The sequence below is a fragment of the Sus scrofa genome, chromosome 1, assembly GCF_000003025.6.
Source record: "Sus scrofa isolate TJ Tabasco breed Duroc chromosome 1, Sscrofa11.1, whole genome shotgun sequence".
In the NCBI taxonomy this organism is placed as follows: Eukaryota; Metazoa; Chordata; class Mammalia; order Artiodactyla; family Suidae; genus Sus; species Sus scrofa.
Window position 1 is genome coordinate 180,624,817 of NC_010443.5, and position 288,358 is coordinate 180,913,174.

General features: G+C 40.6%; 3 protein-coding genes, 1 long non-coding RNA gene and 1 pseudogene across 13 annotated transcripts; 3 read left to right on the forward strand and 2 right to left on the reverse strand.

Moving 5' to 3' along the window:
* ABHD12B (abhydrolase domain containing 12B) lies at nt 10,663–37,616 on the forward strand. Of its 2 annotated transcripts, none has more exons than XM_003121809.5 (13): nt 10,663–11,251; nt 15,703–15,830; nt 16,952–17,054; nt 19,152–19,271; nt 21,153–21,183; nt 22,977–23,022; nt 23,123–23,252; nt 23,685–23,722; nt 25,827–25,906; nt 34,025–34,107; nt 35,218–35,296; nt 35,893–36,011; nt 36,111–37,616. In XM_003121809.5, the coding sequence occupies exons 1-13, from the start codon at nt 10,911–10,913 to the stop codon at nt 36,136–36,138; spliced, it is 1,326 nt and encodes a 441-aa protein (XP_003121857.2). In that variant the 5' UTR covers nt 10,663–10,910; the 3' UTR covers nt 36,139–37,616. The 2 variants fall into 2 exon arrangements, with proteins under 2 accessions (XP_003121857.2, XP_020957413.1); XM_021101754.1 differs by lacking the exon at nt 10,663–11,251 and adding an exon at nt 13,259–13,347.
* Nucleotides 21,033–79,308, reverse strand: PYGL (glycogen phosphorylase L). The gene is given in 21 exon segments (NM_001123172.1): nt 21,033–21,045; nt 36,811–36,983; nt 40,344–40,410; nt 40,916–41,050; nt 42,685–42,892; nt 44,736–44,877; nt 44,972–45,030; nt 45,161–45,308; nt 45,441–45,542; nt 46,122–46,236; nt 46,681–46,844; nt 47,183–47,329; nt 47,997–48,089; nt 49,201–49,344; nt 54,076–54,158; nt 54,506–54,617; nt 57,530–57,661; nt 65,513–65,616; nt 69,121–69,199; nt 72,263–72,364; nt 79,066–79,308. Coding segments are annotated over 21 exon segments (2,565 nt in total).
* On the forward strand, nt 97,536–104,858 carry LOC106509104. Its single transcript, XR_002346884.1, has 3 exons — nt 97,536–97,618; nt 100,402–100,553; nt 104,130–104,858. It is a non-coding gene; the product is annotated as an uncharacterized LOC106509104 (long non-coding RNA).
* On the reverse strand, nt 98,465–205,739 carry TRIM9 (tripartite motif containing 9). 9 transcript variants are annotated; one of them, XM_021101773.1, is made up of 14 exons: nt 205,135–205,265; nt 204,422–205,081; nt 149,589–149,684; nt 146,449–146,571; nt 133,222–133,332; nt 131,257–131,410; nt 123,346–123,503; nt 122,020–122,158; nt 108,788–108,976; nt 106,525–106,566; nt 106,086–106,109; nt 104,954–105,257; nt 102,501–102,663; nt 98,473–100,538 (listed from the first exon to the last, which is right to left on the reverse strand). In XM_021101773.1, exons 2-14 carry the CDS (start codon nt 205,040–205,042, stop codon nt 100,476–100,478), a joined length of 2,187 nt encoding a protein of 728 aa, XP_020957432.1. In that variant the 5' UTR covers nt 205,043–205,081; nt 205,135–205,265; the 3' UTR covers nt 98,473–100,475. The 9 variants fall into 9 exon arrangements, with proteins under 9 accessions (XP_020957457.1, XP_013848852.1, XP_013848851.1 ...); XM_013993398.2 differs by having other exon boundaries at nt 98,467–100,538; nt 105,008–105,257; nt 204,422–205,739; XM_013993397.2 differs by having other exon boundaries at nt 98,467–100,538; nt 123,346–123,491; nt 204,422–205,436.
* Nucleotides 252,990–254,992, forward strand: LOC100152563 (annotated as a pseudogene).

Sequence of the window (288,358 nt, forward strand, 5' to 3'; positions counted from 1 at the left end):
ACTGCTGTGTCCACCCTCCCTGTCACTGTCCAGCTGGGACCATGCTGCTTCGTTTGTGTATGAGTGTTGGGGGTAGGTTAGGGCTTAGTGGGAGTTATTTAAAGCTACAGGATAAATATGGCATGTCTTCTTGGATTGCTGATTTTACTTAAAGGTAGGGGGAAATGTACAGATCTACAAGAGAAATCATGATATAGAGTGTGAATTACTTGGGATTGAGTTCATCTGGAAGTAACAGAAAAATCCAAATTATTGGTGGCCTAAAAAAAATGGACATTTCTTTTTTCCTCATATTCAGGAGTCTGACAGTCAGTTCAGGCTGGGTAAGGCCTCTTGGAGGGAGGGACACAGGCTCTCTGCTTGCTGTTTGGCCTTGAGTAGCTTCCATCCTCAAAGACAATTCATGGTCCAAGATAACAGCTGGAGAAGCACCCTTTAAATTTGTATTCCAGAGAATAGGAAAGAGGAAAGTACATCCTTCAGTGACACTTCTAGGAAGTCACATCTATGACTCCCTTTATGTCACATGGCCACAACTATCTGCAGGGGAGATTTGGAAAAGTGGTCTTTTTTTTTAAAATTGAAATAGAGTTGATTTACAACATTGTGTTAATTTCTGCCGTACGGCAAAGCGATTGAGATACACACACATATTTTTGTATATCTTTTCCATTATGGTTTATCACACACAGGCTATTAAATCTAGTTCCTTGTGCTACATGGTAGGACCTTATCCATTCTATATATAATACTTGCATCTGCTAATTATGAACTCTCAGTCCCTCCCTCCCCCAACTCCCCCCCTCCCTGACCCCCCAGCAACCACAGATCTGTTCTCTATGTCTGTGAGTCCGTTTCTGTTTCATAAATTCAGTTTTGTCATATTTTAGATTGTACATATAAATGATGTCATATGATACTTGTCTTTCTCTTTCTGACTTACAGAATTAGTTTGGTAATCTCTAGGTCCATCCACATTGCTGCAAATGGTATTATTTCATTCTTTTTTATGGCTGAAGAGTATTTTCTTGTTTATGTGTACTGCATCATCTTTATCCAGGAGAAGTGGTCTTTACTGAAGACAGATGTATGCCATCTGAAATTTGTCTGCTTTCACAGACACCTTTAGCTGTGAAAGCAGGAAAATCAAGATTGGGAGTCATTTTAAACAAACTCTCAGGTACTGCTGATGCTGTTAGTCATGTACCACATCTTGAGAGGCAAGAGACATAAACCTGTGTAAGTGAGCCCTTGCCTACTTCTCCCACCTTGCCTCCTATCCCATCCCATTGTCCCTGGCTTCTTGCTGGGTCTTGAACACATCAAGCCTGTGTTCTCAACTGGGTGACTTTTTTTTCTTTGCTTTTTTAGGGCTACACCCATGGAATACGGAGGTTCCCAAATAGGGGTCAAATCGAGCTACAGCTGCCAGCCTGCACCACAGCCACAGCAACGCAGGACCTGAGCTGTGTCTGACAGGAACTCCCACACCTGGGTGACTTTGAACTTACTATTCCTTCTGGTTGGAAGTCTACTTTCAAGTCTTTATCATTAAGATCTCAGATAAGGGAGTTTCCCCGTTGTGGTGCAGTGGAAACAAATCTGAATAGTATCCATGAGGATGTGGGTTCGATCCTTGGCCTCGCTCAGTGGGTTAAGGATTTGGTGATACTGAGTGCTGTGGTGTAGGTCTCAGATGTGGCTTGGATCTGGTGTTGCTCTGGCTGTGGTGTAGGTGGGCAGATGTAGCTCTAATTCAATCCCTACCTACAAACTCATATGCCTCAGTACAGCAGCCCTAAAAGGAAAAAACAAAAAACAAACAAACAAACAAACAAAACACTCAGATAAAATAGTTTCTCTATGACATGATTTTATTTTGATAGCACTTATCTGAGTTTTTATTATGTATGTATTTGTTTGTATGATTTTTTTTTTTTTTTTGTCTTCCCCTTCTTCCCCTTGCAAATGAGACCAAGGAAGGTATTTGTCTTTTTCAACACCAAATCCCAGGCACTTAGAGCAGTACTAACCACAAATGCACAATATGTTTGTAGAATAAATGAAGAATAATGAAGAGTCTCCCTAACTATAATGTTAATTCTTGAGATCAGGGGCCTTATCTTATATTTCTGCTCTCTCTCACAGTACCTAGCAGGGTGCGAAATGCGCAGGTGGCATTTGATAAATGCTGATTGAGTGGGCTCACAGGAGAAGGAACATCCGTCATATCCTCAGATGGGTTAAAGGTAGAACCTTCACACAGGGAGTGATGGCTACATTGAGCTGGGAAGTGGGCTGTGGGTGGGGAACAAGGCAATGGACCCTGTGACATCTTCCACAGTAGAACTTCCAGTCTTAGGATTTTCCTTCCCATCATCAAGTAGTTTAGGACGTTCTACATGTAAATCAGAGGGTGCCAGAATGTATGTGATTGAGAGATTGGAATTATATGACTACTGGACACTTGAACAATTTTCACACTTTCGATTATTCAATCATTCATTTGTATACTTATGAGCACATGCTTTGTGCCAGGTGTTCTGCTAGGTGCTGGGGTACATATATCCAGCAGGCATGAGATTTTGCTGCAAACTGGAAAAGAAACATCAAACACAACAAGCATTCCTGATTCCTGTAGGTCAGGACTATAGGGTTGCCTGTCAACACTATAGCCTTTCTGCTTAAAAATTGTTTAGCGGGTCACCTCACAATGCTACTCATACTTACCTCTGGATTACTGAGCTGGTATTTGCTAAGTCATTTGTGACTGCTGGGTTGGTTGGCTCCTTTAGGAGTTCCTATCCTCTTAGCAGGTAAGAGAGGGAAGAGCACCCCCACCCCCACCCTCACACATTCCTTTGTCACACACACTGGAAGGTAAGGAGCGAGTCTCCTGCTGGCATCAATTTTTAATTCCTTTTGGTTGGCGGTGAAGTAGAAGAGAGAAGCTGCCTGGACTCCTCAGTGTGTACATTTGTGTATATACTATTTGTTAGTAATTAAACTTCTGTGTTGGTCTATAAGCCATAATGCTGATGACTCTCTTTTTAAATGACTGCATTCATATATGCATGGGAACTGGACAAAGATAGCGTCAAATACATTCATTAATAAATAATATCAATACTGCGCATTTGTAGACTGAAAATTTTTTGACTTCAAAGAAGAACCTTCATATCCATGATCTCATTTCACACTGCATATTATTATGTTAAAGCTCCTCTCTAGGGGCGGGTTGTTCCACACACGACAGCCTGGGTGAGGATAATGAAGGCCGCCTGGGGCTGCCCACTCAGTTCTGCCCCACGGTGCCACGTGCGTACAGTCCAGACCCCTTGGGTCTCTCCTTGCCTGTTTAAAAACTAAGGGCAAAGATGAAAAAATACACTCATTTCCAGCTATGCTGAGAGCATGCATACACTGGGGGCACTCAGGAAAGAGGCTGCTTTCAGGACAGTCTTTGGAGATCCTATCAATGAGGCACAGATGACATCAAGCTAACATCAGCTGTCCAAGAAGCCCAGCACTGGGAATCTTTAGTCTCCTGGAATGAAAAAGTCAGTTCCTGTTTACTTATCTTCAGCTGTGACTTTTTTCTGTCTTCCACAATTTCTCCATGTGCATGCCTTCATTTTCAGATCTTTGTAAATACTCCTCCTGATCTTTTAGCTATTCCTGTGTGACTCTCTGGATAAAAGCTTCATGTCACTGTTTTCCCTAAGGCTGGAACATGGACCATGGAAGTGCCCTTACACTAAATTTGTTAGAAGGAAATTTAAAAAATAACTCAAGGACTTGTGGCTGCCTGATGGGAGAGGGAGGGAGTGGGAGGGATGGGGAGCTTGGGCTTATCAGACACAACTTAGAATAGATTTACAAGGAGATCCTGCTGAGTAGCATTGAGAACTTTGTCTAGATGCTCATGTTGCAACAGAACAAAGGGTGGGGAAAAAATGTAATTGTAATGTATACATGTAAGGATAACTTGATCCCCTTGCTGTACAGTGGGAAAATAAAATAAAATAAAATAAAATAAATAACTCAAAGAAAAAAAAATATCCTTGATGGTGAGATTTTCCTGCCTCCTGTTCAGTATTGTTCTGAAACCAACCCTGGTGTTTCTCCTTCACAAGAATTTGGGCCATGACACCTTCCTTCCAGTGGACACAGTAAAGACTGCTTCAGATTCTTCTACCTGAATATCTGATGAGACAACAGGACACTGTAGGTGGTGGTAAATTCCTTCACCCTGATTACCCACAAAGCAGAAATAACTAACCTGTGATTAACTATTTTAATTCTTCTATTTTCAAGGTTAAGTGGAAGGACTTGTACCCTAGGTCACAGCCCTGCCCCTTGGGATGTGTTGACCCAGGTTTAGTTTCTCACTAGATCCAGGTGCCCTTGAAGAATTAGCCTCACCTTGCCTGATCTTTTGAGTAAGTGTAGCCCATGCTGTGCCTTTGCATGCAGTGGGCACTCAATAAATACTGAGTGAAAGCAGCCTAACTTCCATCATCACTGAGCCTCGTTTCCTCTATGTAAAATTAGAGTATTGGCAAATGATTGCTTGTAAATCTTCCAGTTTGAACATTTTATGGGTCCTTTTGGATAGCCTTTTAAAATTATCTCCTATCTCCAAAGCTGTTTCTAAGCAACAGAACAATACTTTGAGCTGCTTGTTTGACCTCTTCAGCCCACAAAAATGTTTCTCACTGAGTCTGCAGCATTACATTATCTGTAATATACATTTATTTATTCTCTGGTGACACATCTCCAGTTATTATTTAGCTTTTCAATCTGTGTAGATCCTGACCTGTCCCAACAATGCAATTTTCCCAAGCCAGATACTTTATAAAATGTGCTCTGTGAATATTTGTTAAACAAACAGATAACACATCAAGAAATTATCTTAATTCTATCTAAAGGGAATTGTGGGCTTAAGGGAAGCAGAAGAATCAGGGTGAACCCCAAGTTTTGGTCTGGGAAACTTGGTGGGTGATAATGAGAGGGAAGCCTGTTCTTCAAGAGAGGGAAGCCTGCAGGAGGCACAGGTTTGAAGGAGGGTGGGGAGGAGGTGAATTTGGTGACAAGCTTCATTCTATACCTCCTTCTTGGAGATTCTCAAAGAATATTAGACAAATAATGATTTTGAGACATAGGATCCCAGCCAAAGGAACATATTTTACTGTGTGTAACCCAGAGCTCCCCAAATAATTGAACATGATTTTATTTATTTATTTATTTATTTTGTCTTTAGAGCCACACCCACAGCACATGGAGGTTCCCAGGTTAGGGGTTGAATCAAAGCTGTAGCTGCTGGCCTTCACACAGCCACAGCAACGCAGGATCCGAGCTGCATTTGTGACCTACACCACAGCTCATGTCAATGCAGGATCCTTAACCCACTGAGCAAGGCCGGGGATCAAACCCACATCCTCATGGATGCTAGTCGGATTCGTTTCCACTAAGCCATAATGGGAACTCCAGAACATGATTTTAGGCGCAGTGATCAAATATAAGAAGAGAGGTAGGGCTAGAAAGGAAGCCTGTAGAACAACTAACTTTTAAGGAATGGCAGGAGGAATTTGAAAAGGAGCACCCAGAGAAGTAGGAAGGAGTTTTCACCCCTGGGTTTTAATCCTGGCTCAGTCCTTCCACAGACACAGGGAAAAACTGAGCCCCACCTCTTGCCAAGGCATAGCAGAGCCTTGGGCTATGTTTCAGAAGGTGCTGGTGCTTTGTAAGAAAGAAGGCTCTGGAGAACTACCAGTTTCAACACTCATCATTCTTTCTTCTCAAATAAATCACCCCCTTTGCTAAAAAGAAGCTCATATTAATATGCTCAAATCCAAGCCCATGAGAATAACATGTACTCTTCTAACTACAATGAATCATCTTAAATTAGAGCTGATATAGGCAAAGACCATACACAACTTGAACAACACGGAAAAATAAATGCTCTGAATGATTTAGTTATCTCGCTCCCTGTCCTCTGGGTCTATCCTCAAGCTTCCTTTTAATGTTTAATTTCAACCTCAATAGCATCAGTTAAAAAAAAAAAAAAATCCCACCATCTGTGTATGGCCAGTTGAGAAATGGTAAAAAGTCGAGAATGGGAAAACACAAGGCAATAGTTTCCATAGGGCTCATGCTGATGGAATTGTACAATGGTGTAGTCATTTTGAAAAAGAGTGGGCTGGAGTGTTCCCATGGCGCTGTGGGTTAAGGATCTGGCACTGCAACTTCTGCATGTCATAGGTACAGCCAAAAAAATAAGTAAATAAAATAAAAGCAAAAAAGAAAGAAAAAGGAGTTCCCGTCGTGGCGCAGTGGTTAACGAATCCGACTAGGAACCATGAGGTTGCGGGTTTGGTCCCTGCCCTTGCTCAGTGGGTTAACGATCCGGCGTTGCCGTGAGCTGTGGTGTAAGTTGCAGACGCGGCTCGGATCCCGCGTTGCTGTGGCTCTGGCGTAGGCCAGTGGCTACAGCTCCGATTCGACCCCTAGCCTGGGAACCTCCATATGCCGCGGGAGCGGCCCAAGAAATAGCAACAACAACAACAACAACAACAAAAGACAAAAAAAAAAAAAAAAAAAAGAAAGAAAAAATGAACAGAGTATCTGAACAGATATATTTTCCCAAAGAAGACACACATATGGCCAACAGGTACCTGAAAAGGTGCATAACATCACTAGTCACCAGGGAAATGCAAATCAAAACCTCCTCACAGCTAATAGAATGGCTATTAACAGAAAGGCAAGAAATAACCAGTGTTAGCGTGTATGTGGAAAAGAGGGAACACTTTTGGTGGGAATGTAAATTGGTGCAGCCACTACGGAAAACAGTATGGAGATTCCTCAAAAAATTAAAAATGGATCTACTATATGATCCAGAGATTCACTTCTGAGTATTTATCTGAAGGAAATAAAAACACTAACTCAAAAAGACATATGCATCCCTAAATTCACTGTAGGTCTGCAGTAGCCAAGACATGGAAACAAGCTAAGAGAACACCAATGGGTGAATGGATAAAGAAAATGTGATATACATGCATGTATACATACACAATGGAATATTAATGAGCATTAAAAAAGAAGGAAATCTTGCCATTTGTGACAGCATGAATGGACATTGAGAGCATTATGATAAATGAAATAAGTCAGACAGAGAAAGACGAATGACAAAGATCTCACTTATATTCGGAATCTGAAAAACAAACAGGAGTTCCCTGGTGGTTCAGCAGGTTAAGGATCTGGCATTGTCATTGCTGTGGTTCTGATTATACGTGAGTCTTGGGTTCAATCCCTGCTTCAGGAATTCCTGTATATAAAATAAAAAATAGAAAAATAAAAACAAATAAAAACTGAACTCACAGACACAGAGACTAGATTGGTGGCACCTGCTAGAGATGGCGTGTAGGGGTGGACGAATGGGTGAAAGGGGTCAAAAGATACAAAACAAACTTCCAGTTATCAAAGAAATAAGTCCTGGGTTGTAATGTACAGCTTGGTGACTATACTTAATTACATTGTATTCTATATTTTAAAATTGGGAAGACAGTAGTATTAAAAGTTCTCATCACAGGAAAAAAATTGTAACTATATGTGATGAATGTTAGTGAGATTTAATGTGGTGATCATTTCAAAATATTTAATTATTGAATCATTATGTTGTATACTTAAACTAATGTTATGTATCAATTACATCTCAAATAAAAAAGAAGCAAATGCAAGGTGCATAAATACTTTCAAGAAAAAACATTCTCTAAATGATGGAAAAATCAGTGATCTGCTGTTTTGCTAATCCTCTGCTCCTCAAATGCTAAAGCAGTTTACCTCCATGGCTGTATGGCAGGTGAGAGATAGTTGGTCTTATCCCCCATTTCATTTTTTTTTTTTTTTAACAGAATAATTTGAGGTGGTAGTATTAGTCTATCTTCAATCAAGATCTATTTTTTTTTTACTGGAAGTGCAGGTAACAGTCAACTATTGGTTTCTGATGGATTTGTACTCCCAGGTTTGTCTTGCCATTTCTAGGACATCAGAAAGGACATGTTTGTTTATGAAGTTTATCTGTCCATTTCTTAGCTCACTTTTATAAAAGTCAGATTTGTTAAGGTATAGTTTATATTTAGTTAAATTCACCCTTAGAGGGTTTTCAATTCAGTGGATTTTGGTAAGAGTGTACAGTCATGAAACCACTATCACACTTGAGATATAGGCAATTTCCATGACCCTAAAATGTTCTGTCATTTCCCTTTGTAGTCCACCCCCTTTCTACACTTCCAGGCCCTGGCACCCTCCCCACCAATCTTATTGATTTCTGCCCTGAGAGCACTCTTCAACCCCTATTTTGTGTTCTCAACCTCTGCCTTGAGGTAAATCTCTCTACCCACAGGATCCTGCTTTAATCCCCTACAGCATCAACTGTGGTACCTGGCACCTAAAAGGTCCTCAGGAAATAAGTGGTTAATAAATTAATGAATACTTTGTTTTGTATTTTCTGATTTTTATTTATTTTTCTTTTTTCGGCCACACCCAGGGATATGGAAGTTCCTGGGCCAGGGATAAAATCTAAGCCCCAGTTGCGATCTACACCAGAGCTATGACAATGCCGGATCCTTAACCTGCTGTGCCACAGTGTGAACTCCCAATAATTTGTTTTTAGATTCTGCCAAATCACATCAGAGACTCAGCATGTGCCATTTGAAAGGGACTATTAATGTCAGAGAAAGTTTTCTTCTAAAGTTTTAGTTTATACATTCTTTTTAAAAATGAGCGCAGTGGAGTTCCCATTGTGGTTTGGTGGAAAGAAATCTGACCAGCATCCATGAGGACGAAGGTTCCATCCCTGGCTTTGTTTAGTGGATTAAAGACTCGACATTGCTGTGAGCTGTGGTGTAGGATGGGAACCCTACACCACATTCTACCCCTTGCCTTCGAACCTCCATATGCCTTGGGTATGGCCCTAAAAAGACCAAAAAAAAAAAAAAAAAAAGGGTATAGTGATTTCTCACTTCAGAGATTTTGCTAAGCATGTCAAGCATATCCTTAGACTTGGGGCTTACAACTTTGTTTGCTCTACTAGCCTGTGGGGTTTTACCCTCTCAACCTGAATAAACAGGAAATAAAAACTGGGACCAAATGCAGCTGTGGCTCTCTCCTTGCCCCTCTGCTCACCATCTCTGCTCCTCCATCTCTGCAGCACATGGCCCAAGGGCTCATCCAGAGCTTCCCTGAATAAGTTCTGTGAGATTCCAGACCCACTTCATGGACAACTACAGGGGTGGAATCTGACGTTGACTTAACCTTTCTCATCATGGAGGGCATGGTCCTGTGAAAACCCACCTGCATCTGGCTCATCAGTCAGGCTCAGATTCCTTTGGCCCTTCCTGATACTGATTTCTCTTTCATCTTAATGTACATCCAAAAATGGACATTCCTAGAACAATTACAAGAAGCAGTGAACAAAATTCCACCTTGCCTGACCAGTTATAGAAATGGCCTAGTCCTCGAAGGGAACTGCCCTTTGTTGAAGAGGTGTTGGTGCTTCCCTCCAGACTGGCCTGTTGCCCCAAGCCAATGGGTCCTTATGTGCTTTCTGTGGGTTGGCAGACCTCTGCTGCACCCTTTGCCCAGCTGGCAAAACCTTAACAGCTCAGGCACACAAGAGACCACATTTTCCCTCTGGGGAGGTTGCCCCTTACCTCCCAGATGATGCCTGTCTTGTGCTGGCATCAGATTGCTTCTAAATGGGACCTCGTTCCCTTTTATCCTCCTTTGCCTTCACTTGCCCTGTGGCTTTCCTGGAGCAGCTCCTGCTCCAAGGAGACAGTGCACTATGTAAGTGCATTCCTGCCAAAACTTCAAAGGTGCAAACTCCTGATGCAAAGGTGGGGTTCTGCTACATGTCACTAGGTAAATAAAACCACCAAAAAGGTGGTGATTTGGACATTGGGAGTAATTGTGTGGTTCATAACCGTGTGGATAAAGTGATACTCAGTGGAAGGGAGTCAAAGCAATTCTTACTCCAGTAATGACAACAGGTGTGCTGTGTGGGGGGAGGGGGAGAGAGGAGGACTGGAATGGGTCAGCTTCAGAAAAATCGAAAAACAAAAAAGAGAAAGAAAAAAGGGGTTAAAGTGGAGGAAAGGGTTTACTGTTCAGGAGGATCCTCTAAAGCTGTGACTCTGACTTTTATTATTATTGAAACTGACACCACTAATGGCCTGAACCTAGCTAGAACATGAACTGGGACTTGAACCCACATGCCAGGACTCAAACCCAACCAAAACCCAGACTGGGACCCACGGTTTTAATTAGAATCACTCACCCTATGTCTGGACTTACTGAGGCTCAGGTTCTTCATGCCTCCTCGCAGAAGGAATTCAGTGAGAGACAAGGTGATAGGCAAGAAATAGATTTATTAGGACAGGACGCTTGTGAGAGATGCAAGTGGGCAGGCAAGGAGGCTCTGACTGGAAGATCCGCTGGGCTACAGTTTTATTATCCAAGGGGAGTGGTGGTTGGAAAAGGCTGCCTTTTCCTTCCTGGGAGTAGTAGTACCTCCTCCTTGGTATCCGGTAAGGTGTGTGTATTCAAATCAGGAAAAGGGTGGTCCTCAGACTCCCGCCCTTGAATGAATGCAGGCCTCATCCCATCCCCCAACCAATGACCTGAGGCAATTCTCCTACCTCCACTAGTCAAACAAGCCCGCCTTGTTCTGATGGCTTTTTTGAGCAATTAACTTACAGTTACCTCCCGAAGTTCCCTAAATTTCCTTCTCTATCTATAATCCTTTATTGGGACTTCTATGGCGTGGAGCTGTGCCTACTCCATCCCTATCATTGTCACAGTAAGAAATATATTTTACTCCATGCACAGGGGCGCACATCCACACAGACATGTATAAAATGAAATCAAAAATAAATTTATGTGCGAGGATGTGTGAGGAGCTTGTTTCTATCACACACCACTGCGTGTGGTGTAGCAGGGGGTGCTGGAGGGCAACCCAACCAGGCCGCGCCCCTCCCAGCCCTGGGTCTGACGCCCCCCGCCCCCGCCGCCCCACTGACCCCAGTCGCCGCCCCAGTGGGAGGAGGGCTGGCTGGGCGCGACTCCGGGCTGCTGAGGCGGCTCCTGGGTGCCGATGCCTGCGGCCTCGGATCTCGATGCGGCGCAGAATGGAGACTGATGAGCAGGGCTGCGTGGCCGCGTGGTGGGATATGGTGGCCAGGAACCTGCGGTGAGTGCGAGCCACCGGCTCTGGCTACCCCTGATGCGGCAGGGAGGGCACCGCCAGAGGGTGATGCGGGGCTAGAGGCGGAGCACTAGGGGGGTTGGGAGACCCCCAGAGCTCTTGCACGGCTGTATGCTCAGTCTCCAATCCCTAGGAGGGAGATTCGAGCGTTTGATTTTTCAGGAACCTGTAACCCTTTGGGGCTCCTGAATAGAAATTCCGGAAATATGGTTAGAGTTCCTATACCAATCTCTTATCTGCCTTGACGTTTTACAAACAGTAGGACAGATTTTTCAAAAATACTACTAATAATGGTAATAATAATTGGTGGTGTAGTCTTGGATGGCATTCTGTTAGGTCAAGGGCCTATCTGTGTAGATGGAAAAGGAAAGATGAGGGGTGAAACATGAACATTGAAACCATAACTTGGCATTGCCTGTGACAAGTCTCACATCCTCTAAATCTGAAATGTCTAGGTCAGCAGGTTATTTCCTTCCTTCCATGCATCCTTGCCTTGAGCAGTAATCTAGACTACCTGAATCGACCGGCAGGTACTGCCTGTCTTGTTTGCACTGAAGCCAAGAGACTGGGCATCTTGTTTTGTTTTGTTTTGGCTGTTCCTCGGCACCCAGAGTCCTGGGCCAGGGATCAGATCCAAGCTGCAATTGCCACCTACACCCAGATCCTTAACACTGCACCTGGCCTGGGACTGAACCTATGTCTCAGAGCTCCCAAGACGCCGAGGATCCACAGCAGGGACTCCTGAGCATCTTGTTTCATTCTGTTGGTGTGCAAAGGCATTAACAGTTTTGCTTACCTCGCTTCTTTCTATTCCTTTGTTTTGCTTTGTTTATTTTAGCTGATTACAAAAATGTCTAAGAATCATGTCCAAAAGCAGGAGACTTCACTTTGGAATGTCTGAGTGATGAAGGCAGACACTGATTTCTTCTCTTCCTGCTGTAGCTGAGGGCAGGGAGCTGAGAGCAGCCCTCCTTGGCCCTAATTACTGAACAACACTTATCAAGAGATGCTTCCTGAAAGAATAAAACACTTGGGCTTTTCTTCATCTGAACAGAAAATTACAGATCTAATTTAGGCTGCGCTGAGGCACAAGCAAATATCCAGCACCCACTCTTTTTGTTTCTTGGAGCCAGATTAGTTCAGATCAACAAACATTCATGGAGGGCTCTCTGCGGCCTGAACTGCCTGTAGCCCTGGGTCCATTGTGAGATTCAGGGAGAACATTTAATCATGATATTTTCAATGGTTTTTTTTTTTTTTTTTTAGATGCCTTGGGGATCTATTTATTTATCCATCAGATGCAGTTGCTTCTTAACCCAGGAGAGTAAAACTTGCAAAACTGGTTTTCTTTGAATTAGAAAAAAAATGGAAACCATGCTCAGGAAAGAAATTGGGGAAGCCAAAGAGCTATTTTCCTCTTCATTTCTTCCTGTTTCACCCCAAGTCTTTACATTTCTAGATAGTGCTTAGAAAATCCCCATGAGAAGGCTGATAATCTTATCCATTCTCTCCACAGTACTGGTCCTCCACTACATATCAGACAGGAGTCTAGACCCTGGGCACATGACCATGAATAAAACAGGCAAGCCTCCTGCTCTTGGGCTCACACTGATTCATTTTTAACTGTAATTCAAAAAAGAAAAGGAAGTCCTTCCCCTGTCCTCCAAAGCTACCAATAAGTCTTGCTTCCTTCACCCTTAAGAAAAAATACACTTTTCTTTCTGTTCTCAGCCTGTCATTCAGTGAATAATTATGAAGCTCAGCCCTGTGCTAGGCAGAATGGAATGAAAGAGCGGCATTATGTGCTATATGATTCCTATCATTGGGAAGACAGGGCTAATAGTGGGAAAACAATTAGAAAACAGTTGTGTCAAATCGAGGCCCTGATTACAATTAGTGGGAGGTGTGGAAAGAGAGGAAGCATCACTGTGGGAAAATCTGTCTAAGAGGATTTGACAAAGAAGGGACATGTGAGTGGATGTGAAGGAAAGGGGTGATTTGGTTGGGAGGAAAGAAGAAAGGGGTACACGGGCTAACTTGGTGCTTGGTAATCAGGACATGTTGTTTGGATGAAGAGGCAGGTAAGCTGGATGTGCAGCATGTCTTAATACTTGAGATCGTTGTCTTGCCAAATGTGGGCAGAGTTGAGTTTCCCAAAGCTGGTACCTCTGAGCATGAAGCAGGAATGATTCGCCCTGTAGCAGCTCAGGCGCCACCAGGTTTTGGCAGTAAGAATCATGCATTTAGTTCTGTGGCCCCTGTGGGATGTGGTGCAGTTACAGCCACAGCTGATCAAAGGGCATGCTAAAAAACACCAAAGCATCAAGGTGGCTGTTTGATGTGCTGGCCATGAGTGGGGATTGGGCTCTGCTCAAATAAGGTCTATTAGCCACTGGTGACTTTTGATCCCCTATTGATCTAGGGGAAGTCAAACTGACAACCCCCTAGTTAAAAGGAGCCGCTGTGCATTACTGATGCTCTGAGGGATCTGGTCACTCTGTTCTCTTTCCGCAGCGCTTCTCACAGAAGTGCCTTGAGCTATTTGAGAGATGGGTCCTGTATGAATTATTCTTTAAAAACAGAAATATATTTCCCTCTATTGCCTCTGCTTCCCAAGCACCCTGCTACCTTCAAAAGGTAAATTAGCAGGAGACTAACAGGCAGGGTAGCGGGAGCTCAGAGAGTCAGGAGAAAGAAAGCCGGAGCCAGCCAACTGGAGGGAAGCCTAAGAATTCAGATGTGTTCAGTTCTGCCCGTCAGGGCTTGATCTGTGCCTCAAAGTGGCATCTCTGGGTTTTGATTTCTCATTCCTAAAATCAGAACAATAATGTCCCTTCCTTCTGACCAGCTTCATGGAGGCTATTTTAAAGTATTATGAAACAATCACTTTTTTTTCTTTCTTGTTGATTTTGCGAGTAGGCAGTTGCCTGTGGCTGATGTATTCGAAGAGCTGTCCATTACTGCTAGCACATTTATCTTTTCCACTCCCTGCAGAATTGCTGGAAATTCACCAGAGATTCATTATCTTCTATCTCCATGCCTTTTCCAAACATGTATAATAAGTACTTGATTTTTAAGTTATTAACACTTGAGGGAGAACTTTTTTGGAGGTGTTTCTTTGACGACTTTGTTATGAGGTTTCTGAGGATCCAGGAGCAGGAAGGAAGAAGGGGAGGGAGGAAGGAGCCCAAGAGGGGCCAGGGTACAGAAGGGGAAAAGGAGGTTCTCAACTTTCTCTCAGAGTTGAATTTTGCCAGAGCCCAGCCTTGTTCCTGGGGCTCATTTTTGCTTCAAAGATGACAAGAAGAACTCACTGTGACAGCTCACTGGAGATCATTTTGGTAGCCTGGGGTCAAAGACCTGGGTTCACTCGGCTCTGCCATTCATTGGCTGTGTGACCTTGGGAAGGGAACTTAACTTTTCAGTTTCCTAATCTGCAAAGTATAGGTAATAACAGTTATCTTCTAAATGCCTCTGGTTTAGCAGAGAGACCAGGGCAGGGGAAAAAGTTAATCAAATCTGCTTTCTAGCCCTTTTGGAACCTCACGATTTGATGACATTGACAGCCTTCACATTGACTGTTCCCAATAGGGGAAGGGATTTATTTAATGGATTATGTGGATTAAAACCAGAAGCAGGAGGTGGTGACACTGACCTTCTGTGTCCCCATTTCTTAAAGGTAGGAGACACTCAGCCCTCATGAGAGACATGGCTAGAGGTGGCCTGAGTGAGCCCTCATGGACAGATCATAACTCGTCTGCTGGTGGCTCCTGGTCTGGATGGTTTCTGTCACGGGGAACAGTGGAATAAATAAGATGTGGGTGGTGCCCGTGTCCCATTCCCTGACCAGGCCCCAGCCCTGCTGTAGCCAACCTCCAGGTCCCCCCTGTGCCTCACCCTCACCCCATGGTCCCCTCACCAGGGATGGCCCTCAGAAGCGGCTCATTTCTTCCCAAGACCCAGCCAGAAAAGGGGGCATCTGACGATTATTCATTCACTGTTTTAGACTAATAATAATAGCTAATAATACAGCCCTGATTGTGATGTGGTTACCAACATGGCAACAGTTAAACAGTCAGAATCCTGTTTCCTAATGACTTTGGGGTCCAGCCTTGGCTTTCTGTGGGGTACACTGAGGAAACCAATCTGACTCGGGGCATCGGTGTCCCCTCTGCTCCTGTCCTGTCACACCTGGGCTTTTTGAGCAGCTGGTTGGGGGTCCTGACTTAACTGCTTTCCTCTCCTGGTTCTTCCTTAGTGCCAGGCCTGGATCTGCCCTAATTACATACAGTTCTGTAGAGGATTTTGCTTAGGTGCCAACCTACCTGTAATTCCCAGTGTTAATCTGTAAAGTTTGATTTGGACATTAAAAGGAAAAACAAACTGAGACAAAACTTGGACTGATTTTGAATACCTTGCTTCACAATATCTTATAGATCTTTTCCACACTCCTGTTCAACACTCGGAAGAAAAATTGCCACTCTACATGACAGCTTTACAAGTAAATCATTGAAAGAACATATTTTCCCTCCTCTTATGGACATGCTGATTTTTTTTAACTTTTGTAAGTATGCACCTTTTGTGAATTCGCCTTTACATTTTTTCCCCCAAATAAAGAATTCACTGCCCTTACAGTTATGGCATAGTGAAAAAGATATGTCCATTATAAAATTGTGGCTAGACTTAAATGGTCTGAAACATTTAATACTGGCTTTTGGGTCTAGGATGAATCCTTGTAAACTGTTGGGATAGATAGAAAAATGTAACTTGTGGGTGGTGTTTCACTTCAAGGGCTCAGTCTTTAAATTAGCTGTTAATCTGGACATTTACTGCTTCCTGTATTCTGTGTCTTCACTTCCTCTTCTTGCCTGTATCCCTTGAGAGAGAGAGAGACAGAGACAGAGACAGAGAGAGAGACAGAGACAGAGACAGAGAGAGGAAGGGAGAGCGAGGGAGAGAGAGAGAGGAAGGAAGAGAGAGAGAGGTTGACATGAGAGAAGAAATCTATTTTCCCATGTTTTTTCTACTGTGTTAGTGTAACACACAGCCCTTCTAGTGCACAGGTGATGCTCTCACCTGCCCCTCTCCAGGTGTATGCTGATCCTCATTTCATGGCTTAATGGCTAATGATTTGATTTTATTGCAGAAAGTAACACTTGACTTTTTATTGCAGAAATACTCATTACCTTCTTCTAGAACCTCTTACCGTTTTAGAGGAATGATCTCCTTTGCTTTCACTTGAAACACAGATAAGGATTGAATAAACTCTATTATGGGCTACGACACTGCTCCTATTTTTAAATCTAGTATCTAGCTTTAAATTTTTTTTTTCCCTTGGCAACTCTTTTAGAGGCTAGTCGTGGTTTATAACATAAAATACTTTTCAACTTAGAAACATTTGTTTTTCTTTTCATGGCCACACCCGAGGCACATGGAAGTTCCCGGGGAAGGGATTGAATCTGAGCAGCAGCTGTGGCAATGCTGGATCCTTTAACCCACTGTGCAGGGCTGGGGATAGAACCCACACCTCCACAGTGACCCAAGCCTCTGTAGTCCGATTCTTAACCTACTGCACCATGGCAGAAACTCAGAAACATGTTAATCATGAGGCTACTTACTGGTTTTGATTGTAATTAAAGACAAGGAATTTGATTCTGGGAATTGATAATGAATCCTATTTTCCAGTCAAAGCACCATTTCTTGTGGATTTAAAGAAACCGGAGTTAAAGATTCCTCACACAGCAAATTTCTACATCCAAGCTGAACCTGGGGTGATACTGGGAATCTGGTGAGTGCACTGACTGGACACTGGGGGGCTTGGTGCACGTGGATTTCATGTTACAAGAGCAAAGATGAGCAGTGCTGTATTACCTGCCTGTGGAGAGGCCCGTGTTCCTTGGAGAAAGCTGTTCTGCATGCCTATCCTTCGTCTTTATGTATGACCTGCTTGGATTTGCCTCTCAGGAGTCTTACTTTGGAGGGTAGAGTCTTTCAGGTGCCTTGGGTCTTTCTTCAGGCCTGAGGGGCCTGGCCTGCCCCTCCCCTACCTCCCCTTCTCACTCTGCTCTGGGCCGACTGGCTGCTGTGCACAGAAGCCACACTCTGTCGGCAACCTTTTTCTCTCTCTCTGCTCCTTCTGTGCCCTCCTTTTGCCTAACTGCCTACCCATCTTTGGGGGTCTCAGTTTATTTATTTTTTATTTTTATTTTGTGCCTTGCCTGCCACAAGTTCCTGGGCCAGGGATTGAGCCTACCCCACAGCAGTGATCTGAGCTGCTTCAGTGACAACACCAGATCCTTAACCTGCTGGGAACTCTCGCCATTATCTTATCTTTTTATAAATAAATTTACTTCTAAATTATCCAGAATTTTAAAATATTTTTTAAAAATTATAGTTGATTTAAAATGTTGTGCCAGTTTCTGCTGTAGCAAAGTGACCCAGTCATACATATATTGCTGAAACTCGGCCTCTGTCCCCGTTGCCAAATAGAAACATGAAACAGGGTTTTGGGTGAAGGAGAGAAAGGCAGCTTCACTGCTTTGCCAGGCAAAGGAGGCCACAGCAAGCTAATGCCTTAAAGACTGTGCCCCCAGGTCTCAGTTTAAATGGTAGGTTTCAGGGGAGCCTTTCCTCATCCGCCACTTTAGGCATATATTAATTCAACCTGTGCCTGTCCTTAATGGCATTTATTCCCACTGCAATTGAAAAATGATTGTTCAATCATTTGATTAATGTTTGTCTATGAGGCAGTAACTTCACAGGTGAGGGACTTTGTTGGTGGGTTTTCATTGCTTAGTATAGGGAAGGCACTCTATAAATCTTTGCCCAACAAGGTCATGAGTATCCTATTGTCTTTTTTGCTATGTTAATTTCAATATTTTCTTCTGTTTTGTTAGCCTACATGTTCTTGGCTTCCAGTTTTCCAGTGCCCTGTTTTACATTTTACCTCCCTTAGTTTAAACATGTGGTCACAGAATGTTTAGGAGCCAATATGGGTTCATGTAACTTCTTCTTATTCTGCAAGTTACAGTTCCACAAATAGTGTTGGAATTGGAAAATATTATTCTCTGCTCTTGCCCCATCAGTCCTTGGTTTGGTGAGTCAGCTATGCTCATGACTGACTTATCTAGCTGGCAGTGATGCATATCCTCTCAGCGCAAAGGGCTTGGTGTTTGATGTCAGGCTTTCTGCTTCTACTTGATTGAGAGGCTGAAGATTTATCATTACGTGGCCAATTCTCCAAGTCCCCAGGTGAAGTTTAATATGGCAGTGTTTGTGTTATCAGGGTTCACTTTTTGATCTAACAAGGGGGAGGAACTGGACATTAGATAGGTGTTTAAAATCACGAGGTCAGTGGATTTCTTGAGTAGAATAGCTTAGTTTCATGTTCAGGTCCTTTTTCCTACCCAAACTGATTGCTCTTTATTTCCTACTTGTTGCTACAGCCAAACCGGTAGCAAGTGGCATATATCTATTACCTTTTACTTGTTTCCACCCAACAGACTGCATTTTAATAAACTACACCTAGGAACTGCAGTCTTGGAAGAATAATCGGCGTAGGAGTCAGAAGAACTAAAAGAGTAAATGGTTAAAAAGGGTTATTTCTGGGTGGGGCGGGGGCAGTAATGATTTTCATTGTAAGACATTTGTGGTATTACAATTTAATTTTTACCATGTGCATATATTACTCAGATAAATATTTATATATAAATATACAAGTATGTTTAATATTTCGATATAATATAATTGGTTATATATTCTAGTAATTAATATATAAACATATAAATATGTTATCTGATTGATATATGGAGGTTTCAGACTTTGGTGACGCTAGAGGATTTTTTCTCTCTGTCCATGTTGGCTAAAGCCTTTCCTTGCTCTTCAGGCACACCGTTCCCAGCTGCCGGGGGGAAGATGCTAAGGGGAAGAGCCGTTGCTGGTATGAAGCAGCCCTGCGTGATGGCAACCCAATTATTGTTTATCTTCATGGCAGTGCACAACACAGGTCAGTGCCTTTCTTGGATTTTTTTTTTTTTTTTAAATAGCTCAAGAGAGCATTTCAGTCTTGTGGGGAACTGAAAAACAGAGCTCAGTTTTTAACTCTATTAAGAATACCCCCACTTAATTTTTTTTCCTTTGTTGAAATTTGAGGATGTTCTGGCAATAGTCTTCGCTTTTTTTAAAAAAAAAAACCTATATATTCTATGTGTAGAATAATGTGGACCCTTAACTGAAAGGGAGACTAACTTCCAAAATCTGGATATTGATTTCAAAGAGGGGAGTGGTTCCTTTACTCCTAAAGAGTGTCGGAAATGATGGACTGAACCCGTGAACGACTGGATAGGGAGCAGGCATGAGGTATGTGGTAAAGGAAGAGCAATTTCTATCCACATCAGTTGTTTTCTCACAAAACTACATGGAGATATTAGTCAAAATATGGACTCCCTAGGAGAGATCACCTGGAATTCTGATCACAGGTACTAGGGACCATCTGACTGATTTTGGTCTGGAATACTGACACCTCAGCCTGCTCTCCTGTGGTCCCAACCCTGCTTTGTAACAAAGAGCGCCTCCTGGAAGTCTAGCTCTCCTTTGATGTGCTGCCAGGCCATCCGTGGGCCTGGGTCATTATGGTGGGTGATGAGTGTCAGCTGTGACTGTGGCGCTCAGCATGGGGGAGGGGCAGCGTGCCTCAGAGACCCACAGACGGCTCTGTGTCTGGGAGGACACTTCAAACCAAGTGACGAGCACTGGATTCTGTCCCTTGGCCCCCTTGCCTCTGTCTCTTTTACTCACTGTCTTTTTCTGTCAGACGATGGCTTTCTTACAACTTCCGTTTGCTCAAGGTGTATGTTTCAAAGTCGCATTTACGGAGATTTCCTCTGAAATTCAGTATTTTCAACATTGTTTAACATTGTTCCGATTGTGTAAACTTGGGCATAGTACTACAGTGCACTTATTTAAAGGCTTGCGTGGGTCACATATTCATGGCTCCCCTTGGCGTCAATCTGCTGTTGCCCTCAGATACCCACAGTCAGCTGCACCCTGCCCAGAACTCTCAGCTTGCTCTTCTTAGCAGTACTGAGCTGGAAGGAAGCCCAATGAGAAGTCACAGGAAACCGTGAGGAAAACAGTGGTTCTAGACTTGGGATCCATAGAAGCCCCAGAGGGACCATGAACTCCCAAACTAAAGCTGTACACAAAATGTGAAGAGTGGATACATTTTTCTGGGAAATGGCTCTATAGCTTTAATTACATGTTCAAAGGGCTCCATGATCCACTGAGTTTTAAGAAACCTGACTCTAAGACAAAATTCAGATGGTTTTTAGAGAATTCTCTGCCTTTTGAATCATCTTTGTCTCCCTTCTGTGTGGTTAGTAGAGAGGCGACTAAACAGTTATTTTTTTTTGGGGGGGGAGCCTTCTTGTACCTCCAGGGCTGCGAGTCTCTGTCCTTCAGTTCACCTTGAACCTCCCAGCAGAGTGGACAGGGTACACGCAGATCTTAACGAACTTGATTGTATCATACCTTCTGAAAAGGCACTCTCTGGAACTTATTTTCCTTCAGCTCCTAGAAGCATTCTTAGAAATAGATTTTATGTGTAGAAGAGAAAGGAGATGGATTGTCAGCAGGTCATGGGATGCTTATGTTGATAAGCGCTAGCGATCCGGGCAGTGGGCGCACACTTCGGGGAGGACAGCAGCAGTGGGAGCAGAGGGTCAGTCACCTTGACGCAGGCACCGAGAAGCATTGCCCTTCCTCTTCCTTACTTGTCTAATCTGAAAAAGAAATGTCTGAGATCAGATGCCAGCAGCATGACTATGATTTCTGTTGAATTTGTCATAATTCCTAATTCTTGCTCTTTTGTTTCTAACCTTCTCTACAGGGCAGCTTCTCATAGACTTGAGCTAGTAAAGGTATGTCTGAAGGGGCCTCAAGGCACCAGTTTCATGTCTCCATTTATTCTCCTATGAGCTACAGTGTAAGTGCTTCCTCAGCCCTCAGCAAAGTTATCTCCTGAGCACTCTCCTGGGCTAGTGGTGGTGTTTATCCTCTCCCACACTCTGGTCAGCTGACCTGGCTGCTTGTCAGTTATTGACCCAGGACTGGCTCTCTCCTCCCACAAGCCAGCTCCCACCCCAGAATCCTTTCCTGACTGAATAGCACTAGTGGGGCCCAGCGGCCCATCACCTCCATCACCTCCCCTTCTGACTACCCCTCTCCTCTCTCATCACTGCTGGGTAGTGGTGGGTTGGGTGCAGTTTTGCCTGGGGTGATGATGTCTAGTAATTTTTACATTTGCTTTCTACCCTGAACCCCCCTCTTTGTACTTTCCATGGGAGATGATGTGAAGCTGATGTCCATGAGAACATATATTATTTTTCCCTCCCACTCTTGGCAAAGCTGAATTGTATGTCTCCTATGTGCACAGAAAGAAGAGTTGTAGGTATAGGTATGAAAAGCAGCCATATCATCCTTGTGGTAATTGGGAGGCGTGGCGATGCTATGATAAGCCTTCTTCCTCCAGGCAGATTCTGGATTCCACATGCCACAGTCATCACTTCCCAGCCTGACCAAACTTCCTTAGCCCTTCATTTCCTCCTCTGGATAGGCTATTTCTTTTAAAAGTTAAGTCTTTATTATTAAAGTGTTCTTCCTGGGAGTTCCCATTGTGGCTCATTAGGTTACAAACTTTACTAGGATCCATGAGGATACATGTTCAATCCCTGGCCTTGCACAGTGGGTTAAGGATCCGGCATTGCCATGAGCTGTGATGTAGGTCACAGATGTGGCTCAGTTACCACGTTGCTGTGGCAAAGTCCAGCAGTTGTAGCTCTAATTCATCCCCTAGCTTTGGAACTTCATATGCCAAGGGCATGGCCCTAAAAGTGCCTATAAGTACATTTTTTATACCCTTTAATCTCACTTCATCTATCATTGTATTTTATTTCATTTAAAATTATGTTTTTTTCGGAGTTCCTGCTGTGGTGCCGTGGGCTAAAGAAACTGACTACAGTGGCTCAGGTTGACACAGAGGCTCGGGTTTGATCCCCAGCCCAGTGCAGTAGGTTAAAGGATTCAGCGTTGCCTCAGCTGCAGCTCAGATCCAGTCCCCGGCCTGGGAACTTCCATATGCTGTGGGAGCGGCCATAAAAAAATTATGTTTTTCTATTCTTTTCTCATGTATCTGTTCAGGGTGTGGCAGTGGTTGCATATGCTAGAGCGATCTCTTCATTTTTGATCAATACTAACTCTTTATCTGTTCATACTTCATATAAATATCCTCCCATTATTTGATTGCTTCTACTACAACTCTGTGTAGAGGTCTTATCCTTCAAGGAATTACTAAAAAAAAAAAGACATTTACTATGTGCCAAGATACTTTAATAGTCATCTCATGCAATCTTTCAATAATCCTGAAGATACTATTTCTCATTTCTCAGAATAATATTTACTAATGTTAAGTGGCTTGCCTAAGGTCACACAGCTGGTGAGCTGTAGAGACAGGGTGTGACTCAGGCTGTATGATCCTGCTCTGCCATGCTGCTTTCCTTCTTTCCCTTTGAGTCTGACCTTCTCAAGTTTGAAGTCAAACACCAGGTTTCAGAACTATTAAACATTCACATCCAGGATTATGGAAGTGTTGGAGATGATACTATCTTTTCTGTTTACATCTAGTCAAAATGATAACAGCTTTTTTGTCATCTAGGTGCTGAGTGATGGTGGTTTTCATGTTTTGTCTGTTGACTACAGAGGTACGTGTTAAGAGTACAAAGATTTTTCAGTAAGTAGGAGGCTTCTGATGTTCCTCATTTTGGAGGCAGTGATACTGTGTTTGCCTTTCCTTGCTGCTAGGATTCGGGGACTCAACGGGTAAGCCCACAGAGGAGGGACTGACTGCAGATGCTATTTGTGTCTATGAGTGGACCAAGGCAAGAAGTGGTACCACCCCTGTGTGTCTCTGGGGCCACTCTCTGGGTACAGGGTAAGTGGGATCTGAAGATGGGTCCTTAGTGGGTCCTTGGGGCATTAGTGTCATATCATAGGCAGCAGTGAGTGGTGGGAGGACCTCTGAGCCAGGAGACAGGGACTCCTCTATTTTCTCTCATATCCCACAAGTGGCTAGTTACCTTGCCACCTCAGTGTGTTTGTGTGTAACACAAGGGAAAGTTTAGTTCTATGGTTGTGTACGGCACTGAAGTCCATTCTTAGAATTCTCCTTGAGAGTTTTAAATAAAAGGATTTTTGTTTAGGGCCAGTGGAACCCCTTGAAATCCTGTGTGAAATTTTGTGTCTATGGCCATTTGAGGGTCCAGAGTTTTCATCCAGAGTTTCATACTGGATGTTGCCTTTTGTACTGTTTACTTGACTGCTAAATCACTGCTTCACATATGTACTAATTTTCACTGCTTTACAGAGTTGCAACAAATGCTGCAAAAGTTCTAGAAGAGAAAGGTATGACAAAATTCTTACACGGTATGATTTCTTGGCTTGAGATGGGAAAATAAAAATAGTCAAGAGACTACTACTGTGCACTCTGAACAGAGGTACCTAGTGCACCCCATCTTTAGGCAGTTCCTGATAGTACACCAAAATTTTTTTCTATTTAATATAAAATGATAGCTGCTTTTTTAGGGCTATGAAAATAAAATACTAAGGAAAAGTTAAAATTACTTGAAAGAGCCCTCACTGTGACTGTCAAGTGATACTATCAAGAGTAATTTGGATTACAGAAGAGGAAAATAATACGTTATGAAATAATAAGCAGGACTTGCTTTCTGCAGTCCTTCTTCCATAATATTTATGTCAGTGTTTCTCAAAGTGTTCTGAGAACTGCCCTCATCATAATCTGCTGTGGGTGTTTGTTGTAAACACAGGTGTCCTGGATACTAGCTGTTTTTATGAATAAGAATGCCTGAGAAGAGGACCAGGTGATTTTGAAGTGCATTAAAAGCTTATAGCCTCTCCTTATATGTTAAACTTTACTTGGCAATAGAGGTCAGGCTGAGTTACATAAACATTTTAAAGTGTGTCACCTGCTATACATGATCTTAATTACTTATGGAAATAAAACATCATTTCAATGCTACTCTAAGCTCTCATGGCTCTCTGTGCACACCTCCTTCAGTGTTGACAATGCTGTATTATCTGAATGAAATTCTCACCTAAGTTAATACTTCACTTCCTGGATAATGCAGTGATCTTAGAACATTTTAACTCCATTTACTTCCCCAACTTATGAACTCTTGTGACCATGTATTTTAGTTTTCTCCATATAACATACTCCATAAAACATTATTCTAAGTTATAAAGTCAATATTTAGATTTACCCTTTTCTTTGCTCTTTATAACTTCCAGCAGCTCTGTTTTTCCATCTGGGATTTTTCTTCTGCCTGTCTATTGGTGAAGAATTCTCTCAGTTTTGGTCTGAAAATGTCTTTATTTCATCTTCATTTCTGAAAGATCTTTTCACTGGACATAGAGTTCTAGAGTGGCAGTAATTTTATCTCAGGATTTTGAAGACGTCATCTACTTTGTTCTGGCTTTCATTGTTTTATTAGGAAGTCAGCTGCTAGTCTTACTGTTGCTTCTTTGAAGATAATGTTTACCTTTTCTTTTGGTTATTTCTGAGATTTTTCTTCTTGTCTCTTTCAGCCTTTTAAATCTGATTTTCCTAGGTGTTCTTAGTACTTAGCCTTCTTGGGGTTCAGAGCACATCTTAACTATGGCTAAACATTCATTGATTTTGGAAAACTGTTGGTCATTATAACTTCAGATGTTATACTTGCTTCATTCTTTCTCTTCTCTTTCTCTGGGACTGTAATTATATGTGTATTTTTTATATCTGTTTCCATGTCCTGTATGTCTTTAGTGTTCTAGGTCTTCCAGACATCTTTCTCTTTGTGCTCTATGTTATATACAGTTCATTAAGTAATACAAAATTTTATATAATATTAAAATTTTAACAAATATTTGACTATTTTACCATTTCTTATTTTCAACAAGTTAAAGTCCATATAGAGTAACTCCAATATTTTGATCTTTTGTTCTCAGAGGGAGTGTTGACCAAAACAACCTAGTTAAAAATGCATTCTCAGGAGTTCCCATCATGGCTCCGAGAAAACAAATCAGACTAGGAACCATGAGGTTGCGTGTTCAATCCCTGGCCTTGCTCACTGGGTTAAGGATCCAGCATTGCCATGAGCTGTGGTGTAGTTCGCAGACATGGCTCGGATCTGGTGTTGCTATGGCTGTAGTATAGGCTGGCAGCTACATCTCCGATTAGACCTCTAGCCTGGGAACCTCCATATGCTGCGGGTGCAGCCCTAAAAAGACCAAAAAAAAAAAAAAAAAAAAAAAAAAGCATTCTCACACTTGAACTCCCCTGAGATCCTGACTTCTGACTCAAGTCTGGTATGGGGTCATGAATTTGCATTATTAATAAGAATCACAAGGGATTTTGATACAGGTAGTTCATGTACAAGACTTGAGGATCCCTTATTTAGGGAAGAGTACTTAGATATGATAGGGCAGTTATGTTTTCAAAATTATTTTCAAGGATTCCCAGTTGATGCTATTATCCTGGAAGCTCCATTTACCAACGTGTGGGTTGCAACTATCAATTATCCCTTGTTAAAGGTGAGTCTCTGATTCATTTTCACAAGTGTAAGCTGTTTCCACACACTTATGTTTATTAACCATATTCCTTTTCTTAACTACTTTTATATATTTCTAAGTTATTGTAACTTGAGACAGGTTATTAGCCAACTGAGACAGGTTATTAACCAAAGGGGATGGGGCACAGTGGCTTTTGGATTTTGTAGTCTTTTAATTTTCTTCTAATAGTTTGAGTAGCTTATTAAGGGCCAGAGTTTTTTTCTTCTCCCCATTAACTAAACTGTACTTCTTATATACTTTTTTAATAGATAGAATTGATTTAGGTTTGTTTATCATTCCTATTTAAAGTGAAAATAAATTTCTTACACATCGTTTTTAGCCCTATGAATGTCAACCATATAGCTTTCATTATTTCATGATAAGAAAATCTCTAGAGAATTCAAGGAAGCTGCCAAATGGTTTAAGACAGCATCCATAAAGAGAAGACAACCTTTTCCAAGAAGATAAAGTATAAAGAATTGAGTGTCGAGATGAAGTTTTTAATCCGTTGTGTAGATTATCCTAATTCTATAATTTCATTCCATGTCTCATGCTCAGTTGCTTATAATCATACCTCAATATAAATGTTAGCCACTGAGAGAGAGAAGGGGAAAGAGAAAGAGAGAAAGGGAAAGAGAGACTTAGAGACTTTCAGATTCTTAGAGGGAACAAATGACTCAGATTTTTAAACTGTTGCTTAATGTTGGAAGGCATCATAAGGGTACTTTAATCCAACTGCCTACTTTTGGAATTGTTTGTACAATAAATCCTCATAAAGATTTCTGGAATTCACTTAAATATTTCAGCAAAAGGTAGGTCATTACTTCCTGGGATAGCTAGTTCACCAGAATGACATAATCTTGAAAGTGCCTGCACTATTCAAGCTCCAACTCAATACAAGAATCCCCTCTACAATCTGAAATACTGAATGCTGGGAGTTTTCATTGTAACTAAGTGGTAACAAACCCGACTAGTATCCACGAGGATGTGGTTTCGATCCCTGGCCTTGCTCAGTGGGTTAAGGATTTGGCATTGTAGGCTGGTAGCTGTATCTCTGATTTGACTTCTGGCCTGGGAACTTGCACATGCTGCAGGAGTGGCCATAAAAAGCAAAACAACAACAACAACAACAAAACCTGAATGCTGAGTAATTTAAGATTTAATAAAAAACTTGGCTTTAGACATCGAAATATTATTATTATTTTTGTTTTTGCTTTGAGTGAGGCCAGGGATTGAACCCACATCTTCATGGATACTAGTTGGGTTTATTACCGCTGAGTCAAAACCAGAACTCCTAAATATTAATTTTAAAATAGCCATCATCTATTAGAATACTCTTAGTAATTAGTAATAAATCCAATAGCTTGTAGGCATGTTACAATTCAAATACAATCTTTATATTTACTTTTGAAATTTTGATTTAGAAATTTAACATAATAGGGAAATCTGTAATTTAATAGAGTTATAAACTGAACCTACATGTAACCAACAATCAAGTCAAGAAATTAGCACCACTAGCACCCTTGAAGTCTCCTCTCTAACACTTCCCAATACAGTAAGCCTCAACTTATATGTAAGCCCTAGCCTGAAATTTATGGTAATTATATTCATGCTTTTCTTTGTAGGGTTACCACTCCTGTGTGCATCTCTAAGCAATATAATTTTGTTTTTAAACTTTATACCTTATATATATTCCTTTTTTTGTTTTTGTTTTTTTTGGGTTTTTTTTAGCTTTTTAGGGCTCCATATGCAGCATATGGAAGTTCCCAGAGCTACAGCACCCGGCCTACGCCACAGCCACAGCAACTCAGGATCTGAGCCATGTCTGTGACCTATACCATGGCTCATGGCAATGCTGGATTCCTGACCCACTGAGCAAGACCAGGGATCGAACCTGCATTCTCATGGATACTAGTTGGATTTGTTTCCATGCATCACAATGGCAACTCCCTATATTCCATTTTTTAGACAATATATATTTGTGGGATTTTATCCATGATGTATAGCTGTAGTTTGATCATTTTCATTGTATAAATATACTACAATTTACTGACCTATTGTTTATGAACATTTGAGCTGCTTTAAGTTTGGGGTAATTAATAATACTGTTGCTGTGAATGTCCTTGAACACATATTCTGTAAACGTGTACACATTCACTGGAGCATATCCTAGGAGTGGATGCTGCATAGGATAGTAAGATGTACTAAAGTTTGCCTTTAATAGGTAAGGTCCCAGGCAGTTTTCCTAGGTGACTTTATTGCTTTACTCTCCCACCTATTGTGTATGAGAGTTCCAACTGCTTTACATCCTTGCTCTCATATTTATATCACTGTGGCTTTAATTTGCACTTCCCTGATGGCGAAGGAACCTGGGTGTTTTTTTCCCATATGTTTGTTAGTTATTTAGATACCATGTCTTGCAGATACTTTTTCATGTCTTTTGCTCTTTTTTTTCTTTTTCTTTTCCCCTACCCACCATGGGGGACTACGCCTGGATATTTTGCTCATTTTTGAATTGAGTTGTCTTTCTTTGTGTCAGAGTTCTTCATGGAATGAGTCATTAGAAAATTACTTGTATAGGAGTTCCCGTTGTGGCACAGTGGTTAACGCATCCGACTAGGAACCATGAGGTTGCAGGTTTGATCCCTGGCCTTGCTCAGTGGGTTAACGATCCAGAGTTGCTGTGAGCTGTGGTATAGGTTGCAGGCACGGCTCGGATCCTGTGGCTCTGATGCAGGCCGGTGGCTACAGGCTACAGCTCCGATTAGACCCCTAGCCTGGGAACTCCATATGCTGCGGGAGAGGCCCTAGGAAAAAAAAAAAAAAGAAAAGAAAATTACTTGTATTGCATGTATGTTCTACTCTTTTGTTTTGCCTTTTTACTCCTTTTGTGGTTTCTTATGATGAAGAGATGTTTCTAAGTTTAAAATGAGCCAATCTACCAATTTTTTATAATTATTACTTGTAATAAAAGTGTCCTGTTTAAAACAAAACAAACAAACAAACAAAACCTCTGCATACCCATGAAGATACTCTTCTATACTATCTTCTGGAAATGCTGTTCTACCTTTTACATTTAGAGTCATACCCCATAGGTAAGGATTTTTGTATATTTAAGAGGTTGACGTTCATAGGGATACCCAGTTGACTCATTACGAGACCTTCCTGACTACTCTGCAGTGCCAGTGTTTGTACATATATCTGCTGATTACATGTATCTGAATCTCTTGGTAGATTCTCATTTCTCGCCCTCATCTGTCCATTCTCATTTGAATATTACAATTCTCATATGAATACTACTATAGCTTTATATCTGGCTATAGTAGCTTTCTCCTTTTTATTCTAGACTATCTTGCCTATTCTTGATCCTTTGCATTTTGACAAACATTTTGGAATATTCTTGTTAATTTCTACAAAAAACTTCCTGAAATTTTGACTGAGATTGCATTGGGTTTACAGATTAATTTGGAGGAATAGATATCTTTCTAATACTGAATCTTCCAGTTCGTGAACATGGTATCTACAAGTTTATTTTGATTGATTGATGGATTGATTGAGGTTTTCTTAATCTCAGTTTTAGGTCAGGTTCTTCTAGAAGCAGAACTCAACTCAGGGATTTGGTGTGTATGATTTACTGAGAAAGCATTCTTCAGAAAAACCTTGCAAGGTCGTTTGAATCAAGGTTGGAGGATAGGGAAGGGGAAAGAGCAGAATAAGATGAGACTTCAGGTAGTCTAGCTGTGGCCGGATCCATGTGGGACTGTAAGCTTTGAGTCAATGAGAGTGATTTCTGCCATCCCCAGAGTTGGCAGTGCAGGTGGCATAACTTTCCAGGAGTAATGGCTTTTGTCATCCAAGAGCAAGGAGAAGGGGAGCAGTAAATGCTTACAGCTAGAGTTAATTTATTACTCATTTCAGCTTAGATTTTGTTGATTATCTACATTATAAATTATTTTATTAATTCCTGGTACTGCCTTTATCATTCATTTTCTTCTATTTAATTTGCTATTTAAAATATTTCTTGAGGGGAGTTCCTGTCATGGCAAAGTGGTTAACAAATCCAACTAGGAACCATGAGGTTGCAGGTTTGATCCCTGGCCTCGCTCAGTGGGTTAAGGATTTGGTGTTGCCGTGAGCTGTGGTGTAGGTTGCAGGCGTGGCTCAGATCCCCTGTTGCTGTGGCTCTGGCGTAGGCCGGTGGCTACAGCTCCAATTAGACCCCTAGCCTGGGAACCTTCATATACCGCAGGAAGCGGCCCTAGAAAAGGCAAAAAGACAAAAAAAAAAAAAAATTTCTTGAGATGATACTTGGATAATTTATTTTCAGTATTTCATCTTTTCTAATTTATGCATTAAGGCATATTCCACTTAGGCAATACTTCAGTTGCATCCCACAAGTTTGAAATGTATTTTAATTATTGTTCAGTTCAAAATATTTTATATTGTGACTTCCTTCACCTATAGTTATTTAGAAGTATATTTCATAATTTCTATACATTTGGAAATTTGATTATGTTTGTCATTGATTTCTAACTCAATTCTACTATGATCTGAGAATAACCTCTGTATGATTTCAGTTTTTTGAAATTTGTTCAGATTTGTTTTTTGTTCTGACATATGGTCAGTTTTAGTAAATATTCCACATGCTTGAAAACAATGTGTTCCGTTTTGTTTGGTGTAGTGTTCTATATAAGTCAATTAGGTCAAATTATTAATCATATTGTATAATTCTCCTATATCCTAACTGCTATTTTTGACTGATTGTTTTATCAGTTACTCAAGATTGAAGTATCTCATCATGGTTGTGGAATTGTTTATTTCTAGTTTAGTCAATTTTTCCTTTAGTTTTTTAAAGTTATATTATTAGGAACATACATCTAATAATAATGTAATTTTATACCTTCCATGTGAACTAATATTTTTAATCATGAAATATCCCCTTTTATGATTAATAATGCTTCTTAACATAAAGTCAGCTTTGTTCAATATTAATATACCTTTGTTTTCAGTAATGTTTGCATGATATATCGCTTTCTATTCCTTGACTTTAAACTTTTCTGAATTCTTATAGTTAATATTTATCTTTTATAAGCAGCACATAGTACAGTTTTAATTTCTTTTCCAAAATGACAAACTTGGTTAATTGAGGTATTCAGTCTGTTTACATTAAATGTAATTATGATATTACTTAGGCTTAAATTTACTCTCTTACTATGTCTTCTATTTGTGTCATCTGTTCTGTATTCTTTTAACTCTACTTTCTGGCTTTCTTCTGACTTGGCAGCTGTGTCTCAAGGAGAAAAGTGGTGTTGACAGTCAGGCTCATCTCTCTGGGCTTCCCTTCTCTCTAAGATCTTGACCACTCAAGACCTCACTGCCTTGGTAGATCTCTGACACCTTCACAGAAAGATTTTTAAAGTATTTTCTTTAAGAACCATGGCTCTGATGTCAGACTTTCTGATTTTTTTCTCCAGGGGTGTCACTTAATAGCTGTATAACCTTGGACTAGTTGTTTTTAATCCTTCTTCCGTAAAATGGGGGTAATTACACCTATTCAAGATTGTTTTGATAATTAAATAAATTCACATATGAAAAGCACGTAAAATGGTGCCTGATACAGAGTAAGCGCTCAATGGCCATTAGCTATTTTTATTATCAGTGGAGTGCCATAACTCTGAACATTACTATGTAATAAGAAAGTGTAAGACATGGATGTAGTAAAAGGTAAATAGGTCCTAACCCTCAAGAAGTTTCCTGTCTAATTGGGGAGATAGGAATTTAATGAGAAATATTATGTAATGACAGGTTTCCACATATCACTTTGGAATCAATTTCATTACTCATAGTAGGAAGGCAGTGTGGCATAGTGGAAAAGGAGCATGGGCTGTGAAGCTGGACAGATTTGGATTTGGATTCAGATTTGGCCTCTGCCACTAATTAATCATGACCTTGGTAAAAGATTTCCCTTGTGTTTTTCCTATTTTTTGTAATGAGGTTGATACTGCGTAGGACTGTTGTAAAGTCTAAATTAAGAAAAATAATCCATGGAAAGTACCCAGCTGCTAGTGAGCACTCAGCAAATGCATGTTCCTTCCCTCCATTTTGTTTTTGTTTTTGTTATAAAACAGACTAAGCCAGGTTTAGGGGAAGCCCAGAACAAGTAACTTGAGGGTAGGGAGAATTCAGGGAAGGGAAGGTCTTATGTGCAGGTGTGATCAGTGAAGACTTATAGGGAGATAGGATCTAAGCTCCTTTATTAAAAGTGAGGGAGAACAGGAGGGGAGAACGTGAGCCAAGGCACCTGGCCAGCACAGGCGTTTATGTGTTATAAAATACCTGAGAGTCATAGAGGGCTTCCATATGAGATCTTTCACATTTGCAATCCTTTAAAAGCCTCACAGCACTTCTGAGTTTGGCATCACTGACTCCACTGAGAACAGAAGGAAAGGGAGGCTTGCCCAACTGCCACACACCTTATAAAGAGGAAATAGGACCCAGTCCTATATTTTTAATTCCGAGCAGACAGACTGAAAGTGCAAAGCTTTAGAATGAAACACTGTGGCCAAATGTAGATGGACTTGCTGCCAAGTTGAAAGTTTTTTGTTTATTTTTTTTAAAGATAGTGTTCCACTGGCGAAGCTTTGTAGCAAATTTCAGGTAACTGGTATTTTAAGAATATTTATCTGGTATAATTCTAGCAGAGAGGAAGCAGGGAGGTCCTTAGGAGCCCCTGGCTATGGTCTGGGCTGAAGGGATAGTCTGGAGGGGCACCCCTGGATGGACAAGGTGACATTTGGGTTTAATCCATGTGCCTTTGGAGGATGTGAAGCAAAAGCATGATATGATGAGGGTTGCATGTTAAAAATGATCACTATGGTTTCCTTGTGGGAACTCGATTATAGCAGAGTGAGGGTGGAACAAGAAGCCCCTTGGGATTGTTGGCATAACCCAAGCAAGAGATGAAGAGTGGGTTAGGCTGGGTAGTTAGTGTAAAAGGAGAGAAATGAATGGACTTGGAGCCTAGTCAGGTTCGTTACCACTGAGCCACAATGGGAACTCCAGAAATGAATGGACTTGGGATGAACTTTGGAGGCAGGGTTTAAAGTCTGAGGAAGGTGCAGTATTGCTTAGAGTTTCTGTCTTTTCCTCATTTTCAGTTGAAATATGTTTTTAGGGCATTTAAACTAATTTACCTATCTACTTAAGATAAGAGCTGATTTAGCTATCATTCTATTTACTGGAATTTGCCATTACAGTGGAACTTAAGTATGTTTAGAATGATAATTATTATATTGAGAGTCCTGTGGTCATTGTTAGAATCTAAAATGCCCTTTTAAAACACTACAATATTACATTATATTCAATAAAGTTTATACTGGTCAAATCCTTCAAAACCAATTATCTATGTATTGCATACTTTATCAGAATTTCTAAATAATCAGAAAATCCTATTCTACTTATTCTACACTTTGCTGTAGAATTTTTAGAGTACGCATATCATTGTTCCTTTATGAGTGAAGAAACAAGTTAGTTGGTGCTATTTATAATTTTAAAAAAGATAAGTAAAAACCACAAAATGTTAAGTGACTGATTATCTATGGATGGTGAGTTTATGTGTGATTTGTTTCTTCTTCCATTTTTTTTTTTTTGTCTTTTTTTCGTCTTATCTAGGGCCGCACCCACGCCATATAGAGGTTCCTAGGCTAGGGGTCCAACTGGAGCTGTAGCCGCCAGCCTATGCCACAGCTACAGCAATGCGGGATCCAAGCCTCGTCTGCAACCTACACCACAGCTCACGGCAACACTGGATCCATAACCCACTGAGCGAGGCCAGGGATTGAACTCGAAACCTTGTGGTTACTAGTCAGATTCGTTAACCACTGAGCCACGATGGAAACTCCCCTCCTCTTTCTTTTTGTATTTTACAAATTCCCTACAATGATATGAATTACTTTTAAAACCTTAACGCTGTATTTTCAAAAAAAGTTTATTATATTTAGAAAGACACTACTTTCTATATTACTACAGTTCATAGTGGGAATCTATAACAAATGACATAGTTATAGGCCATGTTTTAATTCTTTTCCTTTTTAAAAATAGATTTACCGGAAACTTCCAGGATTTTTACATGAGGTTATGGATGCCCTGAGGAGAGACAAAATAGTCTTCCCTAATGATGAAAAGTAAGTCAATGATGTCAAGATGTCCATTATTACTATATCTATAGGTTCCTAGGGGGTAATTATCATGGAATTCATTGAATGGGTAGATGAGAAATCTGAATGGGTAGATGAGAATTCTTAGATGGGCACTAGGATTGGAGGTAAGGTGTCTACAAATTATCCTTATGTCTAACTCAGTGACTTTACCAATTCAGTACTTTCTCTGAAGCTATAAAGGAAGTTGTAGGCTTAGGGTGTATTAAGACCTTTTAAAGGTGGGTCTTGCCTAGCATTCCTTGGGAGAATTCCTGCCTTCTAGGCCTTATTCTCCATGTAACAAAATCCATCCACCATCCAGCCAACTAACCCAAGAGCAAGTCCAATGACTAGAATTGACAAGCAAGCCTTTCACAGTCGGAGAATCTTAGAGTACCTGCAAAAAGGCAGTTGTTGTCAGTATTTTTTCTATTTCAACACACTCGAGGGATCTAGGAATAACAGGAATAACAGCGAGTCACGATGGCAGAGATGAATGGTATCAGAATTTGGGAGGGGACAGGGAAGTACTATTTATTAGTTATTCTTCATGTCATAGCCTTTTTGAATTATCAAGTAAGAGGCTGACCAGAAAGCTAACTGAACCCATTAATCCCATGTCTATCCTGTCCGTTTATGGGGAAGCATAAATAAACTACTTCAAAGAGTTCCCTTTGATACCATGGTAGTTCTTGTTACTTTGGGGTTTTGAGTTATTTTGTTTTCTTTTATAGTCTTTTAATTACAGCTGTCTAGACATTATTAAATAAGGTAGAATAAGGAAAAAGATGAGGTTCTTTTTAATTCTGTACAAATTCAGTGTTTTTTTTCCTTTATTTTTGAAAATTACATAGGAGTATATTAAATTAAATACCTAATTAAATTGTGTAAGTAAATAGAAGAATCTTGCCTGGAGGAAAAAAAAAGTCATTATATGAAGCTTATTATATATGAAGTTGTTATTCCTGGGAGGGATAGAAGGAGCATGCTTATATTTTGGGAAAACTTCATGTTTTGCTAAAACTTTAACTTAGAAGAGGAGGACTCTCAACATACAATTTTTGAGCTGAATGCTTTTCTTCCAATTGTTCCTAGTGTTAAATTCCTGTCTTCACCCCTTCTCATCATACATGGAGAGAATGACAAAACAGTGCCTTTGGAATGTGGAAAAAAGGTAAACTCAGCTCAATGGCTAATGGAAATATACTAAACCTATTTCATCATGTTTTCATTCAGCCAAACTTTGATTAGAGACTAAAGAAGGGTCTCTGACATTGTAAGGGATTCTCTGCAGCCCTGTCTCACCGTGCCCGCCTGGTGTAGATAATAAACATCAGTGTGCTAGGCCATTCAGCCCATAGGAGTGTTTGTGGAGGATTCTGGTTCCTCCTCTGGGGTCTGTGAATCTCCAAGTGTAGAAAGATCCCAGGCTGCTCTGGGGACCTCCATGCAGCCTCGCCTGCAGTGGCTCTAAAAATAGGGATGCAGTTTCTTTTCTTTTAAACAAATTGAGGGGTCCACTGCAACTCCTTGCCCCAATACAATTGGGGAGGATAAGGTCTTGTCACTGTTCCATGAACTGAGCTGTGCAGCTGTCAGCTCCTTGATTGTGGAGGCAGCCACTTGGGGATACAGAGAATGTCCGTATCTCTGGACTTAATGGAACTAACTCCTTAAGTCCGCTGTTTCTGTACCCTTTCAGGAAAATTAGACTGAAAAAGCTACAGCTTCAATTACAACTTTGAGTCTTTGTCTTTCTGCACCTTGCAGCTCTATGAAATTGCACACAATGCATATAGGAACAAAGAGAGGGTGAAGATGGTGATCTTTCCTCCTGGCTTCCAACACAACTTCCTTTGTAAGAGCCCCATACTGTTAAAAACTGTGAGGTAAGAGATGCTTTGCTAAATGCTGTGGGACCTGCTCTGGCTTACTTAGACGGTGAGGTGGAAAAAGCACATGAGCTCATGTAGGTTCTTTTTCTACAGAGATTTCCTGAGCCAGCAGTGGGCATGAGGTGTGAGAGCTGCGGAGGGTGAAGACTTGGTCCAAACATCATCTGTGATGTGTATTTTTTACATAAAAATTGTACTGCGCTGCCTGGGTGAGCTGCAGTCACTGACATTTCCACAGGTCACTGCCATTTTAGTAAGGGACAGCAGGGATGCTGGGCATTATAGAACATTCTCGTTTAGCCTATCAGAGTTTACTTTGTGAAAAGTACTGAAACGTCACTGTGGAGAATCAGAATTTGGTAAAGATTGGATCCCATCTAAAAATGTATAGTTACCAAACATTCTGGGGACATTTGTAGATAAGATGGTCTTTGATTTGGACCTAGACAGCAGTATAAGAAAGGGGCTCCAATGTAATTAAATAATTTGTATTTCAGTTTACTTAATCTAAATGGCATTAAAAAGCTCCCAGCTGTTTTCTAGCTTTCCTAATAGCATTGGGGAAAGTCGTAGAATGCCACTCAGTCTGCTATAAAATAGTAAGATTGGGCACTCATGTAGTCTTTGGAAATAGACACTTTTGCCCTAACATAGTCATACATTTTCCCTCCCAATTCCCAGGATACTTGACTGGATTTTTAGCTAACAAAAGTGAAACAAAATCAAAGAATGTTGTAAAAATGTTCAAATCCATTAAGACGCTATTTTTTCTAGGAGGAATTTTACAACTTACTTTCCATTGGCTTTGTGCACCCCACCGCTGGGTTCACTGGACAGGGAAATCTTTAGGTCGGAAGGCTCCATGTTCCAGATGTCCCGGGCGTACTCCTTAATTGTTCGGTCACTGGAGAATTTCCCTGCGGCGGCTATGTTTTTCAGGACCATGGTGTTCCAGGCCTTTGGATTCTGTAGACAACACAAGCATCTAAGGGCCAGGGCCTGAGTGCCCACCAAGTTTTATGACGAATATCAGGCCAAGCACATCCAAGTACAATTCATGGAGAAAGTAACAGGAATAAATTGTAATGAATCATAAATACGTTGGTTTCACAGTTGGGAGCTAGGTAGGGCAGACTGCTTTTCTCCTATTTAAGATTATAGTTCTCTAAAATGAAAAAGAAAGTATTTTCAATATAAGTTCCCTAATTGGTAATTTTTGCTCTGGTTATAATGTTTTGACATGTAAGCTGTATTTCCCATGCTTCATTTTGAATAAAGATACCTCATCTCCCTTTAAACTACAGGGAGAAGGAAGAGACTAACATTCATTGTCTGCTGGGTGCCACATAAGAAATGTACCCTGTGGCTCATGGCTACAGCTTCAGGAACACTGCTTAGAGTGTTAGCTATCATATAGGCAAACAAGTCCATGTGAGCCTTTATTCACTGACTTCTCTTTTCTTGTTCTTTCTGAAGGTAGATACTCCAGTAGGTTTACACTGAATCTCAAATACTCCACTGGGGTTTGAAAACATGATGAATGAAGGCTTTATCCTTAATAAAATATGTAATATTCAAGTCTCATGATTTTATGTAAAAGAATATGAGAAGCGCTTTATTTTATAGCCTCATGATTTTGTAAAGAACGCTAAGATAGAGTTCAATGGAAATGACCAGAACATTATTTGAAACCAACAGCAATGCATTATAAGCATCAAAAGAAAAACTAAAACTACCATCATTCCTTAAGGTACTGCAGAACAGAGTCTGCAGTTAGTTTATTCAGACTTTGGAAACTTATAAAATAAGGAGAGAATAAAAGCTTCCTTTTATTAAAGGATAATGACTAGACTTCTCAACCAAACATGTTTTCCAAGCCTCCACAATACAATTATTGTTAAGACTAAAAGCTGCAGTTTGCACTAATGAACAAGAAAGATGGAACAGAATGCTGTGCCTCTAGGTGGGCATCCTTTGGATTCAGGCCATCATTTTAATAGAAGGGACCATTGTGTAAAACCCACATTCACAATTGTGATTGCCCTTGTTCACAATTTCCTTTCCTGCTCTATTTGTTTTCTTCCACAGCCTTTCTACCTAAAAGCATGGTTGGAGATCAATAGGAAAGAAATAGAGGGGGCCGTTTTAATTCCTGGAGGCTGTACCTGGCTGCTCTCTCCAGTGTTCAGGAAGCAGGAAGTGAGCCATGCCACTTAACTTGAGCACTGCCTCCCCTTGGGAAGTATATAAAACTCTGGTTTATATGCATTTCTAGGTCACTGGATATGCTGTAGAGCAGCAAGGGCCTTCAATGATCTTATTTTAAAAATCCAGTGGGGAGTTCCCTGGTAGCCTGGCGGTTAAAGATGGCATTGTCACTGCTATGGTGCAGGTTTGATCCCTGGCCCACAAAATTTTGCATGCCACAGGTGTAGCCAAAAATAAATGAATAAAACCCCAATAGCATAGCTGGGATGACTGTAGGAACCACCTTGTCACCTGGCTTTGGGAAAGGAATAGAAAGAAATGTTAATGAAGGGCGTTTCTGTTGGAAGTAGTTACTAAGGTGGCCAAAGGGCAGGAGGTGGAGACTCTATGGATTCCCACTATTCTGCTACATAATAGCTTTCTAGTTGGAGAGCAAAAATGGGAACTGTGTGGGCAAGGGCATCTACCTCTAGAAGACCATGTTGGAGTCTTGGTACAGGGCCAGCCTCCCCCTGTATCTATTCATCCGTGGTGTCTGCAGTTCAGTAAAAGTGAGATGATTACCTTTCCATATATTTATTAAATGTACAGAGAGGCCTGGGCCATTTGGTGAAGATGTATTACTTTGCATATGCGGGACTACTCACATGGCTCTGGGCCTTTTTCTTATTTATTTATTTATTTATTGTTTAAGTAAAGTATATAGTCTTTCTTATTTCATTCCTTTTTCTTTCTTTTTTTTGTGCTTTTTAGGGCCGAACCTGTGGCACATGAAAGTTCCCAGGCTAGGGGTCGAATTGGAGCTGTAGCAGCTGGCCTACACTACAACCACATCAACATGGGATCCAAGGCACATCTGCAACATATACCACAACTCAGGGCAACGCTGGATTCCCGACCCACTGAGAGAAGCCAGGGATCGAACCTGCATCCTCATGGATACCAGTCAGATTTGTTTCCATAACGGGAACACCTCATTCTTTTTTGTTTTTTTTTTCAAGGGCCCCACCCACGGCATATGGAGGTTCTCAGGTCCAATCGGAGCTACAGCCTTCACCACAGCCACAGTAACTTGGGATCCGAGCCAAGTCTGCGGCCTACACCACAGCTCACAACAACACCAGATCCTTAACCCACTGAGCAAGGCCAGGGATTGAACCCACAACCTCATGGTTCCTAGTCGGATTTGTTTCCACTGTGGCACGATGGGAACTCCCGTTCCTTTTTTTTTTTTTCTTTTTTTTTTTTTTTTAAATTCATATACGAAACCTCCCCTCTTTTTATAAATTTAATTTCTATTCATATAGCCCCACTCCATGGGTGGTCCAAGAGAGCTACTAACTTTGCAAGTTTCAAAGACTGGGGGTGGGGGTGCTTTCCCAATAAACTAAGGCTCAGTCTTCCAATCATTTTAGCAGATTCTAACACTGATGGTGATCCCACCCACTATTGGGGCACAAGCTCTCAGAGGAGGGCATTTGTACTTTGAAAAAGCTGTCTTTGTGGCATTCCCGTTGTGGCTCAGTCCTTAACAAATCCCTAAATGAGTGAGTAAAATGAGTGTTTAATTTAGTTTCTTAGTTTCCAGGACATGCCTACTACATGTTTGGTACTCAATAAATATTGAATTATTTGTGACTTTTTACTTGGATATTAAAAAACAAAGAACTTCTACTGAAATGTCAAATCCCAACCTACGGAGTTCCTGTTGTGACTCAGCGGAAACTAGCATCCATGAGGATGCAGGTTCAACCCCTGGCCTCACTATGTGGGTTAAGGATCATTGCAGTGGGCTGTGGTGTAGGCTGCAGACTCGGCTTGGATCCCGAGTTGCTGCGGCATAGGCCGGCAACTGTAGCTTCATTCGACCCCTAGCCTGGGAACCTCTGTATGCCACGGGTGAGGCCTAAAAAAAAAAAAAAAAGAAAGAAAAAAGAAAATCCCAAACTGTGCCTGAGTTTTGGAAAAGTCAAGTTTTGATCTGAAAAACCTGAAGAGCTGCCTCATTTTTTTGATTGGTTACTGGGGCCCTGTTATTTAGATTTAATAAAAAGAAATGAAAGTTTTAATCAAAGGTAGTAGACTGGTTTCCTTTGTAGGTCTCAGCAGTGTACTCACCATATACAGCTGACTGACTTTTTCTTGACACTTGACATAGGCTTCATAATCTGCAAAGACTTTAAACCTGTTTTTGTCATTGGAAGGAAAAACAAAAACAAAAAGCTTCATTAACAGATGCATGCTAAGATTCCATTTAAAATTCTCTTGCTTAATGTCAGCATGGCTTGCTTACCAAACTGATACTTCAATTCACAAGGGTTTCAACCAGCCCTCAACCTTTCTATGATTCTTCCCACATGTAAGAATGTTATCATTCACATGGCTGCAGGATGCATTTAAAAGCTGGGTACACCAATGGAAGGAGAAAAAGAATACCAGATTTGTGGGTCTTATTTTTAAATCTTCCTACCATTGTTAATGGAGACTATCTAATTTTTCTGTATATCAACTATACTTCTATAAAAAGGAAATAAATGGTTAAAAAAAGAATACCTAATTTTTCTTTCTAAGGCGAGGTTAGCTTATCATATTACAAATCTATGCTAATCTACATGGTTGTGTTACAGTTGGTTTAAGATCTTCACATCCCCTTTCCATGGTCCAAAGAGCACCATTTTGTGGGAACTCACCTGTCATGATGAAATAGCATGTTGACTAAGTCTTTGAAGAGGTCAGGCTGCTTGGGAGAAAAGAAGCCCTTGTCAATTTGATCAATGGCCAGCTTTAACTCTGGAAGTGCCTCATAATATTCTTTTGCATTATACCTGTGGGTGGGGGTGGAGATGGTAAGGGAAAGTCTGGTTAGTGTTTGTGATTAACAACATACAGATACTACATTACCCTTGAAAAATGCATTCAGAAATTCTGGCATTTATAGAAGTCATTATAGAGTTCAACAGGGGCATAAAGAATATTTAACCAGGAGTTCCCACTGTGGTGCCTTGGGTTAAGAATCTGACTACAGGGGCTCAGGTTATTGCAGAGGCGTGGGTTCAATCCCTAGCCCAGTGCAGTGGGTTAAAGGATCTGGTATGGGTTGCAACTGTGGCTCTGATTTAGTCCCTGGCCAGGGAACTTCCATATACCATGGGTGTGGCCATTAAAAAAAAAAAAAAAAGAATATTTAACCAGATCCTGAAATTTCTTCCCTGACTAATTTGACTAATCAAGGACACTAAAAGACAGTAGATAATAAAAATTCTAGTCACAGAGCAATAGTCTGATCTAGTAAGGTACACTGATTCATTTCAAAGCAGACTTTATGGCTCTAAGCAGGCTGCTTTTTTTTTTTTTTTTTTGCATTTTAGGGCCACACCCACGGCATAAGGAGGTTCCCAGGCTAGGGGTCGAATTGGAGCTACAGCTGCCACCCTACACCACAGCCACAGCCACAGCCACAGAGGATCCGAGCTGCGTCTGAGATTTACACCACAGCTCACGGCAACACCAGATCCTTAACCTAGAGTGAGGCCAGGGATTCAACCTGCAACATCATGGTTCCTAGTTGGATTTGTTTCCGCTGCACCACAACACCAACTCCACAGTTGCTTTTTAGGTCCACAGATCCCCAAATTTGTTGCTACTTAGTGAAAATTTACTTCTAAGGATTGGGAAGCATATCAACACCCTCCAAAGTTTGTGATTCCTGTGGTCCCTTTGGGTGGCACTCTATTTCTTATTTGAATCCAGTTTATTAAACCTATCTAGATATTAAGTGTAACAAGTATTTTGAGTGTTTCTATATGATCAGACCTATGCTCTACCACATTTTAGTCTGTCTCTTTGAGATCTTAAAGGAACACTAGATGGTTTTAATTAGTGGCAAAAACCTCCAACTACACACCAGTTCAATTAAAAAAAAATTTTTTTTAGGGCCACACCTGTGGCACATGAAAGTTCCCAGGCTAGGGGTTGAATCACAGCTGCAGCTGCCAGGCTATGCCACAGCCATAGCAACTCAGGATCCAAGCCATGTCTGCAGCCTACTCCACGGCTCACGGCAACGCTGGATCCTTAATCCTCTGAGTGAGGCCAGGGATCAAACCTGCATCCTCATGGATACTAGTCGGATTCTTAACCCACTGAGCCACACAGTTCGGTTTTTTGATCATAGTAAAAATCTCAAATGTGGAGAAGTGAATAGCTCATGAAGCCAGCTCTGCCATGGCTCCAGCCATTGTTATCAATGACAAACAGCAATGACCCCACAAACTTGTGCTCAAATCCCTTTTAATTTCACTTGCTGGGTGTAATGACTAATCTTTGTCAAGAGGTACCCCCAACTCATGGGAGATGTTCAGTTGCCACATCTCATGTGACCTGCCTCAATGGGACACTGGGGTGGGCAGACACAGTCCTGGGGATGAAACCCACCCAATAAGCAGGACTGTTCACTTACCCTTTCTTGTCTAAGGCAGCCACATCCTCTACTCTCATGCCAAAGATGAACAGGTTCTCTTCCCCAGCTTCCTCAGCCATTTCCACGTTGGCCCCATCCATCGTCCCGATGGTCAGGGCCCCATTCAGCATGAACTTCATATTGCCTGTCCCTGAGGCTTCAGTGCCTGCAGTGGAAATCTGCTCCGACAGATCTGTGGCAGGAATGACTGCAAGCAAGGCATGCTGGAATTAGTGATTCCATCTCCCTGGATTGGCTTGGATGCTATCTGAGCATTCATCTAGCTGGCCTGTTTTTTTATCATTAAAGTAATAGATGTACATCAAGATGAACATTCAAATGGTGTAGAAGGCCAGATCGCACTCTTGCTTTGACTCCAGCAATCGCTTTTGCCCATGTCTGATGTGCTATCTTTGTGATTATAGCCACAATGCCAAATAGCTATATGCTTATACAATACTTTGCATCTACCGACTCTCTGCTATAAAAGGTGACACTACCTGAATAATTCAATTTTGAAGGCAGGATAAAAACAATTCAAACATTAAAAATTTTCTCTGCCCTTTGGCCTCCACTCTCCCCTCTATTGTGCATCCGCATCATACATCGACCAAACCTCCTCATTGGCAGAAATATCTGCTTAAACATAAAAAGCAACATTTCTCCTAGTGCCAACAAGGTAACTTCTTAAAGGATAACATTCCTTTTTCATCTTGTAATGATCCACCACTTTGTACCTGCAGATCTGGATTGTGTAAACTTTCAGTAATACAGCATTTAACATAGAGCACTCTGTCTCAAAAAACTTACATAACTGTGCTTTGACTTCTAATGGGTGGATCAGTTCTCAGAACTTTCTGAGATGTTGTTCCTGAGTTAAAATCCCCAATTTGGCTCAAATAAAAATTTCCATTTCTTTCTTAGATCAGCTGATTAATTTTTCCTCTTCACTACATTTCTCTTCTCCCCCTTCTTCCTTTTCGTTTTTGTCATGGTTGTATTTTTATTTTTTCTATTTTGTATCTTTATAAAATATATTTAAATTTCTCTTTCTTGATCCTTAAAATTTGGAATCTCTCCTGACCCCTCTTTTGCAGTCTGAGGAAACTGAATTGTGTCATTCCTTCCACTTCTTAGCACCCTCCTTCCACCTTCATTGCAGGGAAATAAGCCACAGGGAACTGAGGTGTGCTCCGGCCAGATGCTCAGCCTCTGACCCTTCAGCCTGATTTTCACAAAAATTCATGCTGCTCCCTGCACCCCTCCCCCATCTCTACCCCATCTTACAAAGCATAGGACCGATTCTCAGTTTTATTCTGAAAGCTTATTTGTGGATTAGGAATATCTTCATTTGCATCTGTAAGAATCTGGCTTTTTTCTTTTTGTAGACAGTTCTTAGCTGTAACATCAGAGGACCCAAAAATAACTCCAAAAGAGAAAGGTCCCTTTTCAATTAGTTTCCATTTGCATGTGGATGGTGCTTTATGATGCAAATAAGCAAAGGTCCCAGTGGAAGAGACTCGGATGCTGGCTTCTGGCCAGTCTGGGGCACTCCCTGCTGGCCAGAGTGCCCATCTGAGGCACATATAAACCCTGGGCTTTGGCAGCCTGACATGTGCCCTCATTTTCTGTTGCTACATGAACAAATGACAACAGTCTTTCCTTCCATGAGTGACCAGAGGTATATCTGGGGTCTGGGGAATTGGTGTTCTATTGCAAAACTGGGCTTGGGAACTGAGGCTCCTTTTTTTTTCCTTTTGTAGAAGAGCACAAACTGTACTTTACCAAAACCTCAGGGCCACCTCCTCCAGCACTCAGATCTGTCCAACTGGGAGGAAAATGTGCTTGCAAGTGAAATCTGTGATACTGTCTCCAGGGATAGCAATCTTTTGGCAGCTGGGTCACATTAAATGTTCTTAGTTTAGGGGCTTATTCTGCTTAAGAGTGATGCCTTCTATCCTAAATTACCACCCTCTGAGCTCGGCTGCTCCATTTTCCTATAATCTCCAGATCCTGCTCTGGCCCCACATGGTTTATGAGGATGGCACTACCTTTTTCAGCAAGAGACACTCTGTAGTTCTCCAGGAAGATGACTTTCAGCTTGCTTCCAACGACGGGGTCATTGTTCACCACCTCTGCCACTGAAGTGATCAGCTTTATGATCAGTTTGGCCATATGATATCCTGGGGCAGCCTTGGGGAACCCGGGACAGAAAGCAGGCATGATGAAGTAGAGACAAGGCAAGAGACAAGAGACTCCACATCCCCAGGGAAGAGGATCAACTTACTTTGCCACCGATTATAACTGTTCTGGGCACAAACAACTTCTTCGGGTCTTTCTTAATGCCTGGAAAGGATGGAAAAAATGGATGAAACAGAGGACGATCGATGGCTGGGTGATGAGGCTTGCACCGGAAGTGCAGCTTCCACTGCCGGTGTGTGGGGGAGGCTGGTGGGTGGCCGTGGAGCTGACTCACGGTTGTACATGGTGATCACGTGCAGGCAGTTCATGAGCTGCCGCTTGTACTCATGGATCCTCTTCACCTGCACATCAAACATGGAGGCTGGGTTGATCTTCACTTTGTACTCCTTCTCCAGGAACTGAGAAAATTTCAGCTTGTTCTCCTGTTGAGAGACAGTGAACGGGTCCAGAGCCCTTTGGACTTAAAAGCACCGGCAGGGTGGTCTGTATGTAAACACTGGAGCATAAATCCTCCAAACAAGTGTGGAGAAAGAACCCACACCAGGAAGCCTCACCTGCTTCACGTTGGAAATCTCTCGGAGGAAGACATCGTCGCCCAGGAAGTGGTGTAGCTTGGTCAGCTGGCTCAGGTCCTTCACGTAGTCCTCCCCGATTTTCTTTCGGTTTGAAGGAAAAGATGACTTTAATCAGGGAAGGCCATCCTGCCCACATGAGCAGTTTCTGTCCGTCTGTGGCAAGTGGTTGCAAGCACCTTAAACTCACCTTACACTATTCCACAGCCCACAAAATGGTTTCACTCACAGAAGATGCTAGAAATGCTCTATGGGAAAAACACTTTGCTAGTACCTTACCCATAGTTTCAGTGGCATCAAGGGTTAAAAACAGGAAAGCTACCTAAAAAGGGTGACAACCCCATCCCCACCCCCAGTTCAGCTAGTTATTTATATGACCATTGTTATCCTCTTTTACTAACTAAAGGTACCATCTTCTGTGTGTGTCATATGAGTTCCCCCAGGACCAGCCACACAGTGTGAGGGCTCTTTTTCTGAAATGGAGAATTTCACGATTGGCTACAGAGGAGAATGAAAGCAGGGGTGGAGCCCTGTGGGGCTGCACAAGTCACTCACAGATGAGGCCCACCCTGGCACAGACTGAATTTGCCAATTATAAGTGCTCTCTCAGCCTCTTGCATTCATTTCATCAGGCCCCCCTTCCCCTCGGCACTTCCCAGTTACCTCTGCTATTAATTCTGCCAGCCCGGGGTTGCAGAGTAAGAGCCAGCGCCTTGGAGTGATCCCATTAGTTTTGTTCTGAAACTTGTCTGGTTCTAGCTCACTGAAGTCCTTGAATCTGGAGACGGAAGAGACATATCACTAAACTTGGCTGGTACAGCAAGTGTCCTACATGCTGGATGAAGTTCAAGGAGCTAAGTGTAGGCTTAGCAAGATTAAATAAAAATGGAGGAGGGGCTGAGGGCAGTTATAGCTGTCATTCTAAATAGAAATCCATTTGCAATTCAAGATAATCACAAGAAAAATATCCAAATCTAATCACCTCTTTTTTGCAGGAGGGAGAATTCCTAGTCTAGAATTAGGATAGTTCAGAGAGGAAGGCGTTTTTGTCTCTTTAGAGAGGGTTTTTTTGTTTGTTTGTTTTGTTTTCTGTACGGAAGAAAATACTTTTAAATAGTTTAATGGGGCCTTTCCTCATCTCCAAATGCAGCCCTGCGGTCACCAGCACCGTTTTGTTAATGAAGGTAATGGGAGCCCCACTACCACAGGAATGGAGGCTCACACTTGGGTCTTCACGATGTCTGAGTGAATTTTAGCCACGCCATTCACAGCATGGGAGCCCACGATGCAGAGATGGGCCATGTTGATCCTTTTGCCTCCTTCCTCTTCTATCAGAGACATCCTTCTCAGACGGTCGACATCTTTAGGAAACAAGGCAGCAATTTTCTAGGCAAAGGAAGAGAAAGGCCTTACTGGTCCCTCAGGTGTATGGCAACCCTGGGATAATGTCATTCACTTCCCAAGCAAAATCTTTGAGAAATTGGCTATAAAGCTTCACCTCACAGAGAGGAGTTGGGTTAGCTCTAGGGAGACACTATCCCTCTACTTTAGTATTTTCGAAAAGACATCTTTAATAGAGCCCCATCCAGACTTGAGTGCTTTTGATTATTAATGACTGAAAGATGTCTGAGCCTAGAGTTTGGTAAAAGGGAAGACTGTCACCATTCTTAACATCTCAAGACCTCCTTCTCAAAAGGGATTATGAATCTCTCAGAATGACTTACATCTAAATGCTTCTGATTTATCTCATAGATGATCTGCAAATGTCGAGGAAGCAACTTCTCCACCAGCTCTACAGGCCAGCGCTCTAGGGCTTCTGGGAGCACTGTGTGGTTGGTGTACGCAAAGGTCTTCTGGGTGATCCCCCACGCCTGAAGGAAAGAGGGAGGTCAGCTGCTTCCCTGCAGGAAAGGCTGCCACAAGTGCCCCCCTCCCACAGGCCAAACATTTCCTCAACTCCCGCTCGACTGCAAACAGGACAGTTCTATCTAACAGAATATACAGTTAGACACAATTCCACAGGCTCCTGCATGGTCCAGATAGTGGCAACATGTTTTCTGGGGGAAAAAAAGCAGTAAGACTGGCTGATAAAACTTAAGACAGCATGCTGACAAATCTTCTTTATTACCCTAACTTGTCTTTTGTTTATTAAATAAAATTTGGGGAAGAAAACTTAAGTAATGTTCTGAGAAAGTACCGAGCATGTTTAAAGTTGATGGGGACACTTTCAATTAGCTGTATTCTGAGGCTAGCGAGTTTAAGAATCCTTTTTGACACAAAAATGGTAAACATGATATAAGCCTATTAATTTATATTAATAGCCTCTGAGCTGTGTCCCAGTAGGAATTTCTTAAGTCTTACTTCCTGTTAAGCAGTAAGAACTGAGAAATGTCAGCACCAGGTCAAAGTTTATATTTAATCATTGGAAGTTAGCAACAATAATTTATTTTGAAAAACTGTAAAAAGAGCCTGTGGCAAAATCTCTGAACTACAGATATTCTGGTTAATTAGCGGAAAAAGAAGCCAAACTATCCAGACCTTGGACCAGGGCAATTTTTCAATATCCACAAAAATCCTCATCAGCTCGGGGATGGCAAGTGCAGGGTGAGTGTCATTCAGCTGGATGGCAACCTGTGCAGGAATAGAGAGCAACATGAAGGTGACAGACAGCCTGGGTCTGGCTTCTTGTCCTCATTCATGCCTCATACACTCATTTAACAAAACGTCCATTTTCTATGGAACACTTTAAGTATAGAGTTGAGTTACGACTCAACTTGTTTTTTTAAATGAAGCATTGTTAGTTTCAAATGTAGAGCATAGTGATTCAGTTAAAAATACATATATTTGGAGTTCCCCGTGGCACAGTGGTTAATGAATCTGACTAAGAACTATGAGGTTGTGGGTTCGATCCCTGGCCTTGCTCAGTGGGTTAAGAATCCGGCGTTGCTGTGAGCTGTGGTGTAGGTCGCAGACAATACTTGGATCTGGTGTTGCTGCGGCTCTGGCATAGGCTTGGTAGCTACAGCTCCAATTAGACCCCTAGCCTGGGAACCTCCATATGCCACGGGTGCAGCCCTAAGAAAAAAAAAAGGCAAAAAGACAAAAAACAAACAAAAAAGCCCCCCCAAAACCCACATATATTTATATATATAAATATATATATTTTAAATATATAGATATATTTTTTCAGATTATTTTCCATTACAGATTATTACAACATATGGAATAAATTCCCTATACTATACAGTAAATCCTTGTTGCTTCTCTATTTTATGTATAACAATGTCTGTTAAATACATACTCCTAATTTATCTCCCTGCCCTTACCCCTGCCCTCCTCTTTGGTTTGTTTTCTATGTCTCTAAGTCTGTTTCTGTTTGGTATGTAGACACTCAACTTTTTTTGTCTTTTTTTTTTTTTTTTTTTTTGGGCCACACCGATGGCATATGGAGGTTCCCAGGCTAGGGGTCCAACTGGAGCTGGAGCTGCAACCTACACCACAGCCACAGCAAAGCAGGATCTGAGCCGCATCTGAGACCTACACTGTAGCTCACGGCAATGACAGATCCTCAACCCACTGAGCAGAGCCAGGGATCGAACCCGCATGGCTGCTTGTTGGGCTTGTTAACTGCTGAGCCATGACAGGAACTCCACTTTTTTTTAGCACTGAGACAGAGGAGTAAATCTGATGAGACGTCATGATCCCCTCAGTTCCCACCTGCATTCACAGACTGAATACTTGCCTGATCTGGGAAGGCATCAAACGCAGTTCCAGCACTATCACTGGAGCCAAACTTGGAGGCTTTGAAACGTCGGATGACATCTTGCAAGGTAGCAGCCACCACAAAGTACTCCTGCTTCAATCTTAGCTCCTTCCCTTCAAAAAACTTCAAGCCAGAGAGACTGAGTGAGAGTAGCTCACATTGTTAGGCATGGCCAGAATGTGGCTGGTGTCCCCTGCCCAGGGGACTTTAAGGCTAAAGCCCATGGGACAACTGGTGGAAAATGCAAGGTTGAATGCCAAGCATTAGCCTCCTAAAATTCCACTCAAACAACAGTAAAAAGTCATACTGATGAAGGATGAAGGGAATGGAGAGAAGACAACAGCAATAACTTCTTAGAAGCTGAAAAAACAGATGGATAAATGGTAATTGAACCAGAAAACCCAGGAAAGCTGAGTCCTGACCTGGTAGTGGAGAAGAGCAGAAGAAACAGCCCAGTATATACACAGAAGCTCTCAAAAGGCCCAGGAATTGTCAGTATTGAATGCCTTTAGAAGTAGGGGTGAAGGGGGGAGAAAAGGTTAGTTGAGAGCCTAAGAAGCAGTTGGCCTTAGACCTCATTTCCGGTTCCCTAAGCTGAACAGTCTCCTTTGCCAACTCAGGCAGAAGTTGGAGGTATATTCTCTGGAGGTGGTAAAACAGGGTCTTTGGACTGGAGGGCTGCCTGTGTAGTTGAAGGCAGGGGTACCACCCCATACAGAAAATAGGGGAAGATTATGTACTGAATGCTGATACTTCTTTGCCCAACCAACTTTGAGAATATGGGTAGCCAATGCTGATTCCACCAGGAAAGAAACTGCAAGCATCTTCTCTAGGAGATTTGAGTGGCCCAGGAGGGAGGACCTAAAGACATGAACATGAGGAGCTCCACCAGAATGTGGCTCCAGCAGGTCACAGGTTAGTGAAACCACATAGATGAATCTCACCCAAGTATACAGAGCTCCCAAAGCTTGTCAGTACCTCTTTCTTAAATTTATTGGGCAACTAAGGATCACTAGACATTTACGAAACCTGCTAAAAGACGTCAAAATAATAAACGGACAAAAGCCAACTTAAAAGAAACAGATTAGAGAAGAGAATATTATAAGAATACTATCAATACCTTTGATAGATTAGATATTGTATTCAAGAAATAAGATGCTTTAAGAAAATATCTAGGCGTTCCCATTATGGCTCAGAGGTAACAAACTGAACTAGTATCCATGAGGACCTCGATTCAATCCCTGGCCTTGCTCAGTGGGTTAAGGATCTGGCGTTGCCATGAGCTGCAGTATAGGTCAGAGATGATACTTGGATCTGGTGTTGCTGTGGCTGTGGCTGTGGCCAGAAGCTATAGCTCTGATTTGATCCCTAGCCTGAGAACTTCCATATACCGTGGGTGTGGCCCTAAAAAATAAATAAATAAATAAATAAATAAATAAATAAATAAATAAATATAAAAAAGAAAGAAAGAAAAAAGAAAAAGAAAAGAAAATATCCAGGGGAAAAAAAGATTACTTGGAAATTAAAATATGATAGCCTAAATGAAGAACCCAATAGAAAGGTTGGAAAAGAGAGTTTATGACGGTCCAGAAAATTGAGCAAGAAGACAAAGGGATGATAAATATAAGAAAAAAGGTAAGAAGACTAAAGAACTAGTTGAAGATGTTCTGTGATTCCAGGCCATTTCTCAGTGTGCCTCAGTCCTGTGTTCTCAGACTGAAAGGGGACTGGGCATGGTGAGTGAAAACAGACTCACACCAAAGCACACCTCCCAAAACTCTGGGTATACTTGGCTGGGAAAGGGAAGAGAGTAAAGAGGGAGACTAGAAGCTTTCAAAGGGGGGGGGGAAGCAGAATTTGAAAAAAAGATCAAGAATCTGAATTGCATTGTACTTTTCAGCAACACCAAAAACTAGGAAATTTAAACAAAACAAAAACAAAAAAAACTTCGAGTCTTTGGTATGCAGGCAAACCAGCAATGTGAGGTCAGAATGCAGACATTTTCCAACATACAAGGTCTCAAAAAAATTGACCTCACATGCACTCTTTTCCCAGGAAGGCAAGCATGTACACTACCAAAACAAGAGAGCAAACAAAAAAGAGAAAGATGTTGCATCCAGGAAACAAATGATCCCAAAGGGTATATGTGCACAGAGGTGCTCCTAATGATGGGGAAAGTAGAACCTAAGATGACAACAGAGCAGCCAACTAGGAGAGATCCAAAATAGACTTCAAAAACCAGAGTCAACAAAATAACTAGTGAGTTTGAATATAGTGAGAGGAAATCTCTGCAACTGGGGTAGAGTGTAGGATAAATTGGGGAAAAGTACTCAGAAAACTGAGCAAACAAATGAAAAAATTATTAAGTCCGGTGTAGGGGGGGTAGTTTTTAAGGAAAGGAAAAATAATCATTAGTTGATGACACATACAGACACAATCAGGTAACACTGATTGAAGAGCTAGTAAAAATTACCATGTAATTACGCTGAGAGGCTGGAGCATAGGAAATGTATTTGTGTGGTGGGGATGGAAGTATATGTGAGGAATTGAGCTGTATTCTCCTGGTATTAGTGGTGGGGAGTCAAAAACAATTGTAAAAAGAGGAAAATCATGAAGCGGTAGTATTAGCATGTTATTAGAAATAACAGAGGTAAATATCTAGAAAATCATTAAAAGCAAGAAGATGTTGTTGGTTTAGGGAAGTGGGAAATGGGAGATGGTGATTTTTTTTAATAAGCCTCATAAGATTGCTGTTTTCTTTAAATTATGTGCATGTACAAACTTTGATAAAAATTTAAAAACCAAATTAAAAATTTAAAGCCATTAATAGGAAACTGTCTGGACAGATATTACCAATGAGAATTTATAGATGGCAGAATTTGGAATTTTTTTACTTCTTTAAATATTGTTTGTATTTCTTTTTCTAATAGCATGTTTCATGGTAAAAAAAAATAGTGAAATCATTATTCTAAAAAAAAAAGCATATGGTTCCATCTATGATGAAGTTTGAGTATTTTTAAACACTGATTTAGAGTATTTTTAATGTCCTGGAAATAAAATTATTAATTAAACATAATCACTGACGTCAATAATTTCAGACTAGTAGGGAGAGAGAGATGTATAAACAAGGGTTGAAATAAAACATGAAAGTTAAAAAATGTTTTATGTTTATTGAAGTATATACACAGTACTTTGAGAACCTGGGTACTCAGGTAATTCTCCATCTGAGCCCTGAAAGATGAGTAGGAATTTGTCAGGTGAGCACAGAGGGCCAGAGTATCCCCTGCTGATAGAGGCACCCTGGGCAAGGCATGGAGGTGAGAAAGAACAGGATAAATAATCCTATATAGCTGGGACCTTTCTGCAGGGCAAGATCATGGAGGATTCATCAGAGAACTCATAAGTGTATCAGTGAAGAACTTAGGTAATACAGCTAAGATTCCATACTTCCCTTAGTGGTGATCAGAAGCCTTCAAGAATTTTAAGCAGGGAAAAATCATCTTACTAGTTTCAGAATGAGAACAAGGGCAAGATTCTTGGTATGCAGACTAATAAATTGAGGTATGGCCAAGTTGGGGAGAGGGAATGAGTTTGTTCTTGAAGTTCTAGTATAAAAAAGATTTATCAACTTCCACTAAAAAACAAAGCATGACCCTGAGAGCTACTTTTAACCCAGTGAATTTCTTCAACTTTTCACCCCATGCTAACTTAGTATACATTGTCAATTGCTGCAGATGATTATTTCCAAATAAAGTTAGGTTTGGTCCTTAATGAAGATAGGAACATGAATTTCAAGTCCTTTCCAGGAAAGTTAAACAATCCTGCTGGCCTGGGTTAGCCAGGCTATACAGCCCTAGACTTGGACAGACTCTTACTTTAATTCACCATGAAATAAAACAATTTTTTGCTTTTGGGTTACACATTTCTCTGAGATGCACTAAAGTCACACTGTTTCTCCCAAAGGAAAAATAACATATGCCATTAAGCTCTTAAAACACTGCAGCAAATCCACTTAATCCTGTGTGGAGGTTGGAGTTTAACACCAAGTGGACATCTGGTTTTAGGACCATTTATGTCCTAGTCCCCAAGATTCTTGTTCTGTGCCGTCTTAGTGGAGAAGAGTGTTGCTTCTGAGATTTTTCTTTTTTAAATCATTATAGATTCCAGAGAGTAACTTTACCCATAAAGAAGTTGGAGCTAAGTATATTTAAACTAAGAATCCATAGCAGCAAAAAGACAAAAAAAAAAAAAGAATCCATAGCAGTCATCTGAGATCCAGATACAAGTTTTTTTTTGTTTGTTTTTGTTTTTAAACTAAGCTAGTTTTAGTGTAAAATGAGAAATAATCATCTCTAAGAAAAAGTTTAACGAGACAAATAAATGGCATAAGAAACAAGTGTCTGCTCCTGGGTCTACGCTGAGGTCCACGATCCCACCTCACCTGGGGGCAAAGGGTCAGAAGAGCCCCAGCAGTGAGGGGAAGCAGATGGCAGGACACCCCCAGGGACTTCTGCTGATGGACGAAATTCCTGTTTGGAAAGGAAGAGGTGCTTCACACCTCATCTTTTATATCCAGGTTTTGTTTTGAAATATAAATAACACAGCAGAGCCTCCCTATTAGTGATGGGGTCACTAATCAAGGGTAAAACACCAAATCTGATCTCATGAATTGTATAAATTTGTTTTCTTGACTTGGGTGGGAGGGGAAATCTAGACCATTCGGGAAGAGATTTGGAGATTAGTCCTCATAGAAGGAAAAAAATCAATATTAAGTTTGGCTTTAGGGCTACTGAATAGGCATTTCTGAAATAAGCTGCTTCTGCTTCCACTGAGAAAGCAAGCTGGATCACTCACGTTATCATTGGGATAGAGGACCCGGGAGATGTTCTCAGCCAGATTCCGGTCCAGCACGGCCTGAATGTAGTCTCCAACATTAACTGAGAGAAACGACAGAAAAGTGAATAAACAGACAAACCAGCCACTGTTTTCAGAAGCCCCTTGATTTCACCTGGTGCTTGTTGAATACCACATGGGATTCCTAAAATTCCTAAAAATCTAAAAGGGTTTCAGCAACCCTGCATACCGTCATTCACATGAGAGTTTAACAGGGCCAGACTGAAGGACTGCTTTCAACATGTCCTCTATATCAGCTCCATAAAATGCTTAGTCACTAAAGAGTTCAGATCAGAAACTCAGGGCTTTTCCCTCAAGCTGAATTTGGTTTTAACCAGTGGACAAAAAATTAAAGACGCCTGCGAGGAGAGAGAACCCACGTTGCACTCACAGTCTCTGAGGTTGAAGTCATTGGGCGCCCGGGCAGACCAGAGACGCATGGTGTTGACCGTGTTGTTCAGATACCCAGGCACCGGGGTGTCATATGGCAGAGCCAGGACCACCTGTGGGGTGAAACCAAAGCAGCTGCTTATGATCTCCATGTGGACTGGTGTAGGATGAACAGAGCTGGGAAATAGCAGCAGGAATCTGGTTCCTGGCTCCATCACCAACACAAAGTGTGTGATCCCTAAACCAAGACAAGGGTCCCGGGGCTGGAGGGGGTTTCAGGAGCCAAGTAGGTCCTCCTCCCACTGGAACAATCTGGATGGCTGGCACAACCCAGAGTGTATCAATCAATCACATGTATTCAGTCAAGCTTTCATGAACATCATGACCACAGAGTAATAAATCACCTTTATTTGAATGTCTTTCACTAGGAAATAAAGGTCTGAGTTCAAACATAACTCATCCTTCTGACCCTTGAAGCATAATTGAGGCAGCTGGGGAAGCACATGGTTCAGGTCCATTCAGGGAAAAGTTGTCACCTGGAAGTTGACCCCGAGGCTATGCTTTCTCTGAGATGCTCCTATTGTGGTGGGAGCATGAGAGCTGGGATGCCCCTGGGGGCAATGTCCCATCAGCCTGGGCACTAGCTCAGAGTCCTGGGCTCTTTCTCAGAATCCTTCCCCCTTCTCTGCACAAGTGTCACACCTGCACTGCACTTCCTCCCTCCTCCTGCTCCTTTTGCACCCTATTATGTATCTTTCTTTCTTCCTTCCTCCCACCCTCCCTTCCTTCCTTCCTAAGTCTTTTGCCTTATATGGAAGCTCCCAGGCTAGGGGTTGAATTAGAGCAGCAGCTGCCTCCAGCCTATGCCACAGCCACAGCAACTCAGAATCCAAGCTGCATCTGCGACCTACGTTGCAGCTTGTGGCAACACCGGATCCTTAACCCACTACCAGAGATGGAATCTGTGTCCTCACAGACACTATGCTGGGTTCTTAAACCACTGAGCCCCAACGGGAACTCCTCCACAGGCATTTCTAATTCTTTCTGCTGTCTTCCCAGAAGACTTGAATTGACACAAGAATGAAACAAATAGCTCAGTTTACTGGAAGCCATAACAGCAGGCATATACCACACCTGACCTCATGCTCTTTGACCTCACTAGCTAGAAATCTGGGGCTGATCAGGCTATGGCATCAACCCATAAAGTTCTGCACATATTGGGTCGGCTCACACTTTATTACATCTGCCCAACAAACTTGCCTTTGTGGGCACAGAAAAACGCATTCTCTCTAATTGAATTTCTGAATATATTATGAAAAAGTCTAGGGGTGTTCTGTAAATACATTATCAGGTCATCATAAGGTCATCAGTAGGACCTACAGGGTAAACAGAATACTTCCAGGATTGATCATGTAAACTGCATACATTTAAGCAGATCAGAAGCCACTGGAAGTTTTAGACACCAAATACTTGCTAGTTAATACAAAAAATGAGAGAATTCTTTGACTTGTTTGCAGCTCTCCTGATCGTATTTGTAATCAACTGCAACTTAGATTGTGGTCTATTGTTTAACCAAAATAAAGGGGGATAGTGGACAGAGGTAAACTTATCTTAAAATCACTGTATTAGTTTAGTCCTTACATCTTTATATATAATGACCTATTTTAGCTTCTAATCCATTATTTCCTATGCCAAATAAATCACGTTCAGAGTTCAGATACGAAAGACTTTTAAAAAAAGTCTTATTTTTCTGAATGGTGAATAGCTTTGCATGGATTAACAAAATAAATCATCAGTTTAAAAGTGATCTATAACATGGGTTTTGATTCTCCTAAGATAAAATGAAACATTTATTTATGGAGATGAATCCACAAACCAGCTGGATTTAGCATCCCAATACTGAATTTCACTCCTGATTTTGCTATATAAGGTTAACATTTTTCAGAGTTCCCATTGTGGCTCAGTAGTAACTAGTACCCATGAGGATAACTAGTAACCCAACTAGTATCTATGAGGATGCGGGTTCAAACCCTGGCTCTGCTCATTGGGTTAAGGATCTGGCGTTGCCGTGGTGTAGGTCACAGACTCAGCTCATCTGGCATTGCTGTGGCTGTGGTATAGGTCAGTAGCTGCAGCTCCAATTTGACTCCTAGCCTGGGAAATTCCTTATGCAGCAGGTGCAGCCCTAAATTAAAACAAAAACAAAAACAAAACCATTTTCTTGGTCTTTACTGTTTTCTTTAAACTTTTAAGGAATGGCCAATGAGACATCTTTTCTGGCATAAGACCACATTTATTAAACAAATATCTCAAGTGGAGACTCTGATGACCAGAAGTTGCAGTTCAGTAGTTCTTAGCGGCTCTTTAACAGGAAGTAAGAGGACAGCAAAGCACAAACCACCAGTGGATGAGATGAAAAGTGAATGGTTCAGCAGCAGGTAATACTCTAATTTAGTGGCAGGCTAAATCCATATCCAAGAATTAAGTACACTTGGATTGACACTAGCATTATTTTTCTAGAAATGATCTGGCACACAATAAAATAGTGCATTTTGGTATATTTTGCATTGTTTTTCTTGACTTCGTAATGAGGAAGAACTTTGGTAGTTCTTTGAATAACACTTCAATTTAAAAATATTTACTCCTGAGAATTTACAAGTCAATGTACATAGGGCAGTGGGATGAAGAATGAGACTTAAATTTATTCAATCTTGGTTTCAACAACTTTTTATTAAAAGTGGAGTGCTAAGCATGCTGGGATTGCAGAATTGATTAATCTCTGATAAAGCAGATGACAAAATGACCCTGGCAATGAGTCATTTGACCTTGGGGAAGTCACCTCTCTCTTGGCCTCAGATCTCTTTTCTCCAAAATGAGTGGGTTCCACTAAAAGAAGTACCAGATTATTTAATAAAATATATTCTATTATTCTATATACAACACCCTATACTCAACACCACATGCACATCATACCCTGTGCCATCCTCTACACAATGCTCAGCACGAGAACCCTTGCTCAGAATACCTGGGTGTCGACCCACTTGGTCCCAGCTTCGGTGTGCTCCACTCTTCCATAGAAGTGCACAGGCAGCATGAACTCGGGGCGGGCCTTCTCCCAGGGGTTTCCATGCCTGAGCCAATCATCTGCCTCTTCTATCTGCAAAAACAACATGGCTTAGTATTTGTTTTTCAGGAGATGTGGACCTAGCCCCTAAAGCATATCAAATTAAAAATATCGTTTGACTGAGTCAACTAAAGAATACTGTTTTGGAGTTCCCGTCGTGGCTCAGTGGTTAACGAATCCGACTAGGAACCATGAGGTTATGGGTTCAGTCCCTGGCCTTGCTCAGTGGGTAAGGATCCGGTGTTACCGTGAGCTGTGGTGTAGGTCGCAGATGCAGCTCGGATCCTGTGTTGCTGTAGCTCTGGCATAAGCTGGCGGCTATAGCTCCAATTAGACCCCTAGCCTGGGAACCTCCATATGTCCCGGGAGTGGCCCAAGAAATGACAAAAAGACCAAAAAAAAAAAAAAAGAAAAGAAAAAAAGAATACTGTTTTGGCAAGAAAGATACTGACTCTGTCGATCTCAATTCATCCTTGTTTTTGTCTTACAGCCTAAATCAACAATACTTGCTAATATTGCTCTAAATGTTGTGTGCATATAATTGCATTTAAGCCTCATAGCAAATTATAGGAGGGAACTATGACTTCTCCTTTTTTAAAGAAATTGTACCTTGCTCAAAGTTGCACAGATAGTAAACAGTTTAGATGAGATCTGACGGTAGGTCTGTAAATTCTAAAGCCTTTGTCAACATTTGTGAATTCAACTGTCTAGTTGGAGGGAAAGAGGGAGGCCTCCCAGGGATGTTCATTGCTGGATACTAAGACCTGATGGGTCCAACATTGTTTGTCAAGAGCTTTGTGCCTAGAAAGCACAGAATTGATTGAGAAATGCTATTCATGAAAAGCTCCCTTAATAGCACTTATTTCAGTATAGGTACGAAACACTATTACATTTTCTTTTCATATTGAAGTATAGTTGATTTACAATATTGTGTTAGTTTCAGGTGTACAGCATAGTGATTCAGTATTTTTGCACATTATATTCCATTATAGGTTATTACAAGATAATAGGTATAATTTCCTGTGCTATACAGTATATCCTTGTTTATCTATTTTATACATAGTAATTTATATCTGTTAATCCCATACCTCTAATTTGTCCCTTTCCCCTTTTCTTTCCCCCTTGGTAACCACAAATTTGTTTTCTGTATCTGTGAGCCTGTTTCTGTTTTGCATATATAGTCATTTGTATTATTTTTTAGATTCCACATATAAGTGGTACTATATATAGTACTTGTTTTTTTCTCTGATTTATTTCACTAAACATGATATTCTCTAGGTCTGTCCACATCGCTGCAAATAGCAGAATTTAATTTTTTTTAATGCCTGAGTAATATTCCATTGTATATATATATATACCACATCTTCTTTATCCATTCATCTGTTGATGGATGCTTAGGTTTCTTCCTTATCTTGACCAATGTAAATAGTGCTGCTAGGAACAATGGGGTGCATGTATCTCTTTGCATTAGTGTTTTCATTTTTTCTGGATATATACTCAGGAATGGAACTGCTGGATCATATGGTAGTTCTATTTTTAGTTTTTTAAGAGACTTCCGTACTGGTTTCCACATGGCTGCACCAATTTACATTCCCACCATCAGAACACTATTACATTTTGTGGTCTTTTTAAGACTTAACCTAATTTTAATCTAACAATGAACTTTTTTTATTAAACTATAGATGATTTATAATTTTTTAAATTATAGTTGATTTACAATTGATAATGAACTATTAATTACATTTTATTTTGAAAATAACATATACTAAAAGGTAAGAAATTTAATTTTATTGAAAATTTCAACATTTTCCCCATGTACCTGTATCAATTTATAACAATTTTTTTTTTTTTTTTTGTCTTTTTAGGGCCACACCTGCAGCATATGGAGTTCTCAGGCTAGGGTTCGAATCAGAGCTGTAGCCACTGGCCTAAGCCACAGCCACAGTGATGCCAGATCCAACCTGGGTCTGTGACCTACACCACAGTTCACGGCCACACCAGATCCTTAACCCACTGAGCAAGGCCAGGGATCGAACCTGTGTACTCATGGATGCTAGTCAGATTTGTTTCTGCTGAGCCACAATGGAAGCGCCTATAACAAAATATTTCTTATAAAAACTGTAAAATCATAATTTGTATTTAGGACATCAAATGAAGTTTTTTTCTATAAAGAAACAAATAAAAATGCCAAAAAAGGAACAAAAAGCACATGGTGGGGGAGCACTTTTAAAGTAAAGACAACTTTTAGAATATTACATATGTATTAAAAAATGCAGTTATATTCTGGCAAGAAAGGAGGGGTAAGGTTTTTTAGTACTAAGTTCCCTTGTCAATGAGATTACCCTAAATACAATGATTTTACCTATTTGATTCCTCACCCTTTCTTCCTAGAAAACTCAGCTTTAGTTTAAAAAGATATTAATTATGAACTAGAACACAATGCTGAATGCTTTTTGATCATCTACATATGAGTTCAATGTCTGCCCCAAGCACAGTGTGGAGAGAAGGAAATATAGAGCTAGTTTTTGAGATATTAGACAAAACATTAATGTCAACAGCCAGATGAGCAAACACACATCCATTTATTCAAAAATTGACCATAACTTTATATTGGGAATGCCAATAAGCTGCCCATTAACATTAGCAATCAGCATTACGATGAATGAAAAGGGGACCATAAAAACAACATCTTTACATAAAATGTCTGGCATTAGAGTGCTGCTGAGGCAGGAGAATGTATCAGATGCAGGACGAAGTTAGATATGAGCTTAGTCAGTAAATTACAGCTAGTTAAAATGCAGATTCTCACTCAGTCTGGGGAGGGGGTCTAAAATTTTGAACATAAAAATTTGCATCTTAAAGTGTATCCAGTGGGTACGTGGTGCAGCCAGGAAATAACTACATAGCGATACAAAGTCAGTAATTGCAATTCAGAATTTAGGCTTCCTGGAGTTCCCATTGTGGCGCAGCATAAAAGAATCCAACTAGGAACCATGAGGTTGTGGGTTTGGTCCCTGTCCTTGCTCAGTGGGTTAAGTATCCAGCGTTGCCATGAACTGTGGTGTAGGCCAGTAGCTGTAGCTCCTATTGGACCCCTAGACTGGGAACCTTCATATGCCGCCAGCGTGGCCCTGAAAAGCAAAAAAAAAAAAAAAAAAAAATAGAGAGTTTAGACTTCCATTATCCCAGTCATAAAGACAACAAAAAATATAATAAAATGTGACAAGGAAAGAGGAATTTTATCCATTGATAAGAAACTGGTTAAGTTAGAGTCCACTAGCTTGCGTTAACAGCTAGAAACTCTATGAAAAATAGATAAGAATATTCGCAAAGAACCAAACACCCTGCCTTACAAAATACTTCATTCTGCACTTAGGCAAGGGTAGGTTTGAGGTTTCAAATACTGGTGAATGTGAACATGGCTTCCTGTAACAGGAAAGAGTAGAAAGGTCCGTTTGTCTCATTTCAGCACTCAGGACTGTTGTAAAACACAGCTTAAGTATTACATGAACCAGGAGGATGATGAGGCAGTAATGGCTTTCCCCTCAAAAATCATGGGCACAGGAGAGCTGACAACATATTTTCTGCTGAGAAATGCAGCAGAATCAGACTGTTCTACCCTCAAGGAGGGCGAAATGTCCATAGAAAAGAGGCTGGACTCTGGGCTTTCCACCACCAGCCCCTCTCAGATTCCTGTGCAAGTCAGAGGCTGCATTTGCTCTTTTGATAAGGAAGTGGTCTTTTGATAAGGAATTAGTCAGCCAGTCACTCTTGGTGCCATCCAATGTTGTCTGATTTTTCCCTGCCAAATAATGGCTGTTTTTATTTTCCCTGGGTTAACAAGTTCTACAGGAGAATAAAACTTCTCGCTTGTTCTTTATTGTCTCTTCCTGATTCTGGCAAGGAATCAGTCAGTAATTCTCTCAACTGTACAAAGCTTGTATTTCAGGTAAACTGAAAAACAGATATTTCAAAAACACAAGCTAGTCTGAGAAGATCAGAGGAGAAAGAGAATTGTCTCCTGTCAGCCTCCTTTAAGTCCACAGAAGGTGCAGGATGGTGATAAACCTCCCTTGCTTTCTAACAACAAATTAACAAATTGGTGTGAATTTAGATTTTCATGTAGCCAGTGATCCCTGAACATCCTAACTTGCTGAGCCATATGAAGGGCAGTGGCCAGGCGGGGGGAGAGCTTCATTGACATCCAAGTGCTCTGTTTGGACCTGAACATCCAGATGAAAAGGAGCTGAGACAAAGCGAGTGTGGGTCTGTGGAGTAAGGAGCAATGTGTCTGTTTGGGTAGGAAGGTGGCAGCTGGATCTGGCATCTTCCTAGAGGAATGACTCAATGGAATCTGTAGTGCAGCTAACATAGAAACAGGCCAGCTCAGGCCTTCCATTGGTGATGGAATTTTAAGAAACACTTTTCCCCTCCACTGTGGGATGCACAGGACATGAAGACCAGGGAGCAAACATCAGCAGCTATCAGCAAACTTTGCTTTCTGATGGTACCAATCACTGACAGAGGTTTCTGGGGAACACTAAGAATTCAACAACAGTCACCAGAAGCTTGCTGGGTAATGTGAACTGTGCATGCCTAGTTACAGCAGGCTTGGAACAGGTTTCAAGAGAGAAGACATCGCTTGATTCAACTCTGAGATTTCTACTGTCAGAGCCTTTCCACACAGATCTTTGGTGTGTGACTGTTAAACTTTAATGCAAGGCTGTCACAACTGTTTTTTGCCTTCTTCCTCCCAGTGGCCAGTCATTTTCACAGGGGACTATGCCTGATAAGGTTTCAATGTTCAAGGTAAGTCAAGCATTTTAGCAGTAAAATTTTCATTGGGAGCAGAGTGGAGTTCACAACGAACACTTTATTACTGCAAGTCTTCCTTGAAGAGCAGTCTTCAAAAACTGAAAGTCCATCAATCTTTAAAAATCTTCACAGTTTGTGCAACTTTCATCAGCCTTCTCCACTGTAAGAGCAACCATGTAGCTGCTGTGAGTGGAGGGAGTGACCAAACCCTGAAAAGGCGTACCTCTTTCCTGGAAGATATTTTTGGTTTTCACCAAAGTAGTTTCTTTCTTATGGTATGATGTTTGCCCTTTAAAATCCCGACCCAGTGGACAATGGCTAAGGCAGATAAAATTGTCTTTCTGACATGATTTCAAGTTATAATCAAATAAGTGATGTTGGTTGGCTAGTGAAGCTAGCTTTGGAGACTAGCAAAAACCATTTGGTCTCTTCTTTTTCTTTAAGAATACTAGATAAAGGCCATTTAAGAGTTGCAAAGGTCACAGAGGTGATTAATAAAGAATGACCTTTCATAATACTTTGGGGGGAAATGCATTTGAAAGAATTTTTGAGAGTTCCCATTGTGGCTCAGCGGAAATGAATCCAACTATCCTTGAGGATGTGGGTTTCCATCCCTGGCCTCACTCAGTGGGTGAAGGATCTGGCATTGCTGTGGCTGTGGCATAGGTTGGCAGCTGTAGCTCCGATTCAACTCCTAGCCTGGGAACTTCCATATGTCAAAGGTGTGGCCCTAAAAAGCAAAAAAAAAAAAAAAAAAAGAAGAAAGGTAATTTTTTTTCGGAGGGCCACACCCTCAGCAGGTAGAAATTCCCGGGCCAGGGATCAAACCTGCGCAGCAATTTCAGCCTGCACCACAGCTCAGGCACTGCTGGATCCTTAACCCGCTGTGCTACAAGGGAACTTCCTGAAAGACAATTTTTTTTTGAAAATGATATGCTGAGTTTTTAAACTATCCTTCCTAGAATAGTAAGAAATAAAATCTGTAAGCATTCTAGGGTATGGTGAGTACCACACAGAACAAAGGCTGAGATTAGATACCACGTATTGCTAGGTCAGGTTATGTCAAACTGTTGGTCCTACTGGAAATGCCCACTAATGAGGCTTCTTACCATGTAACTCTAGGTTACTTCATTGTGGGAAGGAACCAAGTGCTTTGTTTTTATAATTTTTTATGATTACAAAACACATATTTTATATGGAATATGAGACATGTAGAAGGTCAAAAAGAAGATAGTAAGTCACATATCAACCCATGTCTCAGAGATACTGTTGAACCTTTGCTGTATTTTTTTCTAGCTCTTTTTCTCTCTTTTTGACTTCCTTTGGATAGGTCATAGTGTTCACATGATCCTATACTTCGTTTTTTCAACTAAAATAAACAATTTCCCATTTCATTAAAATTAATCAGAAATTAACATTTTACCGAGTGCCTATTTGTGTGCCAGACATTTTACATATAGTCCTCATAATTCTGTGAAACTGGCATCTCCAACTCTGCAGACCAGAAAACTGAGGCTCAGAGAAGTTAAGTAACCTAATCAATGCAACATACTTCATAAGGGTAATGAGTTGCAATTAGGCCTCAAAGTAGAAATTAGATCTCAAATGAGGGCCCAAATGTCTTTTTCTGCCCAATGCTGCCTCCTAATTGATTTAGGAGTAGTAGAAGATATGCTGGCTTTAACGAAATTTGGAAGTCTGCTTTTCAATGTGTTCACAACATTCTCCCTCTGGGACTTTCCTTGGTGCATTCTGTTATCGTATCACATCTTTTTTTTCAGTACCTTTCTTCCTTGGTCCACAGAATGTCCAAATACTGAGGGAGGGGAAAGGGGTGACACTCAGCTTCTCATCCTTCCTCTCCCCTGGATTAGCTCCAGCCCAGGTCCCTCCACCCAATGCCTGAGCTCTCTGCCCTTGGAAGTGTGGGAGAGGCTCAGAGAGCTCAGGCTTTTGGAAAATCCAGTGTCTTTGGCGTGTGTGTATGAGACAAAGATACGGAGAGAACAAGCCTAACTCACACTCAGCATCAGGGAAAACTGTCCTGCTCGGGCTGATGTAGCTCAAAGAATTACCAAACATAAAGAGAAACAAATACTAAAGAATCTGGTTTGGTCATATAAAAATAAAACAGGAGTCATTTGTATGAATTAATTACTCTTTGTGCAGTTTTCTACAGAAAACTATAATTACACATACTGAATATGTGCCCAGTTTGTTTGATAAATACTTAACAAGATTGCCAGCTATTATCTTATAAAATAATTAAAACACGGAGCTTCTGTATCTTGTAAGATAGGCATGTTAAGGAGGGCAAAAAGCTGTAGAAAAGGATACTGAGTGTGGACCTGGAAATCTGGGGACAGAGAACCATATTTGCCAGCAGCGTGATCTGAGGTCACTTCACCTCTTAAGAGCCTCAGTTTTCTCACCTACAAAAATGGTGACATACTTCCTATCATTAAGAGTTAATGGGGGGAGTTCTCTTTGTAGCTCAGCGGTTAATGAACCTGACTAGGATCCATGAGGATGCAGGTTCGACCCCTGGCCTCTCTCAAGTGGGTTAAGGATCTGGTGCTGCTGTGGCTATGGTGTAGGCTGGCAGCTGTAGCTCCAATTTGACCCCTAGCTTGGGAACTTCTATATGCCATGAGTGTGGCCCTACAAAGCAGAAAAAAAAAAAAATAACAATAATTAATGGGAAAGATCATGAATCAAAAGATGTGCTCCTCCATTTATATGCCATAAAGATAGGACACTGCACATTACAAGTGGTCCACACTCAGGTGGCCAGTGATAAATATCTTCAGAGCAACCTTGTGAGTCCAGCACTGTACAAGATGCTATGGATCTGGTTGGTGGTGGACCATTCTGCCGACACTGGCAAGCCTTCTGCTCTTAGGGAGCTTATATCCCTAAGAGGGAAAACTGACAGTATTCACTGATGTCAACCAAATGCCGCAAAAATTAGTAAAGTTCTATGTTAAATGTCCATAAATTATAAATCATCCAGAATACCACGAAGGCAAAGTACTTTAAGGACAAAATTTAAAAATATGGCTCACATACCTGCCATCCATCTCGAATCTTCTGATTGAAGATTCCATATTCATATCGGATTCCATATCCATAGGCTGCAAGTCCCAGAGTTGCCATGGAATCCAAGAAGCAGGCTAAATTAAACAGAGCACAGGCCAAAGGCAAAGTCATCAAGGTTAGTTGACATTTCAAATCTTTCTCTAAAAAACATGGCAGTCACAAAACATTTTTCTATGAGAAACCACATTTGTATTTTAAAGTACAGAGACTGTGGCACAGAAGGTATTAATTTTTTAAGATAACATTTTTAACTATAAAATTATACTATAGAAAAGTCATAGAAAATACAAAAATGTATAGAGAAGAAAACAAACCATTTTATTACCGCATGATCCAGAAATAACCACTTCGAACATGTTGGCATTTCAATTGAGAACAGATAAGGAAGCTGGCCCTCATTAGATATGTCCATTATTGTGTCCATCTCTTAACACAGCACTGTCTAGGGGAAGCTGTCTCCTTACCCGCTGCTTGAAAATACATGTATAATTGGAAGTTCCCTTTGTGGCGCAGTGGAAACGAGCCCAACTAGAATCCATAAGGGTGTGGATTCAATCCCTGGTGTAGCTCAGTGGGCTAAGGATCTGGCATTGCTGTGAGCTGTGGTGTAGGTCACAGACACGGCTCAGATCCCCTGTTGCTGTGACTGTGGTGTAGGCTGGCAGCAATAGCTCTGAATTGACCCCTAGCCTGGGAACTTCCATATGCCTCAAATGCAGTCCTAACAAACAAAATTAAAAAAAAGAAAGAAAAAAAGACGTATAATTGACATGTAACCCACCTGAATGACTAGCTGGACATCTGAGGCAGACTCTCTTTCTGGCTAATGGAATTCCAGTGTTCACTTATCAGGTGGCCTTATGCTTCAGGGAGGCTGGACCAGAAAGTGAGTCTTGCTTGACTGGTCTAAATCTCTAAGCCAATCACAATAATTCTGTCCTTCACCAGTTTTGGTTTTGTCACACAATGGCATTCAATCCAATGAAAGGTGCTAGGAAGTCTGCGGGGTGCAGTGAAAGATTTTCCTTTCTGTCTTTTTTTCCCATGAGCATAAAGTTGAAAGAACCACAGTGACCCACAGTCCTGACTGAACTGTGCTGCTGAATAAATCTTGGAATGGCCAATCTCTGGAGTTCTGGTTCTGTGATAATACAGGTATGTCCTTGCTGGTGGAACTAGCTTTTGCTAGGCTTTCTGTTACTTGTAGCCAAGAGCTTTAATGACAGAGCACCTGCTCTAGGGCAGCCAATTAACAGGCTGGGTAGGATCTATCCTGTGGTCAGCTACAACCTGAGGGGTTACACTAAACATATTGTCCCTCCCAGGTGTTTGAACTGAGAAATATACAGAGTGAGAAAATACAGTAGGATCTAAAATTGAAAAGAACATTGGAATTTGAACTGCAGATCAAACAGGAAGAAACTTGAGTTAGGTTCATTGCGGAGACCTAAAATAGATCCATGAAGGCCAATGGTCAAGACCTTCAAGTTACTGTAGCATCACAATGGTCTTCCAGTCCCTGGACTCACGTGGCCTGGCTCTGCCCCAGTTCCTGCTCCCTTGAAGCTGAGGCAATTTGTCTTTTCCTGGGTCCTGATCAAGTTATCCTTAGAGCCTGATGAGAATGGGGTTCCAGTTTTTTTCTGTCTATTAAAAGATGAGGTCATCTAATGAGAATTACTCAGCCTCATTCACCCCTTCCCAGTCAGGCCCAGAGTGGGGTTCAACCTCTAACAAATAGGCCTGGGACTTTACTTAAAAGGAAGGCAGGCTGGCCGTCACTCTTGGATGTACATTCTGTCAGCTCTATTGGTCTCCCTATAGCTCCATGGAAAGCCCACTAAGTTACCTGGTGATTGACTTCACAAGGTGTCAGGCAAGTATCCCAAAGGCAGTGTTTTCTATGACTAAGTGCAATGTTAAAAACACATGGCAACTAATGTATTAAAGATTAAATACTATGAAACACATGCAAATGAACTTCTAGTCATTCAATGAAAGCGTATGTAAAATTAAGTAATGTGCAATCATTTCTAAAAGAAAAGAAGTAGATATTTTTCATAGAGTACAACCTGATACAAACATGTAATATAGTTCATAAGTAACACATTACCACCCTCCCTGTAAACAAATTTTAAATGTTACAGACAAGGCTAGCACCCTCTATTGAGCACCCCTCCCCACGTTCCCACCCCCCAATTCTGCACTCCTTTCTAGGGAAGATCATAGGGAACAACTGAGTATTCCAAATTCCTGATTTTTTCTATAGATTTACATACATGCATACTCAGAACTATTAATTTAAAAAAAAAACATAAATCACACTGTGTGGCTTTTAGCACACCTTGCTTTCCCTGCCCCAGCCCCCCCACCTCTATTCAGGGAAGTACATACAGATCACTTTCATTCTCTTAGGTTGATGCATATTATTCTGTAAAATAGATGTTCCTCTATATATTTACCTACTCTATCCATGGACATTACGTTATGTCTAAAATTTTGCTTTCACAAACAACACTGCAACAATTTTTTTCACATGCTTCCTTGGGTACATGTTGGCGTGTTTCTTTAGGGTAGATATCAGGAAGTAAAAGTGCTTGGTCACAGGGATGCACATTTTCAGTTTAACGGCATTGGTATTACATTTTAAATGTTTTCCTCTATATTTGCTAAAAAATCATTTCCTGGATAAAGCAAAGAACTCAAACTGCACCCACACTAAAAAGGATATTCATTAAGTCATACAAATAGGATAACAAATGCATTTTGTTTACTAGTCAATCAAAAAGCAAACTGTCTGGAGCATGATAATGTGAGAAAATAGAATGTGTACATGTATGTGTAACTGGGTCACCATGCTGTACAGCAGAAAAAAAATGTATTGGGGAAATAATTAAAAATAAATAAATAAATAAATAAATAAGCAAACTGTCAAGTGCACAAGACAACAACACAATGGCTAAACAACTTAGGTCACACTACACAAGTATGTGAATTGAGCAGCTGTGACAAAGTAACAGTGAGGTGAAGAGGCCACCTTGGAAAACTTCAAATACACAGGAAGGATCTGGTTAACTTTGGGATTTGAGGCAATGCCTCCAGGTTCTTTAAGCAATCTCTCTCTTCTTTTTTAGGGCCACACCCATAGCATATAGAGGTTCCCAGGCTAGGGGTCGAATCGGAGCTGTAGCTGCCGGCCTACACCACAGCCACAGCAACGCCAGATCCAAGCTGTGTCTGCAACCTGCACCACAGCTCACAGCAACACTTAACCCACTGAGCAAGACCAGGGATTGAACCCAAGTTGTCACGAATACTACTTGGGTTCATTACTGCTGAGTCACAATGGGAACTTCAAGCAATATCCCTTTTGTTCAAGTTCCCTTCTCCACTGTTTGTCTAGAACTGGTCCCACAGTGCAGACTCAAAAAAAAAAAAAAAAAAAAAAATACATCTATAACCAGGTCATACCTTTCACTTTTCCTAGATTTAGTCTTCTGGTCCTTTGAGCATGGTCGTGCATGGCATCTGAGAAGGCATGTACAGCCAGACAACATATATACTCATACGTCACTTACCAGCAAGCCTCCCAAGACCACCGTTGCCAAGCCCAGCATCTTCTTCAATTTCTTCTAACTCCTCCATATCCAATCCAAGCTGATGATGAGAGGAAAACAACACTGGACGTGGATACAAATGCAGGCCACTTCAGGGAGAATAATCATTTCCTAAAGCTCTGGGTTGGGCCTCCAGGTTCACCTGTGAACTCAATCCTGTCAGGTTCCTCACTGCTAGTGCTGGCATAAGATGCCCCCTGCAGACGCTGGTGACTGAAGACGCAAACTCTGAGGTGGCACAGCAGCAGTTTGGAGAAGAGTATGGGCTAGAAATGCCCATTACTGGCTTGTTACTCTTAGCTATATGACCCTGGGCAGGGTACTAAATCTTGCTATGTCTTTCATTGCTTGTTTAAAAATGAGGGTAATAGTATCTATTTCATTTGGGGCTGGTGTGAATTAAATGAGATTATACAGAAAAAGCCCTCAGAATGATTCCTGGGCAAATATTCCTCAGTAAATGTTAGCTATTACTATTTCTTAAGATTATTTTTTTGTTGTTGGGGTAAAACTTCAGAAATAGTCTGGTACTAAGTTGACACTACCTGGACTAAAAGATTTTGAAAATTACCAAAAGATAGGAGGTCTGATTTTTCTGGGATGGGCTAAAGTTCATCTTTTCATGACCACAACATATTTACTCAGTAAGATCAAAGGTTGTTAACCCAAAACCACTTAGTGAGTCACTAGCCATGAGACCTGGGGCCAGACAGCAGTCAGGGAAACCTCAGCCCTCTGGGTCAACTAGACAAGGCTAAAATATTCTACTTCTCCATAGGTTCCAGTGGGGGGAGGGTGGATGGGGGGAGCTAAATTAGGAGTTGGGATTAACATATAGACATTACTACATATAAAACAGGTAAACAACAAGGACCTACCATTTAGCACAGGAAACTTTACTCAATAACTTATAATAACCTATAACAGAAAAGAATCTGAAGATGAATATATATATATATACATATATATACACATATTCACATATATATGTATATATATTATAACTGAGGCTCTTTGGTGTATACCTGAAACTAACACATCCTTGTAAATTAACTATACTTCAATTAAAAAAAGAGAAGAGTTCCCATTGTAGCTCAATGGGCCAAGAATCCCAACTAGCATCTATGAGGATGAGGATTCGATCCCTGGCCTCACTCTCTGGGTGAAGGGTCTGGCATTGCTGTGGGCTGCGGTGCAGGTTGCAGGTGAGGCTCAGATCTGCATTGCTGCAGCTGTGGTGCAGGCTGGCAGCGTAGCTCTGATTCAACCCCTAGCTTGGGAACTTCCATAGGCCTCAGCTGTGGCCAAAAAGAGAAAAAAAAAAAAAAAAAAAGAGAAAGAGAGAGAAAGAGAGACTGTGGGAGGCCAGAGAGCATCTGTGACCTTGGGGATGGATGGAACTGGTTGCCAGCCAGCTCTCTGCCCTAAAGTGTTGGGACCCTCAGAGCCAGAGGCTGCTAGCAGCAGTGTGGACTCATGTCAAAATTCTGCAGCCCTAGAGATCACTCTGGACTCTCATCTTGCAGTGAGAAAAATGATGCCCAGATAAATTAAATGACCTCTCCTCCGCTGACTAGATAATAATCTAGCCCATGCCTGGCTATTGACAGTCCACTGTGAAATGGTGCAGTCTGTGAAATTAGATATTAGATATTACTTTATTTTATTTAATTAATTAATTTTTTTTTTAGGGCTGCACCCATGACATATGGAGGTTCCCAGGCTGGGGGTCGAATTGGAGCTGTAGCTGCTGGCCTACACCACAGCCATAGCAATGTCAGATCCTTAACCCACCGAGCAAGGCCAGGAATCGAACCTGAGTCCTCCTGGATACCAGTCAGATTCATTTCCACTGAGCCACAACGGGAACTCCTAGATATTATTTTAAATGGAAACATAATTTACACATTTGAAAATGTCTGCATAAAATGTATGCTTGAAGTTGCATGAAGTATGCTTGCAGTTGATGCCTCAGTTGCCATGAAGCTACCTACTTGGATCCTTACCCTTATAACAAAAGTTGCTTTTTGATACAAGTCTTGATAACTAAATCTTCTAAGAGTTCAAAATGGATTTGCTTCTATTCATTGTTGAAAGGGCTTTCAAATTTTCTCCCTGGTGACTAGAGTACAGGGGTTCCCTGTGACGCCAACTACTAATGCTAGAACTCAGGGTTTTTAACATTCTAAACATGTGAGTCTAAAGTAGTACCTTAGCAAGGAGACAAGTCACTTCACCCCACCTAATGTTAGATGCTGGTCCAAAGGAGGTATATTTTTTTCAGGTGATCTCAGGGAACGAAAAGAAAAAGGAAGCGGAGAGGAGATGCAATGGTTCTTTCACACGAAATGCTCTTCCAAATCCACATAAAGGAAACCAGCCCTAGTGACAAGCAGCTGGCCACATAAGGGGATAATCCCATGCCAAGGACAAGAAGCAATTTGAACAGTCTCTCATTTAGAGTGCATTTTGCAAATACGTGTTTCTCCTTTCGGCCACATCAGAAAGGTTGGCTGAGGACTATTTTGGGTATGAAGATACTTAAAGCTCAGAGGAGAAACAGTTAAAAATGTTCATGAAAACAAATTAGGACATTAGGTCCAAGATCTCACTCTCCTCATTTAAAGAGGAAGTATATTTTACATCTCATTAAGCAATAATGTATGACAACAGAATTTTAAAAGCTTATTATTTTCAGATATTGCCTTGCTACATGAATAACAGTTAAACTTTGGTCATTTTAAAAAAGCAGATAGGAGCCCAAAGTAAAGCTTGAGATTCTTTACTTGTTAAAGGATAGCAGGGACTCAAGTACTTGTTAAAGGCTTGTTCAAGTGCTAATTTCCAAAATGCAGTTTGCTCTAGAATGCTGTCACAAACTGATTGCAGAAGAAAATTCTCACAAGGCAAAACTAGTTCTCTAACTATGTTCCTCTTAACCCAGAGATCAGGAGTCTGTAGTTTACATTTCTAATAGTTTGTAAGAGCCATGTCTATAGAAGGAATTTTTCACCTTTTTAAATGGGTGCTACATCCCCAATGTTCCTGATTGAACTTGAAATTGAGAGAGAGAGAACACGAGAGAAATACAGACACCGTGTACCTGGTAAATGGCCTCGTCACAAGCATTCTGCAGGCCAAGGTTGATCATGGTGTTCTGCAATGTTCGGCCTATGTAAAATTCCAAGGAGAGGTAATAAACCCTCTGAAATAAGAAGAGAGAGGTTACGTTAGTGCTATGAGGCCAGCCTTACTTGTCACCATAAAAACACAAGGTGTCCAATAAGAAACAAGATGGCAGGACTACTTTAACTCGGGTTCAAATGAGGCTCCTATAGAGGCATAAAGGGATAAAGAAAAGCACTATTGATAACCAGCTTTGGGAAAACAATTTTATATCCTAGTTTGGGCAATACTTTTTTTAAACTTTTTTAATTTTAATTTTTTTATTTTTTGCTTTTTACAGCCGCACCCGCAGCATATAGATGCTCCTAAGGCTAGGGGTCGAATCAGAGCTACAGCAGCCGGGCTACACCACAGCCACAGCAATGCCAGATCTGAGCTGTGTCTGTGACCTACACCGCAGCCCTAGGTAAAACAGGATCCTTAACCCACTGAGCAAGGCCAGGGATCAAACATTCGTCCTTATGGTTCCTAGTTGGGTTTGTTACTGTTGAGCCACAAGGGGAACTCTGGGAAATAGTTTTTATTTTATTTTATTATTTTTTTTAAATTAATTTATTTATTTTATTACTCAAATGAATTTATCACATCTGTAATTGTATAATGATCATAACAATCTGATTTCACAGGATTTCCATCCCACAGCCCAAGTACATCCCCCCACCCCCAAACTGTCTCCTCCGCAGACCACAGGGAAATACTTTTTAAAAGTATCTTTTATCCTCAGGAAGGAAAAAAACAAACTCATGAAACCAATTAGATTCAATGTTTGCGTTGTTTTTTTTTTTTTTTTTTTTAAGTTTCCTGTACATGAGCCTCATGAAAAAGCATATGCTTTGGGTAAATGGAAGTCAGACTGACACACAGAGCTCATCGTTCATTTGTAAAATGTTTATAGGATGAGGGTCAGGTGGGGTTGGCTGGGACCATCTCAAGTCATTCAAGAAGCACAAAGATTAACTCCAGGGTTCCCGTCGTGGCGCAGTGGTTAATGAATCCGACTAGGAACCATGAGGTTGCGGGTTCGGTCCCTGCCCTTGCTCAGTGGGTTAATGATGCCCTGAGCTGTGGTGTAGGTTGCAGACGCGGCTCGGATACAGCGTTGCTGTGGCTCTGGCGTAGGCCAGCGGCTACAGCTCCGATTCGACCCCTAGCCTGGGAGCGGCCCTAGAAATGGCAAAAAGACCAAAAAAAAAAAAAAAAAAAAAGATTAACTCCTTTAAGTTATACCCAGTGGCTACAAAATATTCCTCCTTAACTGTTACTACAAGTAATATTTTAGAATTAAAATTATTCTAGAAAGTCTATGAACTTCTATACAACAAAAGATTACCTCGGGTTTACTGGTGTTTGTTCTTGATGAAACAGGACATTTCTCTATCAGCTTAGAAACTGTTTGCCTTTGATACAGTAAAAGCCAGGTTAATACTACCAGAGTTGAAAGTAAAAGGAGCAAAGCTCAGACTTGCCTAAAACCCGTTAAAATAGTTAATTAATTAAAAAAAAAAAAAGGATCAGTGAGTAACATCATCAACCCCCTTTAAAAATCTTACTTTCCATATCAGTTCCTCTTTTTTCCCCACCAAACACAAAGCAACAAAAATCTGTATATGCATCAATATCAATAAAAAATCACCTCAAATTTTAGGGACTCCCCCATTTCCCAACAGTAAGAACCCAAAAGAAAAGTATTTGGTCAACAAAAAATATTAAAGAAATAAATATAGATCAATATAAGAAACGTCTATTATATTTAACTCATGAGCTACACATATACACTTAAAATATTATATGAAAATGTCCAATTTAGAAATTTCACTTTTCCCTGCTTTCATTTTTATGAAACAATTGAATTCTAAGTTTTTATATGGATGGTCAACATGTCATCTAACACAATTTTCTGAAGCACATTACCATTATTTTTATCCAAGTTGACTGAATATCTATAATGCTGTCCTTATTAGCTTATTAGCTTATTAGATACCTTAGCATTAGTTGGGAAAAGGTGTCTTCTTTCCTGGGGTAGATGTAGGCCAAAGAGGCAGGGTGCCACTCACCCTCCTACCCACCACCCCACCACCCACCACCCACCATGCCCTTGTACTGCTGCATCACAGGAGAGTATCTCAAGCCACAAACATCCATTCACATAACATCAGGGCAGTTTTTTTTTCATTCTTTCCTGTACGTATTTTCATGATCTCTATTCTTTTTTTTTTTTTTTTTTTTTTTTTTTGTCTTTTGCTGCTGTTGTTGTTGTTGCTATTTCTTGGGCCGCTCCCGCGGCATATGGAGGTTCCCAGGCTAGGGGTCGAATCGGAGCTGTAGCCTCCCGCCTACGACGCCACAGCAAGGCAGGATCTGAGCCGCGTCTGCGACCTACACCACAGCTCACGGCAACGCCGCATCGTTAACCCACTGAGCAAGCGCAGGGACCGAACCCGCAAGCTCATGGTTCCTAGTCGGATTCGTTAACCACTGCGCCACGACGGGAACTCCCTCATGATCTCTATTCTATAACCACTATGTATTGCTTTTTACTTTTTAGTGATCTATAAAAAGCTTGCTTATATATACAGTAATATATATGTATATTATATATAAATACAGTTATCCAACGCTTGCAATTGTGAGATCACAGTCCCAGGAATAATAACTACACTGATGTTAAATTTCTTTGCCTCCCTTTAAGGATTCTAAGTTAGCAAGGACAAGACTTTTTAAGACATTTCAACTTCTTCCTTAAAAAAATGTTGCTGCTTCAAATGTAATAATTCAACACCTTGTTATGTGACAGATTTTCCAAGGACATCAGTTTAATGTGAATTCCTATTTCCCTATAAATAATTTTTTGAGAGGCTGAGAAATCGAACCTTATATATTTGGGGATATAAAAAAAAAACCTTAAAAAATTATCTCCCTCATCCTCTTAGTTAGTGGTCTCTAAACATTTAAAACATACCTTCTGGTAGGAAAATATTTGAGCATCTCCAATATATCTTATAAATTATATGCATGCATCACTATTAATATTTTGCAAATTTTACAAAAAGTAGGCATTTTCAAGTTTTTTTTTTTTTTGGTCTTTTCTAGGGCTGCACTCGCAGCATATGGAGGTTCCCAGGCTAGGGGTTGAATCGGAGCTGTAGCCTCCGGCCTACGACGCCACAGCAAGGCAGGATCTGAGCCCCATCTGCGACCTGTACCACAGCTCAGGGCAATGCCGGATCCTTAACCCACTGAGCCAGGCCAGGGATCGAACCTGAGACCTCATGGTTCCCAGTTGGACTTCTTAACCACTGAGCCACAACAGGAACTCCTCAAAAGTTTTTAAAAATAAAATAGACATAACAATAAGCAATATTTTAAAAAGAATTTATATGTGTTCCTAGCATTAATCAGAGGCCCTGATACTTCTAGAAAGGTGTATGGAATAGGTGGCAACACAACTGAGACCTGCAGGACAGGCAAGAGTTGAGCAGAGACATGTGGTGAAGGGTGCAGTGTGTTCAAGGCCCAGAGGTGGGGAGAACAGGGCATCGATGGGGACGGCAAGTGGGTTTGTAGGAGAGTCAGGTAAATCTGGGGTGGGGGGGGGAGAAAAGATGGAGGGACAGGCCCACCTGGAATGAGAAGGGACTTCAGGGCTTAAGGACTGGCAGACAATGGGAGCAGTGTATATATCTAAGCAGAAAGCAGATGTACTGTTTTACAAAGCTTAATCAGATTATAATGCATACAATGAGATGGAATTGCAAACGCAAATGCCTTGGAGCCAGGCAGAGAAAATAAATACGTAAAGTTGGTTATAAAAAACAATGAGGAAGTTCCTGTTGTGGCTCAGCAGTAACGAAGCCAACTAGCATCCATGAGGACTCAGGTTTGATCCCTGGCCTCGCTCAATGGGTTAAGGATCCAGCGTTGCCTTGAGTGATGGTGTAGGTCGCCGACGCAGATCCTGAGTTCGGCGTAGGCCGTTGTAGCTCAGATTTGATCCCTAGCCTTGGAACTTCCATATGCTTTGGGTGTGGCCCTAAAAACAAAGAAACAAAAACAACAACAACAAAAAAAAACAATGAGGAGTACTGGGCCAATAACTAGAGTGGACATGTCCTGCCCGAAGGCATCGAAAATAAAACTGTTTAAAGATATCTCAGCAACCAAACAAAATAAGTCTGCTAGCTATATTCAGCTTGCATGCTGCCAGTTTAATCACTTCTGAGAAACAAGGTAATCGCTTAGAAATCTACTTGATCGAGACCAGAGGCTAGGGCCTCAATTAGGCAGGGAAGGGAAAAAAGAGCAAAGTGGATAATTTCAAGGCAAACTGCAGAAATCAACAGAATTTGATTGATTCAGCAACTTGCTGAATGGGGAATATAGGAGGAAATCAAAGGTAAGACTGATACTTTGTATCTGGGTGACTGTCAGAGGGCAATACCATTGAAATCAGTAAAACAGCAGATAGGGCAGGGTTGGAAGGGATGATGATTTGAGTTGTTAAAAACGTTGAGTTGTTAAAAACGTTGAGTTCAAGGAAATAAGGGGAAATTTAGGTATATTCACTGAGCACTTACCAATGTAGGAATAGAGTCTGAAAAGGAATTCAGACTAGAAATCCAGATGTGGGATTCATCTGCAGTTACTAGAGAACAAAAGAGGTGGGAGAGAAGCTAGCACACACCTACTGACTCCCCTCTATGCCGAGGGCGGGGACCTTCTGTTACATGAGTGGCTGTCACAGAGTAGACACATTAATAACACGTATGGAATGGATCCTGTTCACCAGTATCACTATCAGAATACCTGGCTTATACCTGCACTCAAGTAGGAAAGGCCTGCCCAGTGCAGAAAAATGTCAAGAGAACAGGAAAACTAAAGTAACAGAGAAGTCCCTGGAGCAGAAACATAAGTGTGTTCTAGTGTCAGCACTAAATGATTTGGAAGTGGGTGTATGGTGGAGGTGGGGGTTTAGTTTCTAAAATATGGCTTATCATCTCACCCTCCAGTTTAAAAACTTACAAAATTATTTATTTATTTATTTCAAGGGCACACATGCATCTTATGGAAGTTCTAAGGCTAGGGGTCGAATCTGAGCTACAACTGCTGGCCTACACCACAGGCACAGCAACACAAGATCCAAGCTGTGACCTATACCACAATGCTGGATCTTTAACCCACTGAGCAACACCAAGGATAGAACCGGTATCCTCATGGATCCTAGTTAGGTTCGTTACCGCTGAGCCACAAAAAATAACTTTTGATGTAAGGTGCGGTCCCCTCCATCCAAATAAAAAATACAGTAAATATATGTATACATAAAGTGTTTTCTAAGGATGTCTTCTAGCAGTTGCTACCTTTGGGTAGAGGCCTCTGGGGTGAGGAAGTTACTTTCCATTTGAAAGCTTTGTTACAGCTGCAGTTTCTACTTTGAGAACTTTCTTTTGCTCAGAGGTTCTTTGAGCACTGGGAACATGAACTATTCTTTTTCATGCTTTAGATATTAAAAAAAAAAAAAGCCAATAAACGTTTACATATATTTCCGACTGCCTCTAGGATCTACCCCATCTTTCACGGTTTTCAATACACCTCCAACCAGCGTTTCCAGTTTCCTCTCCCAAGACTCACACCCACCCTCACTGCAGCTGCCAGCGCTGCTCTCTCACCCTGTCTCTGCACAACACAATCCCTCTGGTTGCCAAGTCCTCTTCAATTTTCCCCTTCCCAGATCGGCCAGGTAGAGTGTTCCTCCGTGATGAGGCAGCGTCCACTCCAGCCCCTGCGCAGTGGGTAGGGGTGGTCTGTGAACAGCCTGTTACAGCAAGTCTGTAGCCTGGCCCTGCACCTCCACCCCGCAGGACTCAAGTCAGTCCAGGAGGTAGTTCTTCTGTGGCGCAGCGGGATATGGCGTTGTCACTGCATTGGCTTGGTCGCTGCTGTGGTGCCACCGAATGAATCCCTGGCCTGGGAACTTTCACATGCCGAGTGAGGCGGTCAAACAAGCAAACAAACAAAACAAAAAACAACAACAAAAGGGCTGCCAAGTCCTCCACGCCCGACTCCCAGGAACTGGGGAAAGCAGGGGAGGGGTGGGGACAGAGCTCTGATGGGGGAGAACTCTATCCTCCCTCTCCACCACACCCAGGCAGTGCCTACAGCAGGCCACCTAGTCCTCAAAGCACCTTCCTCCAACTCTGGCCCACCTGCCCCCTCAGCTCCTACTGCCCTTTGACGATCTTTGCATTCGTCTCTCCTCCCTAAACATTGAGCTTCCCCGAGGCAAGGCATTAACCGCTTTGTTCAGGGCCTACTATCTGGGGCCTGTGCCTGGCACCCAGGAGACGCCAGCTACCTCTGGATTAAAACCTTAAGAGTAGATGCACCAAAAAAGTTAATGAATTTAAGCAGAGAGGCGAGGGAGGCCTAGCCATCTACTCGGGACGGTCCCTGGGGGCGGGCAGAGCTGTGGTTTGGGTGAGATGACGCTCGGGGTGGGGTGTTAGCGGAGTGCCGGATCTGTCCCCCGGGCTGCCCAGCCGCCGCCCAGACACTGCCCTGGACTTCCCGGGCAGCGAGAGCCGGGTTAGGAGAGGTCACAGCGAGGGCTCCTCCCAACGGCCCCGGACGCCGCCAGGACAGCCGGCTGCTGGAGTGCGCGGCCCCGGAAGGGTGCGACCGGTGCATGGGCGGCAAGGAAACCACCGCGCGGCGCCGGGCTCGTACCTTGGGGCACTTCTCATAGTAGTACTGCTGCGTGCGGATCCAGCGCCCCACCAGGTGGTCGCGCACTGTGTGCGCCAGCGCGAAGAAGTAGTCGCGAGGGGTGGCCACATTACGGTCCTTGACCAGTGTGAAATGCAGGTGTCGGTTGAAGCCCTTCTTCAGCTCGGCCACGTTCTCCACGCCCACGATGCCGCGGATGCTGATCTGCCGCCGCTTCTCCTGGTCTGTCAGGGGCTTGGCCATGGCGGCGGGCAGCGCAGCCAGCGGGACGCGCTTCCCAAGGCGCCGGGTGGCAGGACAGGGGCGGAGCCTCTTCGCGCCGCAGGCCGCTTTTGAGTCTCAGGAAAGTTTGGGGTCTGCCCCTCCGCACGGCGCCGCCCGGGTTCCAGCTCCCACGACTGTCCGGCGCAGCGGAGGGAGGGCCGGCCCCTCCCGGGGCTCTGGGCGGAGCTGGGCGGTAGCTGAGGTCTGAGGGCGAGCGTGCTCAGCCTTCCTGCCTGGCTGGTGGCCAGGAGGGGCTGAACCCTCTTGGCGGCAGAAGGTGGGACCTTGGGTGACGCACAAGAGTGCGAGGCTCCCTTCCGGATCTGTGGATTATGTGTCTGTTGGGGCGATGCGGGGGAGCGGGTGGATGGGACATTGGTTCTGTCTCCTCACTCTAAAGTCTTGGGTACTAGAAGTATGTCAGTGTGTGAAAGCGTGGTAAGCAGATAAGGTAGGGAGCCCCTGGAGAAAGAGAACCAGGCACGGCTTTCTTGAAATAAAAGAAGGCATTTTTGGCCTAAGCCCCTTTGTGATGTAAGCTGCTAAGCCCTTGCATAGGTCTCAGTAACTATGGATAGTAAGGAAAATAAGAGAATGCAGGAACAAATGAAAAGCGGTCAAGAAACAGGAGGTCAGCAATAAAACCGTCCAGTTCCAGATATATTGACAATCCCATACCCTTTATGTTCTGCAGGAACTAAGGCCCCCATCCAGGTGGGGGATGGCATGATGACGCTGACCCTCCAGACTTTACTCAACTAAAGCTTGGACTCTGTTTACATTTACCCCATTTCTTTCCTGAGTTCTCAGCCCAAGCCCCTTCCTGATATGCATGTACCCATAGCTTAAAAATTCCCCTATTTTGGAGTTCCCTTCATGGTGCAGCGGAAACAAATCCGACTAGGAACCATGAGGTTGTGGGTTTGATCCCTGGCCTTGCTCAGTGGGTTGAGGATCCAGCGTTGCCATGAGCCATGGTGTAGGTCGCAAACTCGGCTTGGATCCTGCCTTGCTGTGGCTGTGGCTGTGGCGTAGGCCTGCGGCTACAGCTCCGACTGGACACCTAGCTTGGGAACCTCCATATGCTGTGGGTGCGGCCCTAAAAAGACAAAAAAAAAAAAAAAAAAAAAAATTCCCCCATTTTGCCATTGGGAGAGATACTGCTTGGGAAAGATCCCTGGTATTCTGTTTACTTGTTTCCTTATCTGCATATTTGGCTTGGCTGTGTCTTTTGGCTGACACCCACCAAGAGGCAAACCCCATTCGGGTAACAACGTGTTGCTGGCAAACTTTTGTTTTACAGAGATTTATTTGCTATGTTGTTATTATTGCTGTTATTTCCCACCTGGAGTGGGTTCTACCACAAGCTTCAGCAGGGATGGGGGTGGGGGAGTGTCTGCACTCTTATTTCAGTTGTTGAATGTCCCTCTAAGTCCTTGGCGCCCCTCCCATCTTGGATCCTGGACCTCAGAAAGGAACCCCAGGGTGCCCTTTGCTTTCAGTTCAGGTTTTGAGGACTCAGGAATTTGGGGTTATTGACTCTTAGACCCAGGCTTGCCTTGTCAAAATACCCTACTGTTCAGCTGCAGAGACAGGTTAATGAGAATCAGAAGTCCTGAGTTGGACCTTCAGGCTGGTTAAGTGGCAGGGGCTTTTACCTTAGGCCTCTTGTTTGAATTATGTTTTAGCTGAACAGGGGGGGGGGGGAGGAGAAAAGAGAAAGATGTGTGCCTATAAAATGAAGGGATAACTAACTGAGCTGTTTGCCTTGTTTACATAAAACAAAGCAGCCTGTGTTACTGGGCAGTACAGGCTGATCTTTGCACTGTTCACCTCCAACTTTGTTGTATTTATTTGGGTGTGTATGTGTGTTTAACTTTGGCAAGGGCAAACACATGGTATTGTAGGATATCAGAAGCCTCTTCTAAAAAGTGGTATTAAGCTATCATTTTAGAAACAGTCCATTGCCAGTTATACAACATGCAATACCTGCAATACTAATGACCTGCATGGGAAAGCATTTAGGAGACATGAGGATGAGGATTGGCCATCTGGATGAGGCCAGTGAGGATGACACGAGGATGAGGATTGGCCATCTTAAATTAAAATTGAGAGTGGAGGAGTTCCCATTGTGGTGCCGCAGTAGAAACGAATCCAACTAGTATCGTGAGGTTTCAGGTTCGATCACCGGCCTTGCTCAATGGGTTAAGGATCCGGTGTTGCCCCAAGTTGTGGTGTAGGTCGCAGATGTGGTTTGGATCCTGCATTGTTGTGCCTGTGATGCAAGCTGGCAGCTGCAGCTCCAATTCAACCTCTAGCCTGGGAACCTCCAAATGCTATGAGTGTGGCCCTAAAAAGCAAGAGGAAAAAAAAAAAAGTAAGAGTGGAGGAGTTCTCTTGTGGCACAATGGGTTAAGAATCTAGTGCTGTCATGAGTTTGATCCCTGGCCTGGGAACTTACACCTGGGTGCAGCCAAAACAAACAAACTAACAAACTAACAAAAGTGAGAGTGGAGCAGCAGCGGGAGGGGATTAGGGTAGGAAAACTACTATACATAAAATAAATAAGCGGCAAGGATATATTGTACAGCACAGGAAATATAACCATTATTTTGTAATAGCTTTAAATGGAATATAAGCTATAAAAATATTGAATCACTATGTTGTACACCTGAAACTAATATAATATTATAAATCAACTATACTTCAATAACAAAAACAAATCAAACAAACACACACACACAAAGTTGACCTTAAAATAACCAGGCCTCTATGGTAAAGTTTGAGAGGATGCTGAAAGGGCAGGTCTCTTAAGTCTTGAATATTTCTATTTAAGCATTAAGCCAGTTTTGGGTCATTCACAGGTTGGTGTGAAATTGTTCAATAAATGGAAAATAGGGTGGAGCAGTTGGATGAGGGGAAGCTAGGTCTGAGTAGATCTTAGTCCCAGGGAGACCTCTGAGCAGCAAAAGACAAGTGAATTATCTGGGTACTTGGATGGGGGGTGAGGAATTAGGGGTTGCAAAAGAGATGGGAGACAACTTGCTGTTTCTTGGTTTGCCTAAGACAGTTTCGAATAGGTGGATCCTAGCCCCTTTGTCCACTTAGTTGGACTAAATTCTTGTTGGAAATCCAGGATAATGATGAACTAATAAGCACAGTATTTGCTTGATTCCATAGCCAGTCAGTGAAACCGTGCCCCTGAGTTGCACATCCCTCAAAACGGAAACACTGTGAAGGATACATTGTCCAGACCATAGCATGAGGGGAGGGACCATTCAACACACATGAAAGGGAGTTCTTAAGTGGCTTAGGAGTGCGCCACAGATTCAGTCTTGAATGACAGTGAGGCACATTGTCAGTCTTTTCACTTCTGCTCCAGTCTTTCTAGAAAGTCTTTGGTGTTACTGTGGCTTTAATACTTGTTAATATGTGTTTTTAACAGAAAGCAGGTCCAGACTCTACACCTTTTTCAGGTTTTAGCATCTAACTAGAATTTAATAACATTGCCTTCCACTTGTGGTAAATGACACTTTGCCAGTTAACACTCTGATATAAACTTTGCTTTTTAAATGTTAAGTGAAAGTGAATTTACTTAAAGAAAAATTATCATCATGGGTTGCCTAAAAATGTACAAATTTAACTGAAGTTTGGGAAACACCGAGTTTATGTTTTCCAAGGTCCCTTCAGAATCTAACATCTGATCGTTCTGTACTGGTCTAGAACACCGAGGCCTGAGAGATTAAGTTGCTTGACTAAGAATATTACTACCTTTAAAAACTTTTCCTTCAGCTTCTGCCTGACTGGTAACACTGGAAGCAGTGGTTCTCTGTAAAAGTATTAGGCTAAAGTTGCCCACATCTCGTTTACACCAGCCTTGGCAACGATGGCCTGTGTTATTGCTGTTTCTCAGCTGCAGCTTCCCAGTGGCTACCCTGATGAAATGGCCTTTGCAAATAGCTGAGCACATCGTCCAGACCTCACAAGAAAAGTATAAGCTGCCCTCTGTCAGAAAAGGGGTGGCAAAAAAAAGACAAAAAGTAAATAAATAAATAATTAAAAAAAAAACACGGAGTTCCCATTGTGGCGCAGTGGTTAACGAATCCGACTAGGAACCATGAGGTTGAGGGTTCGGTCCCTGCCCTTGCTCAGTGGGTTAACGATCCGGCGTTGCGGTGAGCTGTGGTGTAGGTTGCAGACGCGGCTTGGATCTGGCGTTGCTGTGGCTCTGGCGTAGGCTGGCAGCTACAGCTCCGATTCGACCCCTAGCCTGGGAACCTCCATTTGCCGCGGGAGCGGCCCAAAGAAATAGCAAAAAAAAAGAGACAAAAAGTAAATAAATAAATAAATAAATAATTTAAAAAAAAGAAAAAGAAAAGGGGTGGGAGAGTTCCTGCCACGGCTCAGCGGAAGTGAATCTGACTAGCGGAAGAGGACGCACATTCCATCCCTGACCTTGCTCCATGGGTTAAGGATCTGGTGTTACCATGAGCTGTGGTGTAGCTTGCAGATGCGGCTCAGATCTGATTGCTGTGGCTGTGGTGTAGGCTGGCGGCTACAGATCTGATTCAACCCCTAGTCTGGGAACCTCTATGTGCAGCTGGGGTGGCTGTAAAAAAAAAAGAAAAGAAAAGAAAGGAAATGGGACAGGGAAGTGTGTCAGCCTAGGTCTTCTGAGAAGAAGATGCTAAGACAAGATTCAACGTGCAGGGGTTTTGTTAGGGCAAATGCCTGTGGGACAGAAAATGGGTAAGGAGCCAAGTTAGCCTGGGAGAGTGTGAGTCTGTGATGCAAGGAGAGAGGGAGGGAACAACGGGAGGCTGCATCTCTGACTGTCTTCAGTCCCAGGGAGACCCAGCAAGGCTACCGGCAATTCTGGAGCCAAAGACAACTGTCAGAGGAGACCTCATGCTCTCTTGGCTACTGGCCGGAGCCTCCCAGGAGGCATGGCCTCTGCACAAGCACAGCAAGGATATCCCTGGCCCTTAATCAATTACCCTTCCAGCAGCTGGAGGTCTGGGAGACCCATTCTGGTGACCACCAGGAAGATATCAGATAGCCAACAGGTTAACAGCCACTATGTTCCAAACTCGGCCTTAGGATTTTTCCAGGGGCTCTGGCTTGGCTCTTAATGTGCATTCCCTCATTTAATCCTCTTACTGTCTCTGTAGTGCAAGTTCTGTTTTTCCTCCTTTTTTTGGGGGGGGGGTCCACACCCACGGTATGCAGAAGTTCAAAATCAAACCCCAGCCACAGCAGTGACAATACCAGATTCTTAACTCCTTCCCATTTTATAGATGAAGAAACCAAGGCTTAGAGAGGTTATGTAGCTTGCTTAAGATCACTTGACAAGTAGCAGATGAGGTTTCCAAATGTTTATTTTTCTTCCTCTGATACAGGTTTGGGATCTGTAAAGTAAACCTGACTTCTCTCTGCACCTCAGCTGACCTACTTACCCTGCCCCTTAGCTTGTTTTGTGCTGTTCTCTGGCCTTTTGACCTACTTCTAATCAATTCTGAAATTCAGGAAAATGCCAGAGGCCCAAGTGGCCCCACACTGACACTCCAGAGATGGGCAGCGTGACGGATGAGCTGAGCTTTGTACACAAAGAGTAAATTTAAGTATATTTCATTCAGTGTTTTTAACATATGAGTCTGCCAACCACGGTTACTACCTAGCCTCTGCTGTTTTAAATATTTAGAAAGATGACCAAGAGCCTGGATTTATTATTCTACTGAGTGCCCTTAGGATCTGCAGACAACATGCTGACCGCATTGCTATCTCTATAATTAGCTGTGACTGTGACCATTCGCTTGTTACCCGTATATATTTGGCTTGTCTTAAATGAAGCAGGTTTTCCTGGCCCTTTTAGGTCCTGTCATATCTGATTTGCTCATTAATATGGTAGTTTGGCTTGTTAGGCGTGGTCCAATGGGAGTTCCTTAAAAGCTGTTTCCTCCCTGTGCCTCAGTCAGTGGAGGGTCTTAGAATGCCTGTTGTGAAATGTGCTAGAGAGCCACTCAGTGCCTCAATTTCAACTTCTGCAGAGAGGAGAATGTTCTTTGTCTTATTCACTTCCCAAGGTGACTAAGCTCAAAAACAGATATGAGTGAAAAAGTGCTAAAAAGTGTTAAAAACATTGTTAAGATTTTGACTTTTGGGTTGGGATTGTAATTTGAAATATTAGCCAGGGTTTCTCCTTTCTCCTGATGGTTTGCTTTTCCCAAGAGCCCTAAGGGAACCACTCTAGCTTGTGCTCATAATCTTTGAGGAAGGATGTTGCCTTCCTGGCTTGGATACTGGCCTAGGCTGACAAATGGGAGACATACTGAATGAAGGCCAAGGCCAAGGCCTGAGAGGACTCACAGGAGTGAGAAGGTACCACAGTGGGTGTCGGGGAGTAGAGATGTCACTGGCCTGGGAGCAAGGGGCCTGGAGCCTGCTTCTCTGGGGAGGCAGCCCCAGGATGTTGCTCTGCTTCTTTGGAAGGTCCAGGGGAGGTAGCTGGACCCTAGCTGCAAGGAAGCATCTTCTAGGAGGCTCTCCAAAGTCAGCGTTTAAACATGGTTACAAAGATTCCCCACCCAGGGAGGTGTCAGATGGCCCTTAGGTGAAAATCGGGTGCTGCAGGCTGACTCATAAATACCCAGGAGAGACTTGTCAAGGCCTGGGCTTCCCACCCACACCCTCCTGTGCTTGAATTGAACAGGCCAATGACCTGAGATCACATTTTCCCCTTTCCTGGAGGGCTCAGGGTTCAAATTAGAAATTCAAATTATATACACAAAATAAAGCTGCATTATATACACAAAATAAAGCTGCATTTCGTACACACCTAAGTTTATGTATTGTTTGTATTTGCTTTATCCTCGGGTATTATGATTAAGGTAACAAGACTCTTGTTTCAGGAAAAGCCCTCACCTTTTTATGGGGATGAATGAAGCAATAAATTCTGGTAATTTTTTTTGCAAAGAGATATGAACAAATCCTGAAGGAAGGGAAGTGAGATATGCTCTAAGCCTAGGGCTTCAGCAAATAATCAGGATGCAGCATGCACAGGAGACAGCCTCCCTGCCCCCTTATCTCAGGGCCTTTGTCGTGTTAACCACAATTGGTACACGCTTTGTCTTGTCCTTTGTGCATGACTGATTAGTTGCAGGGATTACCTATGAAACATACAGCTGTCATACAAATAGAATTTGTTTTTAAAATTTTGTTTGCTTGTAGTTAAACCTTAGAAATCACAAACACCAGGTTCTCAAATGCCAAATACTTTAACTTTTCTGAGCTGTTTAATCACCCATCTTTAAAGCTCTAACCAGTAAGGTGTTTGGCTATTAAAAGGTAACATTTATTAGCTTAAAACATATGAAACAGAGAAAAATAAGCTTTCTTTTCACTTAACTTTTTCAAAAATGGAGGCTAGGAGTCTGGATGATGGTTTAAAAGCTGTTCTCATGCACAAATGCCAGGCTTTTCTTTTTGCATTTCTTGTTATCTTAGTTGTATTAGAGTTCATTCGACATAGTTTGACATGGCATGGCTTATCTCTGTTTTTCAAATTCAATGTTTTAATTTATTGCTTTATTAAAAAATATATTTGGCTTTTATTTTTTGTATCATTAAAGCCAAATGATAACAGCTGTTTCTTTTTCTTCTTGGAAGTGCTATTTCCTCCTCTGCTCTCTTGAATGATAGTGTCTTAGTCATTGAATCACAATACATTTCCTGTTTAAGATGAGAACATGAAGTTTCACTCTACCCATAATTTTCATGCAAATCATTTGTATTTCCGAGGTTTGTGTGAGAACTGCAGAGACACGCTTATACCAGCAGGTGGAGAAAATGCCATATGAACTCAACAACTCAGACTATGGCGTGGTTCAGCAAAGGATGTGATTGCAATTTTAATTATTGCTTTATTTCTCTTTCTTTGTTCCAGATAGTTATGCACCAAACACACAGAAGGAATTACTTATATTCTGAAGAAGATGAATCAAAATTGATTATTTTTGTCACTCTAGCCAGAGCATAAAATAGATGGCACTTTCGCCCTTTCTAAATCATAGATGTAAATATAATGACATCTAAATAAATAATTTATTCTCATACTGAAGAAATCTTTAACATTCCTATGCCAGATATAGAACACACTCAAAGTTTGGCGCCCTGGTGGCTTGGGCTGCTGTCTGAACGAAGCATGAGTTTGCAGGATCAGAGTAGCAGAGTAGAGGGATCGATTTCTACGCTAGAGTAGCTGGGGTCTATCGCAGGTTTTCAAGCCTGTCTGTGCACATCTCTGAACTGGTGAGATAGGCCTGAGGGAAATCAGTACACCCAGAGGAGGTTGGAGTCAAGGGGAAAGAAGTCATGCCCTGCCCTGCCGTTGCTGGAGTGAGGTGTATGGGTGCGTGCCCTGCAAGAGGTGGGTGGTGGAGGCTGAGGAGCTTCCTGAGAATTCACCCTGAGGGTGGAAGGAAACTGCTGATTAGCCTGAGCCAGCAAGAAGCTTTAGCTGTCAAGGGGGGCAGTAAATCTCACTGGGGCATGGTGGCAGATTCTTGATTCCCCCATCTAGGCATCTAGACGCATGTGTTCCATTAGCGCATGGAAGGCTGTACGTAAAAACCGAAAGAATTTTCTCACTAAGCTTTATTAAAAAAAATACTCAGGTCCAAGAAACACTGTCACATTTTTCCACCTGAACAGGTGAGTCAATCTCTTGCACTTCATTCCGCATGGCTTAAAGGAGGGTCTGAGGAAGTGCTTTCCTCAAAGGGCAGAGGCCTTGCCAGCAAGACTGGGAGCACATGGCGACACCTTCTGGAGACTCACAGAAATACAAGACGTGGCATACAGGGGGAGAAGGTTTGGTACAGAAAATATCACTGGGAGAAAGAACCAGTGGTATTTGTGTTGGAGTTAATGAGACTCCTCTGACTCAAAGGCTCATAAGATCTGGAGAAACGGGTGTCACATGTATAGTGTTAGCCAGGTTCTTAGAATTATCTAATATTTACTAAAAGAAACTTAATAACTCTGAACGCCTTGATGGGTAAGTTCTCTGTAACCTCCTCTGCCTCTTGGGTAATAATATTTTTATAGCAGTATAACATACTTACAGACATGTGTGTAAATCTTAAGTTTGTATTGTAATGAATTTTTTACAGATGAATAACTTGTGTAAACCCCACCAAGACTGAGCTGCAGGATATTATGAGGAGATTGGAAGCCTCTTTTGTGCTCCCTGTCTGTCTCTCCTTCTAAGGGTAATTACTGCCCTGATTTACAATATTGCAAATTATTGTTGCCTGCCTTAAACTTTGTATGGATGGATTGATTATACAGTGCATCTCTATTTTGCCAGACTCCTTTTACTCAACATTATGTCTATTAGTTTCATTTGGCTTCGTGCCAAATTTCATAGGTTTTCCTTGTTGTATAGTGTTCCATTGTATGAATTAGCACAATTTTATTTATCCATTTAGACATTTGGGTTGTATTCAATTTTTGGTTATAATGAACGAAGCTGCCACAAAGATATTGGTACAGATTTTTACTGCACACATGTCCCCATTTCTGCTGAGGATATAATTGCTAGATCTGACATATAGTTTTAATGACACTTTTTTCTTCCTATGTGGAAAATGTAGTTTAGCTGTAGATGTACAATTCTCTTGCAGTAAAGGGATTGAAATGAAGAAGAAAGTAAATATGACTAGGAGGCTAGAAAGAAAGAGTGGCGTTAGAGTAGCTGGGTTCTCATAATTTTGGTGCTTAATGTTGAATCCTCATTAGTTATCATGTTATAAAAATTAATAACAATGTAAATTGTAATATTCCTCATGACGAATTTTAAAACATTTAGGATAGTTTCCCACTACTACCTAGAATATGTTTAAGATGGCTTTTTTGCAGGCTAATTTTTATTTTTATTTCTTTGTCTTTTGTCTTTTTAGGGCCGCACCCGAGGCATACAGAGGTTCCCAGGCTAGGGGTCTAATTGGAGCTGTAGCTCTGCTAGCCTATGCCAGAGCCATAGCAATGCCAGATCGGAGCCATGTCTATGACCTACACAGTGGCTCACAGAATTGCCGGATCCTTAACCCACTGAGTGAGGCCAGGGATTGAACGAACCTTCAACCTCATGGTTCCTAGTTGGATTTGTTTCTGCTGTACCAATATGGGAACTCCTGAGGCTAGTTTTTAATATTAACTGTAGGAAGATACGCTTGAAAGTAATTAAAGAGAATTTTTTTCCCATCCATCAGTGGAGATGGCTATAGTTTGCACTATAGTTTGTAGTGTTTACCAGTGGAAGCTGAGAAGCATAAGGGGGTCTTCTGATTTTTTGTTTTAGTTTGTCAGTTAACAAATCTGTTTTGAGTGTTGACTGTTGTGTTTCCTGAATTTATCTGTAAAGACCAAATGGAAGGGAACATCACTAAAGTTTGTGTCCCAAGAGACAAATATGCCTTGTGATGTGGGTTTCATCCAGAATGTCTGTAGCCAAAAATATCCCTGGCATCAAAGTTATCCAGTGGATCTTGGCCCAATCCTGCAGATTCTGCATCTAATTTATAGGATCAACATTTAGATTTGTTGGAAACTAGCATTTATTTCTACTTGTTTTCTAATTATTCATTCTAGAAAATTTGGAAGGCATATAAAAATGTAACAAATACAAATCTCATGTAATAGTCCTGTGTTAAAATATTTTGGAATATTTTCTTTCATTTTTCTTTTTCTGGTAGCGCCCATGGCATATGGAAGTTCCCAGGCCAGGGACTGAACATGCACCAGAGCAGCAACCCAAGCTGCTGAGGTTTCAATGCTGGATCCAGTTGTGCCACAAGAGAACTCTTGGAATCTTTTTTTTTTTTTTTTTGTCTTTTTAGGGCCGCACATGCAGCATATGGAGGTTCCCAGGCTAGGGGTCTAATCCGGGCTGCAGCTTCTGGACTAAGCCAGAGCCACAGCAACGACAGATCTGAGCCGCGTCTGCAACCTACACCACAGCTCACGGCAATGCTGGATCCTTAACACACTGAGTGAGGCCAGGGATTGAATCCGCAACCTCATGGTTCCTAGTCAAATTCGTTTCCACTGCGCCATGATGGGAACTTCTGGAATCATTTCTTTTAGTTTTTAAATTACCCAGTTTAAAAAAATATATATAAATCATTTATTCAATACATATGTTTTTGAGAACTTCTTATGTTCTTTCTTTCTTTCTGTCTGTCTGTTTGTCTTTTTGCCTTTTCTAGGGCCGCTCCTGTGGCATGTTGAGGTTCCCAGGCTAGGGGTCGAATCGGAGCTGTAGCCGCCAGCCTATGTCATAGCCACAGCAACGCAGGATCCGAGCCGCACCTGCAACCTACACCACAGCTCAGGGCAACGCCGGATCATTAACCCACTGAGCAAGGGCAGGGACCGAACCTGCAACCTCATGGTTCCTAGTTGGATTCGTTAACCACTGCACCACGATGGGAACTCCAAGAGAACTTCTTATGTATTGATGGCAACTGAATAGAACCAGAGACCCTGCAATCTCTTACAGGGTCTCCAAGACTTGAATTTCCCTAAGAGAATCCAGAACAATTCCAAGATCAGGGGTGGTGGGGGCTGGGGAGACTGTCCTCTAGGAGCCTGTGCAGAAAAGAGTTGACAGGGCAGCCCAGAGACAGCTGTTCTTAGAAAGGCCTGCTTCTAAGGCTGGCCCAAGTATCCAGGAACTTGGATTTCAGGATTTCCCATCACTCCCTGATGATAAACAATATGCTCATGCTGAGCACCTGCTTTCCTTCTGGGAGTCTGGAGTTTTGACACGTTTGGTAGCCTCTACATGACCAGCCTCCAATAAAAATCTTGAATGGTGAGGCCAGTGAGCTCTCCCCATAGACACACTTTGCACATATTGCCATGTTGTTGTTGGAGGAATTAAGTACAGCCTGTCTTACTCCACTGGGAGAGGACTCTGAAAACTTCTGTCTGCTTTCCTCTGGACTTTTCCCTATGCACCTTTTTCCTTTGCTGATTTTATTTTGTATCCTTTCATTTTAGTAAACTGTACCTGTGAGTATAACAACTTCTCAGTCCTTCTAGCTAATCACTGAACATAAGGTTGGTCTTGGGGGACCCCTGATACAGTGTGACTCACTGGGAAATTAAATTACCAGGTGAGTCATTGCCTCTACTTTTATGGTGGCCTTTAGCATAGATTTGGGAATACAACCCTTTGTATGAGTCTCCTCAAATGCGATGCTCCAAGAGTGGAGATTTGGGCAAGAGAAATAGATTAATGCCTCAGGTAACTTACAGCTACAGGAAGATTGAGGAGCCTGTTCTTGAGGAATGCAATCCACATCTTCCTCTGCTCTGAACAATCCTATTGCAGGAGAACAATATTACTGGTATGAAAAAAAAAATTGCAACTACCAATATATTCAATATACCCTCATCCCAGATATAGCTGAACATTTAAGGGAAAACAGCAGACTAACAGGCATGGATTCAATCGACAGAACTGACACACAAATGAAAAAGAGTTAATACAGGAAACAAACTTGAAAATAAGTACAAATACGTAATAAAATTAAGAAAATTTTATTTATAGAGTTGAGTGCATTATGCTCATTGGAAGAAACACTGCATGTGTTACTTGGGTACTAGCTTATTCTCAATCAATCCTGGGCATTTTAGTTTACTCTCTGGTCCCCAGATGACTTAGTCTCAAGCATTGAGGGACTTTTCACTTAAAACTGGCACTAGTTTATATAAGTTAAGGAAACTTCTGTAAAGACCTATTAGGGAGGGTGGTAATAGAAGAGAATTATTCCACAATATAGGAAAAATCTTGAAATCAGGTATCAGACATCATTGAGTCCAAAGACCATTAGACAAACACACTGTCAGAGGGTTTCCTTATCAGCTGTTTATTTCCTTAGGTCCTATTTTGCTTCCATGCTCCTAGAGACCACCGTTTTTAGATTAGAATGGCTTTTTCCATCTCCTCTTTCTCTTGGGACCCGCAACTATGATCTCTGGGCTTCCAGGAGAAAAGAAGTCCCTTTAAATGAAACAAACCAACAAACCCCTATCCCCTTATCTTATCTACACAAAGATGAAACACTCACATTACTGCACAGAGCAATTTAGCTCCACGTTCTCTCAGTCATTCCTGCTGGGCTGGGCTGGGGTTTTCCAAAACCAAATAAAACATTAAGTGTACACAACTTTAAAAACTCTAATTTACACCAGCATACACTTCTACCTAATATACATGCTACTTTCCTCTTCAGGATGAAAATCATGGTTGGGGTCTAAAATGCCTCTCTCTCAAGTATGGCCATTCACAGTGACATGTAACATAGCAGTCAGGTCACCCCTGCTAATGATCTGGACCTTGTTGGCATCTTTGTGATGCTGCTGCATAATTTAAACATGTATCAAAGAATACTGTGGATTCTGTGGGTTTTGGTTTATTTGTTTGTATTTCCCTCTTGGCTATTTTGTTTGTATTGTTGCTAATTTAATTACATATAACTAAATTTAAGAGGTTTTTTTTGGAAAATAGCTGGAAGCTTTTGATAGATTTGGACATCTGAATGATAGTTTTTAACATATCAATTGGCCCCAACAGTTGAAAATCTGTGATCTGGTCTCAGAATTTTGGCAATTTTTATTGCCTTCAATTGTATTATCTAGTGTATGATTATCAATTTTGTCATACACAAGAACTTTTTTCTTTTCTTTTACATTATAGGTGGACTCTTTTAAAAGATCTTTTAAGTGACAATTATTATATGAATTTAAATTTACCAGCTATCAATGCAAAGAGCTCTACAGAAGTAACAGACTGATGAACCGATGCTCCCCCACCCCCACAACTTATTCATTTCCCCAAAGTACAGGCAATAAAACCTGTTTCTGAGCATAAGCCACCCACTCATCCCTTACCCCCTGCATTCTCAAGCCTGGATGTATGTCAGAATCACCTGGGGAACTTAAAAAACCCTCATTCTCAGGCTGCATCTCAAATCAATTAAATTAGTAGCCTGGTATATCAGTATTTTTAAAGTCCTCCTCTAGATGACGTCAATGCATGGTGAATGTTGAGAACCATCACTTTACCAGCAGCTGGTGAGTTTCTTTTGACACGTGTATGATGTATCTTCATTGCAGAGATGTTAAGGTATGGAAAACAAAAATAAAAAAACAAACAACCCTTGCATCTAATAAATAAGAAAATAGGGCATTACTATTTTTATTAGCCTAGCCCCGAGAAGATTAAGACCATGAAAAATATCTACCCATCTCCAAAGCATGGAAAGCAGATGCTCACATTCTCTTAACATCAAGGAAAAGTGTCCCCTCAACTTGGGTGATGGACAACTAACTTACATACCGTGTACATAACTACGCTATGTTTTAATTTTCAGTCTTAGCTGAAATCTTGAAGACACGGAATTTAATAGCGGTATGGAGTTTTGGCTGATCCTCAGTAAAGTTCCTCAGATTGACTGGCTTTCTAATAGATATTTGAAATTTGTTTCTTCTGTGGGCATAGCAGGTCTAAGTGCATCACTATTGGTAGTTAAAGTTGGCATATTCTGCAAAGCCCATTTATTGCCAACTATGAAACCAACCTCTTGAGAAACTGCAATTAACCTTCACCAGCTTATCATTCTAAGAATGTCAGCTGATAAGACTGGAGACTTATTTCTTCATATCCAACAGCTATGCTGCCCACCATGCAGTTAGGAAAATATATTGAGTCGAGCAGTCTTTTCAGAGATCACATGTGGAAATCAGCATTTACAAAGGAACAATTAGGATCCTCATTTACTTCAGATGACTTGCTCATTAAGAAAAACACTGAAAATATAGTCCAGAAACAGACTGCAGAGTAGTTCATTTTTAATACCCCAATCTTTCCTTAAAAGCAGTTTGTTAGATGGCAGAATAATTATAAATCAATATTTGATAAATCCATAGTACTAGAAGTGAGTTTAGGCAGGATAAAGATGGAACCAGTTAATTAAAGAAGAAAACAGATGGCTTTGATATATAGGCAGGAATAACAAAGGAGGGTATAAAATGTAAAATATAAGTTGGAGAGGAATTTTGGAGAATTGATAAACTTGTGGCATAAAGTAATTTATACTGACTTAGGCCTCCTTGAGAAAGATCAGATGAGTATTTACATTGTTTTCTGGTTTATTAAAGCTTTAAATATCTCATGTTAACACCTTAATATCTGAGATGTGATATGATTAAAAATATAGTTTCCAAAGAGTTAACCAATTTTCAAATAATATTTTTCAATATTTTAGGATAATTTTCATTTCCTCTTTTGTGATACTAAGTTCAACATTCATTGAAATTTCTATTTCTGGAGTTCCCATCGTGGCTCAGTGGTTAACGAATCCAACTAGGAACTATGAGGTTGCCGGTTTGATCCCTGGCCTCGCTCAGTGGGTTAAGGATCTGGCGTTGCCATGAGCTTTGGTGTAGGTCACAGACAAGGCTCAGATCTGGCGTTGCTGTGGCATAGGCCAGTGGCTACAGCTCCAATTGGACCCCTAGCCTGGGAACCTCCATATGCTGTGGGTGCGGCCCTAGAAAAGACAAAAAGACAAAAAAAGAAAAAAAAAATTTCTGAGTTACCTTGTAGCTTATTTTGGTAATACTCTACCATTTTGATTATTATGGCTTTGCAATAGATTTTAAGGTGTCATACAAGTCAACGTACTGATTTTTCTCAAAATTTCCTTGACTAGATTATTCTGTTAATTTTTGCAGAAGAATTTGACAGAGACTTTTTGTCAGGTTCCAAGGATAGGCATTGTCCCCCAAGAAGGTGAGATTAAGAATTGTTACTGACACTTAACTGGGATCTTAGGGAGGACATAGAAATGTGATATCACCAACAATTACACAGAAAAGAAAAATACCTAACATTTCATAGCATTCATTATGGGCCAGGTAAGGTTCGGAGTGTTTTACATTTATTGTTTGGTTTAACCCTCAAAACAATTCTGTCATTATCTCCACTTTAGAAATGTAGAAACTGTGGGTAAGTTTTCATCGCTTGCTCTGGGACATGCAGTTGGCACACCTTGGAGCCAGGACCAGAATTCAGACTGTTGCTGCCAGGTGCACTGAGATGCTGTGCCCTCAGCTACTATGTCTGACCACTCTTGGGCTGTCTGACAGTGCAAAGGGTGGAGGCTACTTAATAATTAATGCTTATACTTAGTGTCTTTATTGCACAAAGCACTTTTGCATGATTTACTTCACTTTTTGCGTCTTTCTTCGTACAGAACATATGTAAATGCATAGTTGGACATATTGTTCTTATTAGAGTATTTTAGCCAGGGTTGAGAATGATTCACTTGTTTCCGAGAAACTAAAGTTCTCTCTTCAAGGTGGTTTCTTTAGCTTTTTGGTTTCCTTTGTCATACACATTAAAAATCATGGTAAATCAAAAGACTTTTAAATGGTTAACAGGTTAACTGGAACTTAACATTCATCCATGTTTATTAATGAAATTATAATTTATTGTCTTCATTACTTAGAGAATTTTAGAAAAAATATTGGGGGGGAGGGCAAGAACCCCAACCTAAATATTAATGCTTTTATTTATTTTGCTTTTTAGGGCCGCACTCGCAGCATATGGAGGTTCCCAAGCTAGGGCTCGAGTTGGAGCTACGGTTGCTGGCCTACGCCATATCCATAGCAACTCAGGATCCGAACCATGTCTGCAGCCTACAGCACAGCTCAGGGGAACGCCGGATCATTTTAACCCACTAGTGAGGCCAGGGATCGGACCCTCATCCTCATGGATCCTAGTCGGGTTCATTAACCATGAGCCAGGAAGGGAACTCCCCAAAACATTAATGCTTTTAGATTTCACAGTGAAAGTTGATTTTTACCTGGTGAGAGAAGGAAAAAAGATGTGAGATGTATTCATGCTCACTGCGGGTATATAAAAGCTATTTTGAATTGCTTCCTTAGCGGTAGCCAGGTTTTTTATTCTCTCCATCCCTCAGGAAAGGGGCTGAGTTAAAGTCCAAGAAAGGAGGGCCAAGAACAAAACTCAGAGGCCGTCTTCAGCAGACAGAAGGAGGAGGCAAACCAAGCCCTTCCATTGACAAAGAGAATATGGGAAGAGGAAGAAAAGGTAAGGTCAGGAGGTCAGTACCCTGGCCCTTGATGCCCCTCCTCCTCTGCCTTGGGCTTCATCTGAGGACAGGTTTGGGGACATAGGAACAGACTATTAGGTAGTTCCAGGGAGGCTCTAAAGAGGGCCCTCCTCCTGTCTAACATGGCCCCTCACTCTTTTAGACTGCACAGCTCTGATTTTTCGTGGTGATTGTTGATTTTTATGCAACTATCACCACTATCTAATGCTCAGGTATCTAATCCTGTGCCTTTTCTTAGCACAGCTGTGGCAGGGTGGAGCCGATTGATAATAAGTCCAAAGGAGCAGGCTGTTTGTGTATTTAATTAGGTGTTTCTGGTGTTCATGTTTGTCAAACCCTCAGAAGCTGGTCCTTCAAGTAAAGACACGGTTTAGGTTGCCTCAGTTATATATGATGTATTATGTCAGACCCAAGGTTCCCTAAACACCAATCTCGGTGAAAGAATCTGGCCCACATATTTGAAGAATTTATGAAGGTGTCTTTAGCATGTTCATATAAATTATAAGGTAGTATGACCTGAGAACTTCTTTAATGACTACAGTTCCTTTGATCCAAAATAAGAAATTCCAATTCATTGGCAAGCCCTCCTTTCTTATTAGTGAGCTGAATAGATGGGCAAAAGATGAGTGCACACATTAGAGGCAGAAAAAAAGGATCTCATTTTCAGAAAATAGGGCATCTCTTGCAAATCGCTTAATCACGTCTATGAGGAAATATGGAGGATCAGAAGTTCCATTAACCTTAGCACCATGGGAGGAATAAAACATGGCTAAAGTGTTCCACTAGGTAGCAAACAGAAGAGAAGCAAATCGGGAGGGAGGTGAGCCCAATAGGGGAAGAAAAAGCATAAGGATAGGGGGCCAGGAAAGAAGAGCACAGAAACGCAGAACCTGGAGGGACACGGAGCAGCAGCTCCTACCAACTGCCTGAGGTTCCGCTCAGAGATCATAACCTGGTACATATTGTGACCCAACCAGGTTTGTTTTGCCCAATGCAGAGCAAGGAAAATACTGAGATGCCAACGTTTCCAGCACGGCGCACAGACTACAGTGATAAATCTCAAACCCACCTCCCCACCCAAGGTAAGGGGCTGGGGGTATTTCTGGGATAATGAATAAGGATGAGGTTGGCTGAGGTGTGGGGCCCGTGGGGCACGTGGGGGGCGTGGGGAGAGGTGATTAGAAAAAGGTGTGGTAACTGCCACTCTGCGCAGGTGTAACTAATTAAGGCCTGTGCACATTCAAAAGGTCACCTGGCGGACACTCGCGCATGCCCACTTGGAAGGAGGGGGGGCCTATCCAGTCTTAATCAGCTCAGCTGCAGCTAGGCACCCAGCTGACTCCAAATTCCTGAAAAACAACTCAGGGAAACATCTTATTAGAGTTTAGGCTATGAGCCGCTGGGAGGACAGGAAAGGTCCTAAAACGACCTTGCTTTGAAGGCAGGTGAAATGGATTTAACCCATGCTTTCAATCTTAAGAAATGTTTATTCTTTTAGTAAAAAAAAAAAGCAAAGGCAGTTCATTTGAAAGGCTAGTAACAAGGGAGACTAAATAATGCTGTAATCATTTAAAACAATCAAATTGCTCAGCCCATCCAAAAAATGGTGAAGGAAGGAACCTGGTTAGAAAAAGTCAGTGACACTATACCTTGCAGGACACGTTTGTGGCTTTTCCAGGAGCAGGTTTGTTAAAGTAAATCTCCGATGTTTGCAGGCAGATCTTCAGGGGCAACTAACTATTAATGTTAAGTTAAGACCCAGGGGTTCAATACAACTAGGAGACAGTGCCAGGTTCCAGAGGTGAAGCGCAGGTGCTTTTCCGAGCCCTGGGGACCTTCCAGGACACTTTGCTGATGAAATATTGCTCTGACAAAGGCGCACTATTGTCCAAAACAGGCAAAAACTACAAAATTCTAAAGAGACATAGGATGCTCTGTCATAAAAATCATTTATTGGCACACCAGAAATACCCATTTTTTTCTAGTACAGCAGCTATATGCATCTATAATTGCAATTCTGTGTAAACTATGTGTTACCAGTCACTAGAAATCTAATTAGCAAGATGAATTTGATAAAGAACAAGAGTAACTATGAGTCTACAGCGGCCCAGCCATCGAGTCTCATTGGAGAGTAAATCAAATATGAAAATTAGTGTTGGCCTGCAACAGAGTGTTTCTGTAGCCAAGAAAAACCACGGTGGACACAAACAGGATAGCACCCATTCAATAAATTAGGTACACTGAGCTAGAAAAACACCATAGCTGATAGAAATAATCTGATTAAAGGAAGCACAAAAGTAAATTATTAGCTATTTACATATATTACTTTTTGCCAAAACTTTAGTTTGTTAGCTTTCCCATCTTAACCCTTCCCTTTTGTAACTCTTGTTTTTGTTTTTTTGTTTTTTTCATGGTGAACTTCTTGGCTCCCTGGCAAATATTTAGACAACTAACCAGAACCTCTTTCTAGGGCCTACATTTCCTAAAACTTCATGTCAACCTAAAGAACCGGAAGGGTAGCTTATGTAAGTCTATCTCTGCATGGAAGTAATAAGCTTATCCTTCCGCTATCAGTGCAGCAATGACCTACAATTTCATTTTCTTCCAAACGTTATTTGAAATATTCCGGAAAGTTAGGTTGTGAATGGCAGCAGAGTAGATGGACTGTTCATTTGTAACAGGCACAGAGAGAGTCTACACCCAGACAAGCGTGTTAATCCTGAGGATGTGAATGCCATGAACTGCAACTTAAGATTCCCCACTGTGGAGAACGGGTCCTCCTCCTTCTGGTCACTAATTTTTTTTTTCACATTTATTTTTAAGGCTTAGTATCATTGCAGCATTAACAAATAAGAATGCTGACATATCTCCCAAAGAAGGGCTCTATGATGAATGGCAGCAGCAGGTACCATAATTAAAATAGCACGGTTGAAAAGGCATTGAGTTGGTATGTTTCCGGTCCTATGGTCAAAATGTATGGATTTTTAGCATCATTCTAGAGGATCTGAAAGATCTTGCCAATGAGCTTCTCTGGCCCTTCTTAATTTCCTTTCTGGTGCTAATCACCGTTTGTAATAATTTTATTTTTGGTTTGTTCTCCTAGGACAATATAAGCTCCAGGAGGGCAGCGACAACACTTGTGTAGTCACCATTGTCTCCAGTATCTAGAACAGTGCCTGGTCCATAGCAGATTCTCAATTAAAAATTTGTATTTATTAAATGAACTGAAACATGAAGTCCCCTGGCCTGCCTCTGCTTAGAGACTTTCCAATTTCATTCAGTGACCAGGGTTTCTGGCCTGTCCTAATGACCCAGCTGTCCTATGATCCTACCCCACTGTGAACTTTTGTGTAGCCATGTAGCTGCTATTTTTGTGATTCAATAGATAGCAAAAACTTTGCTTTGCCCTATTTCCTCTGCTCACCTCCCAAAGATGAGCTTTGCAGAGCTAACAATGTATGAGAGGTCACAGGGCAAGAACATTCAAGAACATTCTAAACTGCAAGCTCCCAATTCAGCTCATTCTTCCCTACCTCTCCCCACCACCTACCTTTGACAGGAAGTTTAAGAAAAAAGTTATCAGGAGAATTTTCTCTTGGCACTGACAGTTCAGCAGGTCACCCATGATGTGATCAGAAAAGAAACAAAAGATAACTCACCTACATACAAAGTTAATGTAAATAAAAGCAAAATCTGGGCTTGGAAACGAAGTGACGCGGTGGGCTGTCTAGGTCCTCTGTTGGCTAGAATTGCTGAACATGGAGGAGAAAGCAGGTTTTACAGCAGCAGAGAGGCTGGAGGGAAAGGGGTGGGGTGTGGGGTGTGAGGATCAGTGTTTCTCTCCTCTTCCTTCCTCTCTCTCCAGCTCTGACGGAGCTCCTTGCTGTCACCCTCCAGGCAGAGGGAAGAATAGGCTGCTGGCGCCTCCACCGCACATACTTAGGCAATTGATGCTCTGCTGGAGTAGAAGTCGGGGACTGGGAGCCCGGTGTGAAGCGTGACCTGGGGGAAGAGACTGTGAGTCCTGGAAGCACTGCAGGATCTCCCCTGCCCCCCTTCCCAGGGCACAGTGGGTGTGTTCCCAATTCAAAGTGGCCTCTGTTCACTTTTCTGTAATATCTATTCTAGTAGACGATAAAGAGAAATCTAGTAGAATTCAGCCTGTGCTAAGAACCTGGCCACCACGCTGGGCTCCCCAATCCTGGAGACACTTGATAAAATGTTTCACATCCATCTGCCTCTTCCGAGGATTCTGGGGATATTGGGTCCCTTTTGCCTGAAAATGCAGGCATTGATTGCAGGTAGCAGTACCTGTTGGCCACAATGCAGTGATCACTGCCAAATCCGTGGATGGAGAACAGATGAGCAGACAACCCTCCTTCCTATTATTTGTTCACTGGTTATTCAGTTAGGATAAACCTTTCATTTTGAAATGGCATAAATGATTGCCAGGTATGAGGAAACATGGGCACATACTATTTCACTGATTTCTCTTCAACCTTGTTACCTCCATGAATGGCTGCACAGACCAGGCTAGAACCATTTCCTTCAGTGTTGTCATCTCTCCCTGTCTTGTCCCTGTCTTCCCCAGCCCAAGAGTCTTTCTCTAAAGACACCCAGAAAATCCTGGAAACTCCTGAAGGGCATTGAATATAATGTTCTTTGCAAAGGTAATAGCTGAAAATGTGGCACACTTTGAATGAGGGTTTTCTAAGGCACATTTCTGAGGAAATTTATGATTTTCTTTTTTCCAGAGTAAAGGCTCAACTCTGACAGATTAGATTTCAGCCTCCTAGAAAAACCCATCTAGTGCTGGAAGGGAGAAGGGCAGAGGTCACTGGGTTGCAATCACTTTACTGCACATACTGATAAACAAAACAATGGGTTTCAAAAATAGGTCCCAATGGTTCTGTATAGAGCAAAAATCACCGGCAGCATGTTAATTCTCAAGCCCTATCTATTCAGCTGTTTACTGAATGAGGTTCACAGTGGGATAAGGAGAGTTCCAGCTCCAGGGAAAGCACATCTTCCTGAATGGGCTCTGATCTTCTCTCCCATGGCCCCCCATCAGCCATAGTCATGGTCTTCTGGTCGTTTCTTGCCTACATGAGACCCCTCCCACCTTAGAAACTTTGTTCTGGCTGCCCTCTCTGCCTGGAAAGCTTCACACAGCTCACTTCCTCACCCTCTTTGAGGCTCAGCCCACCTACACTGACCACCCTGCCTAAGAGGGCCACTGCCCTTCCAAACCCAGCACTGTTGGTCTCTTACCCTACCCTTGGTCTTCTGTCCATTGCATGTGGCCTTCCAACATGCTACATAATTAACAGAGCCATTGTGCTTATTACTGACTTTTGTCTCCTGTAACTAGAAGGTGAGCTCTAAGAGGCCAAGATTTTTCTTTTGTTTTCACTGATAACGTTTATCATACTTCAACAGTGCCTGACATACTGAAGGCACTCAATAGATAATTACTGAATGAACGAATGAGAAGAACCTCTTATTTTTATTTATACTAAATCATAACTAACTCACAGGCATGAACTATGTTTTCTGTCCTTGTAGCACCTAACAGAACCTGTAAGGGTGCAGAGAAGACGCCCCAAAGGTGTGCGCATCATGCCAGCATTTCAGGCTCACACCTTCACTTCTCAGGTGCTCATGGCCTTTGCGTCAGGCATTCCATGTGTTTTCAGGCCAGCCCATTCAAGAGTTTCCTTTCTATTAGCCAGGAATCTGGGGCTCAGGGGGACAATCATTAGCCAGCCATGCATAGGATCCCAGCTTCCCACCTGCTGTTCATAGACCGTATGACGCAGGGCCTGATGCAGGCTTGGCATAGTCTCACTTGCCACGCGGACCCGACCCGCGCCCCCAGTTCCCCCAGGTCTCGGTCTGGGCCTTCCACGGTCAGGGCTGAGAGAACCCGCCACGGCAGCCTCAGAAGCAGGGCCAGCAGCTCACCTGCACGTTCCTGTTCAGGCTGACTGCCGGGAAGAACAGCCCCTCCACGTTGTCAAACGCTACGGGACCTTGCTGTTCATCGTTGATAAAAAATGTCAGGGTTTTTCTATTTAAGTCGAGGAGGACCCCGATTGTGGCCCCCTTTGTGATCCCTCCCTCGGTTCTGTGGGGAAAGAAAACAGTTGAGTTTCACTTGCCTGTCCTCGTTCTAGGAGCTTCCTGTTTTGTATGGTTATATACAGTATTTCTCAAAATGTATAAAAGTATGATTCCCCACCCACTGCCACCCCAGCCTCACCTCGGGAGCCTTTTAAAACATTTTCCCCCAATCACTCCTCCACCTAACAATTTTAATACCACGGATATACTGTGTATCTGTTTATGTGCTGTATGTGTATCTGTGCTTTATATTTATAAAAAAGTACGATTTTTTTTTTTTTTTGCTCGCTCCCAGAAAACCAATTTTCACCCCCCTGATGAGAATGTATAGGTCCAACGCGCTGATATGCTGTTGCTGAAACTGAAGTCCTTCAGACTGGGTCTCTACCACTAAGTCAGGCAGAAAACAAAACATCAAAGACTAAGAGCAAAATGTAGCCTCTGGGCCATCAGAGCTTTGCCTAGAGCTGTGTCAAGCACTTTGCACAAATGGTGTGAATTAAACATGATGAAATCCAAAATAATTAAATTTGAAAGCTGAAGTAAAGAAGCACTTAAGCTGAACCTAAAACACATGCAAGAAAAATTGGATTTGGGTGGGGCCTTATGCTATCCATTAAATAGAAAAACTCATTCCAGAAAGATGATAATTTGGGGCATGTTGAATTTGAACTGAGAATTTGGAGGCTTTCCATAAAATGGCAACAGCAAAGAAGAGGAACCTCCTTTCTGTAAGGTGAAATCATTAATTATACTGTAAGAGTTGGAGCGACTATCATTTGACAATGAATTGTGTCATGCGTTCAATTGATGGTTTCACAAAAGCCATTAAATATGGATGATCAGACTTGTCTTTTTCCTCCTCTTGGAGCAATCACCCTTGTCTCAGCAGAGCACAGGAATCTAAGAGTGTTGTCTTCACCCGGGCATGCATGACACAGACTGCACACAGTCAGTAAAACACATAGGTATCACGTCTTGGAAATTCAGAGTTTCAGCAGTGACAGCTGGTTACATGCAGTTCACATGCAAGCAGGTGTGTTCTGCTTTAGTGTTTCTCTGCCTAGTATGACGGTTGTGTTATTACTCACTCCTTCACTCCAAAGAAGCTAAAAAGGAAAAGTAAGCGTGGTATATGGGCGATGGCATCAGGGATCCAGTAACAGACGGCTCCCCCAAATGTGAATCGCTGAAGATAATGGCTTATCTACATCTAGTAGGATTTGATATCAGGCTGAAATGGCATGTGTGCTCACTTCAAGTGGTAGTTTATAATACCTAGCTGAATGCAGATGTATAGAAACTATCCAAGGGTACAGGAAGTAGAGGCTCTAGGACTCCTACTGGTTAAAAAAGGGGCGGTAATGTGCACACAGAAAAAGCTGAGACAGTGGAGTCCGCTGCCTAGCACTGCCCAACTCACTTTCCTTGTGATCTGAGTACAACTGTATTTTTGCTTTTTGTTCCCAGAGACCCCAATGAAAATGCATCCTGGGGAAATCTTTGAAAATAAAGTGGATCCACAAAAGACACTTCTCTACCTAGGAAACTGGTTAAAAATACATCTGAGGAAGAAGACACAAGCCAAATGGAAAAATGAGGTCTAGAGAAAATATCACAGAATGTGTTAAATTACAATTGCTTATATTTTAGCAGTAACGAAAACCTCTGGAGGTTCCACTGTTCTTTTTCCCCAGAAAATTGGGTGCTGAATTCATACACTAACAGGAGAGTTCTTCAAGTGTAAAACTATCCGAATTGGTATCCATAAGATTTGGCTCAATGAATGACTACTATTCTGAGCTGTGGTATTAGTAATTATATTAAGAAGAACAATGGCTTCTATTTTCCGGTGCCTCTGATGGGAGGTATTTTTGCATGTCTCCATTGTGGGAACATTTCTGCAAGGAAAAATATGATTCTCCTAATTTAGTGGATTTGGAAACTGAGGGTCAGAAAAACTAAGTATCTTTATCCCAAAATGCTTTTCTGGTAAGTTGCAAGTCTAGGTTTTAGAATCCTGGAATGTTTTTCTATAACAGAGATTCACAGGGATTCTTAGTTTCCAGCCCTGGGTAGAATATAGCAATGAGGGGCCTAGGAAAGTACTCATGTCTCTGTTATTACGCAAAAAGTATAAAACACCAGGTTGGACTCAGCTGAGTAGTTGAACTTAATAAAGTCGCCTGCCCGACTTCCTTCACGTTGTCTATTTAACAGGTCTCTGAATTTGGGTTCTCGTTCTCGACCAGAAGCCAACGTGAAGAAGGCTTGGTTGGGGGGCTGCAGGGTACCTGTTGGTGTGCGAGTTGTTGTGCATGAACCAGCTCCGGTTATTGTCCACATACATTGCCCATGCTTTGTCGTCCTTTCCTAACATCACATCCTTCATCACGTCGATGCGAGCCACGCCGAAGGCAGGGTCGGGGTGGTTGTCGTAGCGATCCACAGTGAGCTCCCAGTAGTGGACGCCCTTGGAGAAGCCGGTCTTCCCCAGCACCACTCGGTCATCATAGCTACTGCAGGTCACAGTCAGGTTGTCATTGGAGAAGATGATGTCAGAGTGCGCCGAGCCAGGGTCGAAAGCAAACCAGGCCACTGGGAACAACAGAAGGGAGGGCGGTTACCAAGACGGACCCAATGAGCTCAACACCATAGCTCAGTCCTGGGCAGGTGAGGAGCATCTTGTCCCGTTTTCATGCTTCCATGCAGAAAGGAGGCGTCCAGGGTCAGAAAGGGCCGTGAGTGAGCAGACAGGGGCGCATCCTGGGAGCTGGTGCTCTCTGCGCCCAGAAGCAGACAGAAGGAGGACACACAACCGATTCAGCAGGGGTTACCTGGCTCAGACTGCACTCCCAACCAGGTGATCCGGGAGTGAAGTGGCATCAGTTTTGGAAGGTGCAAGTCCCTTCACCTGGTGACTGGCAGAACAGTACACCAGAGACAAAAAGGGAGAGGGATGCGCTAAGATGCCTGTGTAACCCTGAGACGGGGAGGCTAGGATCTAGAGTCCTAGATGGAGGAGGGATAAAACACACTGAGTGAAACAAGGAAATGTCCCTTTGGCAGAAGTGCTCAAATCTAGTCGTTTAACAAATTTCCTCAGTGTTAGCAAAAACTCAAAAGCTTCAAAATGATCTATCACAACAGAAACTAATTTTCATGAGTGATTGTGACTTGGATGTAAGACAGGCTGCTTCCTTCATCACTTACAAATACAGTTTGCATGTTACTCCTAAAACTAACATAAAACACTTTGGATATTAGGTGCAAACTTCTTGGTATACAGTACTATGCCTGAGTTCTAAATGCCACCCACCAAGAACACACTCTGGACAGATGATACTGCTGATTTATCCAACCTGTGCACCACCTCACATGCACTTTGGTCTTTGGTATTTGTAACAGAATAAGGTTATTCCATACCTGCCAACAGCTTTTTAATGTCAACTGTTGTCATTCCAAGTGAAAGGCATGAGAGAGAAATAGGAAGCAAAATTGACATTGATAAGAAAACATGTGATAGACTAATACCAAACTAGGGCTCAGTTTAAAACTGCATACACTACAACTGTTGGTCTGACTAGTACCTTTGCCCACAAGTGCTCTGCTTATAAAGAGTGTTTTGCATTGATGTACAAGAAAACTGGGGAAGTGGGGGGAGAATTAATCTTCTTTGAGGTATGAAATTTTAAAATACAAGGATCTTTTTCATTTTTCTAAGTATGTGAGAAGCTGCTATAATGGGATTTGAATGACAGACAATTTTTTTGACATAGAATAAGCCGTTGACATTTATTTTGTGAAGGGAATGGACATACCAAGCATATAAGTAAAAGATAACAATTACAGTAGGTATACTTGCCTAATTGAGAGTAAGGTGCAGATTGTGTCTCAAAATTGCATCCTATAAAGAGATACTACACATCAACGCTATGAAACAACAACCACGTTGATAAAAATTATTTGTATACATGTAAAAAGCACCAGCTGAGTGGAGTCACCAGAGGCCTGATTCATGAAAAACCAAAGCCCTTTTTATGTTAGTTCACTTGGCTGGGTAAAAAATGCTTCTCTGCTCTTTCAGAATGAATCTGATAATTATGAATAATGACATGAGTTAAATGTAGGAAAAACAAAAATGACCTGTCTTGTCCTTAGAATGTTTTACTACATCAGTCCTTTTCACCTAATTGAGGGGAGGGAGGATGGTAGCTGATGGGGGTGGGTGCGGTGTCAGAGATTTATTGGAATCACCTGTGGGGCTTTTGTAACACCCCCACCCCCAAGCCACCCCACTTCCCAAACATTCAGATACCCTTACCTACCCCATGAGAAATTTCATCAGGGTGGATGAAGCAGTCTAGTCTTAAAATGTTCAAAGGTGTGAACAACAATATCAAGTGGTGTCAGTGACTGATGTAGGAACTGTGTTTTTGATGAGCATGAGGGTATCCTCTAGAAGGGATCGTTAATTTTTTTTCCAACTCAGTAAGGATCTTATGTGCTAAATGAAGGCTAATAACACTGAATTAAAAGAATTTTAGAAGAATTAAGAAAGCAACTTAGAAAGGACTAATGATTGAATTAAAACCAAAATGACTTTACTTTTGGTTACTTCATTTGTCTCTGAGATGAATTCATATGTAAAAGAATTGTTTTCTCCAACGCATGGCTGATATTTGTTTAGTTTCTATCAATTACCACTTCAGTTCCTACTCAGAGGTTAGAACTTAGTAAGGAACACAGGGATTTTAAAAACTGAATTTCATATCCAGCTTTGGAAATAAATTTGTAGAATCTGAACAGGGCTTTTAAAATTTTTATATGAATCATGCCTTGTGCAAATCTTTTTCAAAACAAGTTTTCTGAAACGTTTTCATACTACTTTAAACACACCATCCTACATTTAAGATTCAACGATACAGCTAGAACAATGGTGTCAAACACAGCCATCAAATATCCCCAAACCCCCATTTCATTTTATTCTCGAGACAATATACATTACAAAGACTATAACAATATTTTACATTCGACACAACTGAAAGAGTTCCATAACAAAGCATGTTTAAAAGCCGGTAGTGCACAGAAAAACAGTTAAGAAACATAAAAGCACAAAGGAAAATGTCATTTTAAAGAGAGCTTGAAGTCCTTGCATCCTTTTTGCACTGTCATGCTGTGGCCTTCTTCATTCCAGGATGTGGGATGAGCAAAAAGAATAAAATAACAAATGAAAGAAACCTTTGGAAATGTGAAATGTGCATCATGTGTATCCCTGATTACAATATAGTCCTGAAGAGATCGAATAAGTCTGCATCTTAGATATTTTAAGATTCTATTGGCTAGACAGAGTTCACTGCACAATAACACTAGTCTAGCTTCCCTGAAATTAGCCTGAAGCCCTGTCACAACCTTCTTGGCTGTGGGAAACTTCGGGGAAGCCAGATTTTCAGTGACTCCCATCTTTGGGCTTTAGGCTAGTTAAGGGTTTCTGATTCAGCTGGTGGTGGTTCCTCCCCTTTGCTTAGAAAAGAATCAGCCATGAGCCCGACTGTCAGACCAGTGAACACAGGCTTTTGCAGAAAATACTTTCATTTTCTGCTCTCTGATTTGCCCATTTTGTATGATGCATTCTCCTGTTGGCATGTTTTTTATTTTTTAATGCAGATCTCTTGAGTCTATGTTTAATCAGACCACTCCAGGCTGGATGCACTGATCCAGTCTCCCAGACACAGCTGGTTTCCTGGATACAGCAGGGTTGCAAACCTCCAAACTAAGGCCACAGCCTCCACTCAGCCAGCACCTGTGCTTGCTATGCCATTGCATGTGATGACAGAGCAGGTTTCCCATGGGTGGTACCAGCTTGTGCAAAAAGAACAACTTCGCTCATCACTTTCCAATGCCATTATATACATTGACCACAGCTCAAGGGTTGGTCCTCACACCACACAAACAGGAATGCCACAAAGCTCCATCATCCAAATGCTCCTCATACTGGAAGCAGGCCACAGACAGGGACTAGCTCATCGCCCTCTGCACGCACATAAACAGCAAGAACAAAACAGGTACTTCAGAGAGGCCTTCAAGGCACAGAGATCAAGAGGAAAGATCAGAGGAGCTCAGCTCACCCGGTGCATTGAGAGACTGTAAAGAGGAATGCAAACTCAGCTGGTGGGGTGAGGATCGGAAATCAAAGTAGGATCTCCCTGGAAAGCTGGGTTGTAGATTAAGGGTAGAGGAGAAAGGACTCATTCTACGGAGCGGCAATCTTTCCGAAGGCACTGGAAAAGGGAGGGTCTGTTCTTCTGAATCTGTGTCTAAATGTAAGATCAATGCAAACTAGAGATCAGAAATCTTCCACCCGCCCATGCACAGTTCCCCAAGACCTGACTTATGAGTGCATTTTCACAAAGCCTCATCCATCCCATAGGTGCTACAGACACTGCTAAACCAAAGCGGTCTGCGACTGGGGGTGGAATTCTCGTCAGGTCAGAACCCAAGACCAGAGAACACTTCAAATACCACAGACAATTGTTTTCATTTCCCCTCAATTTTTCGTGGTAGAGAAAGTATTAGAAATTTTCTATTAATTAAAAATTTTTAGAGTTGAATTTAGAAACCTTAAAGGAAAATTTTACCCAGTGATGACCAAGAGGAGATTAATACTGTATCCTCTTCAGCTCCCTTGGATGTTACCACTTGTATAATAGCCTCTTAAAGAGTTCCTATTTAGGAGATGACGATTTTGACCATTTTTTGCTGTTCCATATTTTCCCTTTTTTCTCTTAATATAGATTTTCCATTTCTAAATGGACGAGATGGTTTTTCTATACCAGCACACTCAAGACTTGCTCTTTGAATTGGAGGGGTAAGATAGGGAGGAAGAAGTCATCAGGGAAGGAGCCTTACCTTTGTTTCTGAATTAAGATCAGACCCTAGGATGCCCTTGAACATCTCTAGTTCTCTAATAATAATGGACCCTGGGCAGTGGTGAGGTGCATTGGTAGCAAAAATGTCTTTATATTCTGGTAGTTGGGTCTGGCATGAAGATAGCTATTATACCAGAGTAAGGACATATATGTTACTTGATATGGCTTTAGAATTTAGATTAATTTAGAGGTAGTTTCTCTAAATTACTAAAATCATTTCTTTCTCTTTTGTCAAACAATAGCTGGTTGTATGCAGTAGGGTGATCTGGTCAGAGACAGGTGTTCTAGCAATTGGGACCTTTTCAGAACTCAGTCTGATGGTAATAATTTAGGAAATACAGATGGCATGATGGTAGTATTCTATGTCTAAAACTACCAAGGAACTTTCTTCTCATTGAAAAGATGATTTTGTTTTGGTGGCCAGAGGGTGTACCTGGGAATATTTTTTTGAGTTGAGTCCATTAGCATGTTCCTCTGTGTTGAACCCAGCCTCATCCTATTAAAATGCTATTCTGTGTATATTCAGTGGAGTGCGTGTGTGCGGAACAGGATCCTACCTGAAGAGCTCAGAGCAAGGGCGTTGGTGGGTTTCAATTTAATACTACCAACCCTACCTAATTCTCATTTCTGAACTTATAACATTAAAATTAAAATTACCTTTTTAGGCTTTAGGCTTATCCTTGGGAGAATTTTTTTTTCTTTCTTTTCTTTTGTACAAAAAAGCATAAACCAGATTTTCTGAGAAAGGGTATTGCTATTTAAAGAGTTAAGGCATTGGTTTCCAATAATAATGCTTTCCAATTTTCTTCTACCTAAACTTCATATGGTTTGGGTAACTTGACATGTGTGACTACTTCCTTGTTTAAAAAGGTAAATCAGAGATTATATATATATATAATTATCTCAAGTGGAATCAGTCTTTTAGTTTAATGGAAAAATTTGAAAGACAATTGCACAGCACCCTGAACTGACATGAACTTCTTTTAGGGAGAGAATTTATAATTATATTTATGTTAGTAAAATATTTTTTAACATGAACTTGCTTGGAAATGTATTTTTTACCAGGTGATAACAACTAATTCATTATACTTAAAATACTTGTTGCCCTAAAAATTAAGGGAAAGGACCTATATAGTAAAATGGATTTCAGAGTATATTGAACCCTTAAGTAATCATCTGAAAACCAGTGAAGAGCCATGTACTGAATCCAGACTCAGGGAGCATATCTAATCCCATCATACTCACCTTTTCTATTCTCAGCACTTAGAGTTGGTGATGTCACCACTCTGCAGGATGGGGCTAAGGGCAGTTATGATTATTCATGGGATTAATAACTTGACACTAAAATGGTTAGTTTTTCTGTCCTTTTATGTAGATCTGTTGTTTATTGACAACCCAGTTTTCCTTGGCTCTTCTCACTCGTGAATGGTGCTCTCTATTCCGGCAAGCTTATGTAATATCCATATTATCCAATCATCCCATCTCTGTCTCTGAATGTCCCACCTATGGCCTCCCATACCCTACCAGCTGGGCTCTTTCTCCATTTTCTCTAAGAAGCTCATTAAAAGTCTCCCACCTCAGTGTCATGAGAACTGTGTAAATGAAGTACAAGAGAGAACACTTTCCACCTGACCCCAGCCAGACCCCACAGGCACATGGTGCAAATGTTGGGTCAATTGTCTAGAGGTCACCTATGCCACTTGGCATTATCTTAGGTTATAGAACTCTCAGAGGGAAGACACTTATCTCCATACCATCTGAGCAGTAATCACAACCTTTCTCTCTCTCTCTTTTTTTTTTTTTTGGCTTTTTGAGGGCTGCACCCATGGCATATGGAGGTTCCCAGGCTAGGGGTCCAATTGGAGCTGCAGCCACTGGCCTATGCCACAGCCACAGCAACACCAGATCCGAGCCACATCTGCAACCTACACCACAGGTCATGGCGATGCTGGATCCTTAACCCACTGAGCAAGGCCAGGGATCGAACCTGCAACCCCATGGTTCCTAGCTGGGTTTGTTTCCGCTGTGCCATGAAGGGAACTACAACCTTCCTCTTGAAATCCCCCTGGGTTGAGGATCTCATGGCCTCTGGACAGCTCCCTCCAGAGTGTAGTTATTGCTTCTATTGGTCTGGATATACCTCTTAGGGAGCCCTACTCCTTAGTCATAGTGTTGCTCTCTGGGTCCATGTGGAATAGATCACTAGTTCTTCAAGTATTCATGGGCAGTCCCTGGTCCCCTTTAAATCACCCCTTTTGAGGCTAAACAGAAGCTATTTCCATCATTTCTTCTAGGGTATGGATTTCAAATCTTTACTCTCCTCATCATGCTCCTCTGGACACATTCAAAGACATGAACAAAAGTCAATAAGACGGTTTGGGAACAGTAGTGTCACACCCATGTTTAGCCAAAGCACACAACTAACACTGAGCTACCGTGTGTGTATTCTACTATACCCATGGGGTGCAGGAAGGACATGCACCCCACTTCCTCATCTCTCCTTCAAAGCACAATACTGAGATCTGGAGAAGGCTTCTCAGCTGTTAATATTCCATTAGCTACAACAAAGAGGAATTAAGTTAATTTTTTTTTCTTTTCAGAATACATGATACGAAGCTATATTTCAGGTCATAGCTAATATCTAGGATGATTATTATTGAGTTTTAATGGATAGTTCACTAGAGAAAGACAAATAGCTCCTTAAAGGATTTTAAATTTCTTTTCATGTTTTGTCATATGCACTGATCCTGTCTGATGAAGACCTTTGCTGAGTTAAACAGCTTAGCAGGAAAGGGCAGTGGAAAACAGAATGCCAACTGAATATTGGTATGGCAATGCCAGGGATATTAGTAACTCTGGGATGGGGACAATGTTTATAATGGGAATGTGTCAAGACACACTTTCCCTCAACCCTGTCATTGACCAATCATTCTCTTGCCTTTGTCTGGACTGCTTTCCCTCCCACCCTGGAATTGGCTGTGTTCTAGAGTTTGGGCCTCTGCCTGAAAGAAGCAGTCGAGAGCTATCTAAGCAAAGATTGGCTGGGGACCACACTTATTATTTACTGACTTTTGGGTTTGAGGCAAAAAAAGAAAATTAAAATTAACTGGTGTACTCCTTTTTAGTTTACCGTATATTCATTTTATTTGTTCATCAGCAGACACTGAACTAGAACTGAGCAATGAAGTTGGGAGGAGAGCTGATGTAAGAAAAAGAACAGTTTAGAGAAAATCTGCATCTCATACTATTGATTGATTTTTACACTTCTGAGGATAGAATTCTTGACTGATTCCAACATGTACAGTGCACTAAAGATTTCTACAGATGTTGTAGAATATTCTGGAAATGTAAAGCACATTTTTTTTTAAAGTATAATCTTTGAGGGTTTTTTTTTTTTCCCCCGAAAAGGAAAAGCAAACTGACAGGGGTTCCTTATGACAATGTATGCTAACCAAGCTTCCTTTGGGCTCTGGTAGGATTCTTGATTATCTTCCTGTCTGGTAGTGAAGAGCTTTGTAACTTAAGCAGCCTGTGGACACTGGTGCAAAATGATGTTTGTATTTCAGAGCACAGTAAGGCAAGATATGTCACTAAGAGCTGCTTAAGCAGCATTAAAGATGAGTGCGGTTCAATTATAAACCAGCTGTAAAAGAATTTGCTTTTGTTGGGAAGACTATAAAAGAGACAAAGAAATGAATGACGGAGGCTGAATTTCCTTACATGATCTAATAAGCATCCAAAGTCACAATTATGTTCCAGTGGTACATAATTTACAACAAAAGGTGGTATTTTAATCTTCCTTCAGTGTGGCATTAATTGCAGTTGAGAAGTGAGAAACACATCTGTTTTGAAAAGCTCCTTTTGAAGGAAGAAATGAAACAGCCTCTTTCCACCCTTGGGACAGTTGCATGCTCTGTCACCAAGTCCTTCACTCCAATTTAGAACATCAAGGCATTATTTATAAGGAACTATCATCAGAAGAACCAAACATTCCTATATTTCAAATAGATACAAAAGATCCCAAAGGGCTAAACTGCTCCCTAGAGCGTCAACTGCAAAGTACATTCTCCAGAAGCAAAAATAGGGTCTAGGTACAATTCATTCAGTCCTATAGAAATTCAGGAAATTCCCTGGGATATCATGCATGTTGTCAAAATGAAAAGGAATAAACTATCTCTTTTCTGGGCTCCAAAACCTATCATTATGCCTCTCACCTTGGATTTTGTAAAATCTACATGAATTTGTTCAGGTTTGATTTATCTACCTTGAGGAATTTGTCCTGGAAACATATTCTTCTAACAAAATACTTTTTTGCGGGGGGTGGGGGGTGGGGAGGGGCTCTGATGCTCTGAATCAGGAAAAGTAAAGTAGAGAAAGAGGGGAAAATACCTCCAGAGGACAATATACTTTCCCTTATATGATCTTTTATCAACTATTTTCTATTAGTGCTGAATTTTCAGTATCACAGGCAAACTTTAAGACCCACTAAAACCCCTGGAGGAAGCAGGAAGCAGCTATACCTGTTCATAGCATTTTATGAAATAGTTAACAGCTTTCAGCAGCAATTTTTTTTTTTTTTTTTTTTTTTTTTTTTGTCTTTTTGCTATTTCTTGGGCCGCTCCCACGGCATATGGAGATTCCCAGGCTAGGGGTCGAATCGGAGCTGTGGCCACCGGCCTACACCAGAGCCACAGCAACGCAGGATCCGAGCCGCATCTGCAACCTACACCACAGCTCACAGCAACGCCGGATCGTTAACCCACTGAGCAAGGGCAGGGACCGAACCCGCAACCTCATGGTTCCTAGTCGGATTCGTTAACCACTGCGCCACGACGGGAACTCCTCAGCAGCAATTTTTGAAGAGCGAAGCCACAGGAGAAAACCAGTGGGTATTAGTTGTAAAGAACTCAGAGCTCATCTGCTTTAAGTCTTAGAGACAAACCGCTCCCCACCCCAAAACAAAAACAAAACCCTGAGGGCCAGAGAAATTAAGGGGCACATCTAAGTCACACTGCCAGCTGTGACAGGACAAGACAGGGGCCCAGGCAGGATCAATTACTAGTGATTAGAATTTGGGAGGCTGACAAGCCCATTGCTGCTCTTTTGTACCTTGGTATATAAAACGAAAGGTTTATGCTGCAGGCCACAGGGCACATTCCAGTGGTCTCAGGGGTGACCAAGGTTTGTGCAGATGACCTAATAATCATTCTCCAAGCCTTGCATATATTTCTGATGACTCTTTCATGTCTGTGATGAGTAGCTCTGTGGGCTGTGGTGGTTAGGGATTGAAAGGGGATGTGTTACTCTCCCCTTTGGGACTCTGGCCACACAGGTGGGTGGGCTGAGATCAGATGAGGTTCCTTTTCCCCCACAAGGTTACATTTTCTCTGGGTGAGAGTTGGGGGGGGAGGATGGACACATGTCTCTGTAAGTTAAGGTTTAAGAGTACAGCACATATCCTGATATAAGATCACTATAAAATATCTGCAAGGAGATTTTGAACAGATGCATCTGGGGTCATTCTGGGCCTATATTCTGCCTGCACCACTGAATATTCATTCTCTGGGTTCCTTCCTGTGATGCGTGGGAGGAGCTATCACACTGGAAAGGGCACTATGATGCTAAGAGTCTAATGGGGGAAGAAGCATTTTAATCTTTACGAATAACGCCTTCTACATCCCTTTTTAGAAATCAGTTTCTAAGATGTAATTTCAAGAATACCAACCCTTTTGTTGTCATCAGATAAAACAATCCTAGAAAGCATTAGGGAGACAGCTCCTGTGGAGTTCAAATAAGAGGATGCCGGAGAGCGTACTTTCTCAGTGCTCTGAGCACCTGTGTGTGGGGAGTGCTGGAACTTACAGCCTTATCTGCAGCCCAACTCTCTCACCATCACTGACTATTCTCCCTGCTTTTCCTCAGAGTTGAGATCTGGAGGGGTGAGAGCTTCTGTGAATAAATAGCTCTGTGGTTTCAGCCTGAGCAGGGCTCCCAGTGCCAGACCTCACTTGGTGGGGTCTTTTTCAAGGACCATGAAAATGTGGCTCTGACATTCCCTTTTCTTCCCAGGCAGTGACCCTCACTGCCAGCCAAGAGCACCTACTGGTACCAACCGGAGAAAGGTGGGGGGCTCTCCCTGGGGGGAAGGGCTCACCCTGGGTGAGGGGTGGGGAGCAGCTAGAGGAAATGCAGAGAAAAGGACAGGCCCCAAGGAGGTGCTTGGGTATTATACTGGAAATGACAGCCTTTCCCAAATTGTCTTCTTAAAACAGGAGTATTATTCTTTTGAAAACATAGCAAAATAAAACAAAACTCTAACATGAGTCTTTGAAAGAGTTAAAGTCCTATTTCTGCCTGGGGTTTCTTGATGAACACATGAGGCAGCTACACAGCACTGCTTCCACAAGGTATTTTCTGATATCCAGCAAACAGACTTAGGATAGTTTTCCCTCTTTCCTTCCTCCTGGTTGAGGCAAATAGCACTGTTTTAATACCAGCATCAAAGTGTACTTCTGGGCATTGGAGCTGAAAGGCCCAGGCCTGACATGTCATTCATTCAACCTCTCTGAGGCTCTGTTTTTCCATGTGTAGAGTGGGATAACGATGATGATGACGGTGATACTTTCTTCATAGAGTGTAGTAATCAGAGTAATGGTCCACCAAAAAATATGCATGTCGCAATTCTCAGCATCTGTGACTATGTCACCTTAGATGCCAAAGGAACTTTGCAGATGTGATTAGGTTAGGGACTTTGAGATGGGAGATTATCCTGGACTAGCAGGTGGCCTACAGTAATCAATCACAAGAATGTTTATAAAGGGAAACAGGAGAGTCAGAGTCAGGAAGATATTGGAAGATGCTATACTACTGGCTTTGACAATGCAGGAAGGGGCCATGAACCAAGGAATGCAGATGATTTCTAGAAGATGGAAAGGAAACAGAACAGATTCTCCCCTGGAGCCACCTCCAAGAAACACAGTCCCGCTGACACCTCACTTTTAGCCCAGTGAAACCCATTTAGGATTCTGACCTCTAGAACTATAAGGTTGTACATTTGTGCATTTTAAGTGGCTAAGCCTGTAGTAATTTGATAAAGCAGCAACAGGAAACTAATACATAGCATAAATCTGGAATGTTGCAACAACACAACAGAAGAGAGGCTTAGACACTAGCAATAGGTACAGAGGTCTTAGGGTGAACAGAAAAGAATCTTTATTTTTCCCTTAAGAACTTTAGTAAGTGGATAGCTTTTCTTTAGTTCCTCTAACTGGATTTCAGCATCCTAAAACTATTCATTGGCTTTCATGTTGCTGTCATTTTTCATGGAATCTTTTAATGGACAATGAAGGAAGTTCTTAGAAGCTCTATACAAAATGAAGTAGGGTTTATTATCATAGCATTTTTTTTGGGGGAAAATACTTATTTCATATTTTGATTCCATAAAGCCTTCTGAGACGCACTTAATACTCTGATACCAAGAGTTCCAGAATACAGATTACTTTTAAATGTATGAGGTGGAAATATTTCTAAAATGTGTGCCAGTCAGAGGTCACTGTTGCCTACTTCTTGATTGTAAGATAACCATCTACATTTTAGGATGGATATCTTAGCTCTGGAGAGGTGAGGAGGTTTTATAGTTTTTAAGGTACTCTGAGCCAGGCGCTATGAAGTTCAGGGAAAAGGAAGATAATAAAGCCCATAAGCTCTAGGGCAGGGCCATGCTGTAGGCATCTCTGTGATCACAAAATCCCCGTGCTCAATTAATGTTTTTGAATGACTGAGGCTTCCTTTTCAAGTCAGCTCAAGATATATTTTGAAGTTTTTGCCTTGCATACAGTTATTTCTTCTGTTTGGATTTCTCTCGCTTTTCTCTGAGCAGTCTTTCCTTTAGATCACCTTTCATTTTTTCTGCAGTGTGTTGTAAGTTATTTCATGTAACTATTAGGTATAGGGCAATCAGAATATTATTCTATGAAAATATAAATTAAGAAATCCACTGTTAAAAACACTTTTACTTTTAGAAGAGGTTGCCTGCTAGTCAAAATTAAACTCTAAATAGCAGAATTAGGGTGATAATAAAAAAGAAAACGGAATGGCTCATACATTTCTGGTGTAAAATCTCTATTTGGAAAGTAATTTGCCAACATAGATTAAGGGCCTTAAAAATGTGCATACTCTTTAGTCTAGTAATTCTATGTCTAAGAATATGTTCAAGGAAAGTAATCTTTTCACACAAAGATTCCTATTAAAGGGTACTTTTTGCACAGAAGGTGCAAACTTCTGTGTTCTAATTCCCCTGAAAGATTGGTGAGCTGCAGTTCCACCCCTGCTGAGAAGACTCAGAGAGCTGAGGGGAGTCAGAGAAAGACCTTTTTTTTTTTCAGTCAGATAATAGTCTGAATTATTTGAGTGCCATGAATATTATCTTTGGTTTATCTTATTTTCGCTCCAGATTTGAAAAGAAGAAAATGTGCAATCTGTTTCGATAGGTAGAAGGAACACTGGGAAAAATAAACATAAAAATTTCCTGTCCTATTCTTACTCATGTGTAAATAATTTTTTTCCTCAGGAGAATAGTCTCCCAGACACAATGAGCCCCAGAACACTATGTCTTAAGAAGCCCTTGTTACATAATGAATTTATTTATTTATTTTTTTACAAATACTCTTTTTTGTAGATGTTTTCAGAGACTGTGACAAAGCTATCACGACAACTAAATTAATTACTTTAAAGATATATACAATCAGGTTGTGGGCCTTATTTTAAAATTTCATTAAAATTCTTTTCTCTCTCTCTCTCTTTTTTTTTTGTCTTTTTAGGGCTGCACCTGCGACATATGAAGATTTCCAGGCTAGGAGTCGAATTGGAGCTGTAACCACTGGGCTACACCACAGCCCAGCAACTCAGGATCTGAGCTGCGTCTGCAACCTACACCTCAGTTCACAGCAACCCCAGATCCTTAACCCACTGAATGAGGCCAGGGATCGAACCTGCTTCTTCATGGATGCTAATCAAATTCATTTCTGCTGAGCCATGACGGGAACTCCTCTCCCCAAATTCTTACAGTTTTTGCTTCCTCTTAAGCCAGGGTAACTTGGTTTAGATCTGCAATTGGCTTTATTCACACGGCTGTCTTAGGAATATCCCCAGGAACTTTGCTTTCAGGGAACTAACCAAACCTGAACTCATATAATAATGTGTTTCTCCTTTCTTTCTTTCTTTCTTTCTTTCTTTCTTTCTTTCTTTCTTTCTTTCTTTCTTTCTTTCTTTCTTTCTTTCTTTCTTTCCTTCCTTCCTTCCTTCCTTCCTTCCTTCCTTCCTTCCTTCCTTCCTTCCTTCCTTCCTTCCTTTCTTTCTTTCTTTCTTTCTTTCTTTCTTTCTTTCTTTCTTTCTCTTTCCTTCCTTCCTTCCTTTCTGCTTTTTAGGGCCACACCTGCAGCATATGGAGGTTCCCAGGCTAGGGGTCTACTCGGATCTGCTGCTGCCAGTCTACACCACAGCCACAGCAACGCCAGATCTGAGCCTCGTCTGTGACCTACACTACAGCTCACTAGCAACGCCAGATCCTTAACCCACTGAGCAAGGCCAGGGATCGAACCCACAACCTCATGGTTCCTAGGTGGATTTGTTTCCCCTGCACCACGATGGGAACTCTTCCTTTTTTCTTTTGATAACACATTCCTCATGGTCCCCTTTCCCTCTCTCACAGTGTTTATTATAATTTGTAAACATGTAATATTTGTGTATCTGTTCCTTTAAGGCCTCTCTGCCTAGACTGTAAGCGCCCTGACAACTGGGTCACCTCTACTCAACACTCTATCCAAGTGTAGCAGATAGCAGGCACTTATCAAATACTGCCCAATAAATAGATAAATGAATCTGCTCTTGATAGAACAGTCAGAATTCACAACAATGTGGACATTTGATCTCCCCTTCATAATGTTACTTTTAATCAGCAGAAGGTTTTGTGATAGTTCAAAGAGAATACCTGATGTGATTAAAACCTTGGACTAAATGCATATAAATACAAGTTACACTGGCTATCATATACAGAATTGTACCCTTCTGTGATATAAACTTTTTAATTCGATCCTTGGAAAGGGGTTAACCCTTACTAAGAAGAACACAGTAGATTTTGTTAAACTAAAAAGTCAAACCGACCATCCCATCACCTGCAATATCATCAAAGGAAAACATTTACAGAGCAAATCCTTCCAGGAATGGTGGGAAATAAGATTAATAAAGTGGAAGTTCAGTTAACATATCAAAACTCTGTTAATGGCGTTTTTCTCACTGATTTCTAAAAAACAAACAAAAAAAAGAGGTATAATTCTTTAGTTCTATAAGCTTTCTCAATTATTACAAATTGATCAAATCTTTTTTAAAATAGGCTATTCATTACACTTTTTTCCTGCTTTCTAAATCTTGTCTCACTGTTGGAATGAATTAGAATGAGGGAGAAACAAATAGAACAAACCAAAGGTATGGAGAAAGTATGTGTGTGAACTTTATTTTCATCATGAGAAAATCACTTCTGTGCAGTAACAGAGAATACTAGTATCTACACGATGATAGAGTTTTCTTTGTATTTAGATACATACCTTATATTTGTACACAATATATAAAATTCATGGAAGAAATTAATTTCTACAGTACAGTTTCTTTGTTGGAAGAGAACTTGTTCCGTTAGTTTCTTTTAGAAAATGACCCCCAGTTCTGTGACTGTGGTACCAAGGATCGCAGTTCCAATCCTGTAATTTATTAGACACCATAATCTTATGAACATTAATCGAAACTTAGAAACTACATCCTCCTGCAGGATGAAAAGAGAGACGTAAGTGCTCAGGCTGCTATGCTAATAACTGATTTTAGCAGAATAGTGTGATTTCCATGATGCATTACGAACAGAAATAGTTTTCCCATAGGTCTGGTGACACAGATTAACAGCATCTCTGCAAAGTGTCTCCCTGCTCTGATGGCATGCACTTCACTCTTCAATCAAACCGCCTTGTACACACATGGGAAACAGGGCCATTCCCATCGAGGGCCTTCTGCATTGCACGTAGGAAGACTCCTGGAGGGCTTTAGCATCTAGCCTGGTGCTTTGGGAAAAGAGGTAACTGCTTTCAAGTTGACAGATCTCTTCCCAGAGAGAGGCTGCTAAATGATTGATGCAGGGGAGGTTCAGCTACCACATCCCTATAACCCAAGGGGGGAATAGGTCATGTAGGCATTTTCCCACTACCAAATCCTTCTCTTTGAAGGGCGTCACTCACAGACTTACAAGTTCTCCCCAAGTGTGGTTTTTCACAGCTAGGGGCCTTTCAACCTTGCTGTGGAATTTGAAGTTGTGCTTGTTTTTAACCATGTGAACCATTTTAGGGGTGACTGGCACGTGCTGAGGTTTGTGGGAAGTGGGAAAAAAACACCACCACAGTTCTTTTAGCTAACATTTTGAGTTTGAACAAAACCAACATAATTAGTTCTGCAGAGGGAGGTTACGGAGAATACTGGTGGAGTGGGGGTGGCTGCTATGATTAAAATGACACCCAGAAGGTCTGAAAATGCTTTGGCACCGACCACAAATACCTCTTCATGGGTTTAATTTCATGTGTTGCAATTGTTCTTAGAGTGAAAATGTTAAGAGCCTCAGAGGTTTTAATACCTGGCCATTAAGTCCAAGCCCCTCTTCTTGCCTCTGATGACCAAAATATTTACAGTATAGCCAAGAAGCGAGCATGGTCTCAAGATGGACCTTGTGTGCAGGGCCCAGACAGCCTAACCAAGCCTGGAGGGACGGGCCAAGGTGAAAATGGCCAGGGAATGCCGACATGCTGGTCTCTTCCTGTCTGGGGCCCACAGGGAGCCTCTGTCCCAGCGTGTGCAATGGAACTGGCTGGTTAAGCCAGGAGTGGCCGACAGACCCTCTCAGAACCGCTCCTGCACCCCACACCTCTCAGAAACATGTTCAGTCAGATAAATCCACAGCTGGAAAGGACCTCGGCCCCACCTTCAGACACAAGCAAGCACTACAAAGCCACTTTAGAATTGTCTGGGCAAAACTGGCCAATGATGTGTATCGTGGAGAATGGGAACCTGCCCTAGAGCCTAGATACATTAGTCTCACACATGGCGGCACATTCAGGCCTTCACTTTTCAGCTTCTTCCGCTGCAGCTTATTTAGAGTGTTATCAAAGGAAGCCGCCGGCCCAAGCCATGGAAACTGCCGCTGTGGACTCTTTGGTTTGATCCCATCCACACACCATGGGCTCTCTAAAGGCAGGAGAGAAATCGCGGCTCTGTGCCAGAATGCAGAGCAAGTCATGGAAACACTTTCGAATGTGGGCAGTGGTGGGGTTACCTCCGGGCTTGCCAGCCATTCTAGATGCCTCGCAGTTCTCGCTCTGAGGGATACTGCTGAAGGGCCTTACCCTCGGACGTCTGGAGGACCAGGGTCTTGCTGTACTGGCTGACTCCTGTTTTGTTGAAGGCCTTGATGCGAGCATTGTATGTGCTGTTGAAGTGAAGACCATCCACGGTGCACATGGTCTCCTTCCCAACATACACTTCCTGAGGGGCAGAAAAGAACAGGCCACCTTTAAGTCCACACCCGTCTGGGGTTGTTCAGGAGGCAGTGTTGCAGGGTGGATAGGAGCAAGTGCTTTGGTGTCCACCTGATCCGGCTCTTCCTGGGAGATGCTGGGCACCAAACTGACCTCTTTCAGCCTCAGTTTCCTTCTCCGTAAAATGCAGACAAAAATGCTTACCTTAGGAAGTGGGTGTGAGGATTATATAAGGTCCTGTGTGCAAACTGACTAGCATAGTGCCTTGTATTTAGCATGGGTCTGCACGCTAAATACAGTGGGCATAGCTTACTTAACGCTAGTTATTAGCAGATGCGGCTTAAGAGATTAAAACTGGGTGCTTATAGTTAGTATTATGCTTACTATTCTTAAGTCCGAATTTATTCAGTATATTATACCCACTGAGATCTTTATTCATCAGTATGATTTGTAAAAATCAGGTTTGAAAACATGGGGGTGGTCTCCACTGATAATTGCAGGAACTGTCACAAAGATGACATTCAAAGCAATAGGAGTTTGAAAGTTTAGGAAGGGAACTCATGAGGCTTCAGATTTTCATCACAGTACAGAGGGAAGAGGGAGGAAACAGGGAAGGGAGGAAGAATGACATTTCAAAAGCTTAAAATAAATCCTAGCATAATGCATCTTTAGTATAGGTTAGGCATTTGCCTCCTTCTTTAGCTGTACACGTTGCAACATTATGCTGATGTAATGAGTAAAAATAATTTGCATCCCAAGCACAGACTTAAAATGACAACTCTGCAGTGGGATACTAAGAAGCCTGGGGTCTGGGATTGCAGCAAGCCAAGAATTTTATATGAATTACCTAAGAGGGTCTTAACAGCAAGAGTTATTATCATCCCCTTTATACAAATGAGGACCTGACAGCTCAGAGGTGAGAAATGGGCACAGTTCCCGGGCTCAGTGGTGGAGGTGGGATTTGAAAGCAGGCAGTCTGACTTCAGAGCCTGCAGCACCTTCTATATTTCCTCTGCAGAAGGGTGGGGCAGTTTCCGATTCAGGGGCTCCTCTGTCCCTCTTTGATGGGGGAGGGAGAAAGCAGGCCTCCCATGAAGGACAGGCAGACCCTGCCTGGATGGGTATGAGACTCCACGGTGGGTGCTCTGAGGTGGTCACTGGTTTTGGTAAGCACCTAGCAGGTGCTCCACTTACCCGGAACTGACCACCATTGCCATCATCCAGCTCCAGAATGTATCCTTCCGCGGGCACCGTAGACAGAGGCGGCTGTTTCCAAGACAGGGTGGCGCTGTTGTTGTGGGTGCAACACTCCTCCAGCTGTAGGATGGGGGTCGCTGGGACTGGAGAGGAAGCTAAACAGAAATTAGTGTAACCGTGGCTTCTGTCGAGTTGCCAACATTTCAGTATCTAGGAATGATAAACACTCCCTTATAACCAAGTGTCTACACTAAGTAGCTAGCCGAGGAGCACGGGGGTGGGGAAGGGGGATGGTGGGAAAGAGCGGGGGGGGGGGGCGGAGGAAGCTGAACAGAATCCGGCCCAGAGTCTCCAGGAATGGGACTGGTTCCTGCCTTTTCCAAGCTCCTGGTGGCGCTTCCTACCTTAGCTGGAGAGGAGACAACTGCTCTGTTCTCACACCCTTGAGCGCTTGAAGGCGTAGCCCTTAAAGGGAAATGTTTAACATGGAGTATGGGTTTCCCAACCCGCCCTCTAAAGCCTATTTCACTCATAACATGGCTGATAAATTTATCATAGTTTATTCTGAGTCTTAAACCTCATTTAATAAAATGGGGGCTGCCTATGCCGAAATAGCTGTGAAACCACTATGTTTTTAAGGTTCTATCTTTTTCTAATTAGTGATTCTACCTAAGGTTTTGAGCACATAAGAAGCTATAACTGGATTTTTGAAAATTTGTTACCAAGTGACACAAACAGTGATTTTTCAGTTTTGAAACTTTTGAGGAATTTGACATCATTCTCCCAAGGTAGCTATGCTTTGAAAATGGCACTAGTTCAAGTTTATTCTTTCTGTAGGGGTACAGCAGTCTGCAGCACATGTATTTTCTCTTTGGTAAGGTGTGGGAACAGATGGGGTCTGGCAGGGAGGGTCAGAGTATCCTCATGACCTTGTGAGAATCTGTCACAGCGTTACTAGTCACAACACTCCCATTTTCTGGTGAGTCTTGAGTCTTGTATTACTTAAAACTGTGGATTATTTGAAGCTTGAGACATACAGACATCGAAATGTTAGTGAATGAATAATCCTAGTTCCTAACATATGAACTCAATTTATGTACCTGGGAGCAGTGTTTTTACTAACTGCTTAATTTTTTTTTTTTTTTCAGCACCAAAACATGAATTTATTTTTATAGCACTTTGACAATGGGAGAGGACAGTTCAGACCACATCCAGGGACCTAGAGATGAACTAATGTTAACTGCTGAACACCTGGCATGCTGTACCAAAGTTGAACTTTGAGTGTCATGCACTGAATTAAATCTGCTCCTTGTCAGTCACCCCAACTAAGAAGACGGTTAATGTAACAGCAGTTTAGGAAACAGGTTCTATGGTAGATAACCTAGAAAACAAAAGCAGGGACTATCACAAGAGAGATACGAAGGTGAGGCAGGTCCATTATCTTACACTTAAGAAGGCTGATACAGTGTGGGAAAACAATGCCTGAGTTATCAGATCAAACGTAATTAAATCAAAATCACAACCAGTTAAGTGGAGGTCATCAGTTTAGGAAGGGAAATCATATTTCAAGTTTCAATGTCACAGAGTCAGAGGACAATGGCTCTGAAGCCCAGAGGTCCTAAGACATCTGGATTTGGAGGAAAGGAAATCAGTGCATTGCCTTGTTCAATAAGTAGGCTACAGGACTGGATGGAAAGAGGAGACAGAAAACAGAACTCTCTTGAATGAGGGAGTAACAGGTATCACCTAGGAGCTGTAATTGGGAGTTAACTTAAGGTCATTGTTCCAGTTAGGAACTTTTGTCATTTAAAGTTTTTACCATATAAGAATACATCTTAACATATTAACTGTGGACTAAAATCTGACAAGTTTAAGCCATTCTTCAAAGGGGTTCTAGAGACAGGGAATGATTCTCTCTGGGGGTATTTGATCTTAACTGTCCTTGGTGGCTGGAGCCTTCAAGAAAACAATTCCTTTGACTCTGTTTCATTATCTCCTCTATCAGTCTTCATTTTCCTTTTGCTCATGTTTCAGTCAAGTCTACATTTCATCAATTTTAATATCAAAGAAAAAGATCACAAGATGGTTTCAACTTGAATTATACAAATGCTTATGATGTCTCTGATAAACTCAAATTTCCCATATAGACATAGGTATAATTAAAAGTTTAATTGAAATACATGGTGTCATGTGTAATTAAAACATGTGAACTTCATTATAAGTCCTCAGTGGATAGTCTTTAAAGCTTAAGAAGTTATAAAGAAGCCCGAACCAGTCACTAGTCTTTAGATCTTGAAACTATTCCAAATTTAAGCTTAAGCAAACAAACAAAAAAGCAAAGTAACAGAGTAAGCGGGGGGGGGGGGGGGGGGGGATTGAGAGAGAGATATTGAGAGAGAAAAGGAAGGAACAAGGAACCCAGAAACATTTGCATGAGTCTAAATCTATTTCTCAATGTGTCGAGAATTATTTTTTCTTTTTCCTTATTTACCCCCAAAGTGATGTTGCATATAAAAGGAAAAATGTGACAAAATTACACCCTCATTAGCAAAGGCTGAGGCTGGCATTTCAGAAAAACAGGTTTTCTCCTGAGTGTTACATCATTACCTTTTTAAAAAAACTTTATTAGAAATAAAATAAATGGTCTACAAGAATTCAAAGTATTTTCAAGTTGATTTGTCTCTTGTGTTTTGGAAATGGATAGCGTTACAGTTCTTGGGCTGAATTCTGAGAGAGAATTTTTTTATCTTATTAAAACTCCTGGCATGGGCTACAATAGCTATCTTAATCTTAACACCTACATGATCATTTCTGGACATCTTTATTTTTCCTAAAGATCTAGTTTCCCTTGACCTGACCAGAATTTTAGTACTCAGCATCCTTTTAGCCTGTAAAAATCAAACTTCAGGCTAAAAATACTCCTCTTAGATACAGGAGAGTAGCTGTATTTTATTGACTTCCTTAGTGTCTGGTGGAGCGTCATCTCAAAGTTAATTCTGCCACAGTGGCTTGTTATACCAGTTTTCAAATGTCTTACCTCTTTAAGGTCATTCTAGTTCAAATAATCTCTCATAGTTTTCATCTTTGTTTACTTTTTTCTCTGATCCTTCAGATTGTGAACACTCCCAAACATCCAGACTTCCTCCAAGAGGGTTCCCAGGGGTGTGGTGAGAACGTGTGAGAAAAGGGAGCTGGCCTCCCACCGTGATGTGCAAACACTGCTGAGGGCCAGACTGTGGGGAGAGCCTTCCATTTGTTCCCTCACTTACTTTTCAACACAACCCCGAAAAGATATTATCTCTATTTGTAGAAAAGGAAACTGAAACACAGAAAGGGTTCACAGCTAGTGAGTGGCAGACCCGGGTTGTGATGCCCAGCAGGCTGGCTCCAGGAGCTGGACTGCCTCTCCAATCTGGGGTTCAGTAATAGTGAATGAGAGGGAAGGTGCAGGCCTCATTCCAAGAGGAATGTTTCTTTTTGGTTCCTACGATGTGAACCATAAAGCCTCTCGAGAATCATTGATATAGATTAATATATTTCACCTTAAGAGCTACAGTGCTGGGGAATGCAATTTTACCTGTCATCTTCTCTGAAGGCCCCTTTGTGGACTGTCATTCCTTTTTATGGTGGTTGAACAATGCAAATGGCAACTGAGGAAAGTTTAGACTTTAGAGAGATGACAGGCTGTTTCTGGAAAGCTGTCACTAGTACTTTGCTAAGGATAAACTTGAACCCAGGCTTTGAGAACATGAACACCAGGCCCCCAGATCATGAACAGATTCCCTGCAAGTCCACATGTGGGCTCATCTCCATCACTGCCAAACCTCTGGCAAAACTTTCTCCATGATTTATAGGAGAGTCTGTTCAGATCACACTGTCCTTGCCCATGACCTTGGTGCATACTCAGGGCTTTTAACATTCAACATGAGCTAGTGAAGATAAATGTGTCCCTATATGAGTAGAGGCATTCAAGGGATTAACAGCCATGGGTCTATGTGCTAAAAAGGCTTAATGGACTGTTAGGTCACTGTTTCATGCTGGGTCAGAATGAGCACACTGGCATTTCATTTCAGCATTGACTCATGAACTTTGGGATACCTTGTATACTTAGACAATTCTCGGCTAATATTTTTCTGAGAGAGGGTAGATATCTGAAATCTATTCTGAGCCAAACAGGAGAGCCCTTGATGGACTGGAAAAAAATATTAAAATTTCCTTCTCATGACCTGGTAAGATTTGAAAATAGCAATTTAGAATGGAGAAAAAATGTTTTCTATTACTTAGTAATAAAAAAAGAAAACAAAGTTTAATCCATTGTTTTCTACAAAAGGAAAGGCCTGATAAATCAAGCACCAGTCTTACTAGTTTGGAAAGAGGGTAAGATGATTTTCTAATCAAAATGCACCTGGAAAACATGTTATTACAATTTAGGGCTGTTGATCAAAGAGGTTTCCAGCATTCTCCATTCAGATCTCAATTGCTTGAGAGTGATGTGGAATCAGAAAGGGCGGATCAGTTAAATCCTTAGTAAATAAGATAATAATTTTAGGCAATGCATTTTAGCTGAGTAGTAGCTGGCCTAAGTGGGAATATTTAAAAACCAACTATAGACTTTCTTCTTCGATGTTAAAAAAAAAAGGCATTTGAGATAGAATTTCAAAACCAGGGAGATGCTCAAATTTTGAGTTTTGAAGTAAATAGATATTTTAGTTGTGAGTTTGAGTCATAGCTTTAAATACACATTTCAAGTAACTCTGAAAATATTTTAACCTTTCAGTTAATCCACTTAGCGCAATTAGAAATCATATATTGAAGCTAATGTATTGTTATTCTCACAATGGTCAAAGTAAAACCATTTCAAATACTAAAATTTTGGCCAGTATATATGGATATGGGGGATGCAATTTCTTGAGATATTTTTACTGACAAGCTGTGAAAGCGCAGTTTATTAAACTGACTTTGAATATCCTAAGAAAATACCCTAATGAAAAGACCAACAATATAGCAGGCATAGTTGTGTATATGCTAACAGATATCAAAAGGACCAGTAGGGGAACCTAACTACCGCCAATCAAGTTCTACTGTGTCATGACCTTTTGCCTTTTTCTTTCCATCGAAAGCTTGACAAATAAAAACTATTCAGATTCTAAGGAGGACTGGGTTCTCACTGAATTAATTAAACTTAATGAGCACAAAGTAAAGCATATAAAGTAACTCTGCAGAGGGATAGTTGGCATGTGTGGTGTTCTCTGCTGTGTGTACATTTGTGTCCACACTCACTTCTGTGTGCAGCTCTAAATGGCCAAGTGAGAATGCTTTAGGAATCCGGTCTATGATGCAACAACACGTGAACCTGCAGTTCACACAAGAGATAAAGGGCCAGTTCACTTCAGTGCAAGAGTTACCATTGTGCCAACTGGACTGGACACTACTGTGGCAGATGGACATGACTCAGATGAATGGGGGAGGAGAGGGTGCTCCAGCTGATTAAAGCATCTGCAAGCCCTGAGGCTTCTATCCTCTACCCACCCCTCCTCCTGTCCCATCACCAAGGCTAATGGGATTGGCTCATTTTTCTTTTCTCTTCTACCCAAAGCCCTTACATTGCCCTTTTGTGACACATTTCCTCCTGTGATCTACTTGTGACATAACCTTTCAATGATTCTAACCTCATTGAAGGAACTGGGTACAGAGGGAGGTGGATCAGGGGGATTTACCACAGTCTCTATATACTACCTGGATGGTGACACTTCACAGGCTACCATGTAGGTTTTTGTTTGTTTGTTTTTTTTTTTTTAAAAAGCCAGAAAGCAATGCCACAACAACAACAACAAAAATTAAGTGTCTTTTTTTTTTTTTTGTCTTTTTGCTATTTCTTTGGGCCGCTCCCACGGCATATGGAGGTTCCCAGGCTAGGGGTCTAATCAGAGCTGTAGCCACTGGCCTACGCCAGAGCCACAGCAATGCGGGATCGGAGCCATGTCTGCAACCTACACCACAGCTCAAGGCAACGCCGGATCGTTAACCCACTAAGCAAGGGCAGGGACTGAACCCGCAACCTCATGGTTCCTAGTCGGATTCGTTAACCACTGCGCCACGACGGGAACTCCAAGCGTCTTAAGTTTAAGAGAAGAATTCAGTTATTCCTTGAAGAGGCCATTTAATAAGGCACTAACTTAACAGCACAAACTAGAAGTTGTAGGTATGGGTTCTGGAATCACACTCCCTGGGTTTGAATCCCAGCCCTACCACTCAACTAGCTGGGTGAGCTCAGACAAGTAACCCAGTCTTCCTGTGCCTCAATTGTGAGACTAAAACAAGTTAATTCACGGAAAGCACTTAGGGGTTTCTCTGGTTCAGGAGGCAGCCAGTAAATGCTAACTAAGTATTTTTGTTACTCCAGTGAGGCATTTTTATTTACAATCTATACACTACTTACTTCAAAAATTAATTAAGGCATCCTCCCAAAGCAATACATATTAAAACAAAAAAATGAGAAAACTGAAAATAAAAGAGGGCAAAAATCCATTAAAAGGATGAGAGAAGTACATGTTCCAGGGACAAGGATGAGTGTAACTGGATGATGCAAGTATAGAGCCCTAACACTCGTTGGGTTATGTGGTTCTGTCTGATAAAAGGACACATGGGGATTTTTCTTAAGAAATGAAAATTGTAAAGCACTGAATTTATTATGTGGATGCTTCAATTGGGAGAAGCAAAGAACAAATCAGTATCTTCTGTTTTAAAAAAAGATCAGAAAAGGACAAAGTTATAGAGATAGAGGACAGATCAGTTGTTGCCAGGGCCTGGGGATGGCAGAGGGGAGGATGTGGGTGTGACTAAAAGGGGCAACATGAGGGAAATCTTTGTGGTGATGGGATAGTTCTGTATCTTGACTGCAGAGGTGGTTACGCATGTGATGTGATGCCAGAGACCCCCCCCCCCCACTGTACCAATGTTAATTTCCTGCTTAGATATGATGTGACAGTTATGCCAGATGTAACTACTGATGGAAACTAGATCAAAGGTACAGGGGACCTCTCCTTACTATTGTTGCAACCTCCTGTGAATGTATAATTGTTTGAAAAGAAAAAAGTTTTAGAAAATCAGAAATATTTTTTCAAATGGGATATACTTACATTGTCATAAAAATATCATTTCATTGCATGGTTGACTTGAGATTTTACTTTTCTTTGCAAGAGTTATTTTCCTTAAGATAATTTTAAGTACTTGAACTTCCCCTCAGCCACCTCAAAATCTTGCCATATCCCTTAATCACATAGACCAAAAAGTTTAAAAAGTTAAAGTTCTTTATATTTTCATTTTCCTTCTGTATCCAGGCTCTCATTTTTCTTGACCAGTAGTAGGCAGGCCGACTCTGATCCCCTCAAATTCCCACTAATCCATGCTCAACTGTTTGCTACCCCTCTATCCCTGTGGAAGCAGTTTCAATTCTGAGCTTTCTTGATTTATAACAATATATCTGGGTTCCTGTCTTTAACAAGATTTTATTTCTCTACAGCGATGCTCTCTCTCTCTTTCTTCCTCCTTTTCTATCAGTTCTTCTCTGGTGTTGAGCATGAAATCTCTAAGACTCTCAAAGTGGTGAGCATTGATTTGATCTGGATTTATCTGGCTTTCAGGTCACACGGCTATCAGGGTACATTACCATGAGATCCTAAGATAGGAGCCACTCCAGATTTTTGTAACACTAACCAGAGGGTGTGTGTGTGTGTGTGTGTGTGTGTGTGTGTGTGTGTGTGTGTGTGGACTTTCCTACCTCTCAGGTGATTTATAAACCTGGAGGCTCCCATTTGTTTTCTGCAATCTGGCAAGTTGCCTTTATCCTGCTCCCAGCTCTAGGATCCACTAGGGGCGTTACTATAACTGGGGGACACAGGCACGCACCTTTCATCTGCACGAAGTCCAGCTGGTGGATGGACTGCAGCAGAGGGCTGTTGTCCAGACTCAAGTCGAAGTCCGTGGTCATCCTGGGAGTGAGTGTGCCTTTGCCCCACTGATCCTCAGTCAGGTGCACCCTCCTGATGAGGGCGTCAGAAATCTATCACAACAAAGACCACAGCCTAAGAAATGCAGCCCTACGGGGACACATCACTCTGCTCCTTGCTGACTCCCTGAGAGCACCACCAACTGCCTTGGGACTCACACCCTTCCGTCTCTAGGCAGGAGTGAAGAGCTGTTATGATGAGGGTGCCCCATGATTTATTCCAAAAATCTGAACAATCCTGTGAGTCAGATGGGGGCACTATACATAATTAGCAGCTGTTAATTGCTCTAATGTATGATGCACACTCTAGATATAGGATCATGCTATTTATGACTGATTAAGTAAAAGCCAGCAACATTGACTAATATGTTAGCGATTAGTTAAATCTACTAGAACCAACAACCCTAATTCTTTTCTTTTTTTTGATTAAAGAAAAAATTAATCATACCCAAAAGTAGAAAGAATAGCATAGAGAAACCCCATGTTTCCATCACCTAGCTTTAACAATTATCCAATTATCTGATTAATTTAACAATTAGCAATCTCGTTTTTTAAAATTCATTTATTTATTAATTATTATAATTATTGCTTTTTAGGGCCACACCCATGGCACATGGAAGCTCCCAGGCTAGGGGTTGAATCCTAATTGGACCTACAGCTGTTGGCCAATACCACAGACACAGCAACGTGGGATCTGAGCCACAGCTCACCGCAATGCCAGCTGAATAACCCACTGAGCAAGGTCAGGGATTGAACCCACAACCTCATGGTTACTAGTTGGATTTATTTCTGCTGCGCCACAACAGGAACACTCAATCTTGTTTTTTTAAATGAAAGTATAGCTGATTTAACTTTTAATTATAGTTGATTTACAATGTTGTGCCAATTTCTGCTGTATAGCAAAGTGATGCAGTCATATATCTATATCTGTATGTACACACGTACACACACATGTTCTTTTTTATATTCTTTTCCATCGTAATAACCTTAAGTTTCTGATATGAGCTGTGGGTATCCTGTCAAAACTTAGATATAAATTTTATTAAATAGTTTAGAGATGATGCATATGATAATCTGTAAAATCGAATGTCTTACACTTTAAGTGCCTCATCTTCTATGATTTTATTCTTTGGTAGAGAACTTTTTCATTTCTTATATTTAGTCCCCTCTGTAGTTCTTGGCCAGTTTGGTAGAATGTGAGTTGGAAAGAATCTACGTGTTTCTTAATAAAAGTTCCCTTAATCATTGGGATCAAAAGTTAAATAAATTTTAGCTGACATCATAGCATGTCACCGAAACAACACTGAAGAAATATGACACATCTCAGGAGTGAAAAAACCTCAATCTTCTTGGGAAGTCACTGACTTACCGGCCAGAAGTAAGTGTTAAGAAACTAGAAACTTTGTATATTTAGACATTTCTAGCTGACAAAACTGTCCATGACATTAGTAAAGTGATCCAATTATATATATATATATATATGTATATATATATATATATATATATATATATATATATTTTTTTTTTTTTTTGGCTGCAATCTGCTGAGCCACCAGAGAACTCCAAGGGACCCAATTCTTAAGCAAGGCAATAACTCTGCTTTGGAGGAACTTACAGGGGATTCCATTTTCATGATTAAACATGAAAAAAAAAAACATTTTAAAAAGCCCACACACTTCTCAGTCTTGTAGCACACGGTGGCAGATACTTCTGGAGAACCAGTGAAGTTTTGCGGGCACCTATATACACACGGCAGCATGAAGGTGGGTTCTGTTGTGAGGGGCCGTTAGGAGTCTGGCCTTGGCATCGTAGACTCAGTCTCATGGAACATTGAGAATCTGCAGCAGAAACTAGGTGACACTTACCTGCAAAAATCCACTAGGGTCATTTTCCTTAATCACCTCCAGGCAGTACTCCATGAGACCCGTGGTCTGGCGCAGTTTCACTGTGCAGTGAGAGATCTGATCTCGGACCACCTAGGATTGATGAGACAACAGGATGGTCCTCAACGGCAGAAGGTAGAAAAGAAGCAAATTGGGATTTTTGGAACGCTTTCTCAAACTGGAATCCAAGAGCATCATGGAATGGAACTGAATTAATGAAAATGTTTTGTGGCAGTGTCTGCTGTGGACAATGGCTCTGGAAGACAGATTGGATAATGGTTCTTACAGGGACTTGTAACAACTCGACCCATAAGAAAAGCATGAAGATGTCAGAACCCTGGGAAGCTGGTTATCTTGGTGCTCTGAGGGACATCATCCACTGGGTCTCCCTCAATCCCCTCTTCTGGGAGCTACTCTAAGAGGGAGGTCATGGAGATTCTGTAAAGGAGCTGAGTAGCCTGAGGTGCTGCTGCAGTTCTGCTCTGTGATACAGTTGCCCACCTCCTCCTGCCTCCATCTGTCCCTTCTGAAGAGCAGATGTCACCATCTGAACCCAGATCCTCTCTCATTCTTCTGGATTGGTGGCGGCGAAGAGGAGGAACTTGCTAGAGGTGGAACTTGCTGCCAGACAATGAGCTAATGACGAGTAAGCCACACACAGAAAGATGCAGAACCAAGTTATAACCTACTTAGAACCACTCACTGCCTCACCTGGGAAAGCAATTTTAAAGGCTATTTGCTGAGCTATCTATCAGTCTGCCTTAACCTCAAGAGGCATCTGTGAGCATGCAGTTTCTGCCTCTAGGAAGGTGTCTGTGCCCAGTGTCAAGCACATGACAGTCCTTGAAGTTCCCTTCTTTAGAAACGTTCACCTTCTGTGTCCTCTGCTCAGTGACCAAAATCCTGAAGCAGTCTTTGAAGCATGGAGTTAAACAAGAGTTTTCTAGGAACCTGTATTACTCATCCTCTCTATTTATATTACTTTGCAAAAGCCTCAAAAATAACCTGCATTCCAGATTTTATGGAGGATAACTAAAAGGCATTTTTAATGAGAATTATTTAAAAAATTTTTATTGTTCCTTATTTTTAGTTTTGATTATAAATTTATTTTCCATGAAATAAATGGAATGATTACATCTTCTTTCAAAAATAATAGGAAAATAGACAGAAAGGAAAAAGCAAATCACCTCACCACTCCAAAACAGATGTTTAAAGCATTTTGATATTTCCTTTAAATTTTTTTCCTTGAGCTAGATGTAGGTATAACAGCAATTACAGTATGTGACAATTTTACCTCTTTTTCACTTAACATGATATCATAGGCATTTTCTGTGTTGCCACCATTAGTAAATGTTACTGGCCACATAAATAGCCTATTAAGTGGGTTATATCATAATTTATTTAACTTATTTTTGACATTTAAAGTTCTTAATTGTCAACAGTTCATTCAGTCATTACTGTTGATCGTCCTTTCTAATTTTTCATTGTGTTAAAATATGTATAATGTAATACTTGCCATTTTACCTATTTTTAACTGGACAATTCTGTGGCATTAAATACATTCACATTGTTGTGCAACCCTCACCACCAACCATCTCAAGAACTTTTTCTTATTCCCAGGCTGGAGCTTTGTATCCACCAAACAATAATTCTACATTCACTCCCCCCAGTCCCTGGCAACCGCCATGCTACTTTCTGTCTCTGTGATTTTGACTACTCTAGGTACCTCATATAAGTAGAATCATATAATATTTGTGCTTCAGTGACTGGCTTACTTCACTTACATAACATCTTCAAGGTTTATCCATGTTGTACCCTGTGTCTTTTTAAAACTGAATATTATCCCATTGTATGTATATACCCCATTTTGTTTATCCATTCATCCATTGATAAACACTTAGGTTGCTCCACCTTTTGGCTGTTATGAATAAAGCTATTACAAACATGAGAATACAAATATCAGTGCAAGTCCCTATTTTCACTTTTTTTGTTGTTTATACCCTGAAGTGGTATATACACTTGGATATGACAAGTGGGTATATTGCTGGCTCATATAATGAGTCTATTTTATTTTTTTAAATTTTTTTATTACTCAATGAATTTATTACATTTATAGTTGTACAATGATCATCACAATCCAATTTTATAGGATTTCCATCCCACAACCCAGCGCATCCCCCCATCCCACAAACTGTCTCCTTTGGAAACCATACGTTTTTCAAAGTCTGTGAGTCAGTATCTGTTCTGCAAAGAAGTTCATTCTGTTCTTTTTTCAGATTCCACATGTCAGTGAAAACATTTGATGTTGGTATCTCATTGTATGACTGATTTCACTTAGCATGATAGTTTCTAGGTCCATCCATGTTGCTAAAAATGCCAGTATTTCGTTCTTTTTGATGGCTGAGTAATATTCCATTGTGTATATGTACCACATCTTCTGGATCCACTCCTCTGTCCATGGACATTTAGGTTGTTTCCATGTCTTGGCTATTGTAAATAGTGCTGCAATGAACATTGGAGTACATGTGTCTTTGCGAGTCGTGGTTTTCTCTGGATAGATGCCCAGGGGTGGGATTGCTGAATCAAATGGGAGTTCTATGTTTAGTTTTCTGAGGAATCTCCATACTGCTTTCCACAGTGGTTGCACCAATTGACAATCCCACCAACAGTGTACTAGGGTTCCTTTTTCTCCACACCCTCTCCAGCACTTATTGTTTGTCGACTTTTGGATGACGGTCATCCTGGCTGGTGTAAGGTGGTACCTCATAGTGGTTCTGATGTGCATTTCTCTAATAAGGAGTGATGTTGAACATCTTTTCATGTGTTTTTTTGGCCATCTGTATGTCTTCTTTGGAGAATTGTCTGTTTAGATCTTCTGCCCATTTTTTGATGGAGTAGTTTGTTTTTTTGGTATTGCGTGGTAGGAGGTGTTTATAAATTTTGGAGATTAATCCCTTGTCAGTCACTTCATTTGCAAAGATTTTCTCCCATTCTGTGGGCTATCCTTTCGTTTTGTTTAGGGTTTCCTTTGCTGTGCAGAAACTTTTATGTTTGATTAGGTCCCATTTGTTTATTTTTCTTTTTATTGTCATTGCTCTAAGAGATGGATCTGAGAAGATGTTGCTGTCATTTATGTCAGAGAGTGTTTGGCCTGTGTTTTCCTCTAAGATTTTTATAGTGTCTGGTCTTATATCTATGTCTTTATTCCATTTTGAATTTATTTTTGTATATGGTGTTAGGGAGTGTTCTACTTTCATTCTTTTCCATGTGGCTGTCCAGTTTTCCCAGCACCACTTACTGAACAGGCTGTCTTTTCTCCATTGTATATTCTTGCCTCCTTTGTCATAGATGTAGGTGCATGGGTTTAATTCTGGGCTTGCTATACTGTTCCACTGATCTATATTTCTGACTTTGTGCCAGTACCATATAGTTTTGATGATTGTTGCTTTGAAGTATAGTCTGAAGGCATGGAGCCTGATGCCTCCAGCTCCATTTTTCATTTTCATGATGTCTTTGGCTATTCTGGGTCTTTTGTGCTTCCAAACAAACGTTAAAATATTTTGTTCAAGTTCTGTGAAAAATGTCCTTGGTAATTTGATAGGGATTGCATTGAATATGTAGATTGCCTTGGGTAGTATAGTCATTTTGATAATATTGACTCTTCCAATCCAAGAGCATGGTATGTCTTTCCATCTATTTGTGTCATCTTTGATTTCTTCCATCAGTGTCTTGTAGTTTTCAGAGTACAGGTCTTTTGTCTCTTTAGGTAGGTTTACTCCTAGGTATTTTATTCTAATGAGTCTATTTTAAATTTTTTTAGAAATTGCTATACTATTTTCCATAGCCTTTGCACCATTTACATTCACACCAACAATACACAGGAGTTCCAATTTCTCTACATTCTCACTAACATTTATTATTGTCTGTCTTTTGGAGTTCCCTGATGGCCTAGTGGTTAAGGATCAGGTGTTGTCACTGCCATGGTTTGGGTCACTACTGTGGCATGGGTTTGATCCCTGGCCAAGGAACTTCCGCATGTCACAGGCACAATCAAAAAATATGTATTATTGTCCACTTAAAAAAAAAAGCCATCCTAATGGGTGCAAAGTGTATCTCATTGCGGTTTTGATTTGTGTTTCTCCAATGACTAGTAATCTTGGGCATCTTTTCATGTACTCATTGGCCATTTGTATATCTTCTTTGGCAAAAAGTCTATTCGAATACTTTGCCCATTTTTAAATGGAGTTGTTCGGTTTTTTTGGTTGACTTTTGATGCACAAAATTTATAATTTTCATGAAGTCCAATTTGTCCACTTTTTCTTTTATTGCCTGTATCAAGAAATCATTGCTAAATCCAATGTCATGAAACATTTGCCCTATATTTTCATCTAAGGGTTTTATAGTTTCAGTTCCTACATTTAAGTCTTTGATCCACTTTGAGTTAATTTTTATACATGGCTTTGGGTAATGGTCCAACTTCTTTTGCATGTGGATAGCCAGTTTCCCCAGCATCACTTGCTACAAAACTTCTTTTTTCCATTGAATGGTCTCGGAACTCTTGTCAAAAACCATTTAACCATATTTGTGAGAGTTTATTTTTGAGCTCTATTCAATTTCCAGTGGTCTTTGTGTCTCTCTTTATGCTAGTACTATATTTTGTAGCTTTGTAATACATTCTATGATCTGGAAGTGTGAGAACTCCAATTTTGCCCTTCTTTTTCAAGGTTATTTTGACTATTTGGAGTCTCCTAATATTTTGACAGATGATTTTGTTATTGCTTTTTAGCTTTCAATTTAGTTAAAATTTAAAAAAATATAAGATTTAAAACCTCTTTATTGGAGTTTGTGAAAGAAGCCAACTTTGATATAAAGATTATTTGTTTTGTGATTTTGATTGGTGGGGAGGGTCCAAATTTTAAATTCACCAGTTGATTTATTTTCTTCTGACATCTAGTATGTTTCTGTCAAACTATCACAACCATCTGCTGGTCTGGGCTCCAGTACTGCAAATTATTATATTTTATTTTTATTTTATTATTTTACTTTAAAATCAGAAAGTAAAGGAATGTTAAGTTTCTGCTTCTTGGGGGAAAAGAAAAACACCCACAAGTAAAACACTTAAAAATGCAAGAGAGCTAATATGCCACTTATCTCTGCTATATGAGGCTTGATGAAATTTTTTATTAACAGAAAATGCTTTTATATTTCAGTAGGCAGTGCATCAATGCTGCTAGGTAGGAGAAACCTCAGCAGCCCCATTCACTCCTTAAATGGCATCTGCCCTAGGACTATGCAGAAGCGACTGGTACTGAAAGTCTGAATAACAAGTACAGACTGGATCTGAGTACTGTAACCCAAAGTGAGTCTGCTTTTGAGGCAGACTGAATTGTATTTACTTTCCAGAACATTCAGCTCAATGATATTCTTATGACCTAAAATGTGCTGAAATGAATACATTGCTGAGGCCTCATAAAATTCTATGTCTGCCTCTGCAAATTTGCTTCTCCAGCAAGGGTTATTTGGTGCCACAGGAGCTGTGGGACTGTCAGGGGCTCTGATTACTCTTAAAAAGCTTCATTGTTGCAGTGCCAAAGGTCAGAGAGTTTCAGGGGTGTTTGCCCTTGGATTCTGTATTTCATGGTTCAGGCTTCTTGGCTCTCAATTCCCACTGTTCCTGGCTCTCAATTCCCACTGTTGCTACACTTGGTCCACTCTTCCAAACATTTTAATCAACCATTTCGCAGTGATCACAGTAGGCTGTGATAAAAATTACTGTTAAAAATTAAACAGTGGGGTTCCCAGAAGCAGAATTTTTGGGTGCTTTGTAATCAACTTTTAGTTTCTCAATTAATCTAGCAAGACTTTCCATCTTATGGAAATCAGCCAGATAATTACATCTTTTAAAAGTGTAAATACTTTTTCCCCTCTGGGTGTCTCTATCAGCTTTCTTACTTGCTAACTTCTTCACTCGGTGTTATTTCTACCCCTTATTATTATTATTTATTTCTACATTATATTTTTAATGAAAAGCAGTTCTTAGGAAGCCAGACCCATGCTTTTTCTTTGAATTCCATGTTTCTATGCAGTGGTGCTGATGCTCTGGAGAAATCCTTGGCACTGTGTTTGTAGCTGGCTGGATTTAAGGAGTTTCTTTTCTTCAGAAGGAAATGTACAATTTGAGGGAGTGACACAAATAGGAACTGGGAAACAATCTTCCAGTCTTCATGTGCATTAAAGCCTAAACCAGCTCTCAGGGGACAATGAATTAATCTGTGGTCCATAGTTTTAGAGAAGGCTTTCACGATTTTATCAGCAGTCACCATCTGTTCTGGATGGCAAGTCCTATTGATTGCTTGAAGAGTTCTATTTTGTTAAGTGGCAAATTTATGAAGGTCATTTCTTGGGTCAGGATATGACACTGTACCAATTTGGAAAAGGAGATTTCGAGAACAGACTGTTGTGTCCCTTTGAATGCTTAGATTTTTTTAGTAACAAAGAGCAACCCATGATAGCTTGTACAATACAAATGTAAAATTTTCTTCTGCCTATTCACAACTACATTTTCCTACCCTGTTTTGAACTGGCTGATCTTCTGCCACTCAACTCATGCGATACAAAGAGCAGTAAGAACTTATTAGGTTAATTGAAGAGGATTCTATTATTTTATCTAATATTGACCTTGGCACCTTTCTTCCACCTCCATTCACCTCCCCATATTACACATGGATCTTTAAAAATATTTCTTTAATTTTTCTTTTTAATAAATACTTTTTCTCTTAGTGTTCTCTCTCATCCCTTCAGTCTGGAGGGATATCATTAGTGAATTTTTAGTCTAAAGACTAATATACTCTCTCTCCTATTTTAAGACATTCTTTCTTAAATATACTCTCTACCTTTTCATAACCATTTAAAACAATTTCCTCTAAGTATAAGGCAATCCTTTTTTTTTTTTTCTCTAAGGTACAAGCACTTTCAAGATGCAAGCTTGGATAAAGAAGATGTGGTACATATATGCAATGGAATATTACTCAGCTATAAAAAGAATGAAATAATGCCATTTGTAGCAACATGGGTGGACCTATAAATTATCATACTAAGTGAAAGTCAGGCAGACAGAGAAAGACAAATATCATATGAGATCACTAATATATGGAATCTAGCAAAAAAAATGATACAAAAGAACTTACAAAATAGAAAGAGACCCAAAGATTTTGAAGCCAAATTTATGGTTACCAAAGGGGAAATGTGGGAGGGATAAATTAGAGGGTTGGGGTTGATGTATACACATTACTATATATAAAATAGGTAGGTAACAAAGACCTATAGTACATCACAGGGAACTCTACTCAGTACTGTGTAATAGGATGTGAGCTAAGGGAAAAGAATCTGAAAAGGAACAGGTATATGATTATGTATACCTGACTTACTTTGCTGTACACCTGAAACTAACACAACTTTCTCAGTCAGCTATACTTCAACAAAATTTATCTACAAAAAAAGAATCAATCCTGAAGGATTTATTCTTCACAGGTTCTTTTGGTCAGTAGTTTCTTCTGTGTCTCATCATGTCGTCAGGAAAGATGACCAACCGATGCTTGGACCTGACTCATTGGTGATTTATAGGTGAAGTGCTTTGAGTTAGATTCATCTAGTAAAACAAGTAACTCTCTTGTTTTTATCCTAGAGTAAAACATTATCTCCTATATTACATTCACTAAAATCAGAGGCATTTAAATTCAGGAAGAGCATTTTTCACATGCCACCATTCTCCCACATGGTTTATGGAAATACGGTAAATATTTCCCCCATTCTCTTGATACCACCCTCTATACTAGTGTAATTAATTTAACTACACTGGCAACTAATCATTTCAAAGACAAGTCTAAGGCTTTGAGTTTGTAATCAAGAAAAGGATCATTTTGGAGCTCCCGTTGTGGTGCAGTGGAAACAAATCCAACTAGTATCCATGAGGATGCAGGTTTGATCCCTTGCCTCGCTCAGTGGGTCAGGGATGCGGCATTGCAGTGAGTTGTGGTGTAGGTTGCAGACGCAGCTCTGATCCCGCATTGCTGTGGCTGTGGTGTAGGCCGGCGTCTACAGCTCCTATTGTACCCCTACCCTGGGAACCTCCATATTGCTGCAGGTGGGGCCCTAAAAAGACAAAAAAAAAAAAAATCCAAAAACCAAAAAAAAACCCTCATCAAACTTGGTGCACTATTTTATGCAATGATCAGTGACAAGCCACTAAACAATTTCCTAGGTTCAGAGATAATCACACCCATACATAGGCTAATTCTACAGTATGAACTATGGTAATTATGGAAAATGAGTTCTAGGAGCACTTCTGTAGGGAGTGAAACTGTATTTCCAGTCTTCCAAGGACAACAGCAATAATAAAGCTAATATTTGAGCACTTGCTAAGGGCTTTACAATGCCCTATAAATGGGACAGCTACATCTAGCCTTATCTTACACACAGGTGAAAGAAACAGAGCTGTTAGAGACCTAGGAAGTTATAAAGTGTGTCCTCACACCCCATTATTTACGCCGGAATCTGGGATCCTCACCTCTCAGCTCCATCTTGCCTCAGAACCAGAACAGTTCAATCTGCTCCAGCAATTGGTGCTTTCAGAGGGGGCCATGAGTAGGTTATAAAGACTGCCTTTATGCACACTTGCTTTCCAGCTAGCCCTTGGGAGGGCTCAAGAAGAGAAAGCTGCCAGAAAACCACACACACAACTCTCCTCTTTGTCAGAGAAAGTAGGCCCCCAGAGAGCTCTGCCAAAGGGAAGCGGAAGGCCCTAAGATTATCCCCACCGGCCTGTGAGTGATGGGCTGGCCAACAAAGACAGAACGAAGTACTGTGCTTGGCAAGTGAAGACTATAAAAGGCCAGTCTTTTCTCACAAATCTGAGAAGTGACAGAAGTGACAAGAAAGGGAAGTGGCAGGAGAAGAAAAGCAGAGGGAGGGAGGCATGGAGGCTGGCATCAGCAGTCAAGGTGTTGGCCTCGTTGACTGTTTTTAGAAGCAGTGACAGACAACCATCGGCTGAAAATAGCCGAGAAACAAATCGCTCGAGACAGAAGACAGAACAGCTTTGCTGCCGTGGGGGGCAATCAGCCACCTGTCTCTCTTTGCTGGTGCCCTTGGGGATCTGGGGCAGGGACTCCACCCTGGGCAGGCAGCTGCCTCTGTTTAGCATCCCCACACACATCAGTGTGCTCTGCAGGCCACCAGTACGATGGGCCATGGCCGGACATGGAGTCCCCTCAACACATCACAGCTGTTCCTGTTCTGTCTCCATCTGTGCCCACAGCACAGCCTATAACTGATGTCCACACAGTCCCATCCTGCAGAGACAGCACTAAAGAGGGGGACAGGGGGCTTTCATGGTCCTCTGCATGTTTTTCTTCCTCTCCTTTTTTGGCATGTGCAAGTTCCTGGGCCAGGGATCAAACCCCAGCCATAGCAGCAACCAGAACTGCAGCAGTGACCACGCTGGATCCTTAACCCACTGAGTCACCAGGGAACTCCCCACTCTGAACTTTTTGATGTGGATAAATGATGTTTTCTCAATCCTTGATTCCCTCATCGGTCCAGAATGCTGCCCTTGTGTCGCTCCTGTATAGAAAACCTAGAGTTGCCGCTACAGTTACCCTATGGCTTATCAAAAACTGTTCACCATATTCTGTTCAAAGATGCCAGGAAGGTGTCTGCAATGTTTTATAAGAGATGTCCATGAAAGAAAAAGTTAAAATTGTATGGCTACATACTAAAATGGCTCATCCCCTATTAGAGAGGAAAATCCCAGCTGTGCAGCTCAGTAATGGAAAGAGCTATGGTTTTATGTTAGATAATCTAGGTGGTTCAAATGACATTTTAAGTTCCTCTACAACCATGAAAGTTCTGGGGTTCTGAAGGATTCTAAAACGAAGGGCTATAATGATATTTTTAGTAATGTAGGAGCGGGTGATGGAAAACAGAAAGCATCCACTGGTCTTCGTGACTAAGTGGATGGAGCAAGACCAGGATGACTGTGCTGGTCATCCTCTTTTTCCCTCACAGCTCTGCCCATTCCTGCAGGCAAGAATGGAAACTGCCATCAATGCATACCTCCCAAGACTTGGGCTCCAAAGCCAGCTTACCCATGAGATGCTCTGTGACCCTTTCAGTGGGAAGTGAATTTGCCCTCCTCACAACTTGTCATGACATGGGCCACCTTCTCCTGGAAACTCACTCTCTACCCATGTTGGAGCCATTTGTGGGTGTGATGGATCTCACCCATGGGACTGTAAGCCTCACAGGGCAAGACTCATCCTGAGTCACCTTCCTGTCTCTCTCGCCCTCCCCCAGCCCAGCACTCAGCTCCTGGCATGTGTGCATCAGGCTGGTGCTGGCTGGCTGGGGAAGGGATGAGTGGGGACCTACATTCTCTTTGCTTGTACTACCAGCCAGAGGCAGTAGGTGCCATGGTCCAGATTCTGGCTCTGAAGCCAGGTTGCCAGTACTGGAGTTTTGGATCCCTAGACCAGTTCTTAATATCATGGTGCCATGGTTTCCTCACCTCTAGAGTATGGATAATAGTAATAGTGACCTTGCAGAGTTATTGAGAGGGATAGAGGTTGATTCCTGCAACACGATTTGTATAGTGCTATCTCAAAGAAAGCATCCCTAAATGCGAGCTATTGCTGTCATGAAAACCAGGACTTGGGCACCAAGGATGCTCATTCTGTGTTGCCACCTGGGTAACTACAGAATCACATTTCACGGCACTTCTAGATTTTAATTCAGATTAAAAAAAAATGGTAACTCCAGAAGAATTTTTCATTCGGGCCTAACTTGACTATCTTGGATAAAATGTTTATGGACATTGGACATTTAAATCCTTGTCCCAGATTGTTGCAACTAAATGTATGAGATTAATATCCACATGGTAAAACCTTTGGAGAACTTCTTGGGAAACAGTACCTTTAATACTGTTAACAGTACCTTTAATACTTTAAAACCTTTGGAGAACTTCTTGGAAAACAGTACCTTTAATACTGCCCCCACTTGCCTCCCCCATATTCTAGAAATTACTACATGTTACCATGAAACAAGCCCAGCACTCCTTTACGAAATTCAAAAGCAAATAACTTGATCATAGACACTAAGGGACTGAAGCCTGGAAACTGAAGAGCTGGACAAAGTCATCTAAGTAGAACTTGCTATCATTCAGCATGCTGTGAATCATGCATGATGCAGGTGAGTGGGGCTGCCTCTCTAGGAAAGCCCAGTGCTCTCTTGATTACCTGCAGTCGGTATGAAGACATCTCCATGAGGCTGGGGTTGGTGTGGTGTCTCTTGGGAGCATGTGTTCATTCTAAGATGACCCTGAGAGGGTCTTCCGGTTAGACTTGCCCCCAGGAAACAGTGATGGTCTTCCTGGAAAGAGTGGTAAGATCCCTAGCCTTGGTTTGCTGTCCAAGCCAATAGGCTAAGGCTTTCTGAACATTCAAGCCCTGGACACTTTTCTTTCCTAATTCCTGGCTCAGATTCCAACTTCAAGACCTACAAATTTCTTTCATCAAGGAATCTGCTGTGCCTCTCCTTGATGCAATTGCTCTGTTGTGTCATATCAGGAATACTCAAAGGGACATGGCCTTGATACAGCATCAGTGAGGTCAGGCTGGCCAAATTAATCTTGGGGCACAGCCCTCCCCTTCCGACTTGGACCCTGTTGTTACAGCTCAGCATCCTGCCTGCCTCCATTACAGAGGTCCCCTCAGAGTGACAGGTGGGCAAGTCACAAAGGCAGGGGAAAAAGGTTTATATTCCAGGCACATTACTGCCCTGTCTTTGGGGAGGAAGAAGCAGGTATGTGGATCTAAGTATGTTTTGAGGAGCTGCAGGTGGGTAGCAAGGAGTGAACCTTAAGGAGGAAGCCAGAGTTGGGGTTAGGCTTCCCCCGTTGCCTAGCCCCCTGTCTTCATGGTGGGTCCTGGGTGTCCTGGGTCCTGGAGTGTGGTGGGTGCAGATTAAGGACTGGTGACTCCACTGCTAGGGTTTAGCACTGCCAGTCTCGCTACAGGTCTTGCTCAGGTCTCACGCCCCAGTTAGCAACTGATTTATTGCCTTGTTTCTAGTAACCATGAACTGGGCACTGGCCCTGCTCCAAGCTTCCTTGACACCAAGCTTTGGCCCCAATCTTGTAAGCTGTGTTCTTTAGTTCTTCATTTTGAATCTCTTCCTTGGTTCTCTTCTGGAATCCCACTCTTCTAGAAATTGGACACTTGTTCTGCATGGGCTAAAGCCTATTCTAAGCCTGCTGAGAAAATCTGCCACATCCTGGGTTCTTCACCAGCCACCAGCTCCCCCAGGACTGTGTCTGCTTGCTGTTGCCCAATAGTGGAGCTCCCTGATGCTGACTGCCTGACCCCACGGAGAGTCTCACTTCTCCCTCCACCCTGATCTCAGGCCAGTAGGGCATACTACCCACCTAGGACCCACTGGTAACCACCCTGAGGATTGCTAGCCATCTCCTGATGGCCTACTTCCTATTTCCTTCTGTTGGGTGCCTCCGGTCTATGTCTACCCAGTCTGCTGTCATGTGTTGTTGTCCTGCTCTAAGGGGGCAACGGATGGGGAATCAGATATCTGGAGATCAGTCCTCCTGCCAATAGGGTCCCAGACTTGGGATCAATTGACTCTGCTGTGTAATGACCAAAGTCTGTATAGCTGTTCAATTGCCTCGTTTGCTTCAGAAGTTAAGACAAATCTTATTTGTTTTCTGAAAAATACAGATACCATTTCCAAATTCAAAAATACATTTGCCTCTGCATGGTCATTCCGGCCACTTTGGCTAAAATTTCAGCCCCCATCCTGGGTATTCCCCATCCTTTTTTCCTTATTTTTTTTCTTAGCACTTTTTACTAACATACTGCATATGTTACTTACTTACCTTGCTTACTGTTTATCCCTTCTAGTAGAATATAAGCCCTGGGATTTTGATGTATTTGTTATGCCTGCACCCAGAGCAACTCTTGGCTCAGAGAAGTCACTCAATGAGTACTGGTGACATAAAGGAAGGAGTGAGTGGTAAATGGAGGGACGTGCTGCTCCTCACTGGCCAGACTAGTGGCCACCCAGGGCTGTGGGCATCCGTCTGTCCGTCACACACTGGGAGCCCGGCTGGCTGGCCTTCCATTCCCCCCAGGGCACAGCACTCACCTTTAGCTTGTGCTCGTGCTCCTTGTTGACGCGGGCAAGCAGCTGGGCTTTCCTCCTGTTGAGGGCGTCAATGAGGGCATCACATTGAGCCACCAGGCAGGCCTCAAATTCCACACTGTTCTCCTGTGTGAGAGAGCACAGCTCTCAGCTGCAAGGTGCCTGGACACCTCGGGCTGCTAGAGACAGCAGAGACCTCTACCATTTGTGGGGTAGAGGCCTCTGCTGAAGGGGAGGATGAGGAGCCCTATCCACAGAGCACATTTGCTTTTTATAAATAATGGAATAAACTTCATTCCACAGTGGTAGTGTTCACTTTAAATTTAGATCAAAGGGATAAATATTACTTAGCACGTTTACTTTTACCAAGAGGAGCTCATCTCTGCAGTCTGAATTATATCAAGTAAAATAAAGTTTTAGTTAGTAGAGCTGAACATGAATCCTTCTGAGGACAGCATATGCCCAACTGTGCATGGTGGAAGATGAAAGAGAGGCTGGTTGCAGGCGTTCTTGGCTCAGTGGGTTAAGAACTTGACATAGTGTCCTTGAGGATGCGGGTGTGATCCCTGGCCTTGCTCAGCAGGTTAAGGATCTGGCATTGCCCTGAGCTGCCATGTAGGTCACAGATGCAGCTCAGATCCTGAGTTGCTGTTGCTGTGGCACAGGATTTGTGGATTTGACCCCTAGCCCAAGAACTTCCATATGCTGTAGGAGTGGCCCTAAAAAGAAAAAAAAAAAAAAGGCTGGTTGACTGAGGAGGGTCATATTGTTGAGGTATGAAAGAAAAAGAATCATCAAATTCAGGGAGAGAAAGGAGGTAGCAAATGGTAATGGTCTTTGACATTAAACAGAAATCCAAGGACAACAGAAATTTATAAGAATAATCATGTGCAAAAGTACTTGCTCCTTTCATTAAAAAAAGCAAATAATGGAGTTCCCATTGTGGCCCAGTGGAAACAAACCCAACCAATAACCCAGTAACTATAAGGATGCTGGTTCAATCCCTGGCCTTGTTCAGTGGGTTAAGAATCTAGTGTTGCCATGAACTGTGGTGTAGGTTGAGGACGTGGCTTGGATCTGGAGTTGGTGTGGCTGTGGCCAGCAGCTGTAGTTCCGATTTGACCCCTAGCCTGGGAACTTCCATATGCCACAGGTGTGGCCTTAAAATGCAAAAAAAAAAAAAAAAAAAAAGCAAATGACAAGTGCAGGTAGGCAGTGAAGAACAATTGGCATACACAATAGACATCAGCCTGATGTAAAAATCCGACATGAACCCACAGCTTGTGAGGGAACAGGAACCTTATTCTAAATGGATTATAGTTTTCCCATCATTTTTTTTTTTTTTTTGGTCTTTTTTCTGGAGCAGAGGGCTCACCCTCAGCATGTGGAGGTTCCCAGGCTGGGTTAGGGGTCTAACTGGAGCCTTAGCTGCCAACTTACACTACAGCCACAGCAATGTGGGATCCGAGCTGCATCTGTGATCTACACCACAGCTCACAGCAATGCCATCTCCTTAACCCACTGAACAGGGCCAGGGATCAAACCTGAGTCCTCCTGGATACTAGTTGGATTCGTTACTGTTGAGCCACAATGGGAACTCCAAGTTTCCCATGATGTTTAAATTGAATGCTGGATCTAGATTTTTTACTTGATTTAAATCTGTACATGCTATAGACATTTCTTTTAAGCAATTCTCTCACTAAATTATAAGCATTCATTAAAGGCAATCCTTTCAATAAATTAAATATGTCATTTTGATTCTCAAACCATAATCTGAAAAACAATTGTAATTTACAGCAAATGAAAGCTGAACACACCTCACATACATCATAATAGCATTGAAAAAATAGCACTCAGCTGAGTAAAATTTGGGGCACTTGAAAGGAAGGAAGAGCTTAGCCTCTCAAATTTTAATTTATTCCCAAAGTCATCAAGAAGTGTTTCTCTTAATATAAAGATCTATGGATAGGTATTAGGTCACTGTCTTCAAACGCAAGGTCTTGTTTTAAGGTGTGTTTTTGTAATTGCTTGAGCAATGACTTCTACAAATGTTAAGTTCTGGTTTTCATGACAATTGCTTTTGAGCTCTCACAGAAGCCCCCTGGAAAAGAGCACTGAAGAGGTCTCTCTGTCCCAAGCAGGGTAATACTGGGAGGAAGGGGACTCTGATTTAGAGCAGAGAGAAAGCTCTGCTCTGATGAAGAGTCGCAGTGCAGAGGCAAGCCTGGGCCTGCACATTTTATGCCAGCAAAAGCAAAGAAGAGACCAATTGATAAACTCTATTGCTTTGGAAAACAGAAGCAAGCGTACAACTGTGAGGTTGTTAGGGAATCAAAAGTTTTAATACAGGCTCGAATGCCAAAAAAGGGCAAAGAAATCAGTGTCAGATGCTTTGGAAGGCTGGCTTACATTTAAAAAGCCATTTCTGCTTTGACATGGGTTAAATATTAACTCAGAAAGTTAACTGACTGGAGGCTAGAGCTAAGGCGAGGCAAACCTCAAAGCATAAGAACAGTGAACAGTGCAGAAGATCATTATTTTAACATTTAATGCAACTTATGGCTTCTCCTCTTCAGCTACAATTCCATAAGTTCTCAAATGCTGGCTGATCTGTTGGTTATTGTGTCCAGATAAAGCAACCTGAAATTACAGTCGACAGGGGATCATAGTTGAAAAATTTAAGTATCTAAATGGAGGAAAAGCATTATTATGGGATGGGAAGATAGGAAAGAAGGAAGAAAAAAAATGTGATCTGTTTGTTACCATCAGATAAGATATAATTGATGCCAGGAGTTTTGGGAACCTACAGAGTTTAAAAACTCACCAATAATGACTGAATTCACAAAGAAATGGGCCTCTTTCTATATGCACAGCAGTAGAGAATTAGGAGCTCAGTGTGGAATTTAGGAACCACCTGGAAAATGTCCCTGGCTTTTTGGGAAACTGTAACCATCTCAAGAAGGGGTATATTTGCAGTTGGTCTGTATGTGTATTTGTGTATATTAGAAGAGAGAGAGCAGAAAAAAAATACATACGAAATCTCCCACAAAACTTAGAAGACACAGACAACCCCCATGCCCCCCCAGTACCCAGTTCCATCTTAACCTGAAGGGCCTGCTTTCTGCCTCAGGTGCAGCCCATACCTGGATCTGCTGGACCATGTTGCGCAGCTGCACCAGAAATTCCTTGGCTTCCTTGGCCCTGTCCGACAGCCCATTCAGCGCCTGGGAGAGCTGGCTCTGCAGAGACAGAAGGAAACCGTGGGACAATCGTTGCAGGAAGCAGCAATAGGCCACTCAAGGTGGTTTTCGCCCAAGACCCAAGAGCCCTCACCCTCCTTGACTCCTCTTGTCTGAGCTGGGCCACTTAGCCAACATCTGAGGATTCTGCTAATAATGACCCCCAGATCCCTTCCACAGACTTCTGAGCAGTGTCTCCCCTGAGGCAATGAAAACTTCTGGCTGTTGCAGTCAAAGGCCCTTCCCAGTCGATATCTGCCTGAAAGTTCCTCATCTCATTAATTACTTAATTGATTCAGCAATAGTTTTATTTAATTTTAAAATTTAAAAAGTAAGTCAAATGATCTGATACTTACCAACATTATTTAGCCCAAAGTGCTAAATAATGCACTGGGCTGATCTGGGATTGGGGCAGAAAGAATGAAGAGAGTAAAGGACAGGATGATGGAAGGAAGGGTGAGAGCATGGATGACAGATGATGCTCTTGGGCCATTTAAATGTAATGACCGATACAAAGGGGAGATAATGTCCTCCTCATCAATGTCATCTTCCTTCTGCCAAGTATAGCCCTGTTGCTCTCTGCTCTAGCCTCCTAAAACAAGTCATACTCTCTTTCTGACTTTCCACTCTGCCTCATCCACATGGGGATGCAATTCTGCATGGGGACCCAGGTATCCAGGTAAGTAATAGTTTTCCCAGCCTCCCTGGCTGCTGGGGGACAGTTCATGGGACACTAAGTAGAAGTTAGTGGGGGGGCTGGAGGGGTCTGAGAAAGCTTCTGCACTTCTGCTAACCTGGGACCAGTGTGACTGGTGCAGGCTCCTCCCTTTTTTTCCTGACTTTATGGCAGATGTCCTGTTACTCTTATGAAGAGAAGGTCAACATGGTAAGAGAGGAGGGGTTAAAAGTGCCTTTCCAATGGCATCTTTGAGCATTTGAATTAGCACTTGAAGTCTTCTACCACTAGGCCTCTTGTTAAGTGGGGAAAGTTACCTCCTAGTTAAATCTCAGTACTGGGGTTTTTCATTATTTGCAGCCATTGACACTACTATATAACAAAATTACTTCTCCTAGCAGCCTGGGAAAGATCTCTCCTGTAAATTACAAAGACAAACTCCCTTTCCCAATACATCTTTGGAATATGAAGCCCATTCTCCTCCTGTCAACCATATGCATCATCCACTCTGCTTCAGTAAAAGGAATCTTAAAATTGTATCTTTTAGTCCTATGGATGTTTTTCACTTATACCTGCATTATTATATACGAAGCCAGGCACTGATTCTTTTTTTTTTTTTTTTTGTCTTTTGTCTTTTTGTTGTTGTTGTTGTTGTTGTTGCTATTTCTTGGGCCGCTCCCGTGGCATATGGAGGTTCCCAGGCTAGGGGTCGAATTGGAGCTGTAGCCACCGGCCTACGCCAGAGCCACAGCAACGCAGGATCCGAGCCGCGTCTGCAACCTACACCACAGCTCACGGCAACGCCGGATCGTTAACCCACTGAGCAAGGGCAGGGACCGAACCCGCAACCTCATGGTTCCTAGTCGGATTCGTTAACCACTGCACCACGACGGGAACTCCCAGGCACTGATTCTCTTTCAAAACGTGCATGCCACATGCTAGATGGAAGCACTGTGGGATGGCAGAAAGAGCACAGGCTTTGGAAGGGTTCAAATTCTGGCTCTGTACCTTTCTAAGCATGACCTTGAGAAAGTGACCTCTAGAGTGACGTTTTTACTCCAATACAAAAAATGGGAATAATAATACTTTGTAGTTAGAGTATTGTGGGGGTTTAATGCATTCATCACTGTGAAAGCTCCTGCTGGTAAATTACATTGGCTAGGGGAACTATTCTGAATTCATAAATGTTGCCAGTTCCTGGCTGTTCATATCTTACATGTAGTTTTACCTCATGCATAAATGAAAAGAATCCTATTCTTGGGTGCTATGGGCACTGCTTGAGATACTGTGTGTAAAGCCCAGAACCCTGCTGGCACATGGTGTGTGCTTAATAAATGTCATATGTGCCGGCTGGTATTAATTCTTACTCAGCTCTTCCTTCCTGCCCACAAACACCTGGGGACCGACTGGCAACTGGAGTGGGATTCGCAGGTAGATTCCTGGCAGGAATTCCAGGATGGAGGATGCCCTTCATCACTTGTGCTTTGATCAAGGTCCTCGGACTCTAGGAGGCTAGACCAAAGCAGTCAAGGATAAAAAGTACAAAGTGAGCCTACAATTGCTGAAAGAGATACTTAGTTACATATCATTGGGTCCCAGCTGCAGTATAATTTAGGGTAAAAGTTTTCTCCTCAAGAATTTTTTCAGGGGAGTTCCCGTTGTGGCTCAGCAGGTTACCAACCTGACTAATATCCATAAGGATGTGGGTTCAATCCCTGGCCTCACTTGGTGGGTTAAGGATCTGGCATTGCCTTGAGCTGGGATATGGCATTGCTGTGGCTGTGGTGTCGGGTGATAGCTGCTGCTCCGATTTGACCCCTAGCCTGGGAACTTACATATGCCTCAGGTGTGGCCTCCAAAAGCAAAATAAAAAATAAAAGGAAAAAAAAAAGAAAATTTTCAGGAGCCTAGGGGATGAAGGAAGGAAAGAGAGCCTCATTTGGGAGAGCAGACAATAGAATGAGAGGCGTATTTTAAAGGAGAAATTTTGTTACTGTGGCTTAAGAACTCATATTCCCTCTTTTTCTGAATGAGTCTGAGTTTGCTGGGCTACCACAGTTTTCTGCCTCCTGTTATTGTAACTTAGGCTTTAGTAATCACATTTGGAGGTTTGAATAGAGAAGCCAAATTCCTTCGGCTATGCAGAACTGGAGCTGCCTAATTTCTTGTAGTCCAACCTTGCAATTCAGTGTGTCTGAATAATGCAAGTTAGACCTGATGCCCAATAAGAATTGTTGAGCAGGCACTGCTATATATGCAGAAAAAATTATACTCTAGTGAACAAGGAATGCTGGCCTCACCCACTCCCTGGATTTTGTATGGCAGAGCAGAGGGTAAACTGCAAAACTCAATTTATTTGCAGATTTTCTCCCTTTGTATTTATGTTAAGGCTGTCTACCTGGCTAGTGATTGTTTTCGGTATTTGAGAAACAATTGCATTATAAGATAAAGATCTAGAAATCTTTCTCTTAAGCTTTGCCACCTTGTAGAAACTGAGCAGGAGACAATGAAAAATCCTGGAAACATTATCGCTAGAAAATGCTCTTCTTGTAAGGATTTATATGTTCATTGCTTTTATAGGACAATCTTTTGATCACATTTATAAGCCACATCTAATGTAGAACATTATTATTGATTGATTTTGTTTCCCAGAAGCATTTAAATTCCTGCTCTAGGCTAACAGTGATGTTCTATATTCAGGACCACAGGGCAGCCCTGTAAATTTACATGAGAACACCCCCCCAAAAATTAAATATTTAGTGTGTTTTTTCCTTACAGCATCTTTGGCTGCACATGTAGTTGTTAAAAGCTGTTTATAATGCCTAAGCAATGACATTCAGATTTCTTGTTTGTTTTTGTTTTTGCTTTTTAGGGCCACTCTCAGCATATGGAGGCTCCCAGGCTAGGGGTCTAACTGGAGCTACAGTTGCCGGCCTATGCCAGAGCCACAGCAATGCCAGATCTGAGCCACATCTGTGACCTACACCACAGCTCATGGCAATGCCAGATCCTTAACCCACTGAGTGAGGCCAGGGATCGAACCCACAACCTCATGGTTCCTAGTCGGATTCGTTTCCACTGTGCCACGACGGGAACTCCTAGATTCCTTCAATACTTGTTTTCCAATTTACTGAAAAGGTGTCATGATCAGAATGGGAGTGGGAAAATGACATAGCCAAAGATGCACTGACAAATTTCCCATCAAGAGCTCAGAGCATGCTCGGAATAACCAGGATCCCCCAAAAAGACAGCAAATAGTTCGGAGCTTGAAGGAGAGAAACAAAGAACTCCACCTCCTCCCTTCCTTCCCTCCTGCTGTCCCTGCTCCAGCTTTTACCCTGACTGGCTCCTCTAGCCTCCCAAAGGATTGTATGTTATGAGATTGGAGCTAAACCTGGGAGTCCCGGTAGAGGATGTTCCAGAACCACTATTATTTAGGCTCAGCAAACGGGTAATGAATTCAGGGCATCCACCCAGCCACCCAGCTTTCTCAGACAGAAAGCTGCATCTTCTTTCCTTTCTCTGCCCTGAATATTATTCATCTGTCATTTCCCCCGTCAATTTACTACGAATATTGGATGGAGCCAAATTGGGACAAATGAAAGGAAGCTTCCTGGCTGTCTGAGATTTGAAGTTACAAGCACGAGATGAGTCAAAAAGGGCCAACCAAAGGATTGGTACAAAATAGATGAGGCAGCAAACACGCAAAGGCAGCTTGATGGCCCCCAAAATGAGCTTGCCGCCTACCTGGGCAGCTCCTACACAGTGCACAGTGCACCCCACTCAGGACTGTAGCCCACACCACCTCTTTCCCAGGTACCAAGGTCAACACCAAACATAGGAAAAGTGAATGCAATTCTGAAGGGAAGCTCCCCTTCCCCCACTGCCCCCTCAGGAGAATAACAATTTTTCTTGAAGTATTGATTTTTGAGTCTCATGACATTATTGACCACCATATAATTAAAAACTGAAAATAAGAAATTCAAATGGTTACAACCTACTGGTCATTGCTTAAGAGCCAGGGACTCTAGGTGTCCTTTTTAACCGCAGCTCATGGCGAAGCTGGATCCCTAACCCACTGAGCAAGGGCAGGGACTGAATCCGCAACCTCATGGTTCCTAGTCGGATTCGTTAACCACTGCGCCACGACGGGAACTCCTACTGTCCATTTTTTAATTGGATTGTTTGTTTTTTGGATGTTGAGTTGTATGAGCTATTTACATATTTTGGTTATTAACCCCTGTTGGTCATATCGTTTGCAAATATTTTCTCCCATTCAATAGGAATGTCTTTTCATTTTGTCGATGATTTCCTTTACTGTGAAAAAGCTCTTACGTTTAATTAGATCCCACTTTTTATTTTTGCTTTTATTTTCTTTGCTTTAGGAGACAGACCCCCAAAAAATACTGCTATGATTTATGTCAAAGAGTCCTCTGCCTATGTTTTCCTCTAGGAATTTTATGGTTTCAAGTCTTACATGGAGGTCTTTAATCCATTTTGTGGTTATGTTTGTATATAGTGTGAGAGAATGTTCTAAGTTCATTCTTTTACATGTAGCTGTCCTGTTTCCCCCACACCACCTATTGAAGAGACTGTCTTTTCTCCAAGGTATATTTTTTGCAGTGGGCTTGGGTTTAAATCCCAGCCTTTTATTAACTGTGTGGCTAAGGACATTACCTAACCCCAATGCTACTATGATGCTCTGACTAGGTTACCTTTCAAGGCTGATGCATCCTTCTTCCAGATGGGACTATCTGCTATTGATAAGTTATACTAGGAATTGCTCTTGGCCATAGGAAACTGCATTGCTCAAGGCTATGCCCCCTTCCAGGCTAGAGACTGGCTGGGACCACCCTCACCCCTGGCCTTGATTTGAGAATAGGGCTATCCCAGTTCTAGAACTCCTTGCAGGACTGACTGACTGAGGCCCCTGCAGATTACCTCCTCTGTCTGCTCAATCCCAGCCTTCTTACTTCCTTGTAGGTGGGTCTACTGAGAGCACTGAGAAACTAACCATCCTTCTGCAACTCTCTGAATCTGTGTCCAGAAACTCCATCTAAAACCAATTTTCTAGGCTTCAGTTTCCTCATCTGCAACACGGGCATAATAACTCTCTGCATCACAGGACTGCAGTGAAGATTATATGAGGAGTTCCCATTGTGGCTCAGCAGGTTACAAACCTGACTAGTATTTATAAGGATGCGGGTTTAATCTCTGGCCCTGCTCAGTGAGTTAAGGGTTCGACATTGCTGTGGCTGTGGTGTAGGCCTGCAGCTATAGTTCCGATTCAGCCCCTAGCCCGGGAACTTCCACATGCTGCCATTGAGGCCCTAAAAAGAAAAAAAAAAAGAAAGAAAAAAAAAAAAAAGAGAGAGAGAAAAGAAAAAAGAAAAAAAGAAAAAAATACGAAATTATCTATCTACTATGTAGTTTTTCTATCCAATGCCTGGCATACTGTAAGCATTTAATAAGTAGTATTACTTTTACTATAAGAATTATATTAAAAATATATACGTAAATCATCCAAACACTTTGTCATACTACATGTCCCAATCTGGGGTTTGGTCAATGACATCCAGATAGTTGAGTACATTGATGTATTCGCAGTTTTTTGTTCCCTCCCCCTCTCTGCCACAGGACTTGGAGGACTTCTTGTTGATGGAGCCTGTGTCCTTGCCCTGTTGTCATCCTTGGCTATGTGATTTGTTTTAGCCTAAAGAGGCATTGTGATGTTCTGCCAGCTCTTTTGCTCTTCCTCTTTGTCACACAGATCCAGGAATGTATTGATAAATTGGCTCTCAAAAACCAAAAACAACAGATTTTGATTTGTAGTGTTTACCAATTTCCATGGTGTAAATACATAGTTGATTTTGTGCCACCAACATGGCATCAGTGAACAGAGTTGGGGAGAGACGTGCACCATCAACTCTTTTGAGCCAGGATAGCATGCCACAGGGTGTCTCCCACACAGTGGCTATGGGCCTCAGAAAGAAGACATGCAGATGGAACTTCAGACTACTTCCAGTGATATAATATGAGCAAGAAATAAGTCTTTGGTTTATAAGCCACTGAAATTTCAAGGGTTGTTTTTTACTGCAGCAAAACTGACTAATACAGATAGCGATGATCATTTTCCCTTCATGATTTATTATCCTAATTAATATTCATGGAGTTTCACCATGAACCAGGCACAGTGATTCATTCCAGGAAAACAATAATAAAGTAGACACAATCCCATCCTACAAAGAACCATCAGTGCATTAAAACTACCACCATTTCAAGCTTAATAACATCTATTTAAAAGTCCCCTCCCATAGGCTCTCTTTCGCAGCAGCAGAAGACCAGAATATTCTAACAACTAGCAACAGAAATGTAGCTTCTCTACCTCTTAGGGAAAATGAAAAGTAATCTGCTTTTCTAGTAAAACATAGCCAGTTCTGGCCAGAGTTTGAATTCTAGAGATATTCTACACTGCCTTTATCCACCAAACTTTAGATATTCTCTTAGACAGAAAACTCTCAAATTGGACATGCAGGTTTTTTCAGCAATGAAATAGAGGAGCCACTTTTTGCCTGAGAGGAGAGCAAAAAAAACCTGTTGCCTCACCCCAGTGTTCATAGTTTCTTAGGGGAAATTGATTTGCCACGTCTCCCTGGCTTTTGCTTAGAGTACTGGAAGCTGTGAAAGAATTCATGCAGCAACTGTTGTGACTGAAGGCATGAAACTTTAATAAAGCAGTAGGCACAGAGGCAGTATGGTCAATACCACTCTGCCCAAGGCTCTGTCAGAGAGCATGCCTTTCTATGGATATTCTAAACAATCATATGTGTGTCGTTAGGCAGTTACTAAGTATTAACAGCCAAGGATCAAACATATGCCTTCCTTGGGCTAAGCCTTTGTGTAAATATTGGATTTTACATCCCAGAGATGGACTGCAGGAGAGAACTCCTTTGTATGTATGTTGCCTTTTCTCTTAGGAGAATTCTAGGGCCCCAACCAGCAGGCTGAGTCCTGTGCCAGAAAGCTGTTTTCTCTACGGGTCCCCCAGGCTGCCTTCACATCCACTCTGATCTGTTGTATTCTTCCAGGTGGTAAAACATTCTGCTTTGTCTGCTCCTACCAGGGAACAGTTTAAAGACAAGCAAAACAGATTTAATGTCAGTACATTTTCAGTTCTCTACAGTATTTTAAATGTCCCAGATAGAAATTCGCAGTTCTACAACAAGGGCTTTTCACTAAATAGTTTAAAACATGCTCTTAGGAAAAAAAAAAATGTATATACATATATATGAAAAGGTAAGAAATCACTGAACAATTTTTCCATATAGAAATGCTTTGTGCTGGAGTTCCTGTCGTGGCGCAGTGGTTAACGAATCCGACTAGGAACCATGAGGTTGTGGGTTCGGTTCCTGACCTTGCTCAGTGGGTTAACGATCCGGCGTTGCTGTGAGCTGTGGTGTAGGCCGGCAGCTACGGCTCCGATTCGACCCCTAGCCTGGGAACCTCCATACGCCGCGGGAACGGCCCAAGAAATGGCAAAAAGACAAAAACAAAAACAAAAAAAAAAAGAAATGCTTTGTGCTTTTTCAGAGACTTGGGTATGAAGTGCCCCAAACAAGAATGACTTCTTACTCAACCCTTCCAATTTCCGGTGAGAAGAACTGGCAAGGGCAAGTCTTTTCATTTGTTTTAAGAAATACATTTTTCCCACCTATTTCAAAGGCAGAACATACTCATTTAAGAAAAATCAGAAAACAAAAAGATTGAGAAGAAGAAAACTATCAGTCTCACCAGAGACACACTACCAAAAGCCTTGGTAATGAACCCTTGATGTTTATCCTTTGAAATTTTGTATACTTGTATACTTGAAATTTTGTACACTTATAGTTAAATACGTATGTCTCCATATAATGTATATCAACAAAACTGAGTTCATGTCATATACCCACTGCAGTCTGGAAAACTGTCCTTTTCATTTAATATGCTATGAATATTTCTCCATTTGACTAAATACACTACCACATATCCAACTATATAATAGCTATATTAACACTTTGATAATGTTTACTATGTAGCAGGCACTGATTACAAAGCTTTATACATATTAACTCATTTTTTTCCCCAAAAATAAACCAGGACAAGTGGGTACTATTATTATTCATATTTTTTATAGGTGATAGAATGAAGGCAAGGGAGGTTAAGTGGTCCAAAGTCATAGAGGTGTTATGAAGCATAGCAGGTATTCAAGTCTAGGAAGTCTATGGCCAGAATCTACGCTATTCACTGGTAAACTGTAGGAAAGCCCTCTGTGTTGGTGCATCATAAGTTATTTAATTACTCTACAGTCAATGAGAGAGAGATGTGACTGTAGTAGAATGGCCAGGGAGAAGCCCCATTCCTGGCTCTGAGGTTAGCCATAAGCCAACGGATACAGGCAGCCTCTAGAAGATGAGAAAGGCAAGGAAAAAGATTCTCCCCAGAGTACAGAAGGGCTTACCCTATGTGATGGACTTTTAACCTACAGAACTATTAAGATAAAAAAAAAATCCATGATAAGTCCTGAAAGTTTTGGTAATAGAAAATTAACCTGAGAAGGCAGTCAGTTTAAGAGCTGGATGCTTACTCCTTGGGCAAAAGCCAGATTTCTTCACCTTACATATTGTAAATCTATTTAGACTACGCATCTTCTGTTCTCCCTTTGACATTGGAGTAGCTTCCAATGGAAAGTAAAATGGCCACAAAGAATAAAAAGCATCTGACCCATTGAAATCTGTGGATACATTTCAAAGTTGAGTTAAGGAATAAGAATTGGATATTCAGCTCTTCTCATACACATGTGAAGTATCTGAGGCATCTGACCTCCCGATAAACTAGAAGGCTAATCACCAAGAGTGAAGTTTCCTCAACAGGCTGGAGTCCGCTGCTGAATTTCAGCTATTTTAAAATAGGGACAGAGAATAGATTGTTGTTCTCTTCAGAAGAGGTGGCTATTGTTCATTTCAAAAACCTAAACTGATGTGTGTTTCGGACACCAAAGCATTCCTTTCCACTTAAACATGTTATGATCATCAGTTCATGGCTACCCTAAAATCTCAGCTTACTTCAACTTCTATTTATCCTAGAAAAGCTACATTTTCCAAAAGCATTGGGAGGCTGTTAATGTTAATCACAGCATCAGAATTTCTTTTTTTTTTTTTCTTTTTTTCTTTTTTTTGGCATCTGGATGTTCCTGGGCCAGGGATTGAACCTGAGTCACAGCAGAGACCTGAACTACTGCAGTGACAATGCTGGATCCTTAACCCACTGCACTACCAGAGAACTTCACAGTATTCGAATTTAAACTCTGATCTCAGGAGCCTACTATAATATTGAGGCAGACATGAGCACAGCGTCTTCAAAAAGCTTCTTTAGAAAAAAAGACACACAAGGAGAGACCACTACACACCCACTAGACTGACAACATGGAGTGCTGGTGGCGATGAAGAGCTTTACACATTCTAGTGAGAGTTAAAATGGCAAGACCCCTTGGGAAAACTGATGTTTTCTAGGAAAGTTAAACATACAGCTACCCTACACAACAGCATATGTCCACAAAAGACTTAGATAAAATGTTCAGAGCAGGTTTATTTACAATAGTCCCAAGATGGAAAATGACCAAATGTCTATCAAAGGTAAAATAGATAAATAAATTCAGTATACTCATACAATAGAATACTGCCTAGGAAAGAATACGTTCACATTAATAATATTTGCAAAACATAAATGAATTTTAAAACATGTTGAGCAAAAGGACTGGGACCCAAAAAATACATATTGTATTTAAGTAAAGTTCAAGAACAGGCAGAACTAATCCATGATGATGGAAGTCAGGAAAATGGTGACCTTGGTAGGTGGGGAGATTAGAAAGTGTTACGCAAAATTCTCTGTCATAGGGATACGTTCTATATAATGAACTGGGTGGTAGTTACATACATATAAAATGTAAAAGTTCGTGTGTGTGTGTGTGTGTGTGTGTATTCATCAGGCTGTAAAGGTAAGATGTGTATATTTTACTATAGATACTTTATGCTTTTTAAAAATGGACATTTTGGAGTTCCTTGTGGCTCAGCAGGTTAAGGATCTGGTGTCATTGCAGTGGCTTGGGTTGCTGCTGTGGGGGGGGGGGGTTCAATCCTTGGCCTCAGAATTTCCACATGCTGCCGCTGTGGCCAAAACAAAATGGACATTTTTCTCCCCAAGGATAAATACTCCTTGTATATAATTAACCTTTGTTTACTAAAACTTCATGCTGTGGGGTAACTTTTATTTCTAAAAAAATTAGTATTTTTTTCTGATGACCTTCTTTTTTTCAACTGAATCTCTGATTTTAAATAGATAACTACAAACGCCTCAATAATCTTCTAAGTGACTACTAGAAATATTTCACTCAATGTTTTCCTGTAATACTGGATATTGGGAGCTGTTGCTGCCTTGGATGAAGACTCATCCCTCATGCCCTTCCTCTGGCCATATTGTCACTTCTTTTCTGTTGCAGATACCCAGCAGCACCTGAAATCTGGTCACAGGGCGAACACAACTCTGGTCTGCCTGTCCTCTCACAATTACATCATTGTTATTTAAAAGACATGTCTGGCTGAAGGTCCTTTAGAAGGAAACACATGCCTCCTCTAAAAAGTGGTAATTCCTCTTTGGGGCCATGGAGTGACTCCCACTACTTCTGTTGGTACTTCCACTCACCCCCAGAGATGCCCTGTTCTTTAGGAAGGCACAAATATCATAAGGCTAGAAATACATGTGTCTTTTCTGGTCAACTCATGATGCCGTAAGTTTCTAGGAAGGACTTATATGTAGACATGCTTGGCCTGACTCTGAGTTTGAGATGCATGTCATCTTTTCATATTGATGATAAACTCACATATTCCTTCTCTGACAGTGTTAACATTTAACTTATAAAGCCTAAATATAAGGAAATTAAATTATCCTTAATTGTAATTCTCCTTGTCACTACCATGGCTTAAATTACTCCAAGAACAAACTAAAGCGCAATTCTGTTATTCTAATAACTGATCCTCATCATTGACAAAAGAGAAACTCTTTGGGTTATGTTAAATAGTTTCTAAAACATAATCTGATTACCCCCCTCTCCTGTATTGAAAGGTTTGTTAGGATCTAGTATTTATAGGTCAATTTTCCATCCAAAGTAAAATTAATAGTGATCATCAATACTGTTCAGAAAAATGGAATTAAGCCATGTCTGATTTATTTTCCCCCTTTCCCCCTGCATCTGTGTCAGTCCATCTCCAGGCAAGTGAACTGCAGCTCCAGCCTAGTGAAATGGGAATGGTTTCCATAACAACAGATGTTTGCTCTGCTAGTTAGAATCTAAGATTTGCCTCCCACAGAAATAAATCTTGCCATGAGAATTGGTTGATTTTGTAAATGACTAAATAACTGTGCAATCATTTCCAAAGAAAAGCCCATCGAAAGTGTGCATGAGCAAGGGTAGGTTATGTGAGGTGACTGCAGAATCTGCTGCTGATGTCATACAGCAGAGCATAGCGCAGGGAAAGGCGTGCTGGGGCTGCAGCTTCTCCATCCTGCACCTGCCAAGTGTGGGCTGCACAGCCGGGCCCTCCTGTGAATTTCAATGATGTTTTCATCCAAGGTAGAGGGAATAGATTTTTAGAGCACCTCACAGCAAGGGACAAATGTTCACCCTCAAATGTCTTTCCTCTTATTTCCAGAAACTATGAGTTCCTTGAAAAGATGAGATTCCTGGAGCTGTTCTTAAGTACGATATGAATTTAGTTGTTTATTATCTGTTTCTCTGTTAAAATTAGGTGCTCCTATTGTATAAGAATACTCTCTTCTCCTTACCATCATTTCCCCTTCCTAGTAATCTGTCTTATTTTATCAATTAAAAAGCATAATTAAAATATATTATTTATTCTGTATATTAAAAATATAGAGAAGTCCCCTGTGGCACAGCAGGTTAAAGATCTGGCATTGCTGCAGCTGGGGTGTAGGTTGCAGCTGTGGCTCAGGTTTCATCCCTGGCCCAGGAACTTCCACATGCCACAGGTGTGGCCAAAAAAACATTAAAAATAAATAAATAAAAATATATAGAAACATAAGGTTTTCAATTTTCATTTCAAAACCTAACATGACATTAGTATTTCAAATATTCTATAAACATATTTTCCTAATAACATCTATACAAATCGTAATGATTAATTCTGATTTGTAAGAAAAAAAATTGCTACAAGCTAGGCAGTATGTACTAGGTGAATTCTACTGGTTCCATTCCTAAATCCATGAAGCTACCTTTCCTTGTGGACAGTGAGACTCACTGCTGGAGTGGGAAGCATTGTGAGGTCATGTCCTCAGCAGAGATCTGAGGAGGGAATGAGTACGCAGCTTTGAATAAGGATGCAGCTTATTCAAGACTGTGAAGAGACCCTCTGCAAAGTGTGAATGTGGTAGCTAAGTCATCCCCCCCCCATCCTGCCAAGCCTGTGATGCCTTGTGCTAGGTGAGCTGGTTTTCAAACACAATTGCAAGTATTCCGCAATAATTCCTCAGGATCCTGCCTTTGACCTCCCACCCCCCCCCCCCAGCAGAGGATAATTTCCCAAATCTGGGAAAGCCTGCCTATCCATGTTGTGCACCTTCCTTGTCCCCTCAGCCTGTCCTCTGATGACCAACTCTTCTCCTTCCTCCTCTCAAAGCTTAGGAAGGATCTGATAGCAGTCACTTAAGAATGATCGGCCAAGTACCCCACTATCCTTTCACTGACATTCATTCACATTAAAATGTTATCTAAACCAAAGATTTCCCTTTTAAATCTTTTATTTCTAGTTGTCAGATGAAATATTTTGTAGTTAAGGCAACTTGTAGTAATACTGAGAAAAGTGGGAAGAATTTTGTTGAGGAAAGGGGACCTTGATATTACATTAGTTTTACAAGCTTGCTGGCCAAAAATTTGTAATGATCTTTTTAGGATAAAGTTTCTCTGCTCCCATCCCTCCCACTGGGCATCCTCCTCCTTGGGTAAGAGAATCCCTCTTTGGAAGCCTAGTCCTACTGGCAGGTGGGGGTGGAGGAACTAGTGTCATCATGAGACTTTACCAGGAATTGAGCCTAGCATGCTCTGGCGTAGACCTGCCTGCTGCTCCTTCTTCCAGACCTGTCCTCAGCCTTCTCTGGATGAACACAGGGCTGGCCTCCTCTGCCACTTCTAATATATGTACATATCACACACACATTCCTGGCATAAAACATTAAGCTCACAGTTAATAATGTTAATGGCATCCAGCTTGCTTATATGAGGTCCTAAAATACATATATTACATCTTCTATGGTGTTTCCACCCCTGAATTTCTTTTTATTTTTTTATTTTTATTATTTTGTTGTTGTTGTTGTTGCTATTTCTTGGGCCGCTCCCACGGCATATGGAGGTTCCCAGGCTAGGGGTCGAATCGGAGCTGTAGCCACCGGCCTACGCCAGAGCCACAGCAACGCAGGATCCGAGCCGCGTCTGCAACCTACACCACAGCTCAAGGCAACGCCGGATCATTAACCCACTGAGCAAGGGCAGAGATCGAACTCACAACCTCATGGTTCCTAGTCGGATTCGTTAACCACTGCGCCAGGACGGGAACTCCTCACCCCTGAATTTCTAACTAAGAAGGTTGTTACTAGAGTGAATCAGTTTTACAGCAACTGTCCTCCCTAATGTCTTCTACCTAGAATATCATCTTCTGCCCATTTCCAGTTGCCATATTCAAAATGACAGAACTCAGATATGCTAATGGATAAATTGATTAGAGTTAAGTATGGAGAGAGGAGAGGGGTTTGGGGAAGGAAGAAACCAGAGTGTGTAGAATACATGATCTCATGGGCAGAACACAGCAGAGACATCAAGCCAGGGGGAAGGGTATCCTATAGGGGGAGGCAGGGGGAAGCAGAGGATGGCAGGAATGATGGAAAGAAAGGTAAAGAGATGTAGAGAGAGAAGATGAAGAACAGGCTAGACTCAAATACTAGACCATCTGAGGGTAGTGATGAAATGCCTGTTGACTCATGAGCATTCTTGACCAATTCCATCTATGCAGAATGGACTCTACAGGAGCTTACCCTGAGGGATGAGAGGGTAGCAATGTCACTGAAGTTTTATATGAAATTTGGGCAAGAAAACAAATGCCAGGATTTATAACTTAGAGAACATTTATCTGTTTTTATAGGATGTGCAGAACGAACAGAACTAGTCAGCTCACTAATTATATGACTGCTCTTCAGTTCTATGTAGAATGAAACTGAGAAGTGGTGGTGGCTTTGAAATGTGTCAAGGAAGGTAGAACTACATTCTCCAGAATTCCCTTTCCTGGACATCTCATTAGGGTGGGCCATAAGAGAGATATGAGGGAGATTTGGAGGATGAAAGGGAATTATCAGTCATTTTGTAACACACACACTGTCACTTATCTGCTGGTTCAACTGGTTCCACCTTTTTGTTATAATCAAATTCACCAGAACCATCTTATCAGAACCATTCACTGTCCTCTTTCTCTTGAATATCTAAATTACTAGTTCAGACCCGTCACTTCTAATGAAGGTGTTGGAGCTAAGGCAAGTAATGCCACAATACAATGACAATAACATGTCATCCATTCTGATGGAGATTAGTTACATTTTAGAAACAGAGGACAGTTTAGTGATTGACAGGAGTTAGGAATGAGGTTGGAGATAGGGCTTGGAGCAGACAGGGGGGTGGGGATAGTGAGAGAGAAGGTGTGGCTTTAAAAGGGCCTCAGGAGGGATAACCTGCGGGGTTGAATATATTGATCATCTTGAGTGTGGTAAGTCTATACAAACTTACACCAGTGCTGAAATTATATAGAACTCACACACACACACACACACACACACACACACACACACAAGTAAAATTGGGAAATCTGAATAAAATTGATGGATTGTATCAAATTTAGTATCCTGTTACATTGTGATATTGTACTACAGTTTTGCAAAATTACCACTGGGAAAATGGAAAGTGCAGCAGGGATTTCTTAATATTACTTCTTACAACTGGGTATGAATCTACAATTATCTCAATTTTAAAAGAAGAAAGAAAGAGAATCTCAAGTGTGAAAAACCTGGAAAATATTCTTGGTCTTCTATTCCGTGATAGAAATTAAAAATTTTTCCACTATCTCAGAAAAAACAAACAAACAAACAAAAAACCAAGGTGATTCTCATTAATAAAATTACTTTTAAAGCCAAGGGGGAGAAAATTTAAGCTTTGGAACCAGACTGCCTGATTGAAACCTGGCTCTCCCACTAACTATTGGTGAAACCTTGGACAAATGAAAGACTTTGAGCCTTGGTTTCTTTCTTAGTAAAATGGGACGATAATAGAACCCACATTATTGAGCTTTTGTGAGGATTAATTGGCTCAGTATATGTGCAATGTTTACAACAGAACTGGTACTTCTTAGTGCCTAGCAAATCATTGGTTCTTATCATATGAACACTAAGGTACCAGTAATATGAAGTCTGAAAAAGGGTGATAATAGCATAGGGATGTGTACATGTAAAGTAAGACAATAATCAAATACAAGAAGGTGATAAATACAAATCCAGGACAGTCACCTCTGATAATGGGGAAGGGGAAGTCCCTGAGGAAGGACACACAGGGAGCATCATTTGTCTGCAGAGTGTGTTATTTCTCAAGTCCTGTAGCTCAAACATCACCTCTTCTGAGATGCTGTCCTTGACTGCTCCACCCCAGGTGACTGCCAGTCACATTCAGATAGCACCTTCATCTATAGCTGCCTTAGCACTCCTTCTTCCATAGCTGTGTCCCCACTGGTGCTCCCTATGGTGAGGACAGGTGCACTGGGCACTGACTGACCACTGAGGAATGAACAGAATGCTTAGGGAGCCATCCTGTAGGATGATGAAATCATAAGACTGATATGTTACCAGCTGTGCTCCACGAACTAAGGAAGCAAGAGAATACAGTAAACACTCTGTAGCAAGTTTTTTTATTTGTAACTAATTAAAACATTCGCAGTGCATCTAACATGCAAGGCACTGGTCTAGGCTCTGCTATATAGCAACACAAGGGACGTATGATCAAGTACAGGAAAGATGTGCATATATAATCTGTGCCTGGTAAGAAAAATGGCCAAAGAAGGGTACCAACCAAATGCTATGGGTAAATCCTGAGAGATTTGAGTTTTTTTCCCAAGTGAGAAGAATGCAACACATTTTAGAGAACAAGAACAATGCTTTTGATCGATGTATAGAATTTTTAACAATATTTTATATGAAAATATTTTCAATGGAAATACACAACTTTTAACAAAAATTTATATTTCGTTGTAATTTTTAAAAACACATAAAAGAACAATACATTTTGAATACTTATGTTCTTATATAATTTATTCTTTTAAAACAGTCCCCTTAATAAATCTTATAATTGTACAATACCTGTTTCAGGCACTGAAAAGTAATAGTTTCCTTTCTGATTAATAGCTTTTTTTTTTCTTCTTACGGCTACACTTTCAGCATATGGAAGTTCCCAGGCCAGGGGTTGAACCACAGGCACAGCAGATCCAAATCACATCTGTGACCTATGCCACAGCTTGTAGCCATGCTAGATCCTTAACGCACTGATCAAGGCCAGGGATTGAACTTGCATCCTCATGGACACTATATTGGGTTCTTAACCCGCTGAGCCACAGTGGGAACTCCTCTGATTAATAACTAGCTCCAAGATGCCATTTCCTAAATTTAACACACACAAGACTCTGTCATTAATGTTAGAACAATGAATGTCCAGCTATACAAAAGTAAATTCCCCAACTGTTGTGCAGAGGTTTTTCAGGATTAAATGGATGTCTGGCAGCCAAGGGAAGAATTATCACATGGGCTTTGCCTTGGGAGTGTTTGGCTGCATGTGATGTAAAGACTGGACTCTGTCCCTGAAGGCCTATCCCTAGAGTTCTCATTGCACAGATTTCACAGACTAGAGCCACATTCAATGTGACAATCTAGGAAGACAGCCACGGGTGCTTTTCCCCAGTGAGAATGATAGCACAGCACTGAGCAAGTCTTCCCTCGTATTTTCAAGAGCCCTTCTCAACAGAGCACTGTTAAGAAAGCTCACACATTTGTCTATCCATCAGATCCTTCCATTGAGTATGATCTTTGCGAAAATCATTGGTTACTTAGCAGGGATACAAAGACCAACATGATCCAGACTCTGTCCTGGAGAAGCTGCTGATCCAGGAGCGAGGACAGGCATGCAAACCAAAATTAAAAAAAAAAAGTGTTATGGTGCCACGAGAGGTGTGTGTCAGGCTACTGTGGACTTAACAGAAGGAAGTGTCTGGCTTTATTTTGAGGCAGATGTGGGTTAAGGGAGCTTCAGAGAGGAAGTGAGACTCAAGTTTTGTAGCATTCATCCCAGAGAGCAAAGGCATGAAGGGATAACATGGCCAGGCTGGGTCAGGAACTGTGAACCCTTTAACATGGCTGCAGCAGGGCAGTAAGGAGACACAGCTCAGGGATTTCTTTTCTTTTCTTTTCTTTTCTTTTTTTTTAGGGCCGCACCCAAGGCATATGAAAGTACCCAGGCTAGGGGTCTAATCTGAGCTACAGCTGCCAGCCTACATAACAGCCACAGCAACACGGGATCCAAGCTGCATCTGTGACCTACACCACAGCTCACGGCAATGCCAGATCCTTAACCCACTGAGCAAGGCCAGGGATCGAACCCGGCATCCTCGTGGTTACTAGTTGGATTCATTTCCACTGCACCGCAATAGGAACCCCATGGTCCAGGGATTTCTTGATGCTTTCTCTGTTTCCCATATTAAGCAGAGCCATTACTGATCAAATTGTTGCTAGATTTCTTAAAAGTATAGGTATTATTCTTGCTTTCATTCTGCTGGCTTTCAGAAAAAGTCTGAACTCTTATCTCCTTAGTAGTACAATTTACCTTGAACTCAGTGATATGCAAGACAGGTCTGCTTTAATATTCATTATATAATCCTATTTACCCTGAAGTTTCAATTCTTTGTGTATATCATCACTAAGATAGTGCTCCACTATTTCAAAAAGCACTATTTTGCATTGGTTGACTGTGACGTTGAATTTGGCACAATCAACAAAAGCAGAACCAAAGAAATGGGTTAGGTTGGATTCTAATCCGCAATTAAATTTCAGCAGTTTTATCATTTGCATTGATCTAGTTTAGTGTAGGCACCATGAAGGGCTTTTCTTATTTTTTTCATCAAGATTGAAGAGATTATACTGGGTCTCACTGTGACCTAGAGTTAGAAGATGTATGTACAGGGGAGAGCTGCCCTTCCTAATCCTCCCAGACACAATTATTACCTACTGCCACCACTGGTCAGAGCAACCTGGGAATGGCCTTGAGGAAGAGGTATCACACCTTTGTTTTTTCATTCACTCATTCAACACACACGCACACAAGCACAGACAGACACAGACAGACAGATAGACACACAAACCCAGTAAGCACTCACCCTGGGGTAGACACTGCTCTGTAGAACACATATTCTGCTGAGAGGCAAAAGAACAAAGACATACCTATGTCTATATCTAATATATGGCTTTATGCAGATCTCTATCTCTTTCTATCCATCCATCCATCCATCCATCCATTCACCCTTCCCTCTATCTATGATGTCAGGTAGTGGCAAATAGAGAAAGGTAAGGGGAAAGAAAGGGAGTGTGTGTGTAGGCATGGCAAGTAGTGAGAGGCCACAGGGAGGGCCTTTCTGGGAAGGTAACTTTTAACCAGAGACCTAAATAAAGCAAGGAAGCAAATCATATGACTACCTGGGAGAAAACCAGTCCAGGCAAAGGGAATGAGCTTAGAATGTGTGAAAAGTAGTAAAAAGCAGTAATAAGATGTGCTAGAGAAGGGTAAGAGTGGCCCAGACAAATAGAAAAAGGGTTCACAGTGAAAGGCTAGGTTATATAAGGCTTTGTAGGCAATGACTTTTTGGAAGTAACTGATGGAAGGCCATTGGATAAATTGATATTACCTGACTTACCAGTTACATAAAGTAGCTATAATAGGGAGATCCCACTGTGGCTCAGCGGTTATGAACCTGACTAGTATCCATGAGGATGGGGTTCAATCACTGGCATCGCTCAGTGGGTCAGGGATCCAGCGTTTCTGTTAGCTGTGGTGTAGGTTGCAGACTTGCTCAGATCCTGTGTTGCTATGGCTATGACCTTAGCCTGGGAATTTCCACATGCTGCAGATGTGGCCCTTAAAAAAAAAATTGGTTATTATAACCTTATAACCACAGGAAACCCTCCCCAAGGAAGTGGTATTTTCTAAAGATGGCCATATCCAGGTATTTATCTCTTCCTAGATGTGCTTCTAACGATTTGACCCACCAAGAGAAGCAGTCTATCTTCTTTTTCCTGAAGCTGGGGAGGGGATTAGGATTGTTCTGGTCAATGGAATATGACAGAAGTGGTCCTACATGCCTTCTAAGGCAAGGTCCTAAAGAGGATACTGCTTTCTTCTGTTTGGTTTCCAACCTCTCTCTATCCCTCCCTCCCTCCCTCTCTCCATGGACACTCACCATAGGAACCCACCTGCTAGGCTGTGAGGAAGCCCAGAGCACTTGGAGAAGCTGATGTAGGAAGAGCTGAGGCTTCCTGTGAACAGCCAGCACAACATGCCGGCCATAATGAGTGAGCCTCCTTGGAAATTGAGTCTCTCTTCCTGCACAAGCCTTCACAGGACTTTGGCCCCAGCTCACATCTGACTGCAACCTCATGAAAAACTCTGAGCCAGAATCACCAAGCCAAGCCTCTCCCCATCGCTACCCGCAGTAACTGTGAGAAAGAATCATTTTTAGTCATGAGCGGTGTCAGCAAGTGCTAGATCCTGTGAGGCTTGGTAGGTCATGAAAAAGAACTTGGAGTTAATTCTAAGTATGATGGAAAATCACAGGAGATGTTTTTGTTTGTTTTTGTCTTTTTTTTTTTTTTGCTTTTTAGGGCCACACCTGCAGCATATGGAGGTTCCCAGGCTAGCAGTCGAATCAGAGCTACAGCCTACACCACAGCCACAGCAACACCATACCTGACCTGCGTCTTTGACCTACACCACAGCTCACGGCAATGCTGGATCCTTAATCCACTGAGCAAGGCCAGGGATCGAACCCGAGACCTCATGGTTCCTAGTCGGATTCGTTTCCGTTGCGCCATGATGGGAACTCCCAGGAAAGTTTTTAGTAAGGAAATAACATGCTCTAATATACCAATTACAAAAAATATTTTTATAAGTAGATAACGACAGTCCCTAAACATTTTATCTTTTGTTCTTCCTGTTACCTCTTTACCTCATCCTTCTGCCCTTGCTTTCTCTTTAATGCCCCTCTCTCCTGTTGCTCCTTTCCTTTCTCTGTTACTCTCATCTCCTCCCTCCTTGGCTTCCTCAGTGCCACTCATCAGAGCTGTGGTTTTCTGAGCCACCACTGTGGGGAAAAGACTGAAGAGGAATTTGGGGTGGGTAAGGCGAAGGCAGGCCAATCTTACCTAGCAGGCCTCTGCTACACAATGAGGTTGGGAGATGAGCAATTTTACACAAAACACCCAGGAAGAGATGTATTCACATAACTTGCTAGTGTGGGTGTAATTAGCAGAGGAGTATAATGCAAATAGCTAAACTTGGACTATTAGTGAGATATAAATGTAGGCTCCCCGAAGAAAAGATGGAGCAAACAATCTACACTTAAGGTCTTTTTATATAACAGGCGCAATGATCCAGCTACTGGATTCTATTAATACCTCATCTGGCTTGTCATAAATTAATTCTCTCAACACATATTTTTCCAAAATCATTAATATAGTAGAGAAAGGTCCTTTAATGTTGTAGTGCAAACTACCAATGCCTTAACATTTGAGGAGACCCTTCAAAAATAACAAAAGAAGCCAAGGTCTGCTGGAATTCCTCTTCCCCAGGGAATTAAATTTGATCATCAACAGCCTTCTCCCTTAGTATTTTGGCTATCCTTGTTATTAGTAACACTTAATTTGTGTTTAACCCCTATGGACTTGATTTTGAATGGGAAGCAGACAGAGATTCTTGTTGTCTGGAGCAGCACAAGCTGACATATCATCACTCTTTCACTAATACAAGCCCTTGATTTCAAAGTAGAAGTTCTGAAGTAGGCATAGAGGTTGCCAAGACTAGCTTAGCTGCTGCCGCTATATACTCAGACTCTATTCTTCAGGCCTCATTTTTGACTGTAGATACAGACATCATTGGCTAAAAATCTCTAAGTGTTCAGAGTAAGGATTTGCAGATCATGTCACTTTATTGGTACACCATATGAGGTTTCCATACCTCATTCCTGACAGTGATGGACGGAACTTATCATTTTACTATTTTTATACTAAACAAACTTAGAATTGAAAAGAATCTTGAAAAATACCTAGCACAAAACACTCATTTCATATTTATGAAATGTTTTATTAATGATAATGAGGTTTTTTTTTGTTTGTTTTTTTGTTTTTTTCTTTTTAGGGCTGCACCCGTGGCATATGGAAGTTCCCTGGCTAGGAGTCAAATCAAAACTGCAGCTGCCAGCCTACGCCACAGTCACAGTAACGCCAGATCCAAGCACATCTGCAAACTATACCTACATCACAGTCTGTGACCTACACCACAGCTCATTGCAAGGCTGGATCTTTAGCCCACTGATTGAGGCCAGGGATTGAACCTGAACCCTCAGGAATACTAATTGGGTTTGTTACCACTGAGCCACAGTAGGAACTCCCTAGTTGAGCTCTTTTTAAAGGTATACTCACAGTATTTATCAGACTCTTAAGGGTCTCAAGATGAGTCAAGCTGTCAAACGCCCATTTCTTCCAAAGTCTTGGGAGAAATCTATTTATTTATTTATTTATTCATTCTTTTAAGGGCCGCAACTGCAGCATATGGAAGTTCCCTGGGCTAGGAGTTGAATCAGAGCTGCTGCTGCTGGCTTACACCACAGACACAGCAGCACCAGATCTGAGCACATCTGTGTCCTAATGCTGCAGCAATGCCAGATACTTAACCCACCGAGCAAGGCCACGGATTGAACCTGCATCCTCATGGATACTAGTCGGGTTCTTAACCTACTGAGCTACAACGAGAACTCCTCCCCAGTTCTTTCTTTTAAATAACTTAAGTCTTCATGGAGGTGGGGGTCGCTTATGTATGTGAAGTGATGCAGGGGATAGGGGAGGAGAGACTTCAATTCAAATGCAGAAAAGTTCATTCAACACTCAGTCTGTATTTCACACTTCACACTCTTTGGGACCATCTCAGACACACAGGCTCAACTGTAAAACTGATCAGAATGAAGATTTTTAGAGATCCAAAGATAAAGATTTTTAAAGTACAGGAAGTATTTATGAGCAAGGATGAATCTGCTGTCTTAAAATCTTTAATAAAAGAAGTTGTCAAATTAATCAGTTCCTTTCTCTAAAGACAGATGAATGGTCAACCTGAATTTTAAAATTCATTATCTTAAAATTTAGTAATTGAAGTTCAGGAACTATCACAAAATTAGTTAATCTTTCTTGAGAAATAAATTTGGCAACATTTTGAGAATATGATTTATGACTCACACAGTAGAGAATGGATTAGATCTTATTTGTACTCATTTGGCTTATTACTTTGAAGTTACCATAAGTTATTTCATTAAATCTAAATACCATCAATCATAAGAAGCACCATCATTTTATGTTCCAATAAGAAAAAAAAAAGAATTGCCAGTTAAACTATGAAGTTATTAAAAAAAAAAAAACCACAATGATTGTAAGTCATATCCTGATGGCAGAAATGATAAAATGTAAAAAAACCATGTGGTAGGCAGAATAATGGCTCTCAAACATGTCCATATCCTGATCCCCAGAACCTATGGATATATTAGGTATTCATATAGATGAATGCATGCAGATGCAATTAAGCTTGCTAATCAAATGGGGAGATTATTCTGGATTGTAATCACAAGGGTACTTGAAGTGGAAGATAGAGGCTGAAGAGTTAGAGGGAGATGAGATTACAGAAGAATGGTCAGAGAGGAGCAAGATTGTTGTTTTGAAGATGGAGGAAGGGGCTCAGTCCAGAGGTGTGAGTGGCCTCTAGAAGCCAGAAAAGGCAAGAAAACAGATTCTCCTTTGTAAAGGAGTGGAGCCTCCATAGAGGAATGCAGCACTGATAATCCTTGATTTTAACCCAGAAAGATCTGTATTTTCTATATAGATCTATATATAGATTGGACTTCTAACCTATAGAACTATAAAAGGTAATAAATCTATGTAGAGCCACAAAGCCTATATAGTTTTTCATGGCAGGGATAGGAAGCTAATACAATCTATACCTTAGAATCCATGAATATAACCTATACAAAATTGAAATTATAATATTAATATTTTACTAGTTATATAAATTCATGAAGCTTACTCAATTGTTACTTATAAATAAACAATTTTAGACAAGCCTGAAAAACTTTATTATGCACTTCTTTGTCATGGGGGCAAGCTTCATTAGGATGTATAAATTCAGATAAATATCCCCAGAAACCAACCTCCCTACTCAACATTCCACTTCATGTTTCTGAAGTTCTGCTCACTTCTATTTATTACAGACATGGAAAAGCAAACCTCTACAATGGGACAAAATAATGCCTATGCATTCAGAACCCCTGATAGAGCTAAAAAATTAGAATATTCCAGAGTATTAAAATCTCTCTAACCAGACCAGAGATAAGGTTTCGGTCAGTGAATCTTTATCATTCAATGGAATGAAAAATATTAATTGGTATTTATCTGGCTTCAAAATTTTCAAAATATCACATTCTTTGTGTTAGTCCTCGGTCTACCACAAAATAGATTCCTACTATACAAATGCATAGTTTGCAACTGTACTACCTAAATCCAAAGATAAAGTTCTAAAAACAAAACAAAACGAACAAACTCATCTTTGAATAACCCCCAGTGCCAGATATACTACACTCCAGATCCCAGATCTCATCATCTCATGTATAAAACCTTGACATTAAACAAATGAGTCCAACATTTTTCAGGCAGTTTGCAAATGTCACCTCACATGTACACAGCGAGCTTATGCATCAGAGGGCACAGAATTCTGCATACAAAATAGATGGCCTGGGCATTGGTTTGAAGCAACAGCTCAGCAAATCATTAAAGAAAATGACTATTTTGTTTTTCTTTTGCCATTAACCTTCCTTATAATTTCAAAATTCCAGGATCTTAATTGTAGCTGGTCCAAGATCTTGATTTTTCTGGACAAGAGTTTTTCCTTTTTATTTTTGTTTCCTCTATCATTGCTGTCTTGTCAGACATAATGCAATTTGCTCAAGCATTTCCCTTTTCTCCATCAGACTGAAGGTCAGTTTTTCCAGCTTCTAGGATCAAGAAGCAAATATTTCTTAAGGTGAAATAGAGATTTAAGGCAATATTTTTTTACCTTAATATTCATCTGGCGTGGTTTAGATTTTGTCCATCAGATTAAAAAAATGAATAAATGAACCACCTCCCATTCCTTAACAAAATCATCTGGAGATTTTTACTTTTTGTATCACTTATTGATAAGGTTCTTTGGGTAGCCAGCATAGGGCTTCAGATATAATAGATCTTCATGGCCTCTAACGCTATGCTCTAAGTCTTCTTTCTGATCCTTATTTCATTATCCTAAGACCCCCTATCCTTTGACAGAAATTGCTGCTCACATTTTCAATGGGAAGCAAATTGCTTGGGTGGTCTTGACAGCAAATAATTGAGCTAACGAATTATTCCATTACTGATGTTAGCCTGATTGTTAGAATGTTGCTCATTTTACAGAATGAAAATGTTTCTGCTTTCCAAAATAACTCAAAGATATTTACAAGTATTTTTTTAGTTGTCTTCAAAAGGTTATGAAAGTCACATTATTTACTCTTATAGATGAAGGCATTTGTTTTCTAAAAGTCATCATAATTTAATATTATTAAAACTTGAGTTCCTTATCTTTTATAGTAATATTCTATCTGCTAAAATAAAATACATTCAATTTAAAGTACTTCTTTGTCATTTAAAAATTTTTTCTTAGATTTTCATCTTTAAAATCTGCTTGTCAGTAATTCATTTGTAACTCACCGAAAATATGACATACATGGGCAGAATAGCATTGTATATCAGCAAATTTCAGAAGACATAAAAAATCATGTTTTATTTTTGTTATAAAATCAAAGTCATGATCTTTTATTTTATTTTATTTTATTTTATTTTTTGGCAAAGATAGCTGTATTTTTAATAAGTGCCCAAGTGATTTTAATCAGGCAAGTTTGACAAACAATTCTATAATTAACTTGGCTAATCCTGTTTTGGTGGACAGGGGATTTTTTGGTAGTTTTTTTTTTTTTTTTTTCTATTTTAAGACACACTTGAATGCATATCCTTATACCTTTTTCCTTTCACAATTATGCAGTTTTATAATTGATATTCTTAGAAGTGAGATTGTAATGTGTGTTTAAAGATCTTTTGCTTACAAGTAACAAGTCCAACTTAAAGTAACTGAAGAAGGAAGAACTAATTGGCACAAATAATTAGGTTTCAACTTGGCTTTCTTCAGGTTGAATCTGGGGGCTCACATGATAATTGGCTAGGCACTGTCTCTCGCTTTCTTTTTCTGTTCTCATTCTAAAGTCATGATCTTTTAATCCGAATTTATTTATCTTTCTTCTAATAATATAGTCAGTGACTGAGAAAAATGGCCGTTTTTAAAATCCATAAATTAAAAGCATTCTTTCGAGACCAAAACATTGATACCAAGCTAAACCATCTGTCCGGAATTCCATAAGAAAGAAGAGGTCGGTGGAAGAGATGTCTGGAGAGCCAAATTAATGTACAAATTTATACACTAAAGATCAATACAAGATAATTTACTCAAAGGAGAGAAAGTTGGGCCCTGACTCTAAGACAATTTACTCTGATTTTAAACTGAAATTATTTAATTTCTAAGTCTACAACTCATTGAAAGTAACATTTCTATGAACAGATTACAGCAAGAGGCAACAACTGATAGCGTACCAGTAGAGATTGAAAAAACAAGTGAGAAAGGAGAAAAGTCCCATGGTAATCTAGAGGCCAAGGCTAGCACATTTTGACCTCCCTCAGTAAGGCTGAGTGGGTCCTAGCAATACAGTACAACAGAGTCTTGCACTGGAACTCGGAGCTGAAACTGGAGTCTAGTCCAGACATAACCAGTTATTATCTAAGCACTCTTGAGCTAGTTACCAAGGTGCTGTAAGTCTCTTACCCACAGAATGGGAAGACTTATTCCTGCCTTGCCTGTTCTAGCAATAGATGCTATTGGTTAGGAAGTCTAAATGAGATCACATATATACTAGTTAGGTTATTGATTCAGCTACATATGAATTCTTTCCACCAGAAAAAAGACTGCATATCTTAGCCTTTCTTAAAGCTGGGAGTGGTCCTAGAACTAACTTCTGGCCATTGTGGCAGTGAGAATGCAGGTGTGTTTGGTGGTGAGCAGTCCTGGGTCATAAGGATGATGGCAACAAGACCAAAGGGTCCTAGATTCTTGAGGACCATTTCTGCAGAACAGACATACTCAGCTCAGACTTTCCTGTAAAAGAAGCAAATACCTAACATGTTTAAGTGCCTTCAACTCAGCAGCATGTGGCGTGTTTCTATCACATTAATTCAGAGTGACAAATGCCTTGAACGTTCTGGATGGGATTTGTTATGAGATGTTTGAAAAATAAGAAAAATATTGCAGATTCTAAAGCCTAAGAATTGGAGTTTCTGCCATGGCACAGTAAGTTAACAATGTGACTGCAGTGGCTTGAGCTGCTGCAGAGATGCTGGTTCGATTGATCCCCAGCTTGGAGCACTGGTTAAAGGGTCCAGCGTTATCGCAGCTGTAGCATAGGTCACAGCTGTGGTTTGGATTCAGTCCCTGGTCCAGGAACTTCCATACGCTGTGGTTACAACCATAAAATTAAAAAAAAAAAAAAAGAATTCTTGTGTATTCTCACGGTGATGCATTTTTCTTTGGAGACTATAGTAGGAAAGAAGGATTTGGAACCTATGGACTGACTAGAAAATTTTCCAAGATCTAGGCAAGTCAGAATATCTTTTTAAGGAAGAACTGAAGAAACGAGGCTGAGTTGGCCAGGCCTAGGACCAGCCCAATATTAGCACAAAGCCTCCCTCCTCCCTGTAGTGTTTCTTGGGAAATCAATTCTTTCCTCCAAGGAGGGAAACAGTGGAACACAGAATATCAGAGGAAAGACAGAGATTTCTATTTCCCCTGAACACAACTTCTACAACTTTGCTTCATATTGCCATGGTTACCACCTGACTTTTGAATTAATTGCCACAGAAAGAGCAATTCTGGACATCTATAAGCATAGCATTTATCCAGGTGCCTTCATTAATAATAGGAAATACAGGCCATCTAGTAAAAATTACACAGGACGGGGTAGTCTTATCTTTCGGCATTTACTTTTGATTATTCATCACAAATTGGAGACATAGGATTGGGGGCACAAAGGAAAAAAATGGGGAAACTATACAGTTTTACTAGGGAATGTAATATTCTACTATGGCTGTGCACATCTAACCATCAGTATAGCTTCTTTAGAGTACTAGTTACTAGCAAGGCCCTAGAGCTATGTTAGAATTTGGTTGTTAGAACCAAATATTAAGTAGAAAATAAGGAATAAATTCTGTAAAAGAAATATTTTGTCCCAGTTTCGAGATTTTTATGGCTCTTTCATTTGAAAAGAATGCCACCAAACTGGAATACAAGGATGAATCACCTCCTGCCTGGAAACCTTCAGAATTTGTAATGGGTTTTCCAGCTTTTTGTTTCCTTCTTCTATAAAGAAAATGTGACTGGAAGGATAGTCTTCAGAAAGCGTTTTTATCAGATTATTTAACTTGTCAAGAATCTAAATATTATTTTGTTTGGTCAATTCTCACTCCCTAGACTATATCGGCCAATCTTCCTGTTACCATCTCGCCAGCCTCTTCACTCCTTCAGTATTTTTTAGGTCAACATCCTAACATTCTCTGCACATATCATATCATACTTATTTTTACAGAACCATACAGTATGTGTTCTTTTGTGTCAGTTGCTTTTACTTTACATGAAATTTTTGAGATTCATTCATACTGTTATATGTTCATTCCTTTGTGTTAATGAGTAGTATTCCATTATGTGGTTATTCCACAACTGTTTATCTGTTCTCCTATTCATAGACATTTGGGTTGTTTCCAGTTTTAGGTTATTATGAACATGACTTCTATGAATATTTTCATACAAGTCTTTTGTAAAAATATGTTTTCATTATTCTTGGGTAAATACCTACACGTGGTATTATTGGTTCACAGTATTATAGTGACCAATTCATTATTGATTCATGTTTAAATCTCTAAGAAATTGTAGGTTTTCCAAAAATCATCTATTTTCCCACCAGTGATAGATGAACTTTCATTCTTTGCTAGTATTTGGTATTGCCAATCTTTTTAATTATATAAAAATTATATAAAATATAATGTAATATAAAAATAATTATAATGTACAATATAACATAAAATGGTATCTTACTGTGGTTTTAATTCACATTTACTTAATGATAAATGATGTTGAGTACTTTTTCATTTGCTTAATGTCCATTCCTCCATTTTCTTTGGTAAAGTGTCCATTCAAGTATTTTGCCATTTAAAAATTGGATTGTTTGCAGGAATTTCCATTGGGCTCAGCGGGTTAAAAACCCAGCTAGTATCCATGAGGATGCAGGTTCGATCCCTGGCCTTGCTTGGTGGGTTAAGGATCTGGCATCGCAGTAAGCTTCGGAGAAGTTTGCAGATGTGGCTCGGATCTGGCATTGCTGTGGCTGTGGTGTAGGCTGGCAGCTGCAGCTCCCATTTAACCCCAGGAACTTTCATATACTGTGGGTGCAGCCCTAAAAAAAGACAAAAAACAAAAACAAAACCCCAAAACTGGATTGTCTGCTTTTTATTGTAGGATAAAATAACTATATACTAGATCCTAGTTCTTTGATATATATTTTATTTTTTTCCTAGTCTATGTCTTGATGCCTTTTGATTTGTAGAAAATTTTAAAATTTTGATGAAGTTAATTTATATATTTCTCTTCTAGGGTTAGCATTTTCTGTGGTCCCTCTAAGAAAATTTTGCTTTTTCAAAACTGAAAATATATTCTTTTACGTTTTCTTCTGGAAGCTTTATGGTTCCAACTTACACTTTTAGGTCTATGATACAATTCAAATTAATGGGAATATTCCCAATTCTTTCTGGAATAGTTCAGAAAATTTCATTCTTCTTTCTTATGAGGAAACTTAACACTCACTCCTGAAATAGTTGTCTTCATATTTTGTTTTATTATGTAAGAAAATTATTGAAGGGGAATAAAGTAATTAGGCTTTTATAATAAACTTGTTTGATATGTCTGATCAACATGCAGCCATCCAAGGAAAATTCCCTAACATTTGAAATAGTGAACTCTTCTTTATAATTATCTGTATTCTATTCTTGCCATAGAATCAGTTATGCATTAATAGATTGCACTCCCATATATAAATAAGGATTTAAAAAGTAAGGCAGCTCACACAATACATAGGAAGAATTCAATTTTTAGCGGACAAGGCTCTTAAAAAAAGACTGTAGATAAGGAACAAGGTTTTTCTACTGAGATAATAGAAGGAAAAAAGAAGTCTTACCTCTGGAAACTTTTAAAAATTCATATTTAATATGGAATCAGAATGACTTTTTTTGAGGTTACTGAGGTTTCAACTCATTTTTTTCTTACTGACTGTTTGAATAGCTCTTAATTTCATTTAAGAAAGAATTGTTCTCTTTTGAAAATGTATCTGCATCTGTACTAAGTATTTGCTGTTAAAAAGACCTTCTCCCTAACTTGCTTTATAATATTGCTAAGTGACATTATGAAACATGCACCAAATCTGACGACTTGATAGAGAGCAATGTACAGTGTAGAGAAAGCACAGGTGGCAAATCTTTTCTAATTAGCACCTCTGGCCCCCAAGGAAAAGCAACTTATTTCAGAATTAGGATTTTTTTAGTATTTGTGAGTAAAAAAATAAATAAATAAATTTAAAACACAAATGAGTAATAAGAAGGCAAACTACTTAATGGAAGATGGGCAAATTACTTAGCTGACTCCATATAAAATAGGATAGATATTAAAGTGACCAGAGGGAGTTCCCATTGTGACTAAGTGGAAAGGACTCTGACTAGGATCCATGAGGACACAAGTTTGACCCCTGGCCTCGATCAGAGAGTTAAGGATCCAGTGTTGCTGTGAGCTGTGGTGTAGGTCTCAGATCTGGCATTGCTGTGGCTGTGGCGTATGTCAGTGACTACAGTTCCAATTCAACCCCTAGCCTGGGAACCTCCATATGCCATGGGTGTAGCCCTAAAAAGACCAAAAAAAAAAAAAAAAAAGACATAAAAAAGACCAGAAAACATATGAAAACATTCTCAATAGCACTGGCAAGAGCAACACTGTGATACTGCTATATACCTACCAGGAAAGCTACAGTGAAAAAACAGTTGATAGCAAGAATTGACATGAATGAGGGGTGCTGCTGGTAGGAAAGTACTATAGCGCCACCATGGGCAACACTGTTTGGCAGCATGTGCGAACACTGAGGTTATGTATAACCTGTGGCCCAGCAGCTCCCCTCCTGGGGATAGAATGAACAGAACTGCTTACGTGTGTGCACCAAAAGATGTGTACTATGATGTTCATCACTGCGATACTCATAACAGCCAAACTTGGAAACTGCCCAAATGCCTGCCAATGGTAGAATGGATAAATTGAGGAATATTTCTAAAAGGGAATACTATAAAACAATGAGAATGAATGATTTAAAACTACATGCACCAATACAAATGAATCCAACAAGCATAATGATAAGCAAAAGAAAAAAAAAAAAAAAAAGGAGTTCCCTTCGTGGTGGCGCAGAAATGAATCCAACTAGGAACCATGAGGTTTTTGGTTCGATCCCTGACCTCGATCAGTGGGTTAAGGATCCGCCGTTGCCGTGAGCTGTGGTATAGGTCACAGACGCAGCTCGGATCCCACGTTGCTGTGGCTGTGGTGTAGGCCAGCAGCTGTAGCTCCAATTCGACTCCTAGCCTGGGAATTTCCATATGCCACCAGTGTGGCCCTAAAAAGCAAAAAAAAAAAAAGACAAGCAGAAGAAGCCATGTTGGAGTGTGTGCTGTCTGATCACATTCATGTGAGATACAAAACCAGGCTCAAATCATATGCTGTTAGAAGCCAGGACACTGTTCCCTTTGCTGGGGGAGGTGAGGGTGTTGACTGAGCAGGGCTTCTGGGGACTGATAGTATTATTTCTTGATTAGGGCAAATTACACGGATATGACCAGTTTGTGAAAATTCATAGAGTTGCACATTCATGATTTCTACACCAAAAATTTCTGTAATGTTTCCTTTTTTTTTTTTTTTTTTTTTGCAGCTGCAGGCTTAAGTAATTTTAGAAATAATTTTAGAAAACTTGCCATCTGGCACTTCCGTTGTCTGACATAAAGCAAAAGAACTAATAATGCGTGGTGGTGTGCTGGAGTTGGCTTGTTCTGAGTGTCTTCCCAAATCCAAGGTCAGTGCTTTCACATCAGGGTTGCTTAAAGTCAGTGATGGCAAATGTTGCAAATCATGGCTTTACAATTTTTCCAGGATGCACTGAATCATAGCAGTGACCACCACTACTAATACCAAATATCTAGTTCTTCTGCATAAGTAATAATCACTTGATAGTGAAGAAATGTGGCATCTGAATAGAACGAACATGACCCACCCTAGAAGATTAGCGGCAAACTGGCTCCTGCCCTGAAATAAGGAACGCCATCCACATCAAGACGCAATCTTCAAAATCCCCATGATGGGGAAGTGAGAAGGCAAAAGCATATTTATCCATTTTGTTTTCACCTTTTACCTCTCTCAATCAAATCTTACTTCTCATTTGAGGAAGTAAATAGTCAAAACCAGTTTTTTATTCCTTTTTGACTATCCTCCTCTGCCCTGACTTTTTCTTCCCCTGAAAGGAAGCAATAATGAGTATTAGCTGTAGACAAGGTTCATTACAGACCTGTCAGTGGGCTGTTCCACCCAGGCCAGGGAAGCAGAAGTCATAGCTGGGCAGCATGCGCTCCTCTCTCCCTGTCTGGCTGCCTCTTTCCATTCTGCCCTGCACTGGCAGCTTCCCTTCACACAGCTATGGAACTCCTGGGGAACTTCCAAGGCCAGGGTAATATGAGGGGAATGAAAGATGCTGCAGCTACCTGGTTCCTGTTCTTTTGATCCCCAAATGCCGAAGCCTCCACTGAGAAACTTGAAACAGTAGGAAAATTAAAGTGTCTCTTTGCAAAGCCTCAAGCAGCAGGTAGCAGACAGTTTTATCCGAGAAACTCTTGTCAGTAACGGAGTGAGAAAAGCATCAATAAATCTACTTTTCAATTAAATCTGACACTGACAGTGACACAGGTTCTCATCTAATTTTACACCCTTATTCTATACATAAGAAGCTGGAGGTCCAGCAGAGCCAAGTGGGTTGCCCAAGGGTCAGAACAGGGACCTCTAACGCTGGGTCTCCTGCTTTTTTTTTATTATAGTTGGCCCCCACTTTTCTAATTCCTGAAGGATTCCCCTCCGCCACTCTTACTCCATGTTAATGTTGCTGAAATTGGGATGTACCTTATAGTTCTTTTCGAAATTCTTTTCCTTGTTTACTATTTTTTCTAGATAATATTTGTCTCATCTTTTCTGTTATTAACTTGGTGTACTGGAATCTAGGCAATGTGGATTTACAACAAATACTCACATTTGAAAAATACATACTGAAGATTCCTTTGTAAGAAATGTCTCTAGTATATTTAAAATATGATTTTGTTTACATGAGGTTTTCAGGAACACATGCCCACTTAGGACTGCATTTTGGGAGCACTCCTTAGCAGCTTGTTGCCTGTCAACCCTTTTTTCCTTTTGTGCTGTCCTTCTTGAGGTCATGGCCTGAATTCCTCACTAACACCCAGAGGTGAATGAGAGTCAGGAAGTCTTGGGGCAACCACCAGGGAAGAGCAGATGGCAATGCGGATGGCTGAGCTGCCCCAATGTTGAGCCTTTTGGGGGATGGGTCTGATTTATCAGAATTTCTCATTGCTGGAGTTCCCATTGTGGCTCAATGGTTAACGAACCCGACTAGCTTCTATGAGGACGTGGATTTGATCCCTGGCCTCGCTCAGTGGGTTAAGGATCTGGTGTTGCCGTGAGCTGTGGTGTAGGTAGCAGACGTGGCTTGGGCCCCACATTGCTGTGGCTCTGGTGTAGGCTGGTGGCTGCAGCGCCGATTCGACCCCTAGCCTGGGAACCTCCATATGCTGCAGATGCGCCCTAAAAGACAAAAATAACAATAATTTCTCATTACTCTTGGGCAACTTCTCACTAACCCAAAGTGATGGCCAATTTTATATGTCAGCATGACTGGATCACAAATATCAGGCTACACATTATTTCTGGGTGTGTCTGTGAGGATGTTTTGGGAGAAGATGAGCATCTGAACTGGTAGACTGAGTAAAGCAGACTGCCCTTCCCAGTGTGAGCAGGCATCATCCAATCTGAGAAGGGCCTGAGTAGAACAAAAAGGTGGAGGAAGGGAGAATTTGCTCTCTCTGACTGCTTGAGGTGGCACGTTGTTCTTCCCCTGCCCTCGGGTTGGGAATTATGCCATCCTGTCCCCTTGTTTGAAGGCCTTCAGACTCAGAATGAACGGCACCACTGGCTTGTCTGTGTCAATAGCTTGCAAAGGGCAAGTCATAGGACTTAGCCTCAAACTGTGGGAGTCAATTCCTTAAAATAAGTCCTATATATATATGACTTGTTATTTCTTATGCTATTTAATAGGTAATAATAGCTCACACTAATCATGCACTTATTCTGGTCAGGTTCTGTTCCAAGAGCTTTGTATCTAGTATTCCTTTCATCCTCACAACAATCCTTGGAGATTGGTCTGATTATTATCTCAGCTTTACAGATGAGAACACCAAGGCACTGAGAAGTCAAGTAACTTACCCAAGGTCTCACAGCTAAATAATAGAAAATCTGGAGTTTAAACTAAGCAGTTTGTTCTTGTGCTGCCTGCATAACAGCAGACCCAGGAACAGAACTCAGCTTTTCTGGCCCTATACCAGGAAGCTGTACAATACTATATAGGCAGTTCCACCATAGCTGTATCATGAAAATGTCTCTTCAGCTGTCTCTTTGGCCCTAACTTTCATTTTGTACTCGCAAAAAAAGGGTTTTACCAGAGACTAGATTTCGCATTCTGCCATGCTCATTCTATTTCCTGTTCCTCCTGACTATTTTGTTGTCTGTTATCTAAATTCCTGCTCTGCATCTCAGATTCTTCTAGCTTATTTATAGTGTCCAAATGTTTGTCCTCATTTGCTCTCAGCCAACAAGGCATGATGTGGCAACACCACAATGGAATACATGAGCAACTGCTTTTAGGAGCAGGGAGGACGGAATCTTATGTTTCCTGTAGGTGACGTAGTGGCTTCAGTAGGGTATTTTAAGGTTTGAGGTAAAGTGATCTGAGCTTTAGACTTAAGTCCTGGCCCTCAGTCTCAGCTTCATCATACCCAAAGCCGTCCTCACTCAATTCTAATGATGATCACTGCTAAAGAAATTGTTCATGGTTGAAAAGACACTGATATGAAATCACATCTCATAACATAGTTCTCACAGCAAATCCTGTCCTAGCAACAGCTGTTCCATGACCTTGGTTTCAATACATTATAAGAACCAGTTCTTCTCAGAGGTGTTTGGGAATTAAAATGGTCATATGCCATTATCTGTGTAACCATCACCCAGTCCTCTTTCTGAACACATAAAAGTACTTTATTTAAATGGGACCTAATCAAACTTACAAGCTTCTGCACAGCAAAGGAAATCATAGCAGAATGAAAAGAAAACCTACAGAATAGGAGAAAATATTTGCAAATAATGTGACTGACAAGGGTTTTATCTCCAAAATATACAAACAGCTTGTACAACTCAACAACAGCAAAACAATCCAATCAAAAAATGAGCAGAAACTTAAATAGACATTTCTCCAAAGAAGACATACAGATGGCAAACAGGCACATGAAAAGATGCTCAACATTTCTAATTGTTAGAGAAATGCAAATTAAAACGACAGTGAGGTGCTACCTCACACTGGTCAGAATGGCCCTCATTAAAGTCTACAAATAACAAATGCTGGAAAAGGTGAAGAGAAAAGGAAACCCTCCTGCACTGTTGGTAAGAATGTAAATTGGTACAGCCACTATGGAGAACAGCAGGGAGGTTCTCCTAAAAGCTAAAGATAGAGTTGACATATGATCTAGTAATCCCACTCCTAGACATATATCCAGACAATACTGTAATTCAAAAAGATACATGAACTCCTATGTTCACTGCAGCACTATTCACACTAGCCAAGATGTGGAAACACCTAAATATTCATCATTAGATGAATGAATCTATCTATCTACCTATCTATCTATCTATCTATCTATCTATCTATCTATCTACTTACCTACCTATCACATCTTCTTTATAGAGTAATATTCTAATGTATCTACAGATATATACTACTCGGCCATAAAAAAGAATGAAATAATGCCATTTGCAGCACATGGATGGACCTAGAAATTATCATACTAAGTGAGGCAAGTCAGACAGAGAAAGACAAATACCATATGATATCACTTATATGTAGAATCTAAAATACAGGAGTTCCCGTCGTGGCGCAGTGGTTAATGAATCCGACTAGGAACCATGAGGTTGCGGGTTTGGTCCCTGCCCTTGCTCAGTGGGTTAACGATCCGGCGTTGCCGTGAGCTGTGGTGTAGGTTGCAGACGCGGCTCGGATCCCGCGTTGCTGTGGCTCTGGCGTAGGCTGGTGGCTACAGCTCCGATTCAACCCCTAGCCTGGGAACCTCCATATGCCGTGGGAGCGGCCCAAGAAATAGCAACAACAACAACAACAACAACAACAACAAAGACAAAAAGACAAAAAATAAATAAATAAATAAATAAAATAAAATAAAATAAAATACAACACAGGTGAACCTACCTATGAAACAGAAATGGACTCGCAGACATAGAGAATAGACTTGTGTTTGCCAACAGGGAGAGGGGGAGAGATGGAGTAGGAGTTTGGGGTTAGCAGATGCAAACTATTATGTGATTTAACACAACACTGCGAATCAGCTGTACTTTAATTTTTTAAACGTGCTATTATGGGATCAAACTGGAAATCTTATTCATTGTATGAATCTCCCCAGTTAAGCAGCTAAATAACCCTGGAGCTCAGTGCTGGCTAAACAGACAGTCATCTCTCACTACGGCATCAGTATCCTGAACTTGATTCAGCAACAGACAGTAAAGTCCTTACTCAGCCCACATTGGACCTTGAGGAAGTTACAGTGAGGATGGAGCTCTGAATACAGATCATCTAAATTCCTAAACACAGTTGGGAAGATTAAAGGACAGTAGGACACAAAGGGACTAGTGGGTTTAGTAGACTTCTGATAAATACAATTTAATCCTTGAAGAAAATCATGAGAGACGAACAAATGCTAAATAAAATTAATTTTCAAATCTGCTATTTATGCAAATTTTATACAATTCCTTCAGATATGCTAACGATAGAATTTTCCTAAAAACACTGGGTAAATTTTTGATGGCTATATCTCACAATACTAACCTTTCATACATAGAGTTTTTGAAAACTTAACAATTAACACAAATTAAATAGTGTAAATAGTAAATTTAATGGTGTAAATAGTGACTTTGTTTTCATAAAAGTAAACAGAAGACATAAGGCAGTAAAACTACACTATAACTGAAGTATTTGGCTCCACTCAAGAAGAGGGTAATTGACCAGTCTTTGGCTAGCCTCCAAATTGGGTAATAATCTTCTACCTACTAATTCATTCCTTCCCAGCTTTGCAGATGAAATTTATAAATTATTCTTTACTTCTTGCCTTCAGTGTAAGCAGAGGTTCCAGGTTCTACTAAATATCTGCCATATTTCATTTCAGTGGTGGCTATAAGTCAATGGATTCTGTGTTTGTATTTAGTTAAAACATTTTATGACATGTTTCAAAAGAAAAGCGTTATGTGAGTTCATTTTTATACAACCCAGATGTATATGTTGTAATCTTATTTTAACATTACAGGTGATCGGCCAAGTCCATTACAGTAATCTATTGCTGGGACCAGTGCCAGCCCTAAAGCTGCTACTCAAGAGGTATGAGCTGAGGAGCTGTCAGCACTGGGACCATTACTGGAAAGAAGCCAGGGCTGGGAAAATCAGTGTCAGGCTGGAAAGAGAGGCTACACAAGCCAGATGCGCTGGGCAGAGAGACTCCCCAGCAGTTGCTGGTCAAGGATCTGGAGCTGGATGAGTAGACTGGACACACACTCATCAGAGCAAAGCATGGAGATGACCAGGAAGGAAGGTGTGTGCATAGGAACCAAAGCTAGGCTTTCAGACAGGTAGGTAGAAACCAAAAGATTCACAGGAAACTTAGGGAGAGGGGAGGTGAGGAGTACAGAGGGCTAATGGTCAGTAAAATGCCAACAAAGCTGGCAAGTAGAGCAACAGAAGGGTGAGAGGAGCAACAGGACTTTTGCTTTATTTCATGAACTTCTATCATGCTAGAGTAGGAGCCAATAAGGGGACAGCCATGCTGCAGCTCTTTTGTGCAAGGGACAAAGGAAAGTCTGTTGTCTACAAATTCTTCCTTTTCCAGCTGTTAATGCTGAAAGTCTAACCACTAGATTGATCCTTTGAGCAAAGGCACTGTCTTTTCAAGGCCAATGTTATAAAAAACACCATCTTATTTATAAATAAGAAACATTATTCAACAATACAGATATAAATAATTTCGTCTTAAAGAGAGGACAAAGTTGAGGTAAACTTTGATAGTTGTGGTCATTAATGTGGGAAAAAAACTATGTTTGTCTGAAGACATGGGAGACCCTCCAAGAGAGAGAATAGGTGTTTCAACTGAGATTCACACACACACACAGACACACACATAAACATGGAAGCAGCTTAAAATAGGTCCTTGGATGTTCAGAATAATTAATATAAGTTCTAAGAAATCAAAGGGTGGGGTTTTTTTTTTTTTTTTTTTTGGAATAATACTGTGTGATTTTGGTAATTTACCAAAGTATTCTGGTTTGTATTTCTCTGACATCTGAGGAGGTTGGGCAAATGACCTCAAATATCCACTATCCCAATTCTATCAATTTTTAACTTTCAAATATAGGGAAAGGGCTCACCACTTTGACACCCTGAAGTGACTTGTTTGAATACTACAGTGGTAACCCATAAGTAACAGAAACCACAGCTTCATCGGAACTTTATAATGTTATACTGAAGTGAATTCCATCACCAAAGTCAGGTAGAGTGGAACTCGAAGTTAAGGAGGAGACACAGCCAACATATTCAGGGACTTTGACAACTACAGTATTTCCTCCTCCTGCTTTTGGATGCTCCATGTTTCCTATTTGTTATGAGCCAATCCTAGTACAGATGATTGGAGCTCTTCCTCAGAATTGGCTGGAGGAGGTTACTGAGCAAGGAAGCAGCAGTAGGTCCCAGTGGTTCAGGACCAGTGTTTTCTGACATTTGGCTCTGTGTCTGCTTGTTATTTCCTGTGTCTCTGAGAGACGGGAGGCTTATAATTCTATCCCTTCCATTCAAAAATTGAATACCAGAATGTGTACTCTTACAACTCAACAATAAAAAAGTAACCTGATTTAAAAATGTGCAAAGGCTTTGAACAGACATTTCTCTAAAAAAGACATAAAGACAGCCAATAAACACACGGGAAGATGTTCAACAGCACTGATCATTAGGGAATTGCAAATCAAAACCACAATGCGATACCCCTTTATATCAACTAGGATGGCTCCAGTCAAAATGCCAGACAATGATATGTGCTGGTGAGGACAGAGACAAATTGGAACCTCATCCATTGCTGGTAGGGATGTAAGATTATGCATCCTCTTCGGAAAACAAAAACTGATTATATTCTTAATGCTGGAAGCATTAATTTTCTCTTTGGCTTGATGGGTTTTTAAACTAATATAAAATACTTATGTGTTGATTTGCCAATTAATACCAATACTTAGTAATGTGTTTTACCTACATAGCAGGACCTTATTATCAATTCAGACTTTTCCACAAAACTTCTATATGCAGTGACCAGAGCAAGCATTCCCAGTTCAGGTGGAAGGGTGCCATTTTTGAATGGTAAGGGAACAGTGGCTACACACTGTACCTTTGCTTATCATGCTTGTTGTAGCCAGGCTGGAAATTCAGTGCTCATACAAGTTCCTATAGTCCATATTTTTTGTTCCTCAGGGTAGAATATAGAGAAAATTTTATTTAATTCTGAATAATATTTTAGTTCCACCATGGCAGACTTGCTTCCATATTAGCAGAAGGTAGTCAGATAACATGCATTGAATATAAATATGGAGCTTCTTCATACTGCACTGAGTGTGTGCTGAAAGCTGTTTATCATATTTCCTTGCTAAGTCTTGGCCAGATTGATTGATGGGCATTAAAATCAGTAACAACTGCTTGTAAAAAGCACCACAAATGTATCTGTGCCATGTAAGATTTATTAAATTGGATGAAAGTCCAGTTTTACGTTTGAGTTTATGTGACTAATGCTCCTGGGATAACATTTCATAGAGATGGGTGGGGATGGCATAGTATATGCGACATCATTTCATCAAGCCCAAGAAGTGGCGGGTCTGGGTGCTGGCATAAATGTCATGAGTAGCACTGTGTAATGGGCTACACACATCTATAGCAAAACCAGGTGTTGATTATTTGCACTGATGAAAAGAAATTAACAGATGATAAAAAGTGGTAGATTATGTTATAGAGTCACTCCCCTTCGGCTTTGGGTGAGTTATAGTTACAACCGAATCTGTGTATATTTGACCTTCCAAGCATATGCTCCCTACAAAATCAAAAAGCCTTCTATGAAGATCTGCCTTAAGTAGAAACTGTTTAATCCCTCATATCCACATTTACTTCTCTGCACAACCAGCTTTATTCAGAGACTAGATAATGTCTTAGACTGAAGGACAGCCCAGGTCAGAGCTGCATGGCCCTCTCGCAGGTTTTCCCCGGAGCATGGGAGTCAGTGATAAGTGTTTGGTGTCAAACAGTTGCTTCTTAAAATGCAAGCTGCAAGCATAGTAAGAGTAAAGAGAGGATGAAAAAAAAAAAAATCTCAATAAGCTGAATTGATGCTATCTTTCTGGAAAGTCAGCTTCACACAAATAAATCAGCAGTAGATGAGGATTAACCACCTACGTGTACTGGCTAATGACAGAAGCTGGCTACTCCCACCCCAAAGAACAATGTTCAGCATTCTACTTCCAAAGCAAATTCTTTAAAGAACAGTTTCCTTTTTTTTTTTTAATGATTTTTATTTTTTCCATTATAGTTGGTTTACAGTGTTCTGTCAATTTTCTACTGGGTACAGCAAGGTGACCCAGTCATACATTCTTTTTCTCATATTATTCTCTATCATGCTCCATCATAAGTGACTAGATATAGTTTCCAGTGCTATACAGCAGGATCACATTGCTTATCCATTCCAAAGGCAATAGTTTGCATCAGTTTTCTTTTTGATCAGAGCTCTTAGTATAAAACATGCAGCTCCGATGCAGTTCTATGCAAGGCTAATGAAAAACAGTTTTATTTGGCTGTGCTTTAATCCAGTCTTCAACAATAGGCTTTTCCAGGTCACATATTCCTTTTTATATTTATGGTAAAAGGCAGGTCAGTCTTTTCCTGAAGAGGAATATATGTATTTTTTTTCAAACCATCTCAGCAAAAGGTATAAGAAAAAGTTGAAAGTGTACATAAAGCTAATATCTGCTTACAGTTTGAACATATTTCTGTTTTCCTGAATAGACTTACAAATGTTTTAGATCCATAGAAATAAAGACACTTAAAATGCAAAAAATATATTTATTTTTTTATATCATCTCTGCTTACAAATTTTGAGATGATTATTTTGTTAGAAGAGGGACAATGAATCCATGGCTGAGCTGATAGGACCTTACTGCCCGTCTGTCACTTGCTTGGTTCTGACAAGAAGGAAGAGGTAATCTGGTCTACCCAGCCCACCTCTGATGATCTGGTCTATGGAATATTTAACACACTTCCCTTTCCCTTCCCTCAACCCCATATTTCCCTCTTTAAATTTATTTTGTCACAAGGAACTTAAGAGACAAGCGACTCAATTTCTGAGTAATTTTCACCGATGAGAACTCAAAGATCTCAGTTATTTGTTACATCATTGTACTTGTGACCGCAAAAACTCTGCTGTGCAGGTCATATATTTCATGTGATTATGAGAAAGTAGGACAGAACAGCAGTTCAACACAGGATCTCTGGAGTTGGGATAGCCTGGATTCAAAGCTTGGCTCTGCCTCTTACAATTGGTACAGCTTTATAACCTTTCTGTGCCCTAGTTTTCTCATAGGAAGATGTGTGAATTCTGAAGATTAAATGAGAAAGTGCCTGGAAGAAGCTTAGCACAGTACCTGGCACATTGTAAGTGCCTGGCCCTTTCTCACAAAAAGTGTGAAATACAAGTTTTCAAATTAATTATTACTGTCAGGGCTCACACGAGAAACTTAAAATTTTGGACTATCTGCTAAGCATTAATCTTCTTACTGATTCTTTTTTCATTAAACAAACCTTTAAAAAAACCTTCTAGGGGCAGAAAGAGAGAAACAGAGGTATAAAAGAGACATAGGAAACAGTCTATTACTTTTGAGTTATTAGGGTCCAGTAGAAGCTTTAAAAATATGCAATTATAACACGGTGGGAGGATGTTTAGTGTTAGAATACAGAGATAGGAGCTATGGAGGGGGCATGGATGGAAGCTCGAAGAGGGTTTGAATCACATTGTGAAAGGGAAGGGGGTTGAAATGACCAACTCTGTTTCAGACATTCGGGTATAAGCGGGAGTTGAAACTCTGGAGTAAATGGGTCTCTAAAGACAGGTATGCTAAGGAGAACAGAAAAATCAGTGATGTTTCTTTACTCATGGCTAGAAATTGAAGACCAGTTTTCTTGCTCTTTCAGCTTAACATGAATCACTCAAAATCTTTTTTTACAGTTAAGGAAAAAAACGCATCTAGGGACCTGCTGTATAGCACGGGGAACTATATTCAATACCTTGTAATAACCTATAGTAGAAAAGAATCTGAAAAAGAATATATATATATATATATATATATATATATATATATATATATATATATACTGGACACCTAAAACATTATAAATCAACTATACTTAATTAAAAAAGAAGTGTCTATAATGAAACCCAGCTGCGGTGGGGAACTCAGAGCAGCACATAGGCTCCCGGCTGGCAGGCTGGTCTGGGGCAAGGTGTTGAGGTTAGCTCATGGGAGCTGGGCTTGCCAAGCTTAGTCAGGAGATTTGAAGGTCTAGTTTAAGAAAAGTGTGGAGGGCAGGCTTGGCGAACAGGAAGAAGGCTGGTGGAGAAGTTAGCTAGAAGATCATGAGGTCAAGAAGGAAGAGGTAACTTGGACAGGTAGATGGGACTATGATTGCATCCATGGCCAACAGCTGCAGTGTAAACAAGAACGTTAAAAAGATGGCAAAGCCAGGGCCAAATAAAAATGAAATGAAGATTTTCTTTGATGATGATGTCAAGTACATTCTGCTTTTTTTTGTTTTGTTTTTTGTTTGTTTGTTTTTAGTCTTTTTGTCTTTTCTAGGGCCGCACTGGTGGCACATGGAGGTTCCCAGGCTAGGGGTCTAATTGGAGCTGTAGCCACTGGCCTACGCCAGAGCCACAGCAATGCCAGATCTGAGTCTTGTCTGCGACCTACACCACAGCTCATGGCAATGCCGGATCCTTAACCCACTGAGCGAGGCCATGGATCAAACTTGCAACCTCATGGTTCCTAGATGGGCTCGTTTCCACTGCGCCATGATGGAAACACTTGCTTGGGTTTTTCCCAGTAATCTTACGCTAAGATAGTTCTCATTTTAAGACAGGAGCTTAATTTAGGGTTGGGGGTAAAACTGCTGTTAGAACACCCCAGGGTTTTTTGGCTTTGTGATGTCTTTTGGGATGAATCTGACATGCTGCTGACAAAATCTAGATGGTCTCTGATAATACAGGTTTACAACATTTTTTTTTTTTTTAATGGCCTTACCCAAGGCATATGGAGTTTCCCAGGCTAGGCGTCAAATTGGAGCTATAGTCACTGGCTTAGGCCACAGCCACAGCAATGCTAGATCCAAGTTGCGTCTGCAACCTACACACAGCTTACGGCAATGCCGGATCCTTAAGCCACTGAGCAAGGCCAGGGATCGAAACTGCGTCTTCATGGATACTAGTCAGATTCGTTTTTGCTGAGCCACTATGGGAACTCCCCTGGGGGCCATTTTACACTAACTCTTCTTCCAAGGTTAAAAACTGATCCTGGATGTCAATATGAAAATATTAGAAAGTCTGAGATGTAATAGGCAGGGCACTGCTCAGCTTTCACATATTGTTCTGCTCTGCTGTCACAAGAGCAGCATTAGTTTTGACCTTTCAATATTGTTCTTTTTTTGCTTTATCAAAAGGACTTTTAAAACAATCTACTTTGGAGTTTCCCCTGTGGTGCAACAGGGTCAGTGGTGTTTCTGCAACACCAGGATGGAAGTTCAATCCCCAGCCCAGCACAGTGGATTAAAGAATCTGGCCTTGCTGCAAGATGCGGAGTGGCCAAAAAAGGAAAAAAACAAATAATTTATTTCTATCTACCACGAATTAATGAAAAACACTATCAAACCAATCATTTGACATCATGCATACAAAGCCTAAAAAGTGTCAAAAGTAGATCAAAGCAGTTACTTTTAATTATAATACATTAGTATTACTGATGTCTAAAATAATCTTTTTTAGTTATTTACACTAGAAAGAAAAGTAACATTAAATGTATGTATATGGATACTACAAAATTTATATTGTTTTTACCCTTTTGACTTTAATATTTAAGGAATAACATAAATTCAACTTTTACTATTTAAGAATAACATAAGATTTAGGGATAGGCTTACTAGGGAGATTTATCCACAGGCTGGAGTTTGAGAGTCATCTATAAACACAATAAATTAAGAACGCTGACCTCCTTTTCTGACTTCTTGGCTAATCATTGCCTACAGTGCTGTTTCTGAAACTTGCGTGGAAGCAAAAAGAGCTTCCATAACCCAAGTGTCCATCAACAGATGAACGGGTAAAGAAAATTTGGTGTATATGTAACCACACACACACACAATGGAGTGGTAGTCAGTCATAAAAAATAAGTAAGGAAACCCTGCCATTTGTGACAACAGATGGCCCTTGAGGGCATTATGCTAAGTGAAATAAGTCAGAGAAAGACAAATACTTTACAGGTGGAATCTAAAAAAGCTGAACTCTGGAGTTCCCGACTTAGCTCAGCGGTAACAAACTCAACTAGTATCCTTGAGGACGCAGGTTTGATCTCTGGCCTTGCTCAGTGGATTAAGGATCCGGTATTGCCCTGAGCTGTGGAGTAGGTCGCAGATGTGGCTTGGATCTAGCGTTGCTGTGGCTGTGGCCTAGACCAGTGGCTATAGCTCCAATTTGACCCCTAGCCTGGGAAATTCCATATACCATGGGTGCGGCCCTAAAAAGACAAAATAAAATAAAATTAAAAAGCTGAACTCAAAGAAATAGAGAGCAGAAGGGTGGTTGCAGGGGCGGGGAGTGGGGTGGTGGCAGTTGGGGGGTAAATGGAGAGATGTTGGTTAAAGGATACAAATTTCCAGCTACGGGATGAATAAGTTATTGTATTCTATTGTAGAGCATGGTGACTATAATTCACAATGCTGTATTATATACTTGCAAGTTGTTAAGAGAGTAAATCTTAAAAGTTATCACTGTAAGTAAAAAGGGTAATTATATGAGGGGATGGAAGTGTTAACTAACCTCATTGTGGTAACCAGTTTATGATATATACATGTCTCAAATCATCACATTGTACACCTTAAATTTACATATTATCAATAATGTCTCAATACAGCTGAAAAAATGAAAAAAGGAAACCAACAAACAAAAAATTATTTCCACAGTCAGATAAGTTTGGAAAATACTAGGTTGAAGCAAGTAGATTTCTTTGCTTCAAGAGTGAGTGGTACATTGACATAATGCCCAATATGAACCACCAAGAGCAAGTTTAGAGAGTCATAAACTTATTTAATTATGGAAATGAACTTTGTGGGAACACACTTTAAAAATGCCAATCTAGAGTTCCCGTCGTGGCGCAGTGGTTAATGAATCCGACTAGGAACCATGAGGTTGCGGGTTCGGTCCCTGCCCTTGCTCAGTGGGTTAACGATCCGGCGTTGCCGTGAGCTGTGGCGTAGGTTGCAGACGCAGCTCGGATCCCGCGTTGCTGTGGCTCTGGAGTAGGCCGGTGGCTGCAGCTCCGATTCAACCCCTAGCCTGGGAATCTCCATATGCCGCGGGAGCGGCCCAAGAAATAGCAACAACAACAAAAGACAAAAGACAAAAAAAAAAAAAAAAAAAATGCCAATCTAGAGAATGGGTCAAAACAGCATGTATATCCTCAGAAGTTTCTTGCCTTTGAAAACAAACAAAATTGATTATTGGCAGAAGTTTGATTTCATAACCTCCCTGTCCAGCATATTGGCCTTAACTGTAACATCATCAAAAATGCCAAGTAATTTAGAGCTTTTTTTAAAAAAAATTCCCTTAGGCTTCTTTGTAGGCAATCTCTCCTAAGAACAGAAGAAACTAGTCAATAAATCAGCAAAAGTTACACAGTGGTAAATGAGTAGACAGTATTAGATTAAATATTATATAATTTCTGCTTCTTGAATCATAAAGATTTTTTTTTTTAATCTATGGCATCAGAATGCAGTCTGCCAAGTATAATATTCTAGAGACAATACTTATAATTAATAAGAATTTGTATCTTTTGGAAACTATTATATATAGGATGGATAAACAACAAGGTCCTACCATATAACGCAGGAAATTATATTCAGTATCCTGTGATAAACCATAACGGAAAATAATGTGAAAAATAAAATATATAACTGAATCACTTTGCTGTACAGCAGAACTTAACACAACATTGTAAATCAACTAAACTTCAATAAAAATTTTAAAAAAGAATTAGCATCTTCAATTACAAATGTTTATGTGTGTTAAATCATATGCTTTTATAAGTAAATCAGGACTTCTCAGTTGAAAGTGTCAGAAAACCAACATAAACTAGCAAAAGCAAAAAAGGAAGGGGAGGAGAGCTTACTTGCCTGCCTGCTTGCATCTCTCACAAGTGTCCTATCTTAATAAATCTATTTCTTGCCTATCAAAAAAAAAAAAAGGAAGGGGAGGTTTGTTAAATCATATATCTGAAAAGGCAGGATGGGGTAGTCAGCCTTGGTCATGAAGGGCTTCAGGGACTCAAACGGTATTCTCAGAGTTCTGTGTTTATTAGCTCTGCAAATTACTTTCTTCTACTAATGTAGGAGGAGGAGGAAGAAGGCATGGACACAGGTACCTCCTGGCTTTTATTCCAGCTACAACAAGCCCAGAAGAAAGCAAGGCTTTTCTGTCCATGACTCATTATTTATAAACTTCAGAAAAGGACTCTAGATTGGCTTGTACTGCGTGCTCATCCTTTGAATGAATTACTTTGGCCAGAGAGAGGGTTTGATGATGGGTCAGGCCTATGTCACATGCTCTTCTACTTGGCCAGGTAAAGCAGAGCACTGGATTGGCAGCCCCACCAGAATCACAAGGACTGGGCAGAGGCAGGGATGTGACAGTGAGGGGAGGCACCTAATTAGTGAGAAGTGTACTGCCATTAAAGACCAAAACACTAAAACCCATGGCTACAAAACCAAAACTAAAAAACACAAAACACTAAACCCCCTGGTTACTAAAGCTCTTCTTTTCTTCTAACAAATAGACAGACTTCTTGAAATGAAACTGTATGGCTCCCCCACTCCCAACCCAATCACAGGTTGAAAGGAGGTACCAGAGTTGGTGCAAAATCATGTTTTGCCACCTTCTGTCATCCTTCCTCCACTCAGCAAGTGAGGGACCACTTTGCTCTCAGTGGCCACACTGACCATGAAACATAATGGCAGTGGGAATAAGCACACAAACTGCTTGGTGGTGGAGCACTACTGGAGAGAGGAAGCACAGAGCTACAGCTGTCCTTGTTCTCTGTGCTTCTCTGTCTACTTTTTCTTCATCATCAGCTGACCCAGTTTCTTCTGTTTGAAGCATCTCAAGAAATTAGTGTGGTAGTTAAAATGCAGAAGACCCAGGGAGAGCAAAAAGGCTTTCTTCTGCACTCAGATTGGCTACCTCGGAGACTGTATAAGAAGTGCTGGTCAGTGCCTCCCTCCCCCGATGCTCACAAAGGTATTCTGCCCTGGGCTTTCTTCCAGCTGAGCAGTGAAACTAGGAGCTAGATTTGTATCAAGGGTCTGTCCATCAGGGCCAGAACTAGGGTGAGAGGAATTGAGGTACTTTCTTTGGGTGCAGAATTTAAAGGGGTGCCCCAAACCTCAGTCATTGACATAAATGACATTTTAATGCAATGTTTTCATACAACAAAAATGAATGCCAAAGAATCCATGATTAAAAGAACACAAGAATCCAAAGAACACAAGATCAAAATCTTAAACAAAGACAGTATCAATATTTTCCTTTTTGACTCAGGCTCTAATATGGCTCAGCATGGCCCTATTACTGACCTTGTCTTTAATCAAAATGTTGATCTGCCATTATACATTTTTTTTTGCATTTTTTAAAGATATTGCCTTACAATATTTTTTATCCCGATGACTGAGTTTTGGTGCCCCTTCAGTTTTCCACCCCAGGTGAACTCCTCACTTGTCTTAGCCAAGTCTTCTGCATCCACCTCATTAAAGGGGTGGGCTTGTGACCTAGGTAGTTATCAGTAAACCCCTGACTCAAGCTGAACCACTCAGAGTTTTTCTCTACACTTGAAAATGTGGCCTAAGAAACACAGAGAAACTAGTTAGATGAGAGAGGACACTTGAACTGAAATGTCATGCTGCATGAGGAATGGAGAAATCATGTCAGGCCTTGTGCAGGCCAAGGAAGCCCATCCACAGAGAGTTAGGCATGTGCCAGATTGTATTATTTGCTCAAAATATTCTCTGCCCTCCTCTATAAAGCCCTCCTCTGGTGCCTCTCTGTTGGAAAAGTGAAATTCCTGCAGACCTGATGACTGTTGGCCACATGACTTGTTTTAGCCAATGGAATATACGCAGAAGTGACATACCATGTCTGAGTGGAAACTTCAAGTGCCACTGAGTGGTTCTGTTTCTTCCTTACTCTTTGATATAATGTTGCCATATTCCAAATATGCATTTTCAGCCTAAATTCCAGAATAAGGAGGATGTGGAGAAGGGTTACAACTACTCTCTGTGGGTATTGGTGTAAGAAATTATATTATAATGTTGTATTTCACTGAGATTTGGAAATTGTTTGTTACTGTAGCATAACTTAGTCCAAGGTGACTGATACACAGAGAGTGAATTTAATCTCTAGCTTTACAGTTCCATTCTCCTTTCGAGTTGATTTTATTTCCCTCGAAATCCTCTAAGACCCCCAAGTGGGTTTCTTTCCTTACAATGAACTGTCCCTGATAAAGGACAATATTATTCGAAACTCTTTTATCTTTTTTTTTTTTTTTTTGCTTTTTAGGGCTGTGCATGAGGCATATGGAGGTTCCCAGGCTAGTGGTTGAATCAGAGCTACAGCTGCTGGCCTACACCACAGCCACAGCAACGTGGGATCTGAGCCATGTCTGCAACCTTCAGCACAATGTTAAGGCAATGTCAGATCTTTAACCCACTGAGCGAGGCCGGGATTGAACCCGCAACCTCATGGTTCCTAGCTGAGTTTGTTAACCACTGAGCCACGACAGGAACTCTGAAACTCTTTTGTCTTTAAACATTTATCATGTAATGGGTTCTAGTTTAAGTTACATGCATACACATACTTTTTTTTTTTTTTTTTTGGTCTTTGTTTTGCTATTTCTTGGGCCGCTCCCGCAGCATATGGAGGTTCCCAGGCTAGGGGTCGAATTGGAGCTGTAGCCACCAGCCTACGCCAGAGCCACAGCAACGAGGGATCCGAGCCGCGTCTGTAACCTACGCCACAGCTCACGGCAACGCCGGATCATTAACCCACTGAGCAAGGGCAAGGACCGAACCCGCAACCTCATGGTTCCTAGTCGGATTCGTTAACCACTGTGCCACGACGGGAACTCCGAGAGTTTTCTTTTACTTTTTTTTTCAAAACTGATTTGACCTGAAATTCCAATCAATAGCATCTTTTCATGGTATATACAGGAAGAACAATTTCTGCTACTTCAAAGTGTATCTTCATTGGAGAATCTGAAAAAAACCGAGTTGCATCACTTATCATTTTAGCTTTGTAATTGAAAAACAAATTTTGTTTCTTTGGCCACACCTGCTGCATATAGAAGTTCCAAGGCCAGGGATCAAATCTGAGTTGCAGCTGTGACCTACATACACCACAGCTGCTGCAATGCCAGAGCCTTAACCCACTGCACTGGGCCAGGATCAAACCTGCATCTCAGCAGCAACTCAAGCTGCCACAGAGGCAACAGCAGATCCTTAACCTGCTGAGCTAGAGCGGGAACTCTCAAAATACTTTTGGGTAACATACAAATGCATCTTGTATAGTGTTCTTGTTTCCTTGGGCTTAATTCAACCAGCTGTTCTCTCAGGATCCATGAAGATGTGGCTCACTCTTTCAGGCCACCTTCAAGAGCAGCCTCTGTACTGTATTCTGTGCTCTGTAAGGAGCAAGCAAAGTATCCTAAGTTGGGAGATGAGATTTTTACGCAATAACTGTAGACTAGTGAGAAAACAACTTCTGTTTTACGTGTGAAAACTTTGTTTTGCCAAACTGAAAGTAGTAAGTTATAAACATTTGAATTATTTTTTCAAAATACTTTAATAAATATAGTTTTAGCTCTTTTACATCCTATGGGTATGAAGCACAGGGAGACTGTGAGGCTTGCTTAAAGTTACCAGTGAGTAAGTGGCAGCCTCAGATCTGGAACCCAAAACCTCACCTTGCTCTTTCTACTTTGCCTCAGTACAAAGAGGAACAATCCATTCCTCTGCAACATTCTCCTTAATACCCATAAGAATGTTTACACTGTACACAAAATATTCTGATTATACTAGAAGTAAATTTTTAAAAAGTTAAAAACACGGACATATGTTACTTCTTATATTTACCACAGGAATATATAGATTAGATGTATTTACTGCTGCTCATATATATATATAAAATTGAACATCACTTTAGTTACATTAAATAACACACTTACTACACAAATATTTGATGAGAGGCCAACATATCACAAAGCAGGTATTTTTTCCAGAATACGTTGAAGATGAAAGCATAATAACTGATGGTTTATTTTAAAATGTTTAAACTGCAAATATTTGTTTTAAAATAAGAAGGAAAGTGAGAAATAATATTTAAGACAAGATTCAAAATGAATAATCAGTGTTTAGGTTAGGAGGGAAAAGAAAATTCTTGCTCAACAGTACAAAAACAAAGGAATGGTTACAAATATATTACTGATTCAGGGATTGATAAACTATACCAGGAATTCAAAGATAATGTTAGATTTAGAAATACGAATTGCTAGAATTACAAAGTAATAATAGTGATTCCAATTGCCTATATGGAAGTGTCTACAAAAATATTTTCTTTGTGTGTGTGTAGTAATTCTTTATACCAACCTAAGTTTGATTAAGGAATAGAACAAATGCTGATATTAAATAAAAGTGTTACTAGATATTTGTCTTATAAGTCCACTTCCTGTATTATTATTTTTCATGGATTTTTAAGGCCATATATGTCTGAAAAGTGTTTTAATTTGGTCAACTGACAACTAATGAATTTCAACCAGTTGTTTTAAAACCACTTACAAGATAAACATCAGCCATTTTGTCTTGAATGTGTAAGATGTTGGCTTCCTGAGAGAAACACTTATTCACAGAGTTTTCTTTATCACTAGAAATGACTATTAACAAGAACATTCAGATCTAATGATAACCTGTGTTGATAACTACCCAACTTTGGGAGAACTACTTAGTGTAATTCTTTGTTTTCCACGTTTTGAAGGACATAGAAATTCTGGCCCATGAGCTTTTTGTGAGGATGGAAGATAAACAGACTGTATGAAAAACTGAATATTAACACGTTAACTACCTTATCAAAGAGATAAGGTGGGGGAGTAATATTTGTTGTTCATCTAACAGATGATAAGTGAAGGTTAAATCTGTCATCCTTTTGCCTTGTAATTCTTGGAGCTTAATAATCTTGATACTGACTGAACAAAAATTATAACTATTTACTATTTTGAAAAAAAGTGCAAAAGATCAGAGAAAAAAATAAATCAACATTCCTTTCCTAGCTTACTTATATCTTATTGTTTAGCAGATATCCAAATTTCAACTCTGTACCACAGTGTCTACTCACTACATCCATTACCAACAAAGCAAATGGTTTAACATTTCAAATCTACATGGAGCTTGACAGAGATTTAAAGGTTGCCTTTGGTCTTAATGGACAAAGTATAGGTTCTTCTGTACAGAAGAATAATGTTGTGGTTTGACCATCCTAATTAGCTTGTACCTCTAAGTCTTCTAGACAGGATGATTAATTTCTAAAATTCCAAGGATAGTCTTGTGGGCAATTTGAACATAGGTAATAATGAACAGTTTAAGAGCGAAATCATAATATGAAGAAAAAATTGTCCACAAACAAGTTTTTAAAATTTCAAAAATTAAATATTTAAAAATTTAAATTGAAATGTTTAAAAAATAGTGGCATGTGCCTTAGGTGGGGGCTCAAATTTGTGCTAAATTGAATCTCCATCAGTACTCATGTGGCTTAATCGGTCATAGGGGAGGCTGTAAACATGGATCACCTTCAATTAATATTGAGTTGAGCTTTCCTATTGCTAAAAATGGTGATCATTTATTTTTTCTTGCTGTAAATAAAACATTCAAGACTTAAGCCCAGGGCCTTTCTCAAAGACTAAACTTTCTAGTCTCCAAGGAATGGTGGGACACTGAGTGGGGAATAGCTGAGGCCTGAACACCATCTCTGCTGCCCTACCTCATCCTTGGGCTTGCAGCTCAATGATGTGAAGTAAACCTCCTGAACCCCTGCTTTGCCCTTTGCAACCCCGACTAAATGGATTATTTAAAAAGTAAAAGTCAAATTCATGCACATCTTCTCAAGAGTGGTTTCCTTCTTCTAAGCAGTGTGGGCAATAACATTATAAAGATCTCTTTCCTCATGAAGTGTGTGTGTGTGTGTGTGTGTGTGTGTGGTTGAGGGAGCAATAGATAAATACAAAAGTAACTTGATAATTAAAATATACAGCATGTTAGTTAGTGATAAGTACTATTGAGAAAAATAAAACAGGGAGAGAACTAGGGGATCAGAAGGTCTCACTGCAAGGGTGAAGTCTAAGCAATGATCTGAAGGAGGCAAGAGAGTGAACTATTCAGATACAGGGTATGGTCTCAGGCTGAAGGAATATCAAATGCAAAGGCCCTGGGGCCAGAAGGGACCTGGTGGTGGTGGAGGAACAAGAGGGACAGGGTGGCTGAAGCAGAGGGAATGTGAGGAAACGAATTTGATGAGAACAAACTGGAGCAGATCATGTAAGGCCCTGGTGTATCATCTAAGGGCCGTCTAGGAAAAGTGGGGGACAATTGGAGGATTGTGAAAAGAGTAGTGGCATGACTTAAGTTGTTAAAGGCCCTGTTCTTGAAGCTAGCTTTGGCAGAGGTGACATCAAAAGAGGTAAGAGATAAATTTGTTAACAGCAGTCTCAAAGTTACACAGACAACTACTGACAAAAGGAAAGGGTTGAATCCTGGACAAATGGGTGTGTGGGTGATCAGTAGGAGGGGGATAGCTGGGGATTGTGAGATGCACCTGCCTAGCTTTCAGGTCGCGACCGTGCAGAAACCTCCAGTCCTGCTACTCCCGCCCAGATAGATTCCCTCTGCAAGGGTCAGGGCCGCAGCCTTCAGGCCGCGTTGTCATGGCGACTACAGGATTTTTTTTTTTTTCCTTCAACCCACTCCCCACTCATAAGCCTTCTGCGCGCAAAGCACCCTGACCCGCATCCTTTACAGACCGGACGCGGGGTCTCGGCCAGCGCCGACGTATCAGTATTCTGTTCGTGGCTCTTTTCCCCACCCCCACCGCGACTCCAGGCGTCAGCCTATCCAGGAGCTCCAGCTCCCAGTGGTCTGCCTGCTCAGCCGCCCCCATCTTCTCCCTGGGGGATCACGGCTGGAGCCCCACAACCACCTCTGCCCTGGAGCGTCCCTGGCAGCCCCAAGCATAGCCGCGGGTTGGCCCAGTTATGCATCGTTTTCCCGCACGCTGGTGGCGGCCTAGAGCTGCCGGTCAGCTCCGGGAGTGGGCGACCTGCACCCGGCTCGCAGGCAGCGCGCCCCGGGAGACCCGCTCTACGCACCCCCGAAACAAGTCTCTAGAGAGGTTCCACTCCCCTGTGCGCCGTGTAAGGTCCCTCTGCGCCTCCTGCAATGCGCAAGGCAGGGGAAGCAGGTATTTGAGGCACCTGCATTGCGCCCCCGCTGGTATGCACTGTGCGCCAAAGGACAGTGCGAAACCAGAAGATCAGAGGTGCGGGGAGTTAGGGATGGGTTTTCTTAGGACTCACCTTGTGCAGTTTCCACATGGCCCCCAATGCCTTGACTTCGTGGCTGGAGTGCTTGCCTTCCTCTAAGCACTGGTAGCACACGGGCATCTTGCACTGCACGCAGTACATGCTGTGGTTCTCCAGCTCGTGGTCTGTACAGGTGGAGACCTTTCGCGGGCTCAGCCGCCGGCTCACCCGGCCTTGGGCCGGGGGCACCAGGCGGTGCTTGGCTAGGGGCCCCCGGGGTGGGTGGCAGCGCAGGCGGCACGGATCACAGTAGAAGACATCGCACTGTTCGCACATGACGGTGGCCTCCTTGGGCGCCTTCTCGCAGAGCTGGCACTTAAGGGCCGCCGCTTTGCTCTGCTGGTAGCGGTCAATTACCCCTTCCAGGACGCGGTTCTTGGGAAAGCCGCGGAGTCCCCGGTCATCCAGGATGAGGCTGCGGTGGCACTGGGGGCAGGTGATACAGGAGTTGCGGGGCACCGGGGCCAAGGCCGGTGACAGGTGGGTGGCCGGTGGCGGCATAGCTGGGGGAAACACTCGAACGCCGTTGGGGGACTTCTGGCACGGGGTAGTGGGGGCGCTGGCGAAACCCCCGTAGGAGCCATAGCCGCTGTCCGCCTCGCTGTACAGGCTCATCTTGTCCAGGTCTAGATAGTCATAGTCGGAGACCCCGGAGCCCGAGGCCCGTCGGCTTTGAGGGGACTCCGACTCCGGGGTCTGCACCAGGATGTTGCGGGCGCACGCCTGACATATATTGTGAGAGCAGGGCAGTATGATGGGCTCCCGGTAGAAGGAGCCACACACGGGGCATTTTAATTCTTCTTCCATCTCTTCCATGGGGACTGGGCTGGGAGCGAAGCAGCGGCGGCTGCAACCGGCGCCTGAGCTGACGAGTGGCCGACGGGCCTGTCTTGTCCAGCACCTTGGCCAGCAGCGGCGGCTGTGGCAGTGGCGCCTTTCCGTGTCGCCTAGGCGCCGACTCCTGGTGAGGCGCTCTCTCTGTGAGCCACAGAACAGCAGCGGCGCGCGCCAACCTGGGGCCGCCCCCTCCTATCCTCCTAGTCCCGCCCCAGCTTATAAACAGCGGCCTATTGGACGGCGGGCGAGAGAGCAAAGTTCTCATTGGCCACAAGGCCCGTCCTTCTCTCTCCTCCGCAGGCCACAGGGGGTTTGGTGGAGGACTCTGAGGATGTGGGGAATCTTCGCTCCCGGCTTCAAGATCTCGGGAGGGGGCCGGCGCGCGGAGGCGAGGGGACCGGGAAAGAGGAATTAGGCGGGATGACTCATCCCTCGCCTCGCTTCCTTCCGACCTCCGGCGCAGTCACCCGAGAGCGGGGCGTGAGAAACCCCTCCCCGCAGCGAGGGGGCTGGCGGAGGGGCTGGTGCTTGCCGCTAGCGTCTGCGTTTGGTTTGTTTGGTTTGCAGCTCTGGTCTCCGCGCCGACCTCCCCTCGGTTGGCACTGCGCCTCGCAGGGGACCCTCCTTTTTCCGCTGCTGGCACCGCCTCACCCAGGCCTAGGTTTCTGTACTGCAGCCGGGCGTTTCTCCCCCTCAGGAATCCGAGAAAGCCCGCCCCTGGCGCTGCCGCATCCCGTAGTCTGACGGCGCCGGCCGCGAGCCCCTGAGGGAGTCTCTTCGCTTCTTTCACCCTGTTTTTTTGCTGTCTCAAAGGTGATTTATAATATCGACTACCTAATGTTGCCATGAGATTTAAACTAGGTCATGGGTGTAAAGGTTTGGTATATTAGTTAAAAGCTTTGCCCCCTTCATTTCACGCTTTCAATTCAGGCTCGGCCCTTGAGGCTGCTTACTGTTTGGTGTGAACGTTTCTAGGTCCCCTGCCCCCTCTCAGTTACAACCACTCCCCACCCCCCGCAGCGCCCAAATCTCAGGCAGTGCCTGGCTGAGCTTTCACAAGGCCAGCAGAACCTTTGGTTCAACTGAGGCAGAAATGGGTTGCCTGAGTGCCTATAGTTTAGAAAACTAGTTCTGGACACGAAACGTTGTGTCACTGTGAAGTCTCATGTGTCTCCAAATAGACTTATTCAATGTTATGTGGCCCGAGCATCTACCACAGCTTCCAGGATGATGGTTTCTTTCCATTTCTTCAGGGAAAGTGTGTGGCGATGATGGTGATGGGGGGGGGACTAGTTCTAGTGTTAGTCTTCATATACTAAGCATGCTTCTCCCTCTCCCCAAACATTGCTGCCCCTTGCCGGTGGAACTGATTGGGTTTTTTTGTTTCGTTTCGTTTTTGTAATGAGATGTATTTATTTTGGTTTTCAATCATTAAAGTATTTTTCTAGTTCTTGAAGATGTGTCTAATTTATCCAACAAACATACACAGTAATAACATAATGGCAACAAGAAAATTGCTTTCAGGAAGCCAGATTAGGAAAAGGGGGCCAGAATGAGAAATCAGAATTTAGAGTCCTCTAATTTTTTCTTTTAAAAAGTTTAAAGACTAGTACAATGAACACCCATATTGACACTCTTCACCTGGGTTCCACTAGTCGTTAAATATGTTATAAATACCATGTTTGCTTTATCACTAATATCTTCCTCAGGCTCAACAGATCCCAGTGTTGTCTGAGACTTTTTTTTTTAAGGGCTGCACACCCAGCACCTGGAAGTTCCCAGGCTAGGGATCAAATCCCAGCAGCACCTGCGACCTACACTACAGCTCAAGGCAACTCAGAATCCTTAACCCATTTGATCCTTAACCTCATGGATACTAGTCGGATTCATTTCCACTGCACCACAAAGGGAACTCCGGGGATCTTTTTGATCTTTTAAACAGCTTCATCACAATGTCCTGTCTGGACATTGCCCTGTGAAACTGTATAGCATATTATTCTCCTATCACCAGAGCTGTTGGTCTGGTATTCTCAAAGGTACTGCAGATCTGAGTGGGCTACCTGCTGTTACAACTTGGAAATGGGCCCTTTTATGGTCTAAGAAAATCACCAGAACTCAACATTAATTGAATTGGTCATTAACTTTTGTCAGATAGCCTGCAGAACTGTTGATTTGATGATGCGGGACAAAAAAAAAAAAAAAAAAAAAAAACAAAAAATCCACTCCCTCCCCCAAATTTTTAAGCGACATAGTGATACTCTGAGATAGTAACTTATTTGAAGGAGTACATGGCTGCCTTTTGCTAAACGATTCATGAAGTAAATGACAAAAATTCCTTTCAAGATCTAAGAAATCTTCCAATTTTCAGTCTTCCAAAAAAGAGATAACTTGATTATGTGCAGCTCATTGAAACGACTTTACTGCACAGAAAAAAAAAGCCAACAGCAACAAAAAATGCAGACTTTTTTAATCCTGCCCTTAGAGAAATAGTCCAATAAACTAGGTTATCTTTCCAACACCTTCTTCAGTTGCAATAAAAACAGCATGTGATCATTGTTTAGGGAAAAAAAGTTCTCATTGTTATTTAAAGTTATGCTAATCCCAAATGCTATGTGATTTATTTTTAACCTAGCTTTTAACTAGTTTTGAATATCCAAAGACATATAAGTACTGTTTACAGATACTGAACTTATTCATGTGAGTGGAACATTATCAATATCTACAGGATACATCTAATTTATAGATCTCAAGAGAATTTGCTAATAAAAGTAATTAATTTTAATAAATTGTTAGGAAGGAGTGTCAGTACCACTCATAATTTACAATCCTTTAAATGACTTTTATATGCATTTGGCCAGCTGTAGTAGCCTTGGGCCAGTGCTTTGGACATTTCAAGGTGAGCAGCTGTTACTCTTTATTTTTTGGCTACATGTCCAGGGCATATAGAAGTTCCCAGGCCAGGGATCTAACCGGTGACACAGGAGTAACCCAAGCCAGGAACTCCAGAGCAGCTGTTAGTCTTTTATGAGTTTGAGCTTTGCTTATTACAGTATATCAACTGCTATGGATTGAATGTGTGTCTCCAAAATTCCTATCTTGAAATCTTAACACCCAAGGTGATGGTATTAGGAGGTATGGTCCTTGGAAAAACTTTCGTGAATGGAATTAGCGCCCTTATAAAAGTGGCCCAATAAAGCTCCCTTGCCCCCTCCCATTATAGGAAATTACCATGAGAAGACCACCATTGTAAGGAAGCAGACCCTTACCAGATAACAATTTTGCCGATACCTTAATTTTGTACTTCCCAGCTTCCAGAGCTGTGACAGGCTAATTTATGTTGTTTACAATCTACCCAGTCTGTGGTATTTTGTTTCAGCAGCCTGAACAGACTAAGACATCAACTAAGAATCTGTTTATTAGCAGAAAATTTATGCTTAGCTCAAAATAAAAATAGTCTTAAGGAATGTCTGTGGTGTACTACATTACAGATTTCACAGAAACACAACAGAATGCGGATTATAATATATCAATATATAAAGATTTGATCTATTATGAAACACATTGAGATAATTTAATTGTTAGATTTGGCTAGGAATTAGCTAAATCAATTTAATCAGGAGATTTAAATGACTATCATTTATTACCAGGCAGTAATAAATTTATTTACATGCAAAACTTAGTTCAATCTCTGTAATAACAAGAGATGGGTACAATTATCCCCATTTTAAAGATAAGTAAACTGAGGATAAGCAAAGTACTGAAGGTCAAATATTGGTAAGGTTATAGATTTCTTTCTTTCTCCATTCATTCATCATTCAACAAAATGCTGAGCTCTACTCTGTCAGGTTCTACGTGTGATAAATAGCCAAAATGATTTTTGTTAACTTTTATGCTTATTCTGCATAACTTCCCTGATTGTTTATCATTTTCTTAATTTATTTCTCTAAAATAGTTTTATATTTTCCCCTCATATTGCAGTATTTGTCCATAATGTACGTTAAAGCTCTCCCAAAGGGTTGTGTTCAAAGGGAAATAAAAATCTGAATGAGTTGATATTATAGAAACACTATAAAGAATATCTTCTCTCTTCCAGCTGGTAATCAGCCTGTGCCCTGAAGCATGAGGATTGATGGCCCTGTAATTTCATCATTCCTGGGGTGACTGCAGATGTTCTCATTTGTGTAAAGTGTTTGATTATCCTCTGAAACTTACTATTCACTCAGATGATGTTCTTTAGCAATGAGCAGATCAAATTTAAAATGCACTAACAGCTTTTCCATTTTTTTAAAAAAGACGAATGTTTTCTGATGAAAACTTAGAGGTGTTTTCCTACTTACTTTTGACTATAATGCTTGATTATTAACACAGCAGTCTCTGACTCTAAAGAATGAACACTCAGAGAAGAAAGAATTCTCTGTCTTCTCCCCACACTCCCTTTTAGAGCCACCAATCCTTAGGTACAGGGGAAAAGTCAATGGAAGAAAGGAGCTGATTATAGGCTCTGGAACTTTAAGATTGTCTGATATCTAGTTAAAAATATTCTGTATTTACTTTGTGTTAAGGATATTGCTGAATGTGGTTTATAAAAATTGCATTACTTGAAAGTAATGGAAGTGGTATTCTATTTCAAAAGAAATTCTGGGGAAACTTTTTCTTTTTCTTTTTGTCTTTTTAGGGCTGCACCTGCAGCATATGGAAGTTCCCAGGCTAGGGGTTGAATCGGGCTGCAGCTGCCAGCTACACCACAGCCACAACAATGCAGGACCCGAGCTGTGTCTGAGACCTACACCACAGCTCAGGGCAATACCAGATCCTTAACCCACTGAGCAAGGCCAGGGATTGAACCTGTGTCCTCATGGATACAAGTTGGACTTGGTAACACAAAGCCACAATGGAAATGTCCATTAAAAAACTTTTTTTAATGGGGTAATTTAACCCAATAATATTTAATTTTAAACTTTTGATATTTGTGCCATCTTGTAACAACTTCCACATTTATTTTCTGTTGATATTCTTTTGTCTTTTTAACTATGCAATAATTATAGTAAATTAAGAGGGTTTTGCCCATTTAGTACTACTGGAAGATGACCTTATTCAAATTTTGTAGTATTTCTAACTATTTGTAATATATGACAAATACTTTGGAAGGGGTAGACAGGAGAATCTATGAAGATGAAAGTTTAATGTATCTTATATTAAGGTAATACGGTTGCAGGATAAATCCAGGAGACTCAGCTTGTGAATAATAAGAATCCTAGAAAGAGGAAAAGGCACAGATGGAGGAAAAATCACAACTGAAAGAATAGTTTTCCTTAGTCAAATAAGTATATGAGATTACAGAGTGAAAGGATTTTATTTTTTTATTTTTATTTTTTTGTCTTTTTGTTTTTTTCTAGGGCCACACCCACGGCATATGGGAGGTTCCCAGGCTAGGGGTCTAATCAGAGCTATAGCGGCTGGCTTACACCAGAGCCACAGCAACGCCAGATCCCAGCCATGTCTGTGACCTACAACACAGCTCTAGGCAATGCAAGATCCTTAACCCACTGAGCAAGGCCAGGGATGGAACCTGCAACCTCATGGTTCCTAGTCAGATTCGTTAACCACTGAGCTACGATGGGAACTCCAGATTGAAAAGATTTTAGAATTATCTACAAAGACATTGATTTAAAAAAAAGACCCAAGCACATACAGATAAAATTATTGAACTCCAAGGAAAAAAGGAACATCTATAAGTTCCCAGTGAGAAAAATCTTAATTATAAAAAGAAAAGAATCAGATTGGCATTGGACTTCTTTTTGCAGCCTGGAAGGCAGGAAGAATGTGAAATAAATCCTCAGCTTAACAAAGGTAAAAGAAGGCATCCTAAGTATTGTATAGGCAGCCAAGAGATCACTCGATTGTCCAGTTAAAGGAAGACTGAAAGAATTTAGGGGACATAGCACTCACATATTCCATCTAAGGAAAATACTTAAGAAAGGATTTTAAACTAAATAAATCTGAGAGTCTTCGAGATAGGGTAAGGAGCTAATGTGAAAGTAAAAGTATTCTGAAGATCTGATATCACTGAGAGAAACTGTGAAAGGATAGGGGAGAAATAGAATATTTTTGTTGGAGGAGTTATTCATTATCTTTTATTTTTCACGTAATAGTAAATAAATTCATATATTATGAGGTCTGAAAAAGAAATATAACTATTAACATAATGGGAAGAACAATGGAACTCACAATTAACAAACATGGGGAAAATACTATGTGAAACTTTGTGACAGCAAATTTTAAAGCCTAATGAAATGGATATTTTCCTGGCAAAGTATTCACAAAAGCTTCACAGATAAGCAAAAGCTAAGAGAATTCAGCAACACTAAACCAGCTTTAGAACAAATACTAAAGGAATTTCACTAGGCAGAAAAGAAAAGGCTGCAATAGGAAACAAAAATACCACAAATGACGAGGCTCACCAGTAAAGGTATATATACAGTAAAGATATAAAATCATCCACATGCAATTATGACACCAAAAGAAGAAATTATGAGAAGAGGTGGGAGATGAGAGACACTGGAGGTGCACTTGCAATTAAGAGACCAACAACTTAAAACAATATCATATATATATAGACTCATATCAAAAATTCAGAATAACTGCAAACCAAAAGTCTACAATTGATACAAAAACAAGTAAGAAAAATCAACTAAAATACAACACTATAGATAATCAACAACCAGAAGAGGAGAGAGGAAGGTAAGAAAAAAGAGCAACAAAAATGAATCCAAAGCAACTATTAAAATGGCAATAAGAACATACATATCAATAATTACCTTAAATGTTAATGGACTAAATGCCACAACCAAAAGACACAGACTGGCTGAATAAATAAAAAAACAAGATCCATACATACACTGTCTTCAAGAGACTGACTTCACTTCTAGGGACACATACAAATTGAAAGGGAGAGGATGAAAGAAAATATTCCTGCAAATGGGAATCAAAAGAAAGCTGGAGTAGCAATACTCATATCAGACAAAATAGACTTTAAAATGAAGAATATTTTAAGGGACAAGGAAGGTCACTACATAATGATCAAAGGATCAATCCAAGAAGATGATATAACAATTTTAAATATCTACACACCCAACATAGGTTCACCACAATATATAAGGCAACTGCTAACAACCTTAAGAGGACAATCGACGATAACACAATCATAGTGGGGGACTTTACAGCAATGGACAGAGCATCCAGAGAGAAAATCAATAAGGAAACACAGGCCCTGAATGAAGCCAGATGGACTTAATTGATATTTATAGGGCATTCCATCCAAAAGCAACAGAATACACATTCTTCAAAAGTGCACATGGAACATTCTCTAAGATTGATCACATCCTGGGCTACAAATCCAGCCTCAGTAACTTTAAGAAAATTGAAGTCATATCAAGCATCTTTTCCAACCACAACGCTATATGACTGGAAATCAACAACAAGAAAATAAATGCAAAAAACACAAATACGTGGAGACTAAACCACATACTACTAAACAACCAATGGATCACTGAAGAAATCAAAGCAGAAATTAAAAAATACCTAGAAGCAAATGACAACAAAGATATGACACTCCAAAACCTATGGGATGCAGCAAAAGCCGTTCTAAGAGGAAAGTTTATAGCAATACAAGCCCACCTCAGGAAATAAGAAAAAGCTCAAATAAACAAGCTAACTTTACAGCTAAAACAGGTTGAGAGAGAAGAACAGACAAGACCTAATGTTAGCAGAAGGAAAGAAATCATAAAGATCAGAGCAGAAATCAATGAAATAGAAATGAAGGAAATCACAGAAAAGATCAATGAAATGAAAAGATAGTTCTTTGAAAAGATCAATAAAATTGATAAACCCTTAGCCAGACTTATCAAGCAAAAAAGAGAGAGGACTCAAATCAATAAAATTAGAAATGAAAAAGGAGAAGTAACAACGGACATCACAGAAATACAAAGGATCATAAGAGACTCCTACATGCAACTACATGCCAATAAAATGGAAAACCTAGAAGAAATGGACAAATTCTTAGAAAGGTACAATCTTCCAGGACTAAACCAAGATGAAATTGAAAAGATGAATAGAACCATCACAAGAACTGAAATTGAAACTGTAATTTAAAAACTGCCAACAAAAAAAGTTCAGGACCAGATGGCTTCACAGGCAAATTCTATCAAACATTTAGAGAAGAGCTAATACCTATCCTTCTGAAACTATTCCAAAAATTGCAGAGGAAGGGATACTCCCAAACTCATTCTATGAGGCCACCATCACCCTGATACCAAAACCAGACAAAAATACCACAAAAAAAGAAAACTACAGGCCAATTTCACTGATGAACATTGATGCAAAAATCCTCAACAAAATACTAGCAAACCGCATCCAACAATACATCAAAAGGATTGTATGTCATGATCAAGTGGGATTTATCCCAGGGATGCAAGGGTTCTTCAATATCTGCAAATCAATCAGTGTGATACACCACATTAACAAATGGAAGAATAAAAACCATATGATCCTCTCAATAGAAGCAGAAAAAGCCTTTGGCAAAATCTAACACCCATTTCTGACAAAAACCCTTCAGAAAGTGGGCACAGAGGGAACCTATCTCAACATAATAGAGGCCACATACTGCAAACCCACAGCTAACATCATTCTCAATGGTGAAAAGCTGAGAGAATTCCCACTGAGATCAGGAACAAGACAAGGATGTCTGGTCTTGCCACTACTATTCAACATAGTTTTGGAAGTCCTAGCCACAGCAATCAGAGAAGTAAAAGAGATAAAAGGAACCCAAATTGGAAAGGAAGAAGTAAAACTATCACTATTTGCAGATGACATGATACTGTATCTAGAGAATCCTAAAGACTCTACCAGAAAACTATTAGAGCTCATCCATGAATTTGGCAAAGTTTCAGAATACAAAATTAACACACAGAAATTGATGGCATTTCTATACACTAACAGTGAAAGAGCAGAAAGAGAAATTAGGGAAGCAATCCCATTTACCATCACATCCAAAAGAATAAAATACCTAGGAGTAAACCTACCTAAAGAGACAAAAGACCTGTACTCTGAAAACTATAAGACACTGATGAAAGAAATCAAAGTTGACACAAATAGATGGAAAGACATACCATGCTTGCAGATTAGAAGAGTTAATACTATCAAAATTACTATACTACCCAAGACAATCTACAGATTCAACGCAATCCCTATCAAATTACCAAGGACATTTTTTCACAGAACTTGAACAAAATATTTGAAAGTTTGTTTGGAAGTACAAAAGACCCAGAATAGCCAAAGATATCCTGAAAAAGAAAAATGGACCTGGACTTCAGACTATACTACAAAGCAACAGTCATCAAAACCATATGGTACTGGCACAAAGACAGACATATAGATCAGTGGAACAGGATAGAAGCCCACGCACCTACAGCCAACTAATCTATGACAAAGGAGGCAAGAATATACAATGGAGAAAAGACAGCCTGTTCAGTAAGTGGTGCTGGGAAAACTGGACAGCCACATGGAAAAGAATGAAAGTAGAACACTCCCTAACACCATATACAAAAATAAACTCAAAATGGAATAAAGACATAGGTATAAGACCAGACACTATCAAACTCTTAGAGGAAAACACAGGCCAAACACTCTCTGACATAAACAACAGCAACATCTTCTCAGATCCATCTCTTAGAGCAATGACAATAAAAAGAAAAATAAACAAATGGGACCTAATCAAACTTAAAAGTTTCTGCACAGCAAAGGAAACCCTAAACAAAACGAAAGGACAGCCTACAGAATGGGAGAAAATCTTTGCAAATGAAGTGACTGACAAGGGATGAATCTCCAAAATTTGTAAACACCTCCTACCACTCAATACCAAAAAAACAAACTACCCCATCAAAAAATGGGCAGAAGATCTAAACAGACAATTCTCCAAAGAAGACATACAGATGGCCAAAAAAACACATGAAAAGATGTTCAACATCACTCCTTATTAGAGAAATGCACATCAAAACCACTATGAGGTACCACCTTACACCAGCCAGGATGACCGTCATCCAAAAGTCGACAAACAATAAGTGCTGGAGAGGGTGTGGAGAAAAAGGAACCCTAGTACACTGTTGGTGGGATTGTCAATTGGTGCAACCACTGTGGAAAGCAGTATGGAGATTCCTCAGAAAACTAAACATAGAACTCCCATTTGATTCAGCAATCCCACTCCTGGGCATCTATCCAGAGAAAACCACGACTCGCAAAGACACATGTACTCCAATGTTCATTGCAGCACTATTTACAATAGCCAAGACATGGAAACAACCTAAATGTCCATCTACAGAGGAGTGGATCAAGAAGATGTGATACATATACACAACAGACTATTTTACTCAGCCATTAAAAGGAACGAAATACTGGCATTTTTAGCAACATGGATGGACCTAGAAACTATCATGCTAAGTGAAGTCAGTCATACAATGAGATACCAACATCAAATGTTTTCACTGACATGTGGAATCTGAAAAAAGAACAGAATGAACTTCTTTGCAGAACAGATACTGACTCACAGACTTTGAAAAACGTATGGTTTCCAAAGGAGACAGTTTGTGGGGTGGGGGGATGTGCTGAGTTGTGGGATGGAAATTCTATAAAATTGAATTGTGATGATCATTGTACAACTATAAATGTAGTAAATTCATTGAGTAATAAAAAAATTAAGAAATAAACAAAAATCAAAAAAGAAAATAAACTGTAAAAGACAAAAAAAAAAAAATTCCTTCCCTCTGCATCACATGGGAATAATCCTCCTTCCATAGCAGGATTAACTATAGGAATCAATTATTGTCAGAGAACAAGTATTATGGGGATACTCTGCTAGGGTATTTGCTAGGGTTTTTGACTGAACACAATTTGCACATGTACAGGTGGGCAATAATAACTGAGGAAAGATCAATTATTGGAGTTGTAATATAAACAATTCTCGGAGCACACACAGAACCGGGATTCATTCGTATTCTCTTCAGCAAGTATGAAGAGAATGAATTGAATATACGAAAATCAATTGTATCTATATCCATCTATCTATCTATCTACCATCTGTAATGTACAATTAGCAATTGAGGTTAAAAACTATACTATTTATAACAGCATCAACAACCATGAAATTAAGAGGGGTAAATTAGAAGTTTGGGATTAGCAAAAACTACTATATATAAAATAGAAAAAATAGCACAGGGAACTATATTCAATATCTTGTAATAAACTATAATGGAAAAGGATCTGAAAAAGAATACATGTATAACTGAATATGTATATAACTGAGTCACTTTGCTGTATACCAGAAACTAACACAATATTCATTGTAAATCAGCTACACTTCAATTAAAAAGACCCATGAAACTGAATTAACAACATGTGTATAAGATCAATACACTGACAACTACAAAACATTCCAGAGAAAAATTAAAAGCAAATTTAATAAATGGCGAGATATGCTATGTTCACAGATCAGTAGACTCAATATTGTTAAGATGACAATTTCTCCTAAATTGATCTTTAGATTCAGTGCAATTCCAATGAAAATTTTCAGAAGTCTTTTCTGGGGGGATAAGAGATTGACAAGTTGATTCTAAAATCTACTTGATGATGCAAAGAAGCTAGAATAGTCAAAAGTATTGAAAAAAGATCTGACTTGAAAGATTGATACTAATAGTGACTTACTATAAAGCTATAGTATTTAACCTGTGCGTTAGTGGCTTAAGGATAGAAATACATATCAATGAAACATAACAGAGGCCAGAAATAGACTCACATGTCTATGATCAACTGATTATAAATAAAGATTCTAACTAAGCTGTATGGAAACATCTATTAAAGTTAAAAACACATATCAATAAAGTTTAAAAGTTCAAAGAGTGAAGAGAGATGATTGGTTTAGTCTTTATACCCTTTGTTCTAGGTTATTTCACTTTTTATAGCAAGCATGTGTTATAAATGTGTTATAATTTGAAAAATATCTAATAAATAATTTTTAGAATAATTTTGAAATGATTTCTCAAGGAGGGTGAGTAATTTTACTTGGAATTCCCTTTCCCCTATCGAATCTTCACATGCCAGAATTAAATGCATCTCAAATTTCTGATCTTAAGTTTTGGAATTATACTTTGCATATATTAATTTGTTATAGTATTAATTTGACTTTATATTAGTTACTCTCTCCTAATTAGAAGTCAGAGCTACTTTCTCCTTAAGTTTCCCAATCCAGTTTCAATACCATTGTTCCTTATAATGTTCTCTGGAACTGTCTTCCTGGTGAATTTCTCTACATTCTGTAAGTTTTCGAATATTTTTCCCCTGCCTTTCAGAAGCAAATAATTTGTAGAAAAATCAACCTGTTGGCAGAATTCTTTTTCTTTAGGTGTTCAATAAACATTGCCCTAGGGTCTTCTCTCATGTTTAATCCTCCAAGTCAGAAGTCAGCCTTCTTTAAATTTCCTGTTTCTTCTTTTGGTAATGCTGGAAGACCAATATAGGAGAATACAGGATATAAGGTATAGGAACTCTTCTTAGGATTTTGCAATTGGGAAACTGGAAGACAGTATGTTAACTGGGAGTGCTAAACAGAAAGATCACGAACTGTACTGGGGGCAAAAGAACCAATACAGTTACATGGGCTAAACTTTCAAGGAACATGTCTGGTGTGGCAGAGGTTATCAGTACCTAGCAACATGGAGGCATCTTTTCCTTCCGGGGCATATCTGAAAGTATGCAATCTTTTGTAGTTAGGCAAGACTTTGTGATTAGGTCTGGCCAAAGAAATATGTGCAGAATTGATGGGTGCTACTTTCAGATTGAATTAATAAAAGGCTCCTGCAAGAAGTTAGGGAAAATGCGTTGAGATTTTGATCAAAGCTGCCAGGATAACTGAATCTGCACATGGAAAACAGCTATTGGAATTGTTGATTCACTGCCTGAAGAACAACTGAGGAAAACTAGCTTTTGTTGTTTTAAGCCAGAGAGGTGAGAGTTGTGTGTTACTGTAAGACACTATAGCCTACCTAACCTGTTAATACAGCAATAAAGAGAGATGAATGGAAGAGACTAGCAGAGTCAAGTCAGGACTACAGCCCTTGAAAGAGACCAAGTAGTTGTGTTGCTTCTTAACCGCTTATTTGTTTTATATCTATTTCCATTAGGCCTGGCATTACTTTGGTTTCTGTACTTGTATGCCCACAAATGTATTGATATCACTATAATAAGTCAAACTTTTCTTGGTGAGCTTAAGTGTGCCCTTTTTCCTTGCAATCAAAAGTCAAAATCAAATTGTGCAGTTAGTCACATTTTAATCACTTAGATACTCAGATCTTCATTGTGGCAGATGCTGGTGGTACCCTTAGTGTGTACCTCTTCATTCTGAAGCCCACTTAGTGTGAAAGCCTGTGAGATCTGGAGAGATTTTTCTAGCTTGAGGAGGATGCTCAGCCAAGACACAGGGCAAGGATGGGGAGTTAATGCCCCAGGAGCAGTCCCAGCCAGTGATGGGACTCGGTGAGGGAGTTGATAGATCAATAACTAGGACCTTAATATCTCTTGGCTGAGATAATTTTGAGCATGTTCTCTAGTGGCATCAACTCAAGTTGCTTGAAGTAGCTGAATAATTCACCTTTAACTGGCTACCTCCTTGTCTTTTTACTTCAGTCCCTTAACAGCATTCCTTAAGATCAGCCCCCAAATAAAGTACTTGCTCTTAAATTCCTATCTCTATCTCCAGGTGTACTTCTAAGAAATTCAAACCAAGATAACCATTTTATGTGCATAAGCAGGGCACGAAGGGAAGCTTCATCTCAAGGAACTGTCATTTATTCCTTCATTTTTTGATGTTCTGTCTATTCTGCCTTTTATATTACCTAATTTCATCTCCAGAATTTTCAGTTGGTTCTCTTTTAGTTTCTATTTCTTTATTTATATTCTCCTTTTGTCCATGTACCATTTTCCCGATTTCATTTAGTTGTTTGTGTTCTAAGCATACTGAAGTTCTTTAGGACACCAATTTTGACCTCTTTGTCAGATAATTTACAGACTCCTATTTTTTAAGTGTCAGTTTCTAAAGATTTTATTCCTTTGATTGGGCCATGTTTCCCTGTTTCTTTGTATTCTTCGTCATCTTTTTTCACCTCAGAGTTGAATATTTGAAAAAATAACCACCTTTTCTAGTCTCTATGGAAGGTACAGTTTTATGCAGGGAAAGGCCTCCACTAATCAGACTGGCCAGAGAGGCTGGGGACTTCTCACACCTTTCCAGGAGATGCATATTGAATATGAAGACCTGAATGGGCCCGATTCTTTCAACTTGTCTGCTCCTTGAAGAAGAAAAGCACAGATTATGGTTCTAAAATTACATTTCTTAGAGTTCCTGTTATGGCTCAGCAGGTTAAGAACCTGGCATAGTGTCCGTGAAGATGAGGGTTCAATCCCTGGCTTCACTCAATAGGTTAAGAATCCAGTATTGCTGCAGGCTGTGGCACAGGTTGCAGAGGCAGCTCGGATCTGGCATTGTGGTATAGGCTGTAGCTGCAGCTCCAATTCGACACCTAGCATGGGAACTTCCATAAGCTGCAGGTATGGCCATAAAAAGAAAATAAATGAATAAATAAAATTAGATCTCTCAGGATTCTATAAGCTACATGATCATATGCATGTCCTGTACCTTGTGGGTCCTAGATTTTCAAGTCTTAAGAATGCCTAGATTATTTCTTGGGTCTTTTGAAGCTCTATGGAACTCTGGCTTTAGTATCCACATTATATTCCTGGGATGAAGGAGGAGGAAAATGAGGAGGGGATTAGAAAGAAGTAAAAGGAGGAGTATGAGGAAGAGAAGGAGGAAGAGGAGGGAGAGAAAGAAGAGCATCTGCCCTGTAGTCTTCAAGGAAAAATCCGTTTCAGATCATTTTCTCTCCAGGCTAGATGAGAATGAGAATAGGCTCTGGGGGATGCAATACTTAAAGAATCCTGTATAAGTTCTTTCAATAAGTGAAAAATCAGTACCACTTGCTACATGATGACAAATGAATGGTATAAAATAGAGCTCAAACGCATTTGGGGGAGGAACATTGCTAAAATATGGCTATAGTATGGCTAGACATTTCATTATTAATTCCTGTTCCTTGATATGAATTTTCACTCAAATTTCAAGCAGAAAATATCTATATATGTCTTAAAATAAAATACAAGTTTAATGTAATAAACATATTGACTTAATATTTAAGCAGAGAGAAACATAATAATGCCTTTGGTAGGATACCTAATTCTTCACTAACACTTTCATGTATTAGATATAATTTAGCTTTCATAACCCTGGTGAGTAAGCGAATTTATAGACCCAGAGATTCTTAAAGGTTAAATGGTGTGCCTGGGATCATGCAGACAGCACTGGGCTAGAATTCAGGTTACATACAGGAGTAGCCAAACCAACTTGTAAGAGAACAATTTGTTGTCATAATCTAATGGCAGCATTTTACTACGCAATGTTTTCTCAGCCTCAGTGACATTTACTGGGTAGTTATCTAGTAAAATGAGATGCCAATCTTTATGAAGTGGCTAATATTTATTGCTCCATATTTTTCTCCCTTGATGCCACAAATGGAGGCTCTATTAGAAGGCTTTTATGTAGATTTTTGGGTAGTTTCATTTATTGCTGGCTTTTGAACTCCAGATTTTCCATTTTACTGATCTACTTCTCATGAGAGCCTGAATGAACAAGATCATTTTTCTTGCCCCAAACCCATGATTCAAATCTCTATGAATTGCTTACAATTACCTTTTAATTGATTGGCTATTCAGTTATTTTATAACACTTCACAAATTTGGATGTTCATTTGGTTCTTCACTGCAACCTCCAATTACCCTGGAATAATTATTTGTGCAGTGTAGATGACAAATGATTATTTATGGTTGAATAAAAATCCTCTCTTACATCCTTACAGACTCAGTAACTGTAATATGGGCTTTTAGTTGAGTGGCATGTTTCTTTGTGCTTTTGAAAATAAATAGCTGGTTCTTTAAAATGACAGTTTAAAAAAAATCATAGTAGAGATCTTGGGCTTAATTTTAAAAGAACACAATTAATTAAGAAATTTATTGCTCACTTGATTATGAGAGACCAAAGGAAGACATCCCTGCCCTCTCAGAGTGAATGTTGGACAAAATCATTCAAAAAAAAAAAAAAAAAAGAAAATCCCAATCTAAGACCGTGAATGCCAGAAAAGGGTCTATAGTGTCATGAGGGTCAGAGGAGGGAGGTAGAATGTGTGAGTGAGGTTATGAAGCCTTCATGAGTTGGATTTCAGAAGAAAGAGCTAGGGTGGGGAAGAATATTTAGTGGAGAACATAGTAAACAGATAAAGTGGAGTTTGGGGCTTTTGGAGATAAAATTTGTAGTAAAAGTAATCAGCTCAGAGTTATTATTTTCGTGTATAGGACATGACAACATATGGATAGAAGAAGGACCTGGACTTTTCCCAAAAGGGCAGAAACATGTCCATGAGTCTTAGCATCCTCTGAAAGACCCAGAAGAATTCCTTGCTAATGAACAAAATTCTGGTAGTCTCCAGAGTCTAGACAGGAAAAAGAGAATTTAAAAAATTTTTAGTGAAAAACAATATAAGTTAATTGTTTAAAAGAATTAACCACTTAGAACCAATAATTGAAATACTTTTACTTTTGGGGGTACTCTTATTTTAGAGCCAAGGCAGGGTCACATAACATTTATTCAAGTTACTCAAATATTGTAGTCTTCTCTCTTTGAGTTTCTCCATTCCAGTCAAGTGCATGAAAAAACAAAACAAAACAAAACATGAATATTGGGATCAGACAGATCTGGATATAAACCCACTTACTAGCCATAAGAACACAGGCATAAATTCCATGAAGACATTATTTTTCTCATTGCTACCTATGCCTAGCATCTAGAAGAGTGCCCAGAATATGAGTGCTTGGTAAATATTTGTTGAATAAATTAATGACTCTTTTGAATCCCAGTTTCCTCATTAATATAGTGGGAAACATAATACCTAACTCAAGGAGTTGTTTTGAGAAATTAAGAAAATGCTAAGGAAAGCTCTAACCTAGTACCTTTCATGTATCAGGTTGCTAAACATATGACTTTCTTTCCATCCTCAGATAAAGATGCACTAACTGTAACCTTCATTAATGAATTCCTTTTTGATTTTTATGACTGTTCATCTGGCTTTTTAAAAATATGTGATCTAATATCTGTAAGTTCTAGAGCACCATGAAAATGTGTCTTTGTGTGGTTTGGGAAAAAAAAAAAAAAAAAAAACCAGTATTGACTGTGATGCTTTTTGCTGGCTCAGCCAAAGCATCCGCTGGGAGAAATGGAGACAAGGTACAAAATGGCAGTGGGGTGAATCTGTGATTCTCCCCTCTGTGTCTAGCTGGGAATGCCAGTGGATTCACCCGTGTTCAATGACATGACTAATGGGTTTAGTTTTACAAGAATGAAAACAGGCCAGTTGATCTAGACTTTGTCCATTAGTGCAGCTCAAGTTAGAAATAAGTCATTTCAAGGACTAGCTCCTTATAATCAATGTAGATAAAACTCCTATACTGATAATTCCATTGAATTTTACAAAAATTCAATCCAATAAAATGTGGGCCAAGAACTATGCTAAATGCTAGGGACACAAAGGCAAATAAGAAACTTCATTTTGCTTTTAGATTCAGGATAAGATTTGCAAATGATAAAGAAGAAGAAATAGTGAGACTTTGCTTGTGGAGGTCAACTGACCTTTGAGAACAGCTTAGATATGCCCACAAGAGTAGCTACGCTTAGGCCCATGACTGAATAGGGCTCTGAGTAGTAGAGCTTGGCTCAATCTCAAAAATTAAAATCTTCAACCACTGCCATATCTTAGTTGGGCAGTCCAACCTCTGGCCCTAGAGTAGGGAAAAGTTCTTTCCCATCCTCATTGCAAGACCCACTTCTGTTCCTATTCAAAGATGATTGGCAGTGGGCTGTCCTTTCCTGTCCCTGGAGATTGACAGGGAAATATCCATTTCCTTTAGGAGTAAACAGGGTAAAAATTTCTTCTCCTACTACTAAGGGCAGAGATAGACCCAACACTTAGCAAACTGAACACTGAACATCTCACTTGGAAGTATGCACATTCTAGTTAATGCCGACAAGGCAGTTTTCCACGAAACAATATGTAAATATTTGCTTACTTTGGAGATTTACACACACACAAAGAAAGGAAGAAAGAAAGAAAGAAAGAAAGAAAGAAGGAAAGATTTGATTACCACTGCTAAAGACAAGAACATATTCCCTTTTAAATGACACTTCCCCAATTCCAGCCTCCATCACCCATCAAAGGAACTGATTAGGTCTGACATCTTAAGTATTGTGGATTGTCAGTGATTGAGACGATGTGGACCCAAGTCACATTTGGTATCTTCTTCACCCTTAGTCTACTAATGAGTAACTACTAAATGCTTGCAGGGAGCATTACATTTTATTTTCTGCTTTTAATTTCATTTTATTCCATTGGCTGTTATTCTAAGGAACTTCCATAAGCTAGTTATAATTGTATTTTCTGGTGGGTTCTTTTGTGTTTACAATATAATAGATCTGCTTGTGAGAGCATATGAAGATTTTATCAGGTCATGCAAAAGACATGGCAGGATATTGGTGGAAGCTGTCACATCCAGTTGTTCTAATCCAAATTCCTCTATGAACCACTAAAAAAGTTCAGAAGATTAAATCATTGTAAGTTTTTGTCTTATTTCATTAGTATAGCCTAAAAAAATTTAAAAAAATAAAAACACACTGACTGGTTGATACAATTGGCTGACAAGTTACCATGTGATGAAAAGAGAGAGACAGTCAAGTCAGACACAAACAAGTGATGTGGGAAAATTACTGAATCAAAGACCATGGGTGTGGAGTTCCCACTGTGGCACAGTAGGTTAAGGATCTGGCACTGCCACAGTGTAGGCCACAGTTGCATTCTGGATTCGATCCCTGGCCCAGGAACTTCCATATGCCTTGGGTGCAGTTAAAAAAAAAAAAAAAAAAAGACTGAGTTTGTAAAACAAGTTTACCCATGAATAGCTAAGCTAGCCTAGGGTGTGAGGTCACTCAAAGAGTCAGAGAAGCTTCCTGGAGATTGAAGGGTGTAATGCAAAGGAAGTCAAGTGTGGTCCCATCTTCCACCCTCATGTTTCACCATGAGATTTAAATGTGGAGAGGCTGAACTGAATAAACCTATTGATTCTGCATTACTTAGGAAAAGCAGGAAAAGAATGCATCTTTACTGGGTTCAGCAATTTAGTGAACAAAAATATGTATACAATAAAGTTTCACTCACAGAATTTCTAATAACCACAAGTCAGTCTTTTCTCCTCTCTTCTGCTAGACAATGGGGAGGTGTCAGGCTAACAGGAGTCTAGGGAATGTGTCACTGTGGTCATCTTGGTTCTGATGGAGATGTTGAGAAATGGTTTTCTGCAAGGCTCAGGTAAAGAAACATGTACAGCAGAGAATTTCACTTCAATTAAAAGGAGGTTACTTGATCACATTCTTCTTGAAGATGTTTATAAATAAGCCTAGAAAATCAAGTCTTTCTCTATTTTTCTTTTGTTTGGCTACTTCTCCAAAAATTTTAATCTGTATTCATTTTGGGTGAATTCTGGATTTGAAGAGATGCTGAATTATCAGGCTTATGGTCCATTCTTAACAGCCAGGCTTTAGAAGCCTGATATGAGAATGGAAACTGGTTCTCCCCTCTTCTCAGCTTCTCCACTCAGGCTTTCTTGAGTCTGTTGCACAATTTGATCAGCTGTGTTGCACAGGGAGATAGATAGATAGATACATAGATAGATACATAGATAGATACATAGATAGATGATAGATTAAGGAGAGGCATAGTGGGCTTTAGGTACCACAGAAGAGATGGGTGTGCCTGGCAAGTGTAATGAGAAGGACAGAATAGAATATATACCTGAAGGAGGGGTAATGTTATGGATTAAAGATTAATGAGTAAAGACGTCTTGTGCTAGAGCTGGCATAAAGAGACGAGGGGACAGCTCTCTGCTGCTGAGAAGGAATAGCCAGGGAAGACTGGGCACATTGGGAACAAGACTCAGAAGAAAGGCCACATCTAGGTTTCTGTTTTGGCATTACATAATTGGCTATTTTAACCTCAGCTTTATTTTCATTTACAGATAAAAGCATAGGAAAACCTTCAAAATATGCAGTGGATGCTTATGTGCCCCCCTCTAAAATCCCAGAACCTAAGGTCCAAAGCAGCTCTGTTCCTGCTTCCTCGAGGGATGCAAGGCAACTGGATATGTTTATATTGACTGTGTAGATTGCCTTGTGGGAACATACTTTTGAATGATCTGTTTTGTAACCTTTTTTGTAGAGCTGTGGGGTAGGAGAAATGGTATAAGTTTTGGTGATGTCTTCCGTTACCATGTAGGGAGTTTTGATTGCTGGAGAAACTATTTTTTCTCTTTTTTTTTTTTTTTTTTTTTTTTTTTTTGCCTTTTAGGGCCACACCTTGCGGCATATGGAAGTTCCCAGGCTAGGGGTCGAATCAGAGCTACAGCTGCTGGCCTATATCAAAGCCACAGCAAAGCAGGATCTGAGTCGCATCTGCGACCTACACCACAGCTCAGGCAACACCGGATCCTTAACCCACGAGACTTCATGGTTCCTAGTCAGATTCGTTTCCTCTGCACCACGTCGGGAACTCCTGGAGAAACTGTTTATACTAAAAATAAAATAACTGTTAAAATTCAGAATGTTTATTTGAAATTTAATATGACTGACCTGAAACCACAGATTTTAGATAACTTCCTCCAAAATCAATGCATTTACCTGAAAACCTACACTTAAGCTTTCTCAGAAAATTAGTTAGAAATAAGTTACTTTATTAGTATGAATGGTTTAATAAACTAGTTGTTTTAGCATAATCACTCATTGTTCTTTAAATTTTATTTCATTTGTTGATGCAGACTCTTCTCTGCCTCTTTTACTGTAGGATGGATTTTCCTCATATTTTCCCATAATTCTTGTTTACATTTTGGAGACCAAGACCACACCTGTAGCTTCTGATGCCAATTGTACAGGAATCAAGAGCCCCTTAGAAGTGAGAACACACCAGTGCATTGTGATCCAGTGGCAGATATATTTTTTTTGATTATCTGTGGTGTAAAGAAAATCGATGGTACAGAAGTACTGGTTTCATTCATTTTTATCTAGTTGAAATTCTACTGTCAGAATTCCCATCATGGCTCAGCAGTAAAGAATCTGACTAGTATCCATGAGGACATGTGTTTGATCCCTGGCCTTGCTCATTGGGTTAAGGATCTGGTGTTACCATGAGCTGTGGTGTAGGTTGCAGATAAGGCTCAGATCCTGTGTTGCTGTGGCTGTGGCACAGGTTGGCAGCTGCAGCTCTAATCAGACCCCTAGCCTGGGAACCATGGGTGTGGCCTTAAAAGACCAAAAAAAAAAAAAAAAAAAAAGAAAAAGAAAAAGAAAAAAGAAATTCTACTGTAATAGTAATAATAATAGTATTTGATGAAGTGCTAAATGCTAGGTACCTCACAGACAGTACAATAATGTATATTGTATTGTGATAAAGTATATTTTCTCATTTAATCCTGATAACCACCTCATGAAACATGCATTATCATCTCCATTTGTGGATGAGAAAACTGAAGCTCAGAGAGTTAACTGCCTGAGATCTCACAGTTCCTAAATGAAAAAGTGAGATTCTAACATGTTTGACCAACACCTAAGCCACTTGTATTAGTCAGGGTGCCATAACAAAATACCACAGACTGAGTGACTTTTACAACAGAAATTTATTGCCTGGAACTTCTAGCTGCTAGAAGTCAAAGACCAAACCAACCCCAAACAGGGTTGGTTTCTTCTCAGGCCTCTCTCCTTTGCCTCTGATGGCTGTCTTCTCCTCTTGTCATCACATGATTGTCCCTTGGTACCCATCTATGTCCTAATCTTTTCTCCTTGTGAGGACACCAGTCATATTGGTTAAGGTCCACCCCAATGATGTCATATGACTTTAATTACTTCTTTAGAGACTCTATCTCCAAATATAGTCACATTCTGAGTCACTGGAGATCAGGACATCAACCTATGAATTTTGGGGAAATACAATTCAGCCAATAAATCTTTAATTCATAAAGTCTATGCATTGCCTATAAGAGAAAACATTAAGCCACTAGCCATTTCTACTCTGGAATGAACTAGCCTTTTTTTCAACTAATTTCCTGCAGGAAGATTTTGATGATGAAACTAATGGAGAAAGCTGGGGCACTGAGTCCTTTAAAAAAAGGAAGAAAAATGAGCAATTGAAAGGGGACCTGGGGATACTAAAAAGCTGGTGTCTCCTAATTTGCTATTTTGGGTAGGGGTAGATTTAATGGAAATAAGTTAAATACAAGCATTACCTTTTATTTTTATTTCTATATTTTATCTTTCTGGCTTCTTCACATTTTTGTTCTGAAAGTGTCATTATTATCCATCCAAAGTGGCAGGCTCCTTAACTCTTGGAAAAGCTTCTCTGTCACTTCTAAAATGGTACAAACGTATGTTCACGTGCACACACCATTAATAATATGCTAGATTCTCAATCATTTAAAAATAAGTTATTAAAATAATAGTCATCTGTTGATATTGCTTGGAACCCAAAAATTGTTAGGCAGTGTTTGGAATATTTTCGTCTTTTTTTTTGTCTTTTTAGGGTTGCACCCATGGCATATAGAGGTTCCCAGGCTAGGGGTCGAACCAGAGCTGTATCCACCAGCCTACACCATAGCCACAGCAACACCAGATCTCTAACCCACTGAGCGAGGCCCAGGATTGAACTGGTGTCCTTATGGATGCTAGTTGGGTTTGTTAACTGATGAGTCACGATGGGAACTCCTGGAATATTTAGTAAGAATTTGAAGGGAGCCAATCATGAGGGATGACTTTTTCCACTGGTGAACTCTCAGTTTCCATCTTTAGAGCTATTTCATTGAAAGGAATATATCAGAGAAAATCAGAGCACTGATCACATCCTGCCTTCCAATAGCCCTGATTTCTACAACCTTGTGGGAGTCAAGCCTAATGAGAGGGGGCAGGTCCTTCCCCTCTGCCCTCACCTATGAAGAACAACTTCTATTACTCTCTCTTCTCCTATGCCAAAGAGTTTGCCCATGATGTATCCTGCTGAATTTGCCACTTTCCCAGAGGCAAAATTAACTACCCATTTGCTTTTGGACACCAAGCTCAATGTTAATAATCCCACTTGACAGCCTATTAAGAACTTCCTGAATCAGGAAGGGCTAATAGGTTTCAGTTTGCATGCCAGCTCCAAGTGATTGATTGGTAGACTGTCTAGGAGAAGGGGGTGTTATATGAAGGTTGTGAGGCCATTTTTTAAAAGAAAGAATAGCATAATCAATTAGTAAGGCCTACCACGGGAGAGAGACTCATGTCACAAGTATAAATTATCTTCCAGCACGAATAAATTCAGATCTAAATTTATTGAGAGCTTACCTTGTGCCAGACACTGGGCTCAGCCTGGTACATTCATTATCTCAGTGAATCTTCACAACTCTGCAGGATAGAGGCTCTATATCCCCTTTGTAAGGCTAAGAAATTTAGGCAGAGTGGGATTAAATAACTAGCCCAAGATCACCCCAGTTAATAACAACCACAGCGGGAATTTGAACCCTGGCAGTCATGATGGAGACTCCTTAAAACAATACACCAAATGTGTGGATTAGGGTTTGAACTGAGGCTCTTACAGGCAGGGCTGTGGTGCTGCAACCACCACCAGGCAATCACCACCAAGACCAGGGAGTGCTGTTCCCTTAGGTATGCCCTTTATCCTGACTTTCTGGCTTGGACATTGGGGTGGAAGGGAAGAGGACTTACTTGTCTTCCCATAGTTAAGTCCACACTTATTTATTTTTTTGTCTTTTGAGGGCCACACCTGAGGCGTATGGAGGTTCCCAGGCTAGGGGTCCAATTGGAGCTGTAGGAGCTGGGCTACACCACAGCCACAGCAACGCTGGATCCTTAACCCACTGAGTGAGACCAGGGATTGAACCTGCATCCTCATGGATGCTAGTCAGATTCATTTCTTCTGAGCCATGATGGGAATTCTAGTCCACACTTATTTAATGAGCACCTGCTGTGTACCAGGCATTTGGGGATGTGGCAGCATTTCCGCCTTCAAAGAGCTTATGCCCATGTGGAGAGAGATAGCTGATAAACTTAAATAAAATAACTTCAGACCCTGATAAATGTGGAGATACTTAAACAGTTTCAGGGTGGGACTGAGCAGGGGTTACTTTAGCCAGGGATGACGGCCTCTTGAGAAAATAATCTGAACGATGGGAAGGAGGCAGCTTTTAGGAAATCCGGGGACAAGCACCCCAGACAGAAGGAGCAGCAAATGCAAAGGCTTTTGGCATATAAGGAAACTGAAGGAAAAAGGCTCAGGTATTTGCTATTACCTTGTTCAAGACTAAAGACATGGCCTTGCTACAGATATTGCCTGGTGCTTCCCCACACAAAGTCACTTGTGGGGGAGATAGAGGCAAGTGATCTGCCTTTTCTTTTCTCCTTCTTCCTTCCCTTCTGAATGTGTTGTTTTGATAAATCAGTGAGGGGTCACACATGCCAAAACCTTCAGCTTTGGGAAGGACTGAATTAATTTGCTTGGAGAAGAATATGAATAACCGCATGCTTTATAGAAAGTGTGTATTGATAATACAATACATTTATTTTTTATTAGTCCTGCTACACTAGTCACATATTTCCCACAAGGTAGACTCTCCTTGTGCTAACCACATGATCCTTTGAAACAGGTGTGGAGGGATGAACACTGTGGGTTAAGGGATTTAGTGAAATGATGCCTTTTTTTTTCTTTGAGTTTTTTTCCCCCCAACACTGATTTGAAGTTGACTTACATTAACTTATGTATTACTTTAAACTAAAAGAATGTATTTCATGATCATTCTAACTAAGAAAATTATTGGTTAAAAGCCTGATTAGCCTTTGCAAACTGGCTTAACCAAGTTTCCCCCTGAGATAAAACCTCAGGCATTGCTGCCCCACATACCTTTACTTATTTAATAAGTAGTTATCGAGTTCCAGCTATGTACCCAGGAAGTGCCAAATTCTATGGGAGATAAACTTACAAGCAGAGAAGCCATAGTGTCTACACTTGAGAAACTAGCATTTTGTTGGAGGAATGTTTAGAAAGGAATTGAAAGAGCAAGGAGCAAATCTAGAACAATTCAGAAAAAATAACTAAGATTGCATAGCACAGTAGAGTTCCTAGATCATTTTCACATACTTTTCTCTGTTTCTCCCCCCCTCCCCACCGGTGGTCTTTTGAAACAGTTACTGATACATAGTATCTCCATTTCACAGATGAGGAAACTGAGGCTGAGAGAGATTCTCAAGACAATTGGTAAGTTGCAGAAGCAAAGCACTGTAGTAGTTAAGACCATAGGCTCTGGAATCAGACATAATCTTGGCTCCAACTCTTATTAGTTTTATAAACTTGGACGACTTCCCTATTCCTTTCTAAGTCTCAGTTTCCTTGTCTTTAAGGACAACAGTGGTATTCACTTGCTATAGGGGATGTATGCAATGAGCAATGTACTAGCACAGGGCTGGGAGCACAGCATGCGATGAATGTAGCCTTCACTATGAGGAGGTAGCAAGACAGGACTGAATTCCAGCAATCCCAGCCTCTCAGTACAAGGCCCTGCATGTGTGACTGTGGGCAAGTTATTAAACTGCTCTGTGTCTCTGTTTCCTTATTTGTAAAATTGGTATAATACAGTGGCTACCTCCTATGCTGATGTGAAGATGAGGTGATGTACCACACACACAGCACTTAGAACAGTGCTTGGCACATAGTAAACTCCATAATGGAATGCAGCATAAAGGCTGAAAGATGGAGGTGGGGTGAGTTTAGTTAGCAAGGCTTCTTCCAAGCAGCACTTGTCATTTCCATTCTGATGGAACAAACACCAGCAGGAACTGACATGGCTCATGCTGCTGATCATCCACCTCGCACAGTTGGGGGAGGCATCGTGGCTCGATTTGCAAACCTACCTCCACCGCCTCTCTTGCACCTGTCAAAACTGCAGGGGCTGCTCAGCAACACATGAAAAATCTAATTTGCTATAAAGTCATTTTTCCCCGAATACATCTGTCCATAGTTGAAGGTGGCAAAACACATTTGAGAATTCGAAATCCCGCATAGAGGGTATGAACTTGTCAGCTTGTTCTGTCAACACGCTTGATGTCTGAGCATTGTTGTCATCACAGAGTGGCTTGTTATCTGCCAAGCCTGATTGTTTCTCTCTCAAGTGGGAATTTGAAGTTTCTCTAATGGGAGAAGAAAGCTTTACCAAGGCCCAGATATAATTAAAAGCAACAGCCCTTGACTTTGTAAAGTGAAAGGATTGGTCTCAGTGTCCTCGGCTGCCTTGAGCTCCATGCCCTAAGGTCCCCCATCTCTGTCCTTCCCTCCACTTTTCCTTCCCTTTCTCCCCTTCTGCAGCCTGTCTAATGAAAGTGGGAACTGGGTCAGCTTTCTTTGCCATTCTGTAAGTATTTTTTAATTAGGTTACTATTTACTGTACATCTATCAGGTGCTTAATACATGACCTTGTTTAGTCCTCAAAGGATTTGAACACTGACCTGCTTGATGACAGAGTCAGGAATTTAAACCATGTTGCTTGCCCCGGAGTCCATGCAAAAAGCTTGCCTCTCTTGCCTAAATCAAGGAAATTTGGGGCTCTGTAAAAAGGGACTGAAGTTTAATTGTATACTTAACATTTTGGACAACTGAGATGGGTCAAATATAAGCAAGTTGTAGATTAAGTTAAAAAAGAGGAGAAAATAATCCTAGATCCAGAAATTAAATTAGGTGAACTTTGATGGCTTCTTATAAATGCCATTTGAATAGATTTTATTAAAATCTGACTGGGTAATGATAAAGAGATAGCTCTCTGGCTTTGGAGTCAGACCCATGTAGGGTCAAATTTTGACTCCACATTGAGGTCTTGGGCAAATTATCTCATTTATTAAGAGCCTAAGTTTTCTCAACTACGAAACAGAGATGATAATACCTAAGTTATAGTGTTGTTACAAAGACTAAATAAGCTAACATATATAAAGCACCTGGCTCATGGTTACTCTGAAATTAGTTTATAGTTCCCTGCATTGGACACACTTCTCTTTGGTGGATATAAAAGGCTACATTTTTCAACAACTCAAAGAATCACAACATGGATGTGATTTTATTATAAAAGTAACAATATTCTTTTGTCATGACCTGTCAGATAGGAAAAAACTACTTAAAAATGAAAACAAAGGAGACTAGTGAGGCATCCTGCCATTGAGTCAGAGTGACTTTTGGCTGTTATTACAGCCTCTTCAATTAAGTCTTTTTGTAAACCACTGCTAAAACAAACAAACAAAAAAAGAGATTAAAATAAATTAATAGAATTGTCAGCTTCTTTGGAGGAAGCTCCCATGATATACAACAGAATTGCCAGGAGAAATGAGTGTACATTTTGAACATGGGCAATGACTTTAGGAGATCCAGGTTGGAGTTAGAGAAGGCAATTTGAATTTAGGTCATTTTGCTCTGAGAGATTCTAGTTACCTGTCTAACTAATGATACTCAATGCCAAAGTTGACTATGTTGGAAAAGAAATGATGCAGATGTGAGCAACTTTTTGTTGCTTTGTTAGGTATAAAAGGGCATATGGACAAGCCTTATCAGTAAACCCAAGTGTCATAAAATGTTACTTGGGGAGTTCCCCATTGTAGCTCAGTGGTAATGAACCTGAGTAGTATCCATGAGGATTTGGGTTTAATCCCTGGCCTCTCTTAGTAGGTTAAGGGTCCAGTGTGGTGGTGAGCTATGGTGTAGGCCAGCAGCTGCATCTTGGTTTCAACCCCTAGCCTGGGAACTTCAATATGCCACAGGTATATTCCTAAAAAAGAAAAAAAAAAGTTCCTTGGGAATGTTACTTTTTCTATAGGTTGACTTTGGGAATAGTTATTTTGAAAACCACTTTCTTAAAGCTGTTTAATTGCAAGTAAAAATAATAAGTGAAAATGTCAATTTCTTGGTGGAGACAATCAAATTTTAAAACAAAGATATATTTAATGAGGATTCAACAACTATTTTCCTTCTTTAGAGTTACCGTTTATCACTTCCTCTTGGCAACTTTTGCCATATCAATTTTAGCAATAACATATGGAGAAATGATCCAGTTTCTAGTTTTTTAGACCAAATGGTTGGTGGTTTTCACAAGTGGAGACGTTTGGCTTGTGCTAAATGACTAATGGTACACTTTTTTTACATTACCAAAAGAGAGTAATTGACTTGAGAGCTTGTTTGGAAAGGATTTTTGAAGAAGCACTTCATCTTCCAAGAATGGAGCACCTGAAGCATGATCGAAGGTCCTAATCAATCTTCCTTTGTTTGAGAAAATTGAAGACTGTTAAAAAAATTGAAAGAACAAAATGCAAGGAAAAGACAGAGATTCTAGAAAAGGCACTGAGCAGAATGAAAAGCTGATGGATTTACCCACAGCAATAGAAGTAAAAGCGAAATAAAAAAAAAATGGGACTTATTCAAACTTACAAGCTTTTGCCAGCAAAGGAAACCACGAACGAAATGAAAAGACAGCCTATGGAATGAGAGAAAATATTTGCAAATGATGAGACTGACAAGGACTTAATCTCTAAAATATACCAACAGCTCATACAACTCAACGACCACAACAAAACAACCCAATCGAAAAATGGGCAGACCTAAATAGACATTTCTCCAAAGAAGACATACGGATGGCAAACAGACACGTGATAAGATAGATGCCCAACATCACTAATTATTAGAGAAATGGAAATAAAAACTAAAATGAGGTACTACCTCACATTGGTCAGGATGGCCATCATTAAAAAGTCTATAAATAATAAATACTGGAAAGGGCGTGGAGAAAAGGGAACCCTCCTACTCTGTTGGTGGGAATGTAAATTGGAACAATTACTATGGAAAACAGTATGGAGGTTCCTCAGAAAACTAAATATAGAACTGCCATATGACCCAGCAATCTCACTCCTGGACAAATAACTGGACAAAACTACAATTCAAAAAGATACATGCATCCCTATGTTCACAATAGCCAAGGCATGGAATCCACCTACATGTCCATAGACAGATGAATGGATGAAGATGTGGTACAGATATACAATGAAATACTACTCAGCTTTAAAAAAGAACAAAATAATGCCATTTGCAGCAACATGAATGGACTAGAGAAAATCACATTAAGTGAAGTAAACCAGAAAGATAAAAACAAATACCATATGATATGATTTATGACATTTACTTATAAATACATACATATTTATAACTGAATCACTTTGCTGTACAGCAGAAATTAACATTGAAAATCAACTATACTTCAATAAAAATAAATAAATAAAAGTTGGGGTTTAAAATGTTAACACTGGCATCTTCTCCTTTTGTGGGATTTATTTTCCAAAGGCTTTTAAGTATAAAAGTGAGGGCAGTGGGTTAAATCAATTTGTGTTATACAGCACTGTAAAACATGCTTCACATTTTTTCAATATTAAAATAAAGTCATATTCATCTCAATCTGAAAGGAACCTGCTTTTTAAAACAAAACCAAAAAACTCCTCTTACCATAGGTAATGGAATACCTATTTCTCCTGGAATTGAAACCAGTTCTGTGTCAACTGAGGTCCTGAGCCACTGACGAAACTAGGATAGGATGGGAGAAAAAAAAAGAAATCCTCAAATCGGTGACTGGATGTGGAATAACCTGAGAACTCTTCTTGAAGAAGAAGAATGAAGAAGTCCATCTTAGGTGGGAGAAAGCTATATTCTGGGAATAAATATATTTAATAGAGATAGAGTAACTTATGTTACCAATTCCCAATGGATAGACATGTAGTTTGTTCTCTGTTTCAATCAATGATGACTTATCTATGAATCTATGCATTTATCTTGCATATTTATACACACACAGTGAAAATATACTTACAAGATACATTCTTAGAAATGGAATTGCTAATTTGAATAGCTTTATAAATTTTTGGTGGATATTGTCAAATTGCCATCTGAACAGTATATAGAAATTTATATTCATACTAACAGCATATGAGACTGTTTTCCTCATGTTTCTACTGGATGTTGTCAAACTTTTAAATCTATGATAATCTAATATGTGAGAGATCGTATCTCATGATTTTTATTATCAGTTTTTTGGTTATAAGGAAGTCCAAGCTATAATATTTTCACATGTATAGGCCATCTGTGTTTCTTGTAAATTGTCAATTTATCTCTTCACCCATTTTAAAAAAAAATTAAGACTAGCTTTTGTAGTTCTTTCACTTTTAACTTTCAACGTAGTTTCTTTTAGCTTTTGACCTTTATTTCCTTTCTACTTTGTATTATTTTCATATTAATATATTGTCTTTACTCCAAAATAGCCTCTTGAGTTTTTTCTATGTAAATTTCTTTTTCTGGAGCTCCCGTCATGGTGCAGTGGAAACAAATCTGACCAGGAACCATGACGTTGCGGGTTTGATCCCTGGCCTCATTCAGTGTTAAGGATCCGGTGTTGCCATGACAGCTGTGGTGTAGGTTGCAGACGCAGCTTGGATCCTGCGTTGCTGTGGCTGTGGTGTAGGCCAGCAGCTCTTGCTTCGATTTGACCCCTAGCCTGGGAATCTCCATATGCTTGCTGCAAATGCAGCCTTAAAAAGCAAACTAATAATAATAATAATAATTTCTTTTTTTTCTTTTTCTTTTTATGGCTGCACTTGTGGCATATGGGGGTTCCTGGGCTAGGAGTTGAATAGGAGCTGCAACTGAGGCCTATGCTACAGCCATAGCAACACCAGATCTGAGTTGCATCTGTGACCTATGCTGCAGGTTGCAGACCCACTGAGTAAGGCCAGGGATCCAACCTGCACCCTCACAGACACTATGTTGGGTTCTTAACCTGCTGAGCCACAAAGGGAACTCCTTTCTATGTAAATTTCTTTATTTTGTTTCTTTTAATTTTAAATTCTCTTATTTTATAATTAACCTTTTGATTGCACTCTCTCCTTAACCTACCACTAAACTTTACTATTTGAGCTGCAGGACAGCAGGGCAGATCTACTGTTAAGGAGGCTGCCTCTGAGACTGCCCTGTCACCCCTCTTGCCCCCTTAATGAATCTCTTACCCTTTCATCTTCGTCTTGGGAACCTCAGAAAACGAAACAGCTGATCTTGCTCAGGACAATTCCTATTTTCTCTCGGACAGATGGTGCCCTTGTTTTCCTAAAATGATGATAGTTTCCATAACTCACACTATCTAAAAACTATTTCCTAAGATTGCTTCTGAGGAGTAGTACTGAGGGTTTGTAAATAAGAAAGATGAGAATCTCTCCTTTGTGCTTATCCTTATCGGCACTGTTTGGAATGTTCCTATAACTATGTAGTACTTTCATATGATAAAAAAATTAAAAACAGATGAATCTTGTGTCCTTCAATAGTTAGAGACAATGGCCATGGGACAAAACATGTCACTTGCACCCTAAAAGTGGCTGAGAAGTCTGAACTTTACTCTGATGTTGGAAGGAATGTCTTGATAGAAACTCCTGGGCTGTGGCACTACTGAATGTCTGTACCAAGGTGGTGGACAATGGTGGACAGACCGTAAAGTGGCCCTTCATGATCCTGTCTTTTGGTGCGAATGCCCTGTGTGATCCCCTCTCTTTTGGGGAGTGAGACCTGGGAGCTGCTTCTAACCAACAACATATGGCAAAGGTGAGGGGATATTACTGCCATGACTGCGTTATGTTACATCAGATCACACTCCTTGTTGTTGACTCTCACTCCTGCTCTGCAACTAGCTTTACAGAAGCAAGGAAACTATGCCTTATCCTTCACCCTCCATCCAGAATCCCTGACCCAGAATTCCTCCAAGGCTTACAAGTCACTGCTCTAATTCCAGTGACCTTTTTTTCTTTGGCACCACAAAATGTCCTTATTATGGCTTTGCACTTATAAGAATTTTTATGGTATTTCAAAAACCCTTTCTAGGAGTTGCAGTGGAAGGGTTTTCAGGTTTTTTAGTCTTCCATATTGCCGAAACTGGATCAATCAAAAGTGGATTTTTGTAAAGTCCTAAGTCATACTACCTTTCAATGGGTGCCTTAAAGTTTAGTTTAGTAATGACTTCAATGCCTCAAAGTGTCTGATATTTCCCTGCAATCACCTTTCTCTGCATCTCTGTTGACCTCAAATCACAAGAATCCAGATACAACCTGTAAAGTCCCACCTCTTCCTACCTTCAGGTACAAAGTCCATACATGAACACATGCTTACACATATGCACATCTTCCTCCTCTATCCACAGAGTTTCTAAGGGACATCAATGAGCCAGAGACCAGGAAGTAAACTGTAACCATATTGAACTCTCCTTCATTCTCTAAGAGTGGCATGTTCTCTTGAATATTCTTTGAACTTACTCTTTCCTACTTGAGCTCTTGTCCTTCTTCCTACCTGGAAAACTCTTGTTCATCACTCAAACCCCAGCTCAGTTATCTCTGCTGCAAAGCTTTTCCTGCCCCTTGATTGCCTTGCATATCCTACTATTACCGGATTCATCACACTACGCTTTTACACTTAAATGTCTATCTTCCCCACTAGCCTATGTTCTCTTTATATCTCTAAAGCCTGGCACATTACCTGGCTCATAGTAAGCATTCAACAAATGTTTGCTGACTTTATCAGGATTTCAGCGTGACATCAGGGAAATGTACTGACAACAGGGATGGCTCTACTGACAATCTTCCCCCAGCAACTTGAAATTTGGGAAAGTAACACAAAGGTTATATCTTTTCAAAGGCATTAACAGGAAGAATTTCTTGGGAATTTAAAATGGTAAGTCAGAAGTTCCCGTCGTGGCACAGTGGTTAACAAATCCGACTAGGAACCATGAGGTTGAGGGTTCGGTCCCTGCCCTTGCTCAGTGGGTTAAGGATCCGGCGTTGCTGTGAGCTGTGGTGTAGGTCACAGATGTGGCTCGGATCCCATGTTGCTATTGCTCTGGAGTAGGCTGGCGGCTACAGCTCCGATTCGACCCCTAGCCTGGTAACCTCCATATGCCGCGGAAGCAGCCCAAGAAATGGCAAAAAGGCAAAATAAATAAATAAATAAAATAAAATAAAATGGTAAGTCACTGTGGGAAACGATATGATTTTTCCTCAAAAAGTTAAACACAGAATTACCATATGATCTGGTAATTCCACATCTGGTATAGACCCCAAAGAACTAATACCAGGGACTCAAATAGGTACTTACCATCAATACTCATAAGCAGCACTGTTCATAGCAGCCAAAGATATAAACAACCCAAATGTCCATCAACAGAGGAAAAGAAACATGAAATATGTTTATGTTGTATGTAAATACAATGGAATATTATTCAGCCTTAAAAAGGACGGAATTTCTGATACATGCAACAACATGGATGAACCTTGAAAACATTATACTAGGTGAAAGAAGCCAGACATAAAAGGACAAACATAATATGAGGTCTCTAGAATAGTCAAATTTATAAAGACAGAAACTAGAATAGTGGTGGCCAGGAGCTGAGGGAAGGCAGTAGTGGGGAGTTACTGTTTAATGGGTACAGAGTTTCTATTTGGGAAGATCAAAATTCTGGAAATGGACAGTGGTGGTGGTTACACAACATTGTTAGTATACCTAAAGAATGAATTGTACACTTTAAATGGTTAAAACAGTAAAATTTAAGTTGTGAATATTTTACCACAATCAAAAAGTAATTTGGTATCCCAGGGATGGGGGAAGGGTAAAACTCATCTAGAGATGGACCCACCTCTGAGGGTCTAGTCTCTTGTCCCAGGGGAGAGTTGATATCTGCAATCAGATGCTAATTTTGCTCTTCAAACTACTTAGGAATAAAGAGAAAAAGAAATAACTCCTTGTTGCTATTTTCTGAAATGAATTTAGATTCAAAGACCATTCCCCTGTACCATGTAGATTAGCTCTTAGTATTTCTAAGTCATACTATAGTGGTTGAATCAGCTTTACTATTAGACCAATCACTCTGCAGTTAGGAACAGATAAATGTTAGCATATAACCAGAAATTTCAGCCAACCAGGCTAGCTTAGCTCAGCAATTGGTTTATGCTGCATTTCTTACACAAGGTGTGGAGAAAGGCTTAAGCCTTCTTTGTTGCAGACTAACTTAAAGACCCCAGTCAGAGAACGCGGAGAACACTTGCCTCTACAGAATTTCACCAGATAATCAGAATGCAAACTGAGGGAGGGAGTTGAAAAACAGACTGTATCTGTCTTCATTCGGCTTGTGTTAAACACAGACAGCATGTGACTGTGTTATAAACTCTTGAGATGGACCTGCTTCTGGAAACATTTCCAGTCCTGTTGCTGCTGCCATGGCAACTGCTAGAGCTTTTGTTCTGTCTTGGCCCTTCCTCTGCACTTGACCGTGAAGCATGACTTCTGTTTAGTGCTCTAGGAAGGCCCAATTTCGTAGCCTGCTATAGTCTCTGAATATCATTAAGTGGAATTGTGTCGTCTTCTTGCTGCTCAAATCAAAGTTGCTTTTTGGGGTCTGAGCCCTCTCTCTGTGGCTGCTACTCAGAGCATCTGTGTTGCTCCCTTGAGGTGGGTGCTTATATAACCTGGAGATGTGATGAGGCCTGCTCCTCTCCCACTCTGTGACTCTCCTGGTAGAAAAATAACTGCAGTCATGCTGGTGAGTTAAGTAGGGGAAAAAGGAAAGAACTGAATGATGTGTAACTATTTGCTCCTCCAGCATCATGTGACAGACAGTTCTGGGGGGAGATTCTCAAGCAGTCATGCCATTATAGTTCTTCAGGATAGAAGGAACAGCCAACACCGAAAAATATCAAGCAGCAGTTCAGAATTTTTTTTATAGCCACACCTACAGCATGGGGAAGTTCCTGGGCCAGGGGTTAAATTAGAGCCACAGCTGTGACCTATACTGCAGTTGTGGCAATGTTGGATCCTTGAACCCACTGTGCCAGGCCAGGGATCAAACCTGTATCTCCACAGTGACCTGAGCTGCTCTAGTCGGCTTCTTTTTTTTTGGCCTTTTTGCCTTTTCTAGGGCCGCTTCCGCGGCATATGGAGGTTCCCAGGCTAGGGGTCTAATCGGAGTCGTAGCCACCAGCCTACGCCAGAGCCACGGCAACGTGGGATCCGAGCTGCGTATGCAACCTACACCACAGCTCATAGCAACGCCGGATCCTTAACCCACTGAGCAAGGGCAGGGACCGAACCTGCAACCTCATGGTTCCTAGTCGGATTTGTTAACCACTGCGCCACAACGGGAACTCCTCTAGTCGGCTTCTTAACCTATTGCACCCAGTGAGAACTCCTAGAAAATGCTGATTTCAATTTCCAATTACATTAACATGGTTTTCCAGGTTAGTGTATTAAGTACAATGCACAATCTAACAAGTGGATTTAAAACATCTTTTTAGACTTTGTTTTGATATATGACATTTACATGTCATTGTGGCATGTGATTCTGACAATTATCAATGTTGGAGGACTACTGTTCACCAAGATTTTTTGTTGTTGTTAAAGAGAAATGACTGGAGAAATTAGGAATAAATATTTATATTTAAAATAACCTTTTTCTCTAGGTTTTCATTGTTTATATAATTAAAATTCATAGGCGTACATAAAAGGCACTGGGCCTAGAAATGGTCAGATCTTAAGGTAGTAAAAAGAAATTAGTTTTCTGCATAATGACAGCTTAGCGTTTTGAAATTCATGGCCGTTATCACTTTACTGTGCTCATATTTTTGCATTGCTTATCACAGTGTATTAACGAATATTCATTAAGTCCCTGTGAACAAAATCCAGTGAGTTAAAAGACTGATAACATCACTGTCTTACCTACTTTGTCAAGGAGAGAAATGAAGATGAATTGGGTTTGTTCTTTCCTTCCTAGGGAATATGGCTAGAATAATAATTCATCTTTCTAAGAGTAGCTGGAAAACATGGCAGGGAGGTGAAAAAGAGGCTGGAAGGGAAGAAGAAAGCATCTATATTTTAAATTTTTACTTATGTTCTGACACACTGGAAAGTTGAAAGCAAGGCTCTTGGCTTCATCTTGAGATCATGTGGCTTCTGCCGGTGACTATGTAAATGAATTCATAACACTCAACACATGCCAGCTCACGTGCCTCTTCTGTTTTCTTTTCACCATGTTGCAAATCTGCTTGTTTGTGTTCCCTCAGTCTCTCTGGGACATTTGCCTCAGATGCCCTAACACCAATGAGTCGTTTGATCAGAAAGGTGGAGGGTGAGGCCCAGAAGCAAGTATCCGGCCTCAGGGAACTACTCAGCAGGAAGAATCCCAGAGCACCTGTTCTCAGCCCAGAGGTCACTTCACCTGCTGCAGAGTGGGTGTGTATCACGTGACCCCTGGGAATGAAGGCTAATGCCCGAAAAGCAGTTACCATCATGCACCATGAGTTTATCAAACCCTCTAAAATCACTTTTGTTTTTCCTGCTTAGCCTTCCTTTTTGGATTCAACTTTTTGTCATTGCTTTTGTTTAGTAAACCTCTGCTTGATTCCAGTTTGTGTTTGAGTAGAGTATCTCTATTTTGAATTTTTTCCCACTTTTCTTACCACAGTCATTTACACATAAAGGATATATACAGATGCATATGCATAAGGAAGAAAATTTGCTATTTTGAGGCTTGATAGAGAAATTAAGGGGATGCAGGAAAAAGAGAAGGCAGAAAGTTCTCTTTAGACAGAATGGAAAGAAGAAAATCAAGCCTGACAGAGATGGCAGGTGACTTTAGAAACATCACAAATATATATAACTTATATATGTCATATATAAAAATTCACATGGCTCAAAAATCACAAATATATATGACATATATGTCATATATAAAAATTCACATGGCTCAAAAATTAAAAAAAAAGATCACCTTCCTACCCCATCCCCAATTTATCTAGACCACCTCTTCCACTCTCCCTGCCCTAGGAATAGCTTTTTTTTTTCTTTTTAGGGCTGCACTCACAGCATATGGAGTCAAATGACCCCAGGCTAGGGGTCAAATTGGAGTTGTAGCCGTCTGGCCTACGCCAGAGATACATCAATGCAGGATCTGAGCTGTGTCTGTGACCTACACCACAGCTCATGGCAACACTGGATCCTTAACCCACTGAGTGAGGCCAGGGATCGAACCCACAACCTCATGGTTACTAGTTGGATTCATTTCCCCTGTGCCACAATGGGAACTCAGGAACAGCTTATTTTCTCAAGAGTTTCTCTGTGTACATACAAGCAAATAGGAATAAGTCTATTGATTTATTTTTTCATTCAACAAATTATCAAGTGTTCCAGGCAAAAAAACAAAAACAAAAAACAGAGATTCCTGTTCTCTCAAAAGATGACATTCCAGCCGGAAGAGACAGATGATAAGCAATAGATGCGGTAAATGTGAAAACAGTATTTTTCATTAGATTAGTGGGTCTAAGGAAGAAGAGTCAAGGAGAATCAATACTGGGAGGTGGGTTTCATTTTCAACATGGTTGTCAGAGGAGGCATGGTAGTGACGATATTTAAGCAGTAACTGGAGTTGAGAAATACACATGGTGTAAGAGTTCAATCCTATTCATAATGAGAAAATGGTTTTCACCTACTTTTCCTATGTCCACAGTAGCCTTCTCAGTTACACTGGGGGCCGGCACACACTGCTGCACAGAAGGTGTCAGTCCTCCTTAGGAAAAAGATCTCTCTTTTGTGGAATCTCACCCATGTCAGTAAGGGGGCCTCACACCCATTATATGGATAATATACCATTTTCTTCTCCTTCTAGGAAGGAACTCAAAACTGCTGCAGTTCAGCTGTGGTGAGCACATCTATGAGGGAAAGCAAAGCAAAGCTCTGTTTCTTCATGTCCAGCAGCAGCGAAGGGGGCGGGGGAGGGTAACACAAAGGCCTCCCACTTATTGAGTACTTACTATCTAGCAGGCGCCCAGCTAAGCACATGACCTCATCTCGTAGTCTTGCAGGAAAGATATTTCAGTCTATTTTTAATAGATTAAATTTATTAACTTTATAGATAAAAATTTTAGACTCATATTATGGAAACTGGCCAAGGTCCTAACGATCTAATTCTGAAGTCAGAGGTTCTGGAGTGGAGTAGACTCAGGGCAGTCCTTGCTTTGCAAAGTAAATACCAGTCAGGGGAGTCATCTGCCTTCTGTCCCTCATGTTTAGAGCAGCCGGGCATTGGCTGAGTAGTATAGGTAAATATGTATGCTTTGTATCTATGCTATCATTCTGTGGCTGCTTACAGAATGCTTGATACTGGGCATTCATTTTGCCATTTATCCTCTTCTATCTTAAAATACATATCGAATCCACTCCTGTGAGGTCATCAGATGTCCTCACTGACTGTCTGATCTCTAAGTTTACCTGCATATTGCTAAGGAGATTTTAAAATTAATTCCAGGGTTCCCACATAAAACTCACAGAGTCATTGTCTTGTTACTATGATACAATAGTACACTTGTCATTTAAACGTAACAGTTTTAAGAACTCATAATCTCACATAGCGTCTAGAACACTATTTGTCAGGTGACTAAATTGCTTGGTTTGTTGCTGATAGAGTTTACAGGAGAGAAACAGGTTTTTAGCTGAGTAGATCTATTTTAGGAAAAAATTAGATCCTACTCACATTAATGCTTATATTAAAATTATATTCCTGAATTCCTGTCTCTGTCTGAATTCTATGTACTCACTAAAGTCAAGAAGGATAACATCTTTATGAGATAAAATCCATTCCCAGGCCAGTGCCAGCTGGTTTATTTGAGTTACTGGAGCTGGACTGTCAACTCTATAATTAATATATCAATAATATAATTAATACATCAATATTCAGTCCTTCAAAATGTGGCCATCTTTCTGCTGTTCCTCTATCATTCTCTTTGATTCTTAGAAACAAGATCCAAAATAAACTTAAAGCTTGTAACCTCAATGAAGAACTAACCCAAATATTTCTTCCTGTCACTGAAGATGTATTTTTGTGATTGAACTGTCAGCCTTGTAAGTATTCTTATTTTGTAGACATGAATGGTCTGAGAAATTGCTCAGTTAGGATCCTTTGATGTATGACTAATTTATTAATCAAATGCATCTGTGATTCTGAAAACATAATTTTAAGAAAATGTTTAGTTATTGTTTCTTAACATGCTGTATATTCACTTTTCATTTTTCAATGCTTCAACCATGAGTGATACTGATATAGGCATAATAGAGAAGGGACAGAGATAGAAAACGAATTTCTGACATTCTGGTGTGTTTAAATCATTATTTAGAAGACGTATTCAGAAATATTCCTTAAACAGTTGCCAGCTTTCATCCTGCATTTTGTAGTAAACTCCAATTTGATGTCCAAAGATACCTCTTTGCAGGAGGAAAACAAAAATCATAAGTATAGAACCACTTGGCACTTTCTGGAAATTCTTCTAAGCTGCCAAATAGTCCTATCCTGTAGTGCAGACAACAAAACAACTGAAATCACTCATATAGTTAAAAAGACAAAAATAGCCTTGTCTGTTTTACTGTTATTATTATTATGATCACTAAGTCTATGAAAACTGCTTTCTATTGGCTTTAGATGTATTTTTGGTCACCTGCACATAGTAGAAGCTTGGTAATCATTTTTTTTTAAATGAAAGAATGAATGAGATATCTATGTTTATGGCTGAAATGAGGAAAGAGTTGGAGGATCTTAAGTATTTCAGAGTTCTTACATGAATCAGCATTATACCACCCATGCTAAAGAGAATCTTTCAGAATTATCTTCCCCCAAGTTGCTTCCTGCCTGAATTGTTCTAAAGTTCCCTCAGACATAGTGGGACTCCTAAATGCCTATGATGTAAATCCTCTGCAATGTGTGAATGTGTAGGAAGTGTTTTTAAGAATTTCTTTCCCAATCATATTGCTTTTTGGCAGATGACACAATTGAGGTGCAATATGTAGGTGGAAATTTTCTAAATTATAAAATATAGGAGGCTAGTGGGTGACAGCAAAGGCAATGACATTCACAAAGTAGAGAAGATAAGGTTTGAAGAGTTTGAAAAGGCACTAATTCTTTCACAATTAATAAAGGGCCATGAAATGTGATACTAATAGAAAGGATAAAGGAACCAAAAACACACCCCCAGTACTTGCAGGAAGAAGTGCTAGAAAGGCAAAGATAGTATTAGTTTTGAACCCAAACTTTCTTTTTGTATGCTCTTCCATTAACCTAATCTCCCATTTTCAGATTTGACACCACACCCACCCACACAAATCTACATACAAAAGTACAGTGTAAGCAAGTGTGATTTATAAAACAAAATTAAAGTATACAGTACTTTCTAAATAAAAATTGAAAAATGTCCTCTTTGTGAAGGATTCCATATGGTGACATTGAATAGTTCAGTCTCAAGTCAATGTATCAGGGAGTGTGCCACCGTGAATTTAGCATCAACAGAAGGTTGATTCTCAGCCTTGAAGACTGACACTTGGCTTTGTTGTTACATCAAGAGTGGATCCATCTCCCCAGGGTTGGCTTACCAGAGGCTGATGTGTTAAATCAAAATGTCCATTTCTTTCTTCCTTCCTTTCGTCTTTCTTTGCTTCCTTCCTACTGTTCTTCCTTCCTTTCTTTCTTTCTTTTTGCTGCACCTATGGCATGTGGAAGTTCCAGGGGCCAGGAATCGAACACATGCCACAGCAGTGACCCCTGTCACTGCAGTGACAACACCGGATCCTAAACTTGCTACACCAAGGAAGTATTCCCAATGCCAGATTCTTACTGTGTCGTGAACCATAAAATTGTCACAAAGGCAGGAGTCCTTATATTGACATGACCAGCTCATTTTCTCCCTGTGGAAGACCAACAAGGGAAGTCAGGCTGGGATAGGAAGATGGAGTGATGAACATGGACTCACAACACAGGCAGTGTAACTGGCTGAGCGTATTAAGCTGGGAGCAGCCAGTGCAGATGTGTCCAGGGGCCAGGGAGGTAAAAGAGCTGAGTAAATGTGCCTGGTGAGGCCGTGGACAGCAGGAGAGCATTCTACATGGGAAAGTTCTTACATAGTTCTAACTGATTACTGCCATGTGGGAATGTGGAATTTTTCAAGAGAAGTAATAAATGGAGAATCTTATGTAAAATATTATAATTTAAAAGTTTCCAGTTACATGTAAATTAGTATGAATGCTATGGAAAACAGTATGGAGGTACCTCAGAAAACTAAATATAGAACTACCATATGACCCAGAAATCCCACTTTTGGGCATAAATCTGGACAAAACTTTCCTTGAAAAAGATACATGCACCCATATGTTCATTGCAGCACTATTTGCAACAGCCAAGACATAAAAACAACCTAAATGTCCATCAACAGATGATTGGATTAAGAAGATGTGGTACATATACACAATGGATACTACTCAGCCATAAAAAGGAACAAAATAATGCCCTTTGTGCAACATGGATGGAACTAGAGATACTCATACTAAGTGAAGTCAGAAAGAGAAAGACAAACACCATATGATATCACATATCTGGAATCTAATATATGGCATGAATGAACCTTTTCACAGAAAAACTCATGGACTTGGAGAACAGACTTGTGGTTGCCAAGGGGGAGGAGGGGGAAGGGGGATGGACTGGGAATCTGGGGTTAATAGATGCAAGCTATTGCATTTGGAATGGATAAACAATGAGATCCTGCTGTATAGCACAGGGAACTATATCTAGTCACATGTGATGCATGGAGGATAATGTGAGAAAAAAAATATGTTTCTATGTATGATTGGGTCATTTTGCTGTACAGTAGAAAACTGACAGAACACTGTAAACCAAGCATATTGGAAAAAATAAAAATCATTTTTTAAAAAAGGAGAAAAAAAAGAGAGAAATCCATTACCTAAGATTAAAAAAAAAAAGGTTCCAGTTAATTTGAATATTAAAAAAAGAACCTAAAAGGAGCCAGGCAAAACCATCTGTGGGCCAGGTTATGTCTCTAGTACTCTAGTTTTCCACCTCTGCCTTGAGATTCCATAGCTTGAGCATCTGGCTCACATTAGGGGTGATCTTGCTGTGAGACTTGGAATCATCGGGTAAGGCCCCTGTCCCCTGAACACTGTTGAGACACACACATCCAGCTTGCCTTAGTGACAGTCTTTGTCCCATATTTCTATGACGGACCAACATTACCCCCTCCCACACACTACGGGTGAACACATTCTTTAGGTATCATAATATATTCATTCTTTCACGACCTGGTCTTGTTGACCTGACAGCTGCTTGGTCTCTGAGCAGATTTGTATTCTCAGTTCTGATCACTATATATTGATTGCATGGCTAACACTCAAGTCAATGTTTATTTCACTCATTTTCAAGTTTCAGGGGGACAAATCACCGTATCCTCATGAACTGACAACAAGGTCTTATCAAATGTACCTCATTTTGTCAAAATCATAATTTATTTTTAGTTCTGCCCATTTGACCAAGGATAAATTATTTTCCCTTCCTTTTGATAAAAATGATGATCTCCCTGGTGGCTTGCTTAAAGTAGAACCCAACAAATGGGCTATCTGTATGATATCTGTATTACAGTTTTAAAAAGACAGAGTAATATTTGAAAACTGTTTAGGATGAAATAAACTGCAGAAATGATTATTAATGTTCTTCTGTCTAATCACAGCTGGCTCATTAGCTATGCTATTTTAAAAATCAGCAGTATGGTCATAGAAACATTTTCTTCTCTGTTTGCCACCCCAGTAGGCACATGGTGCTGATGCCAGCATGACAAAATTGAGGCAACAAGGTCCTAAAAAAAACCCCATATTATTACGTTTTACTTTGGATGCTAACTTGAGATTGAGCAGCTGTTCAACAAGTGTGGGAGGCATTTGAGAGACAGATTTTGGGTCTGGACCTGAAATTCTGCAGAATGGAATGGAAGGTTCTGTCCTAGAAGGTACCAATCTGGGTGTCAGCTCCTAGACAGTGAATGCACTGTGATGTGTTCTGGTCTCATAGTTCCCAGCCCTTCACAGAGAGGCTGAAACATGTCTGATCTTGCTAGTCTGATCTGAAAGAAGCACTGATGTTATTTTATTTTACTTGGCCATGCCTGTAGGATGTGGAAGTTCCTGGGCCAGGGATAGAACACATGCCACAGTTGCACAGGCTGCATCTTTAATCTGCTGCGCCACAAGAGAACTTCCTGTATTATTTTAAAGTAAATCTAAAATAATTCTATGTGTATCTTTAAATAATGACTCTTTTTCTAAGACACACATTAGCATTTATTATATCGAAAATTAAATGGTAATTCCTAAATATCATGAAAGATCTAGTCAATGTTCTAATTTTCCTGATTATCTCATGAATATCTTATACTTGGTTTGTTTAAATTAGGATCCAAACAAAACTACAGATTATAGTTGGTTGTTGTGTCTTCTAAAGTACCTTTCTTTATTTTAAAACAATTTATTTTACTAGAATATAAAATAAATCTACACCACTAATTATTAGAGGAATGAAAATCAAAACTGCCATGAGGTACCACCTCACACCAGTTAGAATGGCCATCATTAACAAGTCAACAACAACAAATTCTGGAGAGGATGTGGAGAAAAAGGAACCTTCCTTCACTGTTGGTGGGAATGTAAATTGGTAAAACCACTATGGAAAACAGTATAAGGTTCCTCAGAAAACTAAATATAGAACTACCATATGACCCAGCAATTGCACTCCTGGGCATATTATTTCAACAAAACATTCAAAAAGATACTTGCAGGAGTTCCCATTGTGGCTCAGCAGAAATGAACCCTAATGGTATAGGTTTGATCCCTGGCCTCACTCAGTGGGTTAAAGATCCAGCATTGTTGTGAGCTGTGGCACAGCCCGGCAGCTGCAGCTCTGACTTGATCCCTAGCCTGGGAAAAAAAAAAAAAGCTGCCTTGTCAGTGAAACTCATTCCAATGATGAACACTTTCTTCCCCAATTGTGATAAGATGCTCCTGCACATTATAATTTATTCTTGCCTATTAGAAAATGTATTTTAAGTTTTAAGCTAATGATCCCTTCCTTTTCCTTACATTTTATCGCATCCTTTGACCCGCAGCATTTCCCCAGTTGGGATTCTGCTGATTGCACACTCATGTAATTCAGCATGTTTTCTGTCCTCTGTATTTCCTGCAGTTTGGCAGTGGGATCAAGTTTGATCCCGTTGGCAAGGCAAGGGGGTATTGGGCAATTCTGTAGGATTGTTTCCCTTGGGGTGATGTCAGTAGCCACTGATCATTACTGCCTGTATCTAGAAGTTCACTTGGTGTGCAAAATGGAGATATTCTAACTTTAATCACTTCTTTTTCATTTCTTGGTTGAAATATTATTATAAAGAGATATTCCCTCTAATCTATTATTTGGTTACTCAGTGGTACAGTTCATATAGGAAGGTGGGATAGATTCTTTGTTGGTTTTTGTTTTTGCTGCCTCTGCAGCATGTGGAAGTTACTGGGTCAGGGATCAAACCTGTGCCACAATGTGACCTGAGCCACAGCAGTGAGAAGGCCAGATCCTTAACCCACTGCACCACCAGGGAAATTCTAGATTCTTTATTCTCATTTAAACCATTTTTCAAGATAATGAGTTGATGCCCTATCACATTCTAAAGGTGATCAATTCTTCATGACTGAAGCTCCAGTTGGCCCATCTTTGGCCAGTGAAATATCTTCACTGGGCTGAAGTAGAGGTAATCCTAACTGCCTTTGGTAACCTCCTTGGTATTTGATAGACAAGATATTCCAGCCTCATCTTGTCATTTTTCTGCCACGGACTTTGAATCAGCTATTTTCCCCCTAAGGCACTGGTTTCTTTTAGTGAGAAATAGTATTTCAAGATCATAATTTGGGCACTAGCGATGCTCACTGCTGATAGGTCAGTCATTGTTTTTACTCTTAGTCTCTGTCTTTGTCTACTTCTATTTATATATACATATAACTTTATACTTTTTTAAAAGTATAAAAACACATACCTTTAAAATTATTTAAAATTTAGTTGCTAACATCATGACACCTTACCCCAAATGACACTCAGGACAATTTTCCACTCCTGTTGTCACTCATAAAAATTTAACATTGACTTGATATCATCTAACATACAGTCCACTTATCTTCAAAATGGCATTTGCAGGAGTTCCCACTGTGGTGCAGTGGAAACATCTGACTAGTAACCATGAGGTTGTGGGTTCGATCCATGGCCTCACTCAGTGGGTTAAGGATCCGGCGTTGCCTTGAGCTGTGGTGTAGGTCGCAGAGGCAGCTCGGATCCCACATTTCTGTGGCTCTGGTATAGGCTGGCAGTTACAGCTCCGATTTGACCCCTAGCCTGGGAACTTCTATATGCTGAGGATGCAGCCCCAAAAAGAAAAAAAAAAGGCATTTGGGTATTTTTAAAGTCCAAGATGAAATCCAGATTTACACATCATGTTTGACTGATATTTCTCCTTCATTCCCTTTAATATAGAATAGTATTGCTCTACCTTTTTTTTTTTAATTTCCTGACAATGACGTTTTGAAGAATCTGAGCTGTTGTCTTACAGAATGTACCATAATGCTGGACTGGTCCTATGGATTAAATTTAAGTTAAACATTTTGGCAAGACTATTACACAAATTATATTGTATATTTCACCCTGTAGCTTATGAGAAAGAGGTACAAGGTATAAATTTATTCTATTATTACTGAGAAACAAGTTTGGCCACTTGCTTAAGGTATGTCTGCCAGATATCTTCACCATAAACATGTCTTTTTTTTTTCCTTTTTAATTAAAAAAGAATTTGTGGGGTGATAATCAGAATAATATCTATCTTATTCCCCAACAAACTTTCACCTAATGGCTTTAGCATTCTTTATTAATCCTGAATCAATTTTTATTTTTATTTTTTAGTTTGATTTTATTTATTTATCTTTTTTATCTTTTTAGGGCCACACCTAAGGAATGTGGAAATCTCCAGGCTAGCGGCCAAATCAGAGCTGCAGCTACTGGCTTAAACCACAGCCAGAGCAACTCAGGATATGAGCCGGATCTGCAACCCACACCACAGATTACGGCAATCACAGCAATGCCAGATCTTTAAGCCACTAAGTGAGGCCAGGGATTTCACTTGAAACCTCGTGGACACTAGTCAGGTTCATTACCACTGAGCCATGATGGGAAATCCATCAAATTTTATATAAGTTGCAAAATGATGATTTCTAATGAAACCATTTCTTCTATATTTATTTTTTCCTTTTTTTTCCTATGTTATTTTTCTAAAGATCTTTTCCTCGTTTCTCTTTTTCTCTCTCTTTCTCTAAGTATCACCAGGGGAATCAGGGATTTTTAATATGATATTATTCATTGTGGCCAGTAGCAACATTTTTGAGCTGATTCCTTCAAAGAAATGTTTTGTCTACTTAGCTTTCTTGTCACAATCAGAAGGACATTTTATAAAACATATGGAAATGCAGAATGTAAGGTCACACACCATACATCAATTTCTAGCACAGTGACCAACACCCTGCCACACTCAATTTGCACACTCCTGAACCATGTCCCTTCTTAGAGTGAACTTAAGTGGCAAAGAAGTTATCTAATGAAATAGAGAGGGTGGTGCAATGATTTGGGAGTCAGGCATAGCTGAGACTAAATTCTGCTTATAGCCCATTAATAGCTTAATAAACCACCAAGGTCTCAGGAAGTGGTTCAATCTCTCTGAGTTTCAGTTTACTAATCTGTTAAAAAGTGAGAGAGAGAGAGGGAGGGAGGAAGAGGGGAGAAGAATAATAAGATCTGATAGGAGTGACTCTGAGTTTACAGCATTTCTGGTTTGTTGCAGGCATTCAGTAAATACAGCGATTACACAGCAACCAGAGTCTGAAAAGATTGAACAACATGAAAATCCAATTTAATATTCCTGTTTTTTGCTTTTTGTGCCAGATGAAAAGACTCTTCAGGGAGGGAGCCTGTTGAGGGTGCAAACTTGGTACAAATCTTTCTTGTTTTGATCTTATCCATGACTGAAAGAAGCGATTTTGATTTGTGAGTGGGATTTTGTGTGTGTGTGTGCGGGCTTACAAATAAATGCTTGTCTCCTTTCTGGGTTCTTCTTCCCTCCCCTTCTCTCCTTCTTTTTTCCTCCCTTCCTTTCTTTTGTATTAAGGCAAAATAGATGCAAGATTAAATTTACCATTTAAATCATTTTAAGGTGTACAGCTTAGTGGTATTAGGTACCTTCTAATCACCACCATCCATCTCCAGAACTCTTTTCATCTTCCAAAACTGAAACTTTACAGCCATTAAACGCTAACTCCTCCCTCTCCCCTCCCTCACCTCCTGGTAACTGTCATTCTACTTTGTTTCTATGAATTTGACTACCTTAAATAACTCAATAAATGGAATCATATAATACTTGTCTTTTTGGTTTTGTTTTATAAACATCTCACACCTCATATCTCATTTAAAAATGTTTATTACAAAAGGAAGAAATATAATGCAGTGTAAGAGATTGGCAGCATCATCAAGTTTCTCACACAATTTTCAACCTACTAGAAAGATTGAAAAAAAATAACCATGACAGTGGGACAAGGCTTTTTTGTCTGTTTGCTATCAGTAATTAAAACTAAAAATTGTATCACTGAGTAAAAAACAAAATAAAGGTGAAAAAATTCTCTGGGTTAATGGCTTTTCTGGCATTCTATATTTTTTCCCTTAAACTATCACCTTATTTGTTATCCCTACATTTAAAAAAGATACCCAGAGCCCTTATTTCAGTTAAGCACATCACTTAGAACCTGGCCGGTTAGGTGCCTTGTTCTGAAGGGGATGAAGGGATGGGGTTAGGGGATGGGGAACATGCTACAACCTGTAGCTTCTATCCCAAGGGAATGTGCCTCTTCAACCCTGGGGAGACTTCCTCAGTGATTGATTAAGGGCTATGAAATGACCAGAGAACAAAGGAAGAATTCAGTCTCTCCCGGCTGAGCCAGAGGGTCTCCAGTAGCCCCACTTCTCACATGCCCCGTCTCATCTCATGTCAGAGGCAGCTGGCCCTGCAGATGCATGCAGGAGTACCAAACCCCACGGGCACTGCAGGACCGTGTTGCCTCCCCTCCTCCAGCAGTAACCACATCACAGTTTGGATGTTATGGGAAAAGCAATCCCATTCATCAACATCCACCTCACAGCCCTCAGAGGACAGAAGCTCCAGTACTGAGCCCCCTCCTCCTGTTTGCCAGCTGTCATCTCCAAGCCCAATGACAAGACCCCTGGAATTCTGCATACCTACAGCAGTCTGGGTAATAGCTGAGTTGCTGTCTAGGGGAGCAGCTTCTCCTGGATGGACCACAGACCAGCAGCTGATCCAGGTTATTAACTATGTAGGAGTCTGTGGTGTAGTGGAGTTGCAATGTGCAGAGGATGGAGCAAATGATTAGTCCAAGGGGTATGCTGAGGACGTGAGAGCCTCTGAAAATTTTTCCCACAGACTGTTGGAAGTTCCTGCCACAAAAAGTACTTAATGGAGAAAAAGTGGATGTGAGGTCACCCACCTGGCAGAACCTGTCGTAATTTGAGACAAAGTCTCAGAATGTGAATGAGTCCCAAGAGTGGAAATAGCTCCATGGGATGGCTCCCGAGATTCTAGTGATTCTGCTGATGGATGGGCCATGCTCTCAGAACCTTGTACCCTCATCCATCCATGTGGATAAGCCCCCTAGTGTGCTGCCTGACTTCAACCCACCTCCTTCAGCCCTTCACCTGATGGGTCTGCCCCTAGCTCCAATCCATTCCTATCTACTTCAGTCCCTCCTCTTCCTTTTAGCATCCACATGGGCATCTCATGCCCCTTCATGACCTCTTTATTTAGCTGTACCTCCCCCTGGGCCATTTCACCTTCCCTTTACCTTAATCCACCCTTCTTTCTGCCACTAAACACTACAGTGGGGCCTCTACCAGATATTTGCATGAAAGCCTTTGAAATCTCTGACCACCACAGCAGCCAAGATTTGGGCTTGAGTGAGTGAAGGTGAATTTAGAGACATCATGAAGAAAACAGAGTAATTTCCAACAATGCCATTTCCAAAGCAATATCTGGAACCACTGCAGGGGATTAGTGACTCGACTGAGATGCTGCTCACAGTTATTACTGTTATCAAACAGTCTCAGGTCGTCAATGCTGAGTGTTGCTGTGCCCTCATTTCCTCTCTTAAGAGCTGTCTTCATGGCACCGAAGCCAAGTCTTACAGTGTGACTGCCAGCAGGAGCTCTTCCAGAAAAAGACATCTGTTCCGGGACATATCATCTAGCTGGTCCCAAGAGAGAACCAGGAGGCACCAGGACCTGCTCCTTAATGAAGATCAGCATGATGGTTATTTCCAAGAAGGGAAACAGAAGCGTGAGAGATACCAGAACAGAGAATGGGACTGGCACCATTGAGAAATGAGTCCATTTTTTTTTCCTTTGCTTTTTAGGGCCACACCCACAGCACATGGAAGTTCCTAGACTAGGGGTTGGATCAGAGCCGTAGCTATCGGCCTATGCCACAGCCACAGCAACATGGGATCCAAGCCGCATCTGAGACCTACACCACAGCTCACGGCAACACTGGGTCCTTAATCCACCTAGCAAGGCCAGGGATCAAACTCACATCCTCATGGATCCTAGTCAGGTTTGTTACTGCTGAGCCACAGCAGGAGCTCCCAGAAATCAGTCTGTTTAGAAGCAAAAAAAAAAATTTTTTAATGGTCTTGTATCTCCTCACCTTCATCAGGCATATTTTGTGGATGTATCTGAGAATTTTGAAGCCCTGGATTCCTCTGAGGGGGAAGAAACATTTCCCTTCATCTTACTAAAGAAGGGCAGACCCCCCCCTTGCCAACAGATGACACAAAAGCATCACCTGAGGCAAATGAAAGATGACATCTGTTCTTTTCAAGACTGACTTCAGGAATTCTCTTATGGTGCAGTGGGTTAGGGATTTGGCGTTGTCACTGCAGCAGCTTGGGTTACTGCTGTAGCATGGGTTCGATCCTTGGCCTGGGAACTTGCACATGCAGCAGGCCAAAAAAAAAAAAAAAGACTGACTGACCTCACCTTCATCATTGTCACCAGATTTTTAAAAATTGAAGTATAATTGATTTACAATATTGTGTTAGTTTCAGGTATACAGCAAAGTGATCCAGTTATGAATATATATATACACACACACATATATATATATTCTTTTTCAGGTTCTTTTCCATTTTAGGTTATTATAAGATATTGAATTATAGTTCCCTGTGCTATACAGTTTGCTCCTTATTGTTTATCTGTTTTATTTGTAGTAGTGTGTATTTGTTAACCCCAAACTCCTAATTTATATGTCCCCCAATGTCCTTTCCCCTTTGGTAACAAGTTTGTTTTACCATAAATTTGTTTTTTATGTCTATGAGTCTGTTTTTGTCTTGTAAAAAGTCCATTTTAATCATTTTTTTTAGATTCCACATATAAGTGATATAATATAATTTGTCTTTCTCTGTCTGAGTTACTTCACTTAGTATGATAATCTCTAGGTCCATCCGTATTGCTACAAATGGCATAAAAATTCTTTTTATAGCTGAGTAATATTCCATTGTATATATGTACTACTTTTTCTTTATCCACTTATCTGTTGATGGACACTTAGGGTAATCAGATTTACCATATGATTCAGAAATCTCACTCCCAGGTACATATCTGGAAAAGATGAAAACTCAACTTGAAAAGATACATGCACCTGCAAGTTTCACAGCAGCACTATTTAGAATAGTCAAGACATGGATGCCATCAGATTTTAATAATATGGGTCAGCTTTCTTCATAACTCAATCAGTCCCTACTGCAGGAGCAGACATGTTTCTTGCTGGAAGAACTGCAGGATATTACTAAAATGTACAGACAGGAACATGGAAACAAATGTGAGAATGGATCCCCTTAATGGCAAAGCCAGGTAAAGCTCACAATGCAATATGTGTGAACAAATAGGCAGAACTATTTTATTTCATAAAGTAAAAGCAATACAGGGACTTAAATTGTACCTGAAAGTAACTGCATTTTCTCATGTAAGCATTTTAGTGTGTCCAGGGCTCAGCCTTAATTCTCCACCCTCATGCTCATTACTTGTTTACACTGCCATTTGCTAAGGCCTGCCTTTTCTAAATTATTATCATTCCTGTTTATTCTGTATTTGACTTATTTTCAATCTGTAAAACATGAGATGGCTCTTTATCAGGAAAAAGAATCTTTCCTGATTTAGACCCCTGATCTTGAAAGGTTCTCTTGCTGGCAGATCCCAAGACTTACCACTTCATTTGAAAAGCTGCCAGTATATGATTTCCTCCACAGATCTTCTCTCTAGGGAGTACAATACTGCACTTACTCCAGCCTTTTGAAACCTAGGATTCCTCAGAGTGCCCCTTTCCTGACTCCCACGAGAGGTCTCAGCCCCTGGAAGGCACTGAGATTCAGACTGGGTGTTCAGATGCTTCTTTGCCTTCAGTGCTGTGGTTTTTCAATTAGAAATTCCTTGACATCAAAAACAAGGTCTTCATAATTCAGTTCTTAGCACAAGGTCATGCACAGAGAAACACTTAATACAGGTTTTTTTTTTTTTTTTTTTTTTTTGTCTTTTTGCCATTTTTTGGGCCGCTCCCACAGCATATGGGAGGTTCCCAGGCTAGGGGTCTAATCGGAGCTGTAGCTGCCAGCCTACGCCAGAGCCACAGCAACGCAGGATCCAAGCCACGTCTGCGACCTACACCACAGCTCAAGGCAACGCCGGATCGTTAACCCACTGAGCAAGGGCAGAGATCGAACTCACAACCTCATGGTTCCTAGTCAGATTCGTTAACCACTGCGCCACAACGGGAACTCCTTTTTTTTTTTTAATGAAGACAGAGCCAGATGTAAATTCAGGGAACACAAAAAGAAAAATTTCAAATGTGGTATCTTAATATCTATCAAGTGAATAATATTATGCTTGGGTTAATATTAGAAGGCTCAGTGAGTAGGTTCACATAACTATAACATAGTTCTTAATACTTATAAGCCAAAAGTAATTTAAAAGCACAAATTATATGCGTTGGAGAGGAGAGAGTCACAAAGCCAACTATATTCCCAAATAAAGTTGAGTTTTCTCTATGATATAAAGACAGTAATGTAGCAATATCTTAGATTCATCATTACCACTAGTGCTCTATTGTGTTTCTACAGCCCTAAAGGGCATAAGAAAAATTATGGCACTGGGTGGGAGTTAGGTCCACTATTTGAATGTTTAAGAAATAAGAAATATGGATGGAACAACATGGATTGTCTAATTCAACTCCCTGATTTTACACTTGTGGACTCTGAGGTAAAGAGACTTGGTTTTGTGCAACAATGAGTCTCCTGCTAGCCCTGTATCTTTCTAACATGCTATATGAATGTGGGGAGTAAGTCTGATGATTCTCCTCAAACTTTGGGCTTATCAGGAAGCCAGGAGAAACCTCTAGGGATCTATATAAAGGAAAAAAGTCCCAAAATGTAGACCAAAGTTTTCTGAACACAGACATTCATTACAGGCTCTTCATAATAGCCAGAAAATTGGAAATCATCTGAATTCTAACAGTAAGGTAATAGTTAAGTAAGTCATAGGATAATGCACAATGGAATACTATGTAGACATTAAAAGTATTTCATGGGGAATGCATTAAATCTGTAGATTGCCTTGGGTAGCATAGTCATTTTGACAATATTGATTCTTCCAGTCTAAGAGCATGATGTATTTTTCCATCTGTTTGTGTTCTCTTTGATTTCTTTCATCAATATCTTATAGTTTTCAGGGCACAAGTCTTTTGTCTCTTTTAGTAGGTTTATTCCTAGATATTTTATTCTTTTTGGTGCAGTGGTGAATGAGATTGTTTCCTTAATTTCTCTCTCTGATCTTCAGTTGTTAGTGCATAGGAATTCAAGAGATTTCTGAGTATTAATTTTATATTCTGCTCATTGATGAACCCATTGATGGATGAGCTCTAATAGTTTTCTGGTAGCATCTTTAGGGTTTTCTACGTATAGTATCATGTCATCTGCAAATAGTGACAGTTTTACTTCTTTTTCCACTTGGACTCCTTTTATTTCTTTTTCTTCTCTGATTGCCATGGCTAGGACTTCAAAAACCATGTTGAATAGCAGCAGTGAGAGGAGACATCCTTGTCTTGTTCCTGATCTCAGTGGAAATTCCTTAAGCTTCTCACTATTTAGAATAAAGTAATCCCACTCTTGGGCATATATCCAGAGAAAAGCATAATTAGAAAAGATACATGCACTCCAGTGTTCACTGCAGCACTATTTACAATAGCTATGACATGGAAACAACCTAAATGTCCATCAACAGAGAATTGGATAAAGAAACCGTAGTACATATTTACAATGGGACATTACTCAGCCATAAAAAAAGAATGAAATAATGCCATTTGCAGCAACATGGATGGACCTAGAGATTATCGTATTAAGTGAGGTAAGCCAGGCAAAGAAAGACAAATATTATATAATAAAACTTAGATGTGGAATCTAATTTTATTTTTTTTTTGGCTTTTTAAATTTTTAAATTTTTCTTGCCTTTTTTGGGGTCGCTCCAGCAGCCTATGGAGGTTCCCAGGCTAGGGGTCTAATCAGAGCTGTAGCTACCGGCCTACGCCAGAGCCATGGCAACGTGGGATCCGAGCCGCATCTGCAACCTACACCACAGCTCACGGCAACACTGGATCGTTAACCCACTGAGCAAGGCCAGGGATCGAACCCACAACCTCATGGTTCCTAGTCAGATTTGTTAACCACTGAGCCACGACGGGAACTCCTGGAATCTAATTTAAAAAATGACACAGAACTTGTTTGTAGGACAGAAACAGATTCAAAGATTTAGAGGTCAAACTTAGGATTACCAAATGGGAAACTGAGGGGGGTAGGGAGGATGGGGTTGGTACATGCATACTACTATATATAGGGCAGATAACTAACAGAGACCTACTGTATAGCATAGGGAAGTCTGCTCAATGTTCTATAATAATTTATACGGGAAAAAAGAATAGATATATGTGTATATATATATATGTATATATATATATATAAATATATACATAACTGATTCACTTTGGTGTAAGCCTAAAGCTAATACAACATTGTAAATCAACTATGCCCCAATAAAATTTTTTTAAAAGTATTCCAAGAAAAATGAAATGCCCTGGGGAAAAGGATATTAAATTTATATAGAGAGTATTATCTCACCTATGTAGACACAAATACATGCATAGAAAAAATACAGACAAAAGCATACTAAACTGGTAATGGTGAATATCACATATCTTTGATGCTGGGACTAGGTGGTGATTTTTATTTAAAAAAACAATGTTCTATACATTTCATAATGATTTTCTAATGAGAAAACCTTTTAAGCAGAAACATAAAATATATGCTTTAAAACATATTAGTTAATAAAAACTATGTATTAATGTTCTAAAATATATTAGTTAATAAAAACTACAAATTAGTTAATAAAAACTATAAATTTTTACATGAAAGATAGTTTTCACTATCTCTGCACCAATTTTATTTATTTATTTATATATTTATTTATCCTTCCAGGGCCACACCCACAGCATATGGAGGTTCCCAGGCTAGGGGCTGAATCAGAGCAGTAGTCGCAGGCCTATTCCACGGCACCATCATATCCAAGCCTCGTCTGCAAACTATACCACAGCTCCCGGCAACACCAGATGCTTAACCCACTGAGTGAGGCCAGGGATCAAACCTGCATCCTCATGGATCCTAGTCAGATTCATTTTTGTTGAGCCATGACTGTAACACCCTTTTTTTCCTTTTTTTCTTTTTCTTTTTTTGCCTTTTGTCTTTTTAGGGCCCCACTTGTGGCATATGGAGGTTCCCAGGCTAGGTGTCTAATCTGAGCTACAGCTGCTGGCCTACACCACAGCCACAGCAACACCAGATCTGAGCTGCATCTGCGACCTACACCACAGCTCATGGCAACGCCGGATCCTTAACCCACTGAGCGAGGCCAGGGATTGAACCTGCAACCTCATGGTTCCTACTCGGATTTATTTCCACTGAGCCATGATGGGAACTACCTCCTTTTAAATAGTTTTCCTCTTTTTTTTTTTTTTTTTTTTTTTTGTCTGCACCCATGGTGTATGGAAGTTCCTGGACCAAGGATCGAATCTGAGACACAGCTGCATCCTGTACCACAGGTGTGGAAATGCCAGATCCTTAACCCACTGTGCTGGGCCAGGGATCAAACCTGTGCTTCCACAGAGACAAGCCAGATCTTTAACCCACTGTACCACAGCAGGAACTCCTCTGCATCAATCTTTGAATAAGGGTACATGTCAGGGGAAGCCAGACTTTTTTCTCATCGTAATATGTTGCTGTGGATATTTTTGACAGGCAAAGTATGAAGGAAGTAACACTGGAAAATAACAACTGGTTTTATAGCTAATTTGTGACTCATAAGAAAACTATTAAACTTTTTTTTTTTTTTTAATTTTTTAAACTCTAGGCCCAGCAGTTTTTCCCACTGGTAATCATGATTTTGTTTTGAGTGATAGTATAAAAACCATGATCAGTGAGTTTGGGTCCTCCAAGAACTAGATGCCAAGATCGGGTTAGCTGCGTAAGGGAAAGTAGCAACCGTGAAGGACAAAGCAGGAGAGGGCATGCGGGGAGCCGAGAAGATACAAAGAGCCGAGGAAGGGAGTTTGCCTGAAAGGTGCAATTCCGAAGGTAGGCTCCTAATCAGAAAAAGAGGCCTGCCTGAACGGTGCAGTTCTGAGGACAAACTCCTAATCAGGAAAAGGGGCCTGTCTGAATGGTACAATTCTGAGGGCAGGTTCCTAAACAAGGGGATGCCTGTCTGAACGGTACAATTCCGAGGACAGGCCCCAAAAGACAATAAGGCTCGCCTGCTGACATAGATAGAAAACTAAATTTCCCAGGAAATAATTTCCATTTTGTGTTGCTGAGTGAGGATTGTTCCATAGATAACTTAGTCTTTTCTGTTATTCACTTGCTATTCAGTTTTTCTCAGTCTTTCCTGATTATTTACTTATTATTCTTATTTCCCATTCTTATTTTCTGTGGTGATTTGTGATTTAACAAAATTACAACAATAATATAATAAGAATTTCATCCTGAAGGACTTTCTCCTATTTTAATCCAACTTAGTTAAAACATAATGTTTATCTATTAATTAGTTATACAGTAAACTTTAGAGTTAGGATTTTAATGAGGTTCATAGAAGTTAGACATATATTATTCTTGACCAAAAGACACCTAGCTATGAGTTATAGAAGCTTTTAAGTGATATCTAGTTAAGTTGGTTTATATTTTCTTACACTGTCTCCCTGTCATAACGTTTTAAAGATAAGCACCAGTCTAAAAACAAGATTTGTGAATGCCAAATTCTTGTGTCTGTGAACTCTTCAAATTGTAAAGACTGGCTGGCCATGGGATGATTTGTACTGTCTCCTTTCCATGATGTACTGTACCTAATTGCCCTTAAATTGTACTCACTAAGTTTAGTTAAGATAGAGATCTTTAAACATGATGTATTGTACCTAATTGCCCCAAATTGTACCCACTAAGTTTAGTTAAAACAGAGATCTTAAAACATGATGTATGGCTGCTATACCATGTAATAGTTAACCAATGTACTTTTAACACTGTGATGTAATCTGTAGCAAAAAGCTGTCTATATAATCAACCACTTATGCCAATAAAAATTTGAGCAGTCCAGCACCCTAAAAGAAGGGACAAAGAGGCTGTCTCCATGTTGTACATTCGCTGACCGTCCCTCTTCAATCGGGAAGTGCACGCTCCCTGGCCGCCGGAGCTGGCCTCCGGCAAGGGCAGAAGAAGGCAGAAAGAGCTTTCAGATGGCAACAAAGGTCTGACTCTTGTGGAAGGAGAGAAGTAAGGATGATTGCATATTAAGAGTCGACTCCCAGAGAGGTTCAGGTGATAAGCCAATGAGAAGTCATCGGACTAAGCCATTGAAGGAATCTTCATGTTTCTTAGGCATAGAACCCTTTTTATCTTCATCATGCTCAATCACCAGCTGGAAGCAGCCTGTGGGAACTGTGACCCTGGCACAATGGTGGTGGTGCATTCAGAGGGGAAGATATTAGGGCCATACTCTATGCTCATCACAGTGGCTATTTGAGCAGCACAAGTTCAGGGCCACCACAGTCATTAAGATGCACATTACAAGATGGATAGATGAACAGTTTCCTAAATCTCTGGAACACAGAATGAGTGATCTTGACCTTTTCTTAAAGTTCATATAGACGCTATATCACTATAGACGGATGTGCCAAGAGGCAATGCCTCAAGCAACTTGCAATGAAGTACGTGTGTATTTGTGGGGGCTGATAATGCACATCACTTTCTAACTGCCCCACAGATATAGAAATAGTTACTGTGTGCATATTTAAGTTCTTCAGATGAACTTTGGTTGGGGACAGGTAGCTCATCGGTTCTGTTTTATTCATGGCTTTGTTTTTGCTAAATCTCTATTTCAGGTAAATGAAGATAATGATACATTGTAAATAAGACACCAATTCAGAACATTTCACAGTATTTCCTTTGGAAATATTGGCTTAACCAAGACTATAATTATTGGAAAGCAGAAATGCAGCGCTGTCATACAAACTGAAGTATTTCTACTTTATCTCTGAGGCATTTAATCAATTCAGCCAAAGTAATCAACAAAACTAGTTGTTCATTTTTATAATTCCAAAGCACCTAATGACTAACTGGTTGTCTTCAGATTTAATAGACTAGATGTTGAACTGCTGTGACAACATAAGCCAGCATATCCAAATGGCTCTTATGGTGGCAAGATGGGAGAAAATTCACTATAGTTAATATGAATGAGTAAAACTCCTTTCAATTATTTTATAATTGAAACAAACTAGTATGGCATTGTAAAATGGTCAAAAAAGCCAGCAAGTGTCTTTGCCTTTCTGGAACAGAACAGACCCTGTACACCCTGCTCATGCAATGAGTCCAATAACGAGTCCAATTTAACAAATACTTCTTGTTTCTTTGTTTATTTTGATAAGAATACTTAATTTGAGATCTAGCCTCCTAACAGGTTTTGAAGAGTACAAAACACTATGTTGACTTTAGGTACAGTGTTGAACAGCAGGTATCTAGAGTTTATTTATTTTGCTTAGTTAAGACTTTATGCCCATTGATTGGTAATTCCCCATTTCTCCTTCTCCCCAGTCCTTGGCAACCACCATTCTGTTCTCTGATTCTATTAATTTCACTATTTTAGATACTTCATATAAATAGATTCATGCACTGTTTGTCTTCTGTGATTGGCTTATTTTACTTGGCATAATGTCCTCCAAGTTCATCCATGTTGTCACATACTGCAGAATGTCCTTTTTTTTAAGGCTAACATTCAATTGTATGTATATACTACATTTTTTTTTTTATCCTTTCATCTGTCCTGGACCTTTAGGTTTTTTCAATATCTTGGCTCTTGTGAATAGTGCTGCAATGAACATGGAAATGTGCTAATGGCTCTGTGAGCTCCAAATTTCAATTCTTTTGGGTAAATACCCAGAAGTGGGACTGCTGGATTATATGGTAGTTCTATTTTTAACTTGTTAAGTAAACTCCATAAAACGGTGGTTGTACCATTTCACATTCCCACCAACAGTGTTCAAGGTTTAAAATTTCTTTATATCCTCACCAACATTTGTCTTTTGCTATTTTGATAATAGCTATTCTGACACTGTGGCTTTGTTTGTGTTTCCCTGATGTTTAATGTCATTGAGTATTTTATCATATACCTGTTGGCTATTTATATGTCTTCTCTGCAGAAATATTTATTCAAGTCCTTAGCCCATTTTATAATTTGTATATTAGTATTTTTTTCCATTGAGTTACGGAGTTCCTTACAGATTTTGGAGATGAACCACTTATCAGATATATGGTTTGTACATATTATCTCCCATTCCATGCATGCCCTTTCACTCTGTTGGTTGTTTCCTTGGGTATGCATAAGATTTTCAGTTTGATGTAGTCCCACTTGTTTATTTTTGTTTTTGTTGCCTGTGTTTTTGATGTCATATTCATGAAAGCACTGCACAAACCAATGTCAGGAAGCTTTTCCTGTATGTTTTTTTTTTTCTTCCCCCTGGGAGTTTTACATTTTCAGGTCTTACATTTAAGTCTTTATTTCATGTTAAGTTGATTTCTGTATGGTGGAAGATGAGTCCAGTTTCATTCTTTTGCATGTGGAAATTCAATTTTCCCAACACTATTTGTTAAAGAGACTATCTTTTCCCCATTGTGTATTCTTGGTGCTTTTGTTGAAGATCAGTTGACCATATCAGTTGACCATGTATGTGCAGATTTCCAGGTTCTCTATCCTCTTCCATTGATTTATAGGTTTGTCTTTATGTCTTTATATTGTTTTGATTATAACAGCTTTATAATATATTTTAAAAATCAGAAATTGCGATGGCTCTAATTTTGTTCTTTCTCAAGATTGATTTGTCTATGCATGATCTTTTATGATTCCATATGAGTTGCAGAATTGCTTATCTATTTATGTAAAAAAAATCCAATGAGGTTTTCATAGGGATTGCTTTGAACTTGTAGATTGCTTTCAGTAACATGAAGATTTTAACACTATTAAGTCTTCTAATCCATGAACATGGATGACTTTCCCTTTGTGTCTTCTTTATCATCTTCTTTCTTCATTTATTTCATCAATGTTTTGTAGTTTTATTATACAAATCTTTTACCTCCTTCATTATATTTATTTCTAAATATTTAATTTTTTGGTGCTATTGTAAATGGGATTTTTTCCTTAATTTCCTTCTCAGATTCTTTGTTAATATATAGAAACACAGCTGAATTTTGTACTTTGATTTTGTATCCTGAACTTTACTGAGTTAGTTTATTAGTTCTAACAGTCTTCTTGTGGAATCTTTAGGGTTTCCTATATATAAGATCAAGTCACTGCAAATAGGGAAAATTTTACTTCTTCCCAATTTGCATGTATTTCATTTATTTTTCTTGTCTAAGTTCTCTGGCTAAAACTTTTAGTACTATGTTAAATAGAAGTTCAAGACTGAACATCCTTGCCTTATTCCTGACCTTAGAGGAAAAGCTTTCAATTTTTCATCATTAAGTATGATGTTAGATGTGGACTTTTCTTATTTGGTCTTTATTTCAGTGACTACTTCTTGATTTGATTTGTATTACTCTAGAAAGAGAAAGAAGGAACAAGACCATTTCAGTCTATGATTCATTCTCAGATGTCTCCTGGACCCAGCATCATCAGCATGTACCCAGGAACTTGTTGGAAATGCAAATCCTCAAGCCCACCCCAGACCTACTGAATCTGAAACTTTGGGAGTGGGGCCAGTAATTTGTGTTCCAACAAGCCATCTGGGTGATTCCAATGCATGCTAAGAGGATGTCTGACTAATACAATTACCCATGGTGTGTTCTTCAGAAAAGTATTGTGTGACATATTAAAAAGTGTTATGAATAGAAAGATTCCTTATTTGAATGAGTTTGGGAAATTTGTGGCCAAAAAGTTAAGTAGAACCCATGGGCCATGTTTCACAGAGGTCCTGCACAGGTCATTTCTCCAGATCTGCTGCTATATACAGGCACCTGTCTCCCCACTCCAACCCCCCAAATAGCACATCCCATGTTCTTTCTCCAAAAGCTAAGTTTTCAATCTCTCTCTCAGCCATTCAGAGAGTGCTCCCCTTCTTTCAGTCCAAAGCCCACCTTTCTTTTCCTCACCCCGGTATTACTGACCAGGGGAAACTCAATGTGGTCTGATGGTCTACCCCTTCCATTGCAAGGCAATCCCAGTAATTAATGGGTAACCTATTAACCAAAGTGTAGGTTATTCAGTCCTAAATAACTATCCTTTTGGGACACATTCAGTGTAGTTCAAATATAAATTTAGAAAAGACATTTTTCTGCAAGGACAATCTTGCTAAAGACATATCCTGTTCCTATTTCTAAACTGAATGAAAACACTTCAGTCTGAGGCATCTATATTTGTATTTTTTCAGTGACTCGGAGCTTTCCCAAGATTAATGTAGGATTATTTTCTTTACATATATTTGCAATGCAAAACCTGAAAAGGGCTTGCCTACAGAATAGATTCTGTTTCCACTTTAATATGCAGAAATTAGTTATGAACCCCCAGATAGCAGATCTTCAGTTATGGCAACTTAAAATTAAATTCTACCCCTAGCAACAAGAAGAAACTGCAGTCAGCTTAAATATACTGGCTTGTCCCTGATATAGGGACCATTTAGTAAGACTAAATGAGAGAGCCCAAATTACTTTTTCACTTATTAAAAAATTAAAATATCCCAATGCTTTTAAATTTTAATTTGTTACACAGTTGGTTCAACATTGTAAGCCAAAGAGCAGGGGAGCAAGTATGCAAGAAAAGGGATTACTCAAGCCCTTTAAAGAAAACAATACTGCAGTTCTTGTCTGTCTTTGCATGAGTCAAGATATATCCCCCACAGTGGACTACAAATGTCCAATGGTCTTGTAAGGAGAAATCTTCCAACGCTCAGACCTTGAAGAAAGCTGATAAAATCTAGGTGACACAGAACTTGGAGATCAACTAAAGCATGACTTCAGATTTAAAACCTCTTAAAGGAATACACCGAATCATGCTAAGTTGCTCACGGCAGTTGTAAATGAGAATAATTCAGTTCTGAAGGAGAAAGGGTGTTAATTTAAGGGGGGTTGGCATGGCAAACAATAGATGACGTATCATCCCTTTATATCCTATAATAAGTGCGTGTCATCCTAGCCTTTCTTCTAGTTCCTCTGACTCAAATTCATGCATTGTTAAAAACTTATTAAAATGCATTGAATCAGAGCACTGCAGACAACAAAAATAGAGTCAGTTTTTGACACCAAGCCAAATAAAATGTTGGCTTTTCTTCCCAATGTTCATGTAAACAAACTGTCAGACACCCATACATACGAATGGAAAATTACTCATAAAGGGGGATGATGACTGAGGTTCTCAGAGGAGATACAACAACAGGGAATTAATTCACTGACATGTTGTCTGTGGAAGGCTGTTCCTTCACTTAGTGTCATGTCTCATTAGCAGATATTTCATTTCACATTGTCCACCACTAAGCACAAAACTCATATGTAAATTACAATTAAAACCTAGGTCTTGGAGTTCCCGTCATGGCGCAGTGGTTAACGAATCCGACTAGGAACCATGAGGTTGCGGGTTCGGTCCCTTCTCCTGCTCAGTGGGTTAACGATCCGGCATTGCTGTGAGCTGTGGTGTAGGCCAGCGGCTATAGCTCCCATTCAACCCCTAGCCTGGGAACCTCCATATGCCGCGGAAGCAGCCCAAAGAAATAGCAAAAAGACAAAAAAAAAATAAATAAAAAAATAAAATCTAGGTCTTTATAAACAAAAACACTCAGTCTTCCCCATGTACTGCTTCTTCCTTCTCCAAGAAAAAACAAGAGGAAGATGTGTGGAATAACTGTTCTCTAAGTTTGGAGGTCAGAGATCACTGATAAAGCAGTCACGTCTATTAAAAAAGAGGTATGTAACACCAAAATCTTCCATGGGAGTTAGAAGAACCTGAACCTTGGGAGTTGACAGCAGTAAAAACATAACTGGATCTTAACTGTGCTAAATAAATATATGCTAAAGGTCTTGTTTTGACTGGATGAGGGGTTATAGATTCTAATTAATCTCTGAAGCAAATTCATCAAAGTTTTAGTTGCAGCAGAGACTGCTAGATGCCTCCAATATCTATCCTCCCAATCTTCTGTAGTTATAAGACTGGTGTAGCTGGGTACCTGGCCTCCCCATTTGTCCACATATCCCAGGCTGCCTCATAAGTCAGGTGTGACCTATGACAAACTTCTAATTAAAGGGATGTAGGCAGAAGTAATTTGTTCATCTTTTTTTTTTTTTTTTTTTTTTTTTTTGGCTTTTTAGGGCTGCACCCAAGGCATATGGAAGTTCCCAGGCTAGGGGTCAAATTGGAGCTACAGCTGCTGGCCTACACCACAGCCACAGTAACACGGGGTCCGAGCCACATCTGTGACCTACACCACAGTTCACAGTAACACTGGATCCCTGACCCACTGAGCGAGGCCAGGGATCAACCTAAATCCTCATGGATACTAGTTGGATTCATTTCTGCTGTGCCACGACAGGAACAACTGGTTTGTGCATCTTCAAGACTATGTCCCCTAAAGAAAGGGGGAATGGCCTCTACTTCCCATTCCCCCACTCCACTGGCTGAAATGTGGATGAGGATGTAGGTACAGATGAGGGCAACACCTTAATGACAAGGACCAATGGGATAGAATCCTGCATCCCAAAACTATGATGTTGCCACAGCAGCCCTTGACTGCTCACATATAATTAGAGAAATAAACTATTTCAAATTGTATTATTTATAATATCTTTCATAGAAGTTGAATGTACATTTGAATAAATACAAGGTAGTTAATCCTCTACAACAAGGGTTAGTAAATTATGGCCACAGGCCAAATCTGGCCTTCTGCTTGTTTTGTAAACAAAGTTTTATTGAAATATAGCCATGCTCTTTCATTTGTGTATTGTTTCTGGATGACTCACACTATAACATCAGAACTGAGGAATTGACAGAGACCTTATGGTCTACAGAGACTAAAATATCTATTATCTGGCCATAACAGAAAAACTGTCCCTGCTGTAGAGGGAAAGAAAAAGAAAACTGCCTCCAGTACAAGTCAGAAAAGAGGGAGAAACAAAAGCAAATAGGGAATCATGAAAGAGAATTTAAAATATAAAGACAGGAATGTGACTAAATAGACCGGTGGTTAAAATAAACATGAGTGGGTTAAAGTCCTCCACTAAATATGTTAACATTTCTCAGGTAAGACAATGAGTCAAGCCTGGAATTGTTAGGGAATTTGGGGCGTTGTGATAAAGGGTAGGAGAGTCTCAGAGGAGCAACAACAGAAGGGATTTGGTGTGGATGGAATCTTTCCAGGATAGGAAGAACTTTACTTTCAAGAACTGCTGTGGGAAAAATTCCAAGTAGCTGTTGGGAAGCTGACTATGAGAATCAGAAATCATTTTAGCTGAAAAGGAGGAGACGGAGGGAAAGCAGCCTCCCTTCTTCGGTGGTCCAAAGAGATCTTGGTGAAATAGCCTCAGAGCCACATACCTACAGGAGAGGTACAGGTGATGTAAAAGAAGGTTCCACCAAAGAACACAGGCCAAATTCAGTGGATTGGGATCAAGTGCTTGGAAATCCTCCGATTAGTATATACTGTTTTGTTTTTTGTTTTTTTTTTTTTGGTTTTGGTGTTTTGGGTTTGTTTTTGTTTTTGTTTTGTTTTTTTTTTTGCTTTTGTTTTTTAGGGCCACACCTGCGGCATATGGAGGTTCCCAGGCTAGGGGTTGAATCGGAGCTACAGCTGCCAACCTACACCACAGCCATGGCAATGCCAGATTTGAGTCACGTCTGCAAGCTACACCACAGCTCACAGCAGCACCGGATCCTTAACCCACGGAGTGAGGCCAGGGATTGAACCAGCAATCTCATGGTTCCTAGTCGGATTCATTTCTGCTGTGCCATGACGGGAACTCCCGATTAGTATATACCGTTGACTCTACCATCCGCTTATACTTAATACAAAATCACATGCTTAAGTGTTTTGTGGAGCTCTTACTAGAGAAAAATGGAAAAAGACCCACGATTCCAGTGATGGGTAAAGGAGAAACTCTCATTCTCAGAAATCATAAGGAAGCCTTCTGTCTTGGAGTTTCTCAGAGCTTGTTCCATTTTTGTGCTGCCGGAAGAAGCATGCTAGCATTCTGGTCACTCACTCCAGTCTTGGCCATGCCTTCTTTCAGGGGGCACTTGGCCGGATTTCCTCCTGATGCCTTGGCACCTGTTATGATGTCATCTCCCCAGTTTCAATCACTGCTACCAGAAAAGATTACACAAACTCCCCAATTATCTCTAGAGCCAAATAAGAGGATGCTAACATGAGCTGAGCAGCTGCTGGGGCAGGCGTGGTGAGGGGGATGGAAATACAGAGACCAGACTTCGCCTCCTCATATCCTGTTAGCTAGAATAACATTCTTTATGTCTACTGCCAGGGTGAATTTTGGGGGATGATAGAGGTTATACCTGAAAAATTGGTCTTATTATCAGTTCATTCACTAAATGTGTCACCTGTATGTAAGCTCTTGTGTTAGGTACTACGGATGCCAAGATGGGGAAAAAGTGTTCTCTGCCTTGGCTGAATCTATATCTAATGGAGAGAAAAAAACTTTAAGGATAAATGTATTTTGACTAAAATGTTGTAATATATTACACTGGTAGCTTCACTGAGCCTTACTTTGAGAGTAACCCTACATTTTATCAAAGGTCAATATTATAAATGGTCCTGTGGGGAATGATTTTGTACGTTTTCATCAACTACTGTTGAAAAAAAGTTTAGTCTTCTGTTTCCTACATAGAAGGGTTCCTTTTAAGAATTCAGTATCAGAAAAATGCTTCTCTCCTGACAAACTGGTATCTTTTAACAGGTCATAATCATATAACGAATCATACTTTAAAAACTCATTTAACTTCAGGAAACTTGTAGTTCAATATTTAAGCATAGTCTATATTTGGGATATGTTTATTTTTTCTTTTCTGTGGCCTCTATACTAATGGTTTTAGGAGAAATATATTTTTCATTATGGGCCACATCATGTTTTCCTAGGGCAAGCAGAATAATAATTAGAATAATAATAATAATAATAATTAGAAGATGTTATTCCTCCCAGAACCATATTTGCAATTCCCCAGAATCAGATGGAAGCAAATGACAACACACGGCAGTGGTAATTATGATAATCTGGGACATGATGGACCTTAGAGGAGATTATTTTGGATGGGTGGTCTTTCAGTGTCCCCTGAATCACATTCTCAAGGCACAGCTTCTACAGGCCCACCTTCCAGCCTGGCCCGGGGGCACTCTGCCTGTTTTAACTGTGTCAGGAAGCGACAGTTAGATGAAACTCTCCTGGAAGCTTGGATAGTTAGCTTGAAAGAGCTATTCAAGATAAACATGAAAAGTATGTCACTCTATAATCCAGTCTAGCCTGCAAGGTTATGCAGGAAGACCCCATGAGTGGAGGAGGAGGATAGAGGACTTACCAACAAACTCCTCCGATATAAATATTCAAACCTAGTTTTCATTGGTCTAAATGCTATTTCTGCATCTAAAAATGATTGCCCTTCAGGAAAAAAATCAGGACAACTAGGGCATGTCTGTGAACACCTGGGACTTTATAAGAGTTCTAGTTCTAAGTAAAGGTTCTACTTCTTTTATTCACCCCCCACCCCCCGCCCGCCACCTCCCAACCTAATTCCTGGCTGGTTCCCACTTAACTAAGAAGAAAACCTGCATTTAAAAAAACACCTTCACTGTGGATCTCCTTTACATGATGTAAAATGGCCTCTTTTAGAATTTAATTCTGCACAGCTGGACAAGTAAGGGGGCGATGCAGGTTGCCACAGAAACTGCTGTTGGTGCTAGGATTCTTTATACTTTGCACCTAAAAATAAGATGTAAAATGTACCGAGGGTGTGATTAGTGCAGCACAGAAGGGAATTTCTAAAAGGAGAGCCAAGCCTCCCGCCCCCACGGGAACGGGGGTGTTCTTCATAGCTGGAGGACAGGACAGAAATCTGGGAGCAGATGCTAAACCCAGTTCCTCTCTCAAAAGGTGCAGGGAAAGACAAATGGAAAAAGTGGCTTTTGAAGAAGAAAATCGTCTTCAATCAAGCATAATTCATATAAATTTCAAGGTTGAGATGTCCTGAAATTACCCGGGGAGGAAATAGAACTGTTCTCCCTAACCTACAAAAAAGCACTAGAAACTTGGCCCACAGACTGGATGAGACGTTGTCTGGTGTCTTGCCCAATAGAGGATGCTGTCACATGCGACCTTTGTCAGGGGTCCCCACCCAGCTTGGACACATTCAGTGACCTTTATTTTCTTAGGAAACATCTGACCACTGGATCTCTCTGAATATTGCTGGAGTGTGCTGTTCTGCAAATTCCACCCATTTGTTTTTGTTTACCTTCTGCAGCAATCAAGGAAAGTCAACTGCCACATTTTTTTTTTTTTTTTTTTTTTTGTCTTCACATGACAATTCTCTTTTTTCTTTCTTTCTTTTTTCTTTTTGTCTTTTTAGGGCCACACCTGCAGTGTATGGAGGTTCCCAGGCTAGGGGTCCAATTGGAGCTAAAGCTGCCAGCCTACACCACAGCCACAGCAACACACAGGATACAAGCCACACCTGTGACCTATACCACAACTCATGGCAATGCCAGATCCTCAACCCACTGAGCAAGGCCAGGGATTGAACCCATGTCCTCATGGATGCTGGTCAGATTCATTTCCACTGAGCCACGGCAGGAACTCTGACAATTCTTCGAATACTATCAAATAGGGCAATTAGCCCAAGTGGTCACATACTGAAAATGCTTATGGGTTTCGAACAGTTGACATCTACTTTGTGCCAGGCACTATGCTAAGTACAAACACTATCTCATTTTATCTGTTTATATGAGGATTATCACCCACATTTTATAGAGGAAATTCAGTTTGTCTGAATGCCAGCATCCTCATGTGCAGAGTAAAGTGAAGGAAACAGACTTTGGAGTCAGAAGGGGTTGAGCTTGAACACTGGTTCCTCCAATTGCTAAATCTGTGACCTTGGATAAGTTACATAACCTCTTTAAACTGGGTTTCTCATCTCTGAAAACTGGGATAATAAAATCTCTTGAGCTAGTAAAAGTAAAGAACATTATATGCTTAAAACATCAAGCACATAGTAGGCGCCCATCGAACCCTTGCAATCTTGGAGGTCCCCTTACTGACAGCAGAGCTGTCAATCAAAAGTCACCTTAGATCTATATGCAATCAGGCCTAGAGAAGTGACCTGTATAGGTAATCAATCGTCAAGCTGAGCAAATGAACCATTAAGTGACTAAATTCTTTGTAAGCAGAATATAGTGAAATGATATGAGCTGTTAACATAAAAGAATTACCTCCCTCAAGGAGATAATAGGAAGAGCTCATTGACTATTAAAATGGAGGAAAAAATAAATATGTACATACCACTGAGGCAAAGTCTTTGTGCTAGGTCTAAAATTCCCTGCTGTGACTGCTAATTCTCATTCTTCTAACTTTCCCAGTGTTCTTTATGCCTCACCTGCTCCTTTTTTTTTTTTTTTTTGCTTTTTAGGGCCGCACTCATGGCATATGGAGGTTCCCAGGCTAGGTTAGGGGTCAAATCAGAGCTATAGTTGCTGGCACTACACCACAGCCACAGCAACACAGGATCCAAACTGCATCTGCGACCTGCACCATAGCTCATGGTAACACCAGATCCTTAACCCATGGAGCAAGGCCAGGGATTGAACCCACAACCTCATGGTTCCTAGTTGGATCCATTTCCGCTGTGCCACAATGGGAACTCCTCACCATTTTTTTTAATCCTCAAAGCCCTTTGGTCCTTTTGCCCTCACTTTCTTCTTCCCCAGGTGGACCCCACGGACAACCTGTTCAGTGAGACTTAGAATCTGCTCATGATCACATCCCTGGACCCTCAACACCACCTACTTCCTATTCCCCTGATGGCTCATTTCAGCGTTAGTAATAGAAAAAAGGGAAGCATGGGATAAAAAGGCCCCCTCCTGACCTTCAAGGTTACCTAATAAATGTAAATTCACGGGGATGACAATATCAATTAGGACCTTGTTATTTTATTTTACTTTTGACCACATCCATGGCAAATGGAAGTTCCTGGGCCAAGGATAGAATTTGAACCACAGCAATACTAGATCTTTGACCCACTGTGCCATAGCAGGAACTCCTTAGGACCTTGTTATTTTAATGTAAATGTGAAACTTGTTTAAATAACAAAGATACTTGTAATATGAAACTCATTTATCTTTCTATAGCAGACACTTTGAGTTTAAACACTAACTCTGACACTTTGAGTAAAGTCCTAGGTCAATTGCTTAATCTAAGCCTCAATGTCTTCACTTGAAAAAAAAATGGACCTAATACTAGTTAAATGTATATAGTGCTTACTCTAAGCCAAGTACTGTTCTAAGTTCTCTATAAAATATGCATACCTAATCTTTGAAATAACTATAGTATTGGGGGTAAAAGCCGGAGTTGCTGTGATAAAGAGACCCAATGATGCAGAGGCTTAAAAAAAAATAAACATTGTGATGGCTAATTTTATGTGTTGACTGGGCTAAGGGATGCTCAGATAGCTGGTAAAACATTATTTCTGGGTGTATGAGAATGTTTCTGGAACAGATTAACATTTGAATCAATAGCCTGGATAAAGAAAATCTGCCCCCTTCAGTGGCAGCGGGCATCATCCAATCCACTGAGGGTCAAATAGATCAAAAAAGTGAAGGAAAGGCAAATTCTGGCTGTCTCTTCTTGAGCTGGGATGTCTGTCTTCTCCTGTCCTCAGAAATAGGAGCTCCTGGTTCTGAGGCCTTTGGACCTATACCAGGGTGTCCTCTCATCACCTCTCATCCTTCCAACCCCTATTCTTAGGCCTTTGGATTTGGAATGAATTACTGAAGATTAGTCCTCCAGTTTGCAGACAGGGAAACCAAGTACCCTGCAGGGCCCTCCTGGTTACAAAAGCCCCTCTGAATCTCTGTTTTTTGTTTATAGAAAAAGGCTTTACTTTTGGAACTTGCTGATACTTATTACTGGATTTTCGTAATGAAATTAAAACCTATTTCACCTATAAATAATGATAGTAGTAGTACACAAAACTATTTGTGCTCTGTAGTGTACTTCTTGGATGCCCTCTATGGTCCTTCAGTGGCAAGTCCTTTATACTATGCATATTTAGAGTCTTAACTCTTTGGGGAATCATTGTCATGCAGGATAACCTTGAACTCTTCAACTTTAGGGAGAAAAGTCTGAAAGCCACTCATATCCCATAGCCCTGCTCCTCAAGTCCTGCTAAATATTTAATAAGCAACAAATTGTTAAAAAGCCAATTAGAGGGGAAAAATGGAAAAAGAAAAAAGCTTTAGTATTCTAGGTCTTCCCTGAGTTCCAAAGAGCAGACTCAAGCAGTTACTAATTAGGGACATAAGAGAAATGCAGAAACAAAGGAAAAGCAGTCAAGCAAGTTTTAAAACAATGATAGTTTAAAAAACAGTTCAGTGATAACTCAGAATCACAGGACCCCTAGTTTCTCCTAAAGGGATATACATAAAAATCTGACACATAACTTTGAGTTGTTCTGCAGAAACTATGATCCTCATCCACGTGGAGGATGGTGACTACATGCTGACCACAAGTACATAGACTCCAGACTGGCTGGAACTAAAAGGTTGATGATTAAAATTCCGGAAATAGCATCATGCTATCTCACCACCAACCAATTAGAAGAAAGTCAATGAGCTGATCCTCACCCCTAATTTTTCCTTTAAAAACCCTTCTGTGAAAGCAGTTGGGAAGTTTGGGTCTTTTGAGCATGAGATTCCCATTCTCCTTGTTTGGCACCTGCAATAAACACTGTACTTTCCTTCACCACAACCTGGTGTCAGTAGATTGGCTTTGCTTTGTGACAGATAGGCAAATGCGAGTTCATTTTTTAGCCTCCATAATTGTGTGAGTCCATTCTCTTAATAAATCTCTTCTTATGTATCTATATCTACATCTACATCTATCTATCCATCCATCCTATTGGCTCTGTTTCTCTGGAGAACCCTGACTAATACAGACATTGATTTACCATAGAACACAACAATGATGGTAGATGTGCTGTTCTGCTCCACAGAGTCATCCATGAACCAAGGCTAGTAGGATGGCCCATCCACAACATTAAGTTTCACCATCACCATTCACCATTTGTAATCACCATTTTCAAACAGTTGGGAGGATAGGGAAGAAAGAGTGTAAGTTTAGGATAAGGAACTTCCTTTGAACCAAGTAAAACCAGGGTAGTGCACATTGCTGCTCTCATTCAACTGGTTAACACTTAAAGATCTAGCTGCCCTGAGTTTGTTCTAAGGTAGGTTGAAAATATAATCTTTAGTTGATTACCCATGTGCTCAGAAAGGAGAGAAAGGATGTGAGAAAAAAAATTAGGATTCTCCCCTTGCAAAACATTACAAGATAGTCATATTATTATTCTCATTTTACAGATTAAAAAACTAAGGTATTGAGAGGTTAAGTAACTTGTCCAAGGAAACAAAGTTAACAATGTTGGGGCCATGATTTGAACTTCAGGCAGTATGTCTTCAAAGGGTTTGCTTTTACCTATAATACTCTTCTGCCTTCATAGAATCTACAGTACACTGTGGTCATTTATTTACTTATTTTCTCTCCACTGTGCTACATAAGCTGCTTGATGAAAAGATTCCATTCATCTTTAAATTTTCCACATTGTAGCTTTACATATAAAGGGTATATCGGCTAGTTCTTAGTTGCAAGCCATAGAATTGCAAATTCTAGCTAGTTAAAGCAGAAAAGAAAATTAGGTCATTTTGGTAGCACAAAGGCTATTCTAAGGGATGAGAGAATCAGCTTTGAAGCAACCTGCAAATCTGAGCACTCACAGCCCATGGGCACTATGTCTCAAGCAGACAGATGACATGGACAGGGAAACCAAGGGACAGAAGCAATAGACTGCTCCCTAGTATCTCCAATGACTCACTTGAGGACTTCATGCTTCCCATTTCTCACAACTTCTGGCCCTGTGGGTCTAGAAGTCCTGGTTCACATAAGGGGGAGTGTTTCCAATAGGTGGTGCAACAAGATATCTAATGAACTTATTTCTATGGCTGCCATGTGGTCACTTAAGGCTCCTTGTGCCAGGAGACAGGCAAGCACACAAAGGCGTTCCCACACCACCAGTTGGAGTTGACCCTGACCATTATGAGGAGGTAAGTCTGATATGAAATAGGAGCAGGAGGAATATATTTGGCACTCAGGTGACCTACTGAGGCATCCTGTGGTTTTCCCATCCCCAAATTTAACTGTAAATGGGCAAGTATAGCAACCATAGACTGATAAGAAACAGTAAAGTGTAGCCCAGAACCTTCAGTGATGTGGGTCTAGGTCACCCCACCAGGCAAACCACTTTGACCAGAAGTACTTGCCAAGGATGAGGGCAATCTAGAACAGGTGGTAAAGGAATGTGGTCATGAGCATCAGTTACAGCTTTGGGACCAACTGCCACAGCAGAAATCTACCTCCTTCCTCTAACCTTCCTTTTGCAAGCTTCCCCAGAAACTGTGACCAGCTAGAATTTGAGAGAAGTTATATCTAGATGGAGTGAACTTAATGTGGGGAGCCAGTGAACCTGAACCTGTGCACTGCACAGGATGGACTGCAGTGGATGTTGCTGGTACTCCACTCCCATAACCAGACCTCTCTATCTTCTTTTTTCTTCCAGTCCCCTACCTAGGATGCTTGGGAGGTTATATACCCCCCCCCGGGAATAGAAAATGAGAGTCTATTATAGGCAAGATGACTCTGCATTGTGATTTTTGCCCCAGAACCCACCCTGACCACCTGTGCACAGGCACACATTCTCTTCTCCAGTGGGTCAGGCCAAGGCTGGACCACTGAGATCTCATCCTTATTCAGCTCCTTCCTCTTTCTCTCCTGCCTCTCTCATCCCTAAAGGTTTCTTCTAAAAAGCATTTCCTCAATAAAACACTCCAAATCCCTACTGCAAGATGAGCTTCTAGGGAACCTAACCTAAGACTGTGCCCTCTCTGATTCTAGGAGGCAGGAACAATGTTGAAGTTGACTTAAACCAACTGGAAGACTGATTCAACAGTGTGTAGATTTCAGAAGGATGAAGAACCCCATGGTCTAATCTGGGAAACTTTAAAAAAGAGAAAACTCTTCCAATAGAAATTTAAGACACATAAGTATAGATTAAGCCTAAACACTGGAGAAAAAAGAACTGTGAACAGTGGATCTCAAAAGCCAAAGATTAATTAGCAATGGCAGCGCTATTGTTTAAATATTGTTAAAAACAGCTATTTTAAAGCAATTTAATGTCTGAACAGCTAAGAATTAAGTCTTCCATTATTTTTTTGAAATTGTCAGACTCTTAATAAAATAGTGTGTCCCACTTGATAACACAGAGTGTGGAGAAACTAGAGACAGTGTAGCAACACAACTGATTAAAGTGCACATAGTAGGTTCTGCATGTGTGGAGATCTTTTGGGGGGAGAGGAGTGTTTTTTTTTCAGGGAGAAGATGTTATCACTGACATTGTTTAGAATTGTCAATGATTAAATGGTGAATGATGATAACAAAAAGCAGGCTGATTTTTACTCAGTTTTATGATTGTTTAAAAATTGTCTACAGGAGTTCCCGTCGTGGCGCAGTGGTTAACGAATCCAACTAAGAACCATGAGGTTGTAGGTTTGGTCCCTGCCCCTGCTCAGTGGGTTAACGATCCGGCGTTGCCGTGAGCTGTGGTGTAGGTTGCAGACGCGGCTAGGATCCCGCGTTGCTGTGGCTCTGGCATAGGCCAGTGGCTACAGCTCCGATTCGATCCCTAGCCTGGGAACCTCCATATGCCACGGGACCGGCCCAAAGAAATAGCAAAAAGACAAAAAAATAAAAAAATAATAAAAAAAAAAGAATCTGGCGTTGTCACTGCAGCATCTTGGGTCACTGCTGTAGTGCAGGTTTAATCCCTGGCCCCAGAACTTTCATATGCTGTGGGTGCAGCCGGAAAAAAAAAAAATCAACCTTCATCACAGATACTCTGAGAAACACTAGTTTATAAGTCTCCTGTTGAATTGCAGAATATACTCTAAAGATCTTGATTAAACAAGATGGTGAATGAATAGATGAATCTAAACACCTACCACATGGCTGGGCTTCAGGAAAGAATGAACTAGAAGTTACCAAAGCCTATTATACTGGAACATAGGATGTTATGTTAGAGGAATTTTAAATATCAGATTCTTACATAGAACAAACTTAATATAGTTCTCCAGGTACAAAGCTTATTAGCATGAAGAAAATCAAGATGTATTTAGATGGCTGATTTCATTACTTACCTGAGGTAACAGACTGGAACCAGGTAACTCCTTGGGAACAATGCTCACCTCGAACTCTTTCAAGAGGCAGAATATAGGTAATTGGAAGGCCACCAGGAATAAAAATAGTAATATATGAATGGCTGTGCCCACAGCATATGGAAATTCTGCTGTGTGCAAAAAAAGGTAGGAGCGACTCAGTGTTCAATCCCAGAGCAGTGATAACTGGGATGATGAAGGCAGTGTATAATGGAAGACATTTCTGACTGAAATAATTAGAAGATGAATGAAAGCATCAATCTTTAAGTGACAGGGATTTCTTTCTACCCTAGTTTTAGTTCTGATTCTCTCTTGATTCTTCCATCATATGACATCTTAACAGTTTGCCATTTCCTTTAAAAAAAATAACAAAAGTCATGACTCAAGGAGCCACTTAACTCCAAAATATTAACTTTCTCTATGTTAGGACCCAGAGTAGAAAGACAGAATATCCCACAGGGGATTTTAAATCTCTGACTTTTATAATTTCTACTGTATATATTTTAGGTATAATTATTAGTTATCTCCATTTCATTATTCATCTATTCATTTCACACTTTGTGGTGTACTAGAATAAGCCTTTGGCAAATGAATGGACTAGATGAATAGGAAATAGATTAGAATAAATATAAGTCTGAGGAATGCAAGATATTCTTGCCTATGGGGAAAAGGAGGTTTTTTTTTCCCCCCTTTTGAATCTATTATGCTTGGAAAAGTCTGAGAAACCCACTGTTCCATATATTCCAGCAGACAGTGGGCCAAAGAATGTAGGTACATCAGGGTCTGAATGCTTTATGCTTAGACTATTTATTAGGAACATGGACATGTTTTACTGGCTTTTGAAAAAGAGAAATCAGAGATCGTTCTTACATAATCATAGGCACCACAGAAAACATTTTTGAACTCATAACCCATTATCCAGTGTTCTGCATGAGGGAAAATTGCTACTATGTCATGAAACAGACTATCATATTTTTAATAAAAGTTATATTTTGTTTTTAAGTTATATTTTTAGAAAACCTTTTTATTAGATAGATAGCTCAAGACTTTGTTCAACATCCAGTTCCAATATGTAATAAATATTACCTCCTTGAAATTCTATGCATGTCTAGCCTGAATTTTTCCAGTAATCACTGAATCCCTCTTTCTATTGCTTCTTTCAAGAACTACTTTGGTAAAACACAGCCATAGAACAATGTATGAGACTCATATTCACAACTATTTGATAGTTTTCTGATTGAACTTGAAACTTGTTGGATTTTTCCTACCTATCCACATGCCAGGAAGAAAAGCAGAACTCTTTCTCTCCTGGGGGAAGCAATGAAGAACCTGAGGGAAGAGAGAGAAAGAAAGAAATAAAGATGGTGGAGGCAGCTGTGTCTCCTGAGAGTTCAAGCCTCATGGAGCTTTAAATCTCCAAGGCTTCTCATCTGTACAATACTTTCCTGTGGCTAAGAATTTCTGACTATTTATCACATATTATTTCCAGGTAGAACACTGCTCTTTAACAATAAATACCACACCATACTTAACGATAGACCCAGTTAAAATGGCAAATGGGTGAATGTAGAACTTATTAACTACCCCCGGTGAGATGTGGTGTGAATGAACTAAACAAAGCTTTTCAAAATTAAATTTCAAATGATTGCTAGACCTCCACTTACTCTGTCAACACAAACTCAGTGTGTTATTTTCCTTGATCATAACTTAGGGAATTTTAAGAAAAAGCTTTAAAAAGTATGCAGCATAATCTACTGAACATAAAATACAAGCCCCCTTCTTCCCATTAACTTACAGCTCTTTCATGTACAAAACCTTAATAAAGTATTGTAATTTGGTGGTATTAAATGGCACAATAAGCTATTATACAATTTTCCTTCTCTCCACAAAAGATATTGAACACTAAGGTATACCAATATTATTAGTAATTGTCATAAGTTAACTATTGTTTGAGGATCCATAAATAGAATTATGTGGGATTTCTCCCCATATACTTCAAGAAAAAATACATAGGTTCAAACATTAATGAAGAAAAAGGTTGATTTTTGGCTTTTGTGAACAGGGACTCTGGAATTCCCAAATAACCTCACTTAATTTGCATACGTAAAATCTTATTTAATCTTTATTTTCTTTTACTTCTTTTTCGTTTGCTTAATTTTTGTTTTTGAAAATTCAGCATTTAAGTGAGTCCTGATCTCTCCCTACACACATGAATTGAAAGCAGTATGTAAATACCTTACAAAGTATCTCACTAAAGGATGAGTACCACACTTACATTTTAGATTAATTTAACCATTGTCTGTCACCACTGTTATTTTTTAGTACTTACATATAGAAATATTTTTAGTACACTTATTTTATTTATAGAAAATGGTACCATTTCTATTAGAAACTTTGAATATTTTAATAAAATGCATTTATAAACTATGAAATAAATTTCATTTCTTTATGAAAATTCCAAACAGAAAGGTTAATGAAAACTAAGTTAAATCTAGATAATTTGATTTGTGCAATATTTAATATTCAATAAAGTTGGATAACTTGAAAAAATCTGGATAAATTTCCTGTCATTTAAGAAAAATTAATCGTTGCATGCATACATCACACTTGAAGTCTAGTCCTTTTTTTTTATAATCAGAAGGAAATAGTACTCATTTTTCTTGGCTAAACATTTTGTATACAGCATTCTTTTTAAAAAAAAAAAAAAAAACCATAAATGCTGGACTCTTGGGCATGGCAAGCCTAGTGGGGGTCAGCTGATAGCTAGCTGTGTGTTCCCTGGTTTCAGTGGCATTTGAGCTCAGCATCCCCCCTCAGTGGAAATGTGGAAGAGTAAAGACCTCTTAAAGCCACGGAGTGAACAATGTACACCTCTCCTGGGATGAATGCCTCCTCGCATCTAGTACATGACAGAGGGCTGGGAGCACAGAGCCACCTGCTGCCCTGGTCCAGCTAGTCTCCTTCAGAAGGAGCCTTGCCAAGGGCAGGTCAAGAGTAGGGGCAGACCCTATGGCAAAGAGCAGCTTTGTCCCCATTCCTATTCAGCTTTGTCTTCCTTCTTATTCTTTGCTGCTTTTAGAATCATGTTAACATATGCTGTGCCAGTAGCCAAATGGGCTGGTGGTGGCGGAGAAGGCTAAGATAAGAGATGAGGGAAGTGGTGAAGGATCACATGTCAAATTTGCCAGGAAATGTGTCACAGGGCTCTCCTCAAAAAACAGGGATGGGCTCTGCATTTCCCATGTTAAACACCTGACCTGATATCATACAGACACAGCTCTAGTGCTGTCCCAGAAGTGAGTTCCAATAGATGTCACCTCCTTGATCTTAGAATCCAGCCTCCAGATTAACAAAAATTACCATAACCTTGAACATCAATTCAGATGACTCAAAGTTTCTAGATTTGAAGGTTCTAAGGGGCTAAGAGACCTCCGTTTAGTGGGTGCTTTTTTTTGGAGATTTTTTTATTATTTCTCTTCAATATATTGAAAACACATGAAGACAAAATCACAATAAGTTTAGGCCATTGGCGGAATTTATATATGTTGGGAAAATAAAAGGGCTGAGTCTTACTTAGATATGGTCATTTGAATACAAAGAGTCTGAGATTAGTATCAACCTTAAGGTATCTCACCTATTCATCTTATGCTAATGTTTCAATTTATATGGGTCTGGTTCCTGAATTTTAATAGTCACCATTTACAGCTGTTTCATTGATCATCTCTCATTTGTTTTCCAGAAAGCATGCTTTCTTCAAAAGCACCTCATAAATCACTTTTTCCCATTCTCTGTTTGGGCAGGATATGTTCTTTTTTAACCATAGATGCTGTGGTACCATTTTGTTCTCTTCAAATAATATAAAATTAGCTGTGAGCTGGTGCTCAAATTTCTATTTTTATATCTGCCCCTGTTTTTGTAAAAGGTATCTCCTTCAAACACAGATCAGATTTCTGTTCTCCTTAATTGATGCATGCAACATCTTAATTTTTTGTTCTTCTTAGAAGTATTTTTAGTTTATCTAACTTTCATAGTTTTTGCATTTTATCTGGATGAACTAGAGTATCTATAGAGTCATATTACCTAACAAAGAAGCTGCTAACAAATCCTTAACATGTTATTTTACTTCTTATGAATGATAATTATCTTAAAATGTTGATTGTCATCATAGGCTGATGCTGCAAAAGGAAGCTCACAATTCACTGGCAGATTGTTGCACTTTATAAAGATGAGCAGGTTGGAGTTCCCATTGTGGCTCAGCAGTAGCAAACCCAACTAGTATCCATGAGGATGCGGGTTCAATCCCTGGCTAAGGATCCGGTGTTGCCCTGAGCTGTGGTGTAGTTCTCAGACGTGACTCAGATCTCTCATTGATGTGGCTGTGACTGTGGCTGGTGGCTATAGCTCCAATTCAACCCCTAGCCTGGGAACTTCTATATGCCTCCAGTGTGGCCCTAAAAAGCGGAAAAAAAAAAAAAAAAAAAAGATGAACAGGTCTTTAGTTTGGGAATTTGGGTTTTAATTGATGAAGGGAGTCACTAATGTGCCAGCGTCTGTTCTGTAGACTTGGAGTAAATAGTGCCCCCTCTGGCCTGACTGCAAGAACTCCCTTTCCCTCCTGTCCAGGATGTGGATGGACTCTTCCCATGGACAGTGGCTGCTTGACCCATGCTACCTGTCCCCTTCTCCTTTCCCCTCCTCTCTCTCCATCCCAGATGCTGCCCCCAGAAAGTCCAGACAGATTGGGTCTTGAGGCCCAGACTGATCAGACTGGAGCCCGAAAAGTGTTAAACAGATGGGCAAAGTACTCTTCTCAACTTGCCAGAGCCTCAGGGGAATGATCCCAGTTCCTGTGTCTTTAGATAGAGGGAGCAGGAAAGCTATGACTATGACTTAAGTTTTGAGATGGAACTTGCAATAAACATTCACAAACCAACAATATTACCAGTGATGCTTCTGTTGTCTAGGGCTATTAGCACATTATTACAATTTACCTGCATAATTCCTATGAGAACTGGAGATAGCTGACAAAGGAAAACAGAAAACCATGCTCTGTTCTCACATAAGACTTTCATTACAGATGAATTTCTAATTTCACTGAGGGTTACCAAAACTATCAATGTATTATAGATCCAGTTGCTCCTAAACTCAGTTAATATTTCCTAGCCTATTTTCTATGTCTAAATGGGACTTTTCCCTTTGGAAAGGAAAATTATAATCCAAGTGTGAGATTTTCCCCAGTAGTTGTAAAGTGTTTCCTTCATTTTCTGTCAATTGTATTTCAAGAGGGAGAGAGCTACTAGTAATTTGCTAGCCTGTCTGAAAGATGCAAGTGTACTAGACAGATCACTCAGATAACACATGACATACTTCAAAAGCTAAATAATGGCTGCAAATGGTTCTACACCTACTCCCTTCAAAAACATGAACAAGAACTTCTATGAGACAGAAATGTCACTCAGGAAGTCAAGACAAAGTAACACACTTTGGATGTATTCTACATTCATGAAAGAAAATATTAAATTCTGGTAATACTCTAAAAAATTCTGGATTAGGAAGAAGAATCTTTTACTAAAGAGATAGTCTTATCTTTGGAAGATACGTTTTTGAGTAGAGTATTGGTTGACTGCATTATGTCTTATAGAGGAGGATATTTACATTGAAAGATTAATGTCATTGGACTTTATTGGTAGAAAAGAAGTAACAGGTTTTACAGCTTTACTAAGCAAGTGAATGGAAAGGTTACTATACTCCCAAATATGATATACTTTAAATCTCACATTAAGCCACACCAAGCAGAACAAACAAGTTATGGATCTATTATTTTAATTTCAGCTTCTTACTTACCACACCGGGCATCATTTCCTTCAACCATGGTGTTAACATATTTCACATAATGTATTAATCTGTGACACCCTGGTATCTCAGGCAGCCAGCTACACCCAGCAGGTTCCCACTGCCTAGCAGATGGCCCACTATTCAAACACATGGCAACACCTATTCTTTAGGGGGCTCCTAACCCAGGCCTTCTCCTTAAACACAAAGAAATTTTTTTCAGCACTTGTAGATGTCATTCCATTATCTTTTATTATACAAAAAGACAGTTTATATTTTGGATCTCTATTGGGGCTGGGGAGGCAGAGAGGGAAGATAATGTTTTTGAGGCCCCGGTAGAGAGACAAAGAGAGGGAGTTGTGGCCTGTAAGTAGATGAATTCACGAGTGGACTCCCACAGCTGCCCTCCACTCACTGTACCATCTGCTTTGCAGCTGGGACAATACTAGTGGCTGGTTAGACAATAAACTTACCCTTGCAGAAGGCTGCCTTTAACCTCAAGAGCAATGATTACATTGCCCCAGGTGGTGGATTAATACCAAGCGATGGTCTATTTAAGATGATTTGGGCAACAAAACCTTGAGATAGAGTGTTTGTTTAATTGATTAAAAAAAAAACTTTTAAGGGAATAGGTCATTAAAAGAAAGGCCTTATCTTAGAATTTTATTTTCTTATCTACAATTATTTGAAGATAAGAATGTACATATTTAGATAAATTACACCCACTGGAATAGATAAAAGAGCCAGTTACAGATCCCTGAACTATTTTGATCATAAAGAGCACTAAGAAGATCACTGGAAATTGTGGCAAAAGTCAGGCATAAAACTCCCCTGGATAGGTCTCTAAATTTGAGAATCTATAAATGACTGTTAACTACAAGTATAATTATAGGTAGTTATCCCATAGAAAATCGGTATTTTTATATGCTCAGTTGCAACTCAACTCAAAATTCAAGTGTTACTGGTAGTTTGAATTAGGGAAAAATGGTAACCTATAATTTAAAATAGAATGCAGCCAAGACGTGGTAAAACAAAATCTCAAAGTTCTTCATTAAAATGCAAATTAATGAAAACTGAATTAGGCCATGGGACAGAGGGATATCCAACTGTAAAATGAACTAAAGCAGGTCGTTAAACTGACAAACAGGATGAATATCTGGTTCTCAAAACCAGAGCCAACTTGACAACAAGCACTACATAGGAAAGCTCTTGATTAGTCACAGAAAAACAGAGGAGGAAAAGCAAAGATGAAGAGTTTCCAAAATTGGGAACAAATGAAAACCTTAGAAAGTCACATTGCATACCTCTTTACAGAACAGTCTGCTGCTGTTCACGGCTCTTTGGGATCATTTAATCAAATATACTCTCTAGAACATTTTCTAAAATGCTTCTAGTGAATCTTGGCAGTGATCTGGGGAGGGCAACAGTGTTGAAAAACAGCAGTTCCTAATTGTAGCTTTGAATGTCTAGAGCCAAAAGGGTCATAAGAGAGCAGTAGGAAGACTGCAAATATGTCCTGTGTAGCTTCTGCAACATTCTCCCTTCCTGCCTTCAGGTGAATCTACAGAGCAGGGATCATTTGAGGGCTGCTACAAGGTAGGCTTACTGCTTGGTGCTGGGCATCCGGTGTTAGGTCAGATGTGCATAGTCAGTGATCTGGCTGGGGATGGGTCTTAAAGCCAACTCAATAGAGGTGAAAGGGAAGGAAAAGGGAACCAGAATGGTTTCCACTTACCGTCATATCTCCCCACACCCACTGCTTTGGATTTGGGGGTGGGGAAGGGAAAGTGGGAAGAGGAAAATAATTAGAACTCAAGGAGAAAGGGAGGAAAGAACAGAGAGGCAAAAACTGAAATAAATTCAACTCAGAAATACTAATAGCTAACATATTTTGAGAATGCACAGTGCCAACCATGCTATTTCGTTTTTATGTCTAGGTACACACATTTTAACATATTTGCATGTTAATATGTAATATAACTTTAACATTTTATTTAGGATGATAAATCCTAAAAATAATATGAACAGTGACATACTGGTATACTGATAAATGTTCAAGAACAACTCTTAAAACAAAAACAAAACCCAAACCCACCCAAATTTGATTTGTAGTGTTTGCCTTATTTCCTTATGTACTATTTGCACAATACAGATACAATAGATGTAAATAATATCAAAAACACAGACAATATTACAATGTAGTAAAATACTATTACAATGCAGTAAAATAATTACACCACTGCTTATCTATGTGTGTATGTTTTAATAAAACTTTATGAAGAACAGACAGTGGATTGGATTTGGCCTGTGAATGTAGGAAATATATTTTTGTTGATTGTTATGTCCCAAACATCTAACACATCCCCTAAGACACAATAAGGGATCCACAAACATTTGTTTAACAAATAAAGGACAATCAACTATAACAAAAAATATACATATTTTTAAAAAAGGGCAACGTGGTAAACCTTGCCAAGAAAATGGGTTAGTGTGATCATGAAAAAGTTGTGCAATTTAATTTATGCGTATTCTTTCAAAAAATTCCTCAGTCCTTTCGATCTTTTCTTCTTTGCTCCTGTCTAAAACCGGCATCCATTTTAAAGTTCTGACTCAGTTTTCCTAACTTATCCTGTATAGTGAGGCAGTTAATACACAGATACCCAAGGGCTGCTGCTTAATCTATGAATTTCTAGCCATGACCAGGAGTCACAGATATTGCTTTCTCTTCACATGCAACTGAGATGGAGTTGTCCCTGATATTGAAT

Bases quoted from the DNA above. Each gene is read 5' to 3' on its own strand.
- TRIM9 (XM_013993396.2), bottom strand. From the start codon at position 205,243: ATGGAAGAGATGGAAGAAGAATTAAAATGCCCCGTGTGTGGCTCCTTC. The intron at 133,333-146,448 runs GTGAGTGCTGTG...CATCAATCCTAG, and splicing joins AGCACGAGCACAAGCTAAAG to GTGGTCCGAGATCAGATCTC. The intron at 122,159-123,345 runs GTAAGTGGAGCA...TCTGCCCCTCAG, and splicing joins GCAATGGTGGTCAGTTCCGG to GAAGTGTATGTTGGGAAGGA.
- ABHD12B (XM_003121809.5), top strand. From the start codon at position 10,911: ATGTATAAAATGAAATCAAAAATAAATTTATGTGCGAGGATGTGTGAG. The intron at 19,272-21,152 runs GTCAGTGCCTTT...CCTTCTCTACAG, and splicing joins CATGGCAGTGCACAACACAG to GGCAGCTTCTCATAGACTTG. The intron at 21,184-22,976 runs GTATGTCTGAAG...TTTGTCATCTAG, and splicing joins ATAGACTTGAGCTAGTAAAG to GTGCTGAGTGATGGTGGTTT.